Source organism: Eumetopias jubatus, unplaced genomic scaffold (genome assembly GCF_037043125.1).
Source record: "Eumetopias jubatus isolate StellerSeaLion01/CBP00866 unplaced genomic scaffold, mEumJub1_p1.0 scaffold_4, whole genome shotgun sequence".
Lineage (NCBI taxonomy): Eukaryota > Metazoa > Chordata > Mammalia > Carnivora > Otariidae > Eumetopias > Eumetopias jubatus.
This window is the reverse complement of record NW_028274810.1, coordinates 168,676,592-168,911,615: the sequence shown is the minus strand read 5'-3', so window position 1 is coordinate 168,911,615 and position 235,024 is coordinate 168,676,592. Positions and strand designations below refer to the sequence as shown.

General features: G+C 37.7%; 2 pseudogenes; both read right to left on the bottom strand.

Annotated features, from left to right (window-relative positions):
• Positions 1 to 8,392: 8,392 nt before the first annotated feature.
• LOC148164631 (cytochrome c oxidase subunit 5B, mitochondrial pseudogene) lies at positions 8,393 to 8,767 on the bottom strand (annotated as a pseudogene).
• Positions 8,768 to 47,202: 38,435 nt separating this feature from the next.
• On the bottom strand, positions 47,203 to 207,355 carry LOC114213797 (uncharacterized; annotated as a pseudogene).
• Between the last annotated feature and the right edge of the window lie 27,669 nt (positions 207,356 to 235,024).

Sequence of the window (235,024 nt, the reverse complement as noted above, 5' to 3'; positions counted from 1 at the left end):
TATAACTTTTTCATCTTGCAAAACTGAGACTCTATACCCATTGAACAACTTCCTATTTCCCTCTCTCCAGCCTCTGGGAACCACAGTTCTATTTTCTGTTTCTATAAATTTGACTACTTTAGATACCTCATATAAGGGGAATCATAGAGTGTTTGTCTTTTTGTGACTGGCTCATTTCACTTAGCATATTGCCATCAGGTTCATCCATGTTGTGGCATGTGACAGGATTTCCTTCTTTTTTAAATGCTGAGCAATACTCTGTTGTATGTATATACCACATTTTCTCTCTTTATCTATCACTGGGTTGCTTCCACCTCTTGGCTATTGTGAATAATGCGATTGTGAACAAGAGTTTGCAAATATTTCTCTGAGATTCTGCTTTCATCTCTTTTGGTTGTATACTCAGAAGTAGGATTGCTGGATCATATAGTAAATTATTTTTAATCTTTTGAGAAAACTCCTTAACTGTTTTTGATAGTGGCTGCACCATTTTACAGTCCCACTAATAGTACGCAAGATTCCAGTTTCTCCACATCCTCACCAACACTTGCTGTAATTTGCATTTTTGAGAGTGCTATCCTAATGGGTGTGAGGTAATATTGCATTATAGTTTTGATTTTCATTTCTCTGTTAGTGATGTTAAGCATCACTAATGATGCTAATGATGTTAGCCATTTGTATATCTTCTTTGGGGAAATGTCTGTATTGATAAGGGGTTATTATCCAGAATGTAGAAAGAATTATAGCTCAATAACAAAATTAAAATAACCTGATTAAAAAATAGGGAAAGGACTTTAAGTAACCAAATCAGATATTAATAATTTCCTGCATTATTCCTTATACTAAGTAGTAAATCTTGGTCCTAGGAGTAAATAGGGAGGACAAGTGGATTAGGCTGAACTCCTGGAAATAATGAAGTTTTTCCATGAAATTCTCATTTCTTTTTCAGTTTCTTACCCTTTCTTTCCCTTGGGTAGGGTCTGAATGAATGAGTTCTCAAACAATAGACTTCTCTAATACCAGGAGGAAAAATTTCCATTTCTACATTTAGTCTTATAACTTAATGTAAAAGTGTTATATAGTTTCAGGATGAAGGGTAAACTTAGTAGATACAATGCATTTCAACTATTAGTGCTATTTGAAAACAATAAATGTTAAGCACTAACTCTGTGCCCAGCACTCTGCTAGGTACTGTTGTGAGTACAAAACAAGTGTATAATGGAGTTCTGTTCCTTGGAAAGGTTACATACTGAAGCATTTATAGAAACTGACCATCTATCTTTCAGAATGTTTACTGTTGGGGCACCTGGGTGGCTCAGATGGTTAAGCGTCTGCCTTCGGCTCAGGTCATGATCCCAGAGTCCTGGGATCGAGTCCCGCATCGGGCTCCCTGCTAGGCGGGGAGCCTGCTTCTCCCTCTGCCTCTCTCTCTCTCTCTCTCTCTCTGACTCTTGTGAATAAATAAATAAACCATATTAAAAAAAAAGAATGTTTACTGTTTGTGATTTTCATTTTATAGTAAATGAAACAAAATATTGAATAACAGAATATATTATATATATATAATATATATATTTTTCTTCTTTTTTAAATTTTATTTTATTGTTATGTTAGTCACCATACATCACATCATTAGTTTTTGATGTAGTGCTCCATGATTCATTGTTTGCGTATAACACCCAGTGCTCCATGCAATATGCACCCTCCTAAATACCCATCACCAGGCTAACCCGTACCCACCCTCCTCCCCTCTAAAACCCTCAGTTTGTTTCTCAGAGTCCATAGTCTCTCCGGTTTCCCCCCTTCATTTTTCCCTTCCTACTATCTTCTTTTTTTTTTTTTTCCTTAAACCTGTAATGTATTATTTGTTTCAGAGGTACAGGTCTGTGATTCATCAGTCTTACACAATTCATAGCGCTCACCATAGCACATACCCTCCCCAATGTCCATCACCTAGCCACCCCATCCCTCCTATACCCCACCACTCCAGCAACCCTCAAATTGTTTCCTGAGATTAAGAGTCTCTTATGGTTTGTCTCCTCTGGTTTCATCTTGTTTCATTTTTACCTCCCTTCCCTATGATCTTATGTCTTGTTTCTCAAATTCCTCATATCAGTGAAATCATATGAGACTTGTCTTTCTCTGATTGACTTATTTCTCTTAGCATAATACCCTCTAGTTCCATCCATGTCGTTGCAAATGGCAAGATTTCGTTTTTTTTTTTTTTGTTGTTGTTGGTTGCATAATATTCCATTGTATATATGTACCACATCTTCTTTATCCATTATCTGTCGATGGACATCTTGGCTCTTTCCATAGTTTGGCTATTGTGGACATTGCTGCTATAAACATCGGGGTGCACATACCCCTTCGGATCCCTATATTTGTATCTTTGCGGTAAATACCCAGTAGTGCAATTGCTGGGTCATAGGGTAGCTCTATTTTCAACTTTTTGAGGAACCTCCATACTGTTTTCCAGAGTGGCTGCACCAGCTTGCATTCCCACCAACAGTGTAGGAGGGTTCCCCTTTCTCCGCATGCTCGCCAACAGATGTCGTTTCCTGACTTGTTAATTTTAGCCATTCTGACTGGTGTGAGGTGGTATCTCATTGAGGTTTTGATTTGGATTTCCCTGATGCTGAGTGATGTTGAACACTTTTTCATGTGTCTTTTGGCCATTTGTATGTCTTCTTTGCAGAAATGTCTGTTCATGTCTTCTGCCCATTTCTTGATTGGATTAGTTGTTCTTTGGGTGTTGAGTTTGATAAGTTCTTTATAGATTTTGGATACTAGCCCTTTATCTGATATGTCATTTGCAAATATCTTCTCCCATTGTGTCATTTGTCTTTTGGTTTTGTTGACTGTTTCCTTTGCTGTGCAAAAAGCTTCTTGATGAAGTCAGAAGGGTTATATTTATAGAGTATATAAACTCAATAAGATGTCTCCTGTGCTACTCTTTGAGAAAGGCAACATGGAAAAACCTTGCAGGAACTAGGGAATCTACAGTTTACTTTGGGCACCTGATCCTTGTAGTGTTAACCCCACTTACTGCATATCTCTCTGTCTCTGCATGTTTGGTGGTATGTGTATATATTTATGGTTAAGAGAGTGAAGATGGGAAAAGAAGTTAGGCTCACTTAGTGGCGCTTTAATCAGAATCTTTGAGTCCTAAAGGACAAAGGCTTTAAGTCAACATGAAAGTGCTTTTCATTCTTTTCTGGAGATTTAAATGTTTATGTGTTATTTCCCTTCAGTATAGAGAATGTCTCAGCATTTTCTGTAGTTTCATGTCTTTATTTTTCCTTCATTCTTGTATTTTTGCTGGATATAAAGTTCTGGGTTGACAGTCCCCCTCCCCCCTTTATGCATTTCAAAGATCATTCCACTAATTTCTGGCCTCCATTGTTTCTGATGAGAAGTTAGTGATTATTGAAGTCATTATCCCCTGTATGTAATTTGTCATTTTTCTCTGGCTTTTTAAAGATTTTACCTAGTGGTTTGTTTGCGGTAGTTTGACTACTATGTTTATGTTTGTACTTTGGGCACCTGATTTTCCTAATTGGGGTTCTCTGAGCTTCTTGAACCAATAAATTTTAGTCTTTCACCATATTTAGAGAGTTTTCAGCCATTATTCTTCACATATTATTCTTCACCTCTTCACATTATTCTTGACATCTTCAATCTACTGTTAAGCTCATCTAATGGTTGGGTGCCTGGGTGCCTCAGTTGGTTAAGGGACTGCCTTTGGCTCAGGTCATGATACTGGAATCCTGGGATCAAGTCCCACATCGGGCTCCCAGCTCAGCGGAGAGCCTGCTTCTCCCTCTGACCCTCTCCCTTCTCATGCTGTTTTTCTCTCTCTCTCTCAAATAAATAAATTAATTAAAATCTTAAAAAAAAGTTTTAAGCTCATCTAATGGCTTTTTAAAAAATTTCAGAGATTTTATGTTTTTGTTCTAGAATTTCCATTTCTTATTGTTTTTATTAATCTGAGATTCTTGCATCCTTTTTATTCATTATGAGCATATTTTACTTTATATCCTTTATTGTAACTACAATAGGTGTTTTAAAATCCTTGTGTGTTAATTTAAATATCTGCATCATCTCAGGTTTGGTCTCCATTGATTGCCTTTTTTCTTGAGCACAGGTCACATTTTCCTATTTCCTCATATGTCTATTAATTTTTTTATTATATCCAGGATGTTATGAATGATGTATTTTAGACTTCTCTTGATCCTGTTTGTTGTTGAGAAGAAATATATATTTTTTTCTTTTAGCAGACTGCTAGCTTGAACTTTGAACTATAAAGTCTTTATTTGTTTAGCCTTCAGTGTGCTGCTTGGATTCTGCCTCCCATATGTATAGTTCAGTGTCAGTCAGAGAATTAGGAAGACTTAATATATGGAATAAGGCTTACTTTCTGTTTCTTTTCTCAGATTTTCACACTCACTTTTCAGCTGCTGTGGTCACTTCATACTCTGTCTTCTGGGCCTTAGCCCTAAGATTGCAGGTTTTCTATGTTTTTGTATTCAGTATGTTGACTGGGGTCTATCCTCACTTAGAGCCATTCTTTCCTACAAATGCTGACCTCTTCAATATCTGCCTGCTTTTTTCCTCTCAAGTGCTTTCAGGTAGTTTTTCCCTATATTTTGTCCAGAGTTTATAGTGGTTATTTTAAGGGCTTTGTGCAGTAGAAGATATAGCCATCTTTTTATTAATCAATAACAGTTTCAATACTTTGTAATATATGCCATTTTTTCTGGGTATTTGCTTAAACATGATGTGTAAATTCCTTTTCTTTAATATTTAATCTTCCTATTTTTACTTGACCCTCACAAAACCCTGGTAATACAGATACTATTTTTTCCCCAATACTCTTTAGCTGGGAAAACCATGCCTTTGGCAACTTACTTGCCAAAAGATCAAATCTCATATTTTCTGACCTCAAATCTAGTTTACTTTGTGTAGAACCATGCTTTTTTTATCTGATGAACAGATTAAGTGACCAGCAGCAGCCTAGAGCTGACACTAAGTTATACATGATTTAAAAATTATTATGAATTATTTATCCAAAACACAATTTTTAAAAAGTCTGGCTTAAATAGTTTTGGGTCTTAGCTCAGGATGTGGATAAGGTTCTGTCACTGAAAGTTTGAATAATTCAATTAATATATATAATGGGAAGTAGCAATTTATGTAATGGAAAAATGGGTAGAAAATAATATACATCCATTAAAGAGCTTGAATATTAAATTCCCCACACAAACCTGGATTGAATATTCAGTTCATTGAACAAACATTTTCCCATTGATTTTATAGACTAGGAACAAATAGGTGGATCCTGGTCAGATGTTTTGGTTAGTCAGCAAGCTCTTAAAATGAACTTTTAATATTCAGTGAATTTACTTTTATTCATTTTTAAAAAAATATTTATTTTCGTGTTTTTTAATTTTATTTTATTATGTTAGTCACAATACATTGTATCATTAATTTTTGATGTAGTGTTCCATGATTCATTGTTTGCCTATAACACCCAGTGCTCCATTCAACACGTGCCCTCCTTAATACCCATCACCTGGCTAACCCAACCCCCCACCCCCACTCCCCTTATTTATTTTTAAGATTTTGTTTATTTGAGAGAGACAGAGAGAGATAGACCAGGAGCAGGAGCAGGGAGGAGAAGGAGAAGCAGACTCCCCGCTGAGCCAGGAGTCTGATGCGGGGCTTGATCCCAGGCCCCTGGGATCATGACCTGAGCCAAAGACAGACGCCTAACTGACTGAGCCACCCAGGCGCCCCTACTTTTATTCATTTTATCCTATGGTTTTCTGTATCATTCAGTCATGGCTTTATAGCACTTTTAAGTCTCCCCAAATAAATATAAGTTTTTCCTAGAGTATTTGTATATAAAAGGCCTTTTGAAATTCAGAAAAAGCATAGGAATAATTATGAACAATATACATAACATTCAGATATACTGTATTAGGGTTCTTATACATATTAGGGAAGATTTCTTATAAGAATTGGCTCACATGGTTATGGAGATTGAAAAGTCTTATGATATGCTATGTGCAAGTTGGAGAACCATGAAAGCCAGTGGTGTAAATCAGTCCAAGTCTGAAGACCTGAGAATTTTGGGGCTAATGGTGTAATTACTGATCTGAATTTGAAAGCTTAAACTCAGAGGTGCCAATGTCTGAGGGCAGGAAAAGATGGATGTCTTAGCTCAAGTAGAGAAATAACAAATTTGCCCTTAATCTGACTTTTTGTTCTATTTAGGCCCAATAGATTGGATGGTACCCACCCACATTGGGGAGGGCATTTTTTTACTCAATTTACCAATGCAAATGCTAATATCTTCAAGAAACATCCTCACAGACACACCAAGAAATAATGTTTTAAGAGCTATCTGGACATCCCTTAGTCCAGTCAAGTTGACACACAAAATTAATTATCACATGCACCTATCTGCATTCACGTTTACTTCAGATATGACTAAAATGCTTCCCTTAGACTAGTGGTTCTCAAATTTACTGTACATCCAGAATCACCTGCAGGATACATTAAAACAGATTGCTGGGCACCATCCACAGTTTCTTTTCACTAGATCTTAGGTGGGGCTTGAAATTTGTATGACTAAGAAGTTCCCAGATGTTGCTGATGCTGTCAGTCTGCCTACATGCTTTGAGAAGCTCTTACTGATTTTCAAAGGCTAGTAATGCTGTTAATAACTAGTTTCAAAATAGCCACTAGAGGGCAATGGAACCATGGACAAACTGGATGTGCTGCTTAATAGGTTCCCTGGTTTATGCTATCAACTACAATATTCCTACAAGCCACGAGAATACCAAAGCCAAATATTAATTTCCTGTATAATATCTTGAGGCCCATTCTCAATTGTAATATAAATCAAAGCTTGTCCTTATGATTGTGGGGGTTGGAGATGTATAATGCAGCTGTAAAGCCCATTTCGTGATCATGATAAAAGTTGGACTTTTGTAAGTGGGCATTTGCACATATACCTAGTAGTCTTTGAGGTTAACAGGAACCGTTTGTGGTTTCCCAAAGAGACTACATTTTGATAATAGGTTTAGTTTGTTATGGAGATAATTCTACACTTAAGTGTTATTTGTTTTAAGACACAACTTTTATTTTATGAAAGTGAGACCTAAAAGTACTTTTTAAAGATATTATAAGCTTAGTAGATTAAGTTTATACTAAACCTCAATTAGTAGAACATAAAGATCCACATGGTGTAGGGGGTTTGTAATTTTTTTCTTCTAGATATGTGGCTTTGATGGTATACAAGGATTAGAGAAAAATCAAAAGATGTAGTTTGCAGGGTTGTTATATTTTCTGTTTGCCTGACCTAGTACAGAACTTGAAAGCTGCCTTTATTGTGGTTATTACTTTTAAAAAATTAATTTTGATAGATAATAGCTGTAGAGTCATAGACATCTTTCTGAGTATCTTGATATCTTGGCTTGAACCAGAAATTGATTTTCATTGTATTGTAGAAATTTTGATTTGAAAGCCCAAAGACCTGAGTTTGTTTCCTTGCTTTGACATTATTACCTATGTGACTGTGATGAATCATTTAATCTCTCCAAGTCTCAATTTCTGTATATGTAGAGTGAGAATTATGCAATAACAACAACTATCTTCCTGGGCTATTGTGAAAAATCATACCATATATGATAGTGTTTTATAGATTGTAACCATTCCTGAAATTTTCTGTTATTTATTTATTACTTTAAAAAAGATTTATTTATTTATTTGACAGAGAGAGACAGAGCGAGAGAGGGAACACAAGCAGGGGGAGCGGGAGAGGGAGAAGCAGGCTTCCCGCTGAGCAGGGAGCCCGATGTGGGGCTCGATCCCAGGACCCTGAGATCATGACCTGAGCCGAAGGCAGTTGCTTAATGACTGAGCCACCCAGGCACCCCTGAAATTTTCTGTTTTTGACATTCTTCCACCAGTATGCAGTATATTTTGAACTTGGTTTTGATGTCATCATACCTTTGTAAATTGCTTCCACATGTACAAAATAGGAATACTCACATAAAAAACCTGGAATTATATCACAAAAAAGTTTAACCCTTTTGCATATAACATCTTAGTTTTTCATTATTTTTTTTCTTGTGTGGTGTTTATTGTTCCTCATATGTAGATAATATCTATAGAGACTGCTAAAAACAACTAATTATTAATGAGATCAGGATTAAGGCTTAAATTGCAAGTCACTTTCTGGCCTTTGGAAATACACATGAACATGTGCATGTAGTGTGTATATATGAACATGCATTTTTCTTTTTAATGGGAGAAGGAGCCAAGTGTCATTACTGGAAAGAAGAAACTTTACAGTACATTTTGAGTAAGTTAGTGCAAACGCTCAGTGGACCAGCTGGTGGGGCATCAGCTTGTAATGGGTTCCACAGCTAGGGTATCGCTAGGTCTCCCCTTTGTGATGATGGCACTGTTTATTCTTCACAGATGCACTCCACTATTGCTTTTTGGTGATAGATGGGACTAAATTAGGAACTTCCTTGGTGCCTGAAGCTGCCTTTGGGGGTAGCATATTGTATTGGTCCAGTCCCTTCTGTTCAGTCATCATAACCTTCCTCTCCAGCCCATTCAACTGCTTGCCATCAATAGGAACACCACTTTCAGATGCCATGGAGTGCACTGCAGGGACTGCATTGGGACTGTGGGCCCTGACAGCCTGCGTGGCCAGCACTCCAACTCTGCAAAGTAACCTTGAAGCCATCAGGCCTATTGCAATGCATTTATATGAATGGTAAGATTTCATTAAATAATTGTTGGTAAGTATTATTTCTCTTAATTTTTTATGGACCACAGAATCTCTTAGCTATGGTTGCTTTAAGATTAAACACTAGTTTTACTTATAGTATTTGTTTCTTGTCTAGTAGTATGTCTTGCTAAGTAGAATATAAGCTTACATAGATCAGGGATTATATTTCTGTGACCCTCAGAGGACTTTGCATAAAGTTTGCAACAGCAGTGTAGTATGTTGCTTTTTCTGATTCCCTGGAAAAACGAATAGAATATGTTTCATTCCACAGAGCACTAGGAAAAGCACCTGATTCCTTTTGGGGGCAATGAATCAAACTATCAGTGTTTACGTCTGAGGGCTGTCTATGCGTTCAGCACTGTGCTAAGAGAGGGCTTGGTAAATATTGGTTGCTTATTGATCGATCACCTCCAGAGAGTGATTTATGTTTTTGTGGTAGTCTATGGATGAAAACTCCTTTTCAAAAATTGTGGGTAAAATAACTTGTTTGCATTTTCCAAGGATATGAAGATTACTGTGGTAGTCTGTCCTTTTGAAAAAAAAATAGCTTTATTGAGGTATAATTCACATATACCTGACCTATTAAAATGTATACAGTTCAATGTTCTTTAGTGTATTCACAACATGTTCAGCCATTACCACAATCAATTTTAGAACATTTTTATCACTTCAAAAAGAAACCCTGTACCTTTATCTATCAATCCTGTGATGGTTAATTTGTATGTTGACTTGGCTGGGCCACACACAGTGCCCAGAAATGTGGTGAAACACTATTATGGATGTTTCTATGAAGGTGTTTTTGGATGATATTAATATTTAAATATATGGACTTTGAGTAAATAGTCCTCTATAACATGGGTGGGCCTCATCCAATCAGTTTCAAGGCCTGTATATAACAAAAGTCTGATGTCCTCTAAGCAGGAAGGACTTCTGGTCTTCAGACTTGAACTACATTATCAGTTTATCTTGGGTCTTCAGCCTGCTAGCCACCCTGCAGATTTTGGACTTACCAGCTTCCACAATTGTGTGAGTCAATTTCTTAAAACAAATCTCTTTCTTTATATATACACATATCCTATTGATTTTGTTTCTCCGGAGAACACTAATACAACCCTCCACTCCCATCTTTCCTTCCACTGCTCCCAGCCCTAGGCAACCACTAATCTACTTTCTGTCTATAGATTTCCCTATTTTGGATTTTCATATGAATGGAGTTATATAGTATGTGGTCTTGTGACTGGCTTCTTTCACTTAACATTGTTTCCAAAGTTTATTTATGTTGTAGCATGTATTAGTACTTCATTTCTTTTTAGGCAAAATAATATTCCATTGTATGAATATATTATATTTTGTTTATCTGGTTGTTCATTAATGGACATTTGGGTTGTTTCCACTATTTAGCTATTATAAATAATGCTGCTATAACCATTTGCACAAGTTTCTGTGTAGACCTGTTTTTGTTTCTCTTAAGTATATACCTGCAGGTGGAATTGCTGGGTCATACGGTAACTTTATGTTTAATTGTTTGAAGAACTGCCATTCTTCACCAAAGTGGCTGCACCATTTTATATTCTTATAAATAGTATATGGGGGTTCCAATTTCTCCACATCTTCACCAACACTTGTTATCTGAGTTTTTGATTCTAGCCACCTAGTTGGGAAGAAATGGTATCTTACGGTTTTGATTTGTATTTCCCTGATGACTAATGATGTTAGGCATCTTTTCATAAACTTATTATTGGCCATTTGCATATCTTCTTGGGAGAAATGTCTATTCAGAAACTTTGCTCATGCTTTTAGTTGGGTTATTTATCTTTTTGTTACTGACTTGTGAGTGTTCTTCATACATTCTAGATTCAAGTCCCTTATCAAATATATGATTTATAAATATTTGTTCCCATTCCATGGGTTATTTTTTTCACTTTCTTGATGGTGTCCTTTGAAGCACAAAAGTTTTAATTTTGATGAAGCATAATTGATCAATTTTTCTTTTACTATTCATGTTTTTGGCATAATATCTGAGAATCTTTTGCCAAATCCAAGGTCATGAATATTTGCCCCTATGTTTTCTCCCAAGAGTTTCATAGTTTTTGTTCCTACATTTAGGTCTTTAATCCATTTTGAATTAATTTTTGTATATGGTGGGAAGAATCCAACTTCATTCTTTTGCATCCAATTGTCCCAGCACTATTTGTTGAAAAGACTATTCTTTCCCCATTGACTGGTCTGGGCACCCTTGTTGAAAATCAGTTGGCCACAGAAGTTTGGGGTTATTTCTGGATTGTCAACTCTATTCTATTGGTCTATATGTCTGTCCTTGTGTCAGGACCACACTGTGGTGATTACTGTTGCTTTGTAGTAAGCTTTGAAATTGGGAGTGAGTTTTGAAATTGGGAAGTGTGAGTCCTTTTAGTTTTTTCTTCTTTTTCAGGATTGTTTTGGCTACTCTGGGTTCTTAGCAATTTTATATAAATTTTAGAATCATCTTGTTAATTTATACAAAGAAGTTGGCTGGGATTCTGATAGGGATTATGTTGAATCTGTAGATTAGTTTGGGGTGTAATACTATCTTAACAGTGTTAAGTCTTTCAGGCCATGAATGTGGGATGTCTTCCCATTTATTTAGATCTCCTTTAATTTCTTTCAACAGGGTTTTATAGTTTTTAGAGTATGAATTTTACACTGCTTTTGTTAAATTTATTCCTAAGTATTTTATTCTTCTTGATACTATTGTGAATTAAATTGTTTTGATTTCATTTTCAGATTTTTTATTGCCAGTGTATAGAAATATAACTAATTTTTGTGTATTGATCTTGTATCTTACAAACTTGTTAAACTCATTTATTAATTGTAATAGATTTTTAGTGGTACCTTAGGATTTTCTTTGTTTTTTTAAAGATTTTATTTATTTGAGAGAGAGAGTAAGAGGGGGAGAGAGAGAGAGAGAGAGAGTGCAAGCGGTGGGGAGAGCAAAGGGAGAAGCAGACTCTCCACTGAACAGGGAGTCTGACACGGGGCTCGATCCCAGGACCCTGAAATCATTACCTGAGCCAAAGGCAGATGCTTAACTGACTGAGCCACCCAGGTGCCCCAGGATTTTCTATATATAAGGGCATATCATCTGCAAGTAGAGATGGTTTTACTCATTCCCTTCCAATCTGGATGTCTTTTATTTCTTTTTCATCTTAATTCTCTTGGCTAGAACTTCCAGTACAGTGTTGAATTAGAAGTGGTGAGAACAGACATCTTTGTCTTGTTCTTCATCTTAGGGGGAGAACTTTCAGCCTTTTATTATAAATTATGATGTTAGCTGTGGGTTTTCATAGATGCTCTTTATCAAGTTGAAGAAATCCCTTTCCATGCCTGGTTTGTTTAACTTTTTTTTATCATGAAGGGGTGATGGATTTTTTTCAAATTCTTTTGAGATGATTTTGTGATTGAGATGATTATTGATGACTTGTTTTTTGTTCTATTGATACTATATATTACATTAATTGATTTTTAGATGCTAAACCAACCTTGAATTCCTGGGATAAATCCACTTGGTCATGGATCTTTCCTTTCTTCTCTCCTGGTACTGCCTTTATCTGTATATTGCTGTGCTTAATGATGTCTTACATTTTTCTGAGGCTGCTTATTTTTCTTCATTCTTTCTCCCCTATGTTCTTTAGTTTACATAATATCCATCAATCTGTCTTCAAGTTTACCAATTCTTTCTTCTGCCAGTTCAAATCTACTGTTGATCCCCTTCTAGTAAATTTTTTTATTTCAGTTATTGCATTTTTTAACTCCAGAATTTCCATTTGATTCTTTTTAAAAACAAGTTTTTTTTTCTTTCTATCTCTTTTTTTATTTTTCTATTTGGTACAACAGTGTCCATATAACTTCCTTTACTTCTTTAAACATGGTTTTCTTTATTTCTGTGAACATATTTATAATGGCTACTTTCAAATATTTTTCTGTTAAATCACACTTCTGGTTGCTCTCACAGGAAGTTTTTGTTGCCTGCTTTTATTTTTTCTGGAGTATGGGTCAGACTTTTCTGTCTCTTTGCATGCTTCTTAATTTTTATTAATATTACTGATATGGTAATTTTTATGGACAATTTACGTAATATATTTTAGTAACTCTGGGCACTGTTCCCCTCATTCTGGGGCTTATTATTGTTACTTGCTTGTTTATTTGTTTAGTGATTGGCTGTATCATTTTAGTGCAGTCTATTCCCTGCTTCCCCCACCCTCCTCCCACCCACCAAGGTAAAGAATCTGATGTTGCTCCTCAGGGAGGCACAGGTTTTAGGTATGCCCACAGTCACTTTGGGATGATAGCAGCAGTGGTAGGGCCCTTTACCACTCTTTCTCTGATCATACTCAGCTGTTAAAACTCTAGTAATTGCTGTCTGGTTGCTCTGTTTTTTTTTTTTTTTTTTTTTTAAAGTCCTAGGGCATAAATTCCTCTACAAATGAATCCAATCAAACTGTGGCTCTTTGGACAGAATAGTTTCTGAGATCAGTGTGATATTTGTTCTGACCCCAGGAGGGTCCCTCCCAGCTGTCTTATTCCCCAGTTCTCTAAACTGCTGACCAGCCCATAGTCTAGTCCTTTTCTTTATTACATACACAAATCTCCTTCCAATTGCCTTTTACCACAGCCTCCACTTTCTTGAGAGTGCTCTTCAGTTAAACTTCTCCAAGCTCTGTTGCAAATGAAATCAATTTCTTTGTGAAGAGATCAGGAGCTATCTGTTTTATAGCTGCTTCTTCCTTAGGCAAAATCTCTGGGCTAGGACTCTGGAGCTAGAAGTAGGAACAATGGCGAGCTAGCTTCTCTATTGGTGACTCCCCACTGTAGGAGCCTCAGTCCCACAAGTGGGAGTTCGGTGGAAGAAGGGAGCTCCCACCTCTTGACTGCACTTACCTAGGACTTATCTCCAGCAATAGGCAGCTGGGGACAAGATGAGAAACACTGAAATCTTGCTGGCTTCTAGGAAGAAAGTTCCTCCCTCTGGGAGAGAACTGGGGAAAGGGGGAGCCACGTGTTCCTAGCTGCAGCAGTCTTGAGTAGAGTGTCTGCCTCACTGTGCTGGGTTTGGGGTGGAAGAAATGGTCTTGATTCAAATACCGCAGACTGTCACAGGAAATTTTTTAGGTTTTGTTGAATAGATGTTTCTTCATTTGCTGTTTACACACAAGACCATTTCCAGAGGCTCTAGTTCCTTGCTTTTTCATAATTCTCTCCAGTTTGACTGGGAGTGAGTCAGTGGAACTCTTTGTGCTGTTATGCCACGTTCATAGCAGTCTGTTGCTCTTGACAACTGTCCACTAACCTGATATTTTGAAGATTCATTCAACTCAAGCCAGTAAGAAAGTCTTTTAATTCATTATGGGAATTCAGGGTCATTCAGGTGCCCATTTATTTTTTTTTATTTTTTTTATTATTATGTTAATCACCATACATTACAGCATTAGTTTTTGATGTAGTGTTTCATGATTCATTATTTGCATATAACACCCAGTGCTACATCAGAATGTGCCCTCTTTAATACCCATCACCAGGCTAACCCATCCTCCCACCCCCCTCCCCTCTAGAACCCTGTTTGTTTTTCAGAGTCCATCGTCTCTCATGGTTCATCTCCCCCTCCGATTCCCCCCCTTCATTCTTCCCCTCCTGCTGCTTCTTTTTTTTTTTTTTTAACATATAATGTATTATTTGTTTCAGAGGTACAGATCTGTGATTCAACAGTCTTGCACAATTCACAGCGCTCACCATAGCACATACCCTCCCCAATGTCTATCACCCAGCCGCCCCATCCCTCCCACCCCCCACCACTCCAGCAACCCTCAGTTTGTTTCCTGAGATTAAGAATTCCTCATATCAGTGAGGTCATATGATACATGTCTGTCTCTGATTGACTTATTTTGCTCAACATAACACTCTCCAGTTCCACCCGTGTTGTTGCAAATGGCAAGATTTCATTCCTTTTGATGGCTGCATAATATTCCATTATATATATATATATATATATATATATATATATATATATATATCACATCTTCTTTATCCATTCATCTGTCGATGGACATCTTTGCTCTTTCCATAGTTTGGCTATTGTGGATATTGCTGCTATAAACATCGGGGTGCACGTACCCCTTCAGATCCCTACATTTATATCTTTGGGGTAAATACCCAGTAGTGCAATTGCTGGATTGAATGGTAGCTCTATTTTCAACTTTTTGAGGAACCTCCTTACTGTTTTCCAGAGTGGCTGCACCATCTTGCATTCCCCCCAACAGCGTAGGAGGGTTCCCCTTTCTCCGCATCCCTGCCAACATCTGTCGTTTCCTGACTTGTTAATTTTAGCCATTCTGACTGGTGTGAGGTGATATCTCATTGAGGTTTTGATTTGGATTTCCCTGATGCCGAGCGATGTTGAACACTTTTTCATGTGTCTGTTGGCCATTTGGATGTCTTCTTTGGAAAAATGTCTGTTCATGTCTTCTGCCCATTTCTTGATTGGATTAGTTGTTCTTTGGGTGTTGAGTTTAAGAAGTTCTTTATAGATTTTGGATACTAGTCAGGCACCCATTTAAATAGAACTCTTTTTTTATATGAAGCTGTCCAGATAATTTCAAATCAGAGATGCTTGGAGACCCAGCTCCTAGTTCAGTTATTTCTAAACACCTTTCCTACGATACAATGGTAACATTTTTTGTCTTTCACAAATAATATTGTATTTAGACACTGACATTTTTAAGTCAGTCTTGGTGACATGGTTTCTTGGGTTTAAGTTTGGAGTAGCTTAACAGCCATTATTTTAAGTTGTCACTCACCTCCTTGTTTATGTTATTAACAGTAGTCAAGCCAGTAGGCTTGGGCAGTGCAGTTATAGAGTAAAATAGAGTTCTGCATTTGTGGTCTTACTCAACTGGTACTTCATGTGGAGTTGTCTGGCTGGTCTAGAGACAAATCTCTGACGTGTTGGCCTGCGTTACTTGTGATTATTTGGGACAGGCAGAGATCCTTCGTTTTCCACTGCTAAGTAGTAATGTGTGAACAAAGAGCAGAAGCCCTTTTTAGCTCTATTGTATGGGAAAGCATAAAATTTCTTTTTTTAAAAGATTTTATTTATTTATTTGAGAGAGAGATCACAAGCAGGGAGAGGGGCAGAGAGAGAGGGAGAAGCAACTCTGTGCTGAGCAGGGAGCCTGATGTGGGACTCGATCCCAGGACCCTGGGATCATGACCTGAGCCAAAGGCAGATGACACTTAACTGTTTGAGCCACCCAGGCACCACAAGGAAAGCATAAAATTTCTATCTCCATCCCAGAAAATACTCAAATATCTTTTTATTGTATGTATCATTCTCTCTATAAAGGAAGAAATACTTTACCTACATAGAAAGCAAACCTGAGTCATTAACAGACAAGGCAAAATTTAAAATGCTTAGAGATAATTATAACAAATTTGTAATAGTAGAAGACAGAATTCTTACATTTTATTTTATTTATCAAGCTAATCACTCAGATCTGATTTTTTGGCATCTTTTACTAGGTTTAGACAATCTAATGTCAAGAAAATGTCTTACTCTTGGTTATAATATACAAATGGTTATAATATACAAATGTGTATATTATAACACATTCACATTGTTATGTGGTTATAATATACAAATGTGTGCTTTCATTATATACCTTATTCCCTTCCCTGTTCATGGTTGGTACATTTGGCCTATATAGGGACTTCAGGAAATCTTTAGAGTTAAAAGTCTTTCCAGTTTTCAGTTAAAATGAGTTTGTGGTTTTGCCAGAATTGTCTTGTTGTTTTCTTTTTCACAATGAAGAATATAAACTTTTATCATGGAATTTTTCATACAACTCAGGTCCATGCACTATATAGCTGAATTGTGCTACACTGGCCCAGGTATACTAGGCCTTATTAATAGGACTCACTTCTTCAGGAAATAACAGCTATTTAAAAGGGGGATGGAAGACAAGGAAGGGAGGAAAAGAAGGAGAAAAGAGCAGTTCTTCTAAGGACATAGTTCAGGCATGGGATATATGCAGATGAATTTTTTCCCTTTTTATTGTGAAGAATTTTGAAAATCAACTGACAGCATGTATCATTCTTGATCTTGTCATTTTATTTATTTATTTATTTATTTATTTATTTATTTATTTATTTAGGGAGAGCGGTGGGGGAGGGCAGAGGGAGAGGGAGAGAGAATCTGAAGCAGGCTCCATGCCCCCATGCCCAGTGAAGAGCCCAACGTGGGGCTTGACCTCACAACCCTGAGATCATGACCTGAGCCAAAATCAAGAGTCAGATGCTTAACTGACGGAACCATCCAGGCACGCTTTGACCTTGTCCTTTTAATCTATCAGTAAATAGAAAACAAATGTGTTTCTTTTTCCTTTAAGGTATGGTCACAACATCTTGCAAAAGCATTTTCAGTAAATTAAAGATAATAAGTTATTTTTTCCCTCTGTTTTGATTACTGTCATTGTGTAGAAGGACAGCATTCCATGGAGTTGTTTTAATTACCCTGTTGGTATGCACCATGACATCTGGTGACATTGGTGAGCTCACCTGATGGACCACAAAGAACCCTGATTTATGAACCTATAATTGGGTTTCCGATAAACATTTGTCAAAATAATGTATTAGTTCAAACCAAAGACTTCTTTATTTATTCATATAAAAGAGCACTTAACTTTCAACAAAGAATTGCCTATCATCAAAAACACTCTATAAATGAATCAAATTTATGAAGACACGGTTCTAGAGGGTGACCGCTCACAGACTACTTATTTTAACTCTTTAGAGGACTTAGTGTTCTAGCTTGCTTGTTTTCACCATGTTCTTTCATATTTTTACTTTCAAATAATGTGTATTTTAATATTCACTTAAGGTACTTGTTACAGAATGAATACAGTGACTTTTAAAAAATATTTATTCAGTTGTGAAACTAATATATCTGTAGCTGGTATCATATTACAGTTATTTCAAATCCTGTTACAACAACATATTTTTATCTGTTCTAATTCAGTGTACTTCTAAGTAAGAATGAAATGTATACGGCCCTCAAACTAGTTTGTAAATTGCTAAGGCTTCTGATGAGGAAATGATTACTGATCTTTATTTTAAATATTTTAGCTGTTTTACTTATTTATTCATTAACAGATTAGTGTGTTTCTGTTGAAAATTCACATTGATAAGTAAGATATGTAATTTATATAGCATGTATCCCTTGGAAACTTCACTTTGTAGAGTACGTTGTTATTAAGTACCATGTGAAGCATTATTTTAATGTTTAATAGTTACTATCTTCTTTTTATTGTAGTATAATATACATAACATAAAATCTACCATTTTGACCAGCTTTTTTAAAATTTTTATTTTAATTCCAGTTAGTTACCATACAGTATTATTATTAGTTTCAGGTGTACAATATAGTGATTCAACAATTCCATAGATCACCCAGTGCTCATCGCAAGTTCATTCCTTAATCCCATCACCTATTTAACCCATTCCCCCCAACCACCTCCCCTCTGGTAACCACCAGTTTGTTCTCTGGGGTAACAATGTTTCTTGATTTGCCTCTCTGTCTCTTTTATTTTCCCTCTGCTTGTTTGTTTTGTTTCTTAAATTCCATGTATGAGTGAGATCATATGATATTTGTCTTTCTCTGACTATTTCACTTAGCATTATACTCTTTATCCCATCCATGTCATTGCAAATTGCAAGATTCCATCCCTTTTCTATGACTGAATAATATTCTATTGTATATATATATGTGTGTGTCTATATACACACACATACCACATCTTCCTTATCCATTCATATATTGATGGACTTGTGGGCTGCTTCCATAATTTGGCTATTGTAAATAATGTCGCAGTAAGCATAAGGGTGCACATAGTCCTTTCAATTAGTGTTTTTTTTTTTTTAAAGATTTTATTGCTTTATTTGACAGAGAGAGACACAGTGAGAGAGGGAACACAAGTAGGGGGGTTGGGAGAGGGAGAAGCAGGCTTCTTGCTGATCAGAGAGACTGATGTGGGGCTCGATCCCAGTACCCTGGGATCATGACCTGAGCCGAAGGCAGATGCTTAACGACTGAGCTACCCAGGCACCCCTCAATTAGTGTTTTTGTAAGTTTCAGGTAAATACCCAGTAGTATGATTACTGGATCATAGGGTAGTTCTAGTTTTATCTTTTTGAGGAATCTCAATACTGTTTTCCACAGTGACTACACCAGTTTGCATTCCCACCAGCAGGGCAAGAGAGTTCCTTTTACTCCACATCCTCACCAACACTTGTTTCTTGTGGCTTTGATTTTAGCAGTTCTGACAGGTGTGAAGTTGTATCTCATTGTGGTTTTGATTTGTGTTTCCCTGATGGTGTGTGATGTTGAGCATCTTCTCATGTGTCTGTTGGCCATTTGTATGTCTTTGGAGAAATGTCTGTTTATGTCTTCTGCCTATTTTTAATTGGATTGTTTTTGGGGTTTTGAGCTCTATCAGTTCTTTGTATATTTTAGATATAAATATTGGGTATGTCATTTGCAAATATTTTCTCCCATTCAGTAGGTTGCCTTTTGCTTTTGTTGTTTCCTTTACTGTGCAGACACTTTTTATTTTGATGTAGTTTATTTTTGCTTTTATTTCCCTTGCCTCAGGAGACATAGCTAGAAAAATTTTGCTACAGCTGGTGTCAGAGAAATTATTGCCTGTATTCTCTTAGGATTTTTATGGTTTCAGGTGGCACATTTATATCTTTAATCCATTTTGAACTTATTTTTGTGTATGGGTAAGAAAGTGGTCTGCTTTCATTCTTTGGCATGTGGCTGTCTAGTTTTCCCAACACCATTTGTTGAAGAGACTTTTTCTCATTGCATATTCTTTCTTCCTTGTTGAAAATTAATTGACCTTATACTTGTGGGTTTATTTCTGGGTTTTCTATTGTGTTCTATTAATCTGTGTGTCTGTCCTTAGACCAGTGCCATATTATTTTGATTACCACAGCTTCCTAGTATATCTTGACGTCTGGAATTGTGATACCTCTAGGTTTATTTTTCTTTTTCAAGATTGCTTTGGCTATTTGGGGTCTTTTGTGGTTCCATACAAATTTTAGGATTGTTTGTCTAGTTCTGTGAACTAGAACGCTGTTGGTATTTTGATAGGGACTGCATTAAATCTGTAGATTGCTTTGAGTAGTATAGACATTTTAACAATATTTGTTCTTCCAATTCATTAGCATGTCTTTCCATTTCTTTGAGTTGTCTTGCATTTCTTTAATCAATATTTTATAGTTTTCAGAGTACAGGTCTTTCATTTCTTTGGTTAAGTTTATACCCAGGTATTTTATTCTTTTTGGTGCAATTGTAAATGGGATTGTTTTCTTAATTTCACTTTCTGCTGCTTCAGTATTAGTGTATAGGAATGCCACAGATTTCTGTACACTGATTTTGTATTCTGCAACTTTAGTGAATTCATTGATCAGTTCTAGTAGTTTTTTTTGGTGGAGGCTTTAGGGGTTTCTACATATAGTTTCATGTCATTTGCAGATAGTGAACGTTTTACTTCTTCCTTACCAATTTGGATGTCTTTTATTTCTTTTTGTTGTCTAATTGCTGTGGTTAGGACTTGCAGTACTATATATAAAAGTGGTGAGAGTGGATGGACTTCTTTTATAGAAAAATCTGTGATCAAGTCAGTCAGACTGTCTTAATTTGTTAAACAAGGACATAAAGGAATTTAGAAAATCCTTTTCTCTCATAAAAAGCCTGACTTTCAGGACTATTTCTTATCCTCATTGACTTGAAAATTCTGTTTTGTGGTCCAAGCGATTACTAATTTTTACTTCTCTTTATTTTAATGCTGCAACAATCTTAGTATCACCCTAATTTTCAAGGAAGATAGATAATTTTATCTATCTTTATGATATATAAAGGAGGAAAGCTGTCGATATACTTCAAAAAATACTATACTTGCTATCTGTAGATCAAGTGACTGTTTTAGATAATCTGGCTTGCATATGACATTAGCCTATAAATGAAAATAAGGTTAGATGATCTCAGAAGAAAATGTGGCCTATGACTATTGATAGTAGGCTGGTAGTAACCTAAAATGTTCCTTGGCTATGCCCACTAATGATATCTTGTGTGTAGACCTTCGGAGAATCCACTTACACTTGTAAGCCCTGTTTCCTGAGATTTGGGTAAAGCAGATGGTCCAGTCCTCCTGTAGCATGAATCTTTGAGACCTGGCAAAAAACATAATTTTGGATATTGATAGATTTTTGCAAGATCTTTTAAAAAATAATTAAATTGGCTTATAAAAAAACCCAAGAAAATTTTCTAAATGGGTTTTAAACAAAATAAAATATACGAAATAAAAATGTTTTGCTTGCCATGAATAATGTACTCTTGAACACTTATATTGTTAGAGTTTAAGATGATCCAACCAAGTACCAAACTTACATTATACATTGGAAAGTTAATACCATAACATCCTGAGAATGTCTCTATGTTTGTGTAATTAAAGGATGTTTTCTCTGTTAGACCATAAGCAACTTGAGACCAGGACTGTGTCTTAATCACTTTTGTATTTGTAGAGTACAGCATGATAAGTGGAACATTGTAAATACTTAAGGTATGTTTGTTGTCTGTGTAGATCTTTGCTGATCTCTGAACAAAAGACTAGTGAAAGAGAATGCAAAAGAAATGATGTACATCTCTTTTTAGTGTTTTATGCTTGGGATAATACCCCATGATAAAGGAACCTAATGATTCAAATTTCAATTTGTGTTGACCCTGAAGGGGTCTTCCCACCAGGCTGACTTTTCTTTTGGCACAGCACTTAACAAACTCCACATGCAAAATTGGATGATCCTGATTGTTGTAAAATGGATTTTGAATGGCCTAGTTTAATAATAGGCGGGGATAGGAGGGAGAAACAGATTTCTTGGCAATATGATGTAGTATAAAACACCTTGAAATGCTTTGGTTATCACAGCCTCCATAAGCTAACAAACCAGGAATCCTATAACATTTATGACACTGATAGGAGTTTAAAAACATATGCTGTGTAAGGTTTCATTTGATGGACTGCAAGTATTCTGAATTGTGATATCTCCTGCAGATAACATCATACTAAAATACCATGGCAACTCTTTCTTTTTATTCATACAAATATTAAAAAAAATAAAAATAAAAAGATCTTGTGGGAAGGTGAGCAGAAAAATTAGTCCTTTGATTTCTAATTTATGAATTGTAAGCCTTCGCTTTTCAGGACTTGAAAAATCTTTCAATTTTCTCCATTTCTAGCCAAGTATCAAATAAAGGGGGATAGTTGGGATGAAAGTTTAAAGAATTTTAAAGACAAGGAGTTGTTGGTTCCAGTTAAATAATTGTTTTGAGAATTTATATTATTTTCTTAATGCTATGTCCATAGATTTGATAGGAAATTAATAGATCATGAGAATATTAAAGTATAAGGTTTTTTTATGCATGTAAAGGAAATGTATTTTTTAAAAAGATTTTATTTATTTGAGAGGGGGAGAGAGAGAGAGAGCATGTGTGCAAGCATAGTGGGGAAGCGGGAGGAGGGGAGGGGCAGAGGGAGAGGGAGAAAGATTCCCCGCTGAGCAGGGAGCCCAACATGGCTCTTTCCCAGGACCTTGGGATCATGACCAGAGCTAAAGGCAGACGCTTAACTGAATGAGCTACCCAGGCGCCCTAAGGGAAATGCATTTTTGTGAAAAACCTATTACATAGTAATTACTATAAGAGAGGTCTTGTTACTTTGTAAAAAGCCCCAATATTATAATTACTGAGTGCTCAGAAATGTTCCTTGAGGTTATAAACAGATCTAACCAATAGACATGGTAAGGTAAGCAGTTTATAAATGTCTTGGAGGGGTTTTTAATTTGGGTTGCCCAACTGAAAATGGAGTATTATTTGGCATGTCTATGGATATAATGGTATGCAGGGCAACAGGGCTATGGCCTAATTCAGCGAAAGAACATGTGTTAACAAATTGGCTCTGTCCATGATGAATTATGCCTGAAAGAAGTTAACTGAGTGCAATCTACTGGCCATGGTCATAGAGCAACAGAGCTTTTTTTCTTCTTCCCACCAGGCTGACTTTTCTTTTGGCACAGCACTTAACAAACTCCACATGCAAAATTGGATGATCCTGATTGTTGTAAAATGGACTCAACTTGTACATTTTGGGAAAAGGAAGAAATGCTTGGATTAAATCTTGTGTGTTAAGTTTTTGGAATGTGTGTGGATCAGATTCTGGGAAGGAAATTGATAGCTTCATGGTGAAATGTTGGCATACCATTTCTAACATCCATTTGTCAGTTAAAAAGAGGAAGTTTCAGAGTCAAAAACACTGATTATATTTGCTACCTACAAAGACAATGGATGAAAAGAGTGTGTCATTATAATATTTGGAATTAAAGTCCAATGTGAAGTCAAGCTATTTAATTAGTCCTTAAGCCAGTTGGTTGCAATGGAGTCTTCATTTCTTTGTAATCTTTGTTACCTTTCTAAGAAAAATAGCATATGAACTGTGTATCCAAAACATTTATTACAGACTGGACTAGAATATGCTTCAGTAGCAAACAATGCCCAAATTATCAGTGGTTTATCATAGCAAAGATTTAAGTCTCACTCATGCTACATGTCCACAAAGGATCTCTGCACAGGTTGACAGAGACTCCCTTTTGACAGATGCTTTCATGATTACATGGGAAAAGGAACATATTATATCATACCCTGGCACTTAAAGCTGCCACTTCATATCCATTCACATTTTATTGACCAAAACAAGTCAATACTTGCCTATCCCCAGGTCTCAAAGATTTTCTCCTGTGTTTTCTTCTAGAAGCACTATAATTTTCATGTTTAAGTCTGTGAGCCATTTTGGGCAATTTTTGTGTGTGGTATGAGGTAAGGATTGAATTTCATTTTTTTTCCCATATGGCTTTCCAGTTGTGCCAGCACAACTTGTTGAAAAGACTGTCCTTTCCCCATTGAATTATCTTAGCAGCTTTGTAAATAATAAATTGACTATATATATATATATATATATATATATATATATATATATGCACACCCATAGCCACTGGTCTCTCCTGTTCTGTTGCTCTTTATGTCAGTCCTTAGGTCAATACATACTCTAACTGTACCTGTAAGTATTGAAATAAGTAGTGTAAGTTCTACAACTTTGTTCTTCAAAATTGTTTTCATTGTCCAGGGTCTTTTAATGTTCCATATAAATATTATAATTAACCTGTCAGCCTTTACAAAGAAGCCTCCTGGGATCTTAATTAGGATTACACTGAGTCTTTTTGGATCAATTTAGGAAGGGATGATTTATATCTTAACCCTATTGAGTTTTCCAATATTTCCTTATCTGTATAGGTCTTCATTTTTTTCTCAGCAATATTTTATAAATTCAGTGTACATATTTTTATTAAATTTATCCTTAAGTATTTAATTTTCATGTTAATCAAATGGTATTATTTTCTCAATTTCTCTAATTGTTCATGCTAGGGTATATAAATACAACTAATTTTTAAATATTGATCATGTAGCCTGTAAACTTGCTAAATTCACTTATTACTTCTAGTAGCTTTTTCTTCATAGATTTCTTAGCATTTTTTATCTACACAATAATTTCTTTTGCAAATTAAGATAGTTTAACTTTTCCTTTTCAAACTGTATGTCTTTTGTTTCTTTTTTTGCATTGTTTCATTAGTAGCACCTCAAACACAATGTTGAACAGAAGTTGTTAGAGCAGATATCTTTGCCTTGTTAGTGATTGTTGCGGGGGTGGGGTGGAATACTGTCTTCATTATTAAGTATGATGTTAGCTGCAGGTTGAGTAGATACCCTTTATCAAGTTGAGGAAGTTTCCTTCTAGTCCCAGTTTTCTGAGACTTAAAAATTATTAATGGGTATTGAAGTTTGTAAAATACATTTTCTACATTTGAGATGCTCAGATGTCGTTTCTCCTTTATTCTGTTAATATGGTGAATTACATTGTTTTGGTTTTTTTTTTCCCACATGTTATACCAACTTTGTATTCTTGGGAAAACCCCACTTGGTCATAATATATTATACTTTTTATGTATCGCTGGATTTAATTTGCTTATATTTTATTAAGATTTCTGCCTCTATATACACGAGAAATATTAGTCTTAAATTTTCTTTTCTTATAAAGTCCTTGCCTCTTATTGTTATCAGGGAAAGAATTGTCTCATAAAGTCAGCTGAGAAAAGGTCCTTCCTCCTCTATTAGATTCTAAGTTCTTTCTAAAGAACAGATATTATTTCTCTCTTAAATATTTGAAATAATAGTAATGAACTTGAGTAAGTGAAGCCATCTGGGCCTGAAATTTTATTTGTGAGAAGGGATTAATTCTAAGTCAATTTCTCTAATTGATATGGCAGCTATTTAGAATTTCTGTTTGTTCTATAATCAATTTTGGTAATTTGTGTCTTTAAGGAATTTGTTCCATCTAAGTGATCAAAAATTTTTTCCCTAAATTTCTTTATAGTAGTCTCTTATTCTCTTTTAAGTGTCTGTAGAATCTTCATGATTTTCCTTCTTTTGATCCTAATATTAGTAGTTGAGTTTTTTCTTTAATCTAGAATTTCTTTTCAACTTTATCAGACTTTTCAAAGAACTGGTTTATATTTCATTGATTTTTCCCTATTGTTTGTCTTGTTTTTATTGTGTTCCACTCTTAATTATTTATTTTCACCTATTTACTTTAGGTTTAATTTGCTTTTTTTTCCTAGTGCCCTATAATGGATAGACAATTGATTATTGAAACTTTCTTATTTTCTAATATAAGCATTGAAAGCTATGAATTTCTCTGTAAACATTGCCTTAAATGACCCCACAAATTTTGACAGGTTTGTTACCATTCTCCTTTATTTATTTATTTTTTAAAGATTTTATTTTATTTTATTTTATTTTATTTTTTAGGCAAACAAAAAGCAGAATGCTTTTTATTCATTTTGGGTTTACTAATCCAAAGTTAATACAAGAAGTAGATCCTTTATTTATTTGACAGAAAGAGACACAGTGAGAGAGGGAACACAAGCAGGGTGAGTAGGAGATGGAGAAGCAGGCCACCCACTGAGCAGAGAGCCTGATGGGGCTTGATCCCAGGACTCTGGGACCATGACCTGAGCCTAAGGCAGATGCTTAACGACTGAGCCACCCAGGCGCCCCAGTTTGTTATCATTTTCCTTTAGTTCAAGATGTTTTCTAAGCTCCCTAATGATTTTTCCCTCACAAAATCAAGTTGGTTCCTTGACGTATGGATTATATAGAAATGTATTGCCAAGTTCCACATATTTTGGAATATTCCAGATATCTTTCTGGAATTGAATTCTATTTTAATTTAGTTGTGGTTCCAGAATATACTTTGTATAATTTTATTTTCATTAGATTTATTGAAACTTGTTTTATGGCACTGAATTTATTGAGACTTATTTTGTGTCTTAAGATGGAATCTATTTTGGTGAATGTTATATGTATGTGTTTGAAATTTATGGCATTTTGCTAATAATAATAGAGTACTCTGTAACTGGGTCAAACTTGATTGATAGTGTTAAGTCTTCTTTATCCTTACTGATTTTTCCTTCCTGTTTCTACCACTTATAGAGACAGGAGTATTGAATTATCTCTTGACAGTTGTGGACTTCTCTATTTCTTCTTTCAGTTTGTCAGTTTCTGCTTCATATGTTTTGAAGCTGTTACTAGGTGCATAGATATTTATGATTATTACACCTTCTTGGTGAACTGATTACTTTATTACTATGAAAAGTTTCTCTTTATTCCTGGTAACATTCTTATTTTTCTGAAGTCTACTTTGTCTGATATTAATATAGTTAGCTTTCTAATGAATAGTTGTTGCATGGCATATCTTTTTTCCATGTTTTTTCTTTTGATCTATCAGTGTATTTAATGTGAATTTCTTGTAGACAGCATGTAATTGGTTCTTGGTTTTTATTCAGTCTCACAATTCTGCTCTTAAAAATTTTTTTGCATTTGAGTGTAGTTGACATATAATTTTCATTAGTTTTAGGTGTGTAACATAGTGATTTGACAAATTTAAACATTATGCTATGCTCACCACTAGTGTAGCTACCACCTATCACCATACAAGGCTATTATAATAACACTGACTATATTCCCATGACTTATGTATTTACATGTACACACACACACACTCACCACCACCACCCCTACATCTTGTTATCCATTTTTCTATTGATGGACACATAGGTTGCTTCCATATCTTGGTTACATTGTATAATGCTGCTATAAACATAGAGAAGGATGTAAATATTGTTTGAATTAGTTTTTGTTTTCTTTGGGTAAAATAACCAATAGTGGAATTATTGGATCATGTGGTATTTCTATTTTTAAATTTTTGAGAAACCTCTGTACAATTTTCCACAGATGCTTCCAGTTTACATTCCCTTCAACAGTGTATGAGGCTTTCTTTTTTACCACATCCTTACCAACCCTTATTTCTTGTCTTTTTGATTTTAGCCATTCTGACAGGTATAAGGTGTGTGGTTTTGATTTGCATTTCCCTGATGATTAGTGATGTTGAACATCTTTTCATATGTCTGTTGGCCATTTGTATATCTTTTTTGTAGAAATGTCTATTCAGGTCTTCTGCCCATTTTTTAATCAGATTGCTGTTTTGTTGTTGAGTTTTATAAGTTCTTTATATATTTTGGATGTTAACCCCTTATCAGATAAATGATTTTGCAAGTATCTTCTCCCATTCAGTAGGTTGCCTTTTTGTTTTGTTAATGGTTCCTTTTGCTGTGCAAAAGCTTTTTAGTTTAATGTAGTCACAAGAGTTTATTTTTGCTTTTGTCGCCCTTGCTTAAGGAAACATCTAGGAAAATGCTTCTATGACTGATGTTAGAGCAATTACTGCTTGTGTTCTCTTCTAAGATTTTTAAGTTTCCAGGTCTCACATTTAGTTTTTTGAGTATTTTGACTTTATTTTTGTAAATGGTGTTAGAAAGTGGTCCAGTTTTATATAGCTGTCCAGTTATTCCAGCACCATTTACTGAAGAGACTGTCTTTTCCCTGTTGTAAATTCTTGTATTGATATATGTGTCTGTTTTTCTGCTAATACTCTACTGTTTTGATTACTATAGCTTTATATTATAACTTGAAATCTGGGATTGTGATACCTCCATCTTGTTTTCTCTTTCTCAAGATTGCATTGGCTATTTGGAGTCTTTTGTCATTCCATATATTTTAGTATTACTTATTCTAGTTTTATGAAAAATATTGTTGGCATTTTGACAGGGATTGCATTGAATCTATAGATTTCTTTGGGTAATATGAATATTTTAACAATATTAATTCTTCCAATCCATGAACATGGAATATCTTTTCATTTGTGTCATATTTAATTTCTTTCATCATTGTTTGATAGTTTTCAGAGTGCAGGTCTTTTGACCTCTTTGGTTAAATTTATTCCTAGGTATATTTTTTGGTGCAATTATAAATGGGATTGTTTTTCTTTTTTTTAAATTTTTTATTGTTATGTTAATCACCATATATTACATCATTTGTTTTGGTGTAGTGTTCCATGATTCATTGTTTGTTCATAACACCCAGTGCTCCATGCAGAATGTGCCCTCTTTAATACCCATCACCAGGCTAACCCATCCCCCTACGCTCCTCCCCTCTAGAACCCTCAGTTTGTTTTTCAGAGTCCATCATCTCTCCTGGTTCGTCTCCCCCTCTGACTTACTCCCCGTCATTCTTCCTCTCCTGCTATCTTCTTCTTTTTCTTTTTTCTTAAAATATGTTGCGTTATTTGTTTCAGAAGTACAGATCTGTGATTCAACAGTCTTGCACAATTCACAGCGCTCACCGTAGCACATACCTTCCCCAATGTCTATCACCCAGCCACCCCATCCCTCCCACCCCCAACCACTCCAGCAACCCTCAGATTGTTCCTGAGATTAAGAATTCCTCATATCAGTGAGGTCATATGATACATGTCTTTCTCTGATTGACTTATTTCACTCAGCATAACACCCTCCAGTTCCATCCACGTCGTTGCAAATGGCAAGATCTCATTCCTTTTGATGGCTGCATAATATTCCATTGTGTATGTATACCACATCTTCTTTATCCATTCATCTGTTGATGGACATCTTGGCTCTTTCCACAGTTTGGCTATTGTGGACATGGCTGCTATAAACATTGGGGTGCACGTACCCCTTCGGGTCCCTACATTTGTATCTTTGGGGTAAATACCCAGTAGTGCAATTGCTGGATCGAATGGTAGCTCTAATTTCAACTGTTTGAGGAACCTCCATACTGTTTTCCAGAGGGGTTGCACCAGCTTGCATTCCCACCAACAGTGTAGGAGGGTTCCCCTTTCTCCACATCCCCGCCAACATCTGTCGTTCCCTGACTTGTTAATTTTAGCCATTCTGACGGGTGTGAGGTGGTATCTCATTGAGGTTTTGATTTGGATTTCCCTGATGCCGAGCAATGTTGAGCACTTTTTCATGTGCCTGTTGGCCGTTTGGATGTCTTCTTTGGAAAAATGTCTGTTCATGTTTTCTGCCCATTTCTTGATTGGATTATTTGTTCTTTGGGTGTTGAGTTTGATAAGTTCTTTATAGATTTTGGATACTAGCCCTTTATCTGATATGTCATTTGCAAATATTTTCTCCCATTCTGTCGGTTGTCTTTTGGTTTTGTGGACTGTTTCTTTTGCTGTGCAAAAGCTTTTTATCTTGATGAAATCGTAATAGCTCATTTTTGCCCTGGTTTCCCGTGCCTTTGGTGATGTTTCTAGGAAGAAGTTGCTGCAGTTGAGGTCGAAGAGGTTGCTGCCTGTGTTCTCCTTTGGGATTTTGATGGACTCCTGTCTCACGTTTAGGTCTTTCAACCATTTGGAGTCTATTTTTGTGTGTGGTGTAAGGAAATGGTCAAGTTTCATTCTTCTGCATGTGGCTGTCCAATTTTCCCAACACCATTTGTTGAAGAGACTGTCTTTTTTCCATTGGACATTCTTTCCTGCTTTGTCAAAGATAAGTTGACCATAGAGTTGAGGGTCCATTTCTGGGCTCTCAATTCTGTTCCATTGATCTATGTGTCTGTTTTTGTGCCAGTACCATACTGTCTTGATGATGACAGCTTTGTAATAGAGCTGGAAGTCCGGAATTGTGATGCCACCAGCTTTGCTTTTCTTTTTCAATATTCCTCTGGCTATTCGGGGTCTCTTCTGGTTCCATACAAATTTTAGGATTATTTGTTCCATTTCTTTGAAAAAAGTGGATGGTATTTTGATGGGGATTGCATTGAATGTGTAGATTGCTCTAGGTAGCATTGACATCTTCACAATGTTGGTTCTCCCAATCCATGAGCATGGAACGTTTTTCCATTTCTTTGTGTCTTCTTCACTTTCTTTCCTGAGTATTTTATAGTTTTCTGAGTACAGATCCTTTGCCTCTTTGGTTAAATTTCTTCCTAGGTATCTTATGGTTTTGGGTGCAATTGTGAATGGGATCGACTCCTTGATTTGTCTCTCTTCTGTCTTGTTGTTGGTGTATAGGAATGCCACTGATTTCTGTGCATTGATTTTATAGCCTGCTACTTGACTGAATTCCTGTATGAGTTCTAGCAGTTTTGGGGTGGAGTCTTTTGGGTTTTCCACATAAAGTATCATATCATCTGCAAAGAGTGAGAGTTTGACTTCCTCTTTGCCGATTTGGATGCCTTTGATTTCTTTTTGTTGTCTGATTGCTGTGGCTAGGACTTCTAATACTATGTTGAATAGCAGTGGTGAGAGTGGACATCCCTGCCGCGTTCCTGACCTTAGGGGAAAAGCTCTCAGCTTTTCCCCATTGACAGTGATATTCGCTGTAGGTTTTTCGTAGATGGCTTTTATGATATTGAGGTATGTACCCTCTATCCCTATACTCTGAAGAGTTTTGATCAAGAAAGATGCTGTACTTTGTCAATGCTTTTTCTGCATCTATTGAGAGGATCATATGATTCTTGTTCTTTCTTTTGTTAATGTATTGTATCACATTGATTGATTTGCGGATGTTGAACCAGCCTTGCAGCCCAGGGATAAATCCCACTTGGTCGTGGTGAATAATCCTTTTAGTGTACTGTTGGATCCTATTGGCTAGTATTTTGGTGAGAATTTTTGCATCCATGTTCATCAAGGATATTGGTCTGTAATTCTTTTTGATGGGGTCTTTGTCTGGCTTTGGGATCAAGGTAATGGAGGCCTCATAAAATGAATTTGGAAGTTTTCCTTCCATTTCTATTTTTTGGAACAGTTTCAGGAGAATAGATATTAATTCTTCTTTAAATGTCTGATAGAAATCCCCTGGGAAGCCATCTGGCCCTGGGCTTTTGTTTCTTGGGAGATTTTTGATGACTGCTTCAATTTCCTTAGTGGTTATAGGTCTGTTCAGGTTTTCTATTTCTTCCTGGTTTGTTTTTGGTACTTGATACATCTCTAGGAATGCATCCATTTCTTCCAGGTTATCTAATTTGCTGGCATAGAGTTGCTCATAATATGTTCTTATAATTGTTTGTATTTCTTTGGTGTTGGTTGTGATCTCTCCTCTTTCATTCATGATTTTGTTGATTTGGGTCATTTCTCTTTTCTTTTTGATCAGTCTGGCCAGGGGTTTATCAATCTTGTTAATTCTTTCAAAGAACCAGCTCCTAGTTTTGTCGATCTGTTCTACTGTTCTTTTGGTTTCTATTTCATTGATTTCTGCTCTGATCTTTATCATTTCTCTTCTCCTGCTGGGTTTAGGCTTTATTTGCTGTTCTTTCTCCAGCTCCTTTAGGTGTAGGGTTAGGTTGTGTATTTGAGACCTTTCTTGTTTCTTGAGAAAGGCTTGTATTGCTGTATACTTTCCTCTCAGGACTGCCTTTGCTGTATCCCAAAGATTTTGGACTGTTGTGTTTTCATTTTCATTGGTTTCCATGAATTTTTTAAATTCTTCTTTAATTTCCTGGTTGACCCATTCATTCTTTAGTAGGATGCTCTTTAGCCTCCATGTATTTGAGTTCTTTCTGACTTTCCTCTTGTGATTGAGTTCTAGTTTCAAAGCATTGTGGTCTGAAAATATGCAGGGAATAATCCCAATCTTTTGGTACCGGTTGTGACCTGATTTGTGACCTAGGATGTGATCAATTCTGGAGAATGTTCCATGGGCACTAGAGAAGAATGTGTATTCCGTTGCTTTGGGATGGAATGTTCTGAATATGTCTGTGAAGTCTATTTGGTCCAGTGTGTCATTTAAAGTCTTTATTTCCTTGTTGATCTTTTGCTTAGATGATCTGTCCATTTCAGTCAGGGGGGTGTTAAAGTCCCCCACTATTATTGTATTGTTGTCAATGTGTTTCTTTGCTTTTGTTATTAATTGCCTTATATAATTGGCTGCTCCCATGTTTGGGGCATAGATATTTACAATTGTTAGATCTTCTTGTTGGATAGACCCTTTAAGTAGGATATAGTGTCCTTCCTCATCTCTTATTACAGTCTTTGTTTTAAAATCTAGTTTGTCTGATATAAGGATTGCCACCCCAGCTTTCTTTTGGTGTCCATTAGCATGGTAAATGGTTTTCCACCCCCTCACTTTCAATCTGGGGGTGTCTTTGGGTCTAAAATGAGTCTCTTGCAGACAGCATATGGATGGGTCTTGTTTTTTAATCCAATCTGATAGCCTGTGTCTTTTGATTGGGGCATTGAGCCCATTTACATTCAGGGTAACTATTGAAAGGTATGAATTTAGTGCCATTGTATTGCCTGTAAGGTGACTGTTACTGTATGTTGTCTGTGTTCCTTTCTGATCTTTGCTGCTTTTAGGCTCTCTCTTTGCTTAGAGGACCCCTTTCAATATTTCTTGGAGGACTGGTTTCGTGTTTGCAAATTCCTTTAGTTTTTGTTTGTTCTGGAAGCTTTTTATCTCTCCTATTTTCAATGACAGCGTAGCTGGATATAGTATTCTTGGCTGCATATTTTTCTCGTTTAGTGCTCTGAAGATATATTGCCAGTCCTTTCTGGCCTGCCAGGTCTCTGTGGATAGGTCTGTTGCCAATCTAATATTTTTACCATTGTAGGTTACATATCTCTTCTCCCCAGCTGGTTTCAGGATTTTCTCTTTGTCTCTGAGACTCGTAAGTTTTACTATTAGATGTCGGGGTGTTGACCTATTATTATTGATTTTGAGAGGGGTTCTCTGTGCCTCCTGGATTTTGATGCCTGTTTCCTTCTTCACATTAGGGAAGTTCTCTGCTATTATTTGCTCCAATATACCTTCTGCCCCTCTCTTTCTTCTTCTTCTGGGATCCCAATTATTCTAATGTTGTTTCGTCTTATCGAATCACTTATCTCTCGAATTCTGCCCTCGTGATCCTGTAGTTGTTTCTCCCTCTTTTTCTCAGCCTCTTTATTTTCCATCATTTGGTCTTCTATATCGCTGATTCTCTCTTCTGCCTCATTTATCCTAGCAGTTAGTGCCCCCATTTTTTATTGCACCTCATCAATAGCCTTTTTGATTTCGACTTGGTTAGATTTTAGTTCTTTTATTTCTCCAGAAAGCGTTTCTCTAATAACTTCCACGCTTTTTTCAAGCCCAGCTAGTATCTTTAAAGTCATGATTCTGAGCTCTAGGTCCGACATCGTACTAATGTCCGTATTGAGTAGGTCCCTGGCTGACGGTACTACCTCTTGTTCTTTTTGCTGAGGTGATTTTTTTCGTCTTGTCATTTTGTCCAGAGGAGAATAGATGAATGAGAGAACAAAATGCTAACAGGTTTACAACGTCCCCAGCAAATATACTGTATACAAATCAGAAAAGACCTGAAACCAGGGGAAAAGAAAGGGAAAGAAAGAAAAAAGAAAGAGAAAAAAAAAAGAAAGAAAAAAAAGATAAAAACAAAAACAGAACAATACGAAAAAAGCAGAATGTGATCAAATATGATCAGGCTAGTGCATAGATCAGTGCCACACACTAGATTTTGGGCGTATTTTGGTCTGTTAGAAAAAAGTGCCTCCTAAAATTTTAAAGGAAGAAAGACATATCTGTACAAAATAAGGGTTGATACAATGAAGGGATAGAAGATGACTGTAAAGATGAAAATTATAAAAGATTTTATAAAAGGACTTGATAAGATAAGAAGTTGTTTGAAAAAAGAAAGATTTAAAAAAAAAAAAGAAAAAAGGGAGAGAATGTGATCAGGCAGGAGACTAGAACAGAGCCATACACTAGTGATTTAGGGTATATTTTGATCTGTTAGAAGAAAGTGTATCTCAAAATTTTAAAGAGAGAACAACTTATATATATATGCCAAAAATAAGGGTAACTACTATGAAGGGATAAAATATGACTCTAAAAATGAAAAATAAAAAATGTTTTTGTTGTTTTTTTTTAAAAAAGAGATTGATAAGATGTTGGTTGAAAAAGGGAAAAAGAAAAAAAAAACAGTTAACAAACATTAACTTTGATGAACTAACGAATCATGGTAAAAAAAAAGCCATGAATTCTATGTGCAGTGTTCCCTTAGCGCTGGAGTTCTCCCGTTCTCCTTGATCAGTAAACTTGGTCTTGGCTTCCTGGCTGTTCGTGCTGATCTTCTGGGGGAGAGGCCTGTTGCTGTGGTTTCCAAATGTCTTTGCGGGAGGCTGAATTGCCCCGCCCTTGTCGGTCCGGGCTAAGCAAGCTGCTCGGGTTTGATCTCAAGAGCTTTTGTTCCCTGCAAGCTCTCCGTACAGCCTTGGAGGACCAGGGCAAAAATGGTGGCCTCCCAATCTCCACCCGGAGGAGCTGAGAATTCGGGGTCCCGCTCCTCAGTGCGCCCACAGAGAAAAGCAGTCACTCCCTTGTCCCCGGTCTCCGGCCGCACTCCGTGCTCACCCGGCCTGTGACCAAGCGTTGCTATCTCTGGCACCCGACCCCGTGTGGAGTCTCCAAACCCAGCAGATCCCTGCGGTGCGTTCCCGCGCCGCTCCTCCCCGGGAAGGAAGGGGAGTCTCCCCGGATCTGCCGCCTGTTGGGTCCCTGCTGGAGGAGCAGTGGCCCGACTGGGCCGCGGATCACAGTTTATGGCAACCCCAAGCTGAGAGCCCGCGCCTCGGCTCTGTCTCTGCAGCAGGCTTCCCCGCTCCGATACCTGGGAGCTCTGTTGCACTCAGGCACCCCCGGTCTTTCTGTGACCCCGAGGGTCCTGAGACCACACTGTCCCGGGAGGATTCCACTCCCCGCTTAGCCACTGCAGCGATGTCCCTCAGCGGAGCCGACTTCTAACAGTTCTGATTTTGTGCTCCGCGGCTCTATCCCTTGCCAGAAGCGGCCGGCGGAGGCCCCTCCCCCGCCGTCTATCCTCCCGAATATCGCCTCGGATTCACTTCTCCGCACGTCCTACCTTCCAGAAAGTGGTCGCTTCTCTGTTCAGATAGTTGTTGCTACTCTCCTCTTTGATCTCCTGTTGAGTTCGTAGGTGTTCAGAATGGTTTGATCCCTATTCAGCTGAATTCCTGAGACCAGACGAAATCTAGGTCTCCTACTCCTCCGCTATCTTGCTCCGCCCCCCCGGGATTGTTTTTCTTAATTTATCTTTCTGCTTCTTCATTATTAGTGTATAGAAATGCACCAATTTCTTGGTATTAATTTTGTATTTTGCAACTTTACTGAATTCATTTATTACGTCAAGTATTTTGTGTGTGTGTGTGTGTGTGGAGTCTTTAGGGTTTGCTATATGTAGTATCATGTCATCTGCAAATAATATAAGTTTTACTTCTCCCTTACTGAATTGGATGCCTTTTATTTCTTTTTGTTGTCTACTTGCTGTCTATTCCAGTACTATGTGGAATAAAAGTGGTGAGTGTGGACATCTCTGTTTGGTTCCTGACTATAGAGGAAAAGTTCCAGTTTTTACCCATTCAGGATGATATTAGCTGTAGATTTTTCATAAATGGCCTTTATTATGTTGATGTATGTTCCCTCTAAGCGTACTTTGTTGAGGGTTTTTATCATGAATTGATAAAAGATGCCTTTTTGCATTTATTGAAATGATCATATGGTTCTTATCCTTTCTTTTATTAATGTGGTGTATCACATTGATTGATTTGTGAATATTGAAACCACCCTTGCCACAGGAATAAACTGCACTTGATTGTGGTGAATGATTTTTTTAATGTGTTGTTGGATTTGGTTTGCTAGAATTTCATTGGGAATTTTTGCATCCATGTTCATCAGGGATATTGTCCTGTGGTGCCCTTTTTTTTTAATGGAGTTTTTATCTGGTTTTGGTATCAGGGTAATGCTGGCCTTGTAGAATGAATTTGGAAATTTTCCTTCCTTTTCACTTTTTTTGGAATAGTTTGAGATTTATAGGTATTAACTCTTCTTTAAATGTTTGATAGAATTTACCTGTGAAGCCATCTGGACCTGGACTTTTGTTTGTTGGGAGTTTTTTGATTACTGATTCAATTTCTTTGCTGGTTATTTGTCTGTGCAAGTTTTCTATTTCTCCCTGTTTCAGTTTTGGTAGTTTATATGTTCCTAAGAATTTATCCATTTCTTCCAAGTTGTCCAGTTTGTTGGCATATAGTTTTTCATAATATTCTCTTAGAATTGTTTGTATTTCTGTGGTATTGATTGTTATTTCTCCTCTCTCATTTGTGATTTTATTTATTTAGGTCCTTTCTCTTTTCTTTTTGATAAGTCTGGCTAGAGGTTTATCAATTTTATTAATATTTTCAAAGAACCACCTCCTGGTTTCATTTATCTGTTTTATTTATTTATTTTTGTTTGTTTGGTTTTAGTTTCTATATCATTTATTTTGGCTCTAAGTTTATTATTTCCTTCCTTCCTTCTGCTGGCTTTAGCTTCTTTTACCGTTCTTTTTCTAGCTCCTTTAGGTGTAAGTTTAGGTTGTTTATTTGAGATTTTTTTCCTTCTTGAGATCGGTCTGTATTGCTGTATACTTCCCTCTTAGGACTGCCTTTGCTGTATCCCAAAGGTTTTAGTTCATTATGTTTTCATTTTCATTTGTTTCCATGTCTTTTTTTTTTTTTAATTTCTTCTTTGATTTCCTGGTTGACTCATTCATTGTTTAGTAGCATGTTGTTTAACTTCCATGTATTTGTGGTCTTTCCAAAGTTTTTCTTGTGGTTGACTTCTAGTTTCATAGTGTTGTGGTCAGAAAAGATATACAGTATGATTTAAATCTTTTTGAATTTGTTGAGGCCTGTTTTGTGATGTAATGTGTGATCTATTCTGGAGAGTGTTCTATGTGCACTTGAAAAGAATGTATATTCTGCTGTTTTAGGATGGAACACTCTGATTATATCTGCTATGTCTATCTGGTCCAGTGTATCATTCAAAGCCATTGTTTCCTTGTTGATATTCTGTTTAGATGATCTGTCCATTGATATAAGTGGGGTGTTAAGTTCTCCTAAAATTTTTGTATTACTATCAATGAGTTCCTTTATGTTTGTTATTAATTGTTTTATATATTAGGGTGCTCCCATGCTGGGTGCATAAATATTTACAATTGTTATATCTTCTTGTTGGATTGTCCCCTTTATGATTATATAATGCCCTTCTTTGTCTCTTGTTACAGTCTTTGTTTTGAAGTCCATGTTGTCCGATATAAGTATTGCTACTCTGGCTTTCTGTTGACATCCATTTGCATGGTAAATGTTTCTCCATCCCCTCACTTTCAGTCTGCAGGTGTCTTTAGGTCTAAAATGAGTCTCTTGTAGGCAGCATATAGATGAGTCTTATTTTTTTTATCCATTCTGACATCCTATGTCTTTTAGTTGGAGTGTTTAGTACATTTACATTCAAAGTAATTATTGATAGACATATTTATTGCCATTTTATTACTTGTTTTGTCATTGTTTCTGGATATTTTCTCTGATCCTTTCTTGTCTTTGTCACTTTTGGTCTCTCCTTTGCACTGAGAGTCCCCTTTAATATTTTTTGCAGGGCTTGTTTAGTGGTCATGAATTCCATTTGTTTTTGTGATTCTGGGAAACTCTTTATCTCTCCTTCCACTCTGAATGATAGCCTTGCTGGATAGAGTATTCTTGGCTTCATATTTTTCCTATTCAGCACTTTGAATATATCATGTCACTTTCTTCTTCCCCTTGCCAAATTTCTGTTGAGAAATCTCCAGCTAACTTTATGGGTTTTCCCTTGTAAGTTAAGGACTTCTTTTGTCTTGCTGATTTTAAGATTTTTTCTTTATCCCTATATTTTGCAAATATAATGTTATTTGGCAAATTTAATATGTCTTGGTGTTGGCCTGCTTTTTTTGATTTTGATAGGAATTCTCTGTGCTTCCTAGATCTGGATGTCTGTTTTCTTCCCCAGATTAGGGAAATTTTCTGCTATTATTTTTTGAAATAAATTTTCTAACCCCTTTTCTCTCTTCTTCTGGGACTCCTATAATATGAATGTTACTATGTTTGATGGAATCACTGAGTTTTATAATAAGTCTTTTCTCATGTTGCATAATTATTCTTTCTCTCTTTTGTTCAGGTTCATTATTTTCCATTATTTTGTCTTCTAGGTCACTACTTTATTTCTCTGCTTCTTCCAGCTTGCTGTTCATTGCATCAAGCCTGTTTCTGATCTCATTTATTACACTCTTCATCTCTGACTGATTCTTCTTTAACTCTTTTATCTTTTTGTAAAGGTCTCACTGATGTCTTTTATTCTTTTCTCGAGCCTGGTGAGTATCCTTATGATTATTCCTTTAAATTCTCTATCAGGCATGTTACTTATATCTGTTTTGCTTGGATCTCTGGCTGTGGCCTTATCTTGTTCTTTCATTTGGGATAAATTCCTCTGTCTTGGCATTTTGTCTGAGTTTCTGCATGTCTCCTGCTCCTGAAAGTAATGGCCTTGTGAAGAAGAGGTCATATAGTGCCCAGGGCCTGGCCCTTCAGGGAGTGTCTCTGTGTGTGCTCTGGGCACTCTGCTATTGTGTTTTTGCTCTTCTATCCTTCAGGCCAGTCATCTGTGGAGGCTCTCTTTGCCTGCTGTGGGCAGCATTTTGTCCCTGGCCTGAATGTGGTAAGTGTTAACTAGGTGTGCTCTGGTCTGCTTGTGAAATGAGACCTGACACTAACTCCACCAGAACTGGGGCCCTGTGGAACTCTGGTCCAGAGACATGGTGTGGGCAGGGGTTTGTGCTGGTCTACTGGGGGAGGGGGCCACTGCACTGGGACTAAGGCAAACTTGACTGAGAAGGGCAGTCCTGCCAGAGCAAAGGGTGGTGGGGCTTGGGGTAAGCAAGTTAGGCAGCCAATGTCAGCACTGTGCTGCTTCCTGCAGGTGGCTCTATGTTTATGCTGAGGGGAGAGGATGGGAAATGGCACTAGCCAACTCCTTTATTCCTGGAGTGGTATCTCTGTGAACACTTCCTCTCAGGGACATGCTCAGAGAAGAGCAAATAATTTTCCCTCTGTGTGCCGCAGGCATGCTTCTGATCACTGTTTCCACATTGTGCACTCCCTGGATTGTTTGCCTACCTTCTCTCAAGGAGCAGGGCAGTATCCTCCAGGCTCTATCCCAGCCAAGCCTACCAACCTTTAAAACTCCAGGCTTTAAGCCCTGCTGTTTGCAAGAACCCACAAAATTCAGCCTCCTTTGTTTTCCAAGCCAGCGGCTTTGGAAAATGTTCTGCTTGTGCATTCCCCTGTGTGTTCCTCTCTCTCTCTCTTGCCCTTATCTATGACCAGAGCTCCCTCCCCTCTGTAGCACCTACTATCCGTTTCTCTCCTAAACTGTGTCTTTGCACTTCTTACCTTCTTTGATGTGGCCTTTTCTTTCCCTTTAGTTGAGTTTGTTCTGTCAGTCTTCAGTTCAATTTCTGGGGTATTTAGGATGATTTGATAGTTATCTAGTTGTGTTGGAGGGACAAGATGAGCCTAGGGTCCTCCTACTCCATCACCATCTTTCTCTCTTTATTAAAACCTTTTAAAGAGTAGAAGGTTTTAATTTTGATGAAGTACAAATAGTCAATTTAATTTTTAGTGAATTGTCCTTTCTGTTCTATCTTTAAGAAATTTTAGCCTAACCCAGGAATCAGCAAACTGTGACCTGTAGTCCAGATCTGGCCTGCTGACTGTTTTTGTATGATTTCTGTGCTAAGAATTATTTTAATTGACATTTTTTAGATAACTGTAGATTCATGTGCAGTTGTAACAAACTGTAGCAAGGTGTCCATGAACATTTTCCTTAGTTTCTCCCAACGGTAAGAGTTTTTTAAAATTAAAATTTTAAAATTTAAAATTAAAATATCACAACCAAGATATTGACATTGACACAATCCACAAACCTTATGCAGATTTCCAGTTTTACTTGTGCTCATTTGTGTGTGTAAGAATGGTTTTTTCATTTTTTTCATGTAATCACAAAGGAATTATATTTTCTTGTGAAACTGTTTTTTTTAATTTTTTATTGTTATGTTAATCACCATATATTACCTCATTAGTTTTTGATGTAGTGTTCCATGATTCATTGTTTGTGCATAACACCCAGTGCTCCATGCAGAATGTGCCCTCTTTGGTTTTTTCATTTTTAAGTAAACTCTGTGCCCAGTGTGGGGCTCAAACTCATGACCTTGAGATCAAGAGTTACATGCTCTACCAACTGAGCCAGTCAGGCACAGTTTTTTACATTTTTAAATCGTTGAACAAAATCAAAAGAATACTATTTCTTGATGTATGAGTATTGTATGAAATTCACATTTTAGTTTCCATAACTTTTATTGGAGCATAGTTACATTCATTCGTTTATGTATTGTCTATGGCTGCTTTTACCCAATGATAGAAGAATGGAGTAGTTGTGACAGAGACCATATGTGGTCATCTCATTGCTTTCCACTGCTGCTCAGTGAACTATGAATTGCAGTGATGCAGTTATAACTTGACAGCATTTTTTGTACCATATATCACTGTAAAATGACATTATATTTACTTTTTAATTACCAGTGCATCCCCATCGTGTTAGAACAAGAAGAGAAAGGTAGACTTTGAATATCATGCTTATAAGGCACAATGGAGGTTAGATTAGCTTGTTAACAAACCGTATGTTTGTTACCATAGCATTGTATTTATTGTGCAATGACACCACAGTTGCACTGAAAGACTGTGATATACATTGACTTTGTCAGACTATCACAATATTTCCAACTCACAGGAAAGAAATAGGAAAAATTAGAAAATTCAATGTGGAATATCTCATCATGGCAAAATTTCTTTCCAAAAATTAAAAATAAGGCTGCAACCAAAATAAGTTTTTGAGTGGCCCATTTGTTAGCCAAACAATCATTTCTGATGGTGAATTAATTAAATCATGTTTGTGACATTTGAAGAAAAAGTGTGTCCAGAGAAAACATTTGTTTAAGTTAATTAATCTTTTGGCAAAAGCAATTTCTCAAAGACTTGAGGACATTAAGACTAACAACAGTAGTCAGTTAAGAAAGAAGGCAAATTATTTCAAGTGGTTTTCCTTGGCTTCTGATGAGTTAAAAATATTATTGACATTTCTCAATCATTTCTGTTATTCAAAGATTAAATACCAAGTTTGAAATGATAAAGTATTAGCCCTATGAATAGTTTGCATGGAATAGCTACAGGTGAGAATATTTTCAAGTAAGTTATGAAATGCTAATACAATACAATGTGAAAATGATATCTTCTAAAAATATGTTACAACTGATAGTGGTAAAAATACCTGTGAAGCAGGAAAGTTTTGGCTGGACAAATTAACAAAGTTTTTGAAAACAAAAGCTGTTTAAAGTCTTTGGTTATTCAGTCGTACTTCACAGGAATTATTTCAGTCTATCATTTGTTACTGAACCGGTAGTGTTAACAGTGGACTTCATTCACTCTTGTGACTTAACCACTATGAGTTCTGTGAATTTTTGTCAGAAATAGAAGTGAAATATCCTAGCTTGCTCTTCTGCATAACAGTTCAATGATTTAGCAGTGGTAATGTTTTATTGTGGTTTTTTTGAGCTCAAGGCCAAAATTGAAATTTTTCTGAAAGAGAAGAATCTCTTTGGATTACTATTATCAAGCACTGAATAGCTTTGCAAATTGGCTTTTGCTGCAACTTATAAATTTTATTAGTGAGTTTAACCTAAAATTACAAGGCAAACAGTGCTTACGTGAGTAACTTGTACTAAGGCAAAGTCATCTTGGTTTTTGTCGTTTGAATCACAAGTAATGTCAAGCTACTTTATATACTTTCTGTACTGTTGAAAGTTAAAACAAGAAATGAGATCTTCATTCCTACACAAATTTGTAGCAGATATTTTTCCCAGCAGGATTTTTTGGCCTATGATGCAAATGTATAAAGATAAATATACTCGATTAAAACCATATAATTAGAATGATGATCAACATCAGTATTTGGTAGTACCGATCTTTGTGAAAGACATTTTCAAAGTTAAAAAAAATCTATAAAATCTCATTAGAGATCAACATTAACAGGTGCACATTACAATTATTTTTTTAAATTTATTTTTTATATTGAGATATAAAGTACACATCATAAAATTCATCATTTTAAAGTATACAATTTTGTAGTTTTTAGTATTTTCACAAAATTGTACAATTACTATCTAATTCTACCAAATTTACTTCCATACCAAAAAAACCTCTCATACCCATTAGTAGTCATTAATTTCCGCCCTCCCCCCATCCCTTGCAACCACTACTTTTTGTCTCTATGGATTTGCTTATTCTGAACATTTCATATAAATGAAATCATGTAAATGGCCATTTGTATCTGGCTTCTTTCACTTAGCATGTTTTCAAGATTTATCCAGTGGTATCCAGTTTCATTACTTACATTCCTTTTCCTGGTTGAGTAACATTCCATTGTATGTGTATACCACATTTGTCCAGTCATTAGTTGATGGATATTTGGGTTGTTTACATGTTTTTTTGCCATTATGAATAGTACTCCTAGGAGCATTCATGCACAAGATTTTGTTTGAGTACCTATTTTCAATATTTTTTTTGTATATACTTCATAGTGGAATTTCTGGGTGTTGTGGGTTAAATTTTATTTTCCCAAAAGATATTTTGTTGTCCTAACCTTTGGTACCTGTGACATGACCTTATTTCAAAATAGGGTCTTTTCAGATATAATCAAATGAAAGATGAGGTCATACTGGATTAAGGTGAACTCTAATCAAGTGATGGATGTCCTTATAAGAAGAGGGAGGTTTGGACAGAGAGACAGACATACACAGAGAGGAGGCAGCTACGTGAAGACAGAAACACAAATTGAAGTGATACAACTCTAAGCCAAGGAAGGCAGGGATTGCTGACAACCACCAGAAGCTAGAAGAGACAAGGAAGGATTCTTTCCTAGCATTTTCAGAGGGAGTGTGGTCTGAAATCACACTTTGATTTTGAATTTCTAACCTTCATAAATGTAAAACAATAAATTTCTACTGTAAGTCATCCAGTTTATGGTAATTGTTATGGAAGACCTAGGAAACTAATACACTGGGTCATATGATAATTCTATGTTTAACTTTTTAGAAATGTCAAACTGATTCAATAGCAGGTGTACCATTTTACAATCCCATCAGCAATGTTTGAGGGCTCCAGTTTCTCCACATCCTCATCAACAAATGTTTTCTTTCTTTTTTTTTAAATTATAGCCATTTTAGTGGGTGTGAAGTACTAGCTCATTGTGGTTTTGATTTGCATTTCCTTAATGAGCAATGATGTTCAGCATCTTCATTCTCTTGCATGTTGATATTCAGTTGTCCCAGCATCATATGCTGAAAAGATTATGCTTTCTCCATTCAATGATCTTGGTACCTCTATCTAAAGCCAATTGACTATAGATGTATGTGTTTACTTCTGGAATCTCAACTTTATTCCTTTGATCTATATATATCTTTATGCCAGTATCACACTGTCTTGATTACTATTGCTTTGTAGTAGAATTTGAAATCAGAAAGTGTGAATCTCCCAACTTTGCTCTTATTTTTCAGGAGTGTTTTGCCTATTCTGGGTCCTTTGTAATTCCAAATGAATTTTAGAATCAGCTGTATAGTTCTGTAAAAGAAAAGGCAGTTTGAATTTTAAAAGGGATTGTGTTGAATCTCTGGATCAGTTTGGGGAATATTGGTATTTTAACAATATTAAATGCTCCAATCAATGAAAACAGGATGTCTATCTACCACTTATTTATGTCTTTAATTTCTTTCAGTGATATTTTGTAATTTTCAGTGTAAATTCTTATACTTCTTATGTTAAGTTATACCTAAATATTTGGTTTTTATTTGATGTTTTTGTAAATGAATTTGTTTTCTTCATTTTCAGACTGTTTGTTGACAGGGTATAACTGATTTTTGTGTATTGATCTTACATCCTGAAACTTTGCTAACCTTATTTATTAGTTCTAATAGATTTTTCTTTTCTTTTTTATTTATTAAGGTAAAATTGTTATACAACATTATGTTTCAGGTGTACATTATAGTTTGACATCTGTATACACTACAAAGTTATCACCACTAAAAATCTAGTTATCATCCATCACTATACAATTGACCCCCTTTATTCATTTCACCCACTCTCCACACCCCTTCCACTTTGGATGTATGTGTTACCACTTTGGTAACCCGCATCCTAGTCTCTGTATCTATGAGTTTATTTTTGTTTTATTTTGTTTCATTTGTTCTTTTGTTTTTTTTGTGTGTTTTTTTTCCACTATTTTTTATGAGTGAAATCATGTTGTCTTTCTCCATCTGACTTATTTCACTTAGCACAATAACTTCAAGGTTCATCCATGTTGCCACAAATGATTGTGTTCCTTTTTTTATGGCTGAGAAGTGTTCCATTCTATATTTCACATTTTCTTTTTTTTCTTTAAAGATTTTATTTATTCATTAGAGAGAGAGAGAGAAGGAGAGTGCACAAGCAGGGGCGAGGAACAGAGGGAGGAGAAGCAGACTCCCCACTGATCAGGGAGCCCAATGTGGGGTTTGACCCCAGGACCGTCCCTGGGATCATGACCTGAGCTGAAGGCAGACACTTAGCCAACTGAGCCACCAGGCACTCCTATACTCCACATTTTCTTTCTCCATTCATTTATTGATGGGCATTTAGGTTGTTTCCATTTCTTGGCTATTGCAAATAATGCTACAACTTGAATATAGGGGTGCATATATCTTTTTGAATCAGCATTTTTTATTCTTTGGATAAATCCCCAGAAGTGGAAGGTCTAGATCATATGGTAGTTCTAACCTTAGTTTTTTTTGAGGCATCTACATACTGTTTTTCATAGTGTCTATACCAATTTACATTCCCATCAACCATTACGATGGTTCCCTTTTCTCCACATCCTCTCCAACTCTTATTATTTCTTTTCTTTTTGATAATAGCCATTCTAACTGGTGTGCGGTGATAGCTCATTGTGGTTTTGATTTGCATTTCCCTAATAATTAGTGTTGTTGAAGATCTTGTCGTGTGTCTGTTAACTATCTGTATGTCTTCTCTGGAAAAATGTCTGTTTAGCTCCTCTGCCCATTTTCAATCAGTTTTTGTTGTTGTTGAGTTGTATGAGTTCTTTATATATTTTTGATATTAAGCCCTTGTCAGATATATGATTTGGAAGAATAACTTCCCATTCAGTAGTTTGTCTTTTGGTTTTGATAATGGTCTCTTTTGTGTAAAGAAGTTTTTTGGTTTGATGTAATTCCGTTTGTTTATTTTTGCTTTTGTTTCCCTGGTCTTTGGAATCAGAATCACAAAAATATCACTAAGAACAATGTCAAGGAGCTTACTGCCTATGTTTTCTTCTAGGAATTTTATGGCTTCAGGTCTTAAATTCAAGTCTTTAATCCATTTTGAGTTAATTTTAATGTATGATGTAAGATAGTTTAGTTTCATTCTTTTGCATGTTGCTGTCCAGTTTTCCCAACACCATTTATTGGAGAGACTGTCCATTCTCCATTGTATGTTCTTGGCTCCTTGGTGGTAAGTTAATTGTCCATAAAAGTGTTGGCTTGATTCTGAGCTCTCTATTCTGTTCCATTGGTTTGTGTGTCTGCTTTTATGCCAATACCATACTGTTTTGATTACTATAGCTTTGTAGTATAGTTTAAAATTAAGAAGTGCAATACCTTCTGCTTTGTTCTTCTTTCTCAAGATTGCTTTGGTTATTTGTGGTTCCATACAAATTTTATAATTATTTGTTCTAATTCTGTGAAAAATGCCATTGGAATTTTGATAGAGATTGCCTTGAAACTGGCCTACTTTGGGTAGTATGGACACTTTAACAATATTACTTTTTCTATTCCATAAGCATAGAATATCTTTCCATTTACTCATGTCTTCTTCAATTTTTTCACTACTGTCTTATAGTTCTTAGTGTATAAGTCTTTTATATCATTGATTAAATTAATTCCTGGGTATTTTACTCTTTTTGATTTCTTAATTTCTCTTTCTGATAATTCATAGATATTAGCGGAAGATTTTGTGGGAAGTTTTGTGATTACTAACTAAATCTCTTGTTATATGTGTATTCAGGTTTTTAATTTCTTCTTTTTTTTGAATTTTGAGATTTTTCATTTGAAGGTAAATCTTAATGCTATTAATTTCACAAATATGCTAATTTAAATACCCAATTCTATTTATCTAAAACACACATTGCAAACATACAAATATCTATTGTCTCCACATGTCAGAGCCCCTTCATTTCATGGGTTGGAAATGTGGAGAATAGATTCCCCTTAAACTTCAAGTCAGCTGGTGTTTCTTTACAGTTAACTTTAGCAAAATTCATACAAAATAGTAATTAACAATGATCTTTACTTGTTAACTCACAAGGAAACACCTTCAAAACTGCATTTTGTTAAAGTTTCTGTACTAAAATGTAGAAAAACTGAACTACACAAATATTGAAAAGTTAAAAATTCCTTAATTTTTTATTCCTGGTACCACTACCACAATTTACAGGGCAATATACCTGATGTAATGAAAAGAAAAAGAAAATGACAAAGCTACAACAGAGAAAAGACCTCAGGAATGTACATGTAATTGACACTACATTGCATTAATCAGTAGCTGCACTTTTTGCAAACTGTGACTATGACAGTCCTGAACAAGAAGGGTTTCCTGTTTAAGCTGCAGTAACTTTTCTGACTATGGATCATCGTTCCTTCTGTGGCAGATTTTTACAGTTCCCCTAATGCCTGTGGGACGACTGTCTCAAAGCAACCTGCAGCTTTCCTGACCACTCCTTGCTGTCTCTCTTGCTAAGAGCTGTAGCCCTTTTCTTCTGAATTTTTTTTAGAAATTTCTGCTACCATATCCACCACTTCCACCACCGGATCCATAACCACCACCATGGGGACTGCCTGAGCTTCTTCCACCAAAACTGCCCCCCTTCATGGGTCCATAATTTGATTGCTGTTGTCCACTATAATTTCCAAAATCATTATAGTTCCCACCACCACAATAGTTACCACCTCCAAAAGTTCCTCCTTCATTGTAACCATCATATCCTCCACCACCACCTCCATATCTGCCTCCTTGGTTTCCATATCCTGGTCCACCACCACCATAGCCTCCTCTACTACTATAACCAGGACCACCACCAGTTGCCACCATCACCTCCAAATCCATTATATCCACCATCACCTCCTCCATAACTACCTCTGCTGCCACCACCTCCACCACCATAGCCTCCTCTTCCACCGAAGTTTCCACCATGGCCAAAGTTACCACCACCTCCAAAGTTTCCTCCATGACCCATGAAGTTGCCAGACTACTTTGAAAAGTATGGCAAGATTGAAACCATAGAAGTTATGGAAGACAGGCAGAGTGGAAAAGAGAGAGGATTTACTTTTGTAACTTTTGATGATCATGATACAGTTGATAAAATTGTTCAGAAATACCACACTATTAATGGGCATAATTGTGAAGTGAAAAAAGCCCTTTCTAAACAAGAAATGCAGTCTGCTGGATCACAAAGAGGTCGTGGAGGTGGCTCTGGCAACTTAATTTCTTCTCGAGTTAGTTTTGGTAGTTTGTGTCTTTCTAGGAATTTTTCCATTTTATTTATCTAATTTGTTGACATTCATTATATTCCCCAATACTCCTTTATATATGTATGTGTTCAGTAGGAATGTTTCCCCTTTTATTCATAGTTTTAGTAATTTGAGTCTTCTCTCTTTTTTTCCTTTGTTAAAGATCTGTCAAAATTATTGATCTTTTCATAGAACAAACTTTTGGTTTCATTGATTTTCTCTATTTTTCTATTCTCTATTTCATTATTTTAGTTGTGCTTTTTATTATTAGATTATTGACTTGAAATTAAAAAAATAGGCATGTACAGCTATAAAGTTATTCCTGAACACTGCTATTGCTGCATTCCATAGATTCTGGCATGCTGTATATTCATTTTCTTTCATTTCAAACTATATTTAAAATTCCCTTGATTTCTTCCTTGATCCATTGGTTAAAAGTGCACTGTTTAGTTTCCACATATTGTAAATTTCTCAAATTTTCTTCTCTGGATTTTTCCTCTCAAACTATTGTTAGAGAGTATGCTTTGTTTGATTTCAATATTTTAAAATTTATTGAGACTTGTTATATGGCCTAACATGTTATTTATAATGGAGTATGTTCCATGTGAATTGGAGAATGTGTATTCTGCTGTTCTATAGATGCTTGTTAGATCTAGTTGGCTTATATTGTTCAACCTGTGATTTCTTTGCTGATTTTTTGTATAGTTGTTCTATCCATTTTTGAAAGTGGGATATTGAGGTCTCCAGCCATTGTTGAATTGTCTATTTCTTCTTTCAATTCTGACAGTTTTATTTCATATAAGTTGGGATGGTTATTGGGTGCATATATATTTATAATTGCTATATCTTCTTGATGGATTCATGCTTTTATCATTATGTCTTTCTTTGACTCTAGTAACAATACTTGTCCTAAAGTCTAATTTGTCTAATATTAGTGTAGACTCTCTAGTTCTCTTTTGCTGACAATTTGCATTGTACATATTCTTCCATCATTTTACTTTCAGCGTATTTTTGTCTTTGAAATTAAAGTGTCATGTAGTCAGTATATAGTTAGATCATGATTTATTTATTTATTTATTTAATTGTTTTTGGAGAGGGAGAGGGAGGGGGAAGAGGCAGAAGGAGAGGGAAAGAGAGAATATTAAGCAGGCTCCATGCCCAGTGTGGAGCCTGACTTGGGGCTCGATCTCACAACCCTGAGATCATGACCTGAGCTGAAATCAAGAGTCAGACACTTAACTGACTAAACCACCCAGGTGCACCTAGATCAATTTTTTAAAATCAAGTCTGCCAATTTCTGACTTTTAAATGGAGAACTTCATCCATTTACATATAATATAATTATTGTTAAGGTTAAAATTTATACTTTCCATTTTGCTACTTGTTTTTTATATTTCCTTTTCCCCCTCAGTTCCTTCATTAATGTTGTCTTTTGTGTAAAATAGATATTTTCTAACATATTTCAATTCCCTTGTGATTTTTTTGGTATATATACTTTTAATTTTTTTTAATTTGAATGTACTTGACACACAATGTTACATTAGTTTTAGGTGTGCAGTATAGTGATTCAACATCTCTACATGTTATGGTTGCTCACCACAAATATAGCTACCATCTGTTACCATTCATTGTTGTTACAGTATCAATGACTATATTCCTTATGATGTACCTTTTATTACCATGACTTATTCATTCTATAACTAGAAGCCTGTATCTCCCACACCCCTTCCATTTTGCTCATCCTCCCCTTCCCTCTGGCAACCATCAGTTTGTTCTTTTTATTTATAGGTCTGATTCAGTTTTCTGTTTATTTATTTGCTTTGTTTTTTAGATTCTACATATGAGTGAAATTATATGGTATTTGTCTTTCTCAGTCTGACTTATTTCCTTTGCATAATGCCTCTAGGTCCATTCATGTTGTCTCAAATGGCATGATCTTAGTCTTTTCTAAGGCTGTGTAGTAGTCCATGTATGCACACACATATGCATACACACACACACACACACACAACCACATTTTCCTTATCCATTCATTTATTGATGAACACTTAGGTTGCCTCTCTATCTTGGTAATTGTAAATAATGTTTCAATAAACATAAGGATGTATATACTTTTTTGGATTAGCATTTTCATTTTCTTTGGGTAAATATCCAATAGTGGAATTTTTGCATTAATTATTTCTATTTTATTTTTTTTGAGGAAACTCCATACTGTTTTCCACAGTGGCTGTACCAATTTACATTCCCACCAACAGTGTACACGGGTTCCTTTTTCTCCACATTCTTGCCAAAACTTGTTATTTCTTTTTTATTTTAGCTATTCTACCAGGTATAAGGTGATATTTCTTTGTGGACAAATTCAAGTGAGATCAAATAAATGCAAGCATTTTGAGTGGAGTCTTCCAGGGAACCACCAGACAGGTCAAATATTACTTTTTTGAGAAGGAATTTTGTTCTACTCCCTCTGTAACTGGGAATGTGAGCTGTGATTTTTTTCAAGACTAACTGGGCTGGGGTATGGGACTAGTGCAAGTTAAAACAAAGTTCAATTTCTTACTGAGATTTAGCTGTTTTTCTTGATTAGATGCTTCCTGGATTGCTACAAGCCTTTTGTTAATTTCCAGAGTTCTGAAAAAGTTAATTTTGACAGGATTTTGGGCCATTTTTTGGTTGCTTTTATGGAGGGCTAAACTTTTGGAGGTACTTACTCTGCCAGTTTTGTTGATGTTACTCTGCAATTGGTTTTGATCTTAGAGAACACTAACTTTGACATCCAACTAAGTGAAGTATCATCCCCCCCCAAATTCTGTTATTCATATTCATATCCATATTGTGGACCAGTACTACAAAAAATTGCACTGTTATCATGGTTATATTTTGAATTTCTTCATAACATAATAAAAAATAAAAAAATGAATTTCTTCAAAAAATTTGTGGAAATATGTTTTCTTTCTTGCTATATAAGGAGCTATTCAGTATTCTCATTTTTTCCCTCTTGGTCCAAAGCTTAAAATATTTACTATCTGGCCCTTTAAGGAAAAAGTTTGCTGACTTCTGGTCTAATCCAAGGTCCAGAGATTTCCTTCTGTGTTTCTTCTAGAAGTTTTATAGTTTTAGGTTTCCCATTTAGATCTATTATCCATTTTGAGTTATTTTTTTATTGTTAGATATGGATCGACATTCATTTTTTCTATATGGATATGCAGTTATTCCATCACACTTTGTTGAAATAGCTGCTTTTCTCCACTACATTGTCTTTGCACCTTTGTCAAAAATCAGTTATCTATGTGTGGATTTATTTCTGGGACTGTATTCTTTTCCTTCAATCTATTTGTTTTATATTTATGGCAGTACAGTGCTGTTTTGATTACTACAGATTCATAATAATTCTTGAAATAGGTAGTATAACTTCTTCAACTTTATTATCACTTTTTTCCCCCAGAACTGGCTATTCTAGGTCTAGGATTTTTTTTTTAAGGTCTTTAACATTTTTATATGCAATTTAGAATTAGTTTGTCAATTTCAACAAGAAAGTCTTGCTGAGATTTTTATTGGGATTATGTTGAATATATATATCAATTTGAGGAGAGTTTACATCTTAACAATATTGAGTCTTTGGACCTATGAACAAGGCATATATCTTCATCTGTTTAGGTCTTCTTTGATTCTCTCAGCAGTATATTATTTCTAACTCCAGGGTCTTGGAAATTAAGGACTACACATACTACAGTACTAAACATAAACATGGGAACTCTGATTTTTGAGACAGGTTGCCTGGTTTTAAATTTCGACTTCACTATTTGCCGGTTGTGTGATCTTGGGAAACTCCTTGACTTCTTTGCTTCAGTTTACCATTTATAAAATGGGGGAGTGATAGTACTTATTCACAGGATTAATATGAGTTAATATATATAAATTGCTTAGGATACTTCCTAGCACAGAGTAATTAATATGTAAAGATCAGCTTTTGTATGGTGTGATAAGGAATTCATATATACATTTGATTAATACCATTAATACTGAGGGATGCTATACCTAAAACTTCTTATTGTACATGGGCAAATAGAAATTAAAGATATAGCAAGTGGCAATAATTCCAAAAACATTTTTCTTGAACCACAATCTTTATTTTTTCAAATTTTATTTAAATTCTAGTTAGTTAACATGGTAGAATTCAGTGTTTCAGTAGTAGAATTCAGTGGTTCATCACTTACATACAACACCCAGTGACCATCATAACAAGTGCCTTCCTTAATACCTATCACTCAGGGGCACCTGGGTGGCTCAGTTGGTTTAGCGGCTGCCTTCAGCTCAGGCCATGATCCCAGGGTCCTGGCATCGAGCCCCGCGTCAGACTCCCTGCTCAGTGGGGGCCCTGCTTCTCCCTCTGCCTCTGCCTGCTGCTCTGCCTATCTGTGCTCTCTCTCTCTGTCTCTGTCAAATAAATAAATAAAGTCTTTTTTTTTTTTAAAAGATGTGATCTTAAAAAATAAATACCTATCACCTATCTAGCCCATCCCCCACCTCCCTCCTTCCCTCCATCAACCCTCAGTTTGTTTCTTATGGTTTGCTTCCCTCTCTCTCTTTTTCCTTCCCATTTGTTCATCTGTTTTGTTTTTATAATTACACATATGAGTGAAATAATATGATATTTGTTTTCTCTGACTGACTTATTTCACTTAGCATAATACATTCTAGCCCCATCCACATCACTGCAAATGGCAAGATTTCATTTTTTTTGATGGCTGAGTAGTATTCCGTTGTATATATACACACATCTCCTTTATCCATTCATCAGTTGATGGACATTTGGGCTCTTTCCATAATTTGGCTATTGTTGATAATGCTACTATAAATATTGAGGTGCCTGTACCCCCTTCAAATCTGTATTTTTGTATCCTTTGGGTAAATACCTAGTAGTGCAATTGCTGGATTGTAATGTAGTTCTATTTTTACCTTTTTGGGGAATCTCCATACTTTTTTCCAGAGTGGCTGCACCAGTTTGCATTCCCACCAAGAGTGCAAGAGGGTTCCCCTTTCTCGGTATCTTCACATCTTCACCAACACCTGTTGTTTCCTGTGTTGTTAATTTTAGTCATTCTGACAGGTGTAAGGAGGTATCTCATCATGGTTTTGATTTTTATTTCCCTGATGATGAGTGATGTTGAGCATCTTTTCATGTGTCTGTTGCCCATCGGGATGTCTTCTTTGGAAGAGTGTCTTTTCAAGTCTTCTGCCCATTTCTTAACTGGATTCTTTGTTTCTTGGGTGTTGAGTTTGATAAGTTCTTTATAACTAAAAGCTTTATTTGCTGTTCTTTTCTAGCTCCTTTAGGTATGAGGTTAGGTTGTGTATTTGAGACATTTCTTGCTTCTTGAGGTAGGTCTATATTGCAATTTATTTCCCTCTTAGGACTGCCTTTGCTGCACAAAAATGGGATGATTATTAAATGAAATTAGATGATATTGCATATGTAAAGTTCTTAGCATACACCTGGTATATTGCTGTTGTGATTAAATAAAAACTGGGAAACAACTTGAAAATATAAGGTATAGTAAAGGCAGGTGATAGATATGTTATCCATGGATAACAAACAGGGACAAAGAATTATAAGACATACTCTTTTCTCTAAAAATGGTAGTTTTGTTTTAAGATTTATTTATTTATCCGACAGAATGAGAGAGCAGGGGAGCACAAGCAGTGGGAGCGGCAGAGGGAGAGGGAGAGGGAGATAGAGAAGCAGGCCCCCTGCGGAGCAGGGAGCCTGAAGCAGGGCTCAACCCCAGGACCCTGGGACCACGACCCGAGCTGAAGTCAGTCACCTAACCAACTGAGTCAGCCACCCAGGTGCCCTAAAAATGGTAGTTTTTATAAGACTTTTTATATGGTAGGAGAGGCAGAGCATGATGGTGGAGGAGTAGGAGACCTGGATTTCGTCTGGTCTCAGGAATTCAGTTGAATGGGGATCAAACCATTTTGAACACCTATGAACTCAACAGGAGATCGAAGAAGAGAGTAGCAACAACTCTGAACAGAGAAGCGACCACTTACTGGAAGGTAGGACGTGCGGAGAAGTGAATCCGAGGCGATATTCGGGAGGATAGATGGTGGGGGAGGGGATCTCTGTCGGCTGCTTCTGGCAGGTGATAGAGCCGCGGAGCACAAAATTGGAACTTTTAGAAGTCGGCTCCGCTGAGGGACGTCACTCCAGTGGCTAAGCGGGAGGTGGAACCCTCATGGGACAGTGTGGTCTCAGGACCCTCGGGGTCACAGAAAGACCGGGGGTGCCTGAGTGTGGCAGAGCTCCCAGGTATCAGAGCGGAGAAGCCGGCTGGAGAGACGGAGCCGAGGCGTGGGCTCTCAGCTCGGGGTTGCCATAAACTGTGATCCGCGGCCCAGTCAGGCCACTGCTCCTCCAGCAGGGACCCAACAAGCGGCAGAGCCGGGGAGACTCCCCTTCCTCCCCCGGGAGGAGCAGCGTGGGAGCGCACCACAGGGATCTGCTGGGTTTGGAGACTCCACACGGGGTTGGGTGCCAGAGATAGAAACGCTTGGTCACAGACCAGGTGAGCACGGAGTGCGGCCGGCGACCGGGGAGACGGGAGTGATTGACTGCTTTTCTCTGGGGGCGCACTGAGGAGCGGGCCCCGAGTTCTCGGCTCCTCTGGGAGGAGACTGGGAGGCCACCATTTTCACTCTCATCCTCCAAAGCTGTACCGAGAGCTTGCAGGGAACAAAAGCTCCCGAGAGCAAACCCGAGCAGATTGCTTAGCCTGGACCAGCAAGGGTGGGGCAATTCCGCCTCCAGTAAAGACATTTGGTAACCACGGCAATAGGCCTCTCCCCCAGAAGATCAGCACGAACAGCCAGCCAAGACCAAGTTTACCGATCAAGGAGAATGGGAGAACTCTAGCGCTAGGGGAATACTGCACATAGAATTCATGGCTTTTTTACCATGATTCATTAGTTTTTCAAAGTTAATTTTTTAACCTTTTTTTTTTGAATTTTTCTTTTTCCCTTTTTCAACCAACATTTTATCAATCCCTTTTTAAAAAGAATTTTTTATTTTTCATTTTTAGAGTCATAGTCTATCCCTTCATAGTAGTTGCCCTTATTTTTGGCATATATATATAAGTTGTTCTCTCTTTAAAATTTTGAGATACAGTTTCTTCTAACGGATCAAAATATACCCCAAATCTCTAGTGTATGGCTTTGTTCTAGTCTCCTGCCTGATCACATTCTCTCCCTTTTTTTTTTTTAATTTTCTTCTTTCTTTTTTCAAACAACTTCTTATCAATTCCTTTTATAAAATCTTTTGTAATTTTCATCTTTACAGTCATCTTCCATCCCTTCATTGTATCAACCCTTATTTTGTACATATATAAGTCTTTCTTTCTTTACAATTTTAGGAGGCACTATCTTCTAACAGACCAAAATACACCCAAAATCTTGTGTGTGGCACTGATCTATGCACTAGCCTGATCATATTTGATCGTATTCTGTTTCTTTTTTGTTTTGTTCTGTTTTTGTTTGTTTTTATCTTTTTCTTTTTCTTTTCTTTCTTTCCCTTTTTTTCCCCTGGTTTCAGGTCTTTTCTGATTTGTTTAGAGTATATTTTCTGGGGACGTTGTTAACCTGTTAGTATTTTGTTCTCTCATTCATCTATTCTCCTCTGGACAAAATGACAAGATGAAAGAAATCACTTCATTAAAAAGAACAAGAGGTAGTACCGTCTGCCAGGGACCTACTCAATATGGACATTAGTACGATATCGGACCTAGAGTTCAGAATCATGATTTTAAAGATACTAGCTGGGCTTGAAAAAAGCATGGAAGTTATTAGAGACACCCTTCCTGGAGAAATAAAAGAACTAAAATCTAACCAAATCGAAATCAAAAAGGATATTAATGAGGTGCAATCAAAAATGGGGGCACTAACTGCTAGGAAAAATGAGGCAGAAGAGAGAATCAGTGATATAGAAGACCAAATGATGGAAAATAAAGAAACTGAGAAAAAGAGAGATAAACAACTACTGGATTATGAGGGCAGAATTCGAGAGATAAGCAATACCATAAGACGAAACAACATTAAAATAATTGGGATCCCAGAAGAAGAAGAAAGAGAGAGAGGGGCAGAAGGTATATTGGAGCAAATTATAGCAGAGAACTTCCCTAATTGTGGGGAAGGAAACAGGCTTCAAAATCCAGGAGGCACAGAGAACCCCTCTCAAAATCAGTAAAAATAGGTCAACACCCCGACATCTAATAGTAAAACTTACGAGTCTCAGAGACAAAGAGAAAATCTTGAAAACAGCTCAGGAGAAGAGATATGTAACCTATAAAGGTAGGAACATTAGATTGGCAACAGACCTATCCACAGAGACCTGGCAGGCCAGAAAGGACTGGCATGATATCTTCAGAACACTAAACAAGAAAAATATGCAGCCAAGAATACTATATCCAGCTAGGCTCTCATTGAAAATTGAAGGAGAGATAAAAAGCTTCTGGGACAAACAAAAACTAAAGGAATTTGCAAATACGAAACCAGCCCTCCAAGAAATATTGAAAGGGGTCCTCTAAGCCAAGAGAGAGCCTAATGGCAGCATGGACCAGAAAGGAACACAGACAATATACAGTAACGGTTACCTTACAGGCAATACAATGGCACTAAATTCATATCTTTCAATAGTTACCCTGAATGTAAATGGGCTAAATGCCCCAATCAAAAGACACAGGCTATCAGATTGGATTAAAAAACAAGACCCATCGATATGCTGTCTGCAAGAGACTCATTTTAGATCCAAAGACACCCCAACATTGAAAGTGAAGGGGTGGAAAACCATTTACCATGCTAATGGACACCAAAAGAAAGCTGAGGTGGCAATCCTTATATCAGACAAATTAGATTTTAAAACAAAGACTGTAATAAGAGATGAGGAAGGACACTATGTCCTACTTAAAGGGTCTATCCAACAAGAAGATGTAACAATTGTAAATATCTATGCCCCTAACATGGGAGCAGCCAATTATATAAGGCAATTAATAACAAAAGCAAAGAAACACATTGACAACAATACAATAATAGTGGGGGACTTTAACAGCCCCTGACTGAAATGGACAGATCATCTAAACAAAAGATGAACAAGGAAATAAAGACTTTAAATGACACACCTGACCAAATGGACTTCACAGACATATTCAGAACATTCCATCCCAAAGCAACGGAATACACATTCTTCTCTAGTGCCCATGGAACATTCTCCAGAATTGATCACATCCTAGGTCACAAATCAGGTCTCAACTGGTACCAAAAGACTGGGATTATTCCCTGCATATTTTCAGACCACAATGCTTTGAAACTAGAACTCAATCACAAGAGGAAAGTCGGGAAAGAACTCAAATACATGGAGGCTAAAGAGCATCCTACTAAAGAATGAATGGGTCAACCAGGAAATTAAAGAAGAATTAAAAAAATTCATGGAAACCAATGAAAATGAAAACAACTGTTCAAAATCTTTGGGATACAGCAAAGGCAGTCCTAAGAGGAAACAAGAAACAAGAAAATCTCAAATACACAACCTAATCCTACACCTAAAGGAGCTAGAGAAAAGGTGTAGGGTTAGGTTGTGTATTTGAGACCTTTCTTGTTTCAGCAGAAGAGAAATAATAAAGATCAGAGCAGAAATCAATGAAATAGAAACCAAAAGAACAGTAGAACAGATCAACGAAACTAGGAGCTGGTTCTTTGAAAGAATTAACAAGATTGATAATCCCCTGTCCAGACTTATCAAAAAGAAAAGAGAAATGACACTAATCAACAAAATCATGAATGAAAGAGGAGAGATCACAACCAACACCAAAGAAATACAAACAATTATAAGAACATATTATGAGCAACTCTATGCCAGCAAATTAGATAACCTGGAAGAAATGGATGCATTCCTAGAGATGTATCAACTACCAAAATTGAACCAGGAAGAAATAGAAAACCTGAACAGACCTATAACCACTAAGGAAATTGAAGCTGTCATCAAAAATCTCCCAACAAACAAAAGCCCAGGGCCAGATGGCTTCCCAGGGGAATTCTACCAAACATTTAAAGAAGAATTAATACCTATTCTCCTGAAACTGTTCCAAAAAAGAGAAATGGAAGGAAAACTTCCAAACTCATTTTATGAGGCCACCATTACCTTGATCCCAAAGCCAGACAAAGACCCCATCAAAAAGGATAATTTCAGACCAATATCCTTGATGAACATGGATGCAAAAATTCTCACCAAAATACTAGCCAGTAGGATCCAACAGTACACTAAAAGGATTATTCACCATGACCAAGTGGGATTTATCCCTGGGCTACAAGATTGGTTCAACATCTGCAAATCAATCAACGTGATACAATACATTAACAAAAGAAAGAACAAGAATCATATGATCCTCTCAATAGATGCAGAAAAAGCATTTGACAAAGTACAGCATCCTTTCTTGATCAAAACTCTTCAGAGAAGAGGGATAGAAGGTACATACCTCAATATCATAAAAGCCATTGATGAAAAACCTACAGCGAATATCATTCTCAATGGGGAAAAGCTGAGAGCTTTTCCCCTAAGGTCAGGAACGCGGCAGGGATGTCCACTCTCACCACTGCTATTCAACATAGTATTAGAAGTCCTAGCCACAGCAATCAGACAACAAAAAGAAATCAAAGGCATCCAAATCGGCAAAGAGGAAGTCAAACTCTCACTCTTTGCAGATGATATGATACTTTATGTGGAAAACCCAAAAGACTCCACCCCAAAACTGCTAGACCTCATACAGGAATTCAGTAAACTGGCAGGATATAAAATCAATGCACAGAAATCGGTGGCATTCCTATACACCAACAACAAGACAGAAGAGAGACAAATTAAGGCGTCGATCCCATTTACAATTGTCCTCAAAACCATAAGATACCTAGGAATAAATTTAACCAAAGAGGCAAAGGATCTGTACAGAGAAAACTATAAAATACTCATGAAAGAAATTGAGGAAGACACAAAGAAATGGAAAAACGTTCCATGCTCATGGATTAGAAGAACCAACATTGTGAAGACGTCAATGCTACCTAGAGCAATCTACACATTCAATGCAATCCCCATCAAAAAACCATCCACTTTTTTCAAAGAAATGGAACAAATAATCCTAAAATTTGTATGGAACCACAAGAGACCTCAAATAGCCGGAGGAATGTTGAAAAAGAAAGCAAAGCTGGCGGCATCACAATTCCAGACTTCTGGCTCTATTAGAAAGCTGTCATCACCAAGACAGTATGGTACTGGCACAAAAACAGACACACAGATCAATGGAACAGAATAGAGAGCCCAGAAATGGACCCTCAATTCTATGGTCAACTCATCTTTGACAAAGCAGGAAAGAATGTCCAATGGAAAAAAGACAGTCTCTTCAACAAATGGTGTTGGGAAAATTGGACAGCCACATGCAGAAGAATGAAACTGGACCATTTCCTTACACCACACACAAAAATAGACTCCAAATGGTTGAAAGACCTAAATGTGAGACAGGAGTCCATCAAAATCCTAAAGGAGAACACCTCCTTTAGGATTCAGAGGCAGCAACCTCTTCGACCTCAGCCACAGCAACTTCTTCCTAGAAACATCTCCAAAGGCAAGGGAAGCAAGGGCAAAAATGAACTATTGGGACTTCATCAAGATAAAAAGCTTTTGCACAGCAAAAGAAACAGTCCACAAAACCAAAAGACAACCGACAAATGGGAGAAAATATTTGCAAATGACATATCAGATAAAGGACTAGTATCCAAAATCTATAAAGAACTTATCCAACTCGACACCCAAAGAACAAATAATCCAATCAAGAAATGAGCAGATGACATGAACAGACATTTTTCCAAAGAAGACATTCAAATGGCCAACAGATACATGAAAAAGTGCTCAACATCGCTCGGCATCAGGGAAATCCAAATCAAAACCTCAATGAGATACCACCTCACACCCGTCAGAATGGCTAAAATGAACAAGTCAGGAAATGACAGATGTTGGCGGGGATGCGGAGAAAGGGGAACCCTCCTACACTGTTGGTGGGAATGCAAGCTGGTGCAACCCCTCTGGAAAACAGTATGGAGGTTCCTCAAACAGTTGAAAATAGAGCTACCATACGATCTAGCAATTGCACTACTGAGTATTTGCCACAAAGATACAAATGTAGGGATCCAAAGGGGTACGTGTACCCCGATGTTTATAGCAGCAATGTCCACAATAGCCAAACTATGGAAAGAGCGAAGATGTCCATCGACAGATGAATGGATAAAGAAGATGTGGTATATATACACAATGGAATATTATGCAGCCATCAAAAGGAATGATATCTTGCCATTTGCAACGAGGTGGATGGAACTGGAGGGTGTTATGCTGAGTGAAATAAGTCAATCAGAGTAAGACATGTATCATATGACCTCACTGATATGAGGAATTCTTAATCTCAGGAAACAAACTGAGGTTTGCTGGAGTGGTGGGGGTGTGGGAGGGATGGGGTGGCTGGGTGATAGACATTGGGGAGGGTATTGCTATGGTGAGCGCTGTGAATTGTGCAAGACTGTTGAATCACAGATCTGTACCTCTGAAACAAATAATGCAATATATGTTAAGAAAAAAAAAAGAAGAAGAAGATAGCAGGAGGGGAAGAATGAAGGGGAGTAAATCGGAGGTGGATATGAACCATGAGAGTCGATGGACTCTTAAAAACAAACTGAGGGTTCTAGAGGGGTGGGGGGTGGGGGGATGTGTTAGCCTGGTGATGGGTATTAAAGAGGGCACGTTCTGCGTGGAGCACTGGGTTATATGCACAAACAATGAATCACGGAACACTACATCAAAAACTAATGATGTAATGTATGGTGATTAACATAACAATAAAAAATTAAAAAAAGACTTTTTATATGGTAGCTGAATCTAGTATGTGTAATCGTGAAAATATATCTTGAATCTGTTTACATTTCTCCATCTTTGCTGCCATTTTCCTAGACCACTATCATTTCTTGCATAAATGACAACATCATTTCTTGCATAAAGAACAACAATCCAACAGGTGTTTTTTTTGTCTTATCTCTTTCCAATTGATTTCCCCATAGTAATGAGAGCAAATGACTTTTAGAAATGTGAATAGGTTTATGTTAGTTCTCAGCTTAAGACACTTGACTGGTTTCCCATTGTATTTATAAATAAAATCAAAACTTTGTGTCATGGAATACAGGTCTTACATGTTCTACCCTATGTTACTTACCTTTCTAATTCCAGTGTTCTTTTTCCTTATTATACTCTATCCACAATGGTCTCCTCTCAGGTGTTTAGGTGTCATACTCTTTTATGCTTTAGCACTTTTGTTCGGGTCATCTGCTTGTGACGAGGGATAGAAGCAGAAAAATGTTCACCTTCAGCCCAGAAGGCTGACCTGTAGCCTGCATAGTTTCAATAAGGATCAAATACATGCTGGTTGCTATATTCTTAAAGGGTCTCATGACTGCCTGTATATCTCACTGATAGTTAATATCAGGCTGAATGATAAGCACCAGAGAAATCTTGCAAAAGTTGTTTTGAGTAGAAATTCAAAGAAAACATTTATTATTTATTACTCCCTGCACATCCCCTCCTCCTTGAGCACTAAGCAAATAAACACTAGCTTCATACAGCAAAAGTGCAGCTCTTTCTACCCATGGGTCCTGTTCCTGTGCTACTTAAATAAACTTACTAAATTGCACCATAAAATGTCTCAAGATTTCTTTCTTGACCATTTTGCTCAACCATCCCACAACATTTTTAGTGGCCCAGACAGGGATAATGGAGTAAATCCAAGAGTGTCAGTGCAACTTGGTAAGTCTTCTTTACTGCCAGTCTTTGTTTCTTACCTGTTCTTTCTCTTTTTTGGGGGGAGATGTTCTGAATAGTACAAACTTTCAAAGTACATCTTGCCCGAGTGCTCAGGAAATAATTTCTTTCTTGTGGCTACTCTATGGAGAGGGACAAACTAATGCCATCCAGCTGGACACCAGTACCTTGGCTGTAATGGTGTTGGGCTCAGAAATCAGGCTTTCCCTCTTTTTACTTGTTCTTTTAATATTTGTATTCTTCTCGGGTACTGGATGGACATACATGTCATTAGGGCAGTCGCCGATCTTAAAACTCCCATTTAAGGCTTCCCCCTGAAAAACCCAGTGTGATCTCTTGCTGAGCATAAAATCTAAGATATGTCTGACTGCATGCTTCCCAAAAGGGACCAGCTGGAGCTATTACCCAATTGGGGTACTCATCCAACTGGAGACCACTCCCTTGAGACTGGATCATGGATAAAGCTCACAAGAAAGTTTCCTGGATTAGATAGGGGTTCCATACTTTCATTTTTTTTTCATGTCTCTCATTTGTCTTTACCCATGGGTTCTTTGGTGTTCTCGGTCCTCCTTTCAGATTGAAAGGTTTTCTAACTTAGATATGTGATACTTAATATGATATAAAATAGCTGCCTGTTCTTAACAAAAGCCAGGACCTCTACCCCATAAATACTAGATCTAGAGGCTTACAAAGGATATTATTATTGGTCACCAAATATATCAATTACCCCAAAATAGAAAGAGGCAGCCCCAATCTCTGGGGCATTTCAGTCCATTCACAGGCACTTATTATAGTCTAGAAGGCAATGGGGAACCGAAGGTAGGTAGTACAGAGGTATCAGAGTGGTCAGGAAAGAGGGATGCCTCCGTGAACCTCAGGAACCTTCAGCAATATTCCTAATGGGACGCCATTTAGAAGCAGAGGGGAATTTTGGTAATGGACTCCTAGTTAGTTAATGTACTCTCCTTGTTTTATAAGAATTAACTATGGGATCACCTTTCAAAGCATTCCTTCTTAGGTTGTCTCCTAGCATATTAAAGTCAATTTGGATTTAAAGAAAAAGCATCCTAAGCTGTTGGGCTATAAAAGACAGAACCCCCCCCCCCAACAAGGTGTCCAACTCTCTTGTAAACAGGTTGCTGCAAAGATCCTGTACCTGCCTCCCTCTGTTCTTCCTCAGTCATGTGTCTACTCTTTGTTTCCTTCTTCTTTTGTGTGTCAGATCTGGAATATACCTTGAGAGGACAGGATGAATATTGCTTGACTCTTGTCATATGTGGGGTTTTCTCCCTCATTCATTTCCTGGGTTAATGGCTATGATAATTGGTGCCAATTGTCTGCTTAGTTTACCTTGGAATGGGGACTTGAAGGAATATTCCAAAACATCTGCCAAAATTCCTTTTGTTTTGGGGAGGTTCCCTGTCTTTTCTGGCCTGACATGGACTGCCTATTTTCACTTTTTGTTGGTGGGAAGAAAACGTATCTGTTCACCTGTCTGAGCTGACAAGCTTTAGGGTGGGGAGTCTTCTTTCATTGCCCTCTGGGCTTTTATCTGTCTCCAGCCTTGCTGGCAGCACCTCACCTCTTTTGCCTCCTCCTCCCTCTCCTCCTATTTCTGCATTACCGTACGTAGGTCCAGCTTTCATATCTGGCTCCTGTAGAATCCTCCATGCCTCTGGCACCACTGACTTCTATTCCTACTACCATTACTATCACAGAGCAAAGGGCACCCCAAGCTGTTGGGCCACCTCCTTATGAGGTTCAATGAGCACCTCCTGAATCAACATGAAAATGTCCAAGGGTTACCTTGGACTTAAACTTCCCACTTCATTTCCCCACAGGTGCCCCTGGTAAAAATTGACAGTGTGGAACAAATTGATTGACTTTTAGTGGACCCAGGTGCAACATATTCAGTATTTGAACTAATTTCAGTTTGTTAGTTTAATACACGTCTTTACACTTACCAGCATTTACTATGAAACTTTCATTCTTCCAAAGTTTACTAAAGATCAGTCAAATTGATCTTTACAAAAGATCAGTCAGCTCCCATTATCTCTGTTGCAATTTGTCAGCAAAAAGATGATCTTAATGATGGTTAATGTTGTCTGTCTCATAAGAGTTTTCATGAATTATTGTTAACAGGTTGAATAAATAAAAAGGTTTATCAGTAAAACTTTTAAGTAGCTTTCAAAATTTTTAGTAACCTGAACCTTTGAAGTTTTGCTAAATTAAATGAAAAATTGGATTGAATTCATTGGATATCTAAGTCTTTTCCAAATAAGATAAAATACTAAAGCATTGGTTACTGAACGTAGGTTTAATTTGCCTTGGTTTCTTATCGTGGAGAAACTAAGGATACTTGGGTCTGTTGGCAAATATGTTTTATTGAAAGATTGTACTATGGAAAAACATGTTTTATTGAAATTATGAAATGTATTCATGAATTTCAGATCTAAAGAGCTCTGGTGTAACAGCTCACAATTGGTTACTACCTAATTTTCACTGAAGCTAAGGTTTCTAAGAGTTAAAATTCTGCTCAATGTAATTAAGACTGATGAAAATAAGGTAAGCAAATCTGTATGTAGGAAAATAGGAGATATATGAGAAAGATATAAGGAATGGAAATATATTTTGTTGAGAGAAAAAGAAGGTAATTTTGTTCTAAAATGAGACTGGAGAGAAAAGGTTTAGGATAAAATCTGAATGAAAAAGAAGGCTTGTGAAGGGAAATCTTTGGAAAAGAATTTTATGTGTGGTCAGGACTGAGGTTGAAAGAATGGACTTTAAAAGTACACTGATATAAGACTGAAATTCTGCTTTTCTCTTTGTTAAAAAGATAGAGTTTTCTTGGATTGTTGTTCTGCTCTTGATAAGAAAACATAAACAGGGGCGCCTGGGTGGCTCAGTCGTTAAGCATCTGGCTTCGGCTCAGGTCATGATCCCTGGGTCCTGGGATCGAGCCCTGCATCATCGGGCTCCCCGCTCTGCGGGAAGCCTGCTTCTCCCTCTCCCACTCCGCCTGCTTGGGTTCCCTCTCTTGCTGTGTCTCTCTCTGTCAAATAAATAAATAAAATCTTAAAAAAAAAAACAAACATAAAGTTTTTTTTCTTTATCTGCCCAGAAAAACAAAAGTTCCTATGGTTTGTCTTTATCAGGTCTTTGATTACTTAAGAATGTTATAAACTTCTTAGTGTTAAAGGAGCTAAGTTTTGCTAACAACCAAATAGCTTCCTGTAGAATCCCTTATTGCCACTTTGGTTAAATATAAATATTAAATTTATAATGATCTGTAATCCTATTTAGGTATGTGCTTTAAAACTTTCTAAGGTTTTTAACAAACCTCCCAAGATTGAAATGGCAAATGAAACCTTTTTGACTAATTAGGTTTGTTTTATTTGATATGTTAAGTTACTTAGAAAGCACTGTCAAACCAATAATGATAAGCCTCAGGTTGTATTGTAAGGGTAAATGCTCTAACTCTTCTAGAAAATATATGAAATACCTGAAGTTTTAATATGTTCCAGTATAAGGTCATTACTTGAATTATTGAAATGTGTGTCACAGAAATAACCAGATTTCTTTGTCAATTTCATTATAGTAAATTCTCATATCAGATCTTAAATCATGTCCATTTCTGAGTTGGTTTTTTTTTTTGTCATTAATAGTCATTGTTCTGATTCTCTTGCAAAATGTGTTTCATTTCAAGGAGATTCATAAAATGGACCTTTGACAAATACAGGTTTTTGATATCTGTAAAATCATAATTCTGAACTGGGTAAGAATTTCCAGAACTAATGGGAAAGCATTCAAACAGAACAAAAATTAATAACATAGGACTGAATAAATTGAGGAAGATGATTTCAGTTTTTTTTATGACTCTTGTTTGAAACATTGCTAGTTCTTTAATGTTTGCCCTTCTAGATTTAGGGAAACTTTCTCTTAAGATATCCATGACTTACAGAAATATGATCAAATATTCCTTTGCGAAAAAATTGAAACTTCTAACTTTTCTCCCTACCTGAACCCTTCAGAATTCAGAAACTATCAATGAGTATTCTTTCTCTCATGGCAATTCAATGAGAATCTGTTCTCCTTGTAACAGCACACCATTGGAAACATTGGTTATATTACCAAGGCTTTGACTGGGATGTCATATTTGAGAGAGACATGCATAGACTCAGGTATGACCAGACAGCTTTATGGAAATATGGTTGACTTTATGGAGCCAATAAAGCCCCTTGAGCATGTTAGCTTGATACCTTGCTTACAGATTTCCCATCAGCCTTATCAGGTGAATAAAGAATGTCACTTCATGGCAGGTGCAGGAAACCTTAGGATATTGTGGGGACCTCATGAAGAGAAATATCCCCAAATCCACAGGTATTGCAGGCAGGTCTGACAACAAATATTTGGCTTGGCTCTGGCCTCGAGAGGCTATTAAAAGTTCAATCTAGAGATTCTTTATAAAAAAAATTCTAGCAAAGCAGATTTTAAGTGATTTTAGTGATCAATCACTATTCTTGCTGAGCTTATATAAATAATTAGGCCAAGTTTGTTAAAATTGGACTTGTTTTACAAATGAATTGTCTTGATTTGGCTATCTCTAGAAATAAGGGTGAATTGAGAGAGAAAAATTATGTTTCAATAATGCATCCTTATGAATATTAGATTCTAGATTTGATTGTCTTTAAATATTTGTTGTTTGTCTAAGCTAGACAACTGGAGGTAAACTTCAGAGAGATTGCCATAATACCTTATATAGAGACGATGTTCCTGCTTTTTACTCGGTGGGGGACCCTGTGGACATATGATTATTTAAACAGCTGGACAATGGGTTGGACACCCCAACAATTGTGTAACCCAGCTCTCACCTTGATCAATTCTATGTGGCTGGGATTACAAAATTCCTTAAAAGTCAGAGTATACCCCACTCCATGGGGTTAACTATGAACCTGTGGAGATAATGGATGGCCCCACCTTCCTTATAATTGGATTGGGAAAATGCACTTGGGGATGCCCTTATCTACCAGGACACATCATCTCCCACTTGCCAGTAATTTCTTGTGATTAGGATATTGTTAAGGTTAGACATCAGGCAAAGAAAGCTTCTTAATGGTTTTATTCCTTAGCCATATTTGTCCTGGGAAGCTAGTATCGATGCAAAATTACAAATAGTGGCTTTAGCCAAGCATATAGTGGCCACCTTTAACCAAACCCAACATGAAGTCACCCCAATTCCAGCACAGATAGGGATATTTTTATTACTAAAAAGAGTGTTTCTTGCTGGCCTATGGTAAATGTTACATGAGACTTTCCAGGCCGTAAGAGGCCTTTTTTTTTTTTAATCCTCAAACTATCAGAATTTTAACTGAATATGCCAACCCACAGATAGGCTCATGACAACAAATTCCTTATGTAGTCCTTCCTATCAATATACCCAGGAAGGATCATATTAAATATAGAATGTATATATGTGGCTTACTCCTACACTAGGACAACTAAGCCAAAGGGCTTTTTTTATGTTGGAAACAGAAAAACCATATCCTTGATTTACGGCCCAAAGATACTCGCCAAATGGGATGCTCCCTGCAGAAGCCTGTGACCATACCATTATTTTATAGGCAACTGATTGCTTTACTACTGACTGGACAAGGCAACCAGACATCAGATGGCTAGCACCTAATGGAACACAGTGGTTATGTGGGCCAAATTTGTGGCCATGTATTCCACCAGGCTGGATTGGAACATGTACTATAGGTTATGCCTGGATGCATGGCTGTGGCACTAAGACTACCATAAGTCCAGTTGATCTTCCATATATGAAACAATGATGGACAAGATCCATGTTCTGTTGGTATGACCATCTATCTGACATTGATTTTTTTTCTATCAGGTTTAGAAAATGTCATATGGCATATGGATGCCCTTGATGAATACACAATTAAGGCCTTAAATGACTCAAATAGCATTACATTATTAAATACTAAGTTAACTCAAATGTGTAAAGCAATTCTATAAAATGGATTGGTATTAGATATCTTACAGCAGCACAAAGAGGAACATGTGCTATTATTAAAATGGAATGTTGCATCTACATTCCAGATTATGACAAAAATATAACAGGATTACTTACTGATATAAATAAAAAATTGCTTTTAAAGACCCTACATAGCACTTAATGATTGGTTAAATTCCTGGTTGGGAGGTGGACTATGGTCTACCCTAAAGGGTCTCTTTATCATACTTCTTATTTTTATTATAGTATTAATCCTAATATGTTGTCTCTTTCACTTTTTTCTCTCCTATTGTTGAGATACATGCTAGCAATTCTTGACTCCTTCGCCCAGCTGACAGATAGTCCTTATGACTCAAGACAAATTCACCTGAATGTCCACTCTGCACTCTACAACAATGGCCTTCCATAACTGTTACTTCTAGGGAAAGATAGTGACCAATTTTGGTCCATAGATAGGGATATCTTTACAACCCCTGTCAGCTTGAAGAAGTTCAAGAGGCTGGGCCCTTTAACAACCTTAAAGATTTAAGGATCAACAATTGGTCAGGGGGGAAATGATGAAGGATAGAAGCAGAAAAATGTTGACCTATAGCCTGCATAGTTTTGATAAGGATCAAATACATGCTGGTTGCTATATTCTTAAAGGGTGTCATGACTGCCTGTACGTGTCACTGATAGTTAATATTGAACTGAATGATAAGCACCAGAGAAATCTTGTCAAGGTAGTTTTATGAGTAGAAATTCATAAAAAACATTTATAATCTAATACTCCCTGCATGCCCCTTCCCCCTTGAGCACTAAGCATATAACCATTATACAGCAAAAGTGTAGCTCTTGCTGCCCATGGGTCTTGTCCCTGGGCTACTTAAATAAACTTGCTAAGTTATACCATAAAACATCTCGAATTCTTTCTTCACCATTGTGCTCAATAATCCTGCAACACTTGAAGTGCTTTTTAATGTGATTTTTTTACATCACTAGCTCATTTTCATCTTTCAAAATTGAGCTTAAGTCCTCAGAGAGTCTTTCCCTGGTCACCCTATCTAAAAATCATTCCCCATCCAAGCACTGTTATTTCCTATTACAGTGCCTTGTGTATTTTTCTTTTGTAGCATCTTTCTTACCTTATAATCACATTCTGTTTATTTGCTAATTTAATAATTTATTGACTATCTCTTACCTAGACTAAAATGTTCATGAGTATAGTGATTATCACTTTTATTTATTGTAATATCACCAAATTTTAAACTGTGATTGTTTAACACCATATAACCAGTGTCTAGAACTTTGTTAAATGAATGATTGAATGAATGTATCTGAAGGTTCTCAGAGATTGTGAAGAAATCTATGAAATTTGGGGGCAATTGGCCATACATATTGGTAGCATTAGACAATATTTGTGCTGTATTGTACAGAATACATTTGATGGTCTGGGACTTTTGTTTGCACTGACTTGCTATTGGTAAATGTAACTAGGGATTGAGTGGTCTTAGAGGCTGTGCCATTTTGACATACCTCTCCTAAGTCATTACTAGAGAATTGAGTTACACTGACCTGTTTACAATGTGGTTGTAGTTTGGCAAGGCCAGGTCTATGGCTGGCCATCCGTGTCTTAGGTGCTTCTGGTAGCTCTGGAATGATGAGACAAAAGCACTCCTGTCTTTCTAAAGCTGATGAAGAACAGACTTCTTCCCTGGAATGGGGCCGAACGGTAATGTGCCTCTAAGGACTGCACTGAGTAAACCTTTAGAGCAAGGTACAGTCAAAGCTGATTAAAATCACACTATTTCATAACACTGCTTACAGGCAAAGACATACACCAGGAAGCTGCAAAGAAAGAGAGCTGGCTGCCCAGTGAACAGCAGCCTGGATCTATTCTAGCACCCCTTGAGCCATTTCTTTAGTATTGCATAGGAATTGATTTCCTGCTTTGTTTATTACACCTCCAGCTTCCTCTCTGAGTCTGACTTATTGATAAGATGGCTGTAGATGTCTTAGTCGAGATAACATGAATGTTTCTCTGTTGCTTCCTTGAAAAAAAAGATTTAGTGATATCTTAGGAAGATTGAGAAAAAGAATCATACCTCTTAGAAGTCTGTAGTATGTTAATAACATATAAAGAGTTGCCATTCTTTCTCTGAGAGATGGGACTGTATTTCCAGGAAACTGTCCACTAGCATTCTAGTATTCAGTCTCTGAGTGGTGACGAAAAAATTGTTGCTACTGGAATTTAAAGAATGGCTCAAATTATCAGTGTTACTTAACAGTGTGAGCACCTTAAGAAAGTCATTTAACATCTCCGAGCCTTAATTTCTTCATGTAAAATAGAAATAACAGCTGCTTTACCTAACTCATAGTGTTGTTTTAAAAATCAAATAAAATATTGGATGTGAGGATACTTTGTATACTGTAAAGCTCTTTGCAAATATAAAGTACTTTTGTCCTTAGCAAAGCTTTTCTCCCTCTCCTTTCTTTAAAGAAAATGTTAACATTCTCCAATCATTAGTTAATTATTCCTCTAGGGCCACAGTTTTTTGTTTTTTGTTTTTTTGTTTTTTTCCAGACAGAACAGGTGTCAGGTTCTATGATGTGATTTGGAGGAAAGTGGAAAGGAAACCCTAGAGTCTTTTAAGTGACCTGCCAGTTTTCAAAAAGAAGGCTGGTTCATATAAAACCCTTTTTCTTGTCATGTCTCTTCTAGCAAGGCCCCTATGGAAGTACAAACTTCAAATAGCATATACTTGAAAGAATATCATTAGCATGTGTTTATTAAAGGGGATTCTAGATGCATTAATTTAATAGACCTAAACCATTACTTCACTGTAAAGGAAAATAAACACCTTCCACATATCTATCCATACCTATATATGTATATTAAAATACATAGAATTAAAATCAGTTTATTTATAATTAAAAATTGGTTTAATTCATTGTATGGCATAATATTTTAAAATATTTTTTCCTAAGCAACATTTTTTTATTAAAACCAATCTGATTTTCATCCTCTGAATTTCATCAGTACAGTTATAGTGGTTTAATTATAGGTCTTGCCCATTTATCCTAATTGTCATAGAAGAAGATCTTGTCAACATTATTTTAGATAGTTTGGGAAGAATAGAATATTTGTGGCCATGACCAATACAAGTAGAAGATAAAGAATTCTTTCTTAATATTTAAATCTAATTTACCCAAACTATTATACTTACTTACATTTGCCACAAAATTTAGAAATATGACTTACATGATTATATTTTTGTAATAATTTGATAATGATAAATATAATGATAAATAATATAATAATTTGTATTAAGAAAAGAAAAGGGGAATAGGTTCAAATTCTGGCAGCAGGGATATAGGTTAGATAATCACTTTAACTTAATAATTGCCAGGAGAGTGAAATGGACATTTTCAGTACTCTGTGAAAGTTGGTTCTGAGCAGTAAAGTTAGCTTTAGTTGTTGACAACAAACAAGCTGTAGCTTGTTTCCTTCTGTCGCCGTTCCCCACCCCGATTTAAGACTTCACCTACTCTGAAAATGTAAAAGAGCAGAGTCTTCACCCTGCCCCGACACACATACACACACACACACACACACACATGCTGATAGCCAAGTTCCTGAAAATTCTTTGATAGGAAAATTCACAGTTAAAAGATATAAGACATTATCAGATAAATAGTTAGAAAGATTGAAGATTTTAGGATCCTATAAAAGTTCTTATAAATAATCTTAAAGTCAAGAAAATTTTGTACATGAAATAGAGAACAGTCAGTAACATTTAACCATTTGATATTAGTAATAATGGACACTTTACAATTAATTTCCATCAATCAACAGCTTGCTTCTTTTTTAAAAAAGTTTTATTATTTATTTTAGAGAGAGAAAGAGAATGCAAGCATGTACGCACATGTACTAGTAGGAGGGTGAGGCAGAGGGAGAGGGAGAGGGAGAGAGAGAATCCCCAAGCAGACTCCCTGCTGAGAGTGGAGCCCAATGCAGGGCTCAATTGCAGGATCCTGAGATCATGACCTGAGCCAAAATCAAGAGCCAGACGCTCAACTGACTGAGCCACCCAAGCACCCCCTCCATCACTTGCTTCTTAGAAAATTTTCAGGATCTCTATCAATTAGTTTCAGTGAGATGTAAAAATATGTCCAGTTGCCTTATGGAAGATAGCACAAGTACTAAAGGGCTATTTTTTTGTGTGTCTGATGCCCTGTTTGAATGCCTTTTGAAATTCAATGACCCAGAATTGTTGACTCCAGTCTCCAGTTTCCACAGTGGTCCCAGAAATACAGCATAACTCAGAGACCTTAACATTTACCAAGCTTTGTGTAACCTTATTTTACATATTTGACATAACTAAATAGATATTTCCTAAATTATGTCCTCAACCCAAGGTTCTATACCCTTGGCTCTGATCACTGCAATGTGAATAAAAACACACCACCAGCTTTTCTGTGTAACTCAACTTTATCTCTCCTTACAGAAGTAGAAGTGCAATTCCAAGGCCCAAGGTTACTTTTTCTTAGCTTCCTTTAACCCTGGAGGAGGGGTAAATGAGAAAACTTCTATTGCTGCTCTGCTTTTTCCATCCCAATCACTAATTCCTACTTTTGTTTTTTACTTTCCTCTCACAGAAATGACTTACAATGTATGGACTCTGGAACTCAAAATGCTCAGGGTTGCTGAAAAAGGTATGCAGGAGACTAGAATTTCTGGTAAGAGAAAATTGCTGTTGGAAAAAGATTTTTGTGCTTGGGGAAAAGTATTTTTATTTAGTATTTTTTCAACATTTTCATATCTCAATTAGGCAGGTTTATGAGATTGTTCCCTGAGAGAACATGGTAGCCTGATCTTTGAAAAAGTTTTTCTAGAAGTTCTCTTTGCTCTGTTTGAGTTATTTGGTGAATGATAAATTGTAGTCTGCAGCTCTTCCTCCCTCCCATCCCATCTTGTTCTGCTCCCATACTGATCATATCTCAGGCTTAGTTCTTCCTGCTAGAGTTCTCAATTGGACTTGGTTGATTTTCTCATCCTGACTTCATTAAGTAGCCTGCTCAGATATCTTGAAAATTTGTTAGCCTGAATTCTTCTCTAAATTCTTTTCTAAATTGCCTGGAAGGCTTATTTCCTCCTTTTATGCCTTCCCTCAAAGTTTTCCTGGATATAATAGAACATTTTAAACTCATACGATTCTTTCACAGAATCCTGACAAGATATCATATCTTGGAAAAATTATCTTCATATTCTAGTAAAAAGGACATTTCCTTGAAGATTGGTTTAGTAGTTCTCTCTTCAGCTTTTGGAAACATCAGGTTCCTATGGTTCTTTCATGGGACCACCCTGAAGAGCTTCTTTTGATGGGGATTCAGTCACTTCTATGTCTCCCAAACGCATTGTACAGCCATGTCTGTGAATGTCATTGCTGTCATCTAGAATTTTAATAGATAAGCCATGGGGAAATCTACCAGACACCTGGAAACTTAAGAATCCTTTGAAAATTGATCATTCATTTGTGGGATCTATGGACACGCTCTATTAACTATCCAACTTCCTTCCTCTTTCCTCTACTCCTGCAAAGATTATGCTGGAAAAAGGAATTTGCTGCAAAGAATTATACTTCCTTCAGAAAGGTCCAGTTTATTCTTTTGATGATGTCATATATACACATATATTTATGAATTTATATTTATGTACAATGTATATTTATAAATTATTTTGTAATTGATTTTAAATTAGGGTATGTAGTTAGAATAAATAATTCATTAGGAAAAATTAGAGTCAGAGACCTCAGAGTAGTAGATAAATGTATGTTGATAAAAGTGAGGTTGTATAACAGCTTATTTTGGGTCTTTGCTTTCTAAGGAAAAACTATTAACTGTGTATTGGGTCAAGGCATTTGTATAATAAACTCAGATGTTGAATTTCTACTCTGGTTTCCTAAGTTTTGATTGGATCTTGGTATATCCTCCAAAGTGTGGACTGTAGAAATCAAGAGATGAAATTTGAACTAATTAGTTTTGTGATATGTCAGACCTTTGTCAAAGATCTATTTGCTTTTGTTCTATTAACAAATTAAACATTGACATTGTTAAATTTCATCCAGTGACGTAAGTAGATAACATAAATTTTGTCTATTTTTGGATAAAAGACATCAGTTTAGCCTAATTTAAGTCAGATAAAGTGACCTAAATGGTTCTTATAAATTCTGAGAAATTTAGAGGCATGGAAACTTACTTTATTTTCTCCACGTAAAGTCTTTTATATTGATTTATGTTACTTCCTTTAAGAATTGTAATAGCTCAGTCTGGTTGGTTTTGTAGGCTTTCCACTGTCCATATTTAGAAGACCTTTTTCTGTTACAGCTAATTTGAGAAATTCTTCAGGTAACATTCCTGTCCTAGCCTCAAATACTGTATATGTAGAAATGGAGCTTAGCTGCTTAATATGTTAATATTAATAAAGGTTTAACTACTTTTAAAATAAAATGTTTATGTTATAACATTAAAAATGAATAAATTTTTGGTGATGCATTTGTATCCTATTCTAAGTATGGTTTAAAAAGAAAAAGAATTCCTTGAAGCTATTTTTTGAAGACGATTTTTTTTTTTAAGGTTAACAAGTAAACACAATGTAGGCTCATAATATGTAGCTTCTCTAGTGATCCCCCAACTTTTAAAATTTGTTAAACATAAAAGCGGTGCTAATCTGATTAGTAACTGTGATTGAGTAAATCTACTGTAAAAATGGACCGTGTTCTGGTTTTTAACATGATACCATGAAAGTCATTTGAGAACTGCCTCTGTGGAAGATAAAAGTCTCTTTGATGGAATATTTATTCCATGATTAAAATCTATCTCTATGTACGTATATGTGTGTGTGTATGTATATATGATTTGTGTTGTCTATTTTCATAAATAGTTATAAAATTTAGTTCTTGGAAAACTTATAGGCAGGAAGGAAAAACAGTATGACACAAACAAATATCAGTCAAGTCTCCATGTGAGGGTAGTTACCAAATACTGAGACTCGAGATTATCCAGTGCTCATTTAACTTCCATCCTGCCCTTCTCCCTGCCTCCAGACATAAGTAGAAAGAAGAGAACTAATGTCTGAGAGGCTATTGTGTATAGGCATTTTACATATGTACCTCATTTAATGAGAAGGGTAGAAGGAAGGATGGAAAACTTGTGATGTTGAAAAAAATCTGTTACTTATATTGTGAGACGTTGGAAATTTTCCTCAAGGCTTCTGTCTAGGCTGTAGCATATTTTTGCATGTCACATCAGTAGTCACAGATACTTCTTTTAAAGCAAAAAATTCATTCCTTGGCATCCACATACACTGCAATTAGACTTTTGGCTAAATGCCAAAAGTCTCTGGCAGTTTAAGCAAAGTCCAGAGAAATGTCAGCACTGCTTATTAATGTATTTATTTGAAAAAAGGAGGTCATTTTCATATTGTTAATATGTATGAAATATATACCAAGAAAGGAAAGGTTTTAAGCAAGTCAAATAAAAAATTGCTTAATTCATAGTTAACCTAGAATTTAAATGGAATTTTCCATTTTTATTACAGTTAGATATCTGTTAAAATATCAAATTTTGTGATTGTTTTAATATTTCTTTATAAATCCAGTGAACACCTTATTTATCAATAAAATAACTTTAACCTTTTATAATGCTTTTTGCACAAGATTTTCATTATTAACAATGTCATAAAATGTGAGTGCTGAACATTATGTAAGATACTTTATAATATATGACATAGGGACAGTTGGCTGAACAAAGTCAGGTTTTTATTTCAACTCAGTTATTGGCATTTTCCCTTAGTTCCATGGCACTTTTTGGAAGAATTGTAAGTTCAGTATTTTTTTAAGGATTTCAAATAGTATACTGTTCATTTTATGGAAGAGTTTTCCATTTTCAAAGAAGATAAACGTTAATGAGAAGTTCTCAATGAATAAAGAAGTAAATTCCAAGTAAACTTTGGATTTTAGATGCATGGTTTCTCAATTCATACATTCCCTAGTTCACAGTGATATCATATGATTGGTCTTCCTGTTGCAGCTTATGAATATATAAGGAGAAAGCCAGTAGTAGGGATGCCATATGGAGACTGGGACAAGGACTTCCAAGGTTTGGGGCTGTAGGTTGAATACTTAACCATTTAATTTAATGTATAAGAAGGATGGGTGGGGGTGGGGGAAGGAAATGGTACTTAGGAGAATAAAATATATAATGACCATGAAGATTAAATTATCCCTAGCTATATTATCTGTTGGGTCATTAAGAGTCCTGAGAATAAATCTCAAGTTCATTCTAAGATTTTTACATGCATTATTTTTTTCCATCTCTACCTATTACTTCCCCAACAATTTTCAGTTATTACCGATTAGAAGAAGTTAACTGCTTTCATTGTCAAAAGAAAGGGAAATTCTTCTGTGGAAAGCCACAGTAACTTTTACCAACAAAATAAATGGCACATATGATATTTTTTTGTCATATATTGTCACAAATGCTTGTGTTGTGGGTCATCATTTTAAAAAAGGAGTGGGATTTATTGCCCACGTGTGAACTAAATCCTAGCTCCTCTGCTTACCAAATGTGTAACCTTTGCAAATTACTTAATCTTTCTCTGGCTCAATTTCTTATTTGAGATAAAGAAGATAATAGGGTTTCTGTATAAACAGGAAAATATAAGCAAGGCACTTAAAACAATTAGCATGAAGCGAGTGCTGGCTATTATTGTCTGTTACTACATACTTTAATTCCCAGGAACTTCTGGGGGTCTTTAGGACCTAGTTCTGCATTAAGAAGTGGAACTTTTTGGACAAGGGGCTTGATTATTTTTAAGCTTCTTGATATGTGTTATTCACTGTTTCCCCAAAAAGATTCTACTAATTTGTGTTTCCAAAGTACCTGTGAAAGTTCCCATTTCACCTCACCAACACACCATTATTTATAATTTGAATCTTTGTTAAATTCTGCTCAAACATGATGCCACATGATGGCTTTAATTTTCATTTCTTTGATGATTAAATAGGTTAATTTAAAAAATGAATTTATTTACTTATTTGTAGAAGAAGGTCCTTGTCCTATTTTTCTTTGAGGTCTTCTTGTTTTGCTTATTTATTTTTATGAGGCCTTTGTTTATTAAGGACATTAGCCCTTTGTCATATTTGTTGTAAATATTTCTTCCTTTTAATTTTATATTTCATGTACAGAAGTTTTAAGTGCTTATATAATGAAATCTCTTCATCTTTTTCCTTTGTGATTTCTTCCACTGAAAAGCCACAATTCTTTAAGATTTATGAAAACAACTGCTAGTTCAGACTAAGTCCTGATTAATAGAGTAATTTACTCATCAGCTTCAAGGACTTGGAATCATTTCTTTGTGTGAGCTTAAGAAGTCACTTATTCTTACTGTAATTGAAACTTATCATCAATAATCATAGCAAAAGTCTCTTATTAAATATAAATTTATATAAACCAATATATATAAATTTATATATTTATATACTTATATGAACAAATTAGGTATCCAATATCTGTTGATATAGCACATTACAGTTTACAGAACACTTCTAACATATATTCTGTAATTTTATTTCATATCCTACAACTACCTTATGGAATGGAGTAAGATGGAATTATTTTATTATTATTTATCTAAATCTCATTAAGGGTGTAGTTTCTCTTAGGTTATACAACTAGTAAACAGTAGAGTTTGAACTTGAACCCAGATCCTCCAATTCCAAATCTGTGCTTCACTCATTTTGTCTTCATGTTTTTGAAAAACCATATGCATACCAAGTAACTTTTTAAGGATCTAACTTCTTTGGGTTTGAAAATTCAAATTCTTGCTGCTCCAGATACCTTGCTAGAGGAAAGGGAACAACATTTGTTGAGCTAATATTTATATTTAAAATATTTACACTGGGCCATCTACTTGATTAAAATATCTTTAATTCCCCCCCCTTTTTAAAGATTTATTTATTTATTTTAGAGAGAGAGAGAGAAAGCCTGCAAGTGAGTGAGCGGGGGAGGGACAAAGGCAAAGGGAGGGACTCCTCAAGCAGACTCCCCACTGAGTGCAGAGCCAGAGGTGGGGCTCCATCCCAGGAGATCATGACCTGAGCTGAAATCGAGAGACTGACACTTAACCGACTGAGCCACCCAGGTGCCCCCTTTTTCATTTTCCCTTTATCAGTAACTATATCCTGTCTTATTTGCAATGACTTCTTTTCATTCATCTCATCCCCATGTTATAAGCCCCCTCTCTCTCTCTCTTATTTTTAAATCACCTTTCGGTAAGGCTCTGCATTTTTACTCCTATAGCAATCTGTGCTGATCTGCCAAATCAGTTATACTTCTTTCTCTGTCAATGATAAAAACCCATGTTTGGTTGTCATAAATGTTTAGACCCAGGATGCTATACATTAATCATTATCTCCTTTAATTTTCAAAGTCGTTCATAAGGTAGATATTATTATCATCTTTTCCATTTTACTGGTGCTGAACAAACTTAGGTTAGCACCTTGCCCAAAGCCTTACAGCTAGTAAATATTGGTGCCATGCTTAGAGTTCAGGTGTTTTCCTGCTGCATCCTACTGACTCCTGGCAGGGATGATTGAAATTCTTTTCACCTGTTATGATTCTAGAAGCAGTTTTTCTTCTGTGTCTGAGCAGCTGTAAATGCACTTCTTGGTTCCCATCCCATAAACCTAATTCCATCTCAGGGTCATTCTGCACAGCTTGACTTACACATAAAAATTAACTTTTAAGAGGTTTACTTTAGCTTGACAGCCATCTATTCACTGATCTAGAAAGCAGGTATCCTGAGTGCAATTTCCTTTCTATAAATGAATACATTGCCCCACTCTTCTATGAGCTCATTCTTATAGAGTATCACATTTGCATTATTGTTCCAGACTAGATGAGGACATACTGACCTACAGTTTTCAAACCCTCTTGGTCTTCAAATTTCCACAAACAACTGGGTTTGGGCATTCATTAGACCTGGACATTGAATTTTTTCTCCCTTTTGGGTACAAGTAAAAGAGAAATGGAAAGTACTTAGCAAAGATAGACGTGAATAGCTGTTAGGGTAGAAGGAAAGATTTGTAAAAAAGGATGAAAGGAGCTGAATTCCCACAACATAGACCAAAGATAATGGGGTGGGGGGAATCTTTACTTACAGTATATTAAAAAAGGAATTATGTTGAGGAGAGAATGAACTGAAAGGAAATTTGGTTGTAGCAGTTTTTAACATAAAAAATATAAAAACCTGGAATGCTATGAATTCATTGGGATATTCACATTAATATTACTAGCTAACCTCTATTAAATGTTACTGTGTGCTAGACAGTTAATTCATTTAATTCTCAAAACAACCTATGAACAAGGTACACTTTTATCTCTGTTTTAGAAATGAGATTTAGAGAGGTTAACAACTTGCTCAGGATCACAGAACAGGTAAGTAGTGGAACTACTACACAAACTTAATAACACCTCCCATGCTTTGTTATTATTTACTTGTTTACTGTCCACTTTCCCTACCAGAATGTAAGCCCCATGAGGGGAAACCAATATCTGTCTTTTAAAAAACTGCTATATCCCCAGTGCTTGGCTCAGGGCTGGACACCTAGAGCTTGCTCAATACATATTTATGAAATGAACAAATGAATGAATGAGTGAATAAAATCATTCTAATCTCAGCACCATACTAATCTTTTTGCAATAATGTGTAAAAAGTTTTTCATTGGTTAAATGAATGGATAAAGAAGATGTGGTATATATATATATATATATGTGGTATATATATATATATGTATATATATATATATATAGTGGAATATTATTAGGCCATAAAAAGAATGAAATCTTGCCATTTGCAACAACAGGGTTGGAGCTAGAGAGTATAGTGCTAAGCGAAATAAGTCAGTCGGAGAACAACAAATACCATATGATTTTACTCATGTGTGGAATTTTAGAAACAAACGAACAAAGGAAAAATAAAAGAGAGAGAGAGAGACAAACCGTGATTAGACTCTTTTTCTTTTAAGATTTTGTTTATTTGACACACAGAGAGAGAGTACAAGCAGGGGGAGTGGCAGGCAAAGGGAGAGGGAGAAGCAGACTCCCCACTGAGCAGGGAGCCTGATATGGGACTCCATACCAGGACCCTGGGATCATGACCTAAGCTGAAGGCAGACACTTAACCAACTGAGCCACCTAGGTGTCCTCAAGAAATAGACTCTTAACTATGGAGAACAAACTGATGATTACCAGAGGGGAGGTGGGTGGGGGAATGATGGGGTAATAGGTGATAGGGATTAAGGAGTGCACTTATGGATAAGTAATGTATAGAATGTTAAATAATGTATAGTAATGTATAGAATTGTTAAATCACTATATTGTATACCTGAAACTAATATAACACTATATGTTAATTATACTGGAATTAAAATAAAAAACTTAACAAAAAGTTTCTCATTGGTTAGTCATGTCTTCCTTCATCCCGTGTATAATTTCTCTGAAGCTTTTGTAGATTCAGGGGAGAGGTTTAGCTAATCAATACAGGATTCCTTCCCACTCCCAAATATTGAGCTTACCTCCAATGTAGAGGTGGTGGAGAGAATGTTTAGAATTTTACCAATTTGAATTAGTTGTATTTCTCAGAATTATAATTTATAGCAATTATTTCTATAGTTTTCATGAAATTCAGGCAAATGGGCAAATAATAGTGTCACAGCAATGACCGAGACAGACATGTCTTGGCCTGCATGGAACTTATTGTTTATTTATTAGTTTTGAGATTTCTGTCAGATCCCCATTAATTTTTGAATTTAATATAATACAGGACAAGCTATTTTGCAAGAACATTTTAAGTATCAGAAATAAAAGGTAAAATATATATAGATGTTATGCTGTGGTTTGAGATGTGTTAGATAGCAAAAAATTTGTGAGAAATGTGAAGTGTCTTGTAGAAGGTATAATAACCAACCTCTAGCCCAGTGTTCTTAACTCTGGCTGTGCAATAGAAACAGGGAGAGTTTTAAAAATATGTCTAGGGCTGGGGTGCCTGGCTGGCTCAAGCATCTGCTATCGGCTCAGGTCATGATCTCTGGGTCCTGGGATCGAGCCCTGCATCAAGCCCCTCATCGAGCCCTGCATCGAGCCCCCCATCGCATCTGGCTCCCGGCTCAGCAGGGAGTCTGTTTCTCCTTTTCCTCTGCCTCTCCCCCTGCTCATGCTCTCTCTCTGTATCTTTCTGTCTCAAATGAATAAATAAAATCTTTAAAAAAATATGTCTAGAGTCTACCTTAAACCATTATATCAGAATATCTGCGACTAGGCCATTTTATGTTTAAAAAATACAACAGTTTTGTTACTATTGTAGATGACATAGAAAATCCTGAAGACTCCACCAAAAAACTACTAGAAGTAATAAATGAATCAGTAAAGTTGCAGGGTACAAAATTGGTAGCCAGAAATTGCTAGCATTTCTTTTTTTTAAATTAATTAATTAATTTTTTATTTTATTGTTATGTTAGTCACCATACAATACATCATTAGTTTTTGATGTGGTGATCCACGATCCATTGTTTTCGTATAACACCCAGTGACCATGCAATACATGCCCTCCTTAATACCCATCACCGGGCTAACCCATCCCCCCACCCCCCTCCCCTCTAAAACCCTGTTTGTTTCTCAGAGTCCACAGTCTCTCATGGTTGTCTCTCCCTCTGATTCCCCCCACCTCATTTTTCCCTTCCTTCTCCTAATGTCCTCCATGCTATTCCTTATGTTCCACAAATAAGTGAAACCATATGATAATTGACTTTGTCTGCTTGACTTATTTCACTTAGCATCATCTCCTCCAGTCCCATCCATGTTGATGTAAAAGTTGGGTATTCATCCTTTCTGATGGCTGAGTAATATTCCATTGTATATATGGACCACATCTTCTTTATCCATTTGTCTGTTGAAGGGCATCTCGGCTCCTTCCACAGTTTGGCTATTGCGGACATTGCTGCTATGAACATTGGGGTGCATATGGCCCCTCTTTTCACTACATCTGTGTCTTTGGGGTAAATACCCAGGAGTGCAATTGCTGGGTCATAGGGTAGCTCTATTTTTAAATTTTTGAGGAATCTCCACACTCTTTTCCAAAGTGGCTGTACCAACTCGCATTCCCACCAACAGTGTAAGAGGGTTCCCCTTTCTCCACAACCTCTCCAACATTTGTTGTTTCTTTCCCTGTCCATTTTTGCCGTTCTAACTGGTGTAAGGTGGTATCTCAATGTGGTTTTGATTTGAATTTCCCTGATGGCTAATGATGATGAACATTTTTTCATGTGTCTGTTAGCCATTTGTATGTCTTCTTCAGAGAAGTGTCTTTTCATATCTTCTGCTCATTTTTTGACTTGATTATTTGTTTTTTGGGTGTTGAGTTTGAGAAGTTCTTTATAGATCTTGGATACCAGCCCTTTACCTGTAGTGTCCTTTGCAAATATCTTCTTGCATTCTGTGTGTTGCCTCTTTGTTTTGTTGACTGTTTCCTTTGCTGTGCAGAAGTTTTTATCTTGATGAAGTCCCAGAAGTTCATTTTTGCTTTTGTTTCACTAGCTTTTGGAGATGTATCTTGAAAGAAGTTGCTGTGGGCGATGTCAAAGAGGTTACTGCCTATGTTCTTCTCTAGGATTTTGATGGATTCCTGTCTCACATTGAGGTCTTCAATCCATTTTGAGTTTATCTTTGTGTATGGTGTTAGAGAATGGTTGAGTTTCATTCTTCTGCATGTGGCTGTCCAATTTTCCCAGCACCATTTATTGAAGAGACTGTCTTTTTTCCATTGCATATTTTTTCCTGCTTTGTCGAAGATTATTTGACCATAGAGTTGAGGGTCCATATCTGGGTTCTCTATTCTGCTCCATTCTGCTCTATATGTCTGTTTTTGTGCCAGTACCATGCTGTCTTGTTGATCACAGCTTTGTACTATAGCTTGAAATCGCGCAACATGATGCCCCCAGCTTTGTTTTTCTTTTTCAACATTCCCTTGGCGATTCGGGGTCTTTTCTGATTCCATACAAACTTTAGGATTGTTTGTTCCAGCACTTTGAAAAATGTCATTGGAATTTTGATCGGGATGGCATTGAAGGTATAGATTGCTTTGGGTAGCCTAGACATTTTAACAATATTTATTCTTCTGATCCATGAACATTGAATATTTTTCCATCTTTCTGTGTCTTTTTCAATTTCTTTCATGAGTGTTCTGTAATTCCTAGAGTATAGATCCTTTACCTCTTTGGTTAGGTTTATTCCGAGGTATCTTATGGTTTTTGGTGCTATTGTAAATGGAATTGTTTCTCTAATTTCTCTTTCTACAGTTGCGTTGTTAGTGTATAAGAAAGCAACTGATTTCTGTGCATTGATTTTGTATCCTGCCACATTACTGAATTGCTGTATGAGTTCTAGTTATTTGGGGGTGGAGTCGTTTGGGTTTTCCACATAAAGTATCATGTCGTCTGCAAAAAGAGTTTGACTTCTTAGCATTTCTATACACTAATAATGAAGTAGCAGAAAGAGAAATTAAGAAAACAACTCCATTTACCATTGTACCAAACGTAATAAAATACCTGAGAATATACTTAACCAAAAAGGTGAAAGACCTGTACACTGACAAGTATAAAACACTGATGAAAGAAATTGAAGAGGGCACAATTAAATGGAAATATATTCCATGCTCACGGGTTGGAAGAATTAATATTGTTAAAATGTCCACATCACCCAAAGCAATCTACAGATTCAGCACAATCTCTATCAAAATATCAACAGAATTTTCCGCAAAACTAGAACAAATAATGCTAAAATTTATATGGAACCATGAAAGACCTCAAAGAGCCAAAGCAATCTTGAGAAAGAAAAATAAAGCTGGAGATATCACAGTTCCAGATGTCAAGATACACTACAAAGTTTGTAGTGATAAATAAAAAATCAAAAACAAGTTTTTAAAAACTAACTAAAAACCCACTATGACATGGGTTTGAGTGCCTTTCCCTCTCACTATAGTTCCTTTTTTTCTATATCTTTTCAGGGACACTTAGTGTCCTGAAAAGAGCATAGAAGTCAATATATGGTCTCATTAGTGTAATAGAGAGGACTTTAATTACCTTCTTTCTTTAAATGCAATCTAAGACATAAGAAATATCATAATACTTAAGACATACAAAGAGATATAAAGAATAATGCAATGGATATCCATAGATTCACCACCATATTAACAATATGGCATATTATCAAGTTATAGTTGAAACTCCCTGTATACCTCCCTCAAATGCACTCACTTACCCAAAGTAACCTGTGTTTTTCTCTTTTTTAATTATATACTCATATATTCCTAAGTAATACAGAGTATCATTTTGCATTTAAAAATTTTGAAACTTGGGGCATCTGGGTGACTCAGTTGGTTAAGCGGCTGCCTTTGGCTCAGGTCGTGATCCCAGAGTCCTGGGATCAAGCCCTGCATCGGGCTCCCTGCTCAGTGGGAAGCCTGCTTCTCCCTCTCCCACTCCCCCTGCTTGTGTTCCCTCTCTCGCTGTCTCTCTCTCTGTCAAATAAATAAATAAAATCTTTTAAAAAATTTTGAACCTGTATAAATATATATATATATTCTTTTGCAACTTATTGTTGTGTTTGTGAAATTCAACTATGTTGTTATATGAAGTTTTTGTCCATTGATTTTCACTGCTACATCATATTCTATTGTAGTAACTATACCAATATTTATCCTTTCTCTTCTGAACAACATTTAAGTTGTTTCCATTTATTTTAATGTAGTCCAAATTCATATTACCTTTTGAATAGCCAGCTCCCATTGGTGATTAATTTTTACTTATGATGCTGCTAATTATGATTTTCCCATCCTGTTGCAATTCATTTTCTGAAAAAGTTTTAATGCAAGATCTTATGTTTTGTCCCAATTTTATTTCATGTTTAAATTTTTGAGGTAGAGTTTTTACTTAAAAATTTAGCTTGTTAGTTTTGTCTGATTTTTTCAGCTTGTCAAACTGTTTTTTGGATTAATTTGGTTACCTGATATTTTAACTCCCCTTCCATCTTAGTGTTATTCGCAATTTTGATAAAAATCCTTCTATGTATTATTTAAGCCATCGATAAGAATTATGTTAGTAGGATAGGACCTGTTACCCAATGAAGCAGAATCTATAATTTACCATGCTAGAGCATGGATTTAGCATGGATCAAAGCAAAATCACTGAATTTATTGTTGAGACCTAGATTTGAGTTGTAAAACATATATGCTACTTTAAACCATCACAGATTCAAGAGCCTGAGACTGAAAATCCTACCCTGGATTATCTCTCAAGTAACATTCATTGAGCTGGGTTAGTTAATAAGATGAATGAGTGAGCATCTATGGAAATGGAGTAAAGACAAAATCATACTGGTGTTTTTCACCTCAGAGTTTATCCTAATATGATCAAATCAATTTTTTTTTAACTTTCTGTGGTTGGAATTTAAGGGTCTTACACCTGTCAACCACAAGGAGGAGCTATGGTCTAATAAGGAAGAGGCTTGCTTCTGATTGGGAGTGGCCGCTCAAAGATAATCTTTTAGAAAAGAGGCCATATCTTGGAAAATGATCTTTCTTAAAAATGACATTTATATAGGAAATTTTGAATGGATAAGCTAGTCTTTATTTTCAAAGGGAAAAGAAACAATACAGTTATGTATAATTCTAATATAACCCCTCTACTAAGAAAAAAGTAAGTTTCCTTTTCTTTTTCAGTTGATTAGATATATGGAATAGAACAATTAGCTAATTCTTTAGTTCTTCATCCAGAACCGTTAGACTTTAGAATGGACAGGAATCTCAGCATCATCCAGTTTACCTCTTCACCTTAAAGCATTCAGGTATTAAGTTTTTAAGATATATAATATGGGCTCAATAATTATTTACTGAATGAATGAATTAATGACATAAAAACCTGTAGGCCAGATAGGTTAATTAAGTTGACCATGGGCAAACAAGTAGTTAGCCAACAGAGTAAAGATCTGGGAAGAGGAGTGATATCACACCAAATCCCAGGTTTCTAATTCCTTGGATTATACTTCCTTTTTTTTCTTTTTGGGAAGAATTAATTTAGATTTTATTTTGTATAATTTTTTAAAATTTTATTTTATTATGCTATGTTAATCACCATACATTACATCATTGGTTTTTGATGTAGTGTTCCACGATTCATTGTTTGCATATAACACCCAGTGCTCTATGCAGAATGTGCCCTCTTTAATACCCATCGCCAGGCCAACCCCTCCTCCCACCCCCCTCCCCTCTAGAACCCTCAGTTTGTTTCTCAGAGTCCATAGTCCCTCATGGTTCATCTCCCCTTCTGATTTCCCCCCCTTCATCTAATTCTTTGGATTATACTTCTTACACAAAATCATGCTCTCCTTCTTGTCTGCCCTGCTTAAGTATAGTCTAAATGTAAGTTAACTATAGCACGCTATTTTGAGATTCATCAGTATTGTTGCCTGTCTTGGTAGTCTCTTTTATTTCTTACTAGTATTCCATTACTAAATAAATACGCCACAGTTTTTTAAAGCCATTATAAGCCAAATATTGATGGATAGTTGGGTTTTTCCAGTTCTTAGTTATTACAAATAAAGTTGCGGTAAACATTTTTGTATCAGTATTTATATGGATATATATCTTTGTATCTCTTAGGTAAATATCTTGGTGTGGAATTGCTGGGTTATAGGTAAATGTACATTTGGTTTTATAAATATTATTTCATTGTTTAAAAACTAAATATTTATTGGATGCCTAATATGACAGGCAGTGGGGATACAGTAAAGAAGATTAGTTGATATCTTAATGTGTGTCATGTTTTTTCCCTTACTGGGTTAACATATTATTTTAAGTTTCTTTTTTAATGAAATTGATCAGATACATTTTCTAAATTATTTAGGGATTTTTATTTCAAAATAATAAGCCTCATTAGAGACTATTCCCCCTACCACATAGTGGTTAAGCCCACAGGCTCTGGAGCCAGAATACCTGGGTTCAAATCCTAATTCTACCAGTCACAGCTTTGTGATCTGGAACAGGTTATTTAACTTTATCCCTCAATTACCTACTGTTACAACTTTTGAATATACCTCTACCTCCACTCATTTAGTTTTACTGCAATTATTTGCACACATACTTATTTCCTCTACTAGACTGTGGGCTTCTTGAATCACATATGTATTTCACTTAGGTACATAATGTTAGTACCAAGTTTACTACATGGAAAATAGCAAGTGCTCAGTAAATGTTTGGTGAATAAATGACTTGCTACAGCTTTTTGGGGTTAAGACATAGTTCTCAACAAGGATTTGTAAGAATTTATTTTTAAAAAAGATTTTTATTCATTTATTTACTTGAGAGAGAGACAGAGACAGAGTGAGAGAGAGAGTGCGAGTGATGGGAGGAGCAGAGGGAGAGGGACAAGCAGACTCCATGCTAGCACAGAGACCAAAGCGGGGCTCAATCCCAGGACCCCGATATCATGACCTGAGCCGAAACCAAGAGTTAGATGCTTAACCAACTGAGCCACCCAGGCACCCCAGGGATTTGTAACGAATTTAAATGAGCAACTTTGAAGTAGGAAACTGTATAAACACATGCTATAGTATTATTGTGAATTTGTCAGATTATCAGTGTACAGAACAGGGAGCTGAAGAGATGGGACAGAGGACAGAGAAATCTTTTGGAGGTGGGATATAAAATAGGCTCTCGTGGAGGTAGGTCATGAGCCCGAGTCCTGGCAAAAGGGCTCAAAGGGTACAAGGTATGGGGTAAGGGACTGAAAACGAACGAATGGAATGGGGTAAGGGGCTGAAAATGAAGGAATGGAACAGAGAAACAAACTTAGCAAACTTTACAATTAGTCAAGTCCTGATTGTGGTGGTCTCAATAATGGTTTGGAGGCAACAAAAACACCTACTGAATTATTGTTACCCTTGGATTTCAGTGGTTCCTATAAATGGAGAGAGAAGCAGTGTTCTCTTAGGGTCTCCAGGCCATGAAGGATGCACATACTGTCTTTTTGTTTCTCTATTTCAACATTGAATTAATTAGAAGTAGCTAATGTGAAGGTGATGAAAACAATAATCAACTAATGTTGATGTTGAATGAAATGTCTTGAGGTTTTTAACTAGTATCTCTTGTTTACATGTTCATGATCCTTCACTATTACGAAAATCGCCTTCCTAGTCAGGGCTTGAAATCTTGATATCACTGCTGAGACAAAAGTTCAGTGGTTTTTTTGTTAACAGTTTGACAAAAATATTGGTTCCTTTAGAGAAGACTTAAAGAATGATGAAAAGACCAGCTGATCCAGGACCAGGCATGATTATAGATAATATTTTTCAAGAGATGATTGTTGAATATATTCCTGAAAAAGAATAATAATGATAACAGATTTGTTCAGTACTAAGTGCCATGTTCAGTACAGAACAATTTTAAATTTATTATCTCTCTTTATTCTCACAACCCTTTTACGTAGTATTAATGCAATGTTTTGTAGATGGCAAAATTGAAGGTCAGAGAAGGCATAGAAGCACATATCAGGTATTTTATGATGTTATTTTGTTAGGCACTTACCATCGCCCTCCATTTTATAGAAAAGAAAACAGATGGCAGGACACTTGGGGAAAGAGCACGGACTGAATACCTACAATGCTCCAGGCATGCCAGGTGCATTCTTGTCATTGTTAGTTCGACTTCACAGCCTCATAACAACTCTGTCAGATAGGTATACCCGTACCCCCAAAATTACAGGTCAGAAAACTGAGGCTCTGGGACTTCATTTATTTACTTTATTTTATTTTTTTAAAGATTTTATTTATTTATTTGACAGAGACAGAGCAGGAGAGCACAAGCAGGGGGAGTGGCAGAGGGAGAGTGGCAGAGGGAGAGTGGCAGAGGGAGAGAGAGAAGCAGGCTTCCCGCAGAGCAAGGAGCCCAGTGCAGGGCTTGATTCTATGACCCTGGGATCATGACCTGAGCCGAAGGCAGACGCTTAACCAACTGAGCCACCCAGGCGCCCCAGGGGCTTTAAATAATTGGCCCAAATTCATATATTCAGTGAACAGAAACAAAACAAAACTGAAAGTCAAAAGCAGTCACTTCTTTTCCCAAAGTCCAGGTTACCTCAAAGTTATGATGTTCTTTCTCTGACACTTCATTTGTCGAAGGTCAGAGTTAGAAGTAGAGTAGAATTTCTTCCTCAAAGTTTGGTTGTTCTTTCTACTACGTTCTGCAGCTGTTCTTTGGTTTTAGTGTGTGTCATCATTATGTCCTCTGCAGCAGTAGAGAAAACAGGTCAAGGGTTTGCTCTTTAGGAGACATTTTCAAATCCATGTGATTAAGCAACTGCATGTACTCTGTCTTGCTAGACTAAATACTGTGATGGCAAACCCTTTAACCTTCGCTTATAGATCATGTTTACAGCCTCTACCATGTTTGCTTATCTTTTTTCAATTGTGATGAAGTAAAACACATAACATAAAATTTACTGTCTTAACCATTTTAAGTGTACAATTCAGTCAGGTTAATTATATTCCCGTTGTTGTGAAGCCAATCTCCAGAACTTGTTCATCTTGCAAAACTGAAACTATATCCATTGAACACTAATTCCCCTTTCCTCCAAGCCCTTTGCAACCATCTTTCTACTTTCTGTCCCTATGAATTTGACTACTTTAGCTATCTCATATAAGGGGAATCATGCAACATTTGTCTTTTTGTGACTGGCTTATTTCCCTTATCCACAACATCCTCAAGATTTATCCCAGTTGTGGCCTCTGACAGGATTTCTTTCTGCTTTAAGGCTGCTTATGCTTTTATTTTGATTTTTGTACTGTTACTGAACATTAAAGAAAATGGCATAAACTGGTCTGTTCTGAGGGGCTGTTTCCTAATACAGAGGTCCTGCAATGTTGTTAAAGAGAAGAGTGTTGCTCTGAATAATAAAATGTGGGTGAAATAATACAACCTAATTCCATATTTCTTATGCTTATATGACTTGGGGATATATTGGACAGATATTGAAGGAAATTTCGTGGTCTAAAACCCATATTCTGTATCCTGAAGGACTGAGTTTTGCCTGCACAACTGTATTTACAATATAAAGCAGTATGCTTCCAAGGAATTTCACTAAAAAAATGGGAATTTTAACCTCTGTTTTGAAGGCTGAATCTGTAGCTTTGTGCTTGGAAGCTAGTGTTTCTCTTTTCTTTTTATATGCCACATGGAAAATATATTCCCCGGGAGATTAGGACTCTCAGGAGATTTTAAGACTTGGTCTTTAAATATATGGTCAGATAAATCAATGTACTATGTTTCTACTTTTCCAAGCATAGGCGTCACCATCCATTTTATAAAAATTTGTTAATACTTGCTTAAACATGAAGACAATTTTATCTGCAGGATTTTAGTGTACCACTTGGACGAAAACTGTTAGTGTAGCAAAGACAAAAATGCATTTGTTATCTATTGTTTTTTCTCTCTTGTTTTTTGAGTTACCTTGCTCAACTTCCTCAGGAGAATTTTATAGCTGTCTAATTAACAAGACAGTCTAATTTTAACAATGAAAAAGAAACTACTACTTGCTGAATGATCATGTGTGTTGTTAAGTAAGGCACAGTCAAGGGTATCTGTCCCTAAGAAGAGAGCCACCAGCAGATGGCAATCCCCCTACATGGAATCTCCTTCCAGACCAATGGCAAGTACCTAAGTAAACTGATACCCCAGTGAAGTCACATGCCATTTCAGAGAAACCTGATAGCTTTGGTTGGGTAGGAACCCATTTAACATTATCTCTCAGCTATCATCTCATCTCTCCATTCCATCTGACAATTCTCCAACTCAGCATTTTGTGTATGCCATCCTAAAGGTCAAACAGGGCTACTGGGGTGGGTGCTTTGAATGTGGTCCCTGGGTTTGGTCTTAGGAACACTCATTTTTAACAAGCAATTTATGTTAACTGCTCTCCACAGTGGCCTTGATGGGGCTATTTGCTGTACTCACCTCTGTGATCTCCTGGGCTTGGCTAACCCATGTTTTGGGATGCTAAGCATTGAGTTACCATAACTTGTGAGCAAACCTTGAAGCAGAATATGTTGTTTATGTTCTATATAAATAAGAAACTTGGAAATTTCCCCACAACAAAAAGGCTTTTGAATTTGGTTGGCTGGTTTAGCTCACTTCATGCCCCTCCTTTATCTTCTATGGACTTCTGTACTCTTGCTTACAAAATCCACCTATGAAGTATTGTACCTTTCCAGAAACTGGTTGAGATATGGAAACTCTTAAGTAATTTGAGGTCTATGGCTGATATTTTCTTTTATTTTAATGCATATTTTAAGGTTTATCCCCTTTGTAGGAGATTTTCTTTGATCTTATGCTTTTATCATTGACGTATATGTATTTAAATACTTTTGGCTGCAACAGAAAACCTATCTCAAATTAAATTGAATAGAAAAATATTTGTTATTTTCTATAATAGAAAATCCTGAAATAAAGCAATTTTCAGGGTTAGTTAATTCAGTGGATAAGCATTGTTATTGGACACTGAGATTCTTCTGTATCTCTACTTTGTCATTCATAGTTTTTGCTCCATCCTTAAGCTCCTTCTTATGGTCAAAATATGACTGTTAGCAGGTCAGCATCATCCAGGAGAGAAGATTCTTCTGTACTCCCAAGCCGCATGAAAGGCCGATGCATCCTTGAGTCAACTACTGGCAGGGGGAGAAGAGATTAGATGCTTGATCAACAGTAATTCTTTGGACTGGAATGAAGGTTAAGGAGAAATGTTTACTACATTATCTGTGGAATTCACTTGTTTCTCAAATCTATTTAGAAGTTGATCTAGGGGCGCCTGCATGGCTCAGTTGTTAAGCATCTGCCTTCGGCTCAGGTCATGATCCCAGTGTCCTGAGATCAAGCCCTGTGTCGGGCTGCCTGCTCAGCGGGAAGCCTGCTTCTCCCTCTCCCACTACCCCTGCTTGTGTTCTCTCTATCTCTCACTGTGTCTCTCTGTCAAAAAAAAAAATAAATAAATAAATCTTTTTAAAAAAAGAGAAGTTGATCTATACACTCTTTTAGTCCCTAGGAGTTTGAGGAACAAGTGGTAAAGGAGTAGTCATTTCTAATGAAAGAATAAATGCCTTTTATGTGAGTAAAAAATTTTGAATCTAAATTCACAGAGTTTGGGGTAGGTCAGTAGCTGAAAAATGTGTATCATTCTGTCTATCCTTTATGGAAATTACTTGAGGCATTATTTGCACTATGAATATGGGCTTTTGCTTTAATAATTTTAAAGCATGAGAGAATAACCTCAGATTTTTAAAAGAAAACATTACCTATGATTAATATTCTGTGAATCTGATGAAATCATAGCAATTTTTCTTTATTTTCTGGGACTCAGTTTCCAACTGTATAAAAGAAGGACTGAGTGATTTCTTAGCACATATTTCTGCCTATTTAAGTACTTAATCAGATTTCTATGAACTTTCTGGTTAATGTACAAATTACAATTTAGTCTTAAGCTGTGTCATATCCAACCTTACTTTATTATCCATTTGAGATAAGAAAAATTTACTTGGCAATAATATCAAACTTAGAAAAAAATTGTAGGAACAGCACAAAAATCTCCTGCACATTCTTCACTTAGAGCCTCCATTGAAGTTTTACCATTGCCCCACTGATATCCTCTGTAGTGTAAGGCTTTGGGATCACACCCTGCAGCCAATTGTCATGTCTCCCTAAGTTCTTTCAATCTGGAACAGTCCCTCAGTCTTCCTTTCAGTTTCATATCCTTTTCAAATTTCAGGTCACAGATCAGTCACTTTGTAGAATGTCCCCCATTTCAGTTTTCAAAATGTTTCCTTATGATCAGATTATGCAGTTTTTGGCAAAAATGTTACAGAAGTGATACTCCATTCCAGTTGAACAGCACATGATGTTGATTTGTCCCTTCATTGGTGGTGTAAATTCTGACCACTTGATTGCCAAAGGAGTCTCTGCTGTGAAGTTGCTTTTTTTTCTTTATTTTTAAAGTGTTTTTAGTGGAAATACTTTGAAACTATATAAATACATATTCCTCACCTCAGTTTCACCGACAAGTTTTAGCATCCATTGATTTATCATGCTTGAATTATCAGTATGATGGTTTCTAAGTGGTGTTGATTCTAATTCTGTCATTTCTTCCACGTTTATTAGCTATTGTTATATTATAAGCAGAGCTTTCTTTTCTCTCCATTTATTTATTCACTCACTTACTTATATCAGTGTAGACTCATTGATTCCTATTTTATTCAATAGCTTATAATCTGTTACTGTCATTATTATTTTGATGTTCAAATTGACCCAGACTTGACCTTAAGTTGTTCCTTTAAACTGGCTTCTGTGTTCTTTTGGCATTTCTTTACTTCTTGAGGCCAAAAAATGTTTTAGGCTCACCTTGTACTTTCCTTGCCCAGCCCTGGATTGAGCCATTCCCCCCAAGAAGTCCTAGTTCCTTTCAGTATAAAGTGGAATTTAGAAACCAAGATCAGGGTGCGCAATGTGTTCATTGCAATTGGGGTATTGTTTTTCCCAGGCCAGAGCTAAGAAATACACACAAGTACACACATCCCTTTGCATCTATATTTATACATTCTGAGACTTTAAGTTCATATTAATAACTCCAATACTGTGGGGTTCTTCTCAGTAATTGAGAAACCTGGTTCTCATTATCACCAATATATTTATTCATTTGCTCGATCCTTTTTATATAGCCAACTATTGATCTTGTCAGACTATGCCTGCTGCCCTGCTCTAACACCATCTTCACGGGGCTGTCATTACCAGCTGTAACCAGGCTTCCTTCACGACATGGTTCCAACACCATCTTTAAGAGGTGCCGTTACTGAGCTGCTCAGGCTGCCTTTTCTCCACAGCTTTGATATCATTGTCCTACAGGCCACCATTACTGTCCTAATGAAGTCTGCCTAATGCCTAAAGAAGGAAAAAAGGAAGGAAGGAAGGAAGAATGGAGATTGAAGAAATTATAGATTAAAATAGATAACAGGGATTTTAACAATCAGTAAAGTTAGGATACATGCCCATGGTTTGCTATTTATTCTTTACTAGTTTCTTTTAAGTTTCATATTAAAGCATACTTTCCCAGAAAATGAGCATAATCCCATCTTTCAAAAAGAAATATACAGACTTAAAATACTATTTAAAAAAGCACAATGAAAATGATTGCATGTAACCCGGATTTGGCATATGAAGTCACACACGCATCTAATACAACAGATAAATGCAGCCTCCCACTGTGAATATCTTAGAAGTAAATATAGCATGGGTTCTGTCTTAAACTGCCTGAGTTGCCTCTTGTATGATAGGTTAATTAAACTCTATGTTTCTTAGTTTCCTCATCTGTAAAATGTGAATAGGAATAGTATTTATCTATCAGAGTGATTTTGAGGATTGAATGAGTTAGTAAATGTAAGACCTTAGAATAATGTCTGATATTTAGTAAACACTATCCTAATTGTTGCTATTATTATTATTATTTGTATTGCCAAATTCTTTTTTTATACAAGTATTTGTTATTTGAATTTTTACTGTCATATCTCTAACTTCTTTAAAAGCCCTGAAAAACCTTCCCTAAACTTAATTTGCAGTATTTTCTTTTCTACATGAACTAGTGATTCAATTTTCTCTTTTTCCTCTTCCTACATTAGGCATTCTCTTGGAAATTAGTTAATGTATGTCCCTCATCCCTACAACTCAACCCTGCTTTGTTTTTACCCATTTTATCCTGCTTGTGCATAAATATCTTACCTGAGTTCTGGGGGCTTTGTAGAATCTAGAACTTCAGAAGACCACATAACAGTTCTTTTGTTGTGGGCTCTGGACTTCGTTGTGTGACCTTGTGAATGTTGCTCAAATACCTTGATCTCCAGTTTTCTCCAACTATAAAATGGAACTAAGTAGTGTGACCTCATAGGGCTACTAATTAAATTAATTAATTAAATTTATATATAATTGACATATAACATATTAATTTCAGGTATACAACATAATGGTTCGATATTTGTATATATAGTGAAATGATCACCATCATAATTCTAGTTAACATCCATCACCACACATGGTTACAATTTTTTTCTTGTGATGAGAACTCTTAAGATTTATAGTCTATGCAACTTTCAAATGTACAGTATGGTATTGTTACCTATACCATGTTGTACATTGTATTCTCATGACTGATTTATTTAATAAGGAAGTCTGTACTTTTTAACCCTCTTCAACCATTTCACTTACCCTACCACCCCCAGTTCTTGCAACTACTAATCTATTCTCTGTATCCATGAGCTCATTTTTTTGTTTTTGTTTTGTTTTTTTTTTTTAGATACCACAAATAAGTGAGATCAAGTGAGATTTGTCTTTTTATTGTCTGACTTATTTCACTGAGCATAATGTCCTCAAGTTCTATCAAAGTTGTTGCAAATGGCAGATTTAACATTCTTTTTTGTGGCTGAATAATATTCCAGTGTGTTATCTATCACACCTTCTTTATCCATTCACCTAACAATGAACACTTGAGTTGTTTCCATATCTTGGCTATGGTAAATAATGCTGCAATGAACATGGCGGTACATAAATCTTTTCAAATTAGTGTTTTCATTTTGTTAAGTTAAATACCCAGAAGTGGAAATGCTGGATCATATGGTATTTCTGTTTTTAAATTTTTGAGGAAACTCCATACTGTTTTCTATAGTGGCTGCTCTAATTTACATTCCCATCAACAGTAAACAGGGTTCCCTTTTCTTCACATCCTTGCCAACAGTTGTTATTTCTTATCTTTTTGTTGATAGCCATTCTAATTTGTGTGAGGTGATATCTCATTGTGGTTTTGATTTACATTTCTCTGATGATGAGTGATGTTAAGCACCTTTTTATGTGCCTGTTAGCTATCTGTAGGTCTTCTCTAGAAAAATAACTATTCAGATTGTTCATTTTTAAATCAGATTGGTTTTTTGCTATTGATTTGTATGAGTTCTTTATATATTTTGGATATTAACCCCATATCAGATATATGATTTGCACTTATTTTCTCCCATTTGGTGGTTGCCTTTTCATTTTGTTGTTGGTTTCCTTTAGTGTGCTGAGACTTTTAATTTATTTTTGCTTTTATTGCCTTTGCTTTTGATTTCAAATCTAAAAAATCATTGCCGAAATCGATATCAAGGAGCTTACTGCCTATATTTTCTTCTAGTAGTTTTATGTTTTCATGTTTAACATTAAATCTTTGATCCATTTTGAGTTAGTTTTTTACTTATGGTGTAAGATAGTAGTTTGGTTTCATTCTTTTACATGTAGCTGTCCAGTGTTCCCAACGTCATTTATTGAAGACTGTCCTTTCTTTATTGTGTATTTTTGGCTTCTTTGTTATAAATTAATTAACCATATATGTGTGGATTTATTTCCAGCCTTGCTTTTCTGTTCCATTGATCTATGTGTGTTATGTGTCATTTAAGTAAGACAATTTGATAAAGCACTTAGCACAATGTTAAAAAAAGTTAGTAATGATTATGATTATGATACCAAACTGGAGGGGTTGATTCTGGCTTTCTCTATTTTAACTTTCTTCTCTTCCTCAGATGTCTTTCTTCCAGATCTTAAATATTCTAATGCTGAGAAAAACGAATATATGCAGCTTCAAAAAGTTATTGGTTAGTGTCTGTGGAAAAAATTACAATTTTGGATGTTTTAGAGTGATATGTGAATTTAGGATTGTGGAGTCCAAGACTGACAACTATTGAGAGCCAGTATAATGTTTTTAAGAGGGTAGAATCTGGAGCCAGACAGCCTGGGTTTCAATCCTAGTTCTTCTGCTCACTAGTTTGTGTGACTTTGGGCAAGTTACTTAACCACTCTGTGCATCAGTTTCTTCATCTATGAAGTGGGTCTGAAATATTTGAAATAAATAGTTATTTCATAAGACTGTTGTAAGAATCCAGTAAGTTCAAATATGTAAAAGTACTTAGACTGGAGCCTAGCCCTTAGTAAGCTCTGTACACATGTTAGCTCTTCAACTACTGACCTTTAATGGCCTTTCCATTAGCATGGGAGGTTTTCCTGTGACCACAATCAAATTGTTCTTATTTCCAGTTATTTCAATGTTCTTTTCCTTTATATTCAGAAAGTTAAATTTTTGTAGCATATGTATTACATACATATTATTATGACATACATATTACAATTATATTATTTATATAACTTTTTTTACTTATCCATTTTACTGATACAGTATGATTGATTGCAGTGTGGGAGAGACTTTTTCTCTTTAGCCTCTATCTGTATGAACAAGTGAGATGGGAGTAGAACCAAAGCACATCACTGATGTGATTCATTGGAGGATGTCTAGATGGCTGAGAAGCAGTGATGGATGTCTCTCCTTTCCTCCATGTGACTCAGATGCTTAAACAGGCATGGAGAATTGAGTCAACTAAATGTTTTGGCTCAGTCCATTTTGTTTGTGGCATAAAACCCCACACAGTCTCTTAAATCTCTGGTGTTTTTTTCTTCTAGGTGATTAGTGCATCTGAGGTTAGAGTTTTATATTTTAGGCGCAAAGTAACTAGCAAAAGAGATTTTTTTTTGAATGGATATCACAATATTTTGGTATAATACCTATTTTTTGAAAAGTTATTTGTTTGTTTTAGATAAATTGAGCCAGTACAGATTAGGCTTTGGGTATAATTGCTCTTTAAAACATAGATTATAATTAACATCTGTTCAGATTTTTTTAAGAAGCAGCATGGAATGATAAAAAAAATTCATTTATTAAACAAATATCTTTTAAGCTTCTAATAAATGTCAGCCAACTGTGCCAGGTGAAGAGAAAGTATGTGTGCACACACACATTGCTGTCCCCTCCTGCTCCTGATGAAAAGATATTTCTTCTCTTATAACTTACATCTGGTGGGGAGATAGATATTAACTTAAGAATAATGTAAATAAAAGAATAATTATAACTGGGGTAAGAACATGGTATTGGAGAGTGTATTGTATATTAGGAGAAGCCAAAGAAGGCTTCCTGGAGGCAGTGGCCCTTGAGCTGAGATCTGAAAGATGAGCAGAGAATAACACTGAAGAGGAGTCAGGGAGTTAAGGAAGGAGATTACTGCAGACAGGGGCATCTGTATGCAAAAGTTTATGGCAGGAGGGAGCATGGATTGTCTGAAGAGCCCAGAGAAGGTGAGAGTTGCCAGAGTTCAGAGACAAGAAGGAGTGTAGTGAAATAATGAGGCTATAGAGTTAGGTAGGAGCCCAGAGCAATTAGGGCCTTATGGTCCATGTTAAGTACCCATGTTATCCCAAGTTTGCTGGGAAAGGACCCCTCAGATGTTGAGAGAAGCTTAGGCCATGGATTCTGGTAGATGGAAAGAAATGAAGAAATGCTAAAAAACAAAACAAAACAAAAAAACCCCTAATAATTAGGGCTATAATATTCATAGTCTCAAAATAGAAAAAATGCAATTCAGTATAAGCATTCTATTCACAAGAAAATTACAGAATTTACAAAAGATCAGTTTAGAGTATACTGCAGGTGGTATGAGTTGGTAATAGGACATCAATTTAAAGTTGTATGATGAATATCTTCTCTCAATCCTGGCACTGTGTCTCTGTGACTGTATATAGATCCTCATTTGGAGGTAGGGCCGAACTTTCAATCTGTGGCTTTTCACTAATGTGAGGCCACGTGGTCTCCATGACAGGCTGTGAATAAGGAACTATTGATATGTCACACACAAGGGAAAGTGATGCAGCCAGATTGGCTAATTGAATTTAAACCAAACAAAACAAAGATGCTAGAGGCATGTTATGGGTGATGGCAGTGGAGCTGGAAAGACACAGCTGGCTTGGTTTGGTCTTTGTTTATGATGAATGATAGATAACAACCACAGTTTTGGACTTCATAGAACCAAATCCCCAAATCAGTGCTAGAATTAGGGAACTTCACTGAAAGGTAAACAAAAACACTAAATGACACCAATATAGTGATTCTTTTTTTTTTTTTCTCCACATAAAAATGTCTTCTTATGTTTATATATCTGGATATATTTTAAACTTTTCATTTTCCAAACAATTATTTGCATGTATAAATAACCACTTGGGGTATGGAAATAACACAATTTGCACATGTCAGTCTTAACTCATACTATACTTTGGCTTTGTTTTTAATGCAGAAATTAAACAGAATTTGCCAACAAACATTTATTGAGCACCTACTATATGCCAGGTAATAACAGGTTTTAGCTTATGATTTGTAAATTTGTATCCCCACCCCCATACTTTTATAACATGTGTGATAATTCTGAAAAAAATTAAACTGTTTCAGCTTCATTTTGAATAGCTTGTAGGTTAAAAGTATTAAAAATGTAAAAGGAAAAAGAAGTTACGTTTTTTACTTTTTGAATATTGTGTGCCAAATGTCCTAAAAGTTTTAAGAATCCTTTTAGCCTTTTCAACCTGCCTTCCCACTGTGTGCCCCAAATAATTGATTATCCATGTGTGATCCTATAAGCATTGCAGCAAAAAGGGCAGAAAACAATGGATAAAGATAATGGGATTTCACATTTTGCCCTGTCTACCTTTTTCTTTCAAACTAACCTAAGTTAATAAAACTTCCCATGAAAGCCTTTGAAATTTCATCATGGGTTTTGTGAAAGAGGTGAAAGTTGACCTAGAAGGGCTTGACCTATAACTTGGCAGCTACTGGAAGTCTAGCCTCATAATTCAGAGGTCCAGTGACAGCTTTGCCTATAAACCCAAGTCTTCATTTCACCGACATTTTCAGGTTTAGTCTCCTTGAAAATGCTAACAAAAGTGAAGCATATCATTTCTCTGCTTGGGATAGCAATGGTGATGTTTATGGAACCATTTGCTGTCTCAGGGGTAATCTCCCGGATAATTTGGATTAACCTTATCGGGTCTCTAGATACCACATTACCGAGGATGAATGATCTCCAGAATAACCTTTTCAGATCCTAAAGTTTTAACCCCAGCACCATGTTTTATCAAAAAACTTTCAACAGAAATTCATTGAAAACCATCCGACCAGGCTTACTTCAACCCTTTTGGTCTGAAGTGGCCTTCAGTCAGGCAAGAAAACAATGTTTTCTGTGAATAATTCTAATTAGAAAGTAGGGCAACCTGACATTTTCCTCTGTTTACTTTTTCCACGAGACTATTGTTATGTATCAATGTGCCTCACTCCTACTATTTGTCCAGGTTTTGAAATTGATTACCCGGAAAAGGGGGGTGTAGTGCTTTTGTTAGTTTATTTACTGGTAGAGAGAATTTACTTAAAGGAGTGAAGAATTTTTCCCAAGGAAGAATTTGTCTTTAGGACAGGCAACAGAAAGAATCTTTTATGTGTATTGATCAAAAGTCCTTCTGGAAAATAAAATTAAAAAAAAAAGGTCTTTCTTTCTTTCTTTCTTTCTTTCTTTCTTTCTTTCTTTCTTTTTCTTTCTTTCAAAGAAAGAGGGAAGTCTGATGCCTTCTGAAGCTGGGATCAACCCTGAAATTCTGTCCCACTCAAGACTTCTACATCCTAATTAGGCTTGCTTTTGTGAAATCTAATTATGTTCATAATTACTTTTTTTTTAAATTTTTTATTGTTATGTTAATCACCATATATTACATCATTAGTTTTTGGTGCAGTGTTCCATGATTCATTGTTTGTTCATAACACCCAGTGCTCCATGCAGAACGTGCCCTCCTCAATACCCATCACCAGGCTAACCCATCGCCCTACCCCCCTCCCCTCTAGAACCCTCAGTTTGATTACTTTTTAGTATTATAAATCTGGAGCTTATAGTTCCAGTGCAAGACTATGAATTTCACTGTCTCAAAACTGAAAAATAGTAATTACAACTATGAATTTGTTTTATTTTTCTGCTTTTCAGAAAGTACAGGCCCAGGTGATTCACTACAGTTTTTCCAGAAAATATTCATCCCATTTGAATCAGTTTAAAGAGGCAGAGCAGAGTAGCAGTGGCTAATAAAATTAATGTCATATCTGTAATAGATAAGAGTACTCATGGTCTCAATTGAAAGGAATAATAGAAGAAAAAAATCACTTTGCATTCTTCATATTGAAACCTAGTCTGTCCTTCTAAAAGTGAGGTGTTGATATACCTCTACCCAATGCTCATTTTTTTCTAAAATTAATCGGATTAGGGTGCATTTAAACATAGGGTGAAGGAAAGTATTGAGGTTGTCTGTGCTCAAAAAATAAGATTCTATTCCTGATTTACTTTATGAAATAGTTTGAACTGATCAAGTTATGAGATCCAACAGTTTAACCTTAGAAGGGACAGATGAAGCACTTTTCAAAATAGTGACAGTTTCTATTTCCCTGAGATTTTCCTTTGTGCTAGATGCTTTGCATGTATAGTCTCATCAATCCTGACAACATTGTAAACTATATATTATCATCTCCATTTTATAAAGGAGGAAAACTGAGACTCAAGAGACCAAGACACCTGCCCAAGTTCACCTATCTGGGTTGAAATTCTACAGTGGAGGGGCTGCCATTGTAAGCTCGTCTGTCTCTGACGCCCATAGTCTTTCCACTATGTGCCATGCCTACAAAATGCTTGGTTACTTCCTGCTGTATCTTCTTGAGAAGAAAACTGGAGAGGTTAAGGGGAAAGGCCAGAATATGAGGATGGGGAATGGAAGTGATTATGGGTACAGTAGTGTTTTCATTGGAGAGTTACATATTTGGATAATAATGTGTAGAGCTTTGGCCAGGCAAAGGTTGAGCCAGTTAAGCTAGCTAGAGGAATTTCCATTGAGCTTGGGAGCACAATTTATTAGAAAGATTAAAGACTGGTTGGACCATTTCTTTGTCTCAGACCAATGGAATAATGGAGGGAAATTTGCATTCCAACAACAGGACAACTCCCTGCTAAAACTAGAGTGTGATATTTAAATAAATAATAAGAATGATAGTTACCATTTATGGGACTCATCCTAAGTATGAAGCTTTTTAAAAATGCATTATTTTTAACCTTACAACACCCTTGTAATGTAGGTTTTATTATTTCTGTTGTACAGATGGGAGAAAAACAAAGAAATCAAGTATCGAGGAGGTTCTCCAAGGCTGACAAATAGGTTCATCTTGATCTTGAGTCTGCATTCTTTTTCTCCAAAGAGAATATTTGATACACTGCCTTACCCATTGCAGTTAATATATGATGTGAGAAAAAAAGCTTTAAAACTATATTTTAAGAGTAACCAGTTTTGCATATCAGATTGGAGGTACTGGCAAGGGCACCCGCATGTTAGGTGGGATAGAGTAGATCTTAGAGAAGACAAAACTTTCCTGACTTTACTTTGGTACCTTAAGCTAGTGTGGTTCAGAAACAGTGGTGGAAATTTTGGAGTACCATTTTTGCTTTGAGGTAGCTGAATGGTCTTAGACAAGTCATGTAACCTTGCTGGGCCCCAATTTTCTTGTCTTTTTGCCAGTTCAGTGCTTGGCACATAGTAGGAATGAAAATGATACAGGATATAAATGAAGAAGTTTAGATTGCTAATTTTTTGGAGTTTCTTTCAGTTCTAAATTCTGTTACTCAGGCATAGTAACTTTGGTTTCTTTATTCTTTCAAAGAGGAAAATTGTGTCAATCTATTTGGCGAGGTTATCATGGGAATTGCCTAGTATATTTTCCAAGTTGTGGAGGTCCTACAGAAAAAGTTAAGAAGACTACATCTTCTTTCCTTTCAAATAGTTATGATAACTTTTATTAGTATTTTGCATTGATCAAATGTCACAAATGTGTCAGGTACTACAGAGAAACTAGAACCTTTCCAGCAAGTTCATAATCTGAAAACACTAGTAATGGCACTAGTATTAGTGACTGAGTTTATTTATTATTTTTAAAAAATTTATTTATTTGAGAGAGAGAGCAGAGTAAGCAAGAACACGAGTAGGGGGAGAGGGGCAGAGGGAGAAAGAGAGGCAGGATCCCCACTACTGAGTAGGGAGCCCAATGTGGGGCTCAATCCCAGGACCCTGGGATCATGACCTGAGCTGAAGGCAGATGCTTAACTGACTGAGCCACCCAGGCACCCAGTGACTGAGTTTAAAAGTGTCTTCATACCAATGTTTGAGAGAATCTGGTCACATATATTGTAGCACAGGAAAGAATCAGACTGGCATCAGCCCAGACATGGCTAGAAGGAAGAGAAGTCTCTGAAAGCTTGTTCTATTAGTGGGACTTTTGCATTGCTTCTTGTCTTTGTGGTTTGGAATGGTAGCCACTATTGCGGGGTCTCATAAAATATGGAAGCCAGGTGTTTTGTGCTCTAGGCCTGGTAATTTGCCATGTGAAGGTCAATCATCCATCTTGGTTCTCAGTTTATTCATTTTTGAAAAGTTGATAGTAATGTTTACACCATCAGTTTATTGTGGAGATTGATAATGACGATAGAATCATCTGAGAAAGTTCTATTTCTATGGCAACTATGTGGATATTACATATTTGCCAAGCCTCTGAAAGATCAAAATAAATTAGAAGCTCATATTTACTAAAACGTTCCAAGTGGAACTTGGACCATATGATTTTATCACTCACTTTTCTTTCCTAAAAGCCTTATGAGCAGAAGAAAAGGAAAAGAAGGGGAAGACTGTTTCTCTGCTGGCAATGAGAAGTGTGTCATTTGCAAAATCCCCTGAAAGCATGATATTTTCTTCAACCACAAGAGTGGACTATTTGTAAAATTGTTAGTGGATTTCCCTGATTTGTACTAATAACATACAGTGATACCAAGTTGCCATTTATACCTTACACTTTACTTGTAGAGAAACCTGAATCAACAAAAATAATGTTATATGGGAAAAATACAAGAGTCGGATGTTGGGTGATGATTTTCCATTAATTTAAAAAATTCATTTATTCATCTCTTTATTCGTCCATACATTTATTCATTTAACCAATATTAAGTTCCCAGTACTGAGCTAGGTGATGAGGATAAAAAGATAACTAGTCTCATGTTTTTTCATTTAATTTGTTCCTTATTAATATTTATAACCTTTACTTTGATAAATAACTTATGAAAGTTAAAAATAGGCTATCCTGATATTTCTGTTAATATGCACATTTTTCTTTATTTATGAAGGAATTTATTCTCTGCCAGAGATCCCTATGAATGGGGGAAAGCCTCGAATACTCTGCAGTATCTGTAATGAGAAATATACACAAATTAAGAAATAAACAATAAGATATTAACACAAAAGTATGGTGCTTGCTAGAGACTCTCCCCATTGCAAACAAAAGAATCTTTTAATATTAAAACATGAGATATGTGACTGTAGTATTGACTCTCCTCAAATATTTAAAAGTGTAAACCATGAGTGTATTTTAGACTAATCCTTTAGAGAGAACTTTCTTTTATTTGATAACTGGCTTAAGAAAAAAGAAAAAAAAAGTACTGACTCCATATCTGAAAAGTCAAGACCTTCACTCACATGGTCTGTTCCAGGGACTCAAATGATGTCAGTAAGGTTGTATTTCTTTCTTGGCTCTGCTTCTTTGTATTGGCCCCATTTTTTTGAGCAAGCTCTTCCCTCATGGTGATAAAATAGCTGTCGGTAGTTCTAGGTTTATGTCCTATTTTGCCAACAATTCAAGTGTAAGAAAATGTTTTTTTTCCTAGTAGTTCCAACCAAAGTATAAGGATTGAATTTCATTGGCTCTGGTTTATCTGTCTTGGGTCACATGCCCATCCTTGGAGCTGGTTAGTGTCAGTCTCACCCAGACTACATGACCTGAGAATGAGGAATATCAGACTTCTATTACTAGAAGGAGAGGGCATTAAGACAGATGTCCATTACCTTATTTTTAGCAATATGTAGTATCTAGAAATATCCCATCTGTTCTCTGCCTTATATCACAGCAGAGGATTCCACAGTCAGCTGCCTCTCTCTCACCCCAGTGCATACATTTTTCCCTATCTTACACATTTGGGTTTGCTCATTAGTCTCTTTATGAGACCATGGTTTACAACCAGGGATTTTCAGGACTGTGAAATCCTTAAGTAGAGAATGTTTCCCTTTATAGCAGAAAAATTGCTCTGTGCTATTTGGCCATATGGCCTGCCTTAGTGTGAAGACATGTATTCTTTTTTTTTTTTAAGACATGTATTCTTATGTTATCAAAATCCCTTGATATTGATATAAAATCAACTTTTATAGCGTGGGATGCATGTTTTGTGTCCTCTGTACAAAGAACATTTAATATTGCCTATCCTCAAAGAAAAAGCATCATGAATTTGTGTAAATTACATTAGAAATCATTTTTCATTTGGAAATTAAATTTTGTATCCAACTGGATGGTTGTACTTAATCTAATGATTTCTGAGGTTTAAAATAGTAACGTCTGCCAGTGGACTCATAAAGGACTCTATACATCATAAGAATCAAACAGTATGAAACTTTTAAGTTTAACTTCCCATTAGGATGCAATATCCTAATATCTTAATGCAAGATCAGTATACTCCATTAAAGAATATATATAAAGAATTATTCAATGATGTTTCATCATATTGCTGACCACCCATCAGCAATTTATTTCTGTATGAGTTTCTGCAGTCCCAAAGACTAAAACTCTTTAGTTAAACTAGCCCTTGTTGTAATGTGAGACACTCAAGATTAAAAAAAACAACAACAAAAAAACCCCTCATTATTTAATTTTAACTATAAAATGCTTATTAGGCGTGGTAGAAACTAAGCTAGATTCCTAGTATATCAGTAAACCATAAATGTAGAGGAAGAAAAACTCAGGAGGACTTAAATAGAGCATAGTAGGCACACAAACACCCCAAAATGTATAACACAGAAACAATTACAACACAATAGAAAGGTAATACTCTTAGAGTGGTATGAATTCCATACTCTGAAATAAAACATGAGGTATCTGAAGCATTCATACTACTTGAACCTTTAGAATTACTGAGGAGTCTACTAAGTCTTGGATGCAGGAAGTAGGAACCTCAGAAATTTTACTTCTGTTTATCAGAAGATTTATTTTTAGCAAGTGGGTGGGTGGGCAAGTACCCTTTTTTTGGTTCTCACATAGATTTGGCTCTTAGTTTAATCTCTCCAGCATGAAAAATGGTCCCAAGTTTATATGAATAAAAATTTCTGCTTTGAAATAATCTGGACCTTACTATATAAACTTTCTAAAAGAAAGAAATCCAAAATGACACAAATTCCAGAAGACTGGTTGTAACTTTCATGAATGAGAACTGTGATTTAAGAAAAACCATGAGTAACACCTTCACTAGGCAACTTTGATTTTGTGAGTCTGAAACTATGTCTTGCACTGGATTCTCTTACAGGGACAACTTTGTCAGCAGATTTCCTCTCAAATCCATTGCAATGTTTTCCATTTTGTTTTTCAATGGAGTAGATTTTAGGAAGTGACTGCTAGTGCTCATTATCATAAAAAATGATCAATCATAGGATATTATTTCCCTTTTCCAGTTTTACTTCCTATTTGACTTTTTAAAAATCATCTTGTGCTTTTTACAATGTGTGCTCTGTGTGTGTGGTGTGTGTGTGTGTGTATGTGTATGTGTGTGTGGTGTGGTAATACTGCAGACATTCTGAGTTCTGGACTATGCAACATTCCAACCAATAATGCAGTACTGATGTGTGATGAATATAAATTTTATTATTATTGCATATATAATAATAATTATTTTCACCATTGTTTTCAATATGAAAGTAGTCATTTATTAGCTGACCAGATTACAAAAATAATCATGGTAGATACTTCAGTTCATCCTTCTAATAAGCCTATTGACCTGGTCTTCCCTGTTACCAGCATCTCTACCTTCTACAAAATGGGTGGCCTTTTTCTTCATTCCCCTTTGTGGAGAAGATAATTTGAAGGGCCATAAAAAGTTGTTTTCTTCTTTGAAACATTTTCCAACAGTGTAGACCTGGTCAATCAGATCCTCCACGCAGACAATGCCATATTTAGCAAGAGATCAAGCAATCAATGTGTTACCTGTCAGGGCAATTCGCTTGTTGATTTTTGCCTTAACCACGCTTGTAGATCAATTCATACAGTGACTACAGGGTTGGGTCCCCCCATGCTATATATGGTTCCACAATCCTTGGTATGTTAACAGAAACCTTTTTGAGTTTAACAAAGGTGCCATTGAAGAATCTGGAGAAGGTGAAGAAGCTGCAACACCTTTCAAACCTTTGGACTCACACCACTGCTACCTCTGATCCTGATGACAAATGCCAATTTGGGTTCTGCAGGTACGGAGAAGTTGCCAACTTTTCTTGCCATCCTCACCCTTCGAATCTCAGTTCCTTACATCTGCCTATATTCTTTGTGGTAATGCTTAGCTTTTTCATAGATAAGCTTCCTCCTCACTTTTCAAAGCATTTTTTGGGCAAACTTCTTTCTCAGACACTTGATCTTCAACTCTGTGAAATTCCTTTGCTTTTTCTTAAGGATTTCTGGCACAATAGGAAACTTCTTCTCTTCTGCACCCTCCATGGTTCCAGCTGGAATAGAGGACTATTTTCACCATTTTTAATGTGCTACGCATTGTGCTAATAACTTTGACTTTCATAATAAATCCAAGAGGCAAATATTTGTATCCTCATCTTATAGACTAGATGATTAAGGCTTGGATAACTTGGATTAAATCTTGGGTATTATGTTAGCTACAGATTTTTTGTAGATGTCCTTTATCAGGTTGAGGAAATTCTCTTCTGTCTGTACTTTGTGGAGAATTTCTATCATGAATGGATGTTGACTCCTATCAAAGCCTTCCTTTTTTCATTAATTGAGATTATCTGTGATTAAAAAAAATTCTTAATAGTGAATTACATTGACTGATTTTTAAATATTGAACCAGCCTTATATTCCTTGGATAAATCCCAGTTTGCTCATAATGTATTACATTTTTATATGTTGCTGAATATAATTTGCTAGAATTTTGTTGATGATTTAGGCATTTGTGGTCATAAGGATATTGGTCTGTAGTTTCTTACAATGCATTATTTCTAATTTTGGTATCAGTGTGATGCTGGCTCATAAAATAAATTGGGAAGTGTTTTCTCAATTCATTTTCTGGAAGAGATAGCTTAAAATTGATATTTATATATCAATTATATTGATAATTATATTTTTTTCCTAGAAATGTTTGGTAGAAATCTCCAGTGAAACCATCTGAGCCTGGAGTTTTCCTTGTGGGAATGTTTTTAATTTTTTAATAGATATAGGAATATTCAGGTTATTTATTTCTTTTTCAGTGAATTTTATTAATATCTGTCTTTCAAGGCACTGGCCCATTTAAGTTCTTGAATTCATTAGCATAGAGTTGTTTGTTGTATTTCCTTATTATCCTTTTAATGTCTGTAGGACCTCTTATGCCTGCTACTGGTGATTTATGTCTTCTCTTTTTTCTTGGTCAGTCTGTCTAGAGGTTTACAAATATTATTGATCTTTTCAAAGAACCATGTTTTGGTTTCATCAAATTTATTAAAATTTTGTTGATTTCTGTTCTCAGATTTGTCTTTTCCTTGTCTCTATTTGGTTTGGGTGTATTTGCTCTTCCTTTTCCACTTTCTTTCATTATTGAGACCTTTTCTCTTCTTTTTTTTTAAAGATTTTATTTATTTGACAGAGAGAGAGAGAGAGAGTGTGAGAGAGCACAAGCAGGCAGAGCGTGAGGCAGAGGAGGTAAGAAGCAGGATCCCCACTCAGCAGGGAGCAGGCTCAATCCCAGGACCCTGGGGTCATGACCTCAGCCAAAAGCAGATGCTTAACTGACTGGGCTACCCAGGCGCCCTGAGACCTTTTTTTTTTCCTAACATAAGATTTAACGTTATAAATTTCCCTTTAAGAACTCTTTGAGCTTCATGCTGCAAATTTTAATATCTTTTCATTTTCATTCAGTGAAAATATTTTCTAATTTCTCCCAACTTCCTCTTTGACCCATGGTTTATTTAGAAGTTTGTTGTCTACATTTTACAAATTGGGGATTTTTCAGATATATTTCTTTTTTTTATTAAATATTTTATTTATTTATTTGACAGAGAGAGACACAGTGAGAGAGGGAACACAAGCAGGGGGAGCGGAAGGTAGAGGGAGAAGCAAGCTCCCCACTGAGCAGGGAGCCCAATGCTGGACTCAATCCCAGGACCCTGGGATCATAACCTGAGCTGAAGGCAGATGCTTAACCGACTGCACCACCCAGGCATCCCTATTTCTGTTTTGATATCTAGTTAATTATAGTTCAAGAACATACTTTGTAAGATTTCTATCCTTTTAAATTTGTTATTGTTTTAGATTATCTTATTTTTTCTTTAGCTGAGAATGTCCTTATTTTGTCATCATTCATGAAGGATATTTTTACTGGTTGTAGAACTCAACGGTTCTTTTCTTTCAGTGCTTTAAAGATGTCCTACTGTCTTCTGGCTTCCATGTCTTTTTTTTTTCTTTTTTTATTGTTATGTTAATCACCATATATTACATAATTTGTTTTGGTGTACTGTTCCATGATTCATTGTTTGTTCATAACACCCAGTGCTCCATGCAGAATGTGCCCCCCTCAATACCCATCACCAGGCTAACCCATCCCCCCACCCTCCTCCCCTCCAGAAACCTCAGTTTGTTTTTCAGAGTCCATCATCTCTCCTGGTTCGTCTCCCCCTCTGACTTACTCCCCTTCATTCTTCCTCTCCTGCTATCTTCTTCTTTTTCTTTTTTCTTAAAATATGTTGCATTATTTGTTTCAGAAGTACAGATCTGTGATTCAACAGTCTTACACAATTCACAGTGCTCACCGTAGCACATATCTTCCCCAATGTCCATCACCCAGCCACCCCATCCCTCCCACCCCCGACCACTCCAGCAACCCTCAGTTTGTTCCTGAGATTAATAATTCCTCATATCAGTGAGGTCATATGATACATGTCTTTCTCTGATTGACTTATTTCACTCAGCATAACACCCTCCAGTTCCATCCACGTCGTTGCAAATGGCAAGATCTCATTCCTTTTGATGGCTGCATAATATTCCATTGTGTACATATACCACTTCTTCTTTATCCATTCATCTGTCGATGGACATCTTCGCTCTTTCCATAGTTTGGCTATTGTGGACATTGCTGCTATAAACATTGGGGTGCACGTACCCCTTCGGGTCCCTACATTTGTATCTTTGGGGTAAATACCCAGAAGTGCAATTGCTGGATCGAATGGTAGCTCTAATTTCAACTGTTTGAGGAACCTCCATACTGTTTTCCAGAGGGGTTGCACCAGCTTGCATTCCCACCAACAGTGTAGGAGGGTTCCCCTTTCTCCACATCCCTGCCAACATCTGTCGTTCCCTGGCTTGTTAATTTTAGCCATTCTGACGGGTATGAGGTGGTATCTCATTGAGGTTTTGATTTGGATTTCCCTGATGCCGAGCGATGTTGAGCACTTTTTCATGTGCCTGTTGGCCATTTGGATGTCTTCTTTGGAAAAATGTCTGTTCATGTCTTCTGCCCATTTCTTGATTGGATTATTTGTTCTTTGGGTGTTGAGTTTGATAAATTCTTTATAGATTTTGGATACTAGCCCTTTATCTGATATGTCATTTGCAAATATTTTCTCCCATTCTGTCGGTTGTCTTTTGGTTTTGTGGACTGTTTCTTTTGCTGTGCAAAAGCTTTTTATCTTGATGAAATCCCAATAGTTCATTTTTGTCCTGGCTTCCTGTGCCTTTGGTGATGTTTCTAGGAAGAAGTTGCTGCGGCTGAGGTCGAAGAGGTTGCTACCTGTGTTCTCCTTTAGGATTTGGATGGACTCCTGTCTCACGTTTAGGTCTTTCAACCATTTGGAGTCTATCTTTGTGTGTGGTGTAAGGAAATGGTCCAGTTTCATTCTTCTGCATGTGGCTGTCCAATTTTCCCAACACCATTTGTTGAAGAGACTGTCATTTTTCCACTGGACATTCTTTCCTGCTTTGTCAAAGATAAGTTGACCATAGAGTTGAGGGTCCATTTCTGGGCTCTCGATTCTGTTCCATTGATCTATGTGTCTGTTTTTGTGCCAGTACCATACTGTCTTGATGATGACAGCTTTGTAATAGAGCTGGAAGTCCGGAATTGTGATGCCGCCAGCTTTGCTTTTCTTTTTCAATACTCCTCTGGCTATTCGGGGTCTCTTCTGGTTCCATACAAATTTTAGGATTATTTGTTCCATTTCTTTGAAAAAAGTGGATGGTATTTTGATGGGGATTGCATTGAATGTGTAGATTGCTCTAGGTAGCATTGACATCTTCACAATGTTGGTTCTCCCAATCCATGAGCATGGAACGTTTTTCCATTTCTTTGTGTCTTCTTCAATTTCTTTCCTGAGTATTTTATAGTTTTCTGAGTACAGATCCTTTGCCTCTTTGGTTAAATTTCTTCCTAGGTATCTTATGGTTTTGGGTGCAATTGTGAATGGGATCGACTCCTTGATTTGTCTCTCTTCTGTCTTGTTGTTGGTGTATAGGAATGCCACTGATTTCTGTGCATTGATTTTATAGCCTGCTACTTGACTGAATTCCTGTATGAGTTCTAGCAGTTTTGGGGTGGAGTCTTTTGGGTTTTCCACATAAAGTATCATATCATCTGCAAAGAGTGAGAGTTTGACTTCCTCTTTGCCGATTTGGATGCCTTTGATTTCTTTTTGTTGTCTGATTGCTGTGGCTAGGACTTCTAATACTATGTTGAATAGCAGTGGTGAGAGTGGACATCCCTGCCGCGTTCCTGACCTTAGGGGAAAAGCTCTCAGCTTTTCCCCATTGACAATGATATTTGCTGTAGGTTTTTCGTAGATGGCTTTTATGATATTGAGGTATGTACCCTCTATCCCTATACTCTGAAGAGTTTTGATCAAGAAAGGATGCTGTACTTTGTCAAATGCTTTTTCTGCATCTATTGAGAGGATCATATGATTCTTGTTCTTTCTTTTGTTAATGTATTGTATCACGTTGATTGATTTGCGGATGTTGAACCAGCCTTGCAGCCCAGGGATAAATCCCACTTGGTCGTGGTGAATAATCCTTTTAATGTACTGTTGGATCCTATTGGCTAGTATTTTGGTGAGAATTTTTGCATCCATGTTCATCAAGGATATTGGTCTGTAATTCTCCTTTTTGATGGGATCTTTGTCTGGTTTTGGGATCAAGGTAATGGTGGCCTCATAAAATGAATTTGGAGGTTTTCCTTCCATTTCTATTTTTTGGAACAGTTTCAGGAGAATAGGTATTAATTCTTCTTTAAATGTCTGATAGAATTCCCCTGGGAAGCCATCTCGCCCTGGGCTTTTGTTTGTTGGGAGATTTTTGATGACTGCTTCAATTTCCTTAGTGGTTATAGGTCTGTTCAGGTTTTCTATTTCTTCCTGGTTCAATTTTGGTAGTTGATACATCTCTAGGAATGCATCCATTTCTTCCAGGTTATCTAATTTGCTGGCATAGAGTTGCTCATAATATATTCTTATAATTGTTTGTATTTCTTTGGTGTTGGTTGTGATCTCTCCTCTTTCATTCATAATTTTGTTGATTTGGGTCATTTCTCTTTTCTTTTTGATCAGTCTGGCCAGGGGTTTATCAATCTTGTTAATTCTTTCAAAGAACCAGCTGCTAGTTTCGTTGATCTGTTCTACTGTTCTTTTGGTTTCTAGTTCATTGATTTCTACTCTGATCTTTATTATTTCTCTTCTCCTGCTGGGTTTAGGCTTTCTTTGCTGTTCTTTCTCCAGCTCCTTTAGGTGTAGGGTTAGATTGTGTATTTGAGACCTTTCTTGTTTCTTGAGAAAGGCTTGTATTGCTATATACTTTCCTCTCAGGACTGCCTTTGCTATATCCCAAAGATTTTGGACAGTTGTGTTTTCATTTTCATTGGTTTCCATGAATTTTTTTAATTCTTCTTTAATTTCCTGGTTGACCCATTCATTCTTTAGTAGGATGCTCTTTAGCCTCCATGTATTTGAGTTCTTTCCGACTTTCCTCTTGTGATTGAGTTCTAGTTTCAAAGCATTGTGGTCTGAAAATATGCAGGGAATGATCCCAATCTTTTGGTACCGGTTGAGACCTGATTTGTGACCTAGGATGTGATCAATTCTGGAGAATGTTCCATGGGCACTAGAGAAGAATGTGTATTCCGTTGCTTTGGGATGGAATGTTCTGAATATGTCTGTGAAGTCCATTTGGTCCAGTGTGTCATTTAAAGTCTTTATTTCCTTGTTGATCTTTTGCTTAGATGATCTGTCCATTTCAGTCAGGGGGGTGTTAAAGTCCCCCACTATTATTGTATTGTTGTCAATGTGTTTCTTTGCTTTTGTTATTAATTGTCTTATATAATTGGCTGCTCCCATGTTCGGGGCATAGATATTTACAATTGTTAGATCTTCTTGTTGGATAGACCCTTTAAGTAGGATATAGTGTCCTTCCTCATCTCTTATTACAGTCTTTGTTTTAAAATCTAGTTTGTCTGATATAAGGATTGCCACCCCAGCTTTCTTTTGGTGTCCATTAGCATGGTAAATTGTTTTCCACCCCCTCACTTTCAATCTGGGGGTGTCTTTGGGTCTAAAATGAGTCTCTTGCAGACAGCATATGGATGGGTCTTGTTTTTTAATCCAATCTGATAGCCTGTGTCTTTTGATTGGGGCATTGAGCCCATTTACATTCAGGGTAACTATTGAAAGGTATGAATTTAGTGCCATTGTATTGCCTGTAAGGTGACTGTTACTGTATGTTGTCTGTGTTCCTTTCTGATCTTTGCTGCCTTTAGGCTCTCTCTTTGCTTAGAGGACCCCTTTCAATATTTCTTGGAGGGCTGGTTTCATGTTTGCAAATTCCTTTAGTTTTTGTTTGTTCTGGAAGCTTTTTATCTCTCCTTCTATTTTCAATGACAGCCTAGCTGGATATAGTATTCTTGGCTGCATATTTTTCTTGTTTAGTGCTCTGAAGATATCTTGCCAGTCCTTTCTGGCCTGCCAGGTCTCTGTGGATAGGTCTGTTGCCAATCTAATATTTTTACCATTGTAGGTTACGTATCTCTTCTCCCGAGCTGCTTTCAGGATTTTCTCTTTGTCTCTGAGACTCGTAAGTTTTACTATTAGATGTCGGGGTGTTGACCTATTTTTATTGATTTTGAGAGGGGTTCTCTGTGCCTCCTGGATTTTGATGCCTGTTTCCTTCCTCACATTAGGGAAGTTCTCTGCTATTATTTGCTCCAATATACCTTCTGCCCCCCTCTCTCTTTCTTCTTCTTCTGGGATCCCAATTATTCTAATGTTGTTTCGTCTTATCGAATCACTTATCTCTCGAATTCTGCCCTCGTGATCCTGTAGTTGTTTCTCCGTCTTTTTCTCAGCCTCTTTACTTTCCATCATTTGGTCTTCTATATCACTGATTCTCTCTTCTACCTCATTTATCCTAGCATAGTGCCCCCATTTTTGATTGCACCTCATCAATAGCCTTTTTGATTTCGACTTGGTTAGATTTTAGTTCTTTTATTTCTCCAGAAAGGGTTTCTCTAATAACTTCCACGCTTTTTTCAAGCCCAGCTAGTATCTTTAAAGTCATGATTCTGAACTCTAGGTCCGACATCGTACTAATGTCCGTATTGAGTAGGTCCCTGGCTGACGGTACTACCTCTTGTTCTTTTTGCTGAGGTGATTTTTTTCGTCTTGTCATTTTGTCCAGAGGAGAATAGATGAATGAGAGAACAAAATGCTAACAGGTTTACAATGTCCCCAGCAAATATACTGTATACAAATCCGAAAAGACCTGAAACCAGGGGAAAAGAAAGGGAAAGAAAGAAAAAAGAAAGAGAAAAAAAAAAGAAAAAAGATAAAAACAAAAACAGAACAATACAAAAAAAGCAGAATGTGATCAAATATGATCAGGCTAGTGCATAGATCAGTGCCACACACTAGATTTTGGGCATATTTTGGTCTGTTAGGGAAAAGTGCCTCCTAAAATTTTAAAGGAACAAAGACATATATGTACAAAATAAGGGTTGATACAATGAAGGGATAGAAGATGACTGTAAAGATGAAAATTATAATAGATTTTATAAAAGGACTTGATAAGATAAGAAGTTGTTTGAAAAAAGAAAGAAGATTTAAAAAAAAAAGAAAGAAAGAAAAAAGGGAGAGAGTGTGATCAGGCAGGAGACTAGAACAGAGCCATACACTAGTGATTTAGGGTATAGTTTTATCTGTTAGAAGAAACTGTATCTCAAAATTTTAAAGAGAGAACAACTTATATATATATGCCAAAAATAAGGATAACTACTATGAAGGGATAAAATATGACTCTAAAAATGAAAAATAAAAAATGTTTTTTTTTTTAAAAGAGATTCATAAGATGTTGGTTGAAAAAGGGAAAAAGAAAAAGAAAAAAAAACAGTTAACAAAAATTAACTTTGATGAACTAACGAATCATGGTAAAAAAAAAAGCCATGAATTCTATGTGCAGTATTCCCCTAGCGCTGGAGTTCTCCCGTTCTTCTTGATCGGTAAACTTGGTCTTGGCTTGCTGGCTGTTCGTGCTGATCTTCTGGGGGAGGGGCCTGTTGCTGTGGTTCCCAAATGTCTTTGCCAGAGGCTGAATTGCCCCGCCCTTGTCGGTCCGGGCTAAGCAAGCTGCTCGGGTTTGATCTCAGGAGCTTTTGTTCCCTGCAAGCTCTCCGTACAGCCTTGGAGGACCAGGGCAAAAATGGTGGCTTCCCAATCTGCACCTGGAGGAGCTGAGAACTCGGGGCCCCGCTCCTCAGTGCGCCCCCAGAGAAAAGCAGTCACTCCCTTGTCCCTGGTCTCCGGCCGCACTCCGTGCTCACCCGGCCTGTGACCGAGCGTTTGTATCTGTGGCACCCGACCCCGTGTGGAGTCTCCATACCCAGCAGATCCCTGCGGTGCGGTCCCGCGCCGCTCCTCCCCGGGAAGGAAGGGGAGTCTCCCCGGATCTGCCGCCTGTTGGGTCCCTGCTGCAGGAGCAGTGGCCCGACTGGGCCGCGGATCACAGTTTATGGCAACCCCGAGCTGAGAGCCCGCGCCTCGGCTCCGTCTCTGCAGCTGGCTTCCCCGCTCCAATCCCTGGGAACTCTGGTGCACTCAGGCTCCCCCAGTCTTTCTGTGACCCCAAGGGTCCTGAGACCCCACTGTCCCGCGAGGGTTCCACCCCCGCTTAGCCACTGGAGCGACGTCCCTCAGCGGAGCCGACTTCTAAAAGTTCCGATTTTGTGCTCCGCGGCTCTATCCCTTGCCAGAAGCGGCCGGCGGAGGCCCCTCCCCCGCCGTCTATCCTCCCGAATATCGCCTCGGATTCACTTCTCCGCACGTCCTACCTTCCAGAAAGTGGTCGCTTCTCTGTTCAGATAGTTGTTGCTACTCTCCTCTTTGATCTCCTGTTGAGTTCGTAGGTGTTCAGAATGGTTTGATCCCTATTCAGCTGAATTCCTGAGACCAGACGAAATCTAGGTCTCCTACTCCTCCACCATCTTCTGGCTTCCATGTCTTTTAATGAGAATTCTGCAGTCAAAATTTTGTTCTCCTATATGTAATATGTCATTTTTCTGTGGCTGCTTTCAAGATTTTAAAAATTTATCTTTGTTGTAGAGTTATTTGGTTGCTATGTGTCTGTACATGCTTTTTTTTTTACTTTATGTTGTTTAGGGTTTGCTGAGCTTCATGAATCTCTGAATTTATGGCTTACAACAGGTTTCTTCAAATATTTATTTCTGCATTAATCTCTTTCTTCTCTCCTCCAGGGACTTTAATGACATAAAACAAGAGAACAACAAATAAGAATAAGTGGGTGTCTCCTATACTCTTCAACTCACTGTGATCCCTTTTCCCACTTCTCGCCCCAGAAAGATAGGTTTTCTCAGAGGTTTTGCTGCCTGTATCCGCTGCTCAGTTTTGCATTGGGGTCACCCTTGGGTCAAACCTGGATGATAAAGGAGGAAATAAGATGGCAGAAGTTACTCCTATTATAGATCATTCTTTAAGCCTTGGTTCCCTTGTGCAATTTGGCTCCAATTATTAATTTTTCACAGTTCCCTTGTAGTCGCTTTTTAATTTGTATAAAGTTTTTAGTTACATTAGTGGGAGAGGGAGCTGTAGTAGTTACTCCATTTTAGCTGGAATTGTCATCTTTGATTTTTAAAAATTTACATCTTGCAATACTTCTATATCAACACATACCGATATGCTTGTTCATTTTAAAGTGACAGAGTACCCCATTTTATGAATGTATCATAGTTTATTTAAGCAGTTGTTTATATATATTTTTTGTTATTAACAAAGCTGAGACTACCTTTTATACATGTGTTTTGGAAATTTTTGTGAGTATATCTGTAGGGTAAATTGCTAGTTAGGGAGTCATGCCTACACCTTGACAAACAGTTGGAGAATGCCCATTTCTCCCCAGTCATGCTGAACTAGAAACTTAAAAATGTTTGCAGTTTGATAAGTAAAAAAGCTATCTCATTTTGATTTACATTTCTTTTTATAATGGTTGAGGTTGAGCATTCTTTCATAAGAACAATAAGACCATTGTGTGCCTTTTTCTGATAACTACTTGGGGTTTGTGTTTAGTTAGAAGGGTCAATTCCTCCCCACCCTCAACCCCACCCAGATTTTAAATAAAGTCCCTCAGACCTTCCTCTGGTTTATTTCTGATTTTATTCAGTCTACATTCTTCACCACTGGCAACCAATGCAAAAATAGTGTATTAAAAAGAAACCCCAACATGTTAGCATAATTGGCTCATGCATCCTTCAGTAGAGTTTTCATACCTGTCTGACAGGTCTAAGTGTAATTCTGGAATAGAAAAAACTTGATTATGTGATTCCCAGACTTGAGCATATTATTAAACTTTATAGAACATCCCATGAGTGCTGACAAAGTGACATGGGGAAAAAAAGCACATTAACTTCTGTGCATGCATGTATCCCTTTTGGTTCTAGGACTAAAAGAAGGGACACTGGTGGGGTGTATTCTCAAGGCCACCCTGCTCTCTCCATTTGCTGACCTGAGGGGATTTCTGACTCTACTTGATGGCTATAGTGAATATTGGCTACACAAGTCATTGGCTGAAAAGTAAACACTTATCTACATAAATTATCTATCATTCACCTTGACTGGTGAATCGAGGAAAGAAGTAGAGAAAATGGGTTGTCTATCCTTTCTGTGTTCATTCTGAAATGTTGGCTCAAGAGAAATGGGGAGAATAAATGTGTTCCTTTTAACAGACATGCTTTTTTGTAGTGATGTCTATATAAAAGATATGTCCCTTTCTCTGATGAATGCATGAAAGATTTTCTAAGATAATTAGATTTACATGTATACAGTATTTAACATTTCTTATTTTAAAATTTACATACACTGGTTGGTTTATTTACCCTTAGACTTTTTGAGTGATTGTAAAATCTTGGCATTAAATAATCTTAACTGAAACTGGAGTCTTAGCCTCCGTCAGAACTTCATTTCTTAGCTGGCTTTTTATAACAAAGATTTTTTTTGTTTGATTACTTTTTACCATCAAAATTGTCCTCAAAACATGCTTCCCTTTATATACTTTATTTTTATTTTACCTATTTTTTATTTTACTTTTATATTCTCTATGTCAAGTTTTCTTATTTTTTATTTCTTCTAAGGGCCCTGTTTAGCTTTCATTTGTATATTTAATCGAAAATAGTGCATTTCATTTGGCAATTAGAGCTTTTACTTAACAATTAGAAAATAACATGAATTATCTTTATGTAATATTAGAAAGTTACTACTGATCTAACCAAGTCTTATCATCTTATCAGTTCTGTATATCAACTCAGTTTATTCTAAAAACAATTAACTATATATATTTAAAAAAATTTACATACAATAAAATGAGCTCTTTTTGGTGCACAACTCTATGAATTTTGACAAATATATAGTTTGCATAACTACCACCACCATCAAGATGTAGTTTTGTCACCCCCCACAAGTTTCCCTGTGCTGCCCTTAGTTGTCAAAACTTTCTCCATTTCCAACCTCAGCAACTGATGATCTGTCATCTATCTTACAGTTTGCCTTTTTCAGAATCATGTGCAACATTTAAAAATGGAAATGTGAAACATGCTAACACGTTTCAGTCACCATTTCCCATGAAAGTCACTATGCTCTGCCTGCCTGAGACCTCTAAGTGTTCTAGTTGAAGTTCCATGGACTGTTTCATCCCTGGCCAATCTCTGTGAACTCAAATGTTTTCTCAATAAGTCAGTCATCTTGGATCTTTGATCAAAGCATTGTTATTATGCTGTTTTGTATAAAAGTTGGTGTAGTTAAAAACAGTTAATAGTAAAAGAATAGATTACACTTCTTATTTTACATTGCTTTTCAAAAGTCGGACATGCCTTTATGGCAGTCTGGACAGACACCATACCCATTGCCATGACTAAGGATTTTCTATAGAGTGATGTACCCATATATGTAGAATTCCTCCCACTTTTTCCACCTTCTCTTTCTCTTCTTGTTTCCACAACAGCATATGTACACTGAAGAAAGGTAGAAAATATTGATGAGCATAGCAGAGTTGGGAGGGGGACATAATCTAATTAGTATCAATTCTTGTACAGTATAGAAATAGTTAACTGTCTATGATTGATATCTAGATCTACTTTAGACACCACAATAATAATTTGTGAATGGTTGTTACTTTTTCTTATACTCAAACAGGACCTCTAACTTAAGTCTGTTTTGATCTTTATCATTTTTTAAAAATATCACATCATATTTATTCTTTGCTTTGTAAGTTTTGCAAAGACCCTTAGCCAAAAAAATAATATTCTGATATAACCTCATCTTATTTGACTATCTGAATTAGCTTAAATGCTAAAAATAGATTTATAAAATAATTTCTGCCAGAGTTAAAAGGAAACTATGATTTCAGAAAGTTGAGTAACTAAAAATTGACTTTTAATGGCAATTTTTTTATAACTTATTTATAATTTTCTCTTAATTTTTTTGTAACATTACTAATCTCTGGAGGTCCAGTCGAAGTGAAATCTATACTTTGTGCAAGTAGATAAGGCCTATTTTTCAAAAGTTTTCTGTGGAACTGAAATGAACATAAACTGTGTCTCAAGTACTTTGTATGGAGACTGCTTCAATGAGGAGTACTTAGTTCATGCATTCATACAGTAAATTCTTCCTGAATACTTTTTACTGCATCAGATTCAATACTAGGTACTGGGGATATGGAAAGGAGATTTCATTCTTTGCCTTCAAGGAGTTCATAACAACAATCCTAAAACATGTGTTTTTAAATCCATATAATATTTCCTTCACCAATCACATCTAAACAATTACTAAGTTCTATCAATATAACTCTCTAAGTCAGCTGTTTTCAACATTTCAACACTGTCTGCACAGGTTAAAGCTCACCAGGGCACTTAAAAAAATATACTGATGCCTGGGTTGCACCCCTAGAGATATGACTTGGGAAATGTGGATGATTACAATGTGCAGCCAAGAGTGAGAAAGACTGCTCTAGATCAGGACTTAGCAATTTTTCCTCTAAAGGACTAGATAGTAAATATTTTAGGCTTTGGGGCCTTTCAGCTTTATGATCCTTGTTGCAACTACTCACTTCTGCCATTATAGTACAAAAGTAGTCATTGACAATATATGAACAAATGAGTGTTCAATAAAACTTAATTTATGGACTCTGATATTTGAATTTCACATAATTTTCATGTGTCATGTAATATTCTTCTTGACTTTTTTAACTATTTAAAAATGTAAAAACCATCTTAGCCCATGAACTATATAAAAACAGGCAGTGGGTCAGATTTGGTCCATGGCTATAGTTTGTTAATCTCTGCTCTAGAATAGCTCAGAAACTGAGGTGCTCATCAGAATTGTCTGTAACTTTTAGAAAAGTGCCTGGCCTTGCTCCTGGAGGTTCTGATTCAGGAGGTCTGCATGGGATCAGGGGATTCTATGGAGCGAGCAGGGTTTAAGAATCCCCTGTTCTAAAGATTCATTTTATGGTTCTCTTCTGAGCCTCTGCCACCGTTTTCTGATTTCAGGTCTTCATTACCTTGCACTTGCACTATGGTGATGGTGTCTACCTATGTTTTCAGGCTTCATGCTCACTAATCCATCTTCGGCATTGCCACATTTTTTTGCCTCTTGCTTCCAACCTTCCAATGGCTTCTGCTGACTACAGGACAAAGTTCATATTCTCTAGCAAGTCATACAATGTCTATTATTATCTGGCTTTTGCCTGTGAACTTCTCTCTTCATACTCTTGGTTCTTGGAAAAAGGGCTACTTGCAGTTCACATGGTGCTATTTCTTGTTGGTACATTTGGGCTCATGTTGGTCCCCCTGTATGGAAAGCCCTTTTTTGCTAGCACCATATCTACTTGTTCTTCAAGATATGGGAGTATTCTTCATTTCCTCTGTCTTCGTGTCTGGGTTAGATGTCTGTATTAGATGACCCTCTCCAGAGTTCCCATGGCCCATTTGTTTAACTTTTGCCTAATATGTATCACACAACATTGAAATAATCTGTTTATAAATAAATTATTTCAGATCAGGAACCCAGGTTTATCTTTATATCATAGCACTTAATGCAATACTTAATATGTAATAGGTGCTCAAGAATTGCTTATTGATCTGAACTCTGGAAAGAAAGCAGGGCAGGTAATATTTTTCCGACAGTACAGATAAGAGAACCGAGGCTCTGAGGCAATGAATGACATCCTCAGGTTTCCCCTAACTACTAAGTCAGGGAGCCAAGGAATTTCTGGTTTCTTACAGCCAGCGGCAGGCCTTCTCCCTACCATCCCAGATGCTTCTTTATATTGCTGCAGGCCATCTGTGAATGCTACGGTTACATGAGGTTGTCAATGAACACTAGGCTGGTAGTTATGAACTGGCCCCAAATTGCAGCTTTTTTACTAATTAGGAATATGAACCCCCATTTTCTAGTCTGCAAAATAAGGAGATTCAAATAGAATAATTTTAAGATTGTTCTCAATTCTTAAAAAATTAATTTGTCAAGTAGTTATTTTTACTTTATTATCTTCAAGCCCATTTATTAGTTAGAACCTGATACCAAACTAAAACAGAAGTGTGAAACAATTTGTTCAGAGAGTCCCTACAACCTGGTGGTAGAATAGGAAATGAACCTGTTAACTTTTCTCCTGCCATGATAAATTACCACAAATTTAGTAGCTTAAACCGACACAAGTTTATTATCTCACAGTTCTGTAGACCAAAAGTCTGGGTGGCTCAGTTGGCTTCTCTGTTTAGTTTCATGAGGCTGAAATAAAACTGGCAGCAGCCCTGGGCTCTTATCTGGTGGCTCTCAGAAAGAATCAGCCTTCAGGCTGATGCAAATTTTGGCAGAATTCAATGCTGTGTGGTTGTAGGACTGAGGAGCCTGTTTCCTTGCTAGCTATCTGCCAGAGGCTGTGCACAGCTTCTGGAGGCCACCCATATTCTTTGGCTTATGGCTTTCTGTTTTCATCTTCAAAACCAGCAGCTGGGGGTAAACTCACTGATCTCTTCTGTTGCAGCTCTTCTGTTTTCCTGCCTTTCTCTCTTCTTCTTAAGGGCTCATGTGATTATATATATATAATATATATATTATATAGATATATTTTTAAATTTAAATTAAATTTAATTTTTTAATTTTTATTTTTTTATTATATTAGTCACATACAGTACTTCATTAGTTTTTTGATGTAGTGTTCCATGATTCATTGTTTGTATATAACACCCAAGTGCTCATTGCAATATGTGCCCTCCTTAATACCCATCACAGGCCAGTCCATCCCCCCACCCCCTCCCCTCTGAAACCCTCAGTCTGTTTCCCGGACTCCATAGTCTCTCATGGTTCCTCTCCCCCTCTGATTCCCCCCCTTCATTTTCCCTTCCTTCTCCTAATGTCCTCCATGCTATTCCTTATGTTCCACAAATAAGTGAAACCATACGATAATTGTGTTTCTCCGCTTGACTTAATTCACTTAGCCTAATCTCCTCCAGTCCCATCCATGTTGATGTAAAAGTTGGGTATTCATCCTTTCTGATGGCTGAGTAATATTCCATTGTATATATGGACCACATCTTCTTTATCCACTCACCTGTTGAAGGGCATCTCGGCTCTTTCCACAGTTTGGCTATCATGGACATTGTTGCCATGAACATTGGGGTGCATGTGCCCCTTCTTTTCACTACATCTGTGTCTTTGGAGTAAATACCCAGTAGTGCAATTGCTGGGTCATAGGGTAGTTCTATTTTTAACTTTTTGAGGAATTTCCATACTGTTTTCCAAAGTGGCTGTACCAACTTGCATTCCCACCAACAGTGTCAGAGGGTTCCACTTTCTCCACAACCTCTCCAACATTTGTTGTTTCCTGCCTTGTTAATTTTTGCCATTCTAACTGGTGTAAGGTGGTATCTCAATGTGGTTTTGATTTGAATTTCCCTGATGGCTAATGATGTTGAACATTTTTTCATGTGTCTGTTAGCCATTTGTATGTCTTCTTTGGAGAGGTGTCTGTTCATGTCTTCTGCCCATTTTTTGACTTATTTTTTTTTGGGTGTTGAGATTGATAAGTTCTTTGTAGATCTTGGATATCAGTCCTTTATCTGTAATGTCATTTGCAAAAATCTTCTCCCATTCCATGGGTTGCCTCTTTGTTTTGTTGACTGTTTCCTTTGCTGTGCAGAAGCTTTTTATCTTGATGAAGTCCCAAAAGTTCATTTTTGCTTTTGTTTCTCTTGCCTTTGGAGATGTATCTTGGAAGAAGTTGCTGTGGCTGATGTCGAAGAGGTTCCTGCCTATGTTCTCTTCTAGGATTTTGATGGATTCCTAACTCACATTGAGGTTTTTCATCCATTTAGAGTTTATCTTTGTGTATGGTATAAGAGAATGGTCGAGTATATAGCTGTCCAATTTTCCCAGCACCATTTATTGAAAAGACTGTCTTTTTTCCATTGGATATTTTTTCCTGCTTTGTCAAAGATTAGTTAACCATAGAGTTGAGGGTCCATATCTGGGCTCTCTATTCTGTTCCATTGATCTGTGTGTCTGTTTTTGAGCCAGTACCGTGCTGTCTTGGTGATCACAGCTTTGTAATATAGCTTGAAATCAGGCAACATGATACCCCTAGCTTTGTTTTTCTTTTTCAAAATTTCCTTGGCAATTCAGCGTCTTTTCTGATTCTATACAAATTTTAGGATTGTTTGTTCCAGCTCTTTTAAAAATGCCATTGGTATTTTGATTGGGATGGTGTTGAAAGTATAGATTTCTCTGGGCAGCGTAGACATTTTAACAATGTTTATTCTTCCAATCCATGACCATGGAAGGTTTTTCCATCTTTTTGTGTCTTCTTCAGTTTCTTTCATAAGTGTTTTATAGTTTTTAGAGTATAGATCCTTTACCTCTTTGGTGAGGTTTATTCCAAGGTATCTTATGGTTTTTGGTGGTATTGTAAATGGTTTCTCTATCTACAATTACATTGTTAGTGTATAGGAAAGCAACTGATTTCTGTGCATTGATTTTGTATCCTGCCATATTACTGAATTGCAGTATGAGTTCTAGTAATTTGGGAGTGGAGTCTTTTGGGTTTTCCACATAAAGTATCATGTCATCTGTGAAGAGAGAGAGTTTGACTTCTTGCCAATTTGAATACCTTTTATTTCTTTTGTTGTCTGATTGCTGATGCTAGGACTTCTGGTACAATGTCTAACAATAGTGGTGAGAGTGGGCATCCTTGTTGTGTTCCTTATCTTAAAGGGAAAGCTCTCAGCTCTTCTCCATTTTTTTTTAAAGATTTTATTTATTTGACACAGTGAAAGAGAGAGAGTGAGAAAGGGAATATGAGCAGGGGGAGTGGGAGAGGGAGAAGCAGGCTTCCCACTGAGCAGGGAGCCTGATGCGGGGCTCGATCCCAGGACTCTGGGATCAGGACCTGAGCCAAAGGCAGATGCTTAACGACTGAGCCACCCAGGTGCCCCATCAGCTCTTCCCCATTGAGAATGATGTTCGCTGTGGGCTTTTTGTAGATGGTTTTTATGAATTTGAGGAATATTCTCTCTACCCCTACACTCTGAAGAGTTTTAATCAGGGAAGATGCTGTATTTTGTCAAATGCTTTTCCTGCATCAATTGAGAGGATCATATGGTTCTTGTCTCTCCTCTTATTAATGTGTTCTATCACATTGATTGATTTGCGAATGTTGAACTGTCCTTGCATCCCAGGAATAAATCCCACCTTGTCGTGATGGATAATCCTTTTAATGTACTGTTGGTTCCTATTGCCTAGGATCTTGTTGAGAATTTTGGCATCCATATTCATCAGGGATATTGGTCTGTAATTTTCCTTTTTGACAGGGTCTTTGCCTGGTTTTGGGATCAAGGTAATGCTGGCCTCATAGAATGAGTTTGGAAATTTTCCTTCTGTTTCTATTTTTTTGAAACAGCTTCAGGAGAATAGGTATTTATTTCTTCTTTAAATGTTTGGTCAAATTCCCCTGGGAACCTGTAAGGCCCCGGAGTCTTGTTTTTTGGGAGGTTTTTGATCACTGCTTCAATTTTGTTACTGGTTATTGGTCTATTCAGATTGTCAGTTTCTTCCTGTTTCAGTCTTGGTAGATTATAGGTTTCCAGGAAGGCATCCATTTCTTCCAGGTTGCTTAATTTATTGGCATATGGTTGTTGATAATAATTTCTAATAATCTTTTCTATTTCCTTGGTGTTAGTCGTGATCGCTCCTCTTTCATTCATAATTTTATTGATTTGGGTCCTTTCTCTTTTCTTTTGGATAAGTTTGGCCAGTGGTTTATCGATCTTATTAATTCTTTCAAAGAACCAGCTTCTAGATTTGCTGATCTGCTCTACTGTATTTCTGGTTTCTAATTCATTGATCTCTGCTCTCATCTTAATTATTTCTCTTCTCCTGCTTGGCTTAGGCTTTATTTGTTGTTCTTTAAGGTGTAAAGTTAGCTTGTGTATTTGGGATTTTTCTATTTTTTTGAATGAGGCTTGGATGGCTATGTATTTCCCCCTTACGACTGCCTTTGCAGTATCCCATAAGTTTTGGACCAATGTGTTTTCATTCTCATTGGTTTCCATGAATTGTTTAATTTTTTCTTTAATTTCCTGGTTGGCCCAAACATTCTTAAGCAAGATGGTCTTTAGCTTCCAAGTGTTTGAATTCCTTCCAATTTTTTTCTGTGATTGAGTTCCTGTTTCAAAGCATTGTGGTCTGAGAATGTGCAGGGGATAATCTCAATCTTTTGGTATTGGTTGAGACCTGATTTGTGACCCAGTATGTGGTGTATTCTGGAGAAAGTTCCACGTGCATTTGAGAGGAATGAGTATTCTGTTGTTTTAGGGTGGAATGTTCTGTATATATCTATGAAGTCCATCTGGTCCAGTGTGTCATTCAAAGCTCTTGTTTCTTTGTTTATCTTCTGCTTAGATGATCTGTCTATTGCTGAGAGTGGTGTGTTGAGGTTGCCTACTATTAAAGTATTATTATCAATATGTTTCTTTATTTTGGTTAATAGTTGGCTTATGTAGTTGGCTGCTCCCATGTTGGGGGCATAGATGTTTACAATTGTTAGATCTTGTTGGATAGACCCTTTAATAATGATATAGTGTCTTTCTGTATCTCTTACTACAGTCTTTAGCTTAAAATCTAATTTGTCTGATATGAGAATTGCTACCCCAGCTTTCTTCTGAGGTCCTTTGGCATGAAAAATGGTTTTCCATCCCCTCACTTTCAGTCTGGAGGTGTCTTTATTTTCAAAATGAGTCTCTTGTAGACAGCATATGGATGGGTCATGTCTTTTTATCCAATTTGCAACCCTGTGCTATTTCATGGGAGCATTTAGACCATTTACATTGAGAATGATTATTGAAAGATATGATTTTATTGCCACCATGTTGCCTGTGAAGTCCTTGTCACAGTTTTGGTAGTGTACACATGTCTATGAATTTGTCCATTTCTTCCAGGTTGTCAAATTTGTTGGCATATATTTTTCATATTTTGTATTTTTGTATTTTCATATTTATGTTTTCATGGTTTGTATCTCTGTGACATTGGTTGTTATTTCTCCTCTCTCATTTGTGATTTTATTTATTTATGTCCTTCCTCTTTTCTTTTTGATAAGTCTGGCTAGAAGTTTATAAATTTTATTATTTTTTTCAAAGAACTAGCTCCTGGTTTCATCAATCTGTTCTGTTGTTTTTTAGTTTCTATATCATTTATTTCTGCTCTGATCTTTATTATTTCCTTCCTTCTGCTGCCTTTAGGCTTCATTTGTTGTTCTTTTTTTAGCTTTTTTTGGTGTAAGGTTAGGTTGTTTATTTGAGATTTTTCTTGCTTCTTGAAGTAACGCCTGCAGTGTCTTTTCACAGCAGTGCCTTGAATAGAATGTGATTGAATAGCCAGGGAATGGGGATCTTGGGGGCCATCTTTAGAATTATGCCTACCATAAAGCCCAAATTACCTGATTTTTAAACAAGGGTGCAAGCCGTCATTATTTATTTCCTAATAAAGGTTGTTTTTCTTGGTATTAAGTAATTTTTAACATATCCCTTATTTATATAACTTAGAGACATACCACACACACCTCATATATGAGATAATACATATTTAACATATCTTTTTGTTAGAGCAGTTATTAGGTCCATCTCTCTGTTAATTCATCAAATGTTTATTAGATATATACTTTGTGCCAGTAACACTAGTTCTAAGTGCTGAGGATTCAATGATGTAAAAGTTGGAAATTTTACATACAAAGAACACATACTGTTGTTTGTCTATCACATATTTATCTAGGACTTGTGTGTCAGGGACTCTTCTAGGTTATGGAAATACGATGGTGAAATAAGACACATTGCTGTCATGGAGTGTATGTGGGAAATCTGAAACTAAACATGAACAAATGAATAGATAATACTTTGTTGGGTGGTTATTAATACCATTAGAAAAAGTAAAGCAGAGTAAAAGAATAGAGAGTGATAAGGTTGGGGAGTAGGGGGTTGTTGAGTGCTGTTTTAGGTAGGATAGCCAAGGAAGATTTTTAAAGATAGAGACTTGAGTAAAGTTAGAAAATTTTAGTTGGGAAGACAGAAAATAGGCCAATGGTGACCACACAGTGAGATAAATGCTATGAGAGAAGTGAAGATATATATGAGAGAGTAAGGGCATGCAGAGGGCTCACATCTACATCAGAGGCCAGGGAAGCCTGAAGGAGGAATTGAACCTAAGTCAACACTTGAAAGATGGGTGTGAATTAGTAAGACACTCAGATGGAGGAAAGGTGTGTTCAAGGCAAAATGAGCAGCACATGGGAAAACATATATGTTAGAAGAGGCAGAAAGAAAATTGTATATGGTTGAGAATGGCTGTGTTTTATAGCTTGTGGTTTTATAACATCGCTGGAAACAGTGTGAAATATGACTATGCGAATGGCAAGATTAAAGGAAGGGAGGACTACAGCCACACTACACGAAGACTAGACCAAGCTGGCTCTGATGGGGATAAAAGGAGGGGCAAAATCTTGAGATAATATGGGCATGCAATCAATAGGATTTTAAAGTCTTCTGGATGTGGACACTGAAAGGAATGGAATCAAGTGTTTGCCATGGTTGACTTGTTATAACAATTCATGGAGATAGGAAATACTGGAGGAAGAATAGAGTTGGGGTAAAAGTTAAGGAGTTTGATTCTTGACATATTGAATCTGGGTTCTCAAGGGATAATTTTTTAAAAGATTTTATTTAAGAGAGAGAGAGCAAGAGAGCGAGTGCACAAGTAGGGAGAGTGGCATAGGGAGAGGGAGAAGCAGACTCCCCACTAAGCAGGGAACCTGACATGGGGCTCCATCCCAGGGTCTTGGGTTCATGACCTGAGCTGATGGCAGACGCTTAACCAACTGAGCCACCCAGGTACCCCTCTCAAGGCTAATTTAATGAACATTTTCAACAGGCAATTGGATATTCTTGTTTGGAGTTCAGACTGAAAAAATTAGAGATTGTCATCATATTAATGGTAGTTGAAACCACAGACATGAATGAGATCACCCAGGGAAAATGTATAGAACAGGGAGAGGAAATGGGCTAGTAATATATGTGAATTCCAGTTGTTTTGGATACTTCTTAATATTTACATTGTCAGTCTTTTTTTTTTTTTTTTTTTTTTTTAGTGAGGGTGATGGGGATTGTGGGGAGGGGCAAAAAGAGGGGGAGAGAGAATCTTAAGCAGGCTTCATGCCCAATGCAGAGCCTGATGCGGGGCTTGATCTCACAACCCTGAGATCATGACCTGAGCCAAAATAAAAAGTCAGACACTTAACCTACTGAGCCACCCAGGTGCCCCTACATTGTCAGTCTTTAATTTTAGATCTGGTGGGTGGTATCTGTTGGGCTGGTATCTCACTGTGGCTTTGATTTTTGTTTCCCTTTTGACTTCTGAGGTTTATTGGCCAGGTTATTTCCCTTTAGACTTATGAGGTTTATTGGCCATTTGGATATCCTATTTTATGAAGTAGATCACACAAATCTTTTGCCCACTTTTCTATTGGATAGTCTGTTTTTCTTCTATTGATTTGTAGGCGCTCTTTCTATATTAGGAATATACATCTTTTGTTGGATACATGTATTGCAAATGTCTTCTCCCGTTCACTGGCTTGCCTTTTTACTCTCTTAATGATGTCTTTTAATAAAAAGAAATCCCTAATTTCAATTAAGTCCAATTTATAAATCTTTTTCCTCATGGTTACTGTTTTTGTAACTAGTTTAAAAAGTGTTTTCCTATCTTGAGGACAAGAAGGTATTTTCTAGGACCACCTTTTAGAAGACCGATTTTTATCGCCTTTTACATTATTCTACACCCTATTTAGAATTGGTTTTTTTTGTATAGTGTGAAGTAGGGATATTCATTTATTTTCAAATGAATATTTGATTGATTTAGTATCATTCACCATCCATTCTCTATTGCACCACAGAACCATCTTAGACAAATCAAGTGATTACGTATGTATGAGTTTGTTTCTGTATTCTTTATTCTGTTCCATTGATTTATTTTTTGAACATGGAAGGGAGACTGCCTGAAAATACTGAGTACTGTAGGCTTAAAAAAATGACTCTATTTTAATTTTTGTAGCTTTATAATAAGCCTTGATATATGATAGTGTAAGTCCTCTGTTTTCCTTCTTCAAGATTATCTTGGCTATTCTTGGCTTTTAACATTTCTATAAAAATTTTAGAATCATTTCCACAAAATATCTTGTTGGATTTTGAATTGGTATTTTACTGAATCAATAGATACATTTGTGAAGAACTAACCTTTTTTTTTAAATAACATTGAGTCTTCCAATCCATGAACAGGATATATCCTTCAATTTATTTAGGTCTTTATTTTTCCTCCCCCCCTCCCTCCCTCCTCCCTTCCCCATTTCTTTCTCTCTTTCGCTTTCTTTCTTTCTTCTTTTTCTTTCTTATTTTCTTTCTTCTCTCTTTTTTAATTTACGTATAATTAACTTTCAGTGTTATATTAGTTTCAGGTACACAGTATAATGATTCAACAATCCTATACATTTCTCAAGGCTCATCAAGATAAATGTACTCTTAATCCCCTTTATCTCATTCACTTATCCTCTCACCCACCTGCCCTCTGGCAACCACCAGTTTGTTCTCTGTATTTAAGTCTGTTTTTTTGTTTGTTCTCTTTTTTTTGTTGTTCATTTTTGTTTCTTAAATTCCACATATGAGTGAAATCATATGGTATTTGTCTTTCTCTAACTTATTTTACTTAGCATTATACTCTCTAGGTTGATCCATGTTGTTGCAAATGGGAATATTTTATTCTTTTTTTACGGCTGAGTAATATTCCATTATCTATCTATCTATCTATCTATCTATCTATCTATCTATCTATCTATCTATCATCTATCTATCATCTATCTATCTATCTACCTATCTATCATCTATTATCTACCTATCACCTATCTATAAACTATCTATCTATCTATCTATCTATCTATCTATCTATCTATCTATCATCTATCTATCATCACATCTTCTTTATCCACCCATCTATGGATAGGCACTTGGGTTGCTTCCACACCTTGGCTAATGTAAATAATGTTGCAATAAATATAAGGGTCCATATCTTTTTTCATTAGTGTTATTGTTTTCTTTGGGTAAATACCAAGTAGTAGGATTTCCTGGATCATATGGTAATTCTATGTTTAAGATTTTGAGAAATTTTTATACTGTTTGCTACAGTGATGGCACAAATTTGCATTCACACTGATCATGTATGAAGGTTCCTTTTTCTCCACAGCCTTACCAACACTTGTTATTTCTTGTGTGTGTGTGTGTGTGTTTTAATTTTAGCCATTCCAACAGGCATAAATTAATATCTCATTGTGCTTTCAGTTTGCATTTCCCTGATGATTAGTGATGTTGAGCATCTTTTCATATGTCTTTTGGCCATCTGTATGTCTTTTTTGGAGAAATGTCTCTTCAGGTCTTCTGTCCATTTTTAACCAGATTATTTATTTTTATCTTTACCATGTTGAGTTGTGTAAGCTATTTATATATTTTGGATATTAACTTCTATTGTATATATCATTTGCCCACATCTTCTCCCATTCAGTAGATAACCTTTTTGTTTTGTTGGTGTTTTCCTTTGCTGGGCAAAAGCTTTATTTTTGTTTAGTCCTAAGAGTTTAATTTTGCTTTTTTTTTCCTTGCCAGAGGAGACATCTAGAAAAATGTTTCTGTGGCTGATGTCAAAGAAGTTACTGCCTATGTTTTCCTCTAGGATTGTTATGGTTTCAGGTCTCACATGCAGGTCTTTAATCCATTTTAAGTTTATTTTTGCATGTATATGTAAGAAAGTGGTCCAGTTTCACTTTTTTGCCTGTAGCTGTCCAGTTTCCCCAGCACCACTTATTGAAGAGACTGTCATTTTCCCATTGTATATTATTGCTTCCTTTGTCATAGATGAATTAACCATAACAGTGTGAGGTTATTTCTGGACTCTCTATTCTGTTCCATTGATCTAAGTGTTTATTTTTTGTGCCAGTACCATACTGTTTTGATTACTACAGCTTTGTAGTACATCTTGAAATCTAAGATTGTGATACCTCCAGCTTTGTTTTTCTTAAGATTGCTTTTGTTATTTGGGGTCTTTTGTGGTTGCATACAAATTTTAGTATTCTAGTTTTGTGAAAAATGTTGTTGGTATTTTGATAGAGATTGCATTAAATCTGTAGATTGTTTTGGGTAGTATGGACCTTTTTAACAATATTTATTCTTCCAATCCATGAGGATGGAATATCTTTCCATTTATTTGTATCATCTTCAGTTTCTTTCATCAATGTTTTATAGTTCTCAGAGTACAGATCTTTCACCTTTTGCTTAAGTTTATTACTAGGTATTTTATTATTTTTGGTGCAATTGTAATTGGGATTGTTTCTTAATTTCCCTTTCTGCTACTTCATTATTAGTGTATAGAAATGTAACAAATTTCTGTATATTAGTTTTGTATCCTATGACTTTACTGAATTCATTTTTCAGTTTTAGTAATTTTTTGGTCTAGTCTTTAGAGTTTTTGCTATATAGTATCATGTCATCAGCAAATAGTGGACAATTTTACTTCTTCCTTACTAATTTGGATGCCTTTCATTCCTTTTTGTTGTCTGATTCCTGTGGCTAGGACTTCCAGAACAGTGTTGAATAAAAGTGGTGAGAGTTGGAATCCTTGTTCCTTGCTTAGAAGAAATGCTCTCAGTTTTTCATCATTAAGTATGATGTTAGCTATGAGATTTTCACATATGGTCTTTATTATGTTGATGTATGTTCCATCTAAACCTACTTTGTTGAGGGTTTTTGTCATGAATGGATGTTGTACTTTGTCAAATGCTTTTCTGCATCTATTGAAATGATCCTATGGCTTTTATCCTTTCTCTTGTTAAAGTGAGGTATCACATTGACTTATTTGTGAATATTGAACCACTCTTGCATGCCTGGAATAAATACCACTTGATTGTGTTGAATTATTTCTTACAATGTATTGTTGGATTCAGTTTGCTAATATTTTGTTGAGGATTTTGCATTTATGTTCATCAGAGATATTGGCCTATAGTTTTCTTTCTTTCTTTCTTTCTTTCTTTCTTTCTTTCTTTCTTTCTTTCTTTCTTTCTTTCTTTCTTTCTTTCTTTTTCTTTTTTTGTAGTGTCTTTATCTGGTTTTGGTATCAGGGTAATGCTGGCCTCATAGAATGAATTTGGAAGTTTTCCTTCCTCTTCTATTTTTTGGAATAGTTTGACAATAATAAGTATTACCTCTCCTTTAAATGTTTGATAGTACCTATCTGTCAAGCTATCTGGTCCTGGAGTTTTGTGTGTTGGGAATTTTTTGACTGCTAATTAAATTTCATTTCTAGTAATCAGTCTGTTCAATTTTCTGTTTTTTCTTGTTTCAGTTTTGGAAGGTTATATGTTTCTAGGAACTTACCCATTTCTTCTAGCTTGTCCAATTTGTTTGCATATAACTTTTCATAATATTCTCATAATGCTTTGTATTTCTGTAGTATCATTTGTTATCTCTCTTCCTTCATTTCTGATTTTATTTATTTTAGTCCTCTCTGAATCTGGCTAAAGGTTTATCAATTTTGTTAATCTTTTTGAAGAACCAATTTCTGATTTCATTGATCAATTCTATTGGCTTTTTTTTAGTCTCTATTTCATTTGTTTCTGCTCTAACCTCTATTATTTCCTTTCTTCTACTGGCTTTGGGCTTGTTTGTTCTTCTTTTTCTAGCTCCTTTAGGTGTAAGTTAGGTTGTTCTTTTGAGATTGTTCTTGCTTCTTGAGCCTGTATTGTTATAATCTTCCTTCTTAGAATAGCTTTTGCTGCATCTATTGTTATAATCTTCCTTCTTAGAATAGCTTTTGCTGCATCCCCAAGTTTTTGGACCATTGTGTTTTTATTTTCATTTGTCTCTATGTATTTTTAATTTCCTCTCTGATTCTTTGGTTGGCCTATTCATTGTTTAGTAGCATGTTATTTAACCATGTATTTGTGTTCTTTTCAGATTTTTTCTTGTGAATATTTCCAGTTTCATACCCATTCTAAAAGCATTGTATTTCCCCCCACCATGTTTTGTGTATATGATATCACACTTTACATCTTTTAATTTTGTGAATCCATTGACTGATTTTTATAGATTTTATAGATATAATTGATTTTACTTCTTTTATGCTTTAGCCTTCATACTGGTTTGATATCCACTATTTTTTTTTAATTTTTTATTGTTATGTTAATCACCATATATTACATCATTTGTTTTGGTGTACTGTTCCATGATTCATTGTTTGTTCATAACACCCAGTGCTCCATGCAGAATGTGCCCCCCTCAATACCCATCACCAGGCTAACCCATCCCCCTACCCTCCTCCCCTCTAGAACCCTCAGTTTGTTTTTCAGAGTCCATCATCTCTCCTGGTTCGTCTCCCCCTCTGACTTACTCCCCTTCATTCTTCCTCTCCTGCTATCTTCTTTTTCTTTTTTCTTAAAATATGTTGCATTATTTGTTTCAGAAGTACAGATCTGTGATTCAACAGTCTTGCACAATTCACAGCGCTCACCATAGCACATACCCTCCCCAATGTCTATCACCCAGCCACCCCATCCCTCCCACCCCCGACCACTCCAGCAACCCTCAGATTGTTCCTGAGATTAAGAATTCCTCATATCAGTGAGGTCATATGATACACTATTTTTATTATGTTTGTATTTACCTGTGAAATTTTTTCCTATCATAATTTTCTTACTGTTGATTATAGCCTTTCCTTCCCATTCAAAGAATGCCCCTTAATGTTTTTTGTAAGACTGCTTTAGTGTTGATGAACTACTTTAGATTTTATTTATCTGGGAAACTCTTTCTCTCTTCTTCTATTCCTGAAGATAGACTTGCTGGATAGAGTATTCTTGGTTGCAGGTTTTTTCCTTTCAGCACTTTGAATATAATATATTTCTACTTATGAAAGTCAGCTACAGCCCTTCTGGCTTGCAAAGTTTCTGCTAAAAATTAGCTGATAGCCTTATGGGGTTTCCTTTCTATGTAACTATTTTCTTTTCTCTCACTCCTTTAAAAATTCTATCACTACTTTTTGCCACTTTAATTATTATGTGTCTTGGTGTGGACTTCTTTGGGTTGATTTTATTGGGGGCTCTCTATGCATCCTGGATCTGGATGTCTGTTTCCTTCCCTGGATTAGGGAAGTTTTCAGCTGTTGTGTTTTTGTTTTTTTTTTAATAAATTTTCTGCCCCTTTTCTCTCTTTTCTTCTGGGATCCCTATAATGTGAATACTATTATGTTTGATGATGTCACTGAGTTCCCCTAACCTATTTTCATTTCTTCTTCTTATTTTTTATTTTTGCTGTTCAGCTTGGTTGTTTTTCCTTACTCTGTCTTCCAGGTCTTCTGCCTCCTCTAATCTGCTATTGATTCCCTTTAGTGTATTTTTAATTTCAGTAATTGAGTTCTTTGTCATTGATTTGTTCTTCTTTATATTTTCTATCTCTTTGTTGAAGATCTCACTGAGATCCTCCACTCTTTTCTCAAGTCCAGTAAGTATCTTTATGACCATTACTTTGAATTCTTTATGAGGCATATTGCTTATCTTCATTTCATTTAACTTTTATGCTGTGGTTTTGTCCTGTTCTTTCATTTGGGAAATATTCCTTTGTCTCCTCATTTTGTCTAACAAAATGTGTTTATTTCTACTTATTACAAAAGTCAGCTATATCTCCTGATCTTGAAAGTAGTGGCCTTATGAATAAGAAGTGCCGTGGTGCCCTGCAGTGCAATGTGTCCTGTTCATCAGAACCAGGCACTTCAGGGGTCTCTCCTATGTGGGTTGTGTGCACCCTAGGGTTGTGGTTGAGCCTCATTTTCCTTCAGTCCAGTCAGCTGCAATGGCCCACTTTGCATGTTGTGGGTGCACGATTCAGGGTTTGGTCCCTGTGCTGTTAAGTGGCCAGTCTGGGGCTGCCATGAGCTTATAGGTGAGCAGGTCAGCAGTCAGATCAGATGTCTGCCCTCAGCCTGTTTGCTGGAGCTGTGGTGACACCAGACTACAGGTGTTCTCCCTGTGCTGCCTCCTGAGAGATTTTTGTTGGTGGGTAGGGCCCGCAGTCAGATTATATGTCTGCCCCCAGTTTGTCTTCTGGGGCTGCAGTGGAACTGGTGTGTGTGGTTATCTTTCCATCTCCCCAGGGCAAGGGTTTCTTTGGAGTAGTACTGGCCCCTACTGGGACTGCTTGCAGAATGTGACATGGCAGGGGCCCCTTTGGAGGGACTTACTCCAGCTGAGTGGTTGGATCTGCAGGAGAATGTGAGTACAGAGAACACAGTGTTAGCAAGGTAGGTGGGGGGTATTCGTACTAGTTCCTGGAAGTGTCCCAATATCTAGGCCGGGAGTAGGGGAGAGATATGCTAATAACTGCTAATAACTCTATTTTTTTTAGAGAAGTTTCCTAAAGTTTCCTGCCCCTGCAGGACATGTTCCAAAATTAATAAATAAATCTTCTCATATATCCCAGGCACTTTTTAAACTTCTGTTTCTATACAATATCTCTGGCAGGGTTATTTGTTATGCTGCCTTGTTAAGGGCACGGACTCAGTTTCCTGTCACCCTCTGGTTCTCCTAGAGTGAAGCCTGCTGATTTTTAAAGTACCCAGAGTTAAGCCCTACTGATTGTAAAACCTCCTGAAGTTAAGACCCACTTGTTTTTAAAGCCAAATGCTAAGACACTCATCTTCCCAGTGTAGGTTCCCCATGCCTGGGGTGCCTGGCATAGGGTCTACTCCTCTCCCTTCTCTGTGCTTGTGGTATCCCTCCTGTTTGTGGTTAGTCTCTCCAGGAGTTTGGTTCCAACCGCATCTCCACCCCTCCTACCCTTTGCTATGTGGCTTCCTCTCTACAATTAACTGTGGAAATCTGTTCTGCTAGTCTTTGGGTATTTTCTGGGTTGGTTGCACCAATGTGGCTGTTATCTAGGTGTGTCTGTGGGATGGGGGGAGCTTAGGATACTTCTATTCCACCGTCTTCCCAGAAATCCAGGCTTATTTAGGTCTTTCTTAATTTCCTTCAGTAATTGTTTGCAGTTTCCTGTGCAGGAATTTGTGCATCTTTCATGAGACTTGTTCCTAGGTTTTTGATATTTTTGATACTGATGTTATTGGTATTATTAAACATTTTTATTTTCTAGTTGTTTACTACTGATATATTGATGTGTTGTTCATTTTTGTGTGTGTGTTCCCCTAATATCCAGGAGTCTTGCTAAATCCACTTAATTCTAACCATTAATCTGTAACTTCTTTGGGATTTTTTATTAATACAATAATGTCATCTGTAAATAATGAGAGTTTTATTTCTTCTTTCCCATATTATAACTTTTATTTCTTTATCTTGTCCTATTTGCTTTGGTTAAGATTTAAATATACTGTTAAATAAAAATGGTGCCAGAGGGCCTTCTTATTTTGATGTAGATCTCAGAGGGAGATTTCCTCTGAGATCCTCATTAAAGATGATGTTTTTTACAATTTTTTTTGTAGATATACTTTATCAGATTAAGGTAATTTTATTCTAATTTTAGTTTGCTAATAGGTTTGGAATTTTACCAGATTTTCTCTTCTTCATCTATTATGAGAAGTATATGAGTTTTTTTTCTTTTATTCTTTTAATGTGAGAAATTACATTGATTGATTTTTCAAATATTAGGCTATCTTTGAATTCCTGAAATCTAACCAATTTTGTTATGATATAATAGTCTATTTACACAATATTGGCTTCAGTTTGCATATACATACATATATACTTTACCATATATATATTTAGGTTTGTTCATGAAAGAGATTAGACCATAAATTTTATTTCCTTGAAAAATTCAGTTTTAATATTAAGGGTATAGTGATCTCTTTGCTTGGCTTTCTGTCTTATCTATTGCACTATTCCCCGGAGAGTCTCTCTTTTTGAAGCTCTCTCACCTATATTTCACTGTCATTTTTACTTGGATGCATGGGAAGAGAGATAGTAGAGCATTCTCTGATGTTCTGATTAAGCCTCAGTTTTAGGCAGGCACTGAGAACTTAGGTTTTAGGGGTATGGCCTTCACCGGTGTTCCTACCTTCTGTAGATGTGGTATTGGACTGAATCCTTTCCCTGCTCCCAGGGGTAGAGCTTCTTGGCCCCCATCCCTCTTGTTTCTGTCTCTTAGATGCAGTGTGTTTCTACCAATGCTCTCTGGCCAGTTTTTATGCTTTTTCCCCTGATGTTTAAAGATTTTGTTCCAAAGGGGAGATGAGGGAGTTAGGTCTGGATGTTTTGGCAGTGGCTATTATTCCTTCTCCAGAAAGGACCATGAAGAATGAAAGATCTCTCTCTCTGTCTCTCTGTCTCTCCCTCCCATGTAAGGATAAAGTGAGAAAGCAGCTTTTTGCAAGAACCCAGCCATGCTGGCAACTTGATGTTGGATTTCTAGCTTCCAGAACTGTGAGAAAATAAAAATAAATTTCTGTTGTTCAAACCACTCAGTCTATGGCATTTTGTTATTGAAATCCAAGATGACTAATATAGTGGTTCATATGATTTTTACTTGCATCTGCTCCAGATAAGCAAACGCTCAGCTCCAGTTTCTCCCTGAAGGTGCCAGTCTCTCTTACTTTGGAATTAGTTGCTCTGTGACCTCAGTTCTGTGACAGCTTCAAGAAAAATAATTAATTTTCAACTTGTCCATCTTTTTTTCTTGTTTTAGGTTTAGGAGTGATGCTCTTTCAAGCTTCTTACTCTCTGAGCTGAACCGTTAATCAACAACCTCCTGGCCATGTTGCCCTAACCCACTTCAGCAACAGGCTACAATAGAAATTTATTTCAGATACAGTACTCAAATGGTAGCATTCTGCACAAGATATCTGCTATAGGGCAACCCATAACAGGAAGATAAAGGAAGATAAATAGAGACTGAATTGGCCTTCTCTCCCATCTTCAAATATATATACCACAAACAACATGTTCTTTCTTTTCTTTTCTCTTCTTTTTTTTTTTTTTTTAGAGAGAGAGAGAAAGAGAGAGTGCACGAGTGGGAGGGGAGAGAAAGAGGGAGAGGGAGACAGAGAATCTTAAGCAGGCTCCACACTCAGCATGGAGCCTGAGAGGGAGCTCCATGTCAGGATACTGAGATCATGCCGACCCGAAATCAAGAGTCAGCCACTTAACTGACTGAGCCACCCGGGTGCCCTCTACAAACACATTTTTTCTGAACTAATAATGGGAATCTATTATCTGATACATGGTATATAATGTCACCAAATATTTGTAAAGGGGCTGTCTTGGAAAATTTGTTAAGTATACAAGGCATAAAGTAGAATTGTGGTGGATACTCCACTTAAGTTCCCCTTTAAGGAAGGACTTGCCACTCGACTGTGGAGAGTGTCATCAGTAGATTGCATTTGGGCATCAGCTTTTAAAGAGTCTGCTTCAACTACTGAGGACTGCTTTGCTAGAAGTCACACCCTCCCCAGGCACCTCGTGTTCTATGACTGAGAAGTGGTGGATATTTCTGATGGGCAGTACTCACTCCAGGGCTCCCTACCAGGTTGGCCCAGAATTAGTCATCTTTAAATTGCTGTTTAAATTCTCCATTTGCCCAATCCTGCTTCCTCCTCTTTTCTTTCATGGTGTGGATCCTGAATAAATATCTAGCCCTCCAAATTCCTCATCAGTATCTGCTTCCAGAGAATCCAACCTGAAATAGCAATGTACTTTAATTTTTTCCTTTGCAGTTTTATATCTTCATATCATTCATAGAGGTTATCATGCTGTAATGCTCAAAAATGTGTTCTTTGTTGTTGACTGATTTGGTTGATTAGGATCAATAAAAAATGGGATAGATGTCACAAACTTAGTTTATTGTAGGATGCAGTGCCCTATATTTTTTTTATCCTTGATTCCATCCTTGATACTCCCTTTCCCTTATTCCCCATATACAATCCATCCAGCTGTATTTGAAGTCCTACCTTCATATATCTCTCTACCTATTTCTTTACATATTGTGTTCAATACCCTAGTCCAAGCCATTGTTATCATTTGCCTGGACAACTGCAGGAGACTCCCTACTGTTCTCCCTACTTCCATTCTTTCTTATCATCAACCAATCCTTTATTAAATTTTTTTTATTGAGATATAATTGAATCTTTTAAAATATTTTTCCAGTCAGTCCACTTTTTACAAAGAAACCAGAGAGATCCTTTAAGATCCCTTACATAAAACTCTTTGGTGGTTTTTCATTGATCTTAGAATAAAGTCCAGACTTTAATGTGGCCAGCCAAGCTTTGCATGAACTAGCTAGGCTTACTTCTTTGGTATTACCTTCTATTCTTCTTCCCTTCACTTCATGTCTGCCTGTTCCTTAACCCCACCTGTTCTGTCTCAGGACCTTATCCTTACAGTCCTTTAACTAGAATGCTTCACCAGACCATTGGCTGGGTCAGTGCTACCTTTCAGTTCAAATAACACCTTTTCTGAAAGACTTTCCCTGATCATTCTACCAAAAGTAGTATTCCTCTTTTAATCATATTTCCCTTATATCATTTTTTTATTATTTGAAATTTCTTGAATTGTTATTTGCTTATGTTCTATCTCACTCCAGTAGAATATCAGCTGTAGGAGGTCAGACTCCTTATCTATCTTGTTCAATTCTGTGTCTAGTTCCTAGAATATTATAGTTCCTATTTTTTATTTTTATTTTTATTTATTATTATTATTTTTAAATATTTTATTTATTTGAGAGAGAGAGAGAGAGCACAAACGGGGAGGGGGTGGGAGCAGAAGGAGAGGGAGAAGCAGACTCCCTGCTGAGCAGGGAGCCCCACATGGGGCTTGATCCCAGGACTCTGAGATCATGACCTGAGCCAAAGGCAGACACTTAACTGAGCCATCCAGGCACCCCTATAGTTCCTGGTTTTATACATATTTATGCAAAGAATTAATAATTGGCACAGTTGAACCTGTCAACTTTTTCCAAATGTTAGCATCTTGTAAACATGGATTATCATAATCTTTAAAAGTATAGCAGTTAAACGTGTGGGCTTTTAAGCTAGATTGCTTGGATTCAAATACTAGCTTTATGGATTCCTAAATGGTGTGATATTTAGCAAGTTACATATCTCTCTGTAAGCCTCTTTCCTTACCCTCCTCCCCCCATGGGGATAATAGTAACTACTATCTACCTCAAGGCTTATGACAAGGATTATATGAGATAATCCATGCAACATACTTAGAGCAAAGCCAGGTATGTAGTAAGTGCTCCAAAAACATTACTTATTAATTGTAGTAGGGGAGTTACATGGAGATCTTGCCTTAAATGTAGGTAGAAGTGGCAGTCATCTGTAGGGTAAGCTTTGAGGGGCAGTGGGAAAATTTTCTTGCTTCAGAAGCTTCTACATGTCTGCTAAATTGCTTGACATTTTATCTTTGGGAATTTTTTCCTTGGATTTAGTCATTGTTTGCCCCTACAAAGCAGTCACGCAGGTTGGACAAGAAATGATTGGGAGAGAGAAGACAGATGGGAGAGACCAATGTAGAACGAAACCAACAAAGATGGGTGCAGGTAGCAGACAGACTGTATTAGGGAGATCCAGAGAGTGTGAAAACATAGGTGAGGGACTGTACATAAGAAGGAGGGCCCCTGTCCTTGGGAAGGCCTGGAGGAAATAAAAGCCTCGGATACAAAGGAACTGGATCTAGGAACCAAGTCAGAGATTAAGGCATGGATAATCTCTTGTTCCTGGACTGGAGTATAAGATAGTTAATGCAACTAGGGAACAACTCAGTCCCAGCCAAGAGGTCTTACAGAGCTCATGTAAAAGGAGCAAAACTGGTCTCAGCTTTAGACATTTGGTTATAATAAAACTAGAAGTATTTAAGAGCTAGCATCCAAATAGATCATGGGATCTTTACAGTGGAAGCATGGTTGGTACAGTATCAAGTGCTTGAGCTAGAGTCAGACACATTTCAGCTTTGCTCTTTACCATCTGTCTTAATTTGAATGGGTTACTTAACTCCTCTGAGCCTCAGGTTCTCTACCTGATGAAAAAGAACATTATAATATGTTTCTAATAGAAGTTTTTGGGGAAGATTAAGTGAGCTAACACGTGATTAACATTCTGCAGAGTTCCAGGTACAGCATAGAAGTTCAATAAATGATAATTTCTCTCCCTCTTATTGGTCATTTATATGTTGGGATGAATGTTTTTACATTTGCTCTATTAATAATAGTTCTTTTTGTCTGCCAAGGGCAAAATATTTGTAGCAGTGAATGGTTTGATTAGGGGAAGGTGAGGAAAAAAAAGAAGAAATAATATTGAAAGTCAGGTCTGGATGGAGTATCCAGTGGAGTATCACTGATATGCTTTAGGGTATTTCAGGTAGTCCTTTAGCAACTTGGGAAGAGTGGCTTGCTTATGCTCCAGTTAATTCTGCTCATTTTATCCTTTACTTCCACAAGGAAGTATTCTCTTTTCTTATTTCCTTGCTGTATTACAGTGATTACAGAGTGTACCTTTATTCTTGTGATTATTTGCTTACCAGCTGTCTTCCTCACTGGGCTGCTTGATCCATGCAGGCAGGCAACTCATTTGTATGCAGTGTGCCCACAGTATGCAAAATGACCATGATAGCACCTGGCATACAGGCAGGGGGCACCAGGATTGGGAAGAGGAACATTCAAATATTGAAAGTGTTGGGATAATTTAACTTTTCTTTCTGTATAGTTTTGCCTAGGGCTTTCAGAGTTGTTAAAATGCTGTATGGATATTATGATTCACTTGAGAGATGTTGGAGATTTATAAACTCTTATTATTATCCATATCATGGGTACCACTTTCTTTCTGGAAGATCTTGATATAGTTACTTATCAGCAGTGCATGGAATGCCTATGAGGCACCAACTATTCATTATGGCTGTTGTAGGTGTTTCAAAGAAGAGAATGAATTATTAAGATTATTTATTTATTATATATTTATTTATTATATATTTATAAATTTTAGAAAAATACATATTAACAATAATTATTTTTCCCACCTACTTTTAGGGATACATGTGGGTTTTTTCCTCATCAATGAAATAATATTCATTACAGTAACTAAGAGTGGAATTTCATTGTGAAATTACATTAATGTTAAACATTATATTAATGGTGGATATTACATTAATGATAAACAAAATTTTGTCTAAATATATTAAGTATGAGGCTTATTGAAGAATGAAAATATAAATTCCCACATTAAAAAGTATACTGACAATAAATTATGTTCCCATATTAACTTTTATTAAGATTTTTTTATTTGGTCATGAAAGATAATCTGAAAATTAAACACTTTACTTACCAGAACTTTTTTTTTTTTGGCATTTGCACAAAAATGAAGGTTGTTAAACTTGAAGAGCTAAAGGTTTTTCTTGGAGAGTGGATATGAAATATGACATCTTCTTTTTTGGTACAACACCAAAAATAATGATGTGGAATTAAATGAGTTCACTAGTTTTCAAATGAAAATAATTCAGGGAAAAGAATGCAGGAGAGGTCGTCACTTAAGGAAAATTTTTGCACTTACCTATCCCAAATTGTTGGGATATGATTGTGATGTTTTCCTAGTAACCTGTTTACATTTTTGAGTAATTGTTTCCATTATTTTGAAGTGAAATAAGAAAAAAATACTTTAACTTCTCTTACCAGAGTAAGTGAAATAAGCATTTTCTACATGCTTTCCTTAGCTACCATTTCTTGACCCTCTACTGTGGATCAGGCATTGGCCAAGTCCTTTAAATATGTTCTTCACAACAGTGAAGATATTATTATTCCTATTTTTATAGATGCAAAAAAATGATGCTTGCCCAAGGTCACCAAATGAGTAGGATCAGCCTGAATTTTCACTCAGATCTAAGTTTCCATTAAAATATGTTATATTCTCCAAATTAAGATTCTAAAATTCTAAAAATGTTAACATGAAAAATGTAATTTTAGGTACTAAACAGAAATCAAAGAATCCAATAAAACCAAGCAACTTCTTTCCTAAGGTGTTCAATTAGTAATAGTGGCATATCTTTTTATATCAACCTCAGATAATGGGTCACTACAGATAATGTCACTGATTTCTACTCCCCTCAGAGGGGATAATTACCTATTGACTTAATCATAATGATGACATTTTTTCTTGAATAGAAAGGAGAATGAAGACAATTATCAATGTGAAAATTCAACCATTTAAAATCTTTTCCCAGTGGATTATGGGGTATTCTTTGTTGATGCGATAAAGAGGCTGAGATAAACACATCATAAACCCCCCCTACACGGGGTACTAGGCAAATAGCTTATCTGACAGAGAAAGGATATGCAGTCCCTCAAACCAACAATGACAGGATGCTCTCAGGGACAGCAGGATCTCTCTGCTCTTGCCTTGCGTGGCACATGACAAACAGTAGTGAAAAATTAGCAATTATTGGCATTTGTCAAGTCTGGTTCTGTGGCAGGAAAATGGAAACAGCAGCAATCATGCTCAATTTAAGTCTTGGGTGATGTCAGACTTTTCACAGACTCACATGGACATCTGAAGAGACTTGAAAAGGTTTACAGATGTGCACTCAGCTATGACAGTGATGCTGCCAACGTGGCTCATGGATCAACTAACGATTAAGATATCAAAAGCTATCCCTGTAGCTTGCTGACAGCTGGTTCAATTGTTTGCACCTGTTTCCCCTGCATTACACATGTGTCTGGAATGGATTATTCTGCCTTGAGTTAGAAACATTTCACCTTTCCTCACTGGACCATCACTCCTGAAGACCAGGTGGCTCTCTACGAGGGTCCACAGGGGGAGGAAACCTGTGTGCTTTTGAAAATGGCTCTGGGATGTTGGGCCTGACAAGGTTATCAGTTAAGGTTAGTTCTTGTTAACAGTTAACAGTGATAATATGAACAATGTTTGCTTCTAACAGGAATAAGGGAGAGAGCTCTGTGATCTCACAGGGATATTCAACCTTCATCTCTTCTTCAGATAATAGTGTCACCATCCATCCAGCCATCTTGAATCCGGTGGTAGAACTAGATAGGAGTATAAGTAAATCAATGAGCCATTCCCTGGGTCCCCTGGTCTTCCTGTTGCCCAGGATACCTCTCTCACTCTCAGAGCCAAATTTACCGTGAAGCTGAGGAAACTCAAGCTTCAGATTCTTGCAGTTGCATGGGCTCTTTCCCAGGTTCTGAGAGTTGCCCTTGCAAGGGGTTCACATGGTTACATATTTTTGTAAAATGTGCAAAAGTAAGACATTTTAACCACAGTGGGTTAAGACTGCTGTTTCTTTCCACTTTGACTTCTCCTCTGACATACTTCCCATCATGTGATGTGGTGTTGGGGTGGTTGTGGGCACTTTTAGTGTCTGGTTAAGGGGAAGCTGAGTTGGGGACACATTTAGTTTGGGTTTAGTGGGATATTTTTATGCGGTTTGCAGTCACTTCCATGTATATTTAAGTTATTGCTGGCTTCCAGGAATACTCCTTACTGTCCATTATTTATGCCTAATTTGGAATTCATAATTCTATATTCTTAAGGAGGATCCCCTAAATTATAAAAGTTGCTGGTCCCCAAAAACCTGATATCTCCCACTTGTTCCGTATATCTAGTCACCAAATCCTGTCCATTCCATCTAGCAGTATGCAGGTCAATTGGTTCTCAAAAAATAAAAAGCCCAGATTTATAGTGTCTGCTAATTTCTGTGGCCCATCACAGCTACCAAGCTACCAATGGTTTAATAAGCAGCTCATATTATTTCTTTTCTTTTCTTTTTTTAAAGATTTATTTATTTTAGAAAGAGAGAGAGAGCATGCAAGTGAGCAGAGGCAGGGGCAGAGGCAGAGGGAAGGAGAATCCTCAAGCAGATTACCAGCTGAGCACAGAGCCTGATGTGGGACTCCATCCTAGGACCCTGAGATCATGACCTGAGCCAAATTCAAGAGCTGGACGTTTACCTACTGAGCCACCCAGGCGCCTCATGGTATTTCTGAATATGTAACAATTGACCATTGCAAGCTGGTACAACATGGCTCTAATATACCACTCATGCCCCCTCAGAAAAAATTTTATGAACTGGCCTCTCTTCTTCATTTCTAATTACCTTACTTAAGACTTTCATCTTTCCTCAACCCCATCATCCCAAGACCATTCTTAACAGCTTCTTATCCTGTTTTCAGTTACCTGGCTATTGTGAGCTCAGTCTACCTTCTAGAATACCACTAGATTTACTTCTTAAAATGCAAATTTGACCATGTGAGACTCTCACTTTAATCCTCCTCTGGCTTCCTCATTTTCCACAGGGGAAAAATTGAAATTCCCAAGCTTGTTTACAAGATCCTTCATGTTCTGGCTCTTACACATCATCTGGCCTCATCTCCCTCCATAGCATTGGAGCTTCCTGAGTGAACTCAACAATTCCCAAACATGCTGAAACCATCACTTTTCTGGGCTTTTGTTCATGCTGTGCCTCTGCTTGGATTCAGCTTCTTTCCTTTCTCTGCTGGCAAACTCCTATGCATGCACATATCTGTACACTGGTCTGTTTTTCAGACTGTGGAAAAGTTTCTCTGCACGATGGCTACCTCAAGGATGTCCTCTGCAGAGACTCATTAAATTTACAAAAGTTCACTTGAAGACCCAGGACAAAAGGAGGGACAAAGAACAGAATATCTCCATATTAGAAGTTACATTTGCCCAAATTCCATATGTATCTCACCGAACAATACCAAACAGCATTGTCCCACTAATTGAGACCACTTTTTCATTGCTGGCTCTAAAACATATCATTCACTATTGCAGGATCAAAGAAACTGAATTTGGATTTGGGATCTCAGGCCAGGAGTGTGAAAAGTTAACTGCAGGTTTTCTGCCCAAATCAGCTTCCAGAGATAGTCATTAAAATAGTGTCCTCTATCTTGTTGAACTGATAACCTGTATCATATTGTCACATTCCAAAACCACTCTGTATCTCTTCTACTTTCAGTTGCATTCCCTGTGAAGGTTACTCAACTTCATAAGGTTCTTGGGTCCTCCAACAGAATTCTTTCCATACTTTTTATAGAACTCATGAAGATGTACATAACCGTCTGTTTATATGCTTATCTCCTATGGCTAGACTATACACTCCTCAAGAATAGGAACCAGATCTTGTTAAACCTGATATTCTCAATGCCTAACAAAATGGACCCTCAATAACATGTAGAAATCCTCAATAAGTATGTGCTGAATAAAGAATGGAGGGATGGATATATGAATGAAATGATGAAGTAGGCAAGGCAGTGGTCAAGGTAGGAGAGATAAATTTTTCCATATTCATACAAGTGGCAGTTGGAATACACCCAGCATGATAGAATAGAATGACAACTCTGGAAATAATGGAAGCTCTTGGTTTTGTTGCTATTAATGTTTACAAGTATAACATCTTTATGAAATTAATCCTTATTATTGATATAATAAATTTTTAAAAAGATTTTATTTATTTATTTGAGAGAGAGCGAGAGTGCACAAGAGAGTGAGCATGAGTGGGGGTGAAGGGCAGAGGGAGAGGGACAAGCAGGCTCCCTGCTGAGCAGGGCGGCCAACTGGGGGCTCTATCCCAGGACCCTGAGATCATGACCTGAGCTGAAGGTAGATGTTTGATGGACTGAGCCACCCAAGCACCCCTTGATATGATAAATTTTAAGCATTAAAAAAAGAAATTTAGTTGGGGGGGGGGCCCTGGGTGGCTCAGTCAATTGAGTATCCAACTCTTGATTTCAGCTCATGTCATCTCAGGGTCATGAGGTTGGGCTCCATGCTCAGCATAGAGTCTGCTTGATGTTCTTTCTCTTCCTCTACCTCTGCTCCCCACCCCGCTCACGTGCTCTCTCTCTCTCTCTAAAATAAATAAATAAAATCTTTAAAAAATTTTTTTTAAAAGAGATATAGTTGGGATAATAGGAAAAACTACTAGAATTAAAGTCCAGCTCATGCCTGTAGTGAGTACATGATAAGCACTTAATGAATACTAAGTGTTGTGTAAGAAAAGGGGATACACAGGGCTAACTGGGGGAAGAGGTGGTAAGCTAAGAGAGGAGAGACCAAAAAGCAGTGTAGAAAAGAAATGCAGAGGAGGCTATTGTGATAATAAAGAAACTTGCTATTGGCTTTGTAGGAAGAAACTGGGGTGGGGCAGAGGAATATAGGAAAGCACAAATACCTTAGACAGAAAGATATCTACTAAACTAAATGAAAAAAGTGGGAGAGTAGATGGTTGTAGGCACCAATTTCAATAGACTTATTTGCAGAGGACTTTCTTATACATTATAAATACACATCATATAATTGATGTTTCTAAACTTTATGACAGTGTTTCCCAAAATCTGTTTTGTGGAACACTAATGTTTTCAAGATGGTAATGGTTATTTCATTAGAAAAATATTCCACATACCTTATAACCAACCTTTGCTCTCTTAGATATTAAAGGCTCTGGGAATTTGAAAACACATGTCAGCCCCCCTTTTTTGTTTTAATTTATCCCCTTTTTTAAACCCAACTTTTCCCAAATAGTTCTAACCATTAAACACTTCTTTCATAAAACATCTACTGAGACAGCAAAGGATGAGAATTTTCCTCAGAACATAGTTAATAAATATATGTGTTTCATCTAATTCACATCAAGGAGGCCCCAGAGTGTGACATGGACAGGGATACTTTATTTCCAACCAATCTTAATTTTTAGTAACCACAGAGACAAAATAGGCACAAGTGACTTACAATTTTGAAACTCAGTTTTCTTCTCTGTGGTATTTTATTCTCTGCCCTCAATTTTCTTCTCTGCCCCACCAATATGTGAAGATGATGGGAACAGCACCTCCGGAAATGCTTTGGAAAGGTTTAGAACAGCTGCTGGAAGACAACATGGCCAGATCACTGGACTAGGAGTCAGGAGACCTGGCATGCCTGGCTTTGACAGTTAATCTTCCATTAAGTGTGTGGGTTTACAAAAGTTATATGAACTGCCAGGATTTTACTTTCATATATATATATTGCATACATGCATGCAAAAGACTGGGTCTAAAAGCTAAAAGGTCCTGAGCTGAGATTGTTTGGCAGTAAGCTGAAAACAAGATGGGACACAGGGTAAGTGCCCAGTCTAGGTTGAGAAGTAGTAACAGCTGGGAGTGCTACAAGATAGACATGGGAGTTAACCAAGGGGAAAGGAAGGATGGACCCACTTTTGCTGGGTGAAGAACCTATCTGGGTGCTTGGCAACAAAACCAGGAGTGGAGGGCCATTGGCTCACACCTCCTTTCCTGGCCCTATCCACATACTTACCATCCCCATGTCAGCTTGTGCCTAGCTTGGCTGTCTGTGATATCTCTACCTTCTGCCTTAGGCCACAGGCCAATGGGTGCTGGATGTGGTGGTACATAGGAAACCCTCTCTACTCTTTTATAAGAATGGTCTGGAAATGGTATGCTATCCCCTACTTACCTCAGTTAGACTGCACCGAGTGGCAGGGCCCATTTGAACCTGGAGCTGTAGACTTCCCGAGCATTAATACATGTTTGTTGCCTGCTGGGTGCTATGCATAGGTGTAGAGCCCTCTGACTGCATCTGTTGTACCTAGTTTCCCTACTTCCCCATCTTCCCTGGACCCCTGGTATGTGGTTTTTTCTTCCATCTCCATAGAAGGACTTGACTCTAGATTTGGCCTTTTGTCCAGTTCCTATATTTTCCTTTTCTGCCGGGGCTTAAACCAAAATCTGATTTCCAGGTTTCTATTAGGACGTTTTGGCATTTCACTGTGTAGTCTTCCCATAGCCTTGGGGAAATTCCTAAGCACACCCCATGGGGTGAAGTCATCTGTTGCAAAATTTTTTAAAAAGGCTTAAAATGTGAGCTTTGTTGTTGTTGTTGTTAATGAACTGTATGCAAATGACAAAAATGCCTGATATAACAGTGACCAAAATCTTATCACCTTTTAGGAAAGCAATTTTGTGGCCTACCATTTACACTTTGTTGGATATCCAGAATCACTGCTGCCTCAAAGCCTGCTCTTCCTTTGTCTGTGTCTGAATATTATCCCCACACCATTAGCCCAGGTCATACCTCCCTGGACTTGGTCTTAAATTGCCAAAGTATGCTTCCTGCCAACCTGGTCAGACTCCAAAGTCAGTCCCAGCTTGATGGCCCAGACATGTGATTGCTAGCCTGGTGCAAAGAGGGAGTAGGAAGGGTTGTGGAATGACATCATGTGCACATTTAACTAAAACATGTCCAACTATATATAGGAGTTCAGAGAGATCGGGTGGAGATAATAGCATAGGTTCTACCCCCCCCATTTCACAAATTGATTATGCATCTGGGCGTGAGCAGGAAACAGCAGACAGAAATCAATTTCCCTTGATCAGTCTTAGTTCCCTTTTGTTTCTCCATGGTGTGAACATCTCACTGGGCTGGGTATGATTATAGTATTAAAGATGTATATTTTACTTACCACACAGTCCTTTAGTTCAACCCTATTATATCATTTGCTGCTCAACAAAAGAAATAGTCATCTGGGCCAAAGCTGTAAGAAAACTGGTTCTTTTGGATCTTCCAGAGCAGTACTGTCCGATAGAACTTTTGGTGATGAAGGAAAAGTTCTATAGTTTGTAGTGTCCAATATGGTAGCAAGTAGAAACATGTGGCTATGGAGTACTTGACATGTGGCTCGTGTGACAGAGAAATTTAAACTAATAAAAATTCATTTCAATGAAATAGCCTCATGCTACTGTATTGAATGGTTTTAGTTTTCTATTTCTGTATGGCAGATTACCACAAACTTAGCAGTTAACTTACCCTTTTATCACCTCACAGTTCTTTGGGTCAAAAGTCTGGGATACTTCGAGTTTCTGGTTAGAATCTCAAAAGACTGAAATGAAGGTGTTGGCAGGGCTGGGCTCTTACCTGGAGACTTGGGACAAATCTGCTTATAGGCCCATATAGTTTCTCATGGCTATAGGTCTAAGGCTCTTGTTTGCTGGCTGACTATTGGCCAGGGGTCACTCTCAGCAGCTAGTGGCCAATCTCTGGTCTTTCCACGTGGCGCCTTTCATCTGCAAGCCAGCAAATGGCTTATTGATTTCTTTCAGTGCATTGAATCGCTCTGATTTCTCCTTCTGCTACCAGCCTGAGAAAACACTCTGCTTTTAAAGGGCTCACTCGATTGGGTCAGGCCCACCCAGTTAATCTGCCCTGTATTTTATTTTAAGTCCAACTGACTAGGGAATTTGCATCTGCAAAATCCCTTCACAGTGGTACTTAGATTAGAGTTTGATTGAATAACCAGGATGGGAATCCCAGGAAGCCACCTTTAGAATTCTGCCTACCACAATCACCTTCTTCTTAAGATTTCCAATGGTAATTTTCACTGGGCTTAATTTTTGTATATCACATTAACTTTAGAACCCAACTCCCAAGTAAAATATGATCTCACAGTAGATAGAGTGACTTCATTGCTTGGGGTTTTAAATTCTTTTCTATTCTTGAGAATCACTTTAAAAATGTAGAAACCTAGAAGTTAGTGGCTGAAAGTTGTGTGGGGGAATGGAGCTGGAGAATGTGAGCCTGGATCTACTAAGACTTTAACTTTTTTTTTTTTTTAAAGATTTTACTTATTTATTTGACAGAGAGAGAGAGAGAACAAGCAGGGGGAGCAGCAGGCAGAGGGAGAGGCAGACTCTCCGCTGAGCAGGGAGCCCGATGCGGGGCTGGATCCCAGGACCCTGGGATCATGACCCGAGCCGAAGGCAGACACTTAACTGACTGAGCCACCCAGGAGTCCCTAAGACTTTAACTTTTAACACCAGTTAAGATGAGGTGATGTACCATTGAGATGGGCTGGCTGAACTGTGGGGAAGGAGGATGGTGAACCAACTGAGGAGGGCTTGGAGGAGGGGACAAATGGAAGGACTTAATGACTACTGAAGGCCAACTTCATGTCTCTCAAAATTATCTACCACTTTGGCATTTGAGCTATAGGTTTCCTCTCCATCACTTAGCAGAATTTGAGAGCTATTAAGGTCAACAAAACAGCATGATTTGTTAAAAAAGAAAAGATCCCTCAAATCCTTTCAAAGTGATATCAGTCTGCGTTAATGGAAGCATTATGTTCTAAACCAGCAAAAAAAAAAAAAAAAAAATTATTTCCAGTGACTTGGCACTAGTCTTGACTGAACATATTTCAACTGCTTTTAGTTTGGGATACCACATGTTGAAAAAGAGACAAATTAGAGAAAATTCAGAGAGCGGCAACCAACATGATAAAATGTCTAGTTAAAGGTCCATGGCTTGGCTCAGGGGATTGGTAATGGGATGTAAATCCTCCCTCGTCAGCACTTCAGTTTTAGCAATGTCTATCTAATGGCTGTCGTCGCTGCTTTTATTCAGAGACCAGCATGGGAGGAACTGATGGTCGGTATATGGTTCAGAACGTTGTAGTTTGTATTCCAAGTAGCATCACTGTTAGAGCCTTTTTCACCTTTCTGGTGAAGAAGTGAAGAGTTTAAACACAAAAGCTAAATCAGGTATTCACTTTGACCTGAGCCAGTTGGTTCTGAGTTTGGCTGGTTGTACGCTAATTATTCTGGGCAGAAGACTTTGCTGTGTTTGAATTAGGAGTGAGAGAAATTCTTTTTCTTGAGTTTAAATAAATATCCACAGTAGTTAAACTATTTCCAAGAAGTTCGCAATCTGCTTCAAGTTTAAGTATATTTAACTACAATGAGAAATAAAACAATAATCTAAACGACAGTTTAGTGCTCATGTTGATGAGATCTGTGTATTCTATACTTCTAGGAAGACCTCCAGTGGAAGCCAAATCATAATCTGAAGGTTGCTCTGTATCAGTACAGTGTTCTTTAGATGACTCTAAAATACCTGGATGTGTCTGTCCATCTATGGCTTTTGATCAATTCTGCATGACTGTCCAGATTGCTAGATGGGATGAAGTCTAGAATTCACAAGACTTCTGTTTTAGTCATGGATCTGATATTAACTCACTGAGTGATGCTTGGTAAATTGGTAAAATAAGAAACTGGTAATAGCCTCAAAGATCTTTTTATAATTAAAAATTCTTTGATTTTACATATATTCTCTATAGGCAGCTAGGTAGATAGTTAGATAATTAACTGTCATGTTCCATTTGCTAAAGACCTCAAGGCTCTTTACAACTATCAGTCAATTTAATAAACATTTGTTGGGGCACCTGGGTGGTTCAGTCGGTTAAGGGTCTGACTCTTGATTTCAGCTCAGGTCATGATCTCATCAGGGTTGTGAGATCAAGCCCAGTGTTGGGCTCTGTGCTGGGTGTGGAGCATGCTTAATATTTTCTCTCTCTCTCTTTCCCTCAGCTCCTCCCCTCCCCCTCTTTCTCTCTTTCTCCCTCTCTAAAAAAAAATTGGGGCAGCTGGGTGGCTCAGTTGGTTAAGTGTCTGCCTTCAGCTCAGGTCATGACCTCAGGGTCCTGGGATTGAGACTGGCTTTGGGCTCTCTGCTCAGCTGGGAGTCTGCTTCTCTCTCTCCCTCTGCCCCTCCCCCCTGCTTGTGCTCTCCCTCTCAAATAAATAAATAAAATCTGAAATAAATAAACAAATAAACATTTGTTGATGGCTTCCTATGTGCAAATATTGTATTAGGCATAGAATTAGACATGGTCTTTTCCCACAGGGAATTTAAATGATTAAAATATGAATTTATCTTACAAATTAATGTAAATATTAATGAATATGAATGATAGCATGAATATGATAGTATAATATGAATAAGGACTGATGATAATATAAGAGAATTAAATAAAACCAGCAAAAGAGGTGCAGACACCTGTGGATAGGATATGGGGTAGGGAAAATATATATTTAATGTTTAGAGATTAGAGAAGAACATAATATTTGAACTGAATTTTTAAGCATGGGTGTTTTCAGCGCAATGAACTGCTGGAATGGTGATGTGAAATTGTTTGCTTGGTAGGAGAGAAGGATACAGGAAGAGCTTCAGGGCCTCTCAATTGCATGGACCACTTCTGTAAAAGTCTACTAGGGTCACCATAACAAAATTCCTCAGACAGGTGGCTTAACGGAAATTTAGTTTCTCACAGTTTGGGAGGTTGGAAATCCAAGATCCAGGTGTCTGTGGGGCTGGTTTCTCCTGAGGCCCCTGTCCCTGGCTTGTAAATGGCCACCTTTCCTCTGTGTTCTCACATGGCCTTTTTTCTGTACATGTACATCCCTAGTTTCTCTGTCTATTCTTAGAAGGACACTAGTTGTATTGGATCAGGGCCCTACTCTTATGACCTCATTAAACCTTAATTATCCCTTAAAAGGCCCCATCTTCAACTATAGTCACACTGGGGATTAAGGCTTTAACATATGAATTGGGGCTATAGGACACAAAATAATTTATAACAATTCTAAGGATCTTAGAGGGGCCCTGGCCTTGAACTCACATGATGATATTTTTTTGTGTGTGAAAAGTGAGATTTTTTTTGTATTGTTTGTCTTTAAGAGTGCCCCCCAAATAGGATAGGCTTTAGGCCCCATGAAACGTGTGTCCACCTTCTGCCCAAGAGCAAGTTATTCATTAGGTCTGCTGTTCAGCAGGAGAGGTAGACCTGAGACAGGATGCTGTGTGGGGGAAGTGGGCATTTGACATGGAGGATGTAGGGGCTGATGTGAAAATCCCAGGTTCTGAAGCAGCTGTGAAAACTTTTAGACTGGGGGATCAATACATAGGAATTAAATATGCAGGTCTATAGCAATCATCTTAATCTTGCAATCCTATACCACTAGTGTCGACTGGAACCAACATTAACAGGAATCCAAAGGAACAAAACCTAATGGAACGTGAAGGGCATTCAGGGCATAGAGGAATGCGCTGTTACATTTGGAAGGAAATGTAGTCAGAGTCAGTGGAGATGAAGTGGGAGACCCATTCTGATTCTTTTTCTTTTTTTTCTGGCATGACATAAATATAAATTAGATTTAGGAAAAGATTTCTTGGTCTCAGAGTCAGGAGAAGACAGTTAATGTTAGTAAAGAGTGAAGACCTTTCAGGAAGGGGTCATGGATTCTATTCTTCTTCTTCCCTCTGCTGCTTCCCAAGGCCCTCTGCTGTTCCTCCTGTCTCCAGCTTCTTGTCACAATCACTGGGGGTGCTTGTGAAAAATGAAGGTTCCCAATTACCATGCCTACTCCCAGATGGAATGAATCAGAATCTTTGGGGGGTGAGGCCCCTAAATCTTCATTTTGAAGGTTTATATTTGATTTTTTTACTTGTCAGAGATTTTTACTGCCCTAGCAGAGTTCTGCTCTTGGCTGTTGCTACCATTAATATCTATGGATTACAACAACAAACTACTATTTTTGGAGCAGTTATTTTAAGCTATGCACTGTTCTAAGCAACATAGTCACTTGGTTTTCACAGTAAACCTTTATGGTCATACCATTATCCCCATCATGCAGATGAGAAACCAAGGCTCGGAAAAGTTAAACAGATTTTCCAAGGCCACGGAAAGCAGTGGTGTCCAAAAGAGTGAAGGGAAAAAAGGAGAAGGAAAATTTGGTAAGCATATTAATTTGCACATTTTCCTGTTATGTGAAAAACGACGTTAGCGTTATAGAGTCCCTTGATTGTGTGGATGGTGTAATAAACATGAACTCCTCAGACTCTTGCCTGCTGGGCCATTGCTGAGCTATACTGTTCAGCTGATACTCTGATGAAATGGAATGCCAGGAAATTCCAGGCACTTGTGGCAGAAGAAATAGATTTCATGCACTTTTCTTGCCAATACTAACATCCCTCTATGACACTTACGAAGCTGTGGAGACTTGTATGCTTGGCTAATGTTCACATTTTTGGTTTGATAAGAAATTTGGGCAACTTTAGAAATAAGGTGTGTGGCTTTGGAAAATAGGAACAAAAACTTACTGTGCGATAATCTTTCTTTCAGTAGGCTCTGAATTGGTAAGTAGGTTGTTGTTTTTTTTTTTTTGAAGCAAAATGAAACAACTCATAATCAAAATACTTATTGGGAACATGATAATATTCCATCACTTAATCCTCCACAGTTTCATTTAGAAGATAATTCCCATTCATTGGACCCAAAAACATAATAAAGCTTCTTGAGGCAACCCTTGCAATTGCCATGTGAATTTATAACACAAGCAATGTGTGTATTCCCTCAACAAATTTACTTTTCAAATACAGAAAGAAATAAAATATCCATGTTTATTATATTTAGACTGACTGGCTATCAGTTATAAGAGATGACAATGGAAAAGAGTCCAAGTTGATGTAACTCATTTTAACAAAAGTAGTTCTTCCGAAATTAAGAGGTTATTTCACAGATGTTTTGTTTCTGCAGATGATGAGAATGAATATTGACTTCTTTTAATATTTATTTGAATATAGGTTTCTGGTTTCTAAACAGTTTTAGAGTTTAAACATATTTTGAAATACACTGCAAAATCAAAATAAATACAATTCACCTGTTGTCTATTTTTGGCTTTTATTAAATAAGGAGCTAAAGACTCCTTCCATCCATACATTTTCTCCTCTCAGGTTTAAAAGTTATCAGCTAGCTATTTCATTTATATTCTTCCTTTTTCCTAGGTTTATACTTTATGTGCATTTGTACATTGGATATCCTAAATTAGAATATTATTAAATATGCTTATCTGGAATCAGTTTTATTTACTGTACTATAAACATTTTTCTAGGTCACTTCAAGCAGGATTTTTTTTAACATTTTAATGTCTGTATTGTTGCTATTGAACCATTCCCGTATTTAATTTTTTAATTTTTATTTTTCCCTCTGTTTAGTTTTTTTTTCTTCTTTTTGCTATTTAACAGTTTTTCAATGAATAACCTTGCCAGGTATGCACGTTTCAAATTTCAATAGATACAGCCAACCAAATTACTTTCCACAAAATTTGTATATTTTTCCCCATGATTTGTATTTGTATACTTTCCTCATGTTTGCTGGAGCTGGCTGTTAGCAGTCTTTTAAATCACTGACAATTTGCTGAGGGCAAATTGTATTTTTTTTTTTTACTTTGCAAAAAAGAACTGGTTGATTCTGAATGTTTCATATGCTTAAATTTTTTCTGGTATAATTCTAAAAGATAGATGTATTCTAGAGTTAAGAATAAGAAAAATAGATGCTTAGTTAGGACTAAATACCACTTAACATAACTACTATTCACATCTTTAGTCTCAGATTTGAAACACCTTTTATTTGCCAGGATGGGTAATTAATTCAAAATGTTTCCGACATTAGCCTCCATTTTTGCTACTTCTGTAAAGAAACTAGATGAGGAGTAAGTAATTCTGCTTGTTCGAAAGATTCAGGCAGTTTTTGTGTTTTTCCCATCTGTACTTTGTTATTGGGAACAATCTTCATGTTTATTGCCCCATGTTAGAAATTGTATTTTTCACTTTGAAATCTATACAAAACACCAAAGATTATGATCTTGGACAGTTTCTGACTAGTGTTAATTTATTGAAGTCTTTTCCCTGTGCGTTCTCATAAATTAGAACTTTTTTTTTTCCTTAAAATAAGTTATTGGATCTTGGTGGATAAGAAACTGAAATGAGATGCTCTGTCCTCAATCAAACCAGCAAATACCTCTGCAGGCTTAGTCATAAAACCCGGCATGGAAATAATACTTGTCTCACAATCAGGTCAGAAATGATAACTGAAACCATGGATGCCTTAAGATAAGCTACCTGTGTAAGCGGGGGAAATAGCTGGAAGTCCAATAGAAGGCTTTGTGTTGGAGGACAGTGATTGAAGTTCAAAAGGCTTAGCAGAGGTCAAGTTGGCCATGTCAGGTATTTCCCCAAGTTTACTTCATTCAATTAAGTTGAAACAATCTGCTCCTGTGAGAGTTAGTGGCTTCCCTTACACTGGGGGGGCCCAGGCAAAGGGATGCTTGGTTTCCTCTGCACCAGAAGCCATGTCTGGAATGATTTTTAGAAAGAGATTGAGTCAATTTTCAGGAACTCTCTGCGGGGAACTTGTGTGCAATACAATGCTCGTACATCTGCTGAATTTACAGGATACATTTGAAAGGGATGGACGAGGCAGTTATTTATCTGCATGTATGGGCCAACTCTCAGCAAGCAAATTCTTTTCAAACTTTTGTTGTTCCTAAATGGGATGACTCTTCCTGTGTCTGTCACATTAATTGAGCTGGTTTTCTTCCTTGAGTCTAAACTACTGTTGATTGCCTTGACCTCTGTCTAGCTGAGGAACTAAATGCCTCTGACTGAAAGCTTTTTTAGGAGTGCCTGTGTTCTTCGCTCAAGGCTGCTGGATGCTGGCAGATTTTTGGGTAGGAAAGTACCCAGAATTGCTTCTTTGAAAACTAAATTTCGCACTCTTAGGATTTTGTCTTTTTCCTTGGTATATTACTTTTCTTTCCCTTTTTGAACCGTATGGTCTTCTTTCTTAGTTTGAGTAGTTATTTTACAAACACAAGTGAACTTTGTGGAGGAATAGAAATGGGACATACCCTGACGGCAGCAAATGATCAGATTACAGAGATAAATTGATATATGAGAGGTTCCGGAATACTGGGTAATTACAGCACATACCTCCAGGAAATACACACACACACACACACACACACACACACACATTAACCTCCTGCATGCGTGTGTATGTGACTATATAGATTTTAATTATAAGAAAAACTTAGGAGATTTTTAAGTTGAATGGCACCAAATGTCATTATCAATTGGTTTCTTACCATTTAAAATATATTTGTAAAAGCTCATAATCCCAGTAAGTTTTCATTAGTCAGATACTGGGAGAAGCAAACGTGGACAAAATGATTTTATGCAGTAGTTCCTACACCTGGCTAATTGTTAAATTCACTTGAGCCCACCCAGGCCTCCACAATGAGAATCTCCAAAACGGAGATGCAGCGATCTGGTTTAACAAGGTCCTTGGCTGATTCTGATAATCAGCCAAGTTTGTGAAGCCAAAATTCAGTCTTAGATAATAAGTCATTTTGTTCGCATCAGTTTGATGTTGAAGGCATTGTGCAGTTTACTAAAGAGCCACTAATGCATGTTTTTGGTAATGCACAAAACTGTGATAATTGTAGGCTGCCTCATGGGAGTGTTCTAATAGAAACCCTGACTTAGACATTATGAGTTCCATTTTACAGGCAAGAAAACTGATATCATTAATATTAATAATTAATATCATAAAGTTAATAACTAGGAAAACCGAGATTCAGTCCCTAGCCTTCTGGTTACCTGCCCATTGACTTCCCGTAGCTTTAAGGTGAAAATCAGTAAAGGCCTTTTTCCCATGGAATCTCTAGTTTAGACCTAGCATTTTGTCTGTCATCCTAAAATAACTTTGAGGCCAGTGTTATTTCAGTTGAGAACGCATTTATGGGGTTGCTCTAGGCTGAACTTTGTGTTGAATGAGGGGGCTAGGCCTCAGAGGGGTGGGCTTTAAGCTCACAGAATCTTGCTGGGGGGGTGAGGTTTACTTGGGACAACAGGAGAAAGCAACAGGTTATAGTGACAAAGTGTACCATGCGACTGTCTGCTGCAAAGAGACAATCATTTTGGGCTACAATTTTTAAGGGACACTCCAGGAGAAGCAGGAGTCCATTTGGGTCTTGAAGAGAGGGATTTGGAAAATTCAGGAGAAGACATTTCAGTTGTGGGAACAGCATGAGCACAGGTGTGAGTGCGTGTCTATGTGTGTGTGTGTCTGTGTATTTAGTCAGTCAGTGCTCAAGAGAGGGATGGTCCAGCCAGGAGCAATGAGAGAGAGGGAACAGGGTGAAAAATATGGGACCATGTCCCATCCTTCCAAATGGACAGACTCCATCGGGCACTGAGATTGTTGAGTTAAAAGGTACCTTTTGGAATCATTTCCCTGCTTCTATGTGTTTTTCTCTCATGTATGTGCTCCCAGCCCCCAGGAAATACTTTAACCTAATGCTTCAAAAGCCTCTGCCATTGTAGAGAATCAAATTAAGTGTAGTGAAAATGACCATCCTACTGAGACACATGGGATTTGGGATGTCAAAAGACACAAAAGCCTCAGCATAATAGAGGGAATCAGCAGGTTCCTGGGATATGACTAATTTTTCTCTGGCTGTTTAGTAACAGGTGGTATTTATCTAAGCAGACTGCCCTGGGCAGCTGGTTGATGGGTTCTTCCAGCTGGACATCTTCTCCCCATTTAGTCCAACCACACCTGCTTCAGACAGCAAACAAGAGGCTTTCTCATCTCCAGTATCTACATGTGGGGGGTTGGGGGTATAGACGAACCGTTCAGCTTCCAGCTGTAGTGTTTCATGATGTCCAAGGATCCCATCTGGCCTCCTACCAGAAAAAAGAAGTTTTAGCTTTAGAGGTGGGGTTCCCCCCCCTTTTTCCCGGGGGAGTGGTTTTGTCTTGTTAGGTTGCTTTCTTTTAAAAAAGAGATTTTTATCATCAGCTGCTATCATGTGATCAGATTTATCTCCCATGAAAACTTCCTTTCCTTGAAGCATGCACTGACACGAGGGTGCCTGTCCCTTCAAGCTCTTATCGTATTGCATTGAGGAATAGTAGAATAGTCTCATGAAAGATTAATCACTTCCTGTAAGCATCTTGTACCTGCAGACAGGCTATTACTGAAATATGTCTGAAAGAAAACAAGGAAGGATGTTAAAATGTATCAGCCAGGTATTTTTTGGCAGTGTGACTACAAAACTTGTTTGGGTGCCAGGTTTTTTGCAGCCAAAAAGGACTTCTGTGCTGAGTTAATGGATCATAGTTTGTTTTGTACATGAGTAGCAATGTTTTCTTTGTAATGATAGCCAAGACTTTGACACTGCACAGGTATTTCTCGGGAGGCTGTACAAGTGTGTACATTCTTATTTTTTCCCTGTCTAAACTGAATGATAAATCAACCATTTGGACTAAATTTATTCCTGGCAGTTTAGAGAACCCTGTATCCCCAGTGCCAGGCCTGCCAGATCGTAGGTGTTCAATAAATATCTGATGACCGACAATCTCTGTTCTATAGTTGTCAAGGGGTTTACAACAAGAGTGAGAATTTAGAGGATGACATAGCCTCAGTCCTGAAAACTCCGCTAATTGATAGAGTATTGGGTCCCCTACCACCCTGATTCAAACCTTTCTATTTACCAGCTGTGTTCTAGGCTTTGTGCTAGAGGCTGGAGATAAAAAAAAAAAAAAAAAAAAAAAAAGACATGGTCCTTGCTTTTAAGAAACTGAAATTCCTGATAAGGGAAATAGTAACACAACAACATTTATTGAGCACTTGCTATATTGTCGACCCTTAAGCACTTTGTAGGTATTACTTCATTTGATCCAGAATTATTATTCATATTATTCTAGTTTTTCAGATGTGTCAACCAAGGCACAGAGAGTCACACACCTTTCTGTAATTTACCCAAATCTAGTAAGTGATGGAACTGGGATATGAATAAAGATCCAAAACCAAACATTGAATTTGTGGAGTGCTCTGATGGGGTAAGTGCAGGGCACAGAGGAGGCTCTCTCATCTTAGTATAATAGGTATTGGGGAAGGGTTTCAGGAGCAGGTGATGGCTGAGCCTTTTTCTCCTCACCTCTGCTTCTGGCCCTGGGATTTGGGATCTGGGATTTGGGCTTCTGTTCCTCTCCAGGTCTTGTCCCAGTTTTTTTCCATGTCCTTTGTCACCAATAGGGAGCATTGTGCTCTACTTTATGACATCTCTTCACTGATGTCTCAATAAGTTATTCAACTTCCAGCAGCTATAATGATATCCTTTATGACTGACAGCCTGCTGTCGTGGCAAAAATGTAGGCTCTGGAATCAGACACACTTATATTTGAATCTCATCTCTTCCATTTGTAAGCTGTGCAATATTGAGCAAGTTACTTAATTCAAAAGGATTCATTATACTCATCTCTTTAGTATGTTTAAAGAATTAATTGAGATAATATATGTAAAATATCCATCATTTAAAAGGTGCTCAAGAAACACTAATTTTACTTCTCTTGTAAGACCATGTCTTTTTTTTTTTTTTTTTTTTGCCTGTGTTTCTCCCCGCACCTAGCATGGTTCCCACAAATAATAGATAATTAATACATATTTACTAATTTGATTTTATGGGCAAGGAGAAATAATTTATATCAGTGTATATTATGAAATCATCATACACACATCTTCCTGGGATATTTTTCTCTTCCCTTTTCTTTCCCACCCACATCTGTCTTCCTGCTTAGTTTAAATCCTACTTGACTTTCAGGTCTTGGCTTAGCGGTCATCCTCTCCAAAAAGTGTTCCCTGCCTGAGTTAGGCTGCCCTTCTCTCTGCTTCTGTGGGACCTTGGGCTCTAGGAGCTCTAGGTGTCAGGCAAGCTTTGTTGCTATTTTTTGTATTGAAGTAAAATCCACACAACCTAAAATCATCCGTTTTGAATGGTACAATTCAGTGGCATTTAGTACATTCACAGGGTTGTACAACTCCCACCTGTCTAGTTCTGAAACACTTTCATCACCTTAGAATAAAACTCCATACCCATTAAGCAGTCAGTCCCTGTCCGCCCTCCCCCACTAGCCTTTGCCAACCACCAATCTGCTTTCCGTCTCTGTGGGTCTATGAGTCCTGGACATTTCCTATAAATGGAATCATACAGTATGTGATCTTTCATGTCAGGCTTCTCTTACTTGGAATAATGCTTTCAAGGTTATAGCATATACCAGGGCTTCACTCCTTTTTATGGGTGAGTAATATTCCATTGTAGGGATATAACACATTTTGTTTATTCATTCATCCATTGATGGACATTTGGGTTGTTTGACCGTTTGGTTACTGGAAACAGTGGTATTATGAACATTTGTGTAGAAGTATTTGTGTGTGTGTTTGCAGTTATTTTGGGTATATACTTAGGACTGGAATTGCTGAGTTTTTTGGTAATTCTAGGTTTTACTTTTTGAGCAACAATCAGCTATATTATTTTTTAATTTTAAATTTTGCCCAAGTCAAACCTAAAGACAAACCTGGGATCTGGAGTTCACTATACTTAGAAAAAGCCCAATTCCAGCAAGTCTTGAAAACTTTGGTTTGGGGAAGAAAGGCACCAAAGGTTGTACATATAAACCTCTTTTGTAAAGGTAATTTTGTTTGTGTGAAAGAAAAACCAAGTACAACAATCCATGAGACATTCTACTGGGGGAGAGAAGAGTAATTTTAACCTAGCTCCCCAGAGTCCTCCCAAATCCTCTGGGTTAACTTTCAGTAACTGGACTCCCTAGGATTTCACTGTTTATTTACACTCTTCAGGTTGCATTTGAAAGGGTAGCCACATAAACCTAGTAACTCTAGCACCATGAGCTGTCCCGAGTGTAGAGAACCCAGATTCTGACTTACTGAGCAGTTACTGTGTGGAAGGCACCATGCTGGGTGCTGACTCAGGTGCACTTTGGGGAGGATTTCGATGGATTTGGTCCTATATTAGTTCCTCTACTGTAAAGATGGATACTTTTAGTGAAATTATGATTTAAGCATAAAAAGATTATTAACTATTTCAGGGAATGTGTGATTGTGCCACATGAGTGCTACAGAGGAAGAAGCCCTTTCCGTGAGGATTGTCAGAGGAAGCTTCAACTGTAAAAGGGAGACTTGAGCTGTATTTAAAGATATGCAGGCTTTGTATCTAAAGAGGAGAGGATGATGGGCGCCAGGGTGGCTCAGTTGGTTAAGTGTCTGCCTTCAGTTCAGGTCATGATCCTGGGATCCTGGGCTGGAGCCTTGTATCAGGCTCCCTGCTCAGTGGGGAGTCTGCTTCTCCATCTCCCTCTGCAGCTCCCCCTGCTTGTGCTGCCTCTCTCTCTGTCAAATAAATAAATAAATTAATTAATAAATAAATTAATTAAATCTTTAAAAAACAAACAAACAACCAGATGTGGCAGTGGCTCTGATAATGGTCTGAAAACTTCTATATCCTTCTTATGTACGTCATAAGAGTAGTTATAAGTCTACCCTGATGAAAGTTAGCACTCTCCATCTCTGTGGACTTAGCGGTATGAATCTCCTTTTGATAAGTTGCTTAACTGCAAAAAGAGTAAACACTTCTGTTTCATGAGCTACTTCAGCTCATGATTATTAGATATTTACTTTGTTTTTCTTGGAAGGGTAACCTGGAGAAATAAAACCCTACAGGTTGTGGACTGGAAGTAACAATGTACTTGCTGAGAAAGAAATGATATTCTCTTCCAAAGCCTCTAACTGCCCCCTGAGATAAGGAACCATACACCTGCTGCTCTCAGATCATGACTTTTGTCACTGAAGAGGGTTTTTGTCTTTTCCATTTGGTAATGTGTTTATTGAACAGTTATATTTTCATTTATGATTCTGCCTAGTCTCTGTGTACAAGTAAGAAAGTGTTGTAAGCAAGCTCTCGCTATAACAGTGGGATCAGTCTAGTCCTAGGGTAATAGAGACATGAGATGCTTCCTTGTATCCTAGAAATACTTCAGCTTGCAGCTAGTTAAAAAGTGATCATAGTTGACAACTATATTTGACTTTTGTGGTTCCCCAGGAGCTTTTCTATGATCTCCTTGGATAATATGTAGATTCAGATTAGAGGTACCTTTATAACATCATGTTTTATGGGAGCCTTGACTTTAATCTTTTACTTATCCTCCTTGGTAACCAAAAAAGAGCTCGCAAGCAAAGGTGGGAGCAATTGTCCATGGAGTAGGGTGGGCTGGGAAAATCCTATTAGGGAGAAGTGACTGCTTGTTTATATTAATAATATCAAAGGCCTTCCCTACTGCAGTTTCATTGAGGAGTGCTTAAGCGTACCACATTTGGACACACATAGTCCTGAGGTTTAAACCAGGGCTCACCTTACCAACTGTGTAACCTGGGGTCACTTATTCAACCTTTCCGAACTTCAGTTTGCAACTCTGTAAAATGGGGATACAAATATTACCTCCTGGGTTTTTGTGAGGATTAAATGAAATAATGTATATGGTACACAGAGCACAATGCCCAGCACATAAGTCTTAGTAGCTGCTGTCAGTTCTACATGCTGTGGCCAGCTTGTAAGTCTTACCTACTTTTTACTGGTATATTTCCATTTTAAATGGGAAGTTTCATTTTGCTAATCTTTTCCATACTTTTAGTAAACATGTGCATTATTTCAAAGTCTGGAGAGATTTACATTTCAAAAATGGTTTATATAGAGCACACGAGAATTTATAAAAGAGCCTAGAAAATGTACGACAATTGTATTTATATTGACTGAATTAATACTTGGAGGAAAGAAAGCCTTTCTCTGGCACTGGGATAAAGTTTTCTTTTTCTCCCCCCCCCCTCAGTTTTATTGAGCTATAACTGACATAAAACACTATAAATTTAAGGTGTACAGCATAGGTAAAATTTTCAGTTATTACTTACTAATAGAGTGTAAAAACCTATTTAAGTAACACTTGGTTGTTTTTGAGTTGTTCCCTACTTGTCATTCACTTATTCATTTATTTATTAAAGTATTTCTTTAAGATCTAAAGGGTTCAGGGTTGTAATAAATACTCAGTTTTCCAAATTCATGATTTCACAGTTGTTAGTCAAACACAATTTAATAATTAAGCGACAAAACCTGGAAATTTTTTTATTATGTTATGTTAATCACCATACATTACATCATTAGTTTTTGATATAGTGTTCCATGGTTCATTGTTTGCGTATAACACCCAGTGCTCCATGCAGAACGTGCCCTCTTTAATACTCATCACCAGGTTAACCCATCCCCCCACCCCCCTCCCCTCTAGAACCCTCAGTTTGTTTCTCAGAGTCCATAGTCTCTTGTGGTTCGTCTCCCCCTCCGATTTACTTCCCTTCATTCTTCCCCTCCTGCTATCTTCTTTTTTTTTTTTCCTTAACATATATTGCATTATTTGTTTCAGAAGTACAGATCTGTGATTCAACAGTCTTGCACAATTCACAGCGCTCACCATAGCACATACCCTCCCCAATGTCTATCACCCAGCCACCCCCTCCCTCCCACCCCCCACCACTCCCACCCTCAGTTTGTTTCCTGAGATTAAGAATTCCTCATATCAGTGAGGTCATATGATACATGTCTTTCTCTGATTGACTTATTTTGCTCAGCATAATACCCTCCGGTTCCATCCACGTTGTTGCAAACAGCAAGATCTCATTCCTTTTGATGGCTGCATAATATTCCATTGTATATATATATACCACATCTTCTTTATCCATTCATCTGTCGATGGACATCTTGGCTCTTCCCATAGTTTGGCTATTGTGGACATTGCTGCTATAAACATCGGGATGCACGTACCCCTTCGGGTCCCTACATTTGTATCTTTGGACAAAACCTGGAAATTAATTAAGGCTTTTTAGCTGTCAGATGATCTTCCAAAATAAAATGTTGAAGAATTGGGAGAGATAAACTAGGAACATATGGATTTCATTTTTCTTGAAATACATTTTGATTCAAAAATTAAGGGAGAACTGGGACAATTTTTTTTGAAGCCATTTTTAAAAAAGGTAAATATTTGGCTAAATGCTAAGTAATACCAAACTAAAATATTTAAGTTTTAGGCACCATTGCCAGCTGCTAAGATATTTTTTTTAAGTGACTACGAAAGGTAATAGGTCTCTGTCTTTACCAAAATCTGGTTTCTTCCTATCTTTCCTGTATGCTAACAGACCTTGGGGAAAGAAATTCCAAGTAAATCTCCATTGTTCACATACTTGAGTGCGAGTTTGGAGATTTGGGCACCACATTTCTAGATGAAGACATGAAAATTTCCAGAGATCAGGAACAATGGCATTTTAAACTGAAATCTAATTTTAAAACTTGATAATTTGGTCACTATAGTGAATGCCATCTTCTGATTTTATCTTTTCTCATAATAGGAAAAATATTTTTAGTGAAGTTATATTCTGCTTAAATTTCTTATTAAGTAGAGCACATTAGTAATTTTAAGAATTCAGGCTTGTACATCTGAGTATTTCCTGAAAAGAATAAATAAAAATGTTTCATAATTGTCTTAACTTCCAATAATTCATAAAACTAACATGTTTCTATGAGTCTTTGTTTTGGGCAGAATGTTCAAGTCCATCTTCCATGCATACATCAGGCAGACTTGTACTTCCCAGAGACTGAGAGAATCATTTCCCCCCAAAGAATTGTATTGCATCTCAGAGACCTGCACCCAAACCAGATTTTCATCTGAGGAAGGAGCTGCTTCAGAGTGTTAAAAAGAGAATAAATCCATCTTTAGAAGCAAATGATATCCCAGCTCCCAGTGGAAAATATATATAATTGTCTAGCCTAAGAGAAAAACAACCGGGTTTTTCTAGAGAACAAAATGTTTTGCCAAACATGGGGGAACTCTGTGAGTAAAAACAAAAACAAAAACAAACCTAAACATAATCTTCTTTAGAATGTTAAGGATATGAAGTTATGAGAGGAAAACTACCCAGAAAGGAGAGTGGATGTGGGTGTGGGGTCTTATCTGAGGTTCCAGTTTGTACTCTAGGTGGGGAAAATTCACCATAGCTATGGATCATCTCTATGAAGACCATTCCTCATCTTCTCTCTGGTTTCTGTTCCCCATGAATCTCAGTTTACATCCTATAGCAGCTGGGATTGAGTGAATAATTTCCTTTCTCTCAGCAGCAGGTAAGCCTCTGCCTAGGAGCCCCCTCTCTGTGAAGGGGTGACCAGTTAGCTGCAACAAGCAAGGAAGGGTTTGAGGAGAGAAGACACAGTTGGAATGTTCACTTACCACGAGCTTTTCAAGAAAGGGATTAGGTTCTCCCTTTATATTCCATTACCTTGGCCTACAAGCACATACACAGAAATCTCTCTCTAAAATTGCCCCCTGGGTCCATGTTTTCAGGCCGTCTTATAGTTGAGCCTGTCTTGTAATGAAAGAGGTTCTCTGATACTGCAGGAAATACCAAATGCAGGGCCACCTATGATGGATAGTCTGTTATTAAATCCTGACCTGTAGGAAACACAACATTGGGACAATGCAGTAAGGAAAAAATACCTGTCAGCATGGCATTGGGTACAGATTGTTTTCCTAAGGAATACTTAATGATTAAACAGTGTTCTGGTGATGTTTTGGTATAATTCATACGTACTTTACCATTGCTAATTTGCATGGATTGGATCTCTCTAGCTACACTATATGTTCATTATGGGTATGAGCATGCATCTCTCTGTGTTTTGTTATGAGGATTTACTTATTTGATAAAGGTTTGTAGTAGGTAGTGCATGGGAAAATAATTAATGGCAAGACCTTGGGCATGAGTCAGTATGCTTAAAGCCTGAAAACATATGATGATCAGTGGGTACTGACTTTGTCTTTTAATGCTGAGTAAAGTCTCATAGAATTACACTAAATGAGAAATGAAACGTGACACTTCTGGCTTCAAAATTTAATTTTGAAAAAGGGGATCATGGCATCCCCCAAATGGCACATGTCTGCTGACTAAGCAGTGCAAGATGCTGTAACTAAATCCTAAAAGTGAAGGCTGAAAATAGAAATAATTGGAGAAAAGGAAAGAAAATTGTGTTAGTAAATTCAGTAACCACTAATCCCTGTTTTTTGATCAAAGGCGTCTAGACACGACCTAACTCCATCCTAGCTTTTATGACTGCAGCAAAGGAGTGTGCATTCTTATTATCTTAGTTACAGTATTGGGGGATGTCTGTGTAAACAAACATCTCCTGAACACTTGTCCATTTGTCAGAATTGCCTGTTCTCTGGGCTTATTTAGAAATCTGATTTGGTGCTAACTAGCATTCTTTTGGAAGGCTACACCCAGCGGCCCACGGAATTACTCCAACCAAAGAACTGACATAGTGTTTTGTACGATAGATGTGTTGCCTATATGGATTTCTTGGAGACAATTCTGACCTCAAATATTTTTGTCCTTTTCTCTCCCCATGTCATTTACACTTTTCATGTCCCAAATACGCAGCTTTTGGGGCAAAAAAAATATGATCCTCATAAATATGAGTGCCTCCGTCTTTCCCTGGAGATAATAATGCCAAACATTTATTTGAGAACTTATATTCCAGTTACCCTGCATCCATATTCCTTACAACAATCCTTCGGAGGAAAATATCACTACCCTTGTTTTCCAAAGAGGCAAACTGGGAACTCAGGAAGGTTAAGTAGCTCGTCCAAGGCCACACGGTTAGTAAACCAAGACGTCAGGATTAAACTGAGGCCTGATTATAACAGCCCCTATTCTTCTTATTACATGACTCTAGGAAGTGTCACTGGTTCAGGCCAACCTTGGGAGTATGTTGAGTGGAAGACCTCTGTGATATGATTTATTTGCCTGTGAATGTCCCTTGCTTCTAAGTTTCTCCTTTGTCCAGGTAGGCATGAGAATCTCCTTTGATGTGAAACCCTGCAGCACTGGGGGAGGGATGGAAATTCCCATTCACAGCTTATTTTGAATTAGTTAACTGCATTACCTAGCAGGACTTTGAGAACGGAATACAGGACGATAGGTTTTAATCTAGAGCGGTTCAGGAAGGGAACCTTTTAGCTCTGAGGGGCTTAATTGACGCGCAAGAGGCTTTGCAGAATCGAGTTACTACCACCAGGGGTCAGTGTGCAGGTGCTAGAAATCTAGGCGCGAGGCAGCTTTGGGAAAACAAACTTGCATCAAAATGGAAGTTGGAAATGAAAACTGTATTTTGGTTAGTAAGACTTGGCAAAGAGCCCCTGTGAAGTTAAACTCCAAACTGAAACTATAAATAAGAAGTTACTTATGATTGGGTCTGTCTGAAGCCCTGAAAGTATATCCTGACTAGGTGAAGGCAAAATGTACCTACTGTTGTGGCTGCTAATAAGTGATGCTCTTAAATGATAATGTGACCAGGTGATAGTACAGAGAGAGCTACTGACAGCAGTCTTTTCAAATTTATTAAAAATTCCCTTATTGATTGCACGTTAGGGTGATCACATGACAAGGATAGAGAAAGAACGAGGAAGGCCCAAAGGTGTATTTTGTAAATTATCCAGGTGTAAGTACAAGCATCTCATTTTTTAAAATGAGAAAGTACTCTGTAATGTGTTAGATAATTGTTAAAGGCCACTTCAATCTTTTATCACTTCATTCTTTTAGGCACAACAAAATATGCAATAAAATATCCAAGTGATATTGAATATTTAAGAAAATACATTCCCCAACAAAATGTCATATTCAGTTTCATTGCTTTCCAATATTTTATTTCTACCTCAGCCCCTTTGTGAACTATTTTGCAACAGTTGTTCATATTTTTTTTTTAAGTTTTAATTTATTTGTTCATTTAAGTAATCTCTGCACCCAATGGGAGGCTCAAACTCATGACCCCCAAGATCAAGAGTCACATGCTCTTCTGACTGGGCCAGCCAGGGTCCCCCTCATATTCTTTTCTTTAGACATAGCTATTTGGATATTTTTTTTATATGGTTTGAAAATCAGAGGGTTTAAAATTTTTGTATTAAAATAATTACTCCAGGAAACTGTAAGGTATTTAGTTCTCATCTTATTTTCCTAAATATAAATACATTCATCTAGTAGTTGGGAAAACATATTCAAAATGATAGTTTGCATCCTTCATGATTTAATAGGAGCATGTGTCTGCTAAAGAGCACAGTGAAAGTTAATTGCCGTCTACTTGGAAAGCTCGAAGCAGCAGAGTTTGCCCCTGGCAAGATGATTTTACAAAAGCAGGAACAAATAATGAGCCAGGCTGTCTCTCAGCCATTACTGTGTCAGATGAAAGCTTCTCTCTCTCTTTCTCCACACACACACACGATGAACTTAGAGGCACACATTCAAAATGACTCTTTATGATCTAAGCAGCAAAAATCATAACACAGCACAAAGTTTCATAAAAGGCTTCATCTGGGCCAGTGAATTTTGAGTGATATATTTCTAAAGTTTAAAAGCACAAATTATCTTCTGGCTAAAATACCTACCTGCATTCACTTTGACTTACTCATGTAGGTCTTTCAGCGCTGGGACTTAACATTCTGACCTAACATTTAATGTATTAATCCTAATTTTAATCCGATACCAAGACTCTCTGTTGTACTGAATCAACTCAGGTTAGTTCAGAATTATGTTGCTCCCACCCAGAATCAATAGGCCCACTGTTGGTTCTCTCCAAAGCTGACCACCCAGTTTGGTGAGAATCTGCAGTGAATTAGAAAATCTGTCATTGCTGAGGAGACTGGGCAGCTCAGATATGGCATGTCATTCTCTCCGGTCTATACAATACCCACCCTTTGTCTACCATCTCCTAAGCTAACCTGACATAACTGAGCCTGCCAGTCAATGAGATCTTTATTCTTCTGGAAGGAATGCCTTGCACACCAGTGTTATTAAGAAATTTCTGGACAATGTTTAGTGGCTGAAGAATAATCCAAGGTTCTATTAAAAAGCCATCTGGGTAATTAATAGCACATTTGTTCTCAGCCTCCTCCCAATTTGTCCATTAGTGGAATAAAAGCTCAGGACAAAGGGTAATGTGGTTCAGTTATATTTTACAAGAATTCTTCAGGAAGTTGAAAACACATGATAGTTTTCCAAAGATACATATGTTTATGGGCTCTTAGAGCTGCAAATGGGAAAATCCATGAGCTTTAAACTGAAGTTTTTTGCTGCCACTGGCTATTTAAATTAAGAAAAAGGATATGGAGTATTGACAATCTATCCTCAGAATTGATGAGCATGCTGCTAGCATGCCCTATAAACATGGCATAGGCTGGGATGTCTCCATCATATTAAAATTAAAAAAAAATTTTTCCCTTGAATATTAACAAATTTGAAAAAACAGAATTTTTGTCCTTTTGCCTGGTAGTTGAAGGCTTTTCTGGGATCTCTTTCTAGTGTATTTTCATGAGTAGTAGCCTCAAGCAGCATATGTTTGCACCATTGCCAAATAAACTGTTTTTCTTATTGATGCTTTCTCTCTTAGTCTATTTCCCCCCCTTCACTGCATGTACAGAGAAACTTTCAAGTTCTAGATATTTGAGGATAAAAGTTAAAAACACCTCTGCAAAGTTAAATGAGGTTGTTTTTCTCTCTTTTAGATTTATTTTAAGGCAGTGGCCAACTAAACAGCGCAGGAACCTAGAATTTATGGGAATTACATTGCCACAGAGCATATCTCTCTGTGTATGTGGATGCGGGTGTTGGGGAATGTGGTGGAGTTGAGATGGGGGCCATGTCAGGGTCACACCAGTGTATCTGTAAATACACTTCAGTAGGTTGGGAGGTGATCAGGCTCAGGTAGAGAGGGAGAGATCACTATGGCCTCTGATCCCCCCTCCCTCGCTCAGTTTACCCTGCTATCGCCCTTTTCTTCCTGGAACACGGAGTCTTTGTACTTGATAGGCTTTACCTTGAGTGCTCTTTCCCTGTCTTTTTGTATGACTGGGCTTTCCCCTTTCCAGTAAATGTTCTAAGAAAATGTGCTTTGCAGGGGACAGACCTGAGTGAAGACCTAGCTTCATTTATTCATTCATTCATTCATTCATTCACTCATTCCCTGGATACTTATTAAATGCCTGTTTAAGCCCCAGGCCCTGTTAAAGGCACAAGAGCTAAAAAATTTCTGACTCTCGTCCTCGCAAGCTTACTGTTTTGTCCAGGGAGAGAAGCAATCAAATACCAACACAGCTGCATAAGCCGTAACCGTGACAAGTGTAGATAGGAGAGGCGCCAGATACCCTGACAGCCTTTACTCAGGGATTTGAACTGGACAGGAAATCAGGGAAGCTTCCTGAGGAACTGACTCGTGGGCTGAGCGCTGAGGGATGATAAAGCATTATTTAGTGGAGAGGGGAAGGAAAGCGCGGTGCAGGCAGAAGACAGCGAAGACCTGGTTCTGGAAAGGGGTATGGTGAGTGTGGCTGGATTAGAGAGAGCAAGGGGAAAGTGAGCCAGATGTAGCAATGGGGAGGGGAGGGCTGGTTCCACAGCTTAGAGGACAAACACGAGCTCTATCTTTAGAACAACGGGAGGCCGTTGAAGGGTTGTGATACTTTGTGGAAAGTGGAAAAGCTTGTGGAAAAGCTCTTCCCTTCTCTTCCTTACCTTTCCTCCACCTTGGCCCCCCTTTCTTTTCTCTCTGCCCAGACTGAGGTCATTCAGGAAAGTAACTCTGTCATTTCTTTGCATCACGAGATTTCACTGTGGCTTTTGTGGCACCCTTACCGCCCCCTCCAGATGCCTTAAGCATCATGAGTTCAGAAGAGGGTCTGGAGGGCTCAGCAAACAGTACTCACCGCTACCCTCGGACAGCTTCAGGTATGGGCCGCTCTGACCCGGCAAACACATGAAGGAAAGTACCATTTTATTCCTAAACTAAGTTCTGTTTTAGAAACACAGACTCTGAGATAAGCCAAGGAATGAAACTGTTTGAATCTCCATTGGTGACTAAGTGTTTTTTTTTTTAATCTCACTGAGTTAGGAGGTCAGCTGCCTTGGCTGCCAAAGTGTGAGGGGAGCTCAGAGCCAGCAAACTGGGGCCCTCCCTGAGGCTGTTCTTGGCCGGCCCCAGCGCCATCCCAGCCTGGGAGGGCTGGGCCTCTCCCCAGCAGAACAAATATTTGTTAGCACTTTACACAAGAATACTCTTGAGCTCATTGTATTTACATTGCAAATGCTCTGTAAATAGCAAAGCAGTTATGTGTACCTGAAATGTGTTATTTGTTTGAGGACACTATATTCATAGAAGATGCGGGAAAATTAAGTTTGGAAGGGAGAGGAGTGCCATGAAAAAGCAAACAAACCCAAACCTTCAGCAGAACCTCTCTTGGCCAGGGCAGATACTTAACAGGGCCTCCCCAGAATGAATCCCAAGTGAACGCTCCCTCCAAGTCTCTCCCTTGGCAGGTTATGTAGACCTAGAATTATAAACCCAACTGTCAGTACAACCTGTCTGAGAAGAGGAGATGGCAGCCATACCCTGGCTCTGGAACAGGGGACTCTGGAGCATCATGGGGTTTTCTCTCCCTTTAGGACTTTCCAATGCCCAGCGCCTGTGGCCTACAACTCATGAGCACCTCAGGAAGAGAAGATGACACAATCCCTTGTCTGCTAAAGGCAACGTGTCTTCAACACTTCCAAGGACTAGATTTTCATGTCCACACAGGTCAACACATGTGGATAGATGTGGGTCATATATAAAGAACACTTTCCTATATGTTTTGGGATCATGCTTTTCTACTATAAGATGAAAACCCCAAAACACAGAAACACATTTTAAATAAAGAAGAGTTGGTTTGAGAGAAAAAAAAAATTGCTTCCACAAAACAAAGGCAGTGCTCTTCATATTGTGAGGGAAATTATTCCAGTCTTTTTTTTTTTAATGTGTGTTTTTTTTTTTAAGATTTTATTTATTTATTTGAGAGAGAGAATGAGAGAGAGAGAGAGAGCATGAGAGGGGAGAGGGTCAGAGGGAGAAGCAGACTCCCTGCCGAGCAGGGAGCCCCATGCGGGACTCGATCCCGGGGACTCCAGGATCATGACCTGAGCCGAAGGCAGTCGCTTGACCAACTGAGCCACCCAGGCGCCCCTATTCCAGTCTTTTTGTCTATGCAGTTTAAATTTTTTATTTATGTATATTCTACATAAGGATTATCCCTACATGGTGTGATGCTTCTGGAAGTATCTCTACCACTCTCCCCAAACTATTGCCTAGCTGAAGCATCTTACCATTTATAATTTTATATATATATATATAATTAAATGCTAATATTCTTACTTGTTTGAAAAGCTTTCTTGAGATATAATTAACAAGCATAATTTATGCATCGAAAGTATACAGTTCAGTGTTTTCCACTGGATTCCCAGGGTTATGTAATCATTGTCACAATTCAATTTTTTCTATCACAATTTAACTTTTGATCATTTTTGTCTCTCCCAAAACAAAAAGCCCATGCCCATTAGCAGTCACTCCTCATTTCCCTCAGCCCACTTCACCCCCAGCTGTAGGCAACCCCTAATCTACTATCAATCTCTGGAGACTTGCCAACGCTGGACATTTTATATAAATGGGATCATACCTTACATGGCCTTTTCTGCCTGTCTTTTGTTATTTAGTGTGTTTTCAAGTTTCGTTCATGTTGCAGCATGTATCAGCACTTCATTTCTTTTTATCGCTGAAGAATATTCCATTTTATGATGACACCACATTTTATTTTTCCATTCACCAGTGAATGGACCTTTGGGTTGTTTCTAGTTTGTGGCTGTTAGGAATAATTCAGCTTTAAACATTTCATGTTTGTGTGTGTGTGTGTGTGTGTGTGTGTGTGTGTACACAGATGTTTTTATTTCTCTTGGGTAGATACCTCAAAATAGAGTTTCTAAGTCCTATGGGAACTCTATGCCTAACATTTTGAAGAAATGCCAGACTGTTTTCCAAAGGGCTACACCATTTTATGTTCCCATAGCAGTGCGTGAGGGTTCTAGTTCCTTCCCATTCTCACCCAAACTTGCAGCTGTCTAACATTTCTTTATATGAAACATTATTTGTCCTTTACTATTTTGCAGTTCAAATCTTGTCTTTATCCCCTCCCCTTCCCTTCTCCTATCAAGTCCCTAACATGGTAGCATGAATTAGTTTATTAAATGGTTTTCTTGTGAAAGTAGGTTTTTCTTTAGAAAGAGTGGCACAACCCCTCTGTGCCAGGTTGGGCTGGAGAGAAAATGTGAGGAGCTAGAGGGAATAGGCACCAGAAGGATCCTGGGGCTCAGGGATTGTTCAGCTGTAGGCTTGGGTTGGAGACAGGGTCACGGGTTGGAAGCATACCTCTGGTTCCTTGAAGACACGGGTAGAGGTGTATCACTTGTCTGTAAGCTAAGTACACTCTCAGATTGTTGGAACTCAGAGCAATCCAGCCTGGTGAAGCCTTGTTCACAAGCTCTGGCTGGTCACTACCCACTACTCAAAGTGTGGGCTTGAGAACTCTTGTTACTGGTCCATGACAGCAATCGAGAACAAGTGTTTAGAAACATTTTTGTCAATATGACAACGCTGTGACATCCCAGGGTGATGAACTCATGATCGGTGAAATCATTAAATGCGGTTTAACTTGTTCACTTGTCAAATTCACAGAGCAAGTTGCATGTGGCAGGAGCTGCATTCTAGACCTATGTAGTGAGACCAGGACAGATCGGAAATTGAAAATAAGATTAGTCCTTGGCCACAGCTTGAGAACCACTGCAGCCAACTCATGCTTTTCAACATTTTCCTTTCTTCAACTACATTTGACTTTTATTTTTAAAGACTTTATTTATTTATTTGAGAGAGAGAGAGAGAGTGAGTATGAGTTGGGAGGAGTGGCAGAGGGAAAGGGAGAAGCAGACTCCCCGCTGATCAGGAAGCCCTATCTCAGGACCCCGGGATCACGACCTGAGCTGAAGGCAGACACTTAACTGACTGAGCCACGCAGGCGCCCCTACATTTGACTCTGATACAGGAATGGAGGAGGTTCAGGGTGTAGGAGAATAATGATGATAACAGATACTAACTGGACCCTCACTAAATGTTAGGCTCTGTGCTAAGCACTTTATTCACATCAACAATTTATTATTTATTTATTTATTTATTTATTTATTTTTTAACATTCTTAGTTTATTGATCCTCTCATGAAAAATCTGCACAACCACCACAGATAAAGCCACTGCAGCATCTTTACTCATTCTGTTGTCCAATCTCCAGCTCACTTTTTGCCAGCACCAACGTTGGCTTTTGCAGTCCCCCTGACTTTCTTCATTCTGTTCTTACGTTCCTTTTGCTGTTTTCTTGATGTCTTTTTCTTCTCATACAGGCCATGTCTTGCAAGTCTGTGTTTGGGTTCATTTTTCTTTGCATAATCCAAAGAATCATAAATCATGCCAAAGCTGGTTGTCTTGCCACCACCAAAATGGGTTCTGAATACAAACACAAATATGACATCTGTTGTGGTCTTGTACATTTTGGCTAGTTTTTCCCGAATTTCTGTCTTAGGTACCGTTGCCTTTCCAGGGTGAAGAACATCAATGACCATCTGTTTCCGCTGAAGTAGTCGGTTAGTCATGAACTTCCTGGTCCGGATAGTTACTGTGTCGTTCATGATGGCGGGGAGGCTTCAAGCAGCCGGGGAGGAAAAGAGCTATTATTTATTTTTTTTTTAAGATTTTATTTATTTATCTGAGAGAAGGGGAGGAGGGAGGGGAGGCTCTCCACAGAACAGGGAGCCTGATGCAGGACTTGATCCCAGGAAGCACACCTCTGGTTCCTTGAAGACATGGGTAGAGGTGTATCACTTGTCTGTAAGCTGGGGACAGGAGGCATAAGTACTAGCTCTGTGGGTAGTTTTACACCCTGATGGGTGAGCGGGGTGAGTCCTGCCTCAGCTTCAAGTTCTTCCAGTTTCTGAGGGTCTGCTCTTCTCACTGATTTGGATCCTGCCCCTCTCCCCACTCCAGGCCCTGCCTCTGCCAGGTCTCCTTTGCTGGCTGAGTTACTGGATCGCAGTATGTGGGGAAGTTCTCTGAGGCAATGGGGTGGGAATGTAAATAGGAAGAATCAAAGCAGGAAAAGAAGCTGAGAAAGAGTCCAGAGGAGTGAAGGAGAGCTTGACTGGCCCTTCTCTGGGGGAAGAGTTATAGCAACTGCTGTGGAAAGTGGAAATTTGGGGGCAAGAAATAGGAGTTTAGAGAACCGTGAGGTATTCACTTCCTCTGTTTATCCACAACCTTGGGAAAAATCCACAGAACTTTCTGTGCCTTTGGAGTGAGGTGGGTATTTTCCTTTTGCAAACTGCATCCTGAGTGAGAGCTGGGCAGGCTGCCTGGCCACATTTGGATTACATTTGGACAACTCAGAGCCCTTAACTCCATTCCCAGCTGGTGTAGCCTGGGTCATGTATTTATACCAAAGGGAAAGAAGACTTGTAGTTCTCTCCGGTCTTTTAGAAGAGCAGGGGTTAGGGATGGGGAGGATCAGTCTGCCCACCAAGTAGCCACGCAGGTGTGTAACCGTTCCTTCCTTCCTTGCTCCAACTGCATGTCAGCCAAAGGTTACCCTGTGGATATCTGTTTTTTAGGCAGCATTATCTTGGCTTGATGCAGATTTTCTCTGGTGGATTTGTGCTAAACTCCTTCATATTGTATTCCATCAAACACTTATTTTAAGGATTTGTGAAGTTTTATTATTTGGGGATCTGAGGTTGGTGACCCATTAGGAAGAACTGCTAACCTTGAGCAGACTTTTGTAGGCTTTAACCTCAATTTCATTTCATTTCAGGGAGAGTCATGAGACCCCTCCTGCAGTTCTATGCAAAGGTATATTGGTCATTTACATTCACATGCCACATGGATGCTTTCAGGGGGAAACCTTATACACAAAACCTTACACATTTGCAAGCCAGAAAGCCGTACTGTTCTTTACCAGCCTTTCAGATAAGTTGCTAGAACCAAGATGTACTATGTCGAATATTTGGGAGACTTTCCCGAGAGATTCTTTGAGATGCATAACTTGGAGGCTGGAGACGACATCAGTCTTCGGTAAGTCTGAGATTTTTCAATTTTAAAATGAAATATTTTGCTTCTGGGGACTCTCCATGGAATTGTAAAGTGCCCTTGTGTCATTGTGTAATTATTCAACAAGAGCTTTGCCTTGGGAGCATTGCAGTGGCTGGGAATTAAGAAACTTCTGTTTCAATTCCAACTGCACCAGTGACTTCTGTGTGACCTTAGGGAAATTAGTTAACCTCCTTGGGTTTTATGTGTTTCAAAATGAGAATCAGACTATTACCTCATAGTCTGGGCTCAAGACTCAATAAGGAGCTGAAGCCCAGTGAGCTTCCCAGGTGAAGACTGCTAACGCTAGCCTGGTGCTTCAGTACGAAGGCCCTCCCTCGGTCAGCCTGCAGTCCTTTGGAAGGCTTGTTAAATACTAACAATACATTATATTTGAGGAGTGTCTCCCGATTTTTAAAAGAATATTATGTATTTAGTCTTCTAATTTGATTTTCTCCATCCTGGGGAAGGCAGGATTTATGATCACCTGAATTCTGTAACTTCAGTTAGGCAGGAACTTAAAAGGGATGTTACAAGTTAATTTAAAGACTTAGTAACATACAGGGCAATGTATATTCTTCCACAATCTAGCCCCAAGGAAAGACAGTTTCTATGGCAATATTTACATTTGTAGTGTAAATTACTCCTTGGTAGTACACTGATCACAATCAGAGTGGCTGTGTTTAAATCTCTATCAGTGAGGAGCCCTAGGCAATTTACTTCGCTTCTCTTGGCTTTATTCTTCTCATTATAAACTAGGGATAAGGGGCGCCTGGGTGGCTCAGTCGGTTAAACCTCTGACTCTTGATTTTGGCTCAGGTCATGATCTCAGGATTCAGTGGAGCCCTGCATTGGGCTCTGCACCCAGCAGGGAGTCGGCTTGAGAGTCTCTCCCTCTCCCTTTGGCCCTCTCCCTGTCCCCGCTTGCATGCGCTCTCTCTTAAATAAATAAATAATAAATCTTTAAAAATAAAATAGGGATAATAAAGTACTCATTTCATAATATCAATCTTCATAATAAGGGTTACATGTAATAATATACATTGATACATATAAAGTGCTTAGTGTGTTGCCTATTATATAGTAAACTCCCAATTACTAAGTTGTGTTTATTTTTATTTTCTTAGGTACCATCAAGTTATACCAATATGCCATCAAGTTATTCTTCTTTTAAGAATACACTTTAAAATGTTTAATACACATTAGTCTTCTTATAAATCAGAACCGTACAAAGAAGAAAATATAAAAATGATTTGTGTTCTTCCCACTTAATTCCTGTTGACATTTTAAAGAACAAAATAACACACATAAGGTTAGAAACATCAACTTGTAGAGAAGTGTATACCTTGGAAAAATGAGGAACCTCTTTTTTCTTTTTGCAAGGTAATCCCTATTAACTGTTCGATTATTTTCAGGAAAATATGTATATTTCCACATATATGCATCGACCTTTTTCCTGTTCACATGTAAGATTTCATACAAAGTATACTGTTCTGTACTTGTTTTTCTCCGCTTCTATATCTGAAAGCTTTTCCACATACAGATCTACTTAAATCTCTTTAATGTTCTCTTAGTGTTCCATTAGGTAGATGCATCATTGTTCATTTGTCCTGTTATTTGTTGATGAACACCGGGTTATTTTTAGTTTTGGTTGGTTTGTTTGCAATTTAATTATGCTCTAGTGAAGATCTCTGTACTTATGTTTTGGGGGAATTTCTGCAGGTATACCAGTAAGCTAAATTCCTAGCTTAGGGTCACTGAGTCATGCATTTTAGTTTTGACAGTTATTTGATAGATCCTTCTCTACCAATTTATACCAACGTAACACTTCTACTAAAGGCTGTTTCCTATACTCTTGCATGTACTAGGTATTTTCCAACCATGAGCATTTTCAAGATTAAAAAATGGCATCTTGTGATTTATATTGTTGATCAGTGAAGAACATTATCTCTTTCTTACTGTGATTTTTCTTATGAGTGCAGTTGATCAGCTTTACCTATGTTTGTCTTTTTCACTGTAAACTCCACGTTTGTATACTTTGCCCATTTTTCTATTGGGTTATTTATGTTTTTTCTCATTTATTTATATGACCTCTTAAAAATAAATATGTCGTTTCAAGAGATATGTTAAATCATATGTAATTTTGTGTATATCTTGGGATAAAATAAATTTGCTTGGGAGCTATAGTAGACAAAATTTGTGATTGTTGATCCAGTATCTATTTCTCCTTCTGCAAATACTATCCAGATTTTTCCTTTTGGATAACAGTGCATTTTTGCTCCGTGCATTTGGGTTTCTGTAGGGGTAGGCACATGAGCTAGATCTCGCCCACCAGAGTCCTGTAGCCCTCTGGGCACAGTATAGAGACAGACCCACACCGGACCCATAGGGGCCTTTCCTATGACTCTGCTGCATTTGTGCTTTCATTCTGCTTTCATTCGGCTGCAGTAGCTGAGGACAGATAGAATGCTGTGGAAAATACGGTAAAGTTGAAGTAGGAGTAGGCAAATATCGAATCAATAATTGGCTTCTCGGGGCACCTGGGTGGCTCAGTCATTAAGCGTCTGCCTTCGGCTCAGGTCATGATCCCGGGGTCGTGGGATCAAGCCCTGCATCGGGCTCCCTGCTTAGCGGGGAGCCTGCTTCTCCCTCTCCCACTCCCTCTGCTTGCGTTCCCTCTCTTGCTATGTCTCTCTCTGTCAAAATAAATTAAAAACAAAAAATTGGCTTCTCTACTACCATGGGCCTTATGGATGAAGTTGGCTTGGTTTGGAAATTTGATATAAAAGGATGCCCTGAATATATGCAAGGGCAGGTGGGAGAAATGCTTTTAGGATGACTTGAAATTCAAAATACTCCCAGCAGGGCCATGAATACCAGGCAACAGTTTATTCAAGAAGGGGAAATCGAGGCTCCTTTGGAGTCATTGTGCTATGACCTCTACATTGTGAAATGGCCTAGTCTTCACAAGAGACTGGTTTAATAAATAGGAGCCAGGCTATAGCCTGTAGCCTGAGGGGCGAACTTCGTGTATGTGTGATTTAATGTGCTTGAGTCTCGTTTTGGTAAAATCGCACACATTGATAGCTACAGAAGCATATGAAATGAAGGATGTCTCTTGTTTTTGTTTCTCTCATTCTTTCTTTCCCTTCTTTTCTGTATTCATTGGGAATCAGGGATTTGTGCTTCCCCATAGGTCAGAGGGTGAGGTACTACTACATCTCACATATTTTAAGAGCCAGAGTTCAAGTTTAAAAATATGGAAAGCTAGGACTTAGGAGTACATTTTCATAATGCTGCTTACTTTTGGCATTGAGTACCAGTTTATGACCATATTCCTTTTGGCAAGCCAGAGTTTAACTTCCAATAAGAAGAGTTAAGTGGTGAAAATGCGTAAGATAAACTCATAAAGTTAAGCTTCTAAAATAAGAATTAGCTAAGTGAAAAAAGTATAAATTCAGCTCCGCTCATAGTGAGTAAAGCTAGTAATTTATGTCCACTTAAAAATGTTTTTATTTTTTTATAGTGTGATAGCAGGAATGACAGATCGGCAAAATTCAAACCATGTAACAAAACCAGCCATACTGATGACATAGATTACTAAAAGTATATTGAAATGATTTTCTGTCTTCAGGGTGAACTCATTAGAAAAGTCAGACCGGAACCACATAGGCTACATTTCAACCAACAAGCCACGGACTGAATTGAGACGGGGAGAGCTACAGGGCCTTCTCTCCCTTCGGCATCTTTGCGATTTGACTGGGAGATGTGAAGTTGGGAACCAAGAGGGCCACATATCCACTGGCTTTTGTAAGTTCATTTATTGTGATGAAAGCTATTTTCCAAGTTCTCCTTTCTCCCTTTCCATATTTTTTTAATAGTTGTATGTAATATGGCTATATTATAATCTAGCATTATTAGGAGTGAGAGATTTTAAATATGTGAATTTTCTTTTTTTCTTTTAAAGAATTTATTTATTTACTTGAGAAAGAGAGAGAGAGTGTGTGCAGGGGAGCACAAGCAGGGGGTGAGGCAGAGGGAGAGGGAGAAGCAGACTTCCCACTGAGCGGAGAGCCCGATGGAGGGCTTGATCCCAGGACCTGGGGATCATGACCTGAGCCGAAGGCAGACGCTTAACCCACAGAGCCACCCAGGTGCCCCTAAATATGTGAATTTTCTGGCAATTGTGGCATCCACACTTTTATGTCTTAATTATTTTTTAAAATCTTAAATTTATTTTAAATGAAATAAATTTTAAATTATTTTTTAAAAATAAACTTTAAAATAAATTTTAAATTTCTCTCATTTCCAAGAGAGGGTGAGAGTGGGGGGAGGGGCAGAGGGAGGGAGAATGTCCAGGCAGACTCCATGCTGAGCGTGTCACAGGGCTCCATCTCATGACCCTGAGATCAAGATCAAGATCAAGATCACCCTTGAGCTGAAATCAAGATCAAGATCAAGATCAATATCACTCTTGAGCTGAAATCAAGAGTCGGTGCCTTAACCAACTGAGCCATCCAGGTTCCCCTGTTTTAATTATTTTTAAGAGAACATTTTCTAAGGGGTATTTCTACATCCTTGGTATCATTATTAGGACTTACTGTTCTTTGTGCCAGTACAACTCTTTGCATGACATCTGTCATGTCAGGCTATCAGCTGTCACTTATTCGTCAGCCGTTGTTGCCGCATCCACCAACCACCATCAGCTCGTCTAGTTTAAGGCCTCAAATATGAAGTAGTGACTATCCTACTTGTGAGTCAGGCCGGGGCCATAGTTTTTCAGCAAAGTTTGGGCCACAACGTGTCAGTATCCTATGGAGAGGATTCTTATGCTGAGTGTCTGGTTGAAATTGACGACCCTCCAGGGCTTCGGTGGCTGGTTCTTCAAGATTTGGTAAGGAGAATTGTTTCCTCATTTCTGGACTGGTCTTCCTTCTTCCTTGTTGCTTGGCTACCTCTTGTCCATTCTTTGATTTTGACCGTTTCCTATGACTGCTCTTCAAGCTCTCCTTGTGCACTCATGACACTGACAACCTGAAGCATCACTTAATGTTTCACATTTTATTGTAATTTCTTATTTAATGGTTGTGTTTCTTGGCAGATGCTATCCAGGCTGGCATTATGCCCATTAAATTTTCCCCGGCACAAGCACATAGTTCTCTGCACATAGTAGGTGCTTTATAAATATATATATTTTCATGAATGAATTGAATACTTGGTTCTTCTTTTTTTTTTTTTAAAGATTTGATTCATTTATTTGTTAGAGAGAGAGAGTGAGAGAGAGTGCAAGCACGGGGAGCGGCAGGCAGAGAGAGAAGCAGACTGCTCGCTGAGCCAGGAGCCTGATGTGTGACTTGATCCCAAGACCCTGGGATCATGACCTGAGCAGAAGGCAGATGCTTAACCGACTGAGCCACCCAGGCGTCCCGAAAACTTGGTTCTTAAGTTGAAGTGAGCATAATCCCTGCCTTACCAGTCACACAGCTAGGGTGAAGGCCATCCAGGGCCTGAATAATAATCACATTGGGAACAAAATGGTAATACCCTTATCTCCAGAAAAATAGCTCTATTTTCTAAGTTGCTTGTTCTGCCCTGCTAGTTGTAGGATGTTAAAACTCGGTTATTCTGGGGGCACCCTTCTCTTTCCTTCTTGTGCCAAGAATCTGGAAGGCTTGTATGGTTGGTGCCTGGAGAAATGGGAGGGCCCTCTTTCTCTTAACCCTTTGAAGCCACTTGCTTTCCCCCTCCTCTCCTGGTCCTATGATCTTAACTAGTTCTTGTACGCAAAGACTGTAAAACACAAGCCAGGAAAGACGGTGAGCTCTCAGCAGTTTCTGATATCTGCGCCACAACAAAAATGCCCCAGAGGAGAAGGTGCCCAAAGGCCTAGCTGTTTGCTTAGAGTGTGGAATGAGAAAGAACAAAATATAAATTAATAACAAAAAAAAATCACCCTGTACTATGATGGACTGAATTGCGTCTCACCAAAATTCATATGCTGAAGCCTTAACCTTCCACATAATCACATGTGGAGATAGGGTGTTTAGGAAGTAATTAAAGCCATAAAGGTGGGGCCCTAATCCAATAGATTAATGTCCTTATAAAAAGAGGAAGAGAGATCAGAACTCTCTCTCTCTCTCCACCAACGGATACAGTGAGAAGGCACCTTCTTCTACAGGAAGTAGACTCTCATCAGGAACAGAATCTGTGAAACCTTGATCTTGGTTTTCCAGCCTCCAGAACTGTGAGCAAGTAAGTTTCTTTTCTCTAAGTCACTCAGTCTGTGGTACTTCATTATGCAGCCTGAGCTGACTAAGACATGTACTTGGTGTTGACTCCCTGTCCCCATCCTGCAGAATCACTGGGATGCATCTGTACATTATGCACTCGAGGCATCATGCCAACTTCATTAAGTGCTAAATTTAGAATCATAACAACTTTATTACAGGTGAAAATAATTTGTAGGTTGGATTTTTCTCATTTCTCAAGATTTCCCAAGTATCACAATGATTGCTGAGAAGGTATTATTAATAATAAATGAGTATTTATAGATAATTTTTCAAAAATCAGATAATTGTTTCAAAAACAAAATTATAAAAAGCCTTTCAATTTCTCAAAGAAAAATGATATTTAATCTGGGGATGTGAGAACATTTTAATATATTTAATATGGTGTAAGATGAAGTCTCTGAATTCTAAAATTCCTGAAAGTTGCCTATGCCTCCAGCTCCCTCACTTCCCTCCTAGTGTCCTAGTGATCTCTGCTTTGAGAGTGTAATACAGTTGTGATGTTAACTACTCGGGATTAGCTCAGTCTTCACAGGTTAAGGGCACTCTGCAGCAAGACTGCCCTCACTTCTGACACCAGCTACAAGTTGGGGATTTCCAGATCACCTGTACTTCTGACCAACTGGCTACAAATATGGGAGTTCCCACTACCCATCTCAGGTTTGATAATTTGCTAGAACGACTCCTAGAATTCAGGTAAGTGTGATAATTGTGATTTCTCTTGGCACATCAGTATGTGTCAACTAGCAGGAAGCTCGCCTGAGGTTCCGGTGTCCAGAATTTCCACTGGGGTTTCATTGTTTATACATGGTTGGTGTTTCTGGCATGGCCAGCCCCCACCCCCCCAACTCAGATATGGTCCTTGGGGCTCACCATAAATAACAAAGACACTCCTGTCACTTGGGAAATTCCAAGGATTTAAGGGTTACCTCCTAGGAACCAGGAAGCCAAAGGCCAGCCACATTCTTTATTACACTACAGAGAACTATGGATGTCACACTCATTGAAATGAGTGAGGGCTTTATTCCCACTTGTGTCACAATTATTTTCTTAGATTCCCCAAAGAGTAAGCTAACTTTTAAATTTTTATTAAAATCCTCTCTCTTAAGAAACTTGAGCTAATTTCTTTCAAGTTTGGTTGGAGAACTTTTCTATGCCAAACATCAATTTCCCTTCCTCCTTAGAGACAGCTGTTTCCTCTAGTTACCAAGCTTCTAAATTTTCTTCCCCATTTCTGTTGGGGATCTTGAAAAGTGGATTCTTGGTGGACCTTCTCTAGTTTGCTAGAGCTTCTGAGATTGTAGAGAAAGCATCCCACTTTCCTCCGATATAACAAATGAGACACATATTTCCAAGCACATCTTTTTGTTTTAATGAAGGTATAGCATTTGCATTATTAAAGCATGAATTGCCTCCATCTGTAAGCCAACTGGATAAAAAGCACAGGGGCCTAGAATACAATGAAAGAGATTATTTAGAAAATGTTTGCTCTAATTTGACTGAAAACCTGTTTTTTTGTTTTGTTTTGTTTTGTTTTTTTGTTTGTTTTTGGTGATACAGAAAATGGAAATGACTAAAAATCTTAATGATTCCAATTTTGCTTTAAAATCACCCAGTGTACTCTGCCATATAGGATATAGTGATATTTAATCTTATGTGTCAAATTAGCTAGGTTATGGTGCTCAGTTGTTTGGCCAAATACTAGATGTTACTGTAAATGTATTTTGTAGATGTGATTAACATTTACGCTTTTGACTTTAAGTAAAGGACATTATCCTGAATAATGTGAGTGGGTCTCATCTAATCAGTTGAAGGCTTTAGAAGCCAAAAAGGAGAAAGAATTCTGCATTTCTGCTCAAGACTGTAACAGAAATCCTGCCTGAAGTTTCCAGCCTGGTAGCCTGCCCTACAAGTGTAGGATTTGCTAGCACCCACAATCACAATAAGCCACTTCCTTAAAATTTACCATCACCTACATATCCTCTCTCTATCTACCCTCGAGAACCCTGACTGATACAAATGTAACATTTTGATTAGCTTTCATTAGCATTCAATTCTCATATAGAAAGGTTAAAAAGGAAACGGTAGTTGCTGAATAAGCAGAGCTGTCAATGGCATGTTTCAGTGTTGCTACCTCTTTCCCTTCAACCTCTTTCTGCAAATGTTATGGGATAAGAAAACATAGGTATCTGTCTTCAAGACATGTAGTCTGTTTTTAAGATATCACTGAATTTATTGTCACGTACTTGGCTAGAGATTAATTTGAATATGGTGGAGAGAATCTTGAGTTGAGAAAACTTACTTTCAAGTTCAACTACAGTAGAAGCTCTCTTGGACAATCTCTACTTACTTGAATCTCTGGATTAATGGAAGCTTGCCATTCCCTCTATGAATAAATAACGCTCGCTGTTGCTTCTGATACACTGAAAGCTAACTGTAGGTAGCATGCTTCTTCCTAGTGTGCCTGGGTATATCTACTTCCATATTTACCTGAAGCCAGTTTAGTTTATCTGAAATCTCTGCACGCCAGTCCTATTGTTATTGTTCTTATGTTATGTAATTAAATATTATGTAGACCAATGAAATGGAAGGGCTAAGACCAAGCTGAATGCTCTCAAAAGGCTCAATAAAGGTGTTTGGTAAAAGAAATTGCTGTTGAAGTAGGCATGAGACGATTATAAAACACGGAAAATGGGTGATAAAATTCTAAAAGGATTCTGCCCTTAGATTGCTGTGCAAAATTCCTTAAGTATCCACTTAAAGAAATTGCAGTGGAAAGTCATAGGCAAGGCATAAATGCATTATAGATGTGGTTATATAAGAAGAAAGATTTGGAACTCCAATCAGTGTGCTCATTCTCAGAGAAAACCTTGGTCCAACAATGACAAAAAAAAAGTGAATTTGCATAGATTTAGATATATTAAGAAAAAATATAATTGTAATAATTTTTTATGATTGTACATTTTAATTAGCTTTTTCTATTTACCAACCAGCTCTTGGTTCTGTTTTCTGTGAATAAGAGGACTTTTATTTTATTTGATTATTAACTAGGCGCCAACTGAAGGTATGATGTTGAACAGGTCGCATAATATTACTGGGACTACGTTTCCTTAGGTATAAAGTGAAGAGTGTTATTTAGATGCTCTTGAAGGTCCCTGTCAGTTTTAAATTCTAGGATTGATCTGAGAGGGAGCTGAAATTGCTTTCATAGTGTTCAGACTGGATAGCTTTCACAGGGATCTGATTAAGCGGGTAATACTTGAGTGGTGTCCCGACAATGGGCTTTAGATTGCATCTAATTTTCTATTATCACAAACAAGGCTGAAGCGGACAATCCTTGTACATTGTATTTGAACAATAATTCTAGCACTTCTGAGAACAACTCTATTTTCAAGGAGTGCTCATAACCTCAAAGAATGAGCTGTGTAAGGGAAATATGTGTCTCTTTTCCTTTCTCTCCACACCTCTCCCCCCATTTTTTCTTTCTAAATTGCTTTTCTGTAGAAAATCGAAAAATATAACACCAAGGAGGAATCTGGGGAGAGTGCCTTTTTTTTTAAAGGCAGTCATTTTATGCCTTTGCTGAGAACACTGTAGACAGCATGCACAAATACCATGTAAAAAAGGAAAAAAATAATGAAAATAATCTATAATTCTTCTTCCCAAATAGGCATTTTTTGAGAGAAAATGTATTTTTATTTATTTTTCTGATTTGCAGCTAAATACTCTTTTGTTAAGCTGATGCTGATTTTAAAGTCATATTAATAGGCAATCAAAAGATTAGAGAGGGAAAGTAGTTAATATGAGAGAAGTTCCTTATATCAAGTAGCAAACAAATTCATTACAGACCAAGTAATAATTCAGGTCACAATAGAATTCTTATGGGGACACCTGGGTGGCTGTCAGTTAAGCCTCCGACTCTTGATTTCAGCTCAGGTCATGATCTGAGGGTTGTGAGATCGAGCCCTGAATCGGGCTCTGTGCTCAGTGTGGAGTCTCCTTTTCCCTCTCTCCACAAGCCTCTCAAATAAATAAATAAATAAAATCTTTCAAAAAAAAACCCAACAGAATTTTTATGTTTTGCAAAGCTTATGGAAAAGTGAACTTATGTTAAGTAGTTAAGTAATTAATATGGAGAAAATAGTGATTTTGGAGCTAACAATTAAAATAAAGTGCTTGTTCTGCCATTTACTCTCATTGAAGCATGGACAACTCAATCTTTCTTTGTCTTAGTTTCTTCATCCATAAAATAGCAACAAAAACACCAACTTTGCAGAGCACTAAAAAATAAATTATAAATACTGTTTCCCCACTGTGTGTTTTGGTGTTGGAGATATGTTCTGGTGAAAACTTTTTCACTCTGTCTGGTGGAATGGTAAAGGTCTCATATATATAAGGGGAGAAAAAACACAATTTCTGTGTATTAGACATGCCTTGTTCCTTGACCTGTCCAGAGCAAGGAGCATTTTTGCATGTTGTAGAACCTAGCTGGCAGTGAACCGACTTCTCTCTCGCTCAAGAATTCAAACTGGGAGACATAAGTTTGCAGACAGCAGGCTTTTGAACAGAAAGTGGGCAGAGAGGGCAGCCGTCCTGCTGGGTCAAGTGGAAGCTAATTAATAAGTAGAGAAAAATACACTATAGATAAAGGAACTCTGCAAAAATACTGAGATTACTCCATTCTGGATATTGTTTTAAACACTTAACTTCATTTGCCCCTCTTATTAGTAATGAAATTGAAGAAACTGAGTGAGAGAAAGATCTAACTTCAGCCAGTCTCAGTTGGAGTTTACGTCTAAATCGTCAGCCTATAGCATAAAAATGAGGCATAGAGAGGAGCCTTAATTTTCATCCACCTCCTGCGAGACCCTGTTGGGCAATGAGCCCCAATCATGGATTTCTGCAATACTTACTATACTTTTTCAATAAACTTCCATTTTCTTGAGAAGATCTCTCTTCTTTAAGAAAATTATCCCTAATTAAGACAGCTAGGAAAATTCTAAAATCCACCATGTATGGTAAGAAACAAATAAATAAACAACAAGAAACAATAACATCCTTTCAAAGCAAGCATGTGAATTGCCCTTGGGTTGCTCAGTATTGAACAGTATCTTTACATCTTGGTCCTGGAGTCATTGCATGGACACATAGCCGATAGTATGTGATGAGGACAAGAAAGATGCTTTGGTGGAAGTAAACACTGGTTCCCTTCATGTCTGACTCTTGTTTTGGAATCAAGAAATGTGAGGCCTTCAGCTTTGTTTTTCTTTTTCAAGATTGTTCTGGCTATGTGAGATCTCTTGAAGTTCCATGTGAATTTTAGGGTTTTATTTTTATTTCTGAAAAAAATGTTATTGGAATTTTGATAGGGATTGCATTGAATCTGTAGATCACTTTGGGTAAGAATGTTTTAACAATATTAAGTCTTCTAATCCATGAGTGCAGGATGTCTTGCATTTAATTTGTATCTTCTTTGATTTATTTGAAGTAGCAAGAAATACTACAAATGTTTTGTAGTCTTACGTGTACAAATCTTTCACCCCATTGGTTAAGTTTATTCCTAAGTTCTATATTTTTTTTAAAGATTTTATTTATTTATTTGAGAGAAAGAGAGAGAGACAGCAAGAGAAGGAACACAAGTAGGGGGAGTGGGAGAGGGAGAAGCAGGCTTCCTGCCGAGCAGAGAGCCCGATGCGGGGCTCAATCCCAGGACCCTGGGATCATGACCTGAGCCGAAGGCAGTCACCCAAACAACTGAGCCATCCAGGCTCCCTTAAGTTCTATTTTTTTGATGCTACAGTAAATGTGGCTGTTTTCTTAATTTGCATTTTTGATCATTTTTAGTGTATAGAAACGCAACTGATTTTTCTGTGTTGATTTTTGTACTCTGAAACTTTGCTAAAATCATTTATTATTTCTTTTTTTACTCACATTTTTTTATTATGTTATGTTAATCACCATACATTACATCATTAGTTTTTGATGTAGTGTTCCATGATTCATTGTTTGTGCATAACACCCAGGGCTCCATGCAGAACGTGCCCTCTTTAATACCCATCACCAGGCTAACCCATCCTCCCAACCCCCTCCCCTCCAGAATCCTCAGTTTGTTTTTCAGAGTCCATAGTCTCTCATGGTTCATCTCCCCCTCTGATTTCCCCCCCTTCATTCTTCCTTTCCTGCTATCTTCTTCTTCTTTTTTTTTAAACATATAATGTATTATTTTCTTCAGGGGTACAGATCTGTGATTCAACAGTCTTGCACACTTCACTGCGCTCACCATAGCACATACCCTCCCCAATGTCTATTACCCAGCCACCCCATCCCTCCCACCCCCCACCACTCCAGCAGCCCTCAGTTTGTTTCCTGAGATTAAGAATTCCTCATATCAGTATGATACATGTCTTTCTCTGATTGACTTATTTCACTCAGCATAACACTCTCCAGTTCCACCCGCGTTGTTGCAAATGGCAAGATTTCATTCCTTTTGATGGCTGCATAATATTCCATTGTGTGTGTGTGTGTGTGTGTGTGTGTGTGTGTATGTGTGTGTGTGTGTGTACACACACCACATCTTCTTTATCCGTTCATCTGTCGATAGACATCTTGGCTCTTTCCACAGTTTGGCTATTGTGGACATTGCTGCTATAAACATCGGGGTGCACATACCCCTTCGGATCCCTACATTTGTATCTTTGGGGTAAATACCTAGTAGTGCAATTGCTGGGTCGTAGGGTAGCTCTATTTTCAACTTTTTGAGGAACCTCCATACTGTTTTCCAGAGTGGCTGCACCAGCTTGCATTCCCACCAACAGTGTAGGAGGGTTCCCCTTTCTCCACATCCCCACCAACATCTGTCATTTCCTGACTTGTTAATTTTAGCCATTCTGACTGGTGTGAGGTGGTATCTCATTGAGGTGTTGATTTGGATTTCCTGGATGCTGAGCGATGTTGAGCACTCTTTCATGTGTCTGTTGGCCATTTGGATGTCTTCTTTGGAAAAATGTCTGTTCATGTCTTCTGCCCATTTCTTGATTGGATCATTTGTTCTTTGGGTGTTGAGTTTGATAAGTTCTTTATAGATTTTGGATACTAGCCCTTTATCTAATACGTCATTTGCAAATATCTTCTCCCATTCTGTCTTGGTTGTCTTTTGGTTTTGTTGACTGTTTCTTTTGCTGTGCAAAACTTTTTATCTTGATGAAGTCCCAATAGTTCATTTTTGCTCTTGCTTCCCTTGCCTTTGACAATGTTTCTAGGAAGAAGTTGCTGCGGCTGAGGTTGAAGAGGATGCTGCCTGTGTTCTCCTTTAGGATTTTGATGGACTCCTATCTCACATTTAGGTCTTTCAACCATTTTGAGTCTATTTTTGTGTGTGGTGTAAGGAAATGGTCCAGTTTCACTCCAGTTGCATGTGGCTGTCCAATTTTACCAACACCATTTGTTGAAGAGACTGTCTTCTTTCCACTGGACTTTCTTTCCTGCTTTGTCAAAGATTAGTTGACCATAGAGTTGAGGGTCCATTTCTGGGCTCTCTATTCTGTTCCATTGATCTATGTGTCTGGTTTTGTGCCAGTACCATACTGTCTTGATGATGACAGCTTTGTAATAGAGCTTGAAGTCTGGAATTGTGATGCCACCAGCTTTGCTTTTCTTTTTCAACATTCCTCTGGTTATTTGGGGTCTTTTCTGGTTCCATACAAATTTTAGGATTATTTGTTCCAGCTCTGTGAAAAAAGTTGATGGTATTTTGATAGGGATTGCATTAAATGTGTAGATTGCTCTAGGTAGCATTGACATCTTCACAATGTTTGTTCTTCTAATCCATGAGCATGGAATGTTTTTCCATTTCTTTGTGTCTTCCTCAATTTCTTTCATGAGTATTTTATAGTTTTCTGAGTACAGATTCTTTGCCTCTTTGGTTAGATTTATTCCTAGGTATCTTATGGTTTTGGGTGCAATTGTAAATGGGATTGACTCCTTAATTTGTCTCTCTTCTGTCTTATTGTTGGTGTATAGGAATGCCACTGATTTCTGTGCATTGATTTTATAGCCTGCCACATTACTGAATTCCTGTATGAGTTCTAGCAGTTTTGGGGTGGAGTCTTTTGGGTTTTCTATATAAAGTATATCATCTGCAAAGAGTGAGAATTTGACTTCTTCTTTGCCAATTCGGATGCCTTTTATTTCTTTTTGTTTGATTGCTGTGGCTAGGACTTCTATGTTGAATAGCAGTGGTGAAAGTGGACATCCCTGCCATGTTCCTGACCTTAGGGGGAAAGCTCTCAGTTTTTCCCCATTGAGAATGATATTCGCTGTGGGTTTTTCATAGATGGTTTTTATGATATTGAGGTATGTACCCTCTATCCCTCTTCTCTGAAGAGTTTTGATCAAGAAAGGATGCTGTACTTTGTCAAATGCTTTTTCTGCATCTATTGAGAGGATCATATGATTCTTGTTCTTTTTTTTGTTAATGTATTATATCACATTGATTGATTTGTGGATGTTGAGCCAACCTTGCAGCCCAGGGATAAATCCCACTTTGTTGTGGTCAATAATCCTTTTAATATACTGTTGGATCCTATTGGCTTGTATTTTGGTGAGAATTTTTGCATCCATGTTCAATCAAGGATATTGGTCTGTAATTCTCCTTTTTGATGGGGTCTTTGTCTGGTTTTGGGATCAAGGTAATGGTGGCCTCATAAAACGAGTTTGGAAGTTTTCCTTCCATTTCTATTTTTTGGAACAGTTTCAGAAGAATAGGTATTCATTCTTTTTTAAATGCTTGGTAGAATTCCCCTGGGAAGCCATCTGGCCCTGGGCTTTTGTTTGTTGGGAGATTTTTGATTACTGCTTCAATTTCCTTCGTGGTTATAGGTCTGTTCAGGTTTTCTATTTTTTCCTGTTTCAGTTTTGGTAGTTGATACATCTCTAGCAATGCATCCATTTCTTCCAGGTTATCTAATTTGCTGGCATAGTGTTGCTCGTAATATGTTCTTATAATTGTTTGTATTTCTTTGGTGTTGGTTGTGATCTTTCCTCTTTCATTCATGATTTTGTTGATTTGGGTCATTACTCTTTTCTTTATGATAAGTCTGGCCAGGGGTTTATCAATCTTGTTAATTCTTTCAAAGAACCAGCTCCTAGTTTCGTTGATCTGTTCTACTGTTCTTTTTGTTTCTATTTCATTGATTTCTGCTCTGATCTTTATTAGTTCTCTTCTCCTGCTGGGTTGAGGCTTTATTTGCTGTTTTTTCTCCAGCTCCTTTAGGTGTAGGGTTAGGTTGTGTATTTGAGACCTTTCTTGTTTCTTGAGAAAGGCTTGTTTTGCTATATACTTTCCTCTTAGGACTGCCTTTGCTGTATCCCAAAGATTTTGAACAGTTGTGTTTTCATTTTCATTGGTTTCCATGAATTTTTTTAATTCTTCTTTAATTTCCTGGTTGACCCATTCATTCTTTAGTAGGATGCTCTTTAGCCTCCATGTATTTGAGTTCTTTCTGACTTTCCTCTTGTGATTCAGTTCTAGTTTCAAAGCACTGTGGTCTGAAAATATGCAGGGAATGATCCCAATCTTTTGGTACCAGTTGAGACCTGATTTGTGACCCGGGATGTGATCTATTCTGGAGAATATTCCATGGGCACTAGAGAAGAATGTGTATTCTGTTGCTTTGGGATGGAATGTTCTGAATATGTCTGTGAAGTCCATTTGGTCCAGTGTGTCATTGAAAGTCTTTATTTCCTTGTTGATCTTTTGCTTAGATGATCTGTCCATTTCAGTGAGGGGGGTGTTAAAGCCCCCACTATTATTGTATTGTTGTCGATGTGTTTCTTTGCTTTTGTTATTAATTGCCTTATATAATTGGCTGCTCCCATGTTAGTGGCATAGAGATTTACAATTGTTAGATCTTCTTGTTAGATAGACCCTTTAAGTAGGATATAGTGTCCTTCCTCATCTCTTATTACAATCTTTGGTTTAAAATCAAAATCTAATTTGTCTGATATAAGGATTGCCACCCCAGGTTTTTTTTGGTGTCCATTAGCACAATAAATGATTTTCCACCCCCTCACTTTCAATCTGGGGGTGTCTTTGGGTCTCAAATGAGTCTCTTGCAGATAGCATATCAATGGGTCTTGTTTTTTTATCCAATCTGATAGCCTGTGTCTTTTGATTGGGGCCTTTAGCCCATTTACATTCAGGGTAACTATTGAAAGATATGAATTTAGTGCCATTGTATTGCCTGTAAGGTGACTGTTACTGTATATTGTCTGTGTTCCGTTCTGGTCTATGTTGCTTTTGGGTTCTCCCTTTGCTTAGAGGACCCCTTTCAATATTTCTTGTAGGCTGGTTTTGTGTTTGCAAATTCCTTTAGTTTTTGTTTGTCCTGGAAGCTTTTTATCTCTCCTTCTGTTTTCAATGACAGCCTAGCTGGATATGTATTCTTGGCTGTATATTTTTCTTATTTAGTGCTCTGAATATATCATGCCAGTCCTTTCTGGCCTGCCAGATCTCTGTGGATAGGTCTGTTGCCAATCTAATATTTCTACCATTGTAGGTTACAGACCTTTTGTCCTAAGCTCCTTTCAGGATTTTCTCTTTGTCTCTGAGACTCGTAAGTTTTACTGTTTCTCCAAGCTTTTGGATTCTGATAACCCAACCTCTTCCCTTTGCTCTGACAGCCCTGGGATGGTAAATGCTTCCTACACTTATTACCTCTGTGTTTCTTCAGCATTCTTGTTTGACTTTTCAGTCCTTCAATAGCCTATATTAAAATCTCTCTGTCAAAATAACTACTGTGGGGCACCTGTGTGGCTCAGTCGGTTGAGTGTTTGCCATTGGCTCAGGTCATGATCCCAGGGTCCTTGGGGTTGAATCCCTCATTGGGCTCCCTGCTTAGCAGTTAGCCTACTTCTCCCTCTCCTAATCCCCCTGCTTGTGCTCTCTCTTGCGCTCTGTCAAATATATAAATAAAATCTTTAAAAAAAAAAACTAATGTGGCTTCCATTTTCCTGAATGACTCTGACTGAGATTGATAGAGCCAGTGCCTGCCCCCCTCCCCCAATAAAGGTCAGAAACCCTAGAGTCTAGGCTGTCCTTCTCTTCCCCCTCACAGCCAGTGTGTGTCCATGAACTAAGCACAGGCAATCAAACACTTTTTATTGGAGGTTTTGGATCTTGAGAAGGCTGAAAATAAATAATAGTTGGAGTATGTTCATCACAGCAGGGGAAAATTGACTTTATTCTTTTTGTTCTGAGGCAGTTCCTATTTCCTAGATGTCTGGAGTTCCCTTGAGGAATCCTGTTGCCAAAGTTGGTTCTCTAGCCATCATTCAAGCCTGTGATTTCTCTGATGTTTTTCCCCAAATGTCCCACATTAGCCAGAGTTATATTTAGATGCCTGCAGCCAAGTAATCCAGACCCTAAACATGTTAAAATGTACTTAAAATTCAGGTGCTTCACTGCCATCTTTATTTTGCTAATGATGAAAAACTCCAAGTTTCATAGGATTTATCCAGGATAGGATTTTTTTTTTTTTAACTCAAAACATAGGATCATAGAATTGTAAAGTTCCAAGTGATTTTCAAGGCCATTTTTTCCCTACCTCTCTCTTTTACTGGTCCAATGAAGGATGCACTCTACAATATCATTTCCAGTCATCTTTCAGCCTGTGCTTGAAAAATTCTACTGTTGAAGGGATCACTACCTTTCAAGCAGTGTACCCTGTGTTTGGACAGCTTTAATGCCTAGAAAATTTATCTTTTTATTAATCTGAATTTACTTTTCTGTAGTTCTTAATTATTTGTACCATTTCTGCCTTCAGGGACAATGAAGAATATGCCTAATTCTTCTTTCTTTTTAAAGATTTTTATTTATTTATTCGAGAGAAAAAGTGCATGAACATGAGGGGGGGTCGTAAAGGGAAGGGGGAAGCAGACTCCTCACTGAATGAGGAGCCCGACATGGGACCCTGAGATCATGACCTGAGTTGAAACCAAGAATTGGATGCTTAACCGACTGAGCCACCCAAGCATCCCTGTGCCTGATTCTTCTTTGACAAGACATCTTCAAATATTTTTGTATTCTCCACCATGGCACCCTTCCCTGCTCCTCAGCCCCTAATCACACACATATGTACACATAAGCCTTCTCTTTCCTGGATTATATAGTTTACTTCTGTCTTTCCCTTCTTGTATTGAATTATATTTCAGCAACTTTAGGCAAATAATTGTCTATAATTTTAATTATTGTTTTTAATTGATCTAAGTCCAAGTAATACTTTACCATTTCACATGTAGTACAGGTACCTTATAAAAGACTAGTCTCAATTTTTCCTTCCTATCCCTATGACAATGCTATCATTCATTTCACTTATCCATATGGTTTAATCACCCAACACATTGTTACCATTATCACTTTAAACAGTTGTATTTTAGAAAAATAAGAATAAGAAAATTAAAGATTTTATTTTAACCTCATTTATCTTTCCCCAGTGCCTTTCCTTTCTTTACATTGATCCAAGTTTCTGACCTTGAGAAATAGATCCAAGTTTTCTTTTCCTTAAGAAATTCTTTTAACATTTCTTATAGGTCAGTTCTGCCGCTGATGAGGTCCTTTAGGTTTTTCTTATCTGAGAAAGTCTTTATTTCTCCTTCACTGTTGGTGGATACTTTTGCTGGTTATAGAATTCTAGGTTGGTGACTTATTAAAAAAACACTTTAAATATTTCATTTCATTCTCTTTTTGCTTCCATGGTTTCTGCTGTAATTCTTATCCTTGTTCCTCTATAAATAAGGTATTTGTTGTTTCCTAACCTTTGGCTTCTTTTAAGATTTTATCTTTGTCTTTGGTTGGATGCAGTTTGAATAAGATATATCGAGGGTATGTTTTCAGCATTTAACTTGCTTGGTGTTATATGAGTTTTCTGTATCTGTTGTTTGGTGTCTGTCATTAATTTTGGAAAATTCTTAGCCATTATTGTTTTAAATGTTCTGTTATGTTCTCTCTCTCTTCTCCTTCTGGTATTCCAATTATTTTCCAATTATATATATATATATATAAAATACCTTTTGAAATTATTTCACAGTTCTTAGATGTTCTGTACTTTCCTTTTTCATTTTGTTTTTCTCTTTGTATTTTACTTTGGGAATTCTAGTGATGTAGCTTATTTTTATTTAGGTGAAATTCACAAACATAAAATTAACCATTTTAAAGTGCACAATTCAGGGGCATTTAGTACATTCACAGTATTGTGCAACCACCATCTACAGCTAGTTCCAAAATATTTTTGTTACCTCAAAAGAAAACTACTTGTTCAGTAAGCAGTTACTCCATACTTCCCTCTGCTATAAGCTGTTGGTAACTACTACTTTACATTCTGTTTGGACTTATCTATTCTCTGTATTTCATACAAGTGGAATCAAAATGTGTGACCTTTTGTGTCTGGCTTCTTTCACTTAGTGTACTTTTGAGATTCATTTCAGTTATAGCAAGTGTCAGTACTCCACTCCTTTTTGTGGCTACATAATATTTCATTGTAAGTATAGATCACATCTTATTTACCCATTTTTCTGCTGATAGACATTGGGGTTGTTTCCACCTTTTGGCTATTGTGAATAGTGCTTCCAGTGAGCTATTTTCACTATTTTCTTAAAGAATCTCCTTTATTCTTTCCTCCTCTGTATTTATTTTACCAATGAACCCATCAAAGTCATTCTTCATTTACAGTGTTTGTAATTTATAGCATTTGATTTTGTAATAGGAACTGAGGTAGATAGACCTGTGGGGTAAGGCTGTATGTTAGTCTAGTTAGGAGCTGGGCTATATTTAATTTTTGTTGTAGCTGTAGATGGCAGAGGCTTCACATTCTTCTAGTCCTCTTATTTTTAAGTCCTCATTAACTCTGGGCTTCCCTAGGTGCTCCTCCTCAGAGAAAAATCTGCATCTTGAATCTCTTTCAGCTGTAATCCACTGTTATTATATGGGAGCCCTGTTGGTGTGGTGGTAAGGTGTGAGGGAGGAAAAGCATTCTATAATCTTATGATTAAATGTTAGTCTTTAGTGAGTCTGTGACCTTCACAAGTGTTTCGTAGCCTTCCCCTACTCTCTTAGGTAAGATGAGAAGGCTGGAGGGGGCTGGGGTAGGAGAAAGTCTTTTTCCTTAGGTGGAATAAAGCTCTAATAAAGTCTTTCCCTGAGAGTAGCCCTTGGTCATGGAGAACCTTCTGTGAGTATTTCAGTGATTACACTTTCCCTCCCCCTTCCAGAGCCACAGGTTATCTTTATCAACTTCTAACTGAGAACCTGGTGGCATTCTGGAGGTAAACCCCACAAAACTTCATGGGGGACAAGACTGCTGCTCCTCAGGAGTTTCTCATTTTTATGTTAGTCTACCCTCTCCTCTCCTCAGTTTGTCAAAATTACTATGTAAGTTTTCCTACCAGTTTATAGTTCCAGCAGCTTTTGCTTCAGGTAAACAGATCTGGGCTGTGGTGTTCTGGATTTACCTGTCCCTCCAGATTTTAAGGTGGTCCTTTACCCTGTGACCTCAGTTCTTTGGTGGGTCAAAAAAAATTGTTGATTTTCAGTTTGCTTAGCTTTTTCTTGTAGTAAGGACAGGGGTGACAACTTCCAAGCTCCTTACGTATCACATCTGAAGCTGAATCATTATTTTTAAAAACATAAGAAATTCAAGAAAAATGTATTACCTCGATAATATACATTTCAGTTTCTCAGAATTCTTATAGAAAGTTCTTAATATCTTGCTAAGTCTTCAAATCACATTGCTTCAGACTGTCTTTTTCTTAGTTAACACTGAGAATAGCCATAAACCTAATTACCCTTTCACACTCGAAAGAGACTTTTAGGTCTCTCCCAGCTTTCTCTTCTCGAAGCTAAATAATGACAAGTGTTCTAAACTTCTTAATGGCACTACTTTGTGAATAGTTAATTTTTTTGATTTCTCTCTCTTTTTTTAAAGATTTTATTTATTTATTAGAGAGAGAGAGAGAGACAGCTAGAGAGGGAACACATGCAGGCAGAGTGGGAAAGGGAGAAGCAGGCTCCTGGCCGAGCAGGGAGCCCGATGCGGGGCTTGATCCCAGGACTCTGGGATCATGACCTGAGCCGAAGGCAGACGCCTAACGACTGAGCCACCCAGGCACCCCTCTCTTTTTTTTTTTAAGATTTTTTTCTATTTATTTGGGAGAGAGAGCACATGAGAGAGAGCAATAGAGAGCACAAGCAGGGGAAGGGGCAGAGTGAGAAGGAGCCTCCTCGCTGAGCAGGGAGCCCAGTGTGGGGCTTGATCCCAGGACCTTGAGACCATGACCTGAGCCGAAGGCAGATATTTAACCAACTGAGCCACCCAGGTGCGCCATGATTGCTCTGCTCTGAGGCTTTTGAATCTTCTGTGTTTTTGAACTCTGCTTGATTTCTTGGGCTCTTTGCAAAACTGGTCACTACAGGAGTAGTTCTGGACATTGTGGACATTCCCAGATTTTTTAAACCTGTCAGGGATTTATAGTGAAACCGGGGAGTGAGGAGAATTGCATACGAAGATAAGTAAAAGTAGAAGGTAGCTGGTACTGAGTATAAATGAATGACACAGATAAGAGTGCTCTATAGTTCTGAAGATGGAACGACTACGGAGGGCTGGTTCAGTGAGAAAGTGTTGGTTGAGGATATAAAATGTGACTTGGTTCTTGAAGGAATAGTAGGGCCTTGATAAGTGGAAATGGTCAGTGATGGAATTCTGGACAGAAGGACTAATACAGATTTAGGCATAGGAACAAGTGTGTTCGAAGAACAAATAGTTTGGCTGGCACAAAACTCTCATTAAGGACATATCCCTGGAGGGACACCAGTGGGCCTCTTTAAGAAGTGCAGGTTTCTTCCATGGGCAAAAAAAAAAAAAATCCTTTAAGATGTTTAACCAAGTGATGTATGTTCAAGGCTGGGTTTTGGAAAATGAAGATGAGGGTGGTATATTTGGCAGATTGCCCCAAAAGAAAAGTGAAAGCTAGAGTTCAGTTATATTTGGGGCTATAAATAATTGTCAATTAAAAAATAAATATAGATAAACCATCAGAGACTATGGACTCTGAGAAACAAACTGAAGGTTCTAGAGGGGAGGGGGGGGATGGGTTAGCCTGGTGATGGGTATTAAAGAGGGCACGTTCTGCATGGAGCACTGGGTGTTATATGCAGACAATGAATCATGGAACACTACATCAAAAACTAATGATGTAATTATGGTGATTAACATAACATAATAAAAAAATAAAAAATATAGGGGAAATCCACTGTTAACCACAGTGATGGTTGTAGTAAGAATGGTCAGGGGGTTTTGCATGAATATTTCTTAATATCTAGGAGTGGACATGGGCAGGGGTACAACAGAGTGGTGTGGGCTAGCATGAAAATGGGAACAATCTCCCTTTATAGTTGCTTCCTCTCTCTTAGTTATTTACGATATCTCCATCTACTTTTTTTTCCTCCATCTACTTTTGATCTTTATATTATGGAAGAGATTTCTCTTAGTTATGTTATGTGACTGTAAATTTTTACAAGAAGAAAGGACAGAAAAGCCTTTTGGTACCACCTTGAAAAACATAATCTCTGAAATAGGCAGTTTAAATATTACCTCAGTAAATATTTACAACCACCCTCTGAAGCAGAGATTACTCCTTTCTGTAGATGAGAAAATTGAACAAGAGTTAGGCATCTGGTAAGAGGTGGAGCAACAATCCAAACTCAAGTCTATTTGACTCTAAAGCTCATGTCCCTAAATTCTAGGCTGCACTGCTTTAGGGTCATAGGACTAGCTATATATATAGTTCTATCATTTCTGTTCAAACCTCTTCAGTGGCAGGGCACCTGGGTGGCTCAGTTGGTTAAGCGACTGACTCTTGAATTCAGCTCAGGTCATGAACTCAGGGTTGTGAGTTTAAGCCCTGCGTGAGGCTTCCCCTGGGTGGGGAGTCTGGTTGGGATTCTCTCTCTCCCTCTGCTCTCTTCCTGCTCATTCTCGCATGTGTGTGTATGTGTGGTGTGTGAGCAGATGCATGTGTGTTCTCCCTCTCTCTCAAAAACAAAAAACCCTCTTCATTGGCTTCCCATCTTTCTCAAAGGATAAACCAAGTCTTTGAAGTGGACTGTAAGGATCTACACGGTTGCCACTCCTTCGCTATGACTCTTTGATCTAGTATCCTACCATTCCACCTTAGCTCCTGCCACTTCTGCATTGGCCTCTTTGTGTTCCCTGTACCAACTAGACTTTCCTGCTGTGTGGAGCACTCTTTCCCATAAATATCTGTTTTGTAATGACCTCACCTTCTTCAAGTCTGTGCTCAAATCTTCACCTTCTTATTTGGGACTATCCTGATAATCCTATTTACACTGTAACCTGCCTCCCCACCCTCTCACTCCCAAACCCTGTTACTCTGCTCTATTTTTTCCCACAGCACTAATCACAATCTTATACACTGCATAATTTACTTTTTAAATTATATTTATTGTTTTTTTCCAAGTAGCATGGAGGCACAATTTTTGTCTCTCTTTGCTGTCCACTGAAGTATGTCAATGTAGAAAACACCATCTAGAAAGATAGTAGTCATGTAAAAAAATCATTGAATGAATTATTTTTCTTGCTTTTGTATATTCTATAGTTCATCCTAAAACTACTGGGAGTGTTATAAAAGTCATGTCATAGCTAGAATGTCTCTTTATGTACTCTCCTGGGAAGACATTAAAGAATATTCATACAAGTTGTAGCAATAGGCTGGATTCCTTCCTTGCAGATGTGAAATTAAGATATGAAGTATATGGGCTATCTGTTACTCAGGTATTCTTTGTTGCAAGTTCAAGAAAAATGATTAGGACCTGAAAGTTTGATACTTATTTTTTTAAAAAGATTTTATTTATTTGACAGAGAGAGAGACACACAGCAAGAGAGGGAACATAAGCAGGGGGAACGGGAGAGGGAGAAGCAGGCTTCCCACCAAGTAGGGAGCCTGATGTGGGGCTCGATTCCCAGGACCCTGGGATCCTGATCTGAGCCGAAGGCAGACGCTTAACAACTGAGCCACACAGGCGCCCCTGATACTTATTTTTTGATTAGTTGAGCAAATCTTAATTGCCTAAGAGTTTTTATCACTCAATATTGTGCACTGCTTCTATATACAATGATTTAAATGAGAAGACAAAATAGAGTTGTCCCCCCCCATCAGAAACAAATACAATACAATGTCAGAGCATTCCAGAGTTGGTACCTTTGGGATTGTTGCTCAAAATGGAATTTAGGAAATACATCAATTCATTTGATGAGCAATAATCCCACCTCTCCCACCACCATTAAATCCATGTTAAGAGCCTATGTTATTTGTAACTAAGTTATTTTTATTAAAAAAAAAGCTAGATTAAACAATAGCTACCAAATCCAAGATGCCACCTCCATTGAAGTAGCATTAAGAATGCACTCTAGACTTCAGACTTCAAAAGAGTTCTTTTGTTCATACTTAACAATAACAAATGTTTCTGTACCCAGCCTTTTAGCACTCTGTATATTTCTTAGTACATCATAGATCCTCAAATTTAATTGAACATGCACTCTCTAATTATCCATTTCTACATGAAGCATGTCTCAATTGAGAGACTCCTACACACCTGCAGGCATTTCATGTGCTCTTTGGTGCATGTGCTTCTTCTCGCAGTGATTAGCAGTAATGACTTCAACTGGCTTGAGGAGCACAGGGACTCTGCTTTTAAGTCCTCCAATTGTACTGATGGTTTGCCACCCTGCCCCCACCTCATAATGCTTTCTGTCTGAAATGGAAAATGAATACTTTCCTATGGAGCTTAAGATGTACATCAACACTTAGTCCCTGGGGTCAGAGTCAGATGCAAGCCCCTTGTTTTTCTTTAAAGGACTAGATACAATATGAATAACTGGGTCCCTTTTGAGTCCACTGGCTCTTAGATTTTCCTGTGAATAAGAATTGCCTGAAGAGTGTTAAGTATAGATTTCTGGACTCCACCTGCAGAGATTATGATTCCTTCAGGGTGGAGAGGAACTCAGGAATTTGTGTGTTTAACAAGCACTCAAGGGATTCACATGCAGATGTTTTGAGCAAAAGGACAGCTTACTTGTGGGTCAAGCATTGCTTGGGTGGCATTTGCAAAGGCCCATGACCATTCCTGTGTGCAATACCATGAATGTAGCTGTTGGTACAACTTTCCCCCACTGCTCTCTTTTTCTGTATTAGGAGGGCCTGATGGTTAGTGAGCACACATGACAATGGTGAATATTGATACAACAATATCATTCTGATAAAATAGACTACAATTCAATAGCATCAGAGTGAGAAACTTATTTTTTTTTAATTTTAAGGATTTCCCCCAAAGGTCACTTTTTCTTTTATTTCTTTAATCACAGATACCGCAGCCCAGGTTTGCAACTTGCTGTAGCTCATAAATAAATGAGCCAGCTCCTGGTCCTTTTTTTGTTTCTGCCGTGCCATGAGATCTGTATGTCACTCTTAATTTAAAATTTTCATTTTGACCAAAGTCACTGAGCTCTTCTGGCCTACTGCTGGCATTTTAGACAGGAGGATAAAAAAAGTAATATAATCATGAACCTAGAAAAAAGTAAAATACCAGTATTCCACCAAGTAGATTAGTAATTATACGAGCAGAAATAAAGGACAGACATGGCTTCAGGGAGTCCTTTTGATCTGTTTTTCATGGTGGAAAACAACTTAATGTGTTCATACATGATTCTCAGTGACTTCTTAAAAATGCCTTTGTCACTGAAAGACAGAGCAACCGCAAAGTAACAGGAATCAGACAATTTTGTTCCTGTAGTAGCTGTTTCATGTCATTTACAAATTCAGTCCATTGAAACTGTCAAAGTAATTTAGTGACAAAGTGGTCAGTTTCAAACTCCCGTGCTCCTTCTTTTTAGGAAGTGGCACCATAACCCCCTAAAAAACCATGTTTTTAAAAATAGCCGCTACATTCATCTCCTATTATATACTTTTCAAAATATACATGTCACAGCAGTAGCTTATATTGGTAGCTGCTAAGAAGCATTTCAGTTTTCCCTAGAACATGGCATCTTTTCTCCAATTAAAAATAATCATCTATTAAAGTGAACCAATTTCTCTCTCATTCTTTTTCACTAACTCTCTTCCAAGAAAAAAAAGTGATGTTAATTTTATTTTCATTTTATTTTTTAAAGACTTTATTTATTTGACAGAGAGAGACAGCTAGAGAGGGATCATAAGCTGGGGGAGAGGAAGAAGCAGGCCTCCAGGTTGAGCAAGGAGCCCGATGCGGGGCTCGATCGCAGGACCCTGGGCATGACCTGAGACAAAGGCAGACGCTTAATGACTGAGCCACCCAGGTGCCCCTGAATTTTATTTTTAGTGTTCACTGAATTTTGTGAACCAAAAAAAAAAAAAAGGCTGGATTAAATAAAATTCACCCTCCTGTATATTTTTCCCCTTTTTTATAGGCTAAGAAATCAAAAGTAGTGTTTCATTCATGGTTAAAAAGTAAATTGGAGTCAGAATCAGGGTTGTACTTTGTGTGTCCCTACATGCCTTAGTTTCTTGTTGGCCTGACAGAACTCTCTGCCTTCTTTGTGTCCCATTTCTGTGTTTATCAAGATCGGGTTTATCATACAGTCAGCGGTGCCCATGTCTGAGCCTGTCACAGGAAGATAAGCCCTTGGAAGCTAGAGGCAGTGCTGTTAAATGCAGAAATGAGACAGCTGCCTCTTGGAGGGTTAGGAAGAGTAGTGAGACATTGCAGAGAGAAGGGCCCTGGGCATAGATTTAGAAGATCTCAGCTGCAGTTCCACCTCTGCTATTTACTAGTGGGGTGATTGGGACCCTATTGAGTCTCAATTTTCACATCAACAAAATGGGAAAGCTATATACCCCATGCTCTTTTCACATGGATCCAGTGACACCATAAAAAAACCTAACAGTTTGTGGATTAACTACTACTGAAAAAATATATTGTGCCTGATGACATAGTGTTGTCAATGGCACAGGAAATGGGTCTGGGACCAGAAGGCCTGGCCCTGATACCAGCTTGACCACTTATTTTACTTCTGTGTACATTTCATTTAACTCCTTGCATCTCTAGAATAAGGATATTTATAGCTGGTATGCCTACTTGAATGAAATTACTCATTATATCAAAATAAAGTTAGTGTTTAACTGCACTAGGCATGAGGGACACAGGCCCAAACAGGACAACTTGGTCCTGCCTTGTTGGAACTTACAGCCTCGTGGAAGTTAGGATGTATGTAAAACTACTTTGTGAATTGTAAAGTGGCAAGCAAATGTGTGGTATTATGGTAATTGTTAATGTCACAAAAGAAGAAGGGCATTCTAGATAAACTTAAAGAAGTAACCACATATCTTGTTCTGTGGTTCCGAATGTTCCAAATAGAAGCAAACTCTCAGCAGTTTTTGAATTGGTTTTCAGAGACACATGAGATCAGTTTTTAAAAGGCTGCGTTGGTTTGGGGTTCCATGTTCAACTATCAAATGTAAAAATACTTAGCAGAGCATTTCAAATGTTTAAGAAAACATGGATATGATGACACCAAATCAGATTCTTTAATTGAATACTGGATATCATGAGGACCACAGAATTCCACTACTTTTTTTCAGGTCGTTGGGATACCACATATGGAATTCCCTGTCATTTCAGTAAGTTCTGTCATGTCCTCATAGGCTCTGTGTCAGTGGTCATACTGCTGTGCTGATGCCAGGGAGGTCATGGTTGACCATAGTTTACAGGTCATGAGGAATGGGCTGATTGGACTTGGTAAGAGTTTGTTTTAAATGAGTTTAATTTAATTCAATGTCTAGGATAAGGGTTAACGTTCTGATAAGTTTTTGGCATTTAAAAAATATTTTGCATTGTATTTATTTATTTTTGTTTTCAGTATGTTCTGTCCCTCTACCGACAGTGTACAAACTTAGCTCTCTAATTCTGTTTGTTGTATCTTCGAGTGAATTTATGTGAAATGGACTAAAATAAAAGGCAAAGCCTTGGCACTGAATAGGCAATTTCTGTTTTATATAGTCTCCCCTTCTACTTTTCTTCTTGATATGATTGTAACTGCAGTAAAAAAAGCACTCACCTTTACATGAGCAACTGGGTGGAGCTTCATCACCCCTGAAAGCGCAGGTAAGTGAGAAGACTCACACTCTGAGAGATGAATGATGATGCGCAGCTCCAGGTCCTGATCGCCTAGGCTGGGAGTCATGTAGGCATGGAAGTAGAAACTAGAGATCCCTGGCTGAGTGGTCTGATTGGACTACCACATCAGATGCCTTTTCCCATGGAAACGGCTTTACATTTGGTCCAATGAAGCTCCTCCTGCCTGGGCAGCAGGAGATGAATTCTCTGTTTAGGACTGTGTTAGGCTGTCCAAAGCAGAGGGTCTCATGGGCCAAGGGTTCCCCCTTTAGCACCAGTTCTGTCAGCTGTGAGGGGATGGCATTTGGCATCCATGGGCCGTGCTTAGCTACGTACTTCAAAGCAAACCTTTTCAGCAATTTCCAAGTTAGTGAGCACATCACACTTAAGTCCTGTCTGGTGCTTTGAAAAGCGTTGTTGTGTTTTGCATGTGATCTCTTCTACACAAGGCTGATTTTCGGGTCATTAAGGGAATCAATGCTCAGAAACTCCATAAAATGCTGGGTATTTTCATCCCGGCTTTAGAAGTCATTGGCCTGATCCTCTCCTGTATAACATAAATGTGTCCCAGCAGGAAGCTTCAAAGGCAAAGGCTCACAAAGAAAAAAGTAGGAAAAAACGATCTCCTGAAATAGTGAACAATTCTTCAACAGTTTCTCCTTTAACTGTAACCATGACACATGTCATTTAACCATTGGGGCAGAGCTAGAGAATGAGAGTGCAGTGTTTTCCTGGTTAAAATTGGTTTTGCTTCTTTTTTTCAATCCAAAGCTTATTTGTGGGTCACTTTTCTGCAAATTCTCTGATAAAGTAAAGGGGCTAAGACCTAACTAACCCCCGCCAATGTTTTGCTGAGGGGACTCCCCTGTAAAGCCTCCTTGTTATTTTTTCTATCAGGCCATAAGCAGGGAGCCTGATGTGGGGCTCGATCCCAGAACCCCAGGATCATGACCTGAGCTGAAGGCAGATGCTTAATGACTGAGCCAGCCAGGCGCCCCTATCTTTTTTTTTTTTTTAATAAAGGGGTAGAGTTAGGGAGACTCAGATACTAAGAGGGTTCTCTGGGAACTCTGCTTAAATAAATGATGGGTCATATTGTTGGTAGTAGTTTGGAGACAGGTGGATGTAGGATTCCAAAATCTTGGTTGAGGAGCCAGTCATAATGGCTCTGTTCATGGAGTATTATTGGGAAGTTCAATATCATCAGGGCCCTTGTTCAAATCAGGGAGGCTTTACCCTTAGAGTCCTCCCTTAATGGAGCTTCCTTCTCTCCTCTGCATCGTGTTGTGAAGTAACCAATTCTTTTCAAATGTCTGTGATTGTATATGCCATATATATTATATATATGTTAGGTCATATCAGTCCCAATCTGTGGGATTGGAGAGATGTGAATGGAAGTCATACTGTTCCAGTGGTCCAACCATGCTGCCTGCCTGGGTAAAATTATTTTTACCCTGGGTTTCCTTACTTGCTTCAAACAAATTTTAATGATTTATAGTGATTCAGCATTGAAGGGGAATATGATCTGTATTATGAGGAGCTTGAGGGGTTGTTGCAGTGTGAGTCCTCAATAATTCCTGTGTGGGGAATCTTTCTGTGGGTCATTCATAGATGCAGAATGAAAAAAAAATGAAAATAAAACCACCTAGATAAAGATAAGCAAAGTAAATGAAAAACTTACTTAAAATAATAACAAGGACTCTACTTAAAAGCTGGAATGAACATAAATAGTACGAGAAAGCTTTTGGAAAGCTAACCACATGTCAGGTTAAGAAAAACTAAAATAATGGTGTAGACAATGAAAGCAAGAGGTCAAAGGTGAGAAAGCTAAGCCAGAGAATTAGAAAAATGACAAAATAAAAATATACATAGTTAAAAAGGATAAAAGTAGACAAGCTAAGAGGAAATTTAGAATATTTTGCCAGGAAAATAGTCTGGAAATGTATACATAGGTGTCGTGTGTGATTATCTTTGGGTGAGTAGGAGTATGATTTTTTAAAATTATTCATTTTGCTTGTTTGGAATATGTGATTTCTCTGATATTATCTTATATATGTAATAAAAATTATAAGAAAAACTGCCCATGAGATACATGAAATTGAAATAAGCAGACAATAAAGAAGCAAAGAAGTAGGTAGATGAGTCTGTATGGCAAAAACGAAGACAAAGAATGCAGAGAAAATAAATATTCCACAAAACACTACAAACCAGAAATTAAAAGATTAAAAAATGTACTAACACATATAAATATTTACAAAATTTTAGAGACTAGGGGACTTTTAAAAATTAAAAGACCTAAGGAATGCTCTATTTAGGGGCTAAGCTGGCACACCCCCCTCAGCTCGAGGTCCCCGCATGTCCTCAGGGAGGAGATCCAAGGACAAAGAACAAATCTCTGTCCTCTCCAGCTCACTGCCCATTGAGGGTCCTGCCTCCTGTGTCCCTCTAAAAGTGTCCAGCAAATGGTGTGGCAGAATCAAATTCCTCTCGCTCCATACCCAAGTGATAAAGTGATCAGGAGGGAAGGCACACACACAGTTCTGAAACAGGCCTTGAACATGGCCGTTAGGAGATTGCTGTCTTTCTTCATTGTCTTGGCAGCTTTTGTTTCTGTGCTCAATTGCCGCCTCAGCACGTGGAGTCAGACCCTGAACTGTACGCAGTCCAAGAGAAGAAAGAAGAGGATGAATTTGTATTGGGCATCTATTCTGGGTGAGGAATCATCTATTCCGCAGGAAGCATATCACTGTGCTCTTTCTTTTGGTCTTGACCGTGTCTTATAAGGTAAATATTTTAATGCCATTTTGAGACTGTGGCATCAGAGGTATATAATCTGCTCAAGGCTACGCCCAGTGGTGGAAGTCTAACTCCGAAGATCCTTGGAACTTCTACCATGCCATGCTAACTGAGAAAATGCTCTTAAGCCGAACTGCTGCACGCTCCCTTCTAGAGTAGAGAGGAAGCCTGTGAGAACGGAGGCTTTTCCCTGAAACCAAGCCAGGGCATAGGGGGTCAGAACACATCTGCTTGGCAGTCCCAGTGAGCATGAGGGCTGGGCTGACAGGGCCCCCATGACCCAGCTCTTTGCCTGCCAGTGAGGAGGGGGGCCTCCCGTAGTGGGAGAGCAGCAGAGAGCCTAGAAGTCAGGTTGGCAGTGGTTCTCAAAGGGCGGTCTCCAGACCGGCAGCATTGGCATCACCTGTGAGCCTCTCAGAAAAGCAGAGTCTCACGTCCCAGCCTGACCTACTGAATCGGAATCTCTGGGGATGGGCAGAAGAGACTGGACAAGCTCTTCAGGTGATTTTCAAGCACAATAAAGTTTGCGAACCCTTACAAGTAGTGGGACCAAAGAGTTGGATGGGGGATTTGGGGGCAGAGTAAGCGATCTTCAACATCGGGGAGAGAGGAAGGTAGACGAGACTCTGAGCTCGTCAATGGAATGAGAGACGGGGTTCTGGTGGGCAGAATAAGAAACAGGTGCAGGGGTGATGGGGACAGGTGTGGGGGTGGGGAATGGCCTATGGTCAAGACCAAGTCTGACCTCATCTTAGTCACCAGGAGCAATCCCTGTCCGGACCCTGAGCCTCACTTCAGGCTTAGGTGATGGTAGGGCTGTTGCCACCCATCCCACGGGGTAGCTGGAAGGTTGCAAAGCAAATTAATATAAGTGTGTATGCCTGACATATAGTCAGTGCTCAAAAAATAGTACTTGAATTTGGATTTAAATGGGACGCTGAGTGGATGGAGAAAGAGTGAGGGGGGGCAGCAGTTCCTTTCACTCTCGTGGTGACCCTGACTCAGGCAACTCTTGTGGTTGAAACGTTCCCCTCTGGCTTCCAGACAGCCAGAAGTTACCTGGAAAGGTAAGTTCTTCAACTTGAACTTATTTGAACAGTGCCTGTCTTCTGTGGAAGCAAAAGCTAAGTATGTCCCTCAACAGACAAAAGGGATAGGTTTTCTCCAGGTTAGAAAATTTTTGCAGGGCGGTGGATAGAAAAGTAGCCCAAGCAGGCTGGGGACCAGTGTGGCATGATGAAGAGCATCAGGCCCTCGGAGGGAAAAGACCAGAGTGGAATCAGCCCTGGTTTGTAACCCAGCCGGGCAACCTCAGCAAGTGATTGAATCTTTCCGAATTGTAGGTTCTTCATTTCCAAAGGCAGATAATTCTCCACCTCTGGGGATTGTGAGGATTGGAGAAAACATCCCTGATGGTGCCAGGCACATGCCAGCCAGTAAGAAATGTTTTCTGGGGGCGCCTGGGTGGCTCGGTCCATTGGGCATCTGCCTTTGGCTCGGGTCGTGATCCCGGGGTCCTGGGATCGAGCCCCGCATGGGGCTCCCTGCTCAGTGGAGGGCCTGCTTCTCCCTCTCCCTCTGCCCCTCCCCCAGACCCCCCATGTGAGCTCTCTCTTTCTCTCTCGCTCTCCCTCTCTCTCTCTCTCTCTCGCTCTCCCTCTCTCTATCTCAGATGAATAAGTAAATCTTTAAAAAAGAGAAAAAAAAAGACATGTTTTCTGAATCTCAATTCTATACCTCGCCTTTGCCCTGAACAAAGCCCGGGAAGTTACCGGGCTGCACCTGAGCAATCCTACCTCTGCAGGGTTTGCTAACGTGGGCTCTTTTGAGAAAGCCATGTCTGTAATGACCCCTTATGTGTTTATGTGACACAATTCCTTTGCCCTGATACTCCATATTCCCCAGTCTTCACTGGGTCAGGAAGGATATTTACCAAGCTGATTGATCAGCTTCTCTGCACAACGTAAGATGTTTGGGGCACTCTTTCTCCCGTCCGTTCTGGAGTCAGGGCAGCCCTGCCCTTTTCTATTCTCTTGTATTTGGAGACCTTTGAGCTGGGAATGGGGTTTCTTTCTGGCCGATGTGAACAGAACTAAGACAAGAAGCAGCATCATTTCATGGGCACTGATTTTATTGTAATGCCGGGGCGGGGGAAGGGGGGACTGCAAATGGGGGACACTTTTAGTTTCTGTAATAGTCTCCTCTAGAGGCATCGTGAGAGAGAAAGAAAAATCAAACACTCAGTCTGCTCTCTTGCCCCAGGCTCCATAATTTGCCTTGTACTTTCTGCATTTTCATATTGGAGTTTGAAAAGCAGAGGACCCAAACAATCAGCAACAGATGTCTTGTGTAATCTGCACGGTACATGACTTCAGTTAGCATGCAAATTGTCATCCCAGGGCGGTTCCAGGGGACTGCTGAAAAGACAGCAGGCCTGCTTTGCAAAAATAGAGAGAGGGCATGATTAAAATGTCTGGATCCAATCATATGTTTAATTACAATCCCTTTTTTATCTCAACTACAATGACTGGTAGCTATTATGACACGATATTGAAAATGTGTATGACGCATGGTGGCGCTCGGAAGGCTGAGAGGTGGTCTGTGTTTGATCAAAATGATCAAAGCTCCTTGCCATGGAGAGCCCCTCTCCTTCTGCCTCGTCTGATCCACTTAGACGAGCAAAATATGATTTATAGGAGACAGTTTATGTGATTTTCATTCCCTGAGAACAGGGGCATAATTTTTGTGCCACCATTTCCCCTAGAAACGATAGGAGCTTGACAATTGCTTATAAATGCACAGCAACAGACCCTACTCCATGGTTGTCTACAGGGCCTCTGTCAGGCTTCAGCTTTAATTTACTCTGTGTTCAAACACTGTTGAATTGTATTATTGGTATAATCAGAAAAAGACCAAAAAACAAAAATCAATCTTAAAAGCTCGGAGAGGAGAAAGTCTTGATTATTTCAGTCTATTCATACATCCAGTTTGTCTTTTGTCACCCAAAGTTGGTTTAGATAAAACTAAAAGTGTTTTTTTTTCCACAAGATGATAAGAAGTTTTACTACTTCTTGCATTGAGATAAAGACTGAGTGTCATTATGTAAACTTGTGGAAGTGGCATCGGTAGAGAAAGCTGCCGTTGTGTCCCTTCTAAGAATGGATGTATATTGTTTTGCTTTTGTTGTTTTGTCCTTTAGCTGAAACTCTGGAAGGCAGAGAAAGAGCTAAGACTAACTTGGTCGGCATGCCTCATCATGGGTATTTTAAACATGTAACCAGCATTATGGGGAGAACTAAGTTTGTTAACACCTGGATGAAAAAATCTAATTTGGGCTCAATTTTATCAGATATAATTCTTGTACACATTTCACAGCTGGGTCGCAGTGTATTTTTCACATCTCAAAACCTTTTGGTGAGGACTTCATACAAAATTTGGGTTGTGGTTTCACATACATTTCTCTCTTTTGGAGGTGTCCTGCCTACCTTGTTCTTTTACCTTGGTTATTGTTGTATAAAGAAAACAAAAATATTCTTTACTAGCAATAAGAAATTGAATTAAGTATTTATTTATGGTGCTGCTGCCCGGCACTTAGCACTACGCTGGGGGGCTGCGTAGGGGCTCCAGCTGACGTGTTAAGGCTTGAATCCTGCCCTCAAGGACTTGATAGCTTAGTGCAAGTTCTACAGTGAGTCAGATCTAAGAAGCAAAGATAAAGGGATGGATGGAAAAACAGATAAAGAGAGAGATTGGAAGTTGGAGACAGAGAGAGGAAGAGGCTTAAGCAGAGAAAATGAAATAGCTAGAATCCTCTAATCCTTTATCAGCTATGTCCTACTAATACAGGTTCCCAAGGAAGGGAATGGGAGGGACATTCCATGGAAGAGCACACTGTTTTCTGTCATAAGGCCTTGGCTCCAAATGGTTTTGTTGAAATCCCAGCTATCATTGGCTGAGATACACCCTGGATGAATCACAAACACTGCTTTTGGATCTGTGACCTAAGGTTTACCCTAAAAACAGGCTGAATCACCTATTGAGCTCTTACCTTAGTGCAGCCCTTTAGATCCTATACCAACAACTAACTTTTACTGAGTTCTTGCGGTGTGCAATGCATTGTAGGAAGCCCTTAATGGGTGTTTCCTTATTTAGTCCTCACAAAACTCTTCTTTGAGGTAAATACCATTCCTCACCACCCCCACCCCCACCCCGCCCCGGCAATGGTTCAGGTGAAGAAAGTGAGACACAGAGAAACTAAGTGGCTTACCCATGGTTAGGGCTCAAGTAGTCAGCATTCAGAACCTGAGTGTTTAACTGCTATGCTGAATTATCTAAGTGTAGACTGATGATGAGAAGATAAACCTACAGAGATGGAAAAACTTCACAGGAGAAAAAGATGATGTTTACCCAATACAGTCTTACCATATTCCTGCCACTGAAGCTCCATGCCTTACTCCAGTGAACCAGGGTGCCTGGCTGGCTCAGTCAGTGAAACATGAGATTCTTGATCTTGGGATCATGAGTTCAAGCCCCACATTGGGTGTTGTGCTTGCTTAAAAAAAAATGACAACGAGCCAGTTTTATTCTAGTCTCTGCTTGCACCCAATCTCACTCTCTTCTTTGGGAGAAGGATAGAGGTGGGAGGGTGTGAGATGTCCTTTGTTGCAAAGTGTGTACTGTTAGGGCAGGATAAAAGGTTGAAGTTTGGCAATCTGGAGCAGATCTTAAGCTGGTCTTTGAAGAATGAGGAGAAACTGAATATGCAGTCAGGAAAAGGAGGACACACTCAATCTGTGGAGGCAGGCATCTAGAAGAGTGGAGGGAGCAGCATGAGTGAAACGGGGGTCAGGGCCAGCGTGGGGTCTCCACATAGCTACAGCAAGTGCATCGCAGCAGAGGTGGATGGCTTGTGTAGGTGAGGTTCAAGGACATTGTTGAGGATCCTATATCAGGTTCCTTTAACTTTCCAGGTTGCATGTCCCCTCTCCCCATCTTGTGAGCTGATAGTATTTTGGACAGCCCGGGTATCGTAACGGTGTGGCATGGGGCTCTCAGATAACCCCACAGTGGGACAGATACCAGGATTGCCATGGGGACAGAAGGGAGTCTTCAGAATTTCTACAAGTTGTTCCCAAGCTTGTCCTCATGTCCCAGGAAGCCTTCAGGATTGCTGCTGGGCAGAAGTAGATCATAAGCAAGCCCTACAAAAAGACAACCAGCAAAAATAGTTGGCAGGAGCTAGCAGAATGTGTGGATCACCACAGGCTGCATCAACGTGTTAAAAAATACCAGCCACTTTTATTTCCTAAGAACTGCCTTTGTGTTTCATCGCTTGCTCCTCCCGGTGCAATGACAGGAAAGGTCACTAAATGTCACTGCTATAGGAGGGTCAGAGCCCCTTGTATGTTCGGAAGGACTAGATCAATACTCTCCAGAGCCAATTACATGTATGCAGTGACTGTGATGTGCTCTCCAAACTCAGCGACCTCATGATTAAGAGAAAGACTTTAATTTCCTGGTGTTTCATACTTTATTAGTGTGCTGCCTGTGTGTGTGGTCAGTATGAGGTGATTACCCTGTCATGAGTCAGACTGAGTTTTGCATTGTTTTCTAGGGCTGAAGATCTGCTCTTCTCCTCCCCAGCCCACCCCCATGTGTCCATTCTCCTTCATGCCCATCGAGCTTTGCTGTGAATTTAGGCTCTGGGTGATTCTGTGACTCTGGAGTTTTCATGAGTCCATTAGCTGCACAACCCATGTGAATCTTCCAGGCATAATGATAAACAAATCTTTTCACCTCAAGTTTCATCTAGAACCTTTTCCAAAAGGAAGCCTAAATATCTTCTTGGGCGAAGTAACTCACAAAGCATTTGATTTAGTTCACATTTTTAAAATGTTAACATACTGTAATATCAAATTGCCACAAACTGGGTAACAGCAAAAATTTATTCTCTCACAGTTCTGGAGGCCAGAAGTCTGAAATCAAAATATTACCAGGGCCATTCTCCCTCCAAAAGCTCCAGGAAGAATCCTTCCTTGTCTCTTCCAGTTTCTGGTGGCTCCAGGCATTCCTGGCTTGTGGCTGCATGACTCTGATCTCTGCCTTGTCTTCACATAGGCTTCTCTCTCTCTCTCTCTCTCTTTCTCTGTATGTGTGTGTGTGTGTTTCTATCTCTCATAAGGACCCTTGTCATTGGATTTAAGGCCCACTTGGATAATCCAGGATGATCTCATCTCAAGGTCCTTAATTCTGTCTGCAAAGACCCTTTTTCCAAATAAGGTCACATTCACAGTTTTCAGGGGTTATGACATGAACTTATATTTTTTGGGGCCACCATTCAATCCATTACAATCATTCTCCCTGAATAGACTACCTTGAAGAAACATTATGCTAGCAACTGTGAGATATAGCAAATGTTTAAATACACTAGTAATTTTGAAGATGTAGAATGGTTTAAGATTATTAAACCATTTCCTAGCCTGGTCAGAGGCTAGGAAAAATGTTGGCATTTCCCTACATTAAAAAACCCTGGTTTGAGACCTGGTCCACTATTTACCAGTTGCAGGCTGGTCTGTCCTCTGGCCCAGCCTCGGCTCCTTCCTCTGTCATAGGAGCTGATCACTTTGGATGGTAAGGGGATAAAATGCCATGTGACTCACTGTGCAGACTGAGGAGTAGTTTGCAAACACAGGCAGAGGAGTTTGATGCTGTTAAACGGATGTGAGAACTTGCAAAGTAGTTCACTTTGGGGGGGCACACTACCAAGATACTTCTTTTTTTTTTTTTTAAAGATCTTATTTATTTGAGAGACAGAGAGCATGAGCAGGGGCAGGGGCAGAGGGAGAAGGAGAAGCAGACTGCCTGCCAAATAGGGAGCCTGACCTGGGGCTCGACCCCAGGACCCTGGATTATGACCTGAGCCAAAGGCAGACACTTAGCAGACTGAGCCACCCAGGTGCCCCCCAAGTTGCTTCTAAGTCCATGAAACCATCCAGGTTTGTATTATACCGCTTGAATTAAACACTTCTGGTATGAAGCAAATAACTTTTAATTAGGAGGATTTCTTCATAATATATATAGATGTGCTCTATCAAAGAACATCTAATGGTAAGAGGTTAGATAATGAGGACTTTCTTTTGCAGTCCTTGGCACATCCTTTTGACCTCAGAAAATCACTCTACATTGAGAAAACTGTAGTAACAAAAGAGGAATCAGCAGGTAATGAAGGCACAACAGACTTAAGGGAGGGCAGCTTTATTGGGTAAATACCTTTAACTGCAAGGTTTTCATCACAGCAAAATCATACACAAGAGAAATTTTAACTCACAGAGGTCATCTTTAAAGTGTAAGAGCAGATTCTCAAAGCCATTTGTTTTAATGGTGCCTCATCAGCTGTTAAAAAACCCTTTTGAGTCACTATTTTATCTTACAAATGTTAAGTATTCGTTGTAGACAGGAACTGTCTGTTAAAGTAATATTTGACATCTAGTGAATCAAACATACTTTACAATGAAAGGCTGACATCTGTTTACTATATAAAAAAGAGTGCTGTGTATTTTTACTAGAAGAATTTTCCTTTAATAAGGCAGCCAAAAGTCATCTACACATACCAAACCAATTTACAGCCAAAACCTGTTGAATACGGACACAGCATCATGGATGCTTAGTAATCTATTTCTACCCCACTCCCCCACAACCTACCCCAGTATTTCCCTGGTTTGGGATTGGATTTGTATAGGAAATAGTTTGTATTTTATATTTTTTTGAGGGAAAGGATATAATAATAATAAAAAGGCCTGGGTTAATTATTGACTTGGTGAGCTTCAGTCTTTTCAGTGCTCTCAGCTTTGACTCCATTACACTGGCAGTAGATCTTTTTTATTTAAAGAGAGCAAACTGCAACTGAGCTCTTTTTATATTTTTCAACGTATGTATTTTCAACGTATGCAAACAAAGTCTGTACGTTTGGCCAATTCCACCTGAGATCTGTCTAAGTCACTACAATTAGGAAGAGATCAGACCGAAGGTAGTCAACTTGGTAAAGAGTTTAAATCTGTGTGTAATCTCATTCAGGTGCTGCTTCCTGTGCTCTGGAAAATCCCTCATCACAAAACAGACCAACTGAGCCACACCTGGGTTTAAGCAGAACATCTGGACCTACTCTTTCCTACTCACTCATGTTCTTCAAATCTTCCCTAAACAAATGGCACTTTAGCACAAGTCTGACACCAGAGATTTGTAAGCCCTATGTGCACTGCCAAATCCAGTTTGATACAAAACATAGCTACCCTTCTTGAATCAAATACATTACAGATATGATACCCCAGTCATATATTTCAATTAGTCAAGCCTCAAGTAATTTATGGAGGTCATTTCCACCAGTAGTAATAAATTTCATAATGGCATTAACAATTAAACAGGGAATTTGAGGGAAGGTTGAAATCCAACATCTATTAAATGCTCTAGCATTCATATGCTCTTTGTTTTCTAGTCATACAACCATTGGCTGGGAAAGTCCTGAAAAATAAAGATGGGTGTGGATATAATTAATGGAATGCCAGCGGGTCTCAGTTTCCTTAAGGAAAAACAAAAAACAAAAAACAGTTAAGCTCCTAAATGTCTAACTTTTACTTAATGAAGCCTCTTAATTTTTAGATATACAATTTTGGGAGAGCTTTGTAATTAATTAATAACTATGTGTTATAGGTATGTACTGGGCTTAGCATTATGTTGGAATAACTGAACTTGCAAGTGATCCAACGAACTATCAGGAAACTATCGATGTAATTTGTGTGGCCTTACATACGGCCTTTTAGTAAGTGTTTTATGTGGAATTTTGACATGTCAGTTTAGGTGGATGCCAGGGAATAGGAATGGTCAGCATGAAGAATGAATGGTATGGAATAGGTATGCCTTTTATGGCTCCCATAAAATATGCAGGAACAATGGGGATTATGTGATGCAGATCATTAATATATGTGTACATTTTAGGTAAACACGTCTAAATATATCGTCTGGTGTTAACATTTTGAATTGCTAACCAGCTCACAATAGAAAATTTATTACACTTGCAAAGCTGTTCTGGATTTTGTTTGAATTCTTTGGATTCACCTGGTATCAGTCAAGCTCATCATCTCTGAGAGAACTTGGGAATTGAGAGCAAGGTGGGATGGAGTGAGTGATGGAGAAAGAGGAGAACAAAGAGCACTTCTCACTCATACCAACAGGGAATAAACCAGAATGCAGGCTCTGGAATGTTCAGAAAGCAATTTCAACTCTAAGGGGGTATTGCTACTTTAGCAGATAGCTCTGAAACACCAAGTGATACCTTATATCCTGAGAATTGAGAAACTCCCCAGTGTATCCCTTGGATTTCAGGATAAGTTGGGTCTGGTCCAGATGCTCCCAAGGAAGGGGTAGGGGAAGGCCTCCTGGATGAGCAGGTACATCTGCCTTGAGTTGGTAGTGATGTGACTTGACAATGAACTGAACTTGCGTGCCTCTTGGTAATGTGGCCTGGTCATTCAAATAATGGAATATTTTGATTTAGTTTTCCAAAAGTTCTCTGCAGCATGGTTTGTTTTGGGTTGGGTGGATGCAAGGTTATGGTACTGAATGTGTGAACTAAATACGCATTCAGTTTTGAGAAATCTCAAGTTGGTAGTGTTCATAAAAACTTACTTTGCTTTCCAAGTAATTGGAATTGTAATAGTTTTTTGTTCCCCCTCTGATCCTCATATTTTGTGATGGGAATGGAAAGTACCTGTATCAAAGTTTAAGTTTTCTTGTGTCAATTTCTTCTATCTAGAAATGAAGGACAATTAGGAACAGAAAGGATTACAGACAGCATGGGAAGTGGGGGAGAAGAGCAATGGTTTTTATAAAGAAAAAAAAAACAGCATGAGTACTCAAAAATGAAAGCTGAAGTGTTCTAGGATATTGGGATAAAGATGGCCTTTATAAAATTCCCAAGAAATGTAAAGGGTTGGAAAAAGAAGCTGATGCCCAAATGATGCCCATTTTGGGGGAGAAATGACTCTCCAAGAGGAAGATGTGATGTATTACGGACATTGGATACCTGTCCTAAAATTGTATGAGGGTCAAAGAATTTTTGGCAGGGAGGAACAAAATCCAAAATGGATACCTAATGGAGAATCTATCGAGCTTCCAGAGGTGTCAAGAAAGTAAGTGGAGTAACCCAGGTTATAAATAATGGGGACACTGCATTGTCTGAGTAGTAGGAAATGAGTTTTACGGAGGCAGAGATCATGGCAGGAAATATTTGATTTCCCAGCTCTGGCACAAGGCTTGGCACAGAGTAGATAATCAGTGTTTGAAAATGAGCAGAGCTGAAAAGGTGTAAAAATCAGCCAAAATGAGCAAGGATGAGAAAGTATTTGTTAGGCAATAAGATAACAGGAGACAAGAGGTGATTTTCTGAGTTAAAAAAAAAAACCTGCAAAAGATGACACAAATTAGCCACTTTATGAATGAAATTTAGGTAGGAGATGTCAACCCTAAAAAACTTTATTGGAAAAATATCTTTCTAGGTTTCAGATCATGTTTTCCAAACAAAACATACCCACATAAACCCGAGATAAAATTAAATGGCCCTGCCAAATAGTTCAGGAACAAAAAGAGAAAAAGTGGAGTGTCATTCGGATCTGTGATTGACAGCCACATTCCACTTAGTGCTGCTACCGCCAGAGTGGAAGGAGCCCAGCACACCTGCTGTCTCACTGCTCAGTAGTAGCTGGTTGATTTCGAGTTTGTTGTATACCTAAATTATTTTGATAAAGCTACCCAATGCTTTCTTTCTGCATCTACTTTCTAAAAATGAGAAAAAGATATATATGACCTGAGATATATATATGAGAATGAGAATATATATGTAAAAACGAGAATATATATGATTTTTTTCTACATGAGATCCAAGTGAGAAATGCCTTTTTTCTTTCTTTTTTAATTACTGTCTATACCTCCAGGTGCTGCCAATAAAGAATTTAATAGATGGCACAAACAAGGAAGAATCTGATTGGTTAAGAGACCTGAGGTCGGCAGAATTTTAGTGAAATACTTGGAAATAATTCACCATCGTCTTTGTTCAGGAGTCAAGGCAGAAAAAAGAGCCTGAATGGGAATACTAAGGAAATCTAGCATTTACTGAAAGGACTGATCTAGAGGTGTTAGGAAGACCAAAACATTCAGGATTTTGGTCTTTATTCATACTTCACAAGCCATACCCGAGGCTGCCTGCGATACTTTTCCTCCTTGGTGTGGCTGGCGGAGGGTCACACACCTGCAGGTCGGCTGAGGAGCTGCCTCTTGGTGCTGGATCCAATAAAGAGATCAACCTCTTCACTTTCCCTTAGAGTCTTTAGAAGAACACAAGTTGGTCTCAGAGTTTTTTTTTTTATGTTTTCATTAAATCTCTAAGGTTGAGGTTGATTAACTTTTAAATTAAGCCACACTCTGAAATGAAGTTTAAAATGTCTTAACCTTCGGATAGGAGTGGAATTCTCACTAGTCATTGTTAGAGCTCACTGACATTACAAATTTGTGGACGGATGTGATCCATTAAGGTGAAAGCAGAAAGGGGCTATAAAGTTGACTCAGAAGGCTAAGTGCTTTACCTTCAGGGAAGCATATATAAAAATCTGTCCTGAACCGTATATAGAGTGATAGTTAAAGCTTTGAGCACCTGGTTCTTAACTGGCCAGGCAAAGACATATAAAATACTGACATATCTTCTGCTTACTGTTATTTTGATCTTTAGGCAGGTTACTATTTTTATTATATATGCTTAGGAACTTAGCTTCAGCAATCAGTCAACCCAGAGGGCATTTATTGAATACCAACCATGTGCCAGCGTAAACCTAAGAAAACGTTTTAAGTCGGGACTAGGTTTCTCAGTACCTGCCCTGGTCTAATTCCTGGACTAATGGAAATAATGATTATGTTCAGTAGTTCTTAACACCCTTTCACTGTGATTTGACAAGTTGACATTTTTCAGAGAGTTCAAAATCTGCAAGGTGCTGCATGCCTGGCTTAGTTAGCTGAGCTGCTTAGACACGTGGTACTAATGAGGCCAAGGTTCAATTCCCATATGGCCCAGGTTGTTTTGAAGGCTAACACTGCCTAGCTTCTTGATTTCCCAACAATAGCCATGTTCAAAAGGAAGACCGCTCGAGAGAGGATGGGGCTCAGGGAAAATTTTTTATTGCTCCTGGAAAAATAATTTAAGGTTCATGAACTGTGATGAATTAATTCAGTAGTATCACCTCTGTCAACAAACATCATTTTAGTTAAGGTGGCCTCGACAAATGAGAGCGAGTGGAACCCAAGATTATTATCATAAAAATCAAATTTCTGTGTGTGTAATGAAATGTCTGGAAAACAATAGCTATTTTTTTGAGCATTCCCTACCTATCTGCTAGTGTTCTAAGCTTTTTGCTATGTATTAACTTATTTAATCTTCATAAGAGTCCTATGAAGTAGATACTTTCAGTAGCCCTATTTTATTCATAAGGAAATTGAGGCAAAAAGACCTTAATCAGTTTTCCCCAAGGTCACGCCGGCAGGCTGATTCCGGAGTTCCTGTATTAACCACTACACTCAATGCAGGCACTGTCTAGAGAGGAAACGCACTAGCTTGCCAGGCAGCTCTGAAATAGACAAGAGCTATCAAAGGACTAACTCCCATTTCACTGGTGGATGGTAGCTACAGAATTGTTTGATTATTTTGACTACTGCTGGACCAACAACTTCATCAATTAGCTAAAATTAGGAAATTTTCATCCTTTTGACACTGCTAACACCTTAAAACTAAGAAAACATGCACTTGAATGTTCCTTTGCAAATGTTCTTGAGTGTTTTTTAGAAAGTCTTCTGAATTAACAGCTGTCTTTAATATCCATTCAGTGAAGCACCATATGTTACTGCAGAAAATCGAACTAGACATTCAAAATCAAAGTGAAAGACTTGGACTTCCTCCGTTGTCTTCTTCTCATCAGCCTCACAACCAAATGCAAGCCTCCTTCATGGAAGAAAGCCTCCTGTTGGCCCTAGCTTTCCAGCAGACTGCTTACATCGGAATGGCCTTACTTTTAAGCTGGACTTCTGAAAATCATTCTCATTCCTTAATGTACTGTGGTGTGCCTTCTTGCTCTATTCTATTGCAATAAGACCTTTAAACATTAGCAGTCCTCTCTTGTAAGTTACCTCTATCTTCACTTGGTCCTTTTATGTCTCCTGCCTTCTTCACCATGTTTGATCCCGCTTGCCAAGCCTGCCTTCCTATCCATTATGCTATGTCGTTCCATGCCTTCCGAGTTTCTCCTACCTCTCCTGTTTGGTTGCTGACTCAGCCTGGCTCAAACACATGCACTGCCTTAAATTCTTATCCTTAGGCCTCTCCTCTTCTCACCCTCTGTTCTCACCCTGAGTGATCTCATTTCCATCCATGCCCTCAACAGTCCTTCTACATGGCTGATGCCAAAAATCTAATCTGTGTAGTCTTGACTTCTCTTCCAAGCACCAGACCTATTTTTCCATCTCCTTGCTAGTTATTTTTCTTCTGGTTGGCCTACCAATATTTCAGACTTCATTTGTCTAAACTATGTCCCTGTCTCCAAACTATTCTCAAATTTATGCCTTACCAAACTGGAAATCTGAGTTATATTTGGCTTTCCCTGTCCCGTATTCCTTGCTTCTAAGGGTTTGCCAAGTCTTGTTGATTCTGTTTCTAAATGCTTTTTGACATCAGTGTTTTCTAAGTCTACTTCTATGCTAATAATTGAGACTTGTCATCCAAAATTACTGAGCACCTACTAGGTGTCAGGCATTGGGTAAAGGATGCAAAGTAGATAAGGCTGCCCTCCAACACAAGAGAGGGGACAGAAGGAAACAAATCACTAGTGTGACAGGTGTTATAATGGAAGGAAAGATGTACAAGGTGGTCTGGGAATGCAGAAGTGGGAGAACAATGTGCTACTGGCACAGGGAATGGAATTGGCCAAACATGGTGGTGGTGTTTGGCTGTACACAGCAAACGACCTCTCTCCAAGCACCGAATAAACACAGTTACATAAGCAATGTTTCCTTAACCTGTTTTACCACACTAGCTGAGAGGGTTTTTCTTTTTCTCTTTATGATATTTATTGTTCTAAGTGGAATCTGCCTCTCCTTTCTGGTAGTGAAAGTTTGAGTGTTATGAAAGTCTGTCTGTTCTGTGGCATGTGACCTATGTGAAATTTAAGAGTTGCCCTGTGATTTTGTGTCACTGACAGTAAAATACAGGAAATTCTATTGAAAAAGAACCATTCAAAATTGTCACTCTTGCTCTTACTAGAACCAGAAATGAAAGAAATGTATAACAACATTGAAAATGTCTTTTTAATATTATTTTTCATTTAAAAATGTTTAGAAACTTAATTTACTTAGTGGTAGAAGTATAGTTTATTAGCTCAAAATTCCATATTTAATCTGAATATTCTTGTGTTTGGGGTTTTACATTATTTAAATTATTAATATTGTACATCAAAAGGTTAAATAATGGCAATTTTGTATAGCTCAACTTAAGAAGTCTATAACTTTTTTTTTTTTTTAGTTATTGGGATCAGTAGAATTGAGCATGTGTATTATGGTTCTTAAGGTAATCAAGGAGAGGTCATCTTTAGGGCTCTATTATAAACATTCTTTATTCTTATTTGATCCTCTGATTTTCTTATTCCAGTAGATATTCTTGAATATTTAGTACTTTACTCTCTATGACATGAATATATTCGGGGGGAAGATGGTCTCAAACCAAGCACCATTTAGAAGATCTTGCGTAGGTAGTTCTTGGATTTGGAGCACCCTGAAATAGCTATGGATGTTAGAGGTGTGAAGAACTAGATCACTCTATTTAAAGACAAAGTATCTAAGAATCAGGGATGTTAATATAACTAACCCTATGCAACTAAGGATTGATAGAACTGTGATTAGAGCTCTTTCTGTTTGCAGAGACTAATGATATATTCAAGAGCTGGGAGAGAGAGAGAGAGAGAAGAATTAGATTTAAGACAGTATTAAAGCATCAACCTTGTCTCCAGGCAACCATGACTTTCAAGATTTCCATTAATCCATAATCCTGTAGGGTACCTCCTTACATGATTCTCGCCACCAGATCTGTTGCTTTCCCACTGGTCTCCAGATCACCAGATGGACTATTTGGTGGCAGGAGGAACAGGTTCTTATCGTTCCAGGGGCTAGGATAAAATTTGCTCTTTGGTTCCAATGATAGGGAAATACAAAAACATTTCTTTAAAGAAAATCAGGTTTCTGATGTAAAGTATTCAGTTACCTTGACATATGTACTATTGCTCTTATTCCTAATGAGCCAGATAGAAGATTTAATGGAACAAACATTTCAGCTACTTTCTGGTTCACGTGAACTTTGGAAGTGTACTCAAGGAAATTAATTTTGAAGAAATTTGCAGATTACCAATTGCACTCAATGTGAGTTTTATTTACTTATTAATATAATGAAACTCTCAGTTTTCTGGCTTGTCAAAGTGTGTAGTAAAGTGGAGGGCATAATTTTTAATGTAATACCGTGTTCTAGAGTCTCTCCAGACATAAATATTTGAGTTGTCTTAATTAATAATAAAAAACTATTTTTGAAAGCATAAGATTGTCAATAGAACAAAGACATTCTAAAATTATTATTCTACTTTCAGGGTAGGTATATTTTAAAAGTTTTAGTTAAGGAAACCCAGCAATTGAAAACATGACCCTATTCTTCTGTAAAATATATAAAAGATTATGGAACTAAAATGTATTTTGCTGAAAAAAGTCACTAGTCATCTTGGTGCACTGACATACTCATAGTTCTCTTTGAACATTTAAGAGTCTGTTGTATCATGCTCTAGACAAGCTTTTAGATTTTAAAAAAGTTGGCTAAATGACCTCTTTTAAACTCTTCTCACTGTGTCCCGAGCCTGAGGACCAGAGTGCTCTTCTAAAGAGCTGGATTTTTTATGAGGTGTTAAATCAACATTGCCAAATGTGACTTTGTGGAGCTCTCTTCAACCCCATAGTAGTAGACTGATGCAGACGACTTGATCATTTGTGTATCTTTAATAGTCTACAATTAACCCTTCTTATAAGGAAATGTGTGGGATGTTTTGGTTATATATAAATCATCATGAATAGAATGCATTTATATTTATATAGGATGGAGGCCAGGAATCCCTCCATGTATCCATTTATATTTGTTCTGCAGACTTAAAAATGTTGGCAGGACAGGCTGCATGCACGTCATCTTGAGTAGTGATGCATTCTTGATAGACTGATGAAGAAAAATGGGTAAACCAGCTTGGATTTCCTAGACTTTTCTGGGGAAGGAGAGGATTTTGTTTCCAGAGTACAGCAATAATCTCTTACCTCCGTAGAGTGCTCTCCAGGTCACAGTGTGCATTATCTCATATCCGTTGTGTTTCACGATCCTCACAGCTACCCTGACTGCTGAGTAGGGTGGATAATACCCTCAATTCAAAGTTGAGGAAACCAGCACCCAAGAGAATTTGCTTGAAAATGTAGTGAAAGTGGTCCTCATGTTCAACGTCCGTTTTGGTACTTTCACCGTAGGAGCCTCACGGTGTGGTTCCAGGAAGTTTGAACAGATGAAGCTTTGGAAATCTTTAACCTGCAGCATTTGGCTGCTCAGGCTTTAGACTAAGCTGGTGGTTCATTTTTCCAAAATTGGGACTTCAACGATAGAATTATCAGTCTACTTGAAAATGCAGTTTAAGTATAGCATGGGAATGCACAGTAAAGGCAAAGTGGCAATTTAGGCATCGGACCCTTGTGTAAATAGGTGGAGATGAAGAGGAACGAGAACTCAAGCAAATATTTTAATGATTCCTAAGTAACTCTTTTCAAAGAGTTTGGATTCTAAATACATTGAAGCCTTGTTATAACATTGTTTTGGAAGCTTTGCTTCAGGATGACCTTTAGAGGTGAAATCTTGACCCTCTTTGGATGAAGTCCTAAGTTCCCTAATTTAATGAAAAATGGTATAATCATAGCCTGCTATTAAGGCTATGCCTACTTTCTTGATAAAATAGAAATTTCTTCTCTTTGATCATGTTAGCTAAATAAAGACGAATAAATTCTTTCCTTTCTCTTCTTGTTATTTGTATCTTGCCTTTCCAAACTAAATCATAAATTCTAAAAAATGGAGGCCAAATACTCTATATACTAGTTGTACAATAAATATTCATTGAATTAAATTACTTGTATAAAATTTGCTGGGTGCCTTTCAGATAAATACTTATTATATACTCCATGTCTCTAGGCAAATGATCTTTCATGTAATTTTTTCACCATTTTTATTGAGAAATAATTGACATATATCACTGTATCAGTTTAAAGCATAGAACATGGTTTGGTTTACATATATTGTGAAATTACCACAGTAGGTTTAGCTAACATCAATCTTCTCATATAAATACAATAAAAAGAAAAGAGGAAAAAGGAAAGAAATTTTTCCTTGTGATGATGACTTTTAGGATTTACTCTCTTAACAACTTCCCTATATATGGTATAGCAGTATTGGCTATGGTCATCATGTACATTACACCCCTAGGGCTTATTTATCTTATATCTGGAAGTTTGTGTTTTTTTGACCACCTTCCTCCAATTCCCTCTCCCCCCACCTTGTGGCTCTGGTAATCATAAATCTGATTTCTTTTTCTATGTTTGTTTGTTTTTTTTTTTTAAGATTTCACAAATAAGTGAGATCATACAGGGGGTACCTAGGTGGCTCAGCTGGTTAAGCATCCAGCTTCAGCTCAGGTCATGATCTCAGGGTCATGGGATGGAGCCCTAGTGCTGAGAGCTCTCTGATCAGCAGGGATTCTGCTTCCCCTCTCCGTCTGCCCCCACCTGCTCGTGCTCTTTCTCTCTCTGAAATAAATAAATAAATAAATAAATAAATAAATAAATAAATAAATCTTTAAAAAAATAAATGAGATCATGCAATATATGTCTTTCTTGGTTTTACTTATTTCACTTAGCATAATACCTTCAGAGTTTATCCATGTTATCATAAATGGTAGGATTTCCTTGTTTTTTTATGGCTGAATAATACTCCATTGTGTGTGTATATATATCATATATATATATGATATATAACAACTTCTTTATCCATTCATCCATCGATGGACACAGGTTGTTTCCATGTCTTGGCTATTATAAATAAGGCTGCTATGAACATGGTGGTGCAGATATCTTTTTGAGTTAATGTTTTCATTTCCTTTGGATATATTCCCAGAAGTGGAATTGCTGGAACATATGGTATTTCTATTTCCAATTTTTGAGGAAATTCCATACTGTTTTCCATGGTAGCTGCACCAACTTACAACCCCACCAACAGTGCATAAGGGTTCCCTTTCCTCTACATTCTTACTAGCATTTATCTCTTGTCTTTTTGATGATGTTGTGCAATTTTTAGTAATTTTTTTATAATGGCTCTAAGTCCCTTGTGCATATATAAAATATCTACCTACTTAAATAAGATAGATTTTGACCTCAAATTCCATGGCTATTAAGTATTATGTATATGAATATGCAGAATGTAATGAGTACATGGCCTTTACTAGTATGAAGATCACTGTAGTATCATTTAGTTTTTTTAATACTGTACTTGGTTCACATTCGAGCTCTGAAATGCCTTGGCTGTGAAACTCTGGGCAAATGACTGTAGTGTTCTAAGCCTCAGTGCCCTCATCGGTAAGATGATGAAGAGAGCTCAGATGAGTGTTGTAAGAACTGAATGAGGTGGTGCCCAGTACTTGGCGTAGAGAAAATTGTCCTGTATATTATTTAGATTATATTGAATTGAATATATTTAGTGATGGATAGACAAATGCTTGTTCCAAATAAGACAATTTTAAGATAAATGATATCTTTGAGTGGTGGTTGAATTGCTTTCACAATTTTTTCCAATCTGAATAAAAATGTTACAGATTTTATGTATTTGTTTGGAAAGAGAAATCACACAACCATTCACATTTCTAATTGATTTTTTTCCTCCCAACTCTGGCTATGAGGTCCTGTTTAAAGTTATTTTTTAAGTCATAAATACATAGTAAGTATTTGCTTCCTTTGACCTGTACAGTTCACTAATATTTGCCTCTTGCAGCTTGTTCTCACTGCTAGGTTGTCTTTTCCAAAGATGACAATGCCTCCCATCCCACATGTGTCCTGCCTTATCTGAAAACACTGCCAAAGTTACTACAACTCTAAGATGGTAAATTATGTTGTAGGGCGGCCGGGAATCCTTTCGCTATCAAATGTTTACCAGTCTTTAAGAGGCAAGTACTTCCTTATTACATAAAATCACTAGTTATATGGTTGAGTGGTTTCTTTTGAGTGGTTCCTGACAGCTGCAGCAAAGAGAAGGAAGAAGAAAAGCCAAACGGATTTGAGAGAACTCAAACTATTAATATACCATGGAGTAGTGATTCCTAACTTGGCTTTTATAAGTGTTTACTAAAAATGCAATTACCTAGGCCTCTTCCCTGGAGATTCTAAGTCAGCGGGTCTGGGGTGGGGATCCAAATCTGTCTTTTTAACAAGTGGGTCAGACAGTGCTTCTGATCTGTCCACTTTGGAAAACACTGCATATAGAAACCTATGAGAGTACAAGAAAAGCCTCAAGGAAACTCTCCTTTATTACCCCCCCCCATTTTAGAAATATCAGTAAACAAAGAGAAACAGCAAGAAAAAATAACCTATAATGTTATTTCTTAGGATTATTGTGGCTGTTAAGAACCAGTATGAATGAGGGAACCAGACTGTCTGGGTTCAAATCCAGACTCCCCCACGACAAGGGCAAACTTGGGCAAGTTATATAATTTCTTTGTGTGGTGATTCTTCATTTGTAAGAAAGCAATGATAATATTACCTTCTAGGGCTACTTTGAAGGTTGAGTCTGTACATGTAAAAGTCTTAGAATAGTTCCTGGAACTCATAGTAAGTACTCAGCAAACATTAGCCACCATTAAAAATAATTTCAGAACTAATAATAGTAGCACGCTCCTACATTGTAGTACATTGTATTTTCCAAAGATAACAATACTTCCCATCTCACCCGTTCTTCCACAGTGTGATCTTGCTACTCCTCACATCAAGAGGAGAGTCTAATTCCTCTTTCCTTGAATATGGGTTAGCCACCTGCTTTGGCTCATAGATTACAGTGGAACTTCCAAGGCATGGTCATAAGAAGTGAGGCCACTTGCTGGAATATTCATGCTTGGAGTCCTGGGATGACATGTGAGGGCTCTGATTATTCTGAGGCTGCCATGCTGGGGGTGGATGAGTGGGGGGAACCAAATCACTTGGAGAAGTTACATGGAGGCACTCCGGTTGACCATCCTACTCTTCGATTCATCCCAGACCCGGCATGGGAGTGAAGGAAGCTCTAGGTAATTCCAACCTTCTGTTGTGGAGTCATCTCTAGCTTTCAAGTCTTCCCAGCTGGGGTCCCAGACATTGTGGAGAAGAGATACAGCATTTCTTCATGCCCTGTCCAAACTTCTCAGCCACAGAATTTGTAAGCATAATAACATAGTTGCTATTTTAAGCTACAAAATTTTGGAGTAGTTTGTTATGCAGCAATAGTGGCTGGGACATACATCTTTCCAACTTCATAAATGTAATGACCATATGTCTTTTTCACTACTTAGTCTTCATCATCTAGCACATAGTAGCCCTCAACTATTTGTTGTTGAACGATATACCTCTCTCGCTGTCTCTCTGTCAAATAAATAAATAAAATCTTTAAAAAAAAAACAGTTCCTTGTTGTTGGGCAACTGGATAGTTTTCCACTATTCTCAGTGATTCTACTTTTCAGAATAAATACCTGGAAGTAGAATTGCTGAGTCATAGAATCTTGCAAATGGTTTCTTTATGGAGATATTAAAATATTCAACTGCTATTATTACCCACAAAGAATTGTCTAGAAAGAGCCTGCCAAAGTTAAACCATCAATATGCACCTTAAAGAACTAACAGGTCCTGGGGCTCCTGGGTGGCTCAGTCATTAAACATCTGCCTTCTGCTCAGGTCATGATCCCAGGGTCCTGGGATGGAGCCCCGCATCGGGCTCCTGCTCAGCAGGGAGCCTGCTTCTCTCTCTCTCTCCCACTCCTCCTGCTTGTGTTCCCTCTCTTGCTGTATCTCTCTCTGTCAAATAGATAAATAAAATCTTAAAAAAAAAAAGAACAGGTGCTAATGAAATGCACATGACTGACTTATAAACCAGAATAGTGGCTTTTGAACAGAATACCAATGTCTTAACTTTAAAACAGCTAGCCTTATGGTTTTCTACTTGATGTCTAGATGTCCAAAAAGTAGTTCAAAAGGGCCCATGCGCCGTGTCAAGTATTTCTGCAAATCGAACTTATCTTACATGTTCTAGAATTAAGGCCAGATGCTAACAAGCATAATGAGTTTCATTTCTTTTGGTCAAACCTGTAAGTGACCCTGTGTTGCTGAAGCATTCTGATATTGAAGTCCTAGAGATTTTGAGGCATAGTTGCTATAGCACATACTATTAGCAGAACCACAGATCACTTTCTGTTGGAACATACCCCATCCATTATCTGACCAACTTTGACAAGATACAGTATGGTAGCCAAAATTTAGGGCCCAGTAGCTTAAGTGTCTAACTCCTTACTTAAATAAATTGCTTATTAGCATCACAGCTACATTAGTAATTTATATGCTTTCATAATATTACTGTGAGCACTTGCTGTTTTTTGATCTTTTGGTAAAACCCAGATTTTAAAGCAGAGCACACATTACTTAATGTAACTTGTTTGGTCATCAAAAACCTTTCAAATCATGTAATCTATATGGACAAAACAATATAAAACCATAGTGACAGATAGTTGAAAAATACAGATATGTACATGGTGATTACCATTTGCAGTTGCTCCCAATGCTGAGGAACATGTTGTTTATAAGTCTGAACTTAGAACAAAGGGAAAATGATCACTTTTTTTCATATCTAAGGTAGTTGGAAAAATCTTGCTTTTTTCTATTCACTGAAGAGTAAACATAATAGATTAAAAAACACTGAGTTTTGAGGTCAGAGGGGTCAGACTCTAGGTAGGTGATCTGGGACAGTCCCTGGACTTCTATGTACCTCATCTGTAATATTGGGATAATATTATCTCATAGAGTTCTGTGAGGACTAAATGAGTTAACATATGAAAGATCCAGTCATAATGGATGACACACTGGTGTTCAATGAATGTTAGTGGAATCCAAATTTATCTTTCTACATATCTGTCACTGGCTTTCATAACTGGGGCATCCTCTTCCTTGGAAAGTACTGTAAACATAATAATTCTGAAATTTTTCTAGCTACCAGATAGTTCAACCTTATGGGGATCTGCAATTTTGTCAAACTATCAGGTGAGATTACATCCCTCTTTACATTTGTTGTGTTACTGATAACCCAGGAAACACCACATTCGAAAACTACCTCATAACATGAGATACTAGATAGATGATGAATTGTGTCTATTTTGTCTTTTTTTAGTGTCAGTTCCAGAAGGTGACTTTTTCTGATTCTATTCTTTTTTTTTTTTTTTTTTTAAGGGACTGTGGCAGGGAGGGACAAGGGGAGAGGGAGAGAGAATCTTAAGCAGGCTCCATGCCCACTGTAGAGCCCGACTGGGGGCTCGATCTCAGACCTTGAGATCATGGTATGAGCTGAAATCAGGAGTTGGTGACTGAGCTGGCTGAGCCACCCAGGCACCCTCTGATTCTGTTCTTAACCTCTGACATTATATCATATCTTTTGGAACTGGTAGATTGCTATGCATCAATAATACCCCTGAATGAAAATGTAGTTACAAAGATATTACTGGAAGTCAACTTAGAATTCATTAGTTTTGTTATAATTTTCATTTTACTGGTTAAGAAACTGATGTCCAAATAGGTCAAATGCCTACAGGATGAAGCAGAAGCAAACTTAGTAATCATGTAACAAGATGCTTTCATTTTATGTATTTGGAGGGCTAGAGATTCACTGTGGTAAAACAGAGGGACTAGCTCTTGGGAATCATGTTTCCTATTCCAGCATATTTCTCAACGTCTTTCCTGTGATTTTATAAGCCATAAATCTGATATCACATCAATGATAAAAGGTAGATACCTAAATGCTAATGGAGAAAATGCCTCTCACTAGGTTTGAATAAGGTCTCTATGAAAATATTGGGCAAGATTTAGTAAGCCCTCTTGCTATAAAATGAATTATGAAGTAAGACATTTTGTGTTAGAACATAAGGTGACTTTACAGTGACAAGTCTTCAGGTGATTGCAATAATCTTAGTGTCCTTTGTATACTTTTTCATTTTGTCTTGAGTCTTAAATCCCAACAAAGTCACTGGAATAACAACAAAATGAAGTCAGTTCCTGGATAGATGTGAAGCTCAATTTGACTCCTTATATGGACAAAGCATAGTGATGCTCACATCTGTCTTTGGACAACAGGAGCATAAAAATGTACATTAAAGTCAATAAAAATTAGATTTGTTTATTTTCACAAAAAAGATTTGATATTGTCTTGCTTACATAGACACTGAAAGCAAGTATGTATTTATATGTGAAGGGTTTATACATTTTCTCCTTTTTCTGGAAGTGAATTATTATGTTTTTTTTAAATTATTTGAGAGCGAGTGAGAGAGAGAGAGAGAGAGAGAAAGAATGAGCACATTCAGGGGGAGGGGCAGAGAGAGAGAGGGAGACAAGCAGACTCCCCGCTGAGCATGGAGCCTGCCTCAGGGCTTGAATCCAGGACCCTGAGCCTAAATCAAGAGTTCGATGTTTAACTGACTGAGCCACCCAGGTGCCCCTGGAAGTGAATTATTTTTAGAGAATTTTTTTCTGAGCTCCCTCAGCAAAATGCTATCAGATCAGAACAACTTACTAGTTACCTTTGTCAACTCTATAGCAAACAGGACGGAATATACTGTGACCTTAGTGCGGAGACCTCACCCTGGGTTAAAATCAACTGATTTCGTTAATCATTTTTTTCTATTTATTATTATTTTTGGTTATAGAACCTTATCATAAAGCAGAGGGAAACTTACATTGTTTTACTCCCGTAGTTCTCATGAATTATTTTCCTAGCATGCTTCCTATTTAAAAAAGTGAGTGAGGCAAGGACCCCCTTTCTGGATACTAATTTTAAACAACTTTAACAGTGCAGAGGGCCAAGGTGGAAGTGAGGATTTTATGAAGGCGATTAAACATAGTTATATATTTATTCTTTGAGGTAAAGGGACTAAAAAAGGAAAAAGAAAAGATAGATTATTTGCCAAAAAATGTTTGTCAGTAGATTGTTGCCAAAGAGCTGCCTATAATATCGAAAATACTGCTCAACTGCTTTGAATCTGTTCCAAGCTTCCTGATGTCGACCCCCCCCCCATCCCTGTCCAGGTGACCCATGGTGTGTGTTTGTTAACTGCCTGGGAGTAGGGAAGGAGATTGTGATGAGGAAAGGGGATAGAAATAAAAATGTTTTATTTGCAAAATAGCTTCCATTCAATATTTCCCACATTATGTAGATGAAAGCAAATAAATTGGAAGACCACAATAAATGATCTCAGGATATTGAAAAGGAAGGTTGTTTATAATAGAAAAGCCACTATAGCTTTTAAGTCATCTGGTAGGTTTCTCTTTAGGTGGCCGAGTGTTGGAAGCAACTTACTATCTAGTGACTATTATTGCTAGATCTCAAATAATGATATACAAACAAAGCCTAACAATTACGAGCTTCTCTGGTTGAAGCCCTAAAATATGTTTATGTGATGACAGCAACATGGGAAAAAGTTGGCTATGGGTATTTTTACTTTTTGGCAATATTGTGTCAAATATCCAG